This window comes from Haemorhous mexicanus, chromosome W (genome assembly GCF_027477595.1).
Source record: "Haemorhous mexicanus isolate bHaeMex1 chromosome W, bHaeMex1.pri, whole genome shotgun sequence".
NCBI classification, from domain to species: Eukaryota; Metazoa; Chordata; class Aves; order Passeriformes; family Fringillidae; genus Haemorhous; species Haemorhous mexicanus.
The window spans coordinates 7,736,343-7,997,119 of NC_082380.1; the positions used below are offsets into that span (position 1 = coordinate 7,736,343).

The window sequence follows — 260,777 nt, forward strand, 5'->3', positions numbered from 1 at the left end:
GCAAAGGCCAATGTGCTGGCCAGTCCCGTGCTAGGATCACTGTGCAGTCTGCACCCGTGTCTACGAGAATCTCAATGGGTTTTGACTCCCCACCCCCACTGACATTACATCAGATTTTGGCTTTGTTGTTCCCAATAGCTTGGACTGGGGTGACTGTGGGCCCTTGTGTTTCAAGGCAACTTGTGTTGCTTTCAGGTACACTCGGCACTGGGATGGCTTGTGCAACGGTTAGTCCTTTGGGAAGAAACAGGGGCGGGTGGAAACAGTGCAGCCCGAGACTGAATTGCTCAGGATCTGATGTTGTCATTCCTGGAACAATTTCTATCTCTTTTGGTGTGTGTTCAGTGTCCCCAATGAGGGTGTACTTACAGTGATTTTGGTGCCCAGTACCCTGCTGTTGTGGGTTGACGGAGACAAAATGCCAGTCAGTATCTTTCAGGTGTAGTGGTTCTGTCAGCTGCAATCTGAAAGGCTCATTGACAGAAACAGGGGTTAGAACAGGTTGGCTTAAGTCAGAACAAAGGCTATTTGGTGTCACATCTGGTACTGTACAAGCAAAAGTGATCTTTGAAGCATCTGCTTCACTTAGAGAAAAAGGGATGTTACCACACGTATGGTCTTTTTTGCTTCCCTCATTCCCTTGGCCTGCTCTCTTTGTGTCTGTGCTCCTGGCAGGCCGGTGCTTCCCATTCAGTTTTTTTGTTGTTGTTGACCCCCTGGGAGCGCTTGTAGTTCTCCTCCCCTGTTATTTCTAAATTCATCAAATTGTTTTTTCAGGGGGCACTGGTTACTCCAGTGCCCAAGGTTGTTGCAAAGCAGTCATGGCTTTGTGGGGTCAGCCATTGTTGGTGTTCGCTGCTGCCCAGTGTGCTGCTGTGCTGAGGGAATGGAGGCAGGGCTGGCAACGGCGATTCACTCTGGTGGTCTTGGCAGCAGCTTTGGTCTGGTGTCTTCAGCTACATTCATCAGAGGCACTTTCCTGTTACAGACTAGAAGCATATCTTTTAGTGAAGGGGGGGTTCTAGAGGTAAGCTTAAAATTTCCGCTCGACATTGTTCATTTGCATTTGTAAATGCCATTTCCTCTAAAACGTCTTCCCTTGCATTCTCTTTTTTAACTTGAATTTCAATTTCTAGTTAACCTTTCTACAAATTTCAAAAAAGGCTCTGATGGTAGCTGCTTGATATTACTATATGGCTCGAAAGGGCCTTCAGGCTGGAGGGTAAAGAAGGCTTTTTCAGCAGCATCTTTGACTCTTTCAAGTACTTTTACAGGAATTACAGCAGCTTGGGTTGGGGCTAAAGACCATTGACCCTCACCGGAGAGATGCTCAATGGTAATTGGCAAGCCATTGACATTTTTCGCTGTGTTTGGATCAGCATGCAAGTCTGGGAGAGCTTCTTTTAGCAGTTGTTTCCATGCTACTTCTCACAATTTGAATTCTGTATAGGTCATGAGGCACAAAAAAAGCTTTTTTAAATCATGCGGGACCACTACAGTCCTACCCAGTTCAGCATTTAACAGGCCACAGAAATATGGGCTGTATAAACCATAATCTCGGTGAGCTTTTATTATTTCCCTCATAATTTCTCGTCCAAAAGCTTTCCAATCGGCAGTTGGGGCTTCTCCCCCTTGCCCTGCATGCTGATATGTAACAGGGGCGAATGAGAAAGTAGGACCCTGTATTGGATCTGCAGTTCCCTGCTCCATATCCTTTGATTCGGAAGCATTGGGATCACAGGTGCAGCTATGGGGACAAGCAGTGGGCGTGCCCCCACCGTGGGAACCCGGGGAGGAGGCAGGGGACACCATGGGAACAGGGGGCGGGGACAGGGGGCTGGCAGGGGGCGGGGATGCCTGGTGACATCAGCAGACGCCCCCAGGGAGGGGTATAGGGGCGGAACTGAGGGTATGGCAGGTAAGGTGGGGGGGAGGGATGGTATCATGAGGATTAGGAGGGCTGGGGGATGGGGAAGGGTTTTTGGGATGCTTAGGGGAATCATTGGAAGGAGACCAGGCATGGCATGGTGCCATGTGGCATCCTCCATTTTCTTAGCCCCCTGGGGTCTGGGAGCCATTTTGGGGGTCACTGCTCTCCGAAAAGCTAAGACGTGCTCTGGGTTTCTGAGCAGGGGACACAGGGGTTTGGGAAAAATTCCACACGGTCTGGCCAGGACTCTGTGGACAAGGGAACCCAGGCATTTTAAAGTGCTAAGGGAGCTGGCTTCCCTGGGTGTGAGCAGCGTCTACTCTCTTTGAAATACTAAGTTTTGGGGTAGAGGGTTCAGAGTTAGGGGGGGTGAAACAGGGAGAGCAGCGGTGCATTTCTTATTATATGGCTTTTCCTCCACTTCCTTTTGTTTGAGTAATGCTGATCAGACCTGTAAACTCCAAAACACAAATTTAGCTGAGGACATGTCTCCAGACTTTCCCAAGGTTATCAAATTATGCCCAACTTTGTCTCAGAATTGGATATTGTGGACTTGTTCAGAAGAAATTTGTGGGAAATGTAGAAAAAGCCAGTGTATAATTTACAGAAAAAATAAGAGATGTAAAACATATCACAGTTACAGAGCTATGCTGAATGAGCCATATATGAGTCTAATGTAGGTAAGAGAGAAGAATAAAACAACAGAGCATGTAAAATAAGTTTTCAGATAAGCAAATTCAAGGATAAGAGAAACTGGAAGCAAATGATAGATTGTACTAGTAACAGTTTGTTAGCTGTTTAGAATATGTTCTTCATCAAAGACTGTATGGTGTTATGCTTTGCATTTGTGATTAGAAGAGTGTTTGTGACATGCCAATGTTTTGGCTATTGCTAAAATGTACTCACACAGCATGAAGGCTGTCTCTTTTTCACTCTTTCTCCCTGCAGCAAGTAGGCTGGTGTAGTATTGTCCACAAGGGTCCCAGGATGAGGGAAGAGACGAGAAAGTTGACTCCATGTATCAGAAAGCTTGATTTATTATTTTATGATAGAAAATATATTAAAACTATACTAAAAGAACGGAGAGAAAGGATTTCATCAGAAGGCTAAGCTAAGAATAGAAAAGAATGAATAACAAAGGTTTGTCTCTGACCGAGACAGTCTGGACAAGTGAACTGTGATTGGGCGTTAATTCCAAACACCCAGATAAGACCAATCACAGATTCCCCCTGTTGCATTCCACAGCAGCAGATAAGAATTGTTTACAGTTTGTTCCTGAGGCCTCTCAGCTTCTCAGGAGGGAAAAATCCTAAGGAAAGGATTTTTCATAGAACATGTCGGTGACATCTCACCCTTTTTATTTTAAATAAATTAAAAGGAAAAGTGTTTGCAATTTCATCTGCTGGGTCATGCAGAGGAAAGAACAAGCACCTGAGAGGCTTAGTGTTGCCAATCAAAACATCAATCAAATGCTGGTGTGGAACCATTAGGGAAATTCTTCAACTGCAAAACACCAAATTCCATCACATCACCAAAACAATCTTAAGATATAAGAAAATGCAAAAACAACGCAAAGAAAGTTCATTGCTTCAAGTCCAAACAGCTGAGTATCAGGAAAAGTCCAAACTGAAGATGTTCTTCTTTGACATCGCTGAAAGTCCTTTTTTGTCCTGAGACAGGCTTGCAAAATTTTGGCTTTTCAATGCTTTTTGAGCTGCTAGCTCTTTCAACTCTTTTTATTTTTTTTTTTTTTTTTTTTTTTTTTTTTTTTTTTTTTTTTTTTTGTCTGAAAGAGCAGCAGCAGAGAGGAGCCACTGAGGCCCTGCGGGGGCCCTGGCCCTCGTGGAAGGAACAGGGATCCCAGACCTGGCCTACAGAACGATGGCCCAGGCCCTCGTGGAAGGATCAGGGATCCCAGACCTGGCTCACAGAACAGTGGCCCAGGTCCTGACGGGGGAAGCAAAGCCCCCAAGCCCAACAGCCGCTGGCCGGGCGGAGGCCCTGGCCCAGGGAACCGAGCCAAACGGCCCAGACCCGGCCCGCGGAGCGGGCTCCATGGTCTCACAACCCGGCACCCTGCTGCCAATGCCTGGACAGCACAAGTGACCGAATGCTTCATCCCCTCTGAACCGGTGCAGACCAGCAGCTGGGGAAGAGAAGCTTTCCCAGGGATCATCACCCCAGATCTGGGGGTGCTTTGTCCCCAGAGCAAGTGAGCGATGCTCACTTTCCACTGCTTCTCCTGCCTCTGCAACGCAAATGCAAAAGGTGTTCCTCCTTTCTGCCCCTCGGTACCACCCCCACTCCCTGCGGGCTGGGGACCAGAAGCAGAAGGCTCAGGAGCCACCTCCCCCACGGTGCTGGGGCGCGCGGGGGGAGTCAGGCATTCCAACCCCCAGCGGTAACCTCCGAACCAAACCCGAATCGGCCCGCGAAAAACGCTGAGTTTGAAAGCAGGCAGACGGGCTGAGCCAGCAATCAGCTGTCGAGCCACAACCCCCCCACGGAGGGGCAGACAGGCATCCCCTTCCCCTGTCCCAGCTCCCCCCGCAGGGGCAGCCTCGGGACAGCCAGAAAAGCTCGGGGGGGAATCCAGGCTGATCGCAGGCACCGCGGTGGCCGCCGCGGGGAGCGGCGGGGCCACGGGCGGCTCCAATGATGGTTCCGCTTGGTGGTTCTCAACCTCAGCATCCTCCACCGGCATGGCAGACGAAAGCGGGGCCGCCGCGGTCGGAGCCCTCACGGGCTCTGCTGGAGGGTCGAACGCGGGAGGGGCTGGCGCGGGCGGCGCGGGATCGACCCCCGCCGGGCTGGGGACAGCAGCCGCGTCTTCTCCAGGTACCGGAAGCTGCAGCGCAGGCGCAGACAGCAAAACCGGCGGAGCCGACACGGGAGGCGGCGGGACAGCCGCGGGGGGCGGCAGGGGCGCGAGATCGACCCCCGCCGGTACCGCTGTGAACGCAATTGCCGGCTGCGATGCAGAAGGAGAAGGGACAGGGGCGGCAGGTCCCGACTCCGGGACGGGCTGCCGTCGATCATCGCTGATGTCGAGTGTGTCGCCTAGCAACTCGGGCGAAGCCGCGGGAGGCGGTGCTTCTGCCACGGGAACGCCGACAAACTCCGCTGGAGGCGGCGAGGCCGGTCCGACTGCGAGCGGTGCCGCGGGAGGGGCCGCGGGGACTGGCGCCTCCCGCGGGGCGGGCTGGGGTGGGGCCCGCGGCTCCGGCACGGGCGGCAGAGCCAACTCACCTCCCCCCTGAGAGCAGCGAGGGGGGAGGGGCGGTTCCGTTGGAGCATGCTCCAAAGGCGCAGAAAAAAACTTTGCTGAGGGCAAGGCTTCGCCCCCCCGCCGTGATTCGGGGGGGCTGGGAACCTGCAGGCCGTGGTTTTGCAGAGGTTCCTCTCTTGCCAGCGCCAGCGAGAAGGGAGCCATACCTCGGCAATCCGCAATCCACTGATATGCAGACGCTTTCCGTTTCAAAACTGGGAAGAGAGTTCTGAATGACGGATAAATCCGAGGAAATCCAAGTCCCCGGTTAAGAAGGTCTCGGATAATTAATTCCATGCATTCCCAAACGTATGAATCAAGGGCATACAGCACATCAGTGAAAAAGCCATGGTGCTTTGCCCACCTGAAAAACTCATAGAAATGTATCTTCAGCATAGGAATTCTGTCCTCACAACCCCATTTTTGCCATAGGCCAATAAGTTTCTCCTCTGAGGGAGAGAATGGAACCTCCACCTCCGTAGGCACCCTTGTCCACATCCGAATCTGCCTTGCAAGAAGGGAAGCATTTTCAGGAAGGGAAGTGTAAACTGTACCTTGTGACAGTGTCCTCTGGGCTTCAGCAGGCTGCTCTGTGCTGCGAAGACTTCTGGACATCTTGTCTCGGAGACTTTTCAAAAGGTTCTCTCTGTGGCCAGCCTCGGCTGTGAACTCTGTCCAATTTCAGGATCTTCAGTTCTCCAGCTCCTGGCTAGAAGCCACTTCAAATGAAGAATTCTTCTTCACTCAGGGTCCAATTGTGGTGATTTCTTCACTCGAGGCACCATCTGTCAGTTCCGTCCTCGGTGTTCACCTTTTGTGGTGGTGCTCCTTTTTTCACTCAGGGTCACCATTTGTAGTATTGTCCACAAGGGTCCCAGGATGAGGGAAGAGATGAGAAAGTTGACTCCATGTATCAGAAAGCTTGATTTATTATTTTATGATAGATAATATATTAAAACTATACTAAAAGAACGGAGAGAAAGGATTTCATCAGAAGGCTAAGCTAAGAATAGAAAAGGAATGAATAACAAAGGTTTGTCTCGGACCAAGACAGTCTGGACAGGTGAACTGTGATTGGGCGTTAATTCCAAACACCCAGATGAGACCAGTCACAGATTCCCCCTGTTGCATTCCACAGCAGCAGATAAGAATTGTTTACAGTTTGTTCCTGAGGCCTCTCAGCTTCTCAGGAGGGAAAAATCCTAAGGAAAGGATTTTTCATAAAACATGTCGGTGACAGGCTGGGGAATAAATTCTTTCTTTGCTTGCACATGCAGCTTTTGCTTTACCTATGAAACCATCTTTATCTCAACCCATAGGTTTTCTTGCTTTTTCCCTTCTGCTTTTCTGCCCCATCACGCTGTGGGGGACTGAGTGAACAGCTGTGTGGTATTTGGATGTTGGTGTATGAATGCAAGACTCACAAGTTGAGAGCAAAATGAATCTGTTTATTGCAGAGTTCAGACAGTACTTAGACCCTTAGTGTGAGAATCTCTGTTCAGTCCTTCCCACGCAACCCGGTTGCAGGCCTGTAATAATTCCGTCGGCCTGACAGTTTGTTAGTTTTCTCAATGTTTGCAGGCTTCAAAGAAACAGGACACCTTTCCTCTTCTCAGATAGCGTGTTACCTACTTTCTCTCGTGCTTCCCAGGAATTTTCTGCGGTGTCAGACTTTGCTGTTTCCTTACACTTGGCTCCTGGCTGGGGTCAACCCTCCACACCTGGAGAAAGCTTGGGAAATATCTTACTGCAATCTCCCACTACCTAAAGAGGAGTTACAGAGAAGATGGAACCAGATCCTTCTCAAAGGTACACAGCAAAAAGACAAGAGAAAATGGTCACAAGTTACAGCAAGGTTAATTCAAACTGAACATAGAGAAAAATTTTGCTTCCCATGTGGTTTCAACAGCACCTGTTGTCCCCTCTTGAGATTATAAATATTTGTCCTGGTTTGAGACAAATTTAAGAGAAAACCTTCTGGAAGGGTGTCTCCTCCTAATAAAGGCAGATTCCGGCAGCCCCTCCTCCACTGATTCCCACAGGTTAAAAACAAATTTCCCTTGGAGAAAGTGAAAAAAACCTGTTTATTTAACAAGCAGAGTGTACACAGGCACATAGAAAATGAATAATGTTAAATAATAAAACCTCTCACTGCAAAGAAAATATGGTAGATTCAGAGTCTTTCTGTAGGTGTGGCTCAGTTTTTCCAAGTTCAGAGCTAGCCTCTGGGCCGTGGCGGGGGGGACGACGGCGACGGCAATGTTGTAGTGTCTCAGATCAGAGAAAAGCTGAACAGTTACAGAAGAAGAAGCCACAGTCCCAGGAAAAACTTCTTGGCTTAGCTAACGAATGAGAAGCTAGCTTGAAAAGCAAAGGGAAAAAACCTCTCCCTCTGTCCGTGCTAGACAACGCAGCTGAGAGAGAACCCGGGGGAGTAAGTCAGCTCTGCACACAAACTATGCCTTGAAAGAATTCCACGGTTTGTCCCCAACTTCGATCTCAAAGACACAGGGCTCATATCTGGCAAAAAGCAGACAATAGGGGATACACAGCATCAAAAAGCCACCCTAGGACATTTCACCCCTTATCCCATATTGTGTACTTGATGCCCAAACGAATATATTCTAACTCTACCTACACATTTATACATACATATATATATATATATATATATATATATATATACAACACTATACAGATAGTGACAGTGATATTCAGTAAACAGTGGTATTTACACATGGTTCTCACCCAAAGTCAAATCTCCCTGCACTACACAACAAGTTGTTCCATCTCTCTGTATTACCCACCATGTACAACCTGGTCCCTGAGCAAAGACAACACCACAAATGGGTTTGTCTGTATTCGAGGCAGAATTAATCTAAACAGTCTTTCTTACCAGTCTTCTGACATGAACTACTAGGACTTTGTCTCCATCTATTGTATGCAGATGCTCAGATTGGGCAGAGCCAGATCGGATGGTGGAGCTTCGGGTGTTAACTAACCAGGTGGCTTTTGCTAAATGCTGCTCCCAATTTTTGAAATATTTCCTACTTAGTGCTTTCAAGGTGGTTTTTAACAGTCCATTGCACCTCTTTATTTTGCCTGCAGTTGGTGCATGATAAAGAATATGGTACACTCACTCAATGCCATGTTCCCTAGCCCAGGTGTTGATAAGGCTGTTCTTGAAATGAGTCCCGTTGGTAGATTCAATTATTTTGGAGAGTACCATGCTTTCAAATGACTTGCTTTTAAAGACCTAGAATGGTGTTACGGGCAGTAGCATGAGGCACAGAATAGGTCTCCAGCCATCCCGTGGTGGCTTCTACCATTGTGAGCACGTAGCGCTTGCCTTGATGGGTCTGGGGTAGTGTGATGTATTCAATCTGCCAGGTCTCCCTATACTTATATTTGGACTACCACCTACTATACCATAGAGGTTTCATCCGTTTGGCTTGTTTGATGGCAGCATACATTTCACAGTCATGGATAATTTGAAAGATACTGTCCATGATTAAATTCACCCCTCGGTCTCGTGCCTGCTTCTAGGTGGCATTTTTGCTTTGATAACCTGAGACATATTGGGCCCATCGAGCAACGAACAACTCTCTTGTGTTGACACTTGAAGTCTATCTGTGACACCTCTATCTTTGCAGCCTGATCTACCTACTCACTGTTTTGGTGCTCTTTATTAGCCCTACTCTTGGGGACATGGGTATCTATATGGTGGACTTTCACAGGTAGCTTCTCTACCCAGGCAGCCCAGATTGGTTTTCTCTTATGCTGCCAATTAGCTTTTTTCTACTTTTCTAGCCATCCCCACAGAGCATTGGCTACTATCTATGAATCAGTGTAGAAGTAGTTTTGGCCACTTCTCTCTTTCAGCAACGTCCAGGGCCAGTTGAATGGCTTTAAGTTCGGCAAGTTGGCTTGATCCATATTCTCTTTTAGTAGCTTCTGTGACCTGTCATGTGGGGCTCCATATGGTTGCTTTCCACTTTCATTTCATCCTTACGATGTGACCAGAACTGTCAGTGAAAAGAGCGTAGTGTGTTTCTTCTGCTCGTGGTTGTACAATGGAGCTTTTTTAGCATGTCATTTGTTCTTGTCCTTCTTTGTCATCGAGACTGAAGTTTTCCTCTTTGGGCCAATTTGTAATTATCTCTAAGATCCCAGGGCAATTTAGTTTTACAGTATGGGTGTGCTGTGTGATGAGAACAATCTACTTGCTCCATGTGGCATTGGTGGCATGGTGGGTAGAGGGAGCCTTTGCTTTGAACATCCACCCCAGCACTGGTAGTCAGGGTGCCAGGAGGAGTTGCGCTTGAGTGCCTATTATGTCTGAGGTGGCTTGAACTCCTTCATAGGCTGCCAAGATTTCCTTCTCTGTTGGAGTGTAGTTGGCTTCAGACCCTCTGTAGCTTTGACTCCAGAATCCCATTGGTCAACCTCGAGTCTTCCCAGGAACCTTTTGCCAAAGGCTCCAGGACAGACAATGGCTCCCAGCTGCAGAGTAGAGCACGTTCTTCACTTCTGGTCCTGTCCTGACTGGGCCCAGGGCTCCTGCATGAGCAATCTCCTGCTTGATCTGGGCAAAGGATTGCTGCTGTTCAGGGCCCCACTGGCAATTGTTCTTTTTGTGGGTAAGCAGGTAGAGAGGGCTTACAGTTTGGCTGTATTCAGGAATATGCATTCCCCAAAAGCCTATGGCACCTAAGAAAGCTTGTGTTTCTTTCTTGTTGGTTGGTGGAGACATTACTGTGATCTTATTTATGACCTCAGTGGGAATCTGAGGCTATCCATCTTGCCACTTTACTCCCAGGAATTGGATTTCTCAGGTAGGTCCTTTGATTTAGCTCTTCTTGATGGCAAAACTGGCTTCCAGGAGAATCTGGATGATTTTCTCTCCTTTCTCAAATACTTCTGCTGCTGTTTTCTCCCACACAATGATGTCATTGATGTATCGCAGATGTTCTGGAGCTTCAGCCTTTTTTAGTGCAGCCTGGATCAGTTCATGGCAGATGGTAGGACTGTGCTTCCACCCCTGGGGCAGTCTGTTCCAGTTGTACTTCACGCTCTTCCAGGTGAAGGCAAACTGAGGCCTGCATTCTGCTGCCAAAGGAATGGACAAAAATGTATTGGCAGTGTCAATAGTAGCATACCACTATGCAGACTGATTTGCTCTTTGAGTTCTTCTTCTGAACGGGGGCAACTGCTAATGGCTCAGGCTGTTCTGTTTCGGTGACGGTTTGTGTGGAGATGCTGATGGAGCTTTTGGTTCCTTCCTCCTCTGTGACAGTCTGCGTAGACACGGACGCTGTTGTTTTGCATTCAGTTCTTTTCTCCTCTGTGGCATTCTGTGCAGACACAGACACTGTTGCTTTGCTTCTCTTTTCCTCTTCCTCAAGAAGACGCTCCACCACACCATGTAGTGTTTTGTTTCTAAGCACGTTGCAGGCTGTGCAGAGAAGACAAAGCAGAACTAACAACAACACTATGCTGTCCTTGGCATCCAAAGAGAACTCAACATTTTCAAAAACTGCTGTGTCAAGCCTGAAAGGCTGGAAAAAATAATTCTTTACCCCTCCCCCCAGGGGCTGGGTGTGATTGTTGAGGATCCAGACATGGCAGCTTAGATTAGGACAGGCAAACAAAATTGAGTACATATTCCAAATTCTGTTCATTGCCTCGGAGGTTATCATGAAATAGGCATAATAGACCATGTCCTGGTTTAGGGCAAATTTGGGAGAGAATCCCCAAAAAGGGCTTCTCCAAAAACCAAACCCACACGCCCCTCCCCCAACCGGTTCAGGAAGAATTCCTCGGAGAGAAGTGGAAAGAACCTGTTTATTTTATAAGCACAGCACCCCCCAGCACACACAATGAACAATACCGGATGACACCACTCTTCCACTGCTCTGACAAAGATGACAAATTCAGAAAAGTCTCTCCTGGGGGTTTGCTCTGTTATCAGTCCCTCCGGCGCTGAGGCAGCTGCTGCAGTCACAAGGTGTAAACTCACTCGCTCCGTGTTCCAAATCCCAGTCCGGAGCAGTTGACAGGTCCAGCGGGGTGGGGGGAACAGTCCAGAAAGGAATTTGGACTGTTTAGCTAAATTAACTAATGGCGGGGGGGGGGGGAAAGAAAGCAAGAGCAAGCAAAGCAGAAGCGAAGCAGAAGCAAGAGCGAAAGCAAAAAGCAGGGGCAAGAAGCAAAAAGCAGCAACATGCACTGGTGCTATCTGGATGTCCCGCCGAGTGGCTGATAAGAGGCCAAAACAAAACCTTCACTCCACCAGTCTTAAAGGCACAGAACATAATATCCAGCATAAATTACACACACACGAATGGGGATAACAGTCACCCTAGGACAGACCAATAAAGCAATTTTTATACCATACCCTGGTCTACACAGGAGCATTACAATCAAATATAGAGAACTAGGTATAAGACCCACATAAGCATGTTGAGCATCATAGTGAATAGGTGGCTTCAAAAAACCCGACAAGATACATGCAATAACACAAAAGAAAAAAAAAACACCAACAGAGTCAGAATACAACCTGATACCCTTCTAGTTAGGGTAGTAGTAGCAATCCAGATGAAATGGTCTTGTTGAAGTGGTGATCCCGTAAAAAAGATCTGGTAGCTCTTGTCCTCTGGAAACCAGTGGGTAAGGGCAGCTTGTTCTGTCCAAACCCCAGATTATATCCAGGTGGAGATGCTTAGCTCCTCCCCCCTAGGCAGAGCATCTCACAATGGGCTGATATCATTCTACGAGTCATGTGGTAGGTCCTTGATTGCCCATAAAACAGAAATGGCTCCTGGAGGGAGTTATCTCTGAGTCATGCAGCAAGGCATTGATGAGTCCATTAACAGGAGATAAGGAAAAAACGGTGCCCCTCCTGGTTTCAACAGCTCTTGAAAATGGAGATAGAATACATCTTTATATTGTAACCTAAAACACTTGCTAATAACTGCTGTTCACAGAATCACAGAATGGGTACATGTCTTAAAGGCACAGAACATAATATCCAGCATAAATTACACACACACGAATGGGGATAACAGTCACCCTAGGACATTCCACCCCTTATCCCCATATCGTCAAACAATTTCCTCCTATCTCATGTCTATACAGTTTAGTGTACAGACAATGGCAATAACATAGCAAACGATATTTGCATATCACTTTCACCCCACAATCAGATCTCCCTGAGGTACGCATCGTGTTGTTCCATCTCTCTGCATTACCCACCATGTGCAGCCTGGTCCCTGAGCAAAGACAACTCCATGGATGGGTTTGTCTGTACTCGAGGCAGAATTGATCCACACTGTCCTCCCTAACAGACCTCTGACATGTACCACTGGGACTTTATCTCCATCTATTATATTCAGGGACTCAGACTGGGCAGGACCTGCTCGGTTAGTGGAACCTCGGGTGTTGACCAACCAGGTAGCCTTTGCTAAATGCTGCTCCCAATTTTTGAAGGATCCCCCACCCAAGGCTTTCAGCTGGGTTTTCAGTAGCCCGTTGTACCTCTCTACTTTCCCTGCAGCTGGTGCATGGTAGGGGATATGGTAGACCCACTCAATGCCGTGCTCTCTAGCCCAGGTGTTGATAAGGCTGTTCTTGAAATGAGTCCCATTGTCTGACTCAATCCTCTCAGGGGTTCCATGTCTCCACAGGACTTGCTTTTCAAGGCCCAGGATGGTGTTCCGGGCAGTAGCATGAGACACAGGGTAGGTTTCCAGCCATCCCGTGGTGGCTTCTACCATGGTCAGCACGTAGCGCTTGCCTTGGCGTGTCTGGGGCAGTGTGATGTAGTCGATCTGCCAGGCCTCCCCATACCTGTACTTGGACCACCGCCCACCATACCACAGGGGCTTCACTCTCTTGGCTTGCTTGATGGCAGCACACGTCTCACAGTCGTGGATAACCTGAGAAATACTGTCCATGGTTAGATCCACCCCTCGGTCTCGTGCCCACTTATAGGTGGCATCTCTACCCTGATGACCTGAGGCATCATGGGCCCACCGAGCTAGGAATAACTCTCCCTTGTGTTCCCAATCTAGGTCTGTCTTTGACACCTCTATCCTTGCAGCCTGGTCTACCTGTTCATTGTGTTGGTGCTCCTCATTAGCTCTGCTCTTGGGGACATGGGCATCTACATGGCGGACCTTCACAGGTAGCTTCCCTACCCTAGCAGCGATGTCTTTCCACTCATCAGCAGCCCAAATTGGTTTTCCCCTACGCTGCCAATTGGCCTCTTTCCATCTCTCCAGCCATCCCCACAGAGCATTAGCTACCATCCATGAATCAGTGTAAAGATAGAGCCTTGGCCATTTCTCTCTCTCAGCAATGTCCAGGGCCAGCTGAACAGCTTTGAGTTCAGCGAGTTGGCTCGATCCACCTTCTCCTTTGGTAGCTTGAGCAACCTGTCGTGTGGGGCTCCACACGGCTGCTTTCCACTTCCGGTTCATCCCTACGATGCGACAGGAACCGTCCGTGAAAAGAGCATAACGTGTTTCCTCTGGTGGCAGCTGGTTATATGGAGGAGCCTCTTCAGCCCGTGTCGCTGGTTCTGGTTCTTCATCTGTGACACCGAAATTCTCACCTTCGGGCCAATTTGTAATTATCTCCAAAATCCCAGGGCGATTCAGTTTACTTATACGGGCGCGCTGAGTGATAAGGGCAATCCACTTGCTCCATGTAGCGTCAGTGGCATGGTGAGTGGAAGGAACCTTGCCTTTGAACATCCACCCCAGCACCGGCAGTCGGGGTGCCAGGAGAAGTTGTGCTTCCGTGCCAATCACCTCTGAGGCAGCTAGGACTCCTTCATAGGCAGCCAAGATTTCTTTCTCAGTCGGAGTATAGTTGGTTTCGGACCCTCTGTAGCTTCGACTCCAAAATCCTAGTGGCCGACCCCGAGTCTCCCCAGGCACCTTCTGCCAAAGGCTCCAGGACAAGCCATGGTTCCCGGCTGCAGAGTAGAGCATATTCTTCACCTCTGGTCCTGTCCTGACTGGGCCAAGGGCAACTGCATGGGCAATTTCCTGCTTGATCTGGGCAAAAGCTTGTTGTTGCTCAGGGCCCCAGTGGAAATTGTTCTTCTTGCGGGTGACCAGATAAAGAGGGCTCACGATCTGACTGTACTCAGGAATGTGCATTCTCCAAAAGCCTATGGCACCTAGGAACGCTTGCGTTTCCTTCTTATTGGTCGGTGGAGACATAGCTGTGATCTTGTTAATGACATCGGTAGGAATCTGACGCCGTCCATCCTGCCACTTCACACCTAGGAACTGAATCTCACGAGCTGGTCCCTTTACTTTGCTCTTTTTAATGGCAAAACCAGCTCCCAGGAGGATTTGGATGATTTTTTGTCCTTTCTCAAACACTTCTGTGGCTGTGTTCCCCCACACAATGATGTCATCAATATACTGGAGGTGTTCTGGAGCCTCACCCTTTTCCAGTGCAGTCTGGATCAGTCCATGGCAGATGGTGGGACTGTGCTTCCACCCCTGGGGCAGTCGGTTCCAGGTATACTGCACTCCCCTCCAGGTGAAAGCAAACTGAGGCCTGCATTCTGCTGCCAAAGGAATGGAGAAAAATGCATTGGCAATGTCAATAGTGGCATACCACTTCGCTGCCTTGGACTCTAGCTCGTACTGGAGTTCCAGCATGTCTGGCACAGCAGCGCTCAGTGGTGGAGTCACTTCATTCAATGCACGGTAGTCCACTGTCAATCTCCATTCTCCTTCAGATTTACGCACAGGCCAAATGGGGCTGTTGAAGGGTGAGTGGGTCTTGCTGACCACCCCTTGGCTCTCCAGCTCTCGGATCATCTTATGGATGGGGATCACAGCATCTCGAGTGGTTCTATACTGCCGTCGATGCACTGTGGAAGTGGCAACTGGCACCTGTTGCTCTTCTCCCTTCAGAAGTCCTACTGCAGATGGATTCTCGGACAGTCCAGGCAAAGTATTCAATTGCTGGACACCCTCTGATACCACAGCTGCTATCCCAAATGCCCACCTGAGTCCTTTTGGGTCCTTGAAATACCCACTTCGAAGGTAATCTATGCCCAAAATACATGGGGCCTCGGGGCCAGTCACAATAGGGTGTTTCTTCCACTCATTTCCCGTCAGGCTTACATCCGCTTCCACCAAAGTGAAATCCTGGGATCCCCCTGTCACGCCAGCAATAGAAACAGACTCTGTCCCCACATGTCTCGATGGGATTAATGTACATTGAGCACCAGTGTCAACCAAAGCTTTATACTCCTGTGGTTCCGATGTGCCAGGCCAACGAATCCACACAGACCAGAAAACACGATTTTCCCTAGCCTCTACCTGGCTAGAGGCAGGGCCCCTCTAAGCCTGGTCATGCTTCTTTGCCTGGGCATATGTCTTGGATGTTCCTTCAAGGGGATCGGACATGTCATCATCATCATCGTATCTGGCAGTTCGGCTACGGGCAACTGGAGCTGCTTCCCTTTTGGTGGAGCTCCCTCTCTGAGTCCTGCCTTCCTTCAATTCACGTACCCGTCGTGCCAGAGCAGCAGTAGATTTCCCATCCCATCTCCTCATGTTCTCTCCACTATCACGCAGGAAAAACCACAGCTCAGCTCGTGGGGTGTACCTTCTCTCTCCATCTGGGGAACGTCTGTATTGGGCACTAGGACCTCTGATCTGTACGGCTGAGATTTGGAGAAGGTCTTCCTTAATCTCCTCTCTGAGCTTCTTGTGATTCTCCTCTATCTTATCCTCTAACTTCTGCAGACGTGTTTCCACTGCTGCGATTCTGGCATGTGTTGGGCCATGCACAGCATCTGCATATGCTCGGAGCTTCTTTGCCATATCCAGCACAGTCTCATCCCTCGCATCCCGCTTCATTATGGCTAAGGCAGAAGCATATTCATGTGGCCCGAGTCGTACAAGTTTCCGCCACATCACAGACGTGCATGGTACTAAGTCTGGGTTCCTAGTTGTTACGTCATCTGAGAAGATAATCTCTGCCACTGCCATTTCCCTCAAGCGTTGGATCCCTTGCTCTATGGTCTTCCACTGGGTCTGCTGCATATAAAGATCATCTGCACACAGGTATCTTTGTGCAACACTATCCAAGACCCGTGCCCAGAGGCTGTGAGGATTAACCCCCCTCATCATTCCTTGGTCGATGACAGGATCATGTGACAGGGATCCCAAATGCCTGGCTTCAGTGCCATCCAGAATTGTGGCCTCACCTGCAGCATCCCAGAGACGGACTAACCAACTAATTATGGATTCATCAGGCCGCTGGGTGTAATCTTTCCTTAGGCCACGGAGGTCCTTCAGGGAAAAGGACTCCATATTGGCTTCTGATCTGGCACCTGCTGCTTTGACTTCTGATTTTACATCAGGAGGTGTTGAGGGTCCTTCTCCTGCATCATCATCATCATCATCCACTGGTCGATTGGTCTTGCCTGTGCATTTTCCACTTCTGGTGCTAGTAGCAACAGCCATTGGTTTAGCTGCTGGCTTAGGCTCACTATCTAGCTTGGCTGCTGGCTTTGAGCCTGGGGTGCTGGCTGCAGCCTGAGTGACCGGGATAGCTGCTGATTTATCTCCCTGCCCCCCTGCCTCTGTCTGCTGCCCAACCGTATCTAGCAATGCGCGATAAGCATATGCCAAGGCCCAGCTCACTGCAACGATCTTTTTCTCCTTAGGGTCATCCTGGTACTTCTCTTTCAGATATTTCCCCACCTCAGCTGGGTTCTGAATTTGTTCATGGGGAAAGTCCCAGACTATAGGGTCAGAGAATTCCTTCAGGATTTGGCCCATATTCTCCCATTTCCCACACCACTTAGGATTTTCCACACCTGGGTCTATTCCTGAGTCAGGGATCTCATCAGCCCGTCTAGAAATCTCAGCCCTCATTCTAGAGATGCAGCAGACTATGTAGAGGAAGCTTACCAGATTGAGTACCAGAAAGATGGTCTCTTTAACATTCAGGGGAAACTGAACATCCTCCAATAGTGATGTAACAGATTCAGAAGAGAAGAAGGAAAGCAAAGGCTGAAAAGCCTCACCCCCTGCTCCTCCTCTAACCAACTGGATGCATAACCATAACCATGAACCATTCACACCTGGAGCAGACCCCAACATGTTTATAAACTTCTTACAAGCTATTACCACCAAGCCCAGCAGGATAGCTATTCTGGTCACTGCCCCTCTGCTGTAAAAGCTACGTATTAGGGACAATACAAGAGCTATTTCTGGATAAGAAAATAAACCCAGGGACCATAGAGGTATAAAGATCTCAAAAAACCCTAGGGACCAGAAATGCAGGCAAGCCTTCACCCCAAAATACATTATAAATTCAAAAAACATGTCTATTAACTGCTTTATACTAACACAGAATAATGGTAACCAAAATACACTCAAAACAGGGTTTTTCCACTCTCTCTCGAGCCCCACGTTGGGCGCCAAAATTTGTCCTGGTTTAGGGCAAATTTGGGAGCGAATCCCCAAAAAGGGCTTCTCCAAAAAACAAACCCACACGCCCCTCCCCCAACCGGTTCAGGAAGAATTCCTCGGAGAGAAGTGGAAAGAACCTGTTTATTTTATAAGCACAGCACCCCCCAGCACACACAATGAACAATACCGGATGACACCACTCTTCCACTGCTCTGACAAAGATGACAAATTCAGAAAAGTCTCTCCTGGGGGTTTGCTCTGTTATCAGTCCCTCCGGCGCTGAGGCAGCTGCTGCAGTCACAAGGTGTAAACTCACTCTCTCCGTGTTCCAAATCCCAGTCCGGAGCAGTTGACAGGTCCAGCGGGGTGGGGGGAACAGTCCAGAAAGGAATTTGGACTGTTTAGCTAAATTAACTAATGGCGGGGGGGGGGGGGAAAGAAAGCAAGAGCAAGCAAAGCAGAAGCGAAGCAGAAGCAAGAGCGAAAGCAAAAAGCAGGGGCAAGAAGCAAAAAGCAGCAACATGCACTGGTGCTATCTGGATGTCCCGCCGAGTGGCTGATAAGAGGCCAAAACAAAACCTTCACTCCACCAGTCTTAAAGGCACAGAACATAATATCCAGCATAAATTACACACACACGAATGGGGATAACAGTCACCCTAGGACAGACCAATAAAGCAATTTTTATACCATACCCTGGTCTACACAGGAGCATTACAATCAAATATAGAGAACTAGGTATAAGACCCACATAAGCATGTTGAGCATCATAGTGAATAGGTGGCTTCAAAAAACCCGACAAGATACATGCAATAACACAAAAGAAAAAAAAAACACCAACAGAGTCAGAATACAACCTGATACCCTTCTAGTTAGGGTAGTAGTAGCAATCCAGATGAAATGGTCTTGTTGAAGTGGTGATCCCGTAAAAAAGATCTGGTAGCTCTTGTCCTCTGGAAACCAGTGGGTAAGGGCAGCTTGTTCTGTCCAAACCCCAGATTATATCCAGGTGGAGATGCTTAGCTCCTCCCCCCTAGGCAGAGCATCTCACAATGGGCTGATATCATTCTACGAGTCATGTGGTAGGTCCTTGATTGCCCATAAAACAGAAATGGCTCCTGGAGGGAGTTATCTCTGAGTCATGCAGCAAGGCATTGATGAGTCCATTAACAGGAGATAAGGAAAAAACGGTGCCCCTCCTGGTTTCAACAGCTCTTGAAAATGGAGATAGAATACATCTTTATATTGTAACCTAAAACACTTGCTAATAACTGCTGTTCACAGAATCACAGAATGGGTACATGTCTTGGAGATGGTTTATTATCCCATCTTATTTATAGGGTTTTGGATCTGTTTTGCTTTGTTTTGTGCTCAGTGGTAGCAGCTGTCCCTGCCCCACCCACCATCCTCCCTGGCTCCAGGACTATTGTGATGAATGGGAGCCGGGTCAGGGTTTCTGGAGGCAGTTGGGAGTGAGGCGAGAGGCAGCCCCTCTCTTCTGGTGCGGGCAGTTTGACTGGATATAATATATGCGGACAGTATCTCTGACCAGGAATCCTGCTGTTTCTGTGGGTTTTGCCTGCTTCTTTTGGGGTTTTTTTGTTTGTTTTGGTTTTTTTTTTTTTTTTTGCTTCAGAACTGTGACTGAGCTTGCCTGTTGGCTTCTTTTGCTGCTCTGCTGTCTGGAAGCTCAGAGCCAGTGTGTGCCCTGCCAGGACCCGGAAAAACCCAGCTTTCCACCGGGGGCCATGCCCCTCCATACAGTCCAGACCCAGGGTCCAGCCAGCGTCTTTGAGAAATCCCGGGGGACCCTTTCCCTGCTATGTTTGAGAGCCGGGCTGCTGCTGCCCAACCCCCACCGTACCTTTGCCATTTGCTCCGGGTTTGTGCTACACTGTAGCTTTTCACCCTCTGCCTGCTGGGAGGTCCTGCCATTTCAGCTTGCTTCTCCTGAGGTTCCTGCTAAAGCTCCTTTTGCTATCCAGAAGGGGCACCGAGATCAGCTCCCTCTGGGGGTTCGTAAAGAAACCCCTTCTCCATCCCTTCCTGCCAGCTGCATCTGCCATCGTCCACGTGGATAAAGATGGACAGACCTGTGCCACAGCGCCCCCTTCAGCCGAGGGGGAGTCAGCACCCCTGCTGGCTGAGACCATAACTATACCAAAGGGGAAAGTGCTTAAAGAGCGGGAAGAGACTGGTTTTTGGGTTTTCTGTTCTTATTCATTGTTGTTACCACTGTTGTTTGCTGCCTTGTTATAATATTGTGGTTTGACACTGGCCAAATGACAGGCACCCACAAGAGTAGTTTGCTTACCCTCTCCTGCTACAGTTGGGCAGAGGAGAGGGAAAAAAAATTAGCAAAGGGCTCATGAGTTGAGATAAGGACTGGGAGGAAAAACACTCCAAGGGCAAAACAGGCCCAAATTTAAAGGTATAAGTAAATTTATTATTAACGGAGTCAGAGGAGGATGACAAAAAGTAAAAAAAAGCCTTTAAAACACCTTTTGTCTCTCCCCGGCCCCTCCCTTTTTCCCATCGACAGGGCAGGGAGACAGGACGTGGAGGTTTTGGTCAGTTTGTCACCCAAGATCTTTTTCTGTATGCTCAGGGAGAGGAGTCTTTTCTCTGCTATGCCATGGGGTCCCTCCCATTGGAGACAGTTCTCCGTGAACTTCTCCAGAGTGGCTCCAATCTCATGAGCAGTAATCCTGCCAAAACTGCTGCAAAGTGAGTCCCTCCCACGAGCAGTCTTCCCAAAACTGATGTAGCATGGGTCACTTGTCCACGGGGTACAGTCTTTTAAGGATAGGCTGCTCTAGTTTGGAAGTATGGGCTGTCTCTATCTCTGTCTCTGGAAGCAGTGGCCCTCTCTCCATTTGGGTCTCCCACTGGATCACAGCCCCCTCTGGCATCCACCCACTCTGGCATGAGCACTTTTCCCATAGGCTGTGAGTGGATATCTTTGTCCCCCATGGTCTTCATGGATTACAGGGGAACAGTTTGTTTCATCATGGTCCTCACCACAGGCTGCAGAGGAATTTCGGCTCTGACATTGGGAGCACCTCCTCCTCCTCCTTCTCCACTGACCTTGGTGCCGCCATGTTGCTCTCTCTTACATGTCCTCACTTCCTCCTCTATCTAGAAGAAAAACTGCTGCTCGTAGGTACCATTGCCAACAAGTTTTACCAATTCAAAGATTCTGGAAGCATCCTGCAGTGCCGAGAGGTTGATTTCGTCTAGGTTCCACATCAGGGAATCGCTCACCATGTTTCTGCTATTGGCCACGCTACCCCACTGCCACCAAGAGGGCAGTGGTGGCTGCCGTGGTGTTGACGCTATTTAACGCCTTTCTTCATGCAGGGCACTGGGAAGGTGAAGCCACTGCTGCCACTCCTGCTCTTCTGCTCTCGGCGTGGCTGGCTAGGGGCAGCCAGGCAGGCAAGGCTTGCCGTGGGCTGCACTGGTATGGCGGTGGCCAGAGTGCCTCCCCATCCCTGGGGAAAAACTGCACTTGCGCTGTTTCAATTTTCTTCTTAAATATGTCATCACAGAGGCGTTACCAACCTCTCTACTTGGGACAGCAGCATGTCCATCTTCAGACCCATCAGAGATTGGCTCTGTCGGACATGGTGAAAGCTTCTAACAGCTTCTCAGCGAAGTTACTTCTGTGGCTTCCCCTCTGCCACTACCAAAAAAAACCAGGCTGTGCCAAATCAATACATATACATACACACACTAGTAAAGAATTGTTATTCCTTTTCTCATATCTTTGCCTAAAAGCCCCTGAATTTCAAAGGTATAATAATTCGGAGGGAAGGCGGTCATATTCTCCATTCCGAGGGAAGTTCCTACCTTTCTTGCAGACACCTGTTGTTCAAACCAAGACAGTAAGGTTCGAAGGGACTACTGGAGGTCACAGAATCACAGAATGGTTGGAGGGTGTTCTGGTTTGGGGAACACAGTGGGTCATCTGGTCCAACCTCCCTGCTCAAGCAAGGTTATCCTAGAGCACGTTGCACAGAATTGCATCCAGACAGTTCCTAAATACCTCCAGCAAGGCAGACTCCACAACCTTTCTGGACAATCTGTTCCAGTGCTGTCACTCACACAGTAAAGTTCTTCTTTATGCCCAGGTAGAACTTCCTGTGTTCCAGTTTCTGCCGGTTGCCTCTTGTCTTATTGCTAGCCTGGGATCGGGGATTCCTGAGTGATGGCCTTGGCAGTGAAGACTGAAGCAAAGAAGGTGTTCAGTAACTCTGCCTTCTCTGTAACCTGTGTTGCAAGGGTCCCTGTTCCATTCAGTATCAGGTCCACATGTTCCCTAGTATTCCTTTTGTTATTGATGCATTTGAAGAAGCCCTTCATGCTATCCTTGACATCCTTAGCCAGATTTAATTTCAAATGGGCTTTGACCTTCCCCTTTGCATTTCTGCATACTCTGACAATATTCCTATATTCATCCCAGGTGGCCTGTCCATGCTTCACCTCACATGGGTCTCCTGCTTATGTCTGAGTTTTGACAGGAGTTCCTTGATCATCCATGAAAGTGTCCTGCCCCTTTTGCTCACTTTCTTGCCCATGAGGATGGCTTGTTCTTGAGCCTGGATGAAATGATCCTTGCATATTGAGCAGCTCTCTTGGACCCCTATTCCCTCTAGGACACAGTTCCATGGGATTCTTCTAAGAAGGTCCTGAAGAGGCCAAAGTTAGCTCTCCTGAAGTCCAGGGTTGCAATCTTACTCATTGTCCTGCTTCCTCCTCACAGCATACTGAATTCCATTATCTCATGGTCACTGTAGCCAAGGCTGCCCCCAGCCTTCACATCTCCTAACATACCTTCCTTGTTTGTTAGCATAAGGTCCAACAGCACATCTTTCCTTGTTGGCTCCTCTACCACCTGTATCAGAAAGTCATTGTCAATGCTTTTCAAGAACCTCCTAGACTGCTTGTGCCTTGCTGTGTTGCTCTTCCAGCAGATGTCAGGGTGGTTGAAATCCCCTGCAAGAACCAGGGCCTGTGACTGAAGCTGCTTCAAGCTGTCTGTAAAAGGCCCCATCCACTTCCTCCTCCTGATCAGGTGGTGTGGTGGTGTTCACAGGGGTCCCAGGACAAGGGAAGAGACAAGACTCTTGACTCCATGTTTCAGAAGGCTGATTTATAATTTTATGATATAAATTATATTAAAAGAAAATGGTATGCTAAAACTAAAAGAATAGAAGAAAGGATTTAATCAGAAGGCTTGAAAGGAATAGAAAGAAATGGAATGATAATAAAATCTTGTGACTGACCAGAGAGTCCGAGAAAGCTGGACTGCAATTGGCCATTAATTAAAAACAACCACGAGACCAATCAAAGATGCACCTGTTGCATTCCACAGCAGCAGATAATTATTGTTTACATTTAATTTCTGAAGCCTCTCAGCTTCTCAAGAGAAAAAATCTTAGCAAAAGGATTTTTCATAAAATATGTCTGTGACATGGTGGTCTGTAATAAACACCCACAACAGCATTACCCTTGCTAGTCTGCCCTTTAATCCTAACCCATAAACTCTTGACTGCTCATCATCCTCCACTAGACAGAGCTCCATACATTTCAGGTGCTTTCTTCCATAAAGGGCAACTGTAGAAGCAGCGGCCTGCTCGGGCCATCCTGACCTTGTTTAAGAGTTCTCCCATGGGAAAGCGCATACCAGAGGATCAAGTCCAGCCATAAATACCTGTACTTTGACATACAACCCAGAAAACTGGCCTGTGAATGTGTGGGATGGATGGTAAGAGCTAGAAACATTGGCTCTACTGTTGCAGTGTGATGTCATGGTTTGCCTCAGATACCCCGGGTTTCTCCCTGTAGATTTCTTCCCGAGGTGTGTCAGCCACCTCTCCCTCCCCCTCCCTTTCCCCCTGCTGAGTGCTGTCGGTCAATCCTGGCATATCAGAAGGGCGTTGAGTGATTGGCAGAATTCAAAAGATGCCTTTCACCCCTGGAGGACATTGGGCTATCCCTGTGTCATTTGTCCCTTGAGACTTCCCCCCTGTACCTGGTTGGTAGCCCCCCATGCCCCTTCCCTCCCCCTCTCCCCGGGGTTAAAAGGAACAGCAGCCACACGGTTCGGGGAGTTCTGTTGGAGCTGTTACTGCATTCAGAGGCCTGTGGGCCAAGAATAAAGCTCTTGATCAAAACCCTCCATCAGAATCGACTCCTTTCCTTCACCTCTCCTTAAAGCTTCTCCGCCAAGGTAAACCTGACATCCTGCATGTCTGGACTTGTCTCTATGCGCCCAGCTGCAGCATCTAGCTAGCCAAAGGTGTCTCTGAGGTGAAATCACCACAGCTGCTTCCTTTTGGTCAAGCAGCAAGGGTCAGACAAGCTCAGGCACATCCCGTCTGGTTATATTGGTATTATTCAAATACTCTACTTTTCTTGGTTTTGTGTGGTTGCTGTCTGTCTCCCACTGGCTGGTTGTATAGCTGGTCCTAAAACTTGTACACAGAAGAAACAAATGAAAACTTGTGTGTTTAATAAAAATGATCCTGCTGGATGACAAAATGGTGGTGCGCTATTCTCAATTGCTACAAATGGTGCCCGAACAAAGGACATGATTATGAAGGGACACAAACAGTGAAGGGACTTAAAGAGTGAATCTGTGGTAGCAACGCCGCGTTTGAACTGAGCTGTGTGGCAAGGGATCCCAGACCCTCATCTCTACCCGCTGGACAGGTGAGACTCCAAATGCAGAACTATGGTGTTGGAAAAGATGAAAGTTTGACGAGAAAGTTTCACAGAAATATATGCTTGGAAGGAAGCTCTCTGAATGTAGAACCTGAGAACGGAATAGAGATGGAAGCAAGTTTTGATATAGAAGAACAATAGATGTCTAAATTGACAATTGTTAAGCCAGTCGTTACTGGACAACTAAGAAAGCAGAGGTTAAGTTGAGTTGGAAAGGGGTTTTATGACTAGAGCAAAGGATAGATTGACCACAAACAAAAAAGATGTTTTTACCAAGAAGAAATAGGTCTTAAGAAAAGCAGAAAGATACTATAGGCAACCAAACATGCCAATGTGGCAAGTAGAAAAAAGGTCTAAGAATTTTCCACTGCAAGAAAACAGAAAAACAATGTAATATGTGATTTAAAGTAATTCATGCTTGTATGGAAAATGTATAAAATAAATATTGTAAAATGAGTTAAACATGTAACACAAATCCAACGAGCCTCAGACCATGGACAGCCCAGAGACAGATTACCACACAGAAATTGCAAAACTCCTGGAGGCAGCAGGAAAGAATGCCTCATTAGCAAGCAAAAGGACATGGCTGGTGCGGAGATTGGCTTCTCCCGGAACCAGCCAGGAACACCCAAGGACAATCAGCACTTGATAAGTATCATCAATCAAGATAACCGAAGTCGTCAAGAAAATACATCTGAATATCTGACTTCTCCTGACATGATTCACCTCCCAAGAAACAGCAATTGAAAGGAAACTTCATGCATATGCGGGGTGACAAAAGAAATCGGGGCACCTCTGCCTCAGGCAGAAAAAACTATAAAACAGCCTCACAGGAGACGGCATTTGTGAACAGAGGGAAGTCCGATGCAATAGAGGTCGGATCTAGGTTCACCCAGGGCCGATCCCAGGCTCGACGCTGTCTCTTTCACTGTGGCTATCAAGGACCACATTTTCAGTCGCGAAAATTAAATCTTTCACTATTATTATTAATTTGGCTTTCTCTCTGATCATTTATAACAACAACTTTAAGGTTAAACTGTAACATACTAACTCATGTGATTGGATAGTAATGACCATAATATGGTGTCCTAGGGTGACGTTAGGATGCTTATATCCCCATTCGTGTGTGCTGTTTATGCTGGATATTATGTTCTGTGCCTTCAAGACTGGCTCTGAAGAGGGAAAGTTCTGTTTTGGCTTCCTATCAGCCACTCCCCCACAGCTGGTGGGACATACAGACGGGACAGTACATAGTGCTGCTTTTGCTTTTTGCCCTGCTTTTCGCTTTGCTCTTGCTTCGGCTTTGCTTCTGCTTGCTCTTGCTTTCTGCTTCTTCTCATTAGTTAGTTTAGCTAAACAGTCCAAATTTCTTCCTGGACTGTTTCTTCTTTCCTGTTTGGACGTACTCGAACCTGCTCCGGACTGGGACCTGGGAAACACGGAGAGTTTGCACCTTGTGGCTGCAGCATCTACCCCAGCGCTGGAGGGACTGATAACAGAGCAACCACCCCAGGAGAGACTTTCTGAATTTGTCATCTTTTTTTCAGAGTGGTGAAAGAGTGGTGTCATCCGGTATTGTTCATTGTGTGTGCTGGGGGGGGGGGCTGTGCCTGTTAAATTAACAGGTTCTTTCCACTTCTCTCCGAGGAATTCTTCCTGAACCGGTTGGGGGGAGGGGCGGTGTGGGTTTGCTTTCTGGAGGGGCCCCCTTTTTGGGGATTCTCTCCCAATTTTGCCCTAAACCAGGACATATGGTAATGATAGTAGTTATGATAGGCTATAGGTAATAGTAAAGGTATTGTATATGATGCTGATTGGTTATTATGTATTAAGATGCTCAGCAAAGAAAAATATATAATGCATTGTAACCAGAACTAAAGGGGCTTCAGGCTTGTCTATAAGCTGTAGCTGACAGCTGTAGGCGTAGCTCTGTTACCCATGATCCGAGACTGCTGTAAAATCTTCTATACAATAAACAGCATTTTGAAGAACTGCCTGGGAGTCCCGCATCTCTTGTTTCAGGCTCTTACACTATAGGACAGCTCATGTCCCACAAGCAGAAGCTTTATTTTAAAATTTTGCAGAGAATTTTAAAAGAACAGGGATTTATAACCCCATCATTTAAGTTAGCTGCTTTATCAGTATGGCTGAATAGTAATTCTAGTGTATTCCCCCCCATGGTTCCTACAACGCTAGTGTGGGAAAAGGTGGGAGGAGAGTTAGAGATACAGAAAAAACAAGAGTGACCAATCATTGATGATATATTAGTTACATAGAAAACTGTGTATACTGCTTTAAAAACTTTGCAGCCTGCTGAGCAAGTTTGTGAGTGCCCTGTCACAGATATTTTAAATTTGGAGACAGCTTCAAGTGTTAGCAATGTTCACACAGAAGTGCCCTTGAAATGGGAGATGTGTATTCTCAGTAGCCTGACAATCCTTTTGATCCTGGCCCTACTGATGCTGAGAAAAAGCCTGATCTTTATAATCCTTTAACTCCCATAAAAATTTTTCTGCTGCACTTCCTGCTTCCTGCTTCAGCTCAAGTGTTAGCTAATTCTTATCTCCCCCCCCTCCACTACTCCTCTACCTGATTTACTGTTGAAATCTCATTCACCCCTAACATTTATGGAGAAAAGCAGGGAAGAAGCCCTAAAAAGGGGAGATATTTCCATGTTCCTAGCTATGACTATCAATTATGAGCCTAAGAAAGCTGCTCAGGATGTACAACTGTGGGGTTTGGCTGTCTGTCTCTGCCCCGACACGAGTAGGATGGTTCTGTTGCAGGCCGAGCTTCAAAGGACGAGTCTGGACTCTTTAGCTTTTCGATTCTCAGACTGTTTATTATTTCTTATCTACAAAATTTTCTTTCTGCCCAGCCGTGATCTGACCAGCAAGGCAGCCAAAGGCACTCTGACCGCCCACGGGGCTGCCGTGTCTTTTTATAGTAAAAACTACATATAACATATTTACCTTTTATTCCCAATACCTATCACCCTTATTACCAAGTGCACCTTCACCATAGACCAATCCACAAGTGCCAACATCACACAGAAGATGGATGACAAGAAGAAGAAAGAAGAACCACGAGACACGCCCTGATCCCTCCAGCTTGTCTCCATAACCCCCCTGTACCAAAACCCTAAAATCTACATTTCACCCTGTATATACATCATTCCTGCACCATTCAAACCCGAGTGATTCTCATGTCCTCATACACAGGTGGAACATCCCTAGAAGGGTCAAAGTCAACCCACCAAGTTCTTTTGACAACATTCCAGGTCCTCCGAGCCCCCCAAGGGTTCTCCCGGTAACTCTGGACATCCGGAGTGATGTGCTGAGTTCCCACATACAACCACCATTTGAATTAATAAAAGAAGTTCATAAAGCTGTCTGAGATTATGGCCTGCAAACACAATATATTATGGGATTGATTGACTCTATTAACCAAAGGTACACTATGACTCCAAGCAATTGTGAATGCTTTTTAAACTTAGACTAACATTTGCACAATATGCAGTGTGGCTAGAGGAATGGAAAGATCTTGCTACTGTACACACTATGGATAATATTGCAAATTTAGAAGCAGGCAGTCTCAATTAACTGCTGGGACATGATACATATGCTGCCCCCATGGCCCAAGATAATATGTCTCACACAATACTGCAGCAGAGCTCTGAGCTAGCCATAAAGGCTCCTTGTGGCAATGGGGTTTTGAAGATTATTTGTTTAGTGTCTCCCTAAAGTTGTTTACCACGTCTTCCTGCCTTTTCTCCGTGGCAGTTATGATATTTCGAGATCCTTCCCTGTCTATCCTCCAAAATCCTGCCCCTGCAGCCTGTCATAATTTGCTACACGCATTTATCCAGAAGCTTCATTGTCAGTTATGATATTTCCCTTCACTCATTGGTATGCATCTTTCCCTTCCCCTTCTCTATTGGTTTTATGTTTACGCTTATTCCCCCCATACCCCTCCTATCTAGTCCTTGATTCGTTGTTAGGCAGTCTCTTCCCAGGAGACAGCCCCCCCTTAAAAGCCGCCTTTTTTCTTTTGCCTATGCTCCCCTTCGAGCCACGGCGCTGCAGCACTTGTGACGCTCCCATCATGGGAAAGAATAAAGACAGCTCGGAGATGCAAGCAAGGAGTCCTTCCTTCTTCCTTTACCCCGATCCTTCAATGTGGGTCCACATTTATCGGCCACTTTTGGCGGTACGGGACCCCAGCCAGTGGCTGAACCACGATCCTGCCTGCGGGCGGCTGAGGCGGGGCGCAGCCACTCCTGACATGCGCAGAGAGTGAAAGGGGATCGGAGCGCCCGGATGATCGGCGCCACCCCTCCTCCCGCAATTGAAGTGCAACGGTCAGCTCTTAAAAGGGTCCCAGAGATCAGACGAAAGGACTCTTCCTTTGCACCCATTCAGCAAGGCACTCAGGAATCATATCTTACATTCATTGATAGGTTGCAGACAGCAATTCGTAGGCAAATAGAAAAGAACTAGCCTTTGAAAATGCTAATGCAGATTGTCAGAAAGCATTGTTCTCTGTAAGGAATGATCAGGAATGAGCGTGCTAATTTACCCACCTACATCAAAGCCTGTCAGAATGTGGGGACAGAGGAGCACAGAGTATCTGTTTTAGCTGCGGTCTTACAGCAAGCCTCTAATACACATAAGAAAATGAGCCCCTGCTATTTTAATTAACAACAAGAAGGGAAATTGTCCCTGCTCAAAGGAAAGGAAAGGATGGCTTCTGCCCCACCAACCCCTCTCCTCACGTCTCCAATGTAAAAAAGCTTATCACTGGAGCGCAGCTTGTACTTCAAAATTTGATAAAGACGGTAATCCTCTCACCCCTCAGCATGGAAATGGGAGGTGGGGCGCAGGACTTGGTGCCCCTCAAACCAGCAGGGTCTTTGCAATCCAAACCCAGGAGTCTCAGTCTCCTCCCTCTTTGCCAACACCTGCGGGAGTGCAGATTTGGACTTAGCCCTCTCAGAAGATGCCCTAATTACAGATTTGACTATTCATGTGCTAAATACAGGGGTTTATGGACCTTTACTGGTAGGACTGTTTGGACTTTTAATTGGTAGATCATTTGCCACTAAGAGGGATCTCATAACACATGTTGGTGTAATTGATTCAGACTATTTAAGGAAAATTAAAATGTTAGTTTCAACTAACACCCCACCTTCTTTTATCTCAAAAACCAAAAAAATTGCACAGTTGCTATTGCTTCCTTTTTCATTCCAGCAGCGAAAGACTCAGTCTGAGGTGCCAGTGGGTTCAGCAGCACCAATGCTGTCCACGTTCACTGGCTCTGACAAATTACAAGTGAAAAGACCTTACTAACTTTACAATTAAATGACAAATAATTTACAGGCTGACTTGACACCGGTGCAGATATTTCCATCATTTCAGCATCTTCATGGTTTCCCAGTGGCCTCTTAAAACAGCAGATGCCTTACCGGAAGGCATCAGGGGCCATAAAGCCCCTAAACAAAATGCACTTATTCTTACAGTTATAGGGCCAAACGGACACCAAGCAACTTTGCAACCATTTGTTTTGCCTTCTCATTTTATGCTGTAGGGTCATGATTTGCTTTCTCAGTGGAATATTACTCTTGTAGCGAATACTGCAAATTTAACAAATGGGTCACTGATGTAAATGCCCTGCTCAAACTGTGGTGGAAGACGGACATCCCTGTTTGGGTCAATCAGTGACCACTGAAAGGGGGAAAATTGACACAAGCTGACAAGTTTGTTAATGAGCAATTAAAATTAGGACACACTGTACCATCCACATCTCTGTGAAAGACCCCCATATTTGTGATACTGAAAAAATCAGGGAAGTGGCAGCTTCTGCAAGATCTCAGAGCAATGAATTGGGTAATAGAACCTATGGGTGCCTTGCAACAAGGGCTACCCAGTCCTTCAGTGATTCCCCAGGAATGGCCAATTGTTGTGATTGATCTTAAGGATTGCTTTTATGTGATTGCATTACATCCAGAGGATTGTTATAGCTTTGTGTTCTCTTTACTCTGTGTAAACTGTGAGCCACCTATGAAGAGATATCATTGGGTTGTTTTGCCACAAGGTATGAAAAATAGTCTGACAACTTGTCAGCTTTTTGTAGCCAATGCCTTGGAACTGATCAGACAGAAGTTTTGCAATGCTTTGATATACCACTACATGGATCACGTTTTAATTGCTTCACAACATCAAGCTGAGCTTGACACCATCTTTTCACATATGATTCCAAGGCTGGAATACTTTGGCTTAAAAATAGCTCCTGAAAAAGTACAAAAAAAGGCATCTTGGAAATATCTCAGATGGTATATAAGTGAGAAATCTATCTACCCACAATCCCTGAAATTGGTGCCTTTGTAAAAACATTACATGACTTGCAAAAGTTGTTAGGCACAATAAATTGGGTTAGGCCAATGCTCAGCATCACAAATGAAGAAATGAGCCCTCTGTTCAAATTGCTGAAAGGTGACGCTGATCTTTTCTCTGCACGAACACTTACAAAGGAGGCACATCTTGCCCTTGAGATAATTGCTGACAAAATTAGCTCCTATAATGCGACTCATTATGTTGAGGATTTACCTGTGACTCTCTTTCTAATTATTAACACTTTTCAGCCTTTTGCCATTCTTGGTCATGTAGCCACAGATGGCAAAGATATTCCTTTTTAGAATGGGTATTCCTCCCCCATACTTCTATGCAAACAATAGTCACTTGTTTAGAAATGTGCCTTGATGCTGTTACCAGAGGGAGACAATGCACCAGTCAAATATTAAGGCGAGATCCTGATTTTGTCATTCCTTTGCAGAGGCATGAATTTCATTCTTTACTACTAGACTCAATAGCTTTTTCTGTCTCTTTTGATGACTTCTTAGGGAAAAATTCATTACATTTACCACTCACAAACTCCTTAAGGCTTTGAATTCTCTCCCATTAAGCGTTTACTCCTTTGTTGCCTCAGCCCCAATCTCTAATACTGTAACTGTGTTTATAGATAGATCAGGAAAAACTCACAAAGCTGCAGTGACTTGGCATGATTGAGTCGAGTGGAAGGATCATGTTGTCACATAGGCTGGCTCTTCGCAAGTAGTCAAACTCAGAGGTGCAGTGGAGGTGTTTCATCTTTTTCCTAACTCACCTTTTAATCTCATAGCAGATAGCGCATGTGTTCCCAGAATACTTCTGTGGATGCATGACGTAACTTTGCACCTTATAAATACTGCTAATGTGGCCTTGTTAGCTGTTGATTTATTAACTCTCATTTGTTCTTGTCATGCACCATCTGTTGTTATGCATATTTACTCCGATACTAGCTTACCAGGCCCCCTAACAGAAGGAAACGCTCTTGCTGACTGACAATGGCAACTGTATCTAATCAGACATTTACAGCTGCCTCAGAACCTCATGCCTTTTTCATCAAAACGCTGCTGCTTTATCTAAAGATTATGGTATTTCCATGTCCCAAGCATGCATGATTGTTAGCGCTTGTCCTGACTGCCAGCATTTTTCTTCTCCTAATGTGCCTGCTGGAGTAGTATGTAGAGGGCTTACAGCCTGCTTATTACGGCAAACTGATGTTAGGCACATTCTATCCTTTGGCTGGCAGAAATTTATTCATTGTTCTATTGACTTATTTTCAGGCTTTTTAGTTGTCACCACACATACAGGTGAATCTGCAAAAGATGTTCGTCACCACTTTCTCTGTGAGTTTGCGACTATGGTCCAGCCACAGAAAATTTACACTGATGATGGCCTTGCTTGTCAATCCAATTCTGTTGCTACATTTTTACAGGCCTGGGGTGTCTGCCACTCCTTTGGAATTGCCGGCAACCCCTCCTCTCAGGGGGTTGTGGAATGGATGAATCACACACTCAAAAATCTCCTTGTCAAACAGAAAAGGGGGAACCCTGGAGTGGCACTGCAGGATGAACTGGATTTTGCTTGTTTTACTTTAAATTTCTTAAATTGTTCTAATGACCCTTTAACTCTTACAGCTGTGGAATGTCACTTTAAAAGCCCCAAGGGTAGGGTGCAACATCCTAAGGTATTATACAGGCAGCTTCCTTATACAACCATCCGGCATGGACCCATTGATCTATTAATATGGGGTCGAGGGTATGCTTGTGTTCTATCCCCTACAGGTCCATTGTGAGTACCAGCTAAAGCTGTCAAACCGTACCATGAGCTGGAGGGACACCCAGCAGAATCCTGTGCCAGAGATGATCAAGTTGAAGCTGACCAACCCCTCAACAAGGAAGAAGAGGAAGAGAAGTAAAAACATAACATGGGGTGATCTCAAGGCTCTGGATGCTGAGGCATGTAGAATGATGCAGTGTGTGGGGGCAGAACCCAATGCTGCAAATACCTTCCTGGCCATTGTATCAGCTAACTCGAAAGTAAGACCTTTCCTTTATGTTTTGCTGGTTAGCTCTTGTGTTATGGGTATCAATGCACAAATCTACTGGGTTCATGTTTATGACCCTCCAGTGTTTCATCCAGTAACCTAGGGACCCAGAAATTCCCATTTCTAATAGCAACTCTAAAATGCTAGAAGGGGCATGGCTCCCTCTGTCTGGGTCATTAACTAATGGGACAGATTTTCTATCAGTTGAAGGAAATCAAACTTTTGTAGGAGACTCTTATCCCCTATGCCTAATTACTCACAGTGAAAGCACTTTCACATTACACATGCATCTGATAAAAAATTATACTGGCAAAAAGACTACCTTAAGAGCAATTGAAATTCCAGGGGTTAATACATCACATAACCCTATAAATACCACCATAGCTCCAAATAATATTCCCATATGTGACCTTAGAGCTGTCTCACCTTCAGTGCATATTTCATGGTCTCCATACAGGATGGAAAACCCTGAGCAACATCAGATACACTCCCTTAATATATCAGTGTCAGAATGGGGCTCACAAGGTCATTTTATCTGTAACAATGCCAGATGTGATATAAATGGTTCCTGATCAGGAAGCATTAGCTGGAGGAATGGAGGACTCTCAGGGTCTGTCACACAGATCCGTGATGCCAGTGGTGAATCCCTCCCTCATACAGTTCATTGGTGATTAATGCTCCCTTTCTTGTCTCCATGAATATGGGCTTTGAGTTATTCTGACGTGTCGTCTACTTATTGGATGAATGCCACTTATATCAAAACTCTGGACATCATGCTCTGCATAACACATCTTTATGCATTCTTATTAACAACAAATGTGACAGTTGAACCTTGAAATCGATCATATTGGATCACAGCCATTAACCCTATGTACACTTCCTGCATCACCCCTGAAAATATACTGAGAGAAATTTTACTTATCTCTTACCTCTACATCAGCATGCAGGACTAGGGATTCCTGTGAATCTTACACTGGAATGGGAAGGAGAATTAGGAGTCGTGTACCCAAAGCACTTGTTTTTAGAGTCCAAAAAAAATAAAGAGATTTATTTCTTGGCTTATTGCTTTTATTCTATCTGCTATTGTTATTTTATCTTTGTCTACTATTGCTATTGCTGCCTTAACATAATCAGTAAAAACAGCTCATGAAGTTAGTACTGTAATGAATAATTTCACAGAGACTACAAATGCAAACAGTAATTGATTAGCAAATACTGGCATGCTTAGATGCCCTTGAGGCTGCCTTGCTAATGGGTAGGAGTAAAACAAGATGCCCTAAATACTCGCTTACGCCTTCATTGCGATTGGCAGCATACCGATGCTAATGTGTGTTACCCTTGTAGAGTGTAACAGTTCTGAAACTTCCCGGGATAAGGTGAAGGCTCAGCTAAAAGGGGAATTTTCTATATGTGATGCATGAAGGGATGAGAGACACCAGCAGAGATGGAAGTTAATCTAAGATTTTATTTAGAAGCATCAGTAAATATATAAATCTACTGCTAAGAGAGTTGTTTTTTTTTTTTTGTTACAGCTTACCAGCTTAATCACAGCTCTACAATAAATCTGTCCTCTTGACATCTTCTATTGTTCTCTCCAAACCCATGGTAAAGAAGCTTGAAGAGTGTACAGCTCTATGTTGAAGTAGAAACTCGTTTGTCCAGTTCTGTCTCGGGTACACACTGTCCAGAGATACACTACTGCTGCTGCTGCTGCTGCTGCTGGCGGTGCTGGTCTTTGTTTAACTCTTTCCTTACATCAACACCTGTTACCCCAACATCTGTAAGTATGGATAGAAACATAAATGCATTAAGAGATTGCATTAGGAAACAATCTCAAAAACTCCAAACCATGTCTGCACAGTTTCTATGATGCACTTGCTAAGAGTTTTGCCTGTTTTAACCCAAAAACTTGATTTAAGGGACTGAATTTACACATATGGCTGTTTAGCGCTTTGGGGATGGGTCGCTTTCTTCTTCTCATTGCAGGATTTCTTTTCCTCTGGAGACTGTTCGGAATCAGAAAAAAGGCAGAAGCAAAAGTGATGACTGCCTTTGTGATCAGTTCCACCTTAAACAAAAAAGGGGGAGATGTAGAAGCAGCGGCCTGCTCGGGCCATCCTGACCTTGATTAACAGCTCTTCTCCCATGAGAATGAGACATGGGGGTAAGAGATTAATTTTGGATTTAAGATAGCTGTTTTGGACAATGGATGTTACTTAACTTGCTTAACTTGCCGTGCTTGTGAGGGCCTGCAAAAATGGACAAAAGGAATGCAAAGATTTCCTGATAAGGAGAGTTTCTTAGCCCAAACAAAGTAGAAGGATTGCGAAAGCCTACAAGCTGCTAGAGATAAGAGAAGCTCCTCAATTTCCAAACCAGTTTAGACCAGCACTACAGTTTGGGCTACAACCAAGAGACTAAAGAGCATGTGATGAGAAAAAAAAGGTGAAAAGTTCACAGTGATGAAGACTCATTTTTCTTCCTCCTGCGACCACCAAATGACCACCAGAGAGCACTGCACAAGCGCAGAAAGACTGATAAGCTAATTATAATACAAAGTGGGGCTAGGGGGCGCTAAGAAATGAATATGCATGGATCTATTGTGAAACTTGATGCATATATAACATTTTAGAAGATAAAAAAGGGACTAGGTTTCTCAGGAGGTGTGCATGTCTTTGTAGAGAGATCCCGCATGCATCCAGCACCAAATAAATACATACCTACTTTACAACTTTCATGAGTTGTGGAGTCTTTCAGCAAATCATTTTGGTGAGCCAGCCAGGAGGCCCTCTGTTCGGCTGCAGAACCAATGGAGAAGTGGACCTCCTAAGGCATACCCCTGGGACCTTCCCTGGAGGAGCTCTGCATCTCAGCTCGCTCACTGCAGGGACAGACAACAGACTGCTGGCATTGTGGACAAACGGTATTTATCGAATCTAAGGGGGGCCTGCAAGTTGTAGGGCTGCTGGTAAGCCACTTCAAGATGTCTAGCACACAGCTCAGTCCCTGTGTAAGTAAAGGTTTGGGGCTTGCAAGTAGCCACCAGCCAACAGTGAGGCTGGTGGTGGAGGGATCTGTCAGCTGATAGACAGGCTGACGGAGGGATCTGCTCCAGTGCGACTACTAGTGACTCTGAGAGTGGGTCAAGTGAATCTTGGTCTTTATTGCTGCTATTTACTGCTATTGTGTGATTGCTGTGTCTGTACATTGTAATTGTCTAAGTAGCTTTGTAATTGTGTGAGTGACTTTGTGGTTTTAGTTGTGCGAACAAGTGAGATGTACCTACGGTATGGGGTGAGCGCAGACCCATACCTGTGTTTCTGTCCTTGGGCAACTGAGCCATCTGGGGAAAGGCGAGGCACATGGAAGTGCAGAAGAGAGCGTACTGTGTTTAAACGTAGTGATTTGTGCACACTTTAACCATGGCTAGACAAACTGAAAAGATCCCTTTACCTCAGTGGTTTGGGCTTGATCCTTGGGAGTTTGTGAACTCAGTAAATCACTGGATAGATAGATGAAACAAACAGGTCTATTTAGAAGGATTATATCAGTAATTTAGTAGCATTAGACTGGGAACAGCCCCAAGAAGAGAATTTAGGAATCCAGGAAAAGATAAACGGAACAGCCTGCCTTTGCGAGCAATTTTCTGGAGCTCTTGGTACATTGAGAAGTTGGCACCTTGCATGGGTATTGTTGCAGTGTAGGATTTGTGCAGGACACTACCACTGTTCCTCTGAGAGGCGACAGAGTGAGTGCACTCAGTGTGGGTGGGGACAGGGTTTTAACCGAGTTGATTTTGAACCCGAGATTTCAAAGCTTGTGTTTAGGAAGTCACATTTGATACCTGAGACTTGGGTTGTGCAGGAAGAGAATTGGGAAAAGACTGTGAAAACCCTTGAAGAGAGGTTTGGGTGGAAGCGAGACAAGACACGAAGAAGGAGATAATGGGAACTGTTGGGAAGGATGAAAGTTTGACAAGAAAGTCTCACAGATATGTATGCTTGGCAGAAAGATTTTTCAATGTGGAGTCTGAAGAAGGAATAGAGTTGGAAGCAAGTTTTGATATATAAGAAAAGAATTGCTGAGCCAGTCTTACTGGATAACCAAGGAGGCAAAGGGTATGTTGGTTAGAAGGGGTTTTTATGACTTAGAACAAAGGATAAACTCACCTCAAACAAGAAGATGTTTTTACCAAGCAAGAAGATAGCACAGGCAAACAAGCCTGCTGATGTGGCAAGTAGAAAAAAGGTCTCAGAATTTTCCACTGCAAGAAAACTGAAAAACAACTTCTAGCTTAAACTGTAATGTACTAACTTTTAGTGATTGGAGAATAGTAACATGAATATGGTAATTATAGTAGTTATGATAGACTATAGATAATAGTTAAGGTATAGATTGGTTCTACTGTATTAAGATGCTAAGCAAAGAAAAGTATATAATGCATTGTAACCAAAACCAAAGGTCTCCAGGCCTGCCTGCAGTTGGAGCTGACAGCTGTAGGCACAGGCTCTGTCACCCACAACCCTGGACTGCTGTAACCTCGTGGATGGAATAAACTGCATTTTGGAGAGCCGCCTGGAGTCCCGCATCCCTCGTTTCGGCTCTTACAGGGAACTAACCAGAGTAAAGAGGTTTCCAAGGCCAGTCCTTTAAGGTGCATTTTGACACATTAGAAAGAAGTTGCTAGCAGAGGGGGTACAGAGAACAAAAATAATTTAATAAAATATTATTTGCAATAGTAGCCTTTATATAAGTTAGAGGATGGAATGAAGTGGCCACCTACTAGAACTTTAGGTTATAACACCTTATTACAATTAATGCTGTTTTTAAGACAGGAAGGCAAATGGGATGAGGTTTCTTATGCGGATATGTTCTTCTCCCTATGAAATCACCCTAAATGGCAGAGGGACTGTAGAATCAGAGCTCCCTCTGACCCACTGTTATTAGTCCTTGAAAAAGAAAGCAGAGCCAAGAGGAAACAACTTAAGGGATGTTATTCAGCATGTAGTATAAGAAAACAATGCACAGAATCAGATAAGGTTTATCATGCTGCAACTCAAGAACAAGATGTAACAGATTTATTAAAGGCTCTTCCTAGGAGACGGAAGGAGGAGGAGAAGGAGATGGACTATCCCCCTAAAAAAGAAGAGGACGCAGGCTCAGAAGGAACATCCACTCAAACCCACTCTCCTCCTGGCAACCCAATTTCACCCCGGACTAGGACACAGGTACTGCAAGCTCCTTTGCAAGAGTCAATAGGACCAGGAGAGAGTAATGGTTAAAGCACCATTCTCCACTATTGCTTTAGAAGCATGAGAAAGAGTTGCTAAGCATTATTGCAGTGATCCAGTAATTACTAACAAGCGCTTGCCATATATCATCAAGCAACACAACCCAGATTAGAGCGATATCCAGTTACTGCTAGATGCCTTCACCGAAACAGAAAAGCAGTTAGTTTTGAAAATGGCAGGAGATCTGGCAGAGGATTTTTATAAAACCCAACACCTAGGCGTAAAAGACTATTTCCCCCTCCAAAATCCAAACTGGTATCCAAACAGATCAGCAAAATTTAAGAAATCAGAAAGCTGCCAGTAGTAGATAGCAAAAAGAGTAGAAAAGAGTATTCCAAAGATCATTAACTGGTCTGCCCTATATTCTATTAAGCAAGGGCCTTCCGAGACTCTGTCTGAGTTTCTAGAATGTTTAAGGGACACAATGCCTTGTCATACATTATTAGACCCTGGGTCTGCGGAAGGAATAAATCAGTTAGTAATTTTTTGGGGGACAGTCTACTGGAGATATCAGACATGAACTGCAAAAGATTCAGGGGGTAGAAAGGAGGAACCTTGAGACCCTCTTAGAGGAGGCATAGCGAGTATTCAGTAATTGGGAAGAAGGATACAAGCAGGGAGTGAAAAAGCTAGTGGCAGTAGTAAAGGAAGAGGAAAAAGGGAAATGCAAACAGAGACCACCCAGACAAGGCCCACCCTGGATGGGCAGGGACCAGTGAGCAATTTACAAGAAAACTGGTCACTAGAAAAACCAATGCCCAGAGTGGAGAAGTGACCATCAGGAGAAGGAGGTAGTGGTGGCCCACATGAAAAAAGACTGAGGAAGACCAGGGGATACCACCCCAGCACATCCACTGGTTATAACAACAAAGCTGAGGGAAAAGGGGAAGAAGGTGAATTTTTTAGTTGACATGGGAGCAACATATTCAGTTTTAAATAAAGCTTTAGTACTCTGTGGGGAATGATTATGTTGTGGTGCAAAGAGCAATTAGTCAATCTAAAAAGGCATACTTTTGCAAACCCCTAAAGTATAAGCTTGGGAAACAATGGGGCATTCACAAGTTTTTATATATGCCTAACTCTCCAAAGGCACTTTTAGGGAGACACTTATTGAAACAATTACAGGGAAGCATTGCATATAAGAATGGGGAAGTTACTCTAGAGGTGAATGATCACAAGTACATAGAGGTGTTAAGTTTAATACTAACAACTATTGAACCTGAAGGGGAAATTAGTGAAGAAATATTAAGCCAAGTATTTCCCAGAGTATGAGCTTAAAATGTACCAGGGAGGGTGAAAAATGCTCCTCCCATATTAATCAAACGTAAGGAAGGGAAACAACCAATTAGAATTAAACAGTACCCCCTGAATAAAGAAGATAGAGAAGGAATCAGAACAGTAATCGAGAACTTTTTGCAAGTAAGATTGTTAAAAGAGTGTCAATCTGATTTCAATACTCCCATTCTACCTGTTTGAAAGCCTGATGAGTCATATTGAGTAGTGCAAGATTTATGGGCTGTCAACAAAATCACTGAAGATTTATATCCAGTGGTCACAAATCCATATACTTTACTAACCTGTTTAACACCAGAGTTTATTTGGTTTACCATTTTAGATTTGAAAGATGCCTTCTTTTGCCTTCCTATCCAAGAAGCCAGCCAGAAAATCTTCGCATTTAAATGGGAAAGCCCCAAGAGTAGGCATAAAACTCAGCTCACATGGACAGTACTGCCTCAGATATTTAAAAATTCCCCCCACTTTGCTTAGAGAACAACTTGCAAAAGACTTAGAGTCCTGGGAAGCTCCACCAGAAGAAGGAAGGCTACTGCAGTACATGGACAACCTTCAAATAGCCACTCAGATGAGAAAGGCGTGTATAGACTAGATGGTAAGCCTCCTTCTTATTCCTTTCATCTTAAACTAAGACATTTTGTTACATCAGTGTAAGTAAGTAGTAAGTAGTTGGCATTGCATTTCTGAAGGTGAAGTTGTACATTAGATTCTACTAACTGCTTTTTCAGGCATGCATTTGTATGAGTAATCTTGGTGCATATAACTGTTGACTGCACATCAAGGCTGTCATCTTGCAGTGGTGGAGATGGTTATTATTAGTGAACAAGTAGTTTCAAAGTCCTGTATAAAACTAGATGTTGAATTATTTGCAAGATCTGGGTATGTGATACAGTGACTGCTTGGAGGATCCAAGGGGTCAGTGACCTGATATGCCACTTAAAAACTTAAAAGCCTATGGGGCCAGATACGATCCACCCAAGGGAGCTGGCACAAGTACTCACAGAGCCACTTTCAATCATTTCTCATCAGTCCTGACTAACCGGAGAGGTTCCAGTTGACTGGAATTCAGCAAATTTTTAATTGTGTCCAGAGTGTGTGAAGACCAGAGGAAGCTCTTGTAGGTAAATGCTAAAGTATTGTATGCTGTGTTGTGTTGAGAAAAGTGGGCACTTTGAGAGATATGCGCTTTCCCGGTGAGTTTGTGTAGTTCTTCCCCCACATTGTAGTAATTTGATGCTCGAATTGTATAGTGGCATTTGTAGAGATTTTAGGATTTTGTTTGCAACAAATGCAGCATTTTACACAGAAGAACTACAGTATAGTGATTTAACTGTAGTAAAACGAACTAAAAAAATTCCAAGAATTCCCCCCCCCAGCAATTCAAGCCCTGGCTCGTGAATTTGAGATAAGGAGGAAGAGCAGTAATATCTGTTTGAGGGCATATCAAATTTTTTGCTGTAACAAGTGCAGCCTTTTGCAAGGCATCAAAGTGAGTGTCAGTAGAAACAATGCTTTAATTAGATTGTGCAAGAAAAGAACTAGAAAAGACTGAGATTTTGTAAAATAGAGTTTAGATAAAAGAGACAAATGAGTTTATAAAACTTCAGCTGGTAATCTAGTAAATTTGAACTGAGAACAACTCGCGTAGAGGTTAAGTAATAAATGCCAAAGTGACAAATGGAATAGCCTGCAGGCAATTCCCGAGAGCTTTGGTGCATTGAGAAGCTGGCACCTTGTGTGTAATGCAGAGTTTGTGTGCCTTAAGGCACAGATTTCTGTGCCTTAAGTGTAAATTGAAGGTTCCTCATCAAGCCAATTCAGAACCTGAGATCTTGGGGCTTGCGTAGAAGATCACATCTAGTGCCTGCCACCTGAAGGTCTGTATGTGGAGAAAAACTGAGAAAAGACACTGTGAGGCTTGAGTAGAAACAAAATAGTATAAGGAGAAGGGGATAATGAGAACGAACCAGAGCAGAAGTTCCTAAAATAGCCCGTTTGGGAGGGGCTCACTGAGAGAAAACTTCCAGCAGAAGTGACTCAGAAAATAAAAAGATTTATAATACCTTATTGCCGTTAATGCTATTTTAAAATGAGAAAGTAAATAAAATAAAGTCCGTATGTTAGTGTGTTTTTGTTTTAAGAATTCACCCAGAATAGCAGAGTAACTGTAGGTTCAGAGCTCCCTCTGACCTACTAGTGTTAAACCTTGAAAAAGAAAACAGAGCAAAGAGAAAGCAAATCAAACGTATTGTTCAGCATGCAGCATAAGATAGCAATGTATGAAGTCAGAGAAAGTTTATCATACTGAAATGCAAAGCGATTACAACTCGCAAAATAAGTACATATAATTTGTTAAAGACTCCTCCTAAAGTAAAAGAAAATAAAGAAGACCACCCCAAAAGAGAAGAAGACCCAAGCTCCAAAGGCATACCCATTCGCACCCATCCCCCTCCTGGCAGTAAAATTTCATCCAGAACTAAGAAGTAACAGACCCCTCTGCGAGAGGCAGTGGGACCAGAAGAAAAAAAAACTGTAGATTTTTACTTAATACAAGAGCCATATATTCAGTTTTAAATAAAGCTTTAGTACCTGTAGAGAATGATTATGTTGTAGTGTAGAGAACAACTGGCCAATCTGAGAAAGCATACTTTTGCAAACCCTTAAAGTAACATGTGTACTTAGAAGCTTTTGTATATGCTCAATTTGCTGAGCATTCTCAAATGTTACTCTAGAGGCAAATGATATAAAAGTGTTAAGCTTAACATTATCAGGCATTTAAATTAAAAAAGAAATGAGTAAAGAGATATTAGAACAAGTATTTTCAGAAATATAGGCCTCTGCAGTACCAGAGAGGGTAAAAAATGCACCCCCCATAGCAATCAAGCTTAAAGAAAGAACACAACCAGTGAAAATTAAGCAGTACCCCCTGAAAAGAAGATAAAGAAGAAATCAGCCCAATAACTGATAGTACTGGATTGAAGGCTGTCAATAAAATAACAAAGAATTTATACCCTGTAGTAGCAAATCCATATACTTTACTAACTTGCTTAACACCTGAGCTAACCTGGTTTACTGTTTTAGACCTGAAAAAAGCCTTCTTTTGCCTCCCTATCCACGAAGCCAGCCAGAAAATTTTTGCATTCGAATGAAAAAGCCCTAAAAGCAGTGCAAAACCCAGCTCACATAGTCCATGTGCCTCAAGGCTTCAAAATTCCCCCACTCTGTTTAGAGAGCAACTTACAAAAGATCTAGAGTCCTGAGAAGCTCCACAAGAAAAAGAGAAACTGTTGCAGTATGTAGATGGTCTTATAACAGCCTCTCAGACGAAAGAAACATGTGTGGCCTAGACAGTAAGCCTTTTAAATTTCCTAAGACTTCAAAAATACAGAGTACCTGTGCCTTAGAAATAACAAAAAGAAAGAAAATAAGCATCTACACAGACTTGAAGTGCGCATTCAGAGTTGTACATGCACATAGAACCATCTAGAAAGAGAAGAGACTGCTGACTTCACAGGGAAAGAACATACACAAGAGATAATCCAGCTGTTAGAAGCAGTTAAACTGCCTGAAAAAGTAGCAATTATGCATAATAAAGCACACCAAAGAGTGAACTCAGAATTAGAAGAGAGAAATAAGCTAGCGGATAGAGAGGCAAAAGAAGCAGTGAAAACTGAAGTAACTATTGAAAGAGCCCTAATTCCAGATGGACAAATTTCCCTTGAAGGTAAGCCAGAATATAATAAGAGAGATAGAAAATTAATTAAAGATCAAAAAGAGATGTATAACCAAGAAAAGTGAGCTACCATTGAAAAGAAGCTAGTAATCCCTTCCCATTTATTGTAGTCACTAATAAGAGAAGAACACCAGAAAGCACACTAAAGAATAGATGCCCTATACACCTACTTGATTAAAAAAATAGTTGCTAAGAATTTATATACCGCCATTACTCAAGTAACCTGACTGTGATCTTTGCCTCCAGACTAGCCCCAAAAATACCCCCAAGCTGAAACTCAGTCAAATTAAGAGAAGCCATGAGCCTGGACAGCAGTGACAAACTGACCTTTCAGAACTCCCAAGGAAAGGGGGGTATCGGTATTTATTAGTATTGACAGACACATTTTCAAAGTAGCCAGAAGCATTCCCCACCAAAACTGTCAAAGCTTTAGAGGTGACCAGAGTATTATTACAAGAAATAATACCACTCTTTGGAGTTCCAGCCACAAAATCCTCAGATAGAAGATCACATTTCATTTCCAAAATAGTGCAAAAGATAAGTAGCCACCTAAGCATAGATTAAGCCGCCTCAATCAAGCGGCCAAGTAGAGAAAATGAATCATTTAATTAAGCAGCAAATTGTAAGGCTCGAGCAAAAAGTTAATCTACCCTGGCCCCAAGCTCTTCCGCTAGCACTATTGCGAATTCGAACTAAACCTTGAGCTAAAGAAAAACTGAGTCCTTTTAAAATGCTTTATGGAAGACTGTAAAATAAAAATGAAGCCACCGGGGCTAGCTTCTTAGCCTGATAGCTGATCCCTCGTAGGGTAAGCACCCCAGGCAAGCAGTCTCAAGGCCGGATACCACAGCCCTCTGGAGGCTGGGGTGCCCTAGGCCAGACTGCGGCACAGCCGTGACCCCTAGCAAGCTTAGTGATTGTCAGCTCTTAGTGAAAATCAGCTCTTTTATGATTTCAGCTCTTAGCTTGCTCATAGGGGCTGTGGCTGGCCGTGGCTTCTGGAAGGCAGACGAAAAGAGAGAGGAGAAGGCGGCCAAGGGCTCCACGATGGTTTATTCTGAGGGTCTCATGAAGGGTCTTGAAGCTGCTCTTCTAAGGAATGGGCCAAGACAGCCTCTTTTATAGGGTTAGGGAGGATTGAAAACTGACCAATTGTAAGGGTTAGGGAAACTAGCCTATGGGGTCACAGAGAGATAAGCAGGCCTGGAGGACCAGAGTGAGGACTCCTGGTTCAATTCCTATGACTCAGCAAATACCTATCTCTAAACATCCCTCCACCGAGCTGTAGCCGGCCCTGCGCCTGCTACAGAAGACCATATGGAATACAAAAAAAAATGTCTACCCACACTGAAGAAGTAACACTGGCCACCTACATGGTAGCTTTAAGCAAACAGCTCAGAGAAATTGAGAAACACATAGCTAGATAGACCAGTACATAACATACAGTCTAGAGATTATGTATATGTTAAGCCGTCTGCAGAAAAGACTTTAAAACCACAGTGAGAAAGACCATTCCAGGTGCTTCTCACCACCTTCACTGCAATCAAAATCAAAGAGCAGAATGCCTAGATCCATCACTCTCAAGTGAAGAAAGCCCCAGAAGAAGAAGGCCCCTTGAAGAGTGACACCGAGAGACAATGAACTGAGACTAAAACTTACTCAAGCAAAATGAGTATATTGTGGCCAGTAGTAGTTTTTAATTTCATTTACAAAATTGTTTTGTATATAATTATAACTAGAGTCTTAGAATTAGAAAGTACCACTATTCAAAGTAATGCTGAATAACCCTAGTCCCAAGCTTTTAATCAGTTTACTAGATCCATAAAAAAATTTTCTGAAATAAGATTTAAACCTATCCACTGTAGTAATTCACAGAGATCAAATATATGAAAAGCAAAAGTAACAAGAACAAGAACTGTAGATCTGAGATATTAGAGACAAAATCGAGAGTTTTAAATAAAATTAATTCAGAAATACTGATAAATAAACTAGCCACTGCAACAAGTAACCTAACAAAATTGAAGCAGCCTTTACAGTCATCTCTATTAGCATTAAGAACTAGCCAGTGGCAGATTTCAAAAGTACTGCCAAAGTGAGAAAAGCCAGAGACCAAGACCACAAGTTAATAGTAGAAGCACTTAGTACAGTTCAAGATAATGTGTTTTTAGCTTTCAGTTGTATACAAGCACAGTTATAAATGCAAGCAACAACAGCTCTCATCATATGGGAAGGGGGTGAAAGTAATTTTCCAGCTGAAATTTAAAAAGTTGTCTGAAATAATGCAATTGATTTTGAAAAGAAGTTTCAATCCTAGTAGACTATAGTAAATTTCACCTATGATCCTGCTTCTAATGTAGCCACTGCCTTTGTGCTTACTATACGTAATGCTACTGTTTACATTATCCACCCCATCATTGCACTAAGACTAAATCATGAAAAAACAGTGCTCTACCCTTCAGAACATAAAGTGTAAGCACGAAAAGTGAATGAAAAGTGCAGTAAACTTAAAATCCTGCATTACTAGAGAACAGCTAGAATTCATCTGTGAAAGCAATACTATTAATGCCCAAAATGTGTGTCTAGAAACTGAACAGAGTATTTGCCACTTCGAAATTCATCCAGTCACTGATCAAAAAACTGTGCTCATATATACTAGTAAAAATTGTGTGTGCCTGAAAACTGCCTGTACTGCTGTTAAGATTGATAACAATAATGTTATTTTGTCTAGCAGAAATCATTCTAATTTTTGTATTTGTAATTTTGTTAAGATTATTCGTGATTTTTCGTACTTGGCCCCAGTGATATCCCACCAGTTGATTAAAACCAATTACACAATGTACCTATTCCTATTGAGATAAATCTTACATTAGTAAAACTATTAATTAAGCACCAAGACCTACTAGAAATCTTGAAAAAAATCCAAGAAAAGAAAAAGAAAACCGTAAATACTGTCCAACATGAAATAAAAGCTACAAAGAATAAAACAAAATACAGATCATCACTAGTGAGATGTAATCTTTGAGTAGTCACCAACTGCAAATAGAATCTTTAATAAATTGTGTCATCCCATTGTAGTTTTGTTAATATTAATTAGAATAAGTTTAAAATTATCCATTATCTTGCTAATTTAGAATTAGAAAATACTACAGCGAGTAGCTATGTTAACATCCCTATCAAATGTACATAGTAACTCATTGAGAGACACTTATTGTCGTAGAGGTCTACATTAAGTAAAAATATTTACTTATTTTCTAGGAAAGGGGGGAAATAAGACAGAGTAGAAATTTTCCAGAATAAAAATCCATTTTGATTTAAGTGAAATGTACATCTTTAAGTTAAGTCTTTAGTTTGAAACCATAGCTATTTAGTCTGACTGCCTGTTCTTGCAAAAGCCTAAGCTCAGAAAAACTGCTTCAGTGAAAGACAGAGATAAAAAAGAAGAGAGAGAAATAGAGAGAGAAACACAGACTGCTGAGGGGGGGCAAGTCAACCTAGCCTAAAAATTCTTTCTAATAACAAATGAACTAGCGCTAAATGTCACGACAAGTTTGTAAAAATGTCCTGGGTTGACTATATGATACTTTTATCCCCAATCGTCTTGTTCCGTTTATGCTGAATAGTAAGTTTTGCACCTTTAAGACTTGTTCCAAGGATTGGAGGGGGGAGAGGAGGCACGCAGTTTGTTTTCAGACACTGAACTCACTCCTACACATTCCTGCTCCTGGACTGCATTGTCTGCGGATGAACAGACGGCGGGACAGGGCTCTCTTTTTTTTTGCTTTTAGTTAGTTTAGCTAGCTGAGGCAAAGAAGTTCCCTGGACTGTGTTTTTTTTTTCCTTTTTTTCCCTTTCTTTGGACCTGTTCACACCTGCTCTGGACTGAACAACCATAAGAGCACCAGCAGCTCGCATCGGTGGACCAGGCCGGGCCTGGGCTGCGGCATTTCCAGCGCCGGAGGGACTGATAAGGGACTGAGTGAGCTGAACTGGAATCTGGGGAGGGGACTTTCTGGGTTTGTCATCTCTTTTGGAGCAGCAAGGGGTTTTATTGTTTAATATTGTTTAGGTTTTCTTGTTTAATAAACAGATTTTTTCCACTTTTCTCCAAGGAGGTATTTTCTCCCAGGCCGGTTGGGGAGAGGGGCAATTGAATCTGCTTTCCTAGAGGAGCCCTTTGGGGATTCTCTCCCAAATTTGCCCTGAACCAGGACAAAAATGAATATGTATAAACCTATTTTAAAATTGTATGCATATGTATTTAGAGAAAGAAATAAAAAAAGACCTGAAGATCCCAAGGGCACGCATACATCGAGCGCTGTAATAAACATACTAGCTTTACAACTTTCACAAAGTTGTAGAGTTTTGATTATCTCCGCAAAACAATGGCCTTCCCTGTTATCCCCGAACAGTCAGTGAAGACGGTGGGTCCTTGCACGGGTTCCTGACTATTTTTGGACCACAAAGAGATTTGTGTGAATTTCGCCATATGCAGTAGCCTGTGGCTGGGCAGATGATAAGTGCTCTGCCCTGACAGGTTTTCCAGAGCACTTTGCAGGGACACGCTTTTTGCAAAGCTCCAGTCAAAATCCTCCCGCTGTACCAGGAGTATGATCTTTGCGGGATCCGCACCCATCAATTGCAAGCACTGTTGCTGGCATTTGATTATCAAGCAAGCAATTAGCTCAGACAATGCGGTTGCCGTCTTCTGTGGCTGATGGGGCAGGAAAACCCATTCCAAGATGTGCAAGGAATCGGACCATTTGTCACTCCATTGGCCAATGATGCCTGTGGATGCAAATCTGGAGTGGTGATGAACACAGTGACATCAACAGAGGGTTTAATGGGATAAACCTGGCAAGCAGAAACAGCTCGCTGAACCACCTCCAGCACCTGACGTGCCTCAGGGGTCAATGTGTGAGGCGACTATAGAGCAGAGTCTCCTTTCAAGAAATCATACAGAGGAGACAGTTGTGTGTCGGTTAGTCCGGAGTACAGACGTAACCAAGTGATTGACACCTACCAATTTCTGGGCATCATTCAGTGTCTTCACCGAATGCACAAATTGCACCTCCTAATGTCCGATTGTCCGTTCCAGAAATTTGACCCCCAAATACTTCCTAGGAGGTTATTGTTGAACCTTTTCTGGAGCTGCCTACAGCCCGTGAGCATGCAAAACATTGAGCAACGGAGGCTGTATCCTCAGTAGCTTATCCTGGGTGGACGCAGCCACCAAAATGTCGTCCATATAATGATACAGACGGGCATCAGGAAACTGCTCGCGAGCTCCAGACAAGGCACGGGCCACATACCATTGGCATATGGCTGGAGAATTTTGCATGCCTTGGGGCAAAGTCCTCCATTGATATCGCTCAGCATTGTTAATTGCTGGCACTGAGAAGGCAAATTTTGGTCTGTCATCGGGATGCAAAGGAATTGTAAAAAAAACAATCCTTCAAATCCACAATGAGGACTGGCCAGTCTGCGGGAAGCATGGTAGGCAACGGCATGCCCATCTGCAATGTTCCCATGCTTTCCATCATGGCATTGACCTTTCAGAGGTCTTTAACAACCTCCATTTCCCAGATTTTTTCTTGATGCAGAAGACAGGAGTGTTCCAGGGACTGGTAGAAGGCTCCAGATGACCCTGGTCCAACTGCTCCTGCACCAGGTTTTGAAGGGCGACTAATTTGTCTTGAGGGAGGGGCCACTGCTTCTCCCAGATGGGTTTGTCCACCAGCCACCGTATAGGAGGCATAGGATACTCTGTGCCCTTCATCGCAGTGGCCCCAATCAAAAATCCGTCCCGATGCGCACCCCCCACGCAGACAGAACATCCCTTCCCCAGAGGTTAGCAGGAGTTGAAGTAACATGAGGCCAAATCAAGGCCATCTGTCCCTCTGGGTTTGCGACCAGCACGGGCCGCTGGCTCAAGTAGCATTGTGCCGTTCTTCCCAGTCCCGTGGCAGGCGTCTCCACTGGATTCAGGGGCCACTCTGGGGGCCAGGAGGCAAGGGAGAGAACTGTGACGTCTGGGCTGCTGTCAAGAAGCCCGCAGAGGTAAATCTCCAGCAGCGCCGCACCAGGGATGGACAGGGTACACAGCATCTCGGGACATTCTTTGGTCAGGACAGCGGTCCAGTGAACTTGAGGTGGCCCAGTGGATCCAAAGTCACCGTCTCCATGTGACTGGTCAACTGTCCTACGAACAGAAGACTTAAAAGGCACAAGTTGAGCAATCCACGTCCCTTTCGGGATAGTGACGGGAGGGTGGGTGTGGAGACCATGGCACAAATCTGTCCCATGAAATCTGCATCAATGAGTCCCAGGTGCACAATGATGCCCTGAAGGGTGGCACTAGATCTCCCCATAAGGAGAGCACTCATGCCCTCACCCAAGGGACCAAAGGCATCCAGGGGAACCTTGTGTATTTTGCAAGATTCTAAGACAACTGTTGCTGCTGTGCAGACATCAACAGCTGCTGAGCCATGGGTGCTGGCTGCAAGCTGGCTAAGCAGACCTCCATTGGCTCCAGGGCCTGGAGGGAAGCTTGTGTCTGGGCGCATCTCCCCTTGCGCTCTGCTTTTCATTTCCCGAGCCCGGCAAAGCCTGGCCATTAACATGAACAGTCGCCTTACAGACATTTGTCATATGGTTCTGCCTTCCACACCGACCACACATAAACAAGGGAGTTTTGACCTTCTGTGCTTTCTTTCCCTCTTTCTTGCTGGCCTGAGCATTCCCCTGCTGTCACTGCCTGCCCTGCAGCACTGCCCAGACCGGCTGCACAGCAGTAGCCAAGGCAACCATCTTATGACCTGAGGTGCCTATCTTTGCACAGGCCTTCGCCATCTGGGAGATAGAAGGATCACCAGGAAGAGCATCTATGATTCTCCTAGAATCATCATTGCAGTTACATCTCGCAAGGTTTGTAATTACAAGCTTCCTTGTCTCAGGATCTGCCACCTGCTTCTCCACAGAGGCAGTCAGCCTCCCTGCAAATCGTAGGAAAGACTCATCAGCCCCCTAGATAATGGTCGCAACCAACTGCTTTGGAGCAGCCAGTTCTATGGTCTGAACCAATGCTGCCATGCCTATTGTCTGACACTGGTCAAGCACAAGGGGATCGAAGCCAACCTGCGCATTAGGACCAGCATAATTACCTGTGCCCAACAGCACATCAGTGCCAATCACACGCCTGGGATCCTGGGTATCCAGTGTAGCATTCCGCTCCACTGCCCTGGCTGCCAACTGAGTCCATTTAGACTCAAAAATGTCTAATTCCACAGGCAGAAAAAGAATACATGCCGTAGCACGGATGTCATAAGGTATCAGCAAATCAGCAGCAAGCACTTGAAGCAGCTGCATGACTTCAACAGACCCCAGACCATATTGTACAACCATATCACAGAGTTCCTTCACAGCCTTAAACAATACAGTTGATAGGTGTTATGAGTAACACCCCTAAGCACAGGGAAAGCCTGGCAACCCCCCTGGTAAGGTTGCAGCACCTGCCAAGTCCTGTCCTGTGGGCCCCACAGAGACAGAGGCAGATACCTGACTGGGAGGCAGCTCAACACCACCCAACATCACGTCCCCTGCAGCGTCAGCAGGGCCAGAGGAGCCTTCTCTGCAATCCAGGAGATGCTGCAGGAAGGCACAATCAACCATTTCCTCGACCTCAGCTTTGACTTCTTGCCAGAATTGCCTATGTTCCCTCAGACCCACGGTCACCTGACACAGGCGGAGTGTCCACGGCCCCGGGAAACCTCAGGTCTCCCTCTGGCCACGTCACCATTTGCGCTAAAAGTGAACACCTCAGCGTCCTCTCGCGCCGCAGCCCCGGCATCTGCGGGAGGCAGAGGCGGTGGGGCCGAACCAGCCCCAGCAGAATCCGTGCCCACCAGCAGCCCAGCAGTGCTGTCCGCTACAGCACAGGCAGAGGACGCTGCAGCGGATGCAGGTCCTGGTAGGGCTCACAAACCCGGTGTGGATCGGACTGCGACCTGCGCGGGGCCCCCCTCCCCTGGTGTGGGGGAGGGGTGAGGGGCAGACAGAGACGCGACTCACGGAGCCACATCACCGGCCCGCGCCCCGGCCACACGGGGCAGCAGGAGGGCATCTGGGACCACCCCAATCAAGGTCCCGCCTGTGATGCAAAACCCCACAGTGGACACCACCCCAGCAGAGGGAAGCGGGGCGGGCTGCCCGCCCACCGTGGCGGGGCCTGACAGAACACAGACCAACGCCCTGCCTCCGGCAACTTCCACCGCCTGTGCATGCCTGGCAGACTGCGCAGACTCAAACGAAGTCGATGCCGCCCCCCCCCCCCCCCCCCCGAGTAAGAGAGCGACGCTGAAGCGGACAAACCCACTCCCGATACGCTCAGAGGGTATCTCGTGGAAACGCCACAATGCGGACAAAGTGTTGTCACAGAATCAGACTCAAGCTGAGGCGGAGGCTGAGTCAGGGGCTCCTCACAGCCCCCGAAGCACCGGGAATGCACAAGGGGAGGGCGATTCCCCCTGCATCGCCGCCTCCGCAGCGCGGGGAGGGGCGGGGTGGGCTTAGCCAACTCCACAGGGCCCCCAGAAGCCCACGGGGCTCCACCCACTCACTGGCCACTCGGAACCAGCAGGCTGAGAGCCCAATCCACCCCGGGGGAACAAACGTCACCATCCGAGACGGAACTGCCTCCCAGCTCACCGTCTCAGGGGGGAGGGGAGGGTTCTGCTGAAATTCGAATTCCCCCTCATCCTCGTCCGAGACGGAAGGGTCCCCCTGGGAACTCCGAGAGCTATAAAATCCAAACCCCCGCCAAACTGCGTCAAACTTTTTCCATTGCACCAGCAACGATACCACACCTATACTACAGTCATCAAAGAGAGCTTCCATGAGGTGGTCTCCTACGAGAGACCACGCCTCCCTGGAGAACACCTCCGCAGGGTCTGAAAAAAACCCTTGCTCTCTGGCCCACAGAAATAATCTTTCAAAATCGCTCCAGGAAACAGAAGCCCGTTTCCACTCCATGAGACCCTTCCAGAGGTCCAAAACCAAGGAGTCCTCCATGGAAACCACAGGGGTTGCCACTACCACAAGAGCTGCAGGCAAAGTGCCAAACGGCTCACAGTCACCGCGCCAAAGCAGGGAGGGGAGGTAAACTATACGACCTCACCCACGGCAGTCACCAGATGTCGCTATAGGACACGAAATAAATGACGCAGACACCGGAACCTCCAAGGTAAAAAGAAGGAAAGTTTAATTTCTGACTCTAACATTTATAGATTTTCAAAAGTGACAATGGTTTGGAGGATGACAGTGCCACCTCTCCAATGACACTGGACATACCAACAGTCCATCAAATTTCTCCTCCTCCAGAAAAGAATGTAAAACAATAATTATTTACATAAAACTGCATGAGAAAGTTCGTTACAAGAATGTAAACATCAGAAGGCTTAGAAGAACTTAGAAGAACAGGGCGACATTCAACTGCTCCATTGTATTTATTTCTCATTACTGGAATCCCTTCTTACCCACACATTCAACTTAAACTACATCCTTAAACTGTCTCTGTACCAAACATACATTTTCATTAACTACTATCCCCCTGTCCTTTCACAGACAGATATTATTTTTCCCATTTCATGGGCTTCCTCCAGCCTTCCAGGTCCATGACTTGGGCTCCATTCCATAAGGATGGGTGATCAGGACAGGAGAAGGAGCATACTTGATTGTTGGGCACTGGCCCAGCTTGGGTCATTGTCGCATTCTCCTTGCTCCTCGCAAAATTAATTCTTCATTAGTTCATCTAATTCCTGCTACTTTACTTCCTGCAACCTACAACTTACACCACAGATTATTTTTCCCCCAAAGTTAAATCTCCTTGAGGCACACACCAGGTCTCCTCATCCTTCTGCATTACCCACCAAGTACACCCAGGTCTTTGGGCAAAGACAGTCCCACAAATGGGTTTGCCTTTTCCCACGGGAGAAGAAATCCACACCAACTTCCCCAGCCACTTCCCTATCTGTAGTGCAGGGACCTTATCTCCTCCCACACTGTGTAGGGGTTTTGCTTGGGCAGGACCAAGGCGGTTAGCAGATCCCCTAGTATTTACCAGCCAAGTGGCTTCTGCTAAATTTGCATCCCAGTGCTTCCATGTCCCATAGTAATGGGACACTCTTATCATAGTGTTCAGCAGTCCATTATATCTCTCAATTTTCCCAGAGGCTTGTGGGTTGTAAGGGATGTGATATATCCACTCAATGCCATATTTCTTTGCTCAAGAATTTATGAGATTATTTCTAAAATGAGCCCCATTGTCTGATTTAATTCTCTCTGGGGTACCATGTTGCCATAAAATGTGTCTTTCAAGGCCTGAGATGGTGTTTCAAGCAGTAGCACAGTTTACTGTGTGTGTTTCCAGCCAGACAGTTGTTGCCTCTACCACAGTGAGTATGTAGCTCTTGCCTTGGTGTGTTTGTAGCAGTGGTCCAATGTAGTCAGTTTGCCAGGCCTCGCCATTTCAGAAACACAGCTACTGCCCTCTATTCCAAGATTTTATTCATGTAGCTTGCTTGACTGCAGCACATTTCACATTCGTGAATAACCTGTGTGATAGCCTCCCATGGTAAGGTCCACCCCTGATCACAAGCCCACCTGTATTTTGCATCCCTTCTTAGATGCTGTCTTGGGGTGACTTTATGATGCTGGTATCCCCATCGTCTGTCTTTTTGCTCAGAAATGGGTCTTGTAGCTTTAAGCTAGGCCCAGAGAGACAGAGATAAGGGGGGAGCAGTGGAATTTTTTAGTGCTGTATTCAAAACATAGAGATAAGAGTTCAGCTTTCTCAGAGCTTGTGGCAGTGCTCTCCGAACTCTCCGTTTCAGAGAGGGAAAGGGGGAGTTTTCCTTGCTTTTTTCTGTTTTTCCTTGTTAGCTATGGCAAGAAAGGCTTTTCTAGAACTGATCTTTTTTTTTGAACTGTTCAGCTTCTCTCTGGTCCAGAACATCAGGACAGTCGCCTGGGCCCCCCCTTCCCCCAAGCTGCTCTGTGGCCTGGATGCTGGGTCTGAGCCCCAGAGGGACTGAAAGAGACTGAGTGAGCCAAGCCACACCCCACAGAAGGACTCTCTCTGAACCACAGAGGAACTTTCTGAATTTGCCATCTCTTCCGAACGAGAGGTTTTATTGTTTAATATTATTCATTTTCTCATGTTTGTGAGTACTTTGCTTGTTAAATAAACAGTGTTTTCCACTTTTCTTGAAGGAGATTTTTTCTCCCGAACTGGTGGGGGAAGATCCACTAAAATCTGTTGTGTAGAAGAGACTCCTTTGGAGGTTTCCTCCCAAAATTTGCCCTAAACCAGGACAGATGCTCTGATGTTTCATAGGCCCATTAGGCTATAACTAGCTCACCCTTGAGGCAGAGTAGAAATGCATTTTGATTTAGGTGAAATGTACATCTTTGAGTTAAGTCTGTAGCTTGCTGTTTAGTCTGACTGCCTGTTCTCTCGAAGAGCCTGTGCTTAGAAAGACTGCTTCAGCCGAAGGACAACAGATAAGGGAGGAAGAGAGAAGCAGACAGAGCAGGGCAACCTGACCCAGGAGTTCCTTCTGAAGAATTAGTGGCAAGTGTCACATGAAATCAGTGGAACGAGTATGTATGAACCTATTGTGAAATTGTATGCATATGCATTTGAGAGGGAGATAAAAAGGGACCTGAAGTTCCCAGAGGTACACGTCATTTTAGGGGAACGATTTCCACATGCAGTCCAGCACTGTAATAAACATACCGGCTTTACAACTTTCACAAAAGTTGTGGAGTTTTGATTATCTGCGCAAAACACCCTTTCACTCCCTGTCTAGGTCTACCTGAGCTATTCCAATCTTAGCAGCCTTATCGACCAGTTCATTGTTCTGATGGTCTTCAGTGGCATGAATTTTGGGCACATGAGCATCTACATGACGTACTTTCAGAGCCATGTTTTCTACCCATGCAGCAATGTCCTCCTACAATGCAGCAGCCCAGATGGGTTTACCCCTGCATTGCCAATTGGTCTTCTTCCATTGCTGCAGCCACCCCCATAGGGCATTAGCCATCATCCAGGAGTCAGTATACAGTACATGCCACTTTTCTCATTCAGCAATCCCTAGGGCTAGTTGGATGGCTTTCACTTCTGCAAATTGGCTTGACCTGTCTTCCCCTTCAGCAGCCTCAGTGACTTGTCATATGTAAAAACCATTGATCACCACACTCTGAGTGTGATCTGTTAGCCATTTTCCTACCCATCTTGCTGACCTCTCATCCAGTCTGTATCTTGCCAGTTTTTCCAGAAGACTGTGGGAAACAGTGTTGAATGATTTGCTGAAGTCCAGCTGTCTTGGTTTAAAAGACAAATGTCTGCCAAGGAAGGTGGGAACCTTCCTGGAATCGAAAGATGACCCTTCCCTCCAAGTTATTCTAACCTTGAAATTACAGGGCTTCCAGGCAAAAAGAAGATATTAAAAGGAATAATAGTTCTTTAATAGAAAAAAAATATATATAATGAGACAGAACAAACAACAACACAATAAAAGAAGTTTCCCACCCACTAAGCACGGTTTTCCCTTTAATGTAGTTATGACCACAACCAGCAGGGGCCACTGGTGGCTCAGGCAAGGCGGAGAAGGTGCAGTAGCAGTAGCTTACTTGCGGCCGACAGGGGGAACTCCGATGCAAGCTCGGAGCCTTCCGGGGGACAACGGGGGCTCCAATGAATTGGAGGAAGGGAGTGACTCCCCAGAGCACCAATGCAAGTGGCGGCTGGTCTCAGCACTGCCAACGACAGCAGGAGCAAGCTGGAGAAAGTATGCAGGGCTCGACCATGGTGCTGAGCCACCATGCAGAAAGAGATCTGGCAGGGACTGCCCTGGTTCCAGGTGATACCCCATGTGACGGCTCGGGATTCTCGAATGGCAGCGAGGCAGGGGAAAAGCAGGCAGATTCGCTTGTAGTGCCAAATTGCAGAGTAGCAAAATCCCAGAGCAGAATACACAAAGGCTCCCACAGCAGCCATATGACCAACTCTACTGAATCCCTGGCAGAAGGAAGGCAGGCAGGACCCACCCTCTGCAAGGTCTTGGGCACAGACTACACCTCTTGTGCGATATCTCCTGAACCGTGGGGGGGAAGGGACTGCCTGGGCAGCCTTTAGGAACACGCATGCTAAAGCAAACTCCCCCCCCCACACACAATATCTTAGCTGTGACTCATCATTATGAGTCATCCACTATGACACCAGGTAAACAACATCTGCCGATCTCCCCATGTAAACAGATGTTATTTTGTTGCAGGTTATCTGATTAGTCTGTCGTGATTTGCCGTTGGTAAATCTGTGCTGGCTCTTCCCAATTGCTTGCTTTATTTAGTTTGTGATAGTTTCTAGGAGGACTAATTCAATTACTCTCCTAGGGATGGAAGTAAGACAAATGGGCCTGTAGTTTCCTGGGTCTTCTTTTGTGCCCTTGTAGATGGGTATGACATTTGCCCTCTTCCAGTCATTAGGGACATCCCCTCATCTCCACGGCTTTTCAAAGATTATAGACAGTGGCCTTGCAACAATGTCAGCCACTTCTCTTTTAACACCCTGGTGTGGATTCTGTCTGGGCCCATAGATTTATGTGGGTTGAGCCCTTGAAAGAGGCCACAGACCAGCCCTTCATTACTGGTGGGTTGACACATGCATCATAGCTACTTGATCCTGTGATCTAGGGTCCAGCTATGCTAGTCAAGACAGGCAAAGAAGGTATTAAGAACTTCTACCTTGTCAGCATTATTGCTGACTAGTTTCCCTGCCCTGTTTAGCAATGGGCCTATATCTTCCCTGTGATTCTGCTTACTGCTCATGTATCTGAAGAACACTGTCTTGTTCTTGACGTTGCTGGCCAGTTTCAGTTCTAGCTGAGCCACAGCCTTCCTGACTGCATGCCCTAGCAATGTTCTTGTAGTTCTCAATGGCTACTTGGCTGCCTTTCCACAGCCAGTAAGCTGCTTTTTTCTTTTAAGCACACCCAAATGTTCATTGTTAAATTGTGGTAGTCTCTTGTTCTGCCTTCTTCCTTTCCCTTTGTAGGGGATTATGGTGGGTTGACCAAGTGACCCTATCACTCCCCCTCCTCAGCAAGATAGGGGGAGAAAATAAGATTAAAAACATGGGAGTCAAGATAAAGGCATTTCAATAGGATATATTCTGTCATTAAAATATTATTAACTAGCAGTATTCAAAGGTTGAATATTTAGGAATAAATATGCATATAAGCATTCTTATACCACTACTGAAATGTGGTATTTTGTGTGCTGATTGAAAATGTGCATATGCTTCTTTTAATGAGAGAATGTTTTGAAACACATATCAGTTTGAAAAAGTGACGTTCTTTGTTTTATCTTTGGTGGTTTTTAACTTGCATATATTGGTAAATTTCACTTGTATGTCTACATTTGGGGGTTTGCTTTCTGTTGTTTGTTTTTTATTTCTTGTCATGTTTTAAGCATGAAAATGTTGCATATAAATAGTAAGATGAATTTTGAGTCATAAATGCAAATTTTATAAATTATTGTTAATTTTTAGTAGGTTTCTGCAGTTTCAGTTGTTAAATCATGTCAGAATTTAAGACCCCACCAAAAGCAAGATTGTGATCAGTGATGTAATTTTAAGGTATAATGTCTCGTGAAATGTCATGCTGTAATGTGGCCTAACATCAGTTAAATGAAGATCTTGTATTTGAGCTGTCAAATACTACATACATTACTATTTTTGTGGTTTGACAATGCCTTTTCTTTTTGGATTATTACAGCATGTTCTGGGGGATTTCTTGAAAACTGATGCAGTATTGCTTTTCATCCCCTGCAGTTTAAAAAGAGACAAAAATGTTATCCCTACTATATGAAAGTGTTTTTAAAATATTAAAAAAAAAAAAGTACTTCAGTGCCTTTTTTTAAACATGTTGACTTGTTATTCACTTATTTCTCTGCAGGGTGTGATAGGTGTACAGCTGGTGATTACTATGGTAATGGCTACTGTCATACAGAAGATCATAACTCACTATTCTTTTGCTTTTTGGCTTCTCTGTAGTGGCAGGTAAGATATGAAAAAGTTGCTGCATTGTGTTTGAATATGGTAACACAATTATGTATTAGTGTCTTGGTTTAAGACAATTTAAGATGTAGGCACTCTGGAATGAGTTGTGTCCCCTTATAGTTGTGGCAGCAGCTCTCTGGCTACAGAGAGCGGCACACAACTTTCCCAGGCATTGTCCTGGGAAAGGCTGTGAGAAGATCAGAGAACAGAATGAGAAACAATTCTTACCTTCACTTGCTGCACCTGTTGTTGTGAACATGTGGAATGTGTTATGGTGATTTGTTTACCAAATGGTAGTTTCTTAATTAGCCAATGGTTTTGGTGTTTAGATTCAAGGACCAATTGGGTCCACCTGTATCATGACTGTCTGTAAGAGCGATGGGTTTCTTAATAAGTATAGTATAATAAAGCGATTGATCAGCCTTCTGAGAAGCATGGAGTCAATGCTAATTATTACCCGGCTAGGGGCCTGCGGTGACATATAGTATTAACCAATCTCTTTCCACCAACAAGGAGAAACTAAATATGAGTAGATATAAGTGAAAAAATAGCAGTTTACTAACAAGCGAAACTGCAACAGGCAAAAAATAACAGTAAATAATCACAAGGTACAAAATTGCTAAGTCTCACTAACTCCATGGGAACAAAGAGAAACCCAAATTGGCAGAATACCCCTCTGTCCCAAGATGGCAGCCTTCACAGGCAACCACATTGTCCAAGACAAAGGGAAAAGATGGCAGACCAGAAGAAATCCTCCTGGGAAGGTAGGATCTTATGGAGCAGTTCTAGTGGCAGATGAAGAATTGCTGGCTGTCATGGGACAAGTGGAAGCTTCAGAGAAGCCCCACTTTAGCCTCAAAACTTGGCAACAGTTTAAATTAAAGGAATCACTCTGGCCCACAAATTCTAATGATGGCAAATCAGATCTATTTATTAAAAAATTATTTATTAAACAGACAAAAGAACAGATGAAAGATCTTAATCAGAATTACTTACTACACAGTATAAAACTAAAGAAATACTAGTAGATTACAGCATAACATAAAATAGTGCACAACATCTTGGTACCTATAATAAAGCTAGCAAAGAAATAGTATAAATTAGGAGTTGAATGTATCTTACCACTGAAATGACAATAACGTACACAGATTCCTTCACTTAACCCCCTGGGGAATAACTGGGAAGCAGGCCTCCCTACTCATGGGAGAAACTCCATACATTTCCAGGAAAATGTATAGAAGATTTCTGTTTTGTGAAAGTTTGGTGTCGTGTCACTTTTATAGTTGTAAATTGAGGTGTCTGTCAGTCAGAAAGCCAGCTTATCTTGTCAGATCTTGCTTCAGCATTGAGATGTTTATTGGCAGTTGGGAGATGCCAGACCACTGTTAACCCCATGGAGCCAAAATTATTCACTTCAAGACAGCTTCTCCTGTTTGAGTTATCTGACAGATTAATAAACATCAGATAAGCTCTTGTGGGGGTAAGATGCCCTGCTACACCAGTGTGTGTGAAGTCAGCATCACTGCGTGCCACTTCCTCCTGCCACCTGCTGTACTCTGCTGGTGTTGGTGCTGCTGTCTTCAGAGCCGCTGGTGCATTGGGGGAAAAGAAACGTTCTCTTGGCACTGATGTGGGGTGGACCAGCCCCAGGACTGGCTCAAGCTTCACACTGCCTGCAGGCTTTGTAAAATTCACTCCAAAACAGTTCGATTATGAAATGCAGTTTTTTCTAGGTTGCTTCTGTTGCAAGCCCAGAAAATCCCTCCTGAGACAACCTCTGATGAAGTGGAGCTTCTCCCTTGAGCAAAAGCCACCAGACAAAACAGAGGGCCCTGCTTCTGTGCTCCAACTTAATAAGTGCAGGCAGCCCCTGGGACATTATCCACCTCTTATTCCATATCATCTGATTAATGCCCAAATTAATATCTTTCAACTGTACACATACATGCATATATACATATAGCTATATACAAATGCAATTATTTCAATAGCCATTGACCATCCCCCAGGATATGGGACTGACTTCATTGGGTCCATGACTGATATAACTGGAGCAGTCCATTGTCATTGTCCATGGTAGTTACAACTTTCAGTGGAAGTGACATTCAGAAACCAGTGTTGCATATGCATTTCAATATTACAGGCTGTTCTCACCCAAACTCAGATCCCCCTGAGGTCACAAGATGTCCCCACCCCTCTGCATTACCCACCAAGTGTAACCAGGTCCTTGAGCAAAAACAATCTCACAGATGGGTCTGCCTTTGCTTGAGGTGGGATTAATACAAATGTCTTTTCTAACATACCTCTCATATGCACCTTGGGGGCTTTGTCTGCTGTATGCAGATGTTCGGATTGGGCAGGGCCAGCTCAGTTAGTGGAATCTCTGGTGTTGACTAGCCATGTAGCCTTTGCTAAATGCAGATCCCACTGCTTGAAGGTACCATCACCCATTGCCTTTGGTATGGTCTTTAACAGTCCATTGCACCATTCAACTTTCCCAGCAGCTGGTGCCTGATAGCAATACTGTGTTCTCTAGCCCAGGTGTTTATAAGGCTATTTTTGAAATGAGTCCCATTGTCTGACTCAATTCTCTCAGGGGTGCCATGTCAACACAGGAATTGTTTTTTAAGGCCCAATATGGTGTTCCAGGCATTGGCATGAGACACAGAGTACATCTCCAGCCATCCAGTGGTTGCTTCTACCATTGTAAGCATGTAATGCTTGCCTTGGCAGGTTTGTGGGAATGTGATGTAATTGATCTGCCAGGCCTCCCCATACTTAGACCACCACCCCCCGTGCCATAAGGGCTTTACTCACTTGGCCTGCTTGATCGCAGCACACCTTTCACAATTATGGATTAACTCAGTGTCATGGTTTGAGCCTGGCACAATGCCAGTGCTTCCATGAGAATACCTCTTTTCCTGGTATCTACTGTGAGATGTGATCAGAGACAGAGCAGAGCAGGCTCTAACTTAAGATTGAAAGAAAAAACTTTATTAACCTAAAACTACAAGGAAAAACACACAGAACACAGGATGAAAACCTTCCAAATTTCCTCCTCCTCCCCCCACCAAATTTCCTAATTCTGTTACCACCCTTTAGATAATCAATTCTCAATTCTTCGAGAAGAGAGGAGTCCCTCTTGCACCACAGACTTCACCCAGGAAACAGTCGAAACTTCTCGTGTTTCCATGTCACACGTGGCACCGCCCGGAGAACATTTTGCCATCGTGACCTCTTCCTTCCATGTCCAGTGCTCTCACCACTGCACATGGACCAGAGCTGCTTCTAGGGTTTTTCCCTTTAAGGATGCTTTGTCCAGTTCCAAAAAAGAGCACAGTCCCTCTCCTTTTGGGACACCTGTCCCCCCCAAATTTCACCCCCTGGGGCCGAGGGGTCTCTTGAACAGAGATCATCTTCCTCTTCTTCTTCTTTGAAGACAGAGGGCACCACCACCACCCTCCTCACCCGTCATCTCTGTTCACACACTTTCATGTCACCGCACTCTCCTGGCTCTGAGCCATTGCCTCCCCCCTAGAATGCAGTCTCTGTGTCACAGGAACTCAAGGGTTCTGTCCATAGCTATCCAAGAAAAGTCCAGCCAAAGGCCACTCCATCATCTCCTCCCACCTAGGATTCTTCTCAACTTCTCTCAATCTCACCAACGCCAGGAGGAATCAGCATTTACAAGGTTTCCATCATCCCAAGAAGGGTTAAAAGTCCCAGGCTCTGCCGGTTTGGTTCATGAACTCCCATGGCTGGCTGCCCTGCTGGGCACCCCCCCCTTCTCCTTCACTCCAGCCGCGCTATCACAAGCACAGTCTGCTCTCTCTCTCTCTCTCTCCCTCCGGGGGGGAAATGGGGGATGGCTGCCCGAAGCCTCGCAGTGCAGTGCTTCTCCACCCTTCGGCCCAGGCCTGGCCTACCTCCCTCCGACCGCATGGCTCCCCTCCCTCTTGCCCAGCTCGGAGCCGAGCAGGGGGAGGTCTGCTCTCGTCCAAGACCGGAACCCAAAAGGGACTTCCCCTGGGAGTTCACAGCTTTTAACCCCCTGTGTTCTCAGAGGCATATCCATGCCCTCAGTGGACAAACCAGGTGCCAATATTCAAATCTGAACACCGATTGGCGTGACCACACCATCCCAAATAAACTTCATTTCCCCTCAAACCACGACACTCAGATATAGTGTCCATGGTTACGTCCACCCCTCAGTCTTGAGCCCATTGGTATGTCACATCTCTTCCCTGATGACTTGAGGCATCGTGGGCCCACCAAGCCTGAAATAACTCTCCCTTATGTTGCCAGTCCAGATCTACCTGTGATACTTTGATTTTAGCAGCTTTATCCACCTGTTCGTTGTTGCAGTGCTCCTCAGTAGCCCAACTCTGGGGACATGTGCATCTACATGATGAATTTTCACAGCCAGCTTCTCTACCCCAGCAGTGATGTCTTGCCACTCTTCAGCAACCCAAATTGGTTAACCCTTACACTGACAGCTGGCCTTTTTCCATCTTTCTACCCCCACAGAGCGTTTACTACCATCCATGAGTCAATGTAGAGGTAGATTGTTGACCACTTCTCTCACTCAGGAATGTCCAAAGACAGCTGGATAGCTTTCAACTCTGCAATCTGATTCAATTCACCTTGTTCCTAGGTAGCTTCCACAGCTCACTGCGTAGGGCTCCATATAAGCTGCTTTCTGTTTTCGATTGGTCCCTACAATATGGCAGGATATGTCAGTGAAGAGAGCATATCGCCTCTCAATTTCTGGTAGCTGGTTATATGGTGGGGCCTCCTCAGCATGTGTAACCTGCTCCTCTTCCTCTTCAGATGATAATCCAAAACTCTCACCTTTGGGCCAGTTCATTGTCATAGTTGACACAGTCATGGTTGAGACAATACAAAGCAACACTCCATTTTCAGAAGGCTTCAAAACCAGTTCTGTTATAGCATGCATGCTTTTTATACATTCTTAAAAAATTCTTAAGTTTACACTTCACTTATTGGTCAGGAAAGACAAACAAAGTGCTTATTGGAATAGGCATTTGCAGGTTTCTCTTATTTATCCTTCTCTCTTTCTTGGTTTCTATGTCAATGACCTTGGTAGGAAATTCTTTCAGGGGTAAACATGGATCCTCTTATCAAACTTCTCTCTAGCTCAGCAAAGTCACTGTAAAACCTCTTCCACAGTTCATGATGACTTCCAAGATTCCAGGGTGATTTGAATTTCCTGTTCAAGCTCACTGTGTGATTAGATCAATCCACTTACTCCAGGTAGCATTGGTGGCATGATGTGTTGCAGGGACTTTCCCTTTAAACATCCAGCCCAGCACTGGCAGTCAGGTTGGCAGAAGCAGCTGTGCTTCAGTGCCAATCACTTCCAAGGCAGCTTGAACCCCTTCATAAGATGCAAGAAGCTCTTTTTCAGTTGGGGTGTAGCTGGCCTCAGATCCTCTGTATGCCTGACTGTCTTGCGTTACAGTGTAATGTGTAACCAAAAGTAAATATTCTACTACTATCTACATAAACTGTTAAAATGAGTGGCGCAGTGTTCTTTATCTTCTCCATGACTCGGCCCAGAGAACTCCCTCCCAGGAAGCAGCAGCCACCCTGGTGGGGCCATCTCCGCTAATGGGCCATCAAGGTCTCACAACATAGACTCATAGAATTACATCATCCCATTGTGAGATGCCCTGCCTTGAGGGAGGAATCAAACATTCCTACCTGTATATAATCTGAGGCTTGGAACACCACAATGGTACTACCACTGCATTCCCAGAGGACAGGAGCTCAATAACCACCACTGGACCTCCAGAGAAGGACCAGACCTTTTCTACAGGATCACTGCTTTAACAAGGCTACATCCATCACTTCAATGGGACTGCAATCACTGTTTAATCGGACTGCTGCCACCACCCAGACCAACAGGGTATCAGGTCATATTATGACTTTCTCAGTTAAGGATAGTGTTTCTGTACTATTGCCTTTATTGTCATTTTCCTATTAAATTGTAGTTCTGACTTGGACTCTGTCTCAAATTATTTGTGTGGAGTTAATTCCTCTGCTTGTTTGCTTTCAAACTAATACACCGACTCCAGAACCTGAGAGGTTGTCCTTAAGTCTCTCCAGGTACCTTCTGCCAGAGGATCTGGGATGAACCATTCTTCCCAGCTGCAGTGTAGAGCATGTTCTTCACATCCTGTTCTGTCCTGAATGGCCCAAGGGCTACTGCATGAGCAATCCCATTTGATCCATTCAAAGGCTTGCTGTTGTTCAGGGCCCCACTTGAAGTAATTTTTCTTTTGTGTCACAAGGTAGAGAGGATTTACAATCTGGCTGTACCTCAGAATGTGCATCTCCAAAAAACCCAGGGCACCTAGGAAAACGTGTGTTTCTTTCTTGCTGGTTGGTGGGTGACACGTGGTAGTCAAGTGTGTGAGACACACTTGGCAAACCTTGGTTGATCATCAGTAAAACAGCTTGCTTTATTGTTCAGAGCTTACTTTTATAGGCAATTCAAAACTCCCCAGTGTGACGGTGATCACAAGGGTCCCAGTATGAGGGAAGAGACGAGAATCTTGACTCCATGTTCAGAAGGCTTGATTTATTATTTTATGATATATATTATATTAAAAACTATACTAACAGAATAGAAGAAAGGATTTCATCAGAAGGCTGGCTAAGAATAGAAAAGGAATGAATAACAAAGGCTCAGACTGACCGAAACAGTGCAAGACAGCTGGACTGTGATTGGCCATTAATTAGAAACAACCACATGAGACCTAATTAGAAACAACCACATGAGACCAATCACAGATCCACCTGTTGCATTCCACAACAGCAGATAATCATTGTTTACATTTTGTTCCTGAGGCCTCTCAGCTTCTAAGGAGGAAAAATCCTAAGGAAAGGATTTTTCATAAAACATGTCGGTAACACCCCAGTCTAGACAGCCCATTGGTTTAATCTTTATGCCACCTAAACCTTGAACAAGTGAAATGCTTGTACTTTAGGAGAGATGTTATTGGTTGAAACCTCTGTCAGTCAGCCCAGGGGCTGGTTTATGGAACTGGGCTGGGTTTCTTATTTATAACCGAATTAATGCTCAGTACAAGTCAGCTTGTACTGCAACAGGTAGGGGCATGGCAGCGATCTTGAAAATCACCTCTGTTGGAATCTGTCAGTGTCCGTCTTGCCACTTTACCCCTAGGATCTGATTTTCCTGAGCAGATCCCTTGGCTTTACTTTGATGTCAAAACCCACTTTCAGGACAATCAGGATTATTTCCTCCCCTTTCTCAAAAACTTCTTCAGCCGTGTTCCCCCATACTATGATGTCATTGATGTACTGCAAGTGTTCTGAAGTCTCACCCTTTTCTAGTGCATCCTGGATCAGTTCATGGCAAGTGGTGGGACTGTGCTTCCACCCCTGCGGCAGTCAGTTCCAGGTGTACTGCGCGCCCCTCCATATGAACGCCAACTGTGGCCTGCACTCTGCTGCTGGAGGAATGGAGAAAAACTCATTAGCAATGACAGTAGTGGCATCACTTTGCTGCCTTGGGCTCCAGTTTGTACTGAAGTTCGAGCATGTCCGGCATGGCAGCACTCAGTGATGGTGTGATTTCATTCAGGCCACAATAATCCACTGTTAGTCTCTGCTCTCCATTAGAGTTATGCACAGGTCATATGGGGCTATTGAAGGGTGAGTGAGACTTGCTGACTACTCCCTGGCTCTCTAGTTCACGGATCATCTTATGAATGAGAACCACACCATGTTGGTTTGTGCAGCATTGCTGACAATGTACTGTAGTGGTGGCAATCAGTACCTGTTGTTCTTCAGTACGCAGCAGTCCTACAGCAGAAGGGTCCTCTGAAAGACCTGGCAAGGTGTTCAACTGTCTAATGCTTTCTGTCTCCACAGCAGCTATCCCAAAAGCACAAAGATGTCCTTTTGGCTCTTTAAATACCCACTCCTGAGGTAATCTATACCAAGAATACACAAGGCCTCCGGACCAGTCACAACAGGGGATTTTTTCCACTCCTTCCCAGTCAAGCTCACTTCAACTTCCAACAGTCAGCTGATCCCCCTGTCACCCCAGAAATGGAAACAGCTTCACCTCCCACGTCCCGATGGTATGAAAGTACATTGTGTGCTGATGTCAACCAAAGCACTGTATTTTTGTGGTTCTGATGTACTAGGCCATCAGAGCCACACAGTCCAATAAGACCCAATTTTCACCGGCCTCTACCTGGCTAGAGGCAGGGTCCCTGTAGTTCTGGCTATTGTTTCCTCTCTGGGCATACATTCTAGAGGTCACTTCAAGGGGATAACACATGTCATCCTCCCTTCTGTTATGCATAGCAGCTCAGTCATGGGAAACTGGAGCATCATTCAGTCTTGCAGAATTCTCTCTGTTAGTAGTTTTTTCCTTTAGCTTACGCACCCATGCTGCTAGAACAAAACTGGGTTTTCCATCCCATCTTCTCATGCTTTCCCCATGTACGCATAGGAAGAACCAGAGGTTGGCTCATGGGGTGTACCCCCTCTCCCTAGCCGGAGGACAGCTGCTTCTGATAACAGGGACTCTGGTCTTTACTGATGAGACTTGGAGAAGGCCCTTTTTAAGCTCCTTGCTGAATTTCTGTCTTCCAATTTCCACATACATTTGGTCAAGTCTGTTTCAACGGCTGAGACTTAGGCTCCTGTTAGGGCATGGACAGTATCTTCACATGTTTGGGGCCTTCTTGTCATAGCACTCGTTTGCTCGTTTTCCTCATTCCACTGCAGTGACACTAAGAACTGGGAGAACGCTTGGGTCCCAAGTGGTGCGAGCTTGAGCCACATCAGTGTTGTACATTTTACCAGGTCTGGAATCTTAGTGGTGTGGTTCTCATTTGAGAAAAAGATCTCTATCACAGCCAGTTCTCACAAGCCTTGGATTTCTTGCTCCATGGTTTTCCAAGGGCCTTGCTGCAGCTGGAGATCTGGGAAAAGGTATTTCTCATTCCCACTTGCTAAGAGTCACGTCCAGAGGCTGAGAGGTTCAGGCCTCCTCACAATTCCCTGACTGATACCCACATCACGCAACAGAGATCCCATGTGCCTTGTTTTAATACTGTTCTAAATTGGACAATCACTTGCAGTGTCCCAGACTCGGATCAACCAGCTCAATATAGACTCATCAGGTTGTCAGGCGAAGTCTTTTCTCAGATTGCAGAGACTTTCTGAGGACAAAGATTCAGTGATTATTTCTGGTTCTGATTCTTCTGCTGGCTGTGAGGGTCCTGCCTCCCCATCATCATCCACCAGGCCAATGGATTTTGTCTTGTATTTTCTCCTTTAGACAGGAGCTACTGCTATTGGCTTAGGCTGCCCTTCTGGTTTAACTGCAGCCTGAATGACCATGGCATCTGCTGATTTGTTCGCCTTCCCCTCTGGCTGTAGCTGCTGCTGTATGGTATCGAACAGTGTGCAATGAGCATTAACCAGGGCCCAGCACAGTGCAATAAGCTGCCCCTCTTTGCAGTTGTCATTGCAATTTTCTTTCAAATATTCTGCTACCTTAGCTGGGTTCTGAATTTGTTCAGGGGGGAAATTCCAAACTATTGGGGCAGAGTATTTCTTCAGGACCTGGCCTATATCCTCCCACATTCCATGCCATTCAGGATTTTCCACCACTGGGGCAGATCTCTGAGCAACCTCCCTGGAAATCTCAGCCCTGATTTTAAATGGATTGTAGACTGTACAGAGGAGACATAGCAGAATTAGCAACAAAAATATGGTGTCTTTAACATCCAGAGAGAAACAAACATTCTCAAAAGGTGATGTGTCTGATCTGAAAGGGGAGAAGGAGGTAAAAGGCTGGGATAAATCATTCCCTCCTGTTCGCCCAACAGGCTGGATGTGATTATTAATAGATCCTCAGAAGTAGTGTGAGAAATGATGCTCACTTTTAAAATTTCAAAGGTTTATTAAACCTTAACAAAAATACAACAATAGACTAAATAAGGAAAAATTGCAGCACTGGGAGCATGGAACCAGACTGCCATGTGCTCGTCTACAAAATGGCTGCTCTGCCTTTTATATCCCTGGGGGTTGTGTCAGCCAACCCTGGCCCCTCCCAAAGTCTGTCTGTCTTCTTTGCCATCCTTTGGTGGAGACTTTCTTGCAACTTGATTGGAAGTGAGGTGTTGTCATGCCACGCCTCCTAGCAACAAGCTTTTCCCATCCCATGCAAGGGGAACATGTACTCGCTCTCCCTTCACAAGTCTTTGACAACCAAGGCTGTCTGGTAGCAACAATACGGAGGGGAAGGGGGAATATGGGGAGAACAGAGGATGTCTAAACAACAAGACTATGATAACATAGCTACATGTCTTTTAACTTATATACAATTTTCATCCCTTAATTGCGAGAGTCAATCCATCACATTATATATCTATAACAGTAGCAGCTGAGACCAGGACAAATAAACAGCAACAAATACACATTTCAAATGATTTTCATTGCCTCCGCTGTTATCTCTACATAAGCTAATATTGCACAGTGTATCAACAAAGCAATCTTGGGCAAATTGCCTCATATATACAGAGAAGTATACAAGCCTAGGTGCCACAGCCCCATGATTAGACTGAGCATGGTGATCAGCAAGTTCTGTACTCAATACCAAATGTTTTGGACAAAAATTCTTATTTTTTCACGTTGTCTCTCATGACTCTTTTAGTTGGGCACCAAATTTGTCTTGGTTTAAGACAATTTAGGAGGTAGACACTCTGGAATGAGTTGCCCCATGTGATAGATGAGTAATGCGATGGTTGACTCTCCCAATTACAGGGCAAATATTATGTCTATGTTAAGAGATGTTTTATAGATTTATAGTTAAGTTTCACACCCCCCCCCCCCCTTGCATTGTTATCACAGGATGGCCTGGGTAGTTGGGGCATTAAGGAGGGTCAGCTTGTTACTATGGCAACACCTGACCTCCAATCAAGATGTAAGAAAGTGATCTCCACCAGTGGACAATGAAGAATGAGTCGATGGACAGAACTTTGGGAGGGGCTAAAGGTATAAAAGGTGGAATATCCATCATGTGGATGAGCACATGGTGGAAAACATCCTTTGCTCACAGCACTGTATTATTTTCTTTATTCAGTCTTCTGTTGTGTTTTTTGATAAGGTTTTAATAAACGTTTTAAATTTTTGAAAGTGAGTATCATTTCCCACACCCCTCCCTTATAGTATTATCCAGTCCTTTTCCACCAATAAGAAGAAATGAAATAAGTAGATATAAGTGAAAATTACCAGCTTACTAACAAGTCAAACTGCAACAGGCAAAAAATAACAGTAAATAATCACTAGATAGAAAATTGCCAAGTCTCACAAACTCCACGGGAACAAAGAGAAACTCAAAATGGAGGAATACCCCTCCGTCCCAAGATGGCGGCCTTCACAGGCAACTGCACAGTCCAGGAGACAAATGGAAAAGATGGCAGACCAAAAGAAACCCTCCCGGGAAGGTAGGATCTTACCAAGCAGCTCTAGTGGGAGAAGAGGATTGCTGGCGCATGTAGGGTCAGTGCTGCTGCTCGCTGCTTCCTCCAGCCACCTGCTAGACTCCACTGGTGTTGGTGCTGCTGTCTTCCAAGCCATTGGTGTGTTGAGGGAGTGGAGGAACGGTCTCTAAGCAACAACTCCTTGTGGCCTGGCCTCAGGACTGGCTCAAGCTTTGTGATGCTGCTAGGGTTTTCCAAATTCACTCCAAAACAATTTCAGATTGCGAAATGTAGTTTTTCCAAATTGCTACTGTTGGAAACCCAGAAAATCCTGCCTTAGACAACCTCCGATGAAGCAGAGCTTCTGCCTTGAGCAAAAGCCACCAGGCAAAACAGAGGACCCTGCTTCTATGCTCCAACTTAAAAATTTACTATTCTTGCATTTTAGTAAAACTACAGTATTGTGACACTGAACTTATAGGCTCAAAGTGTAAGAGAGTGATACTGCAAAAGAATAAAGTTTGTTGCTTTAATCATATCAGTCAAAGCTAGCTGCTATCCAACTCAAATTTTTAAAGGCATAAGCCACATTTTAATATTATAAAGCTAAATTGAATTTGTGACGTGACAAGTACAGAATGATTTTTTTCTGTGCTTCCTCAGTATTTTGAATAATCTGTCTGCTGATTAGCTTTGCATATAAAGAGTGCTTAAGTCCTTACTAAATTTGTTTTATAATGCTTCATAGGGCAGACAGGATTAGTATAAATGTCAATATGCTACTTTATAACAATAGATTAAATACATGAATTGCAAGGGGGACATTTCATATTTCCAACCAAGTGTGTTGCCTCCCTGGGGCCTAGGTAAGGGACGTCACCAAGAAACTTCCTAGCCTGGTACGGTTCTCTGATTATTATCTGCTATTGGTTTTCCAAGTGGGCAGCAACAAAGTCTCAGCAAGAAGTCTGCAGACAATCAAGAGGGACGTCAGGGCCTTGAGACTATTGGTTGAGAGATCTGGAGCACAACTGTGTTCTGTCCTGCCAGTTGCAGGGACTGATGTGACAAGAAACAGGAAAATCATGCAGATGAATACCTGGCTTTGAGACTGGTGTTACCAGCAGAATTTTGGGGTTTCTGATCATGGAGCAGTTTATACAACACCAAGCCTGTTGGCAACAGACAGCGTCCACTTGTCTCAAAGGGCAAAAGGATTTTATCTCAGGAGTTAGCAGGGCTCATTGAGAGAGCTTTATACTAGATTTGAAGGGGGATAGGGACAAGACCAGGCTCAACAGAGATAAACCAGGGGGTGCCATGCCAATGTTTGAGGGACAGTGTGCTACCAAGGTCCTTTGGTCTGCCATCTCAGTGCAGATAGGGGATGAAGATCCATGCAGCAGCAAAGACGCAAGGGGTTTTGTTATGTTAGAAACCACAGAAGTGCCTTAGAATGATCACACAGGAAGAAAAAGACCAGTTGTCCTAAAGGTACCCAGCCCCCTGAGCTGGGGTACAGAGAAGAGGGAATGGTCAGTAACCTGCTACACCACTTAAACACATACAAGTCCATGGAGCTGGATGGGACCCACCCAAGAGTACTGAGGGAGCTGGCCGAAGTGCTCAACCAAGCCACTTTCAATTATTTACCAGCAGTCCTGGCAAACCAGGGAGGGCCCAGGTGATAGGAAGTTGGTAAATATGATTCCCATCTACAATAAGGATTGAAACTACCAGGCCTGTCAGCCTGACTTTGGTGCTGGGGGAAGTCATGGAGCAGGTTCTCTTGAGTGCCATCATGTGGCATCTACAGGGAAACCAGATGATCAGGCCCAGCATGCATGGAGTTATGAAAGGCAGGTCCTGCTTGACCAACCTGGTCTCCTTCTGACAGTGACCCGCTTAGTGGATGAGGGAAAGGCTGTAGATGTTGTCTGCCTGGACTTTAGTAGAGACTGACAGTTTCCCACAGCATTCCTCTGCAGAAACTGACTTCCCCAGTTTGGACAGGTATATTCTTCTCTGGGCTTAGCCATCCAGTGAGCGAGTGGTGGAATTACATCCAGAATGGCATCTGTCTCCTGCTGGCTCCCTCCTGCACGTAACACTCACACCAGGGAATCCCAGCAGTGACCAAAGACCACTCACCCCTGTATTCATGTGGCAACAGAGAGCTTTTATTTCCCAAGCCCTTCCTTATATAGGGCATTTGAAAAACCCAGTCTGGATACTTTCATTGGCTAAAACTCTACGCCCCTTCAGGTTCTGGCCAGTGAGATGCCTGCAGCCTTGGGAGAGGTGTGATTGGGTGTAGCAGTGTGATGTCATAGTTTGTCTCAGGTATCCTGTCCTTTCCGAGGTGTCAATCACTTCCGTCTCTCCCCGCCCTGACCCCTGCTGGGTGCTGTCTGTCAATCCTGGCATTCCAGAGGGGCATTGAGTTGATTGGCAGATTTCAAAAGATGCCCTGCAACCCTGGGGGTCCATTGGCCCACCCAGGTGTCCCTTGCACCTGAGACCTGCCCACCCTGTACCTGGTTGGTGGGTTCCTTACCCCTCCCCTCCCTCTCTCCTGGGGGTTAAAAGAGCCAGCAACCACGCGGTTCAGGATTCTGTTAGTAGTTGTTATGAGATTCAGAAGCCTGCCATCTGAATAAACTCTGGATCGAAACTCTGGCAGAATCCACTCCTTCCTTCACCTCGCCTTAAAGCATCTGCACAGAGGTAAACCAGAGTTTGTGCATGTCTGGACTTGTCTCCAGTGCCAGCTGCAGCATCCAGCTTAGCCAGAGGTGTCTCTGAGGTGAAACCACCGCAGTGCCGCCTTTCAGTCAAGCAGCAAAGGCTAGACAAGCCCGGACAAGCCCCATCCAGACATAAATTGGAATTTATTTCAATAATTGGGCAAGGCCCCTGTTAGTCACGGTAACATCTCACCTTTCTTGTCTTTATAAAATTTGTGAATTGCATTCTGTCACCCATTGGCAAGGGCCCTTTGCAAACAGGGTGACAGAAGACAGCATGGGTCTAATTTGCACTGGAGCTGCAGCATTCACGTCCAGGATCTGTTAGGGGAGAACTCAGGCCACAGGCATAATGCTTATTGGTTATAAATTACAACTTATCTCTAAAAGCAGAAAGCTATTTAACCCTTTACCCATTTATCCCTTGGAGAAAAACCCAACTATTAAAAAAGAACCTGTAACCTATTTATCCCTTGGAGAAAAACCCAACTCCCAGAAAACAATCTGCAAACAGAAAAACAGATTGTAAACAAGAAAACAGTTTGTTAACATAGGAAATAATTTGTAAACAAATCAAGTCCTTATATGAACTGTCCATGAGGTAGGTGATAATTTATGATCAATTGTTTTGTTGAGGAGACATCAGGATGCTGTCTGTGGCTTCCAGTGTCCATTGAAATGTATTTTAGGCAGCTGAATATCATAGGGTTATTGCACTGTTATAAGATTTATTGTAAAACATGAGAACATGATGCTATTTAAGATTCAAAGGGGAGGCGGGGAAATGTACCTTCACCCCAACCTTTTTTCCCCTTTTTTATTTTTTTTTTTTGTTTGTATAATAAATAAGGTAGGGGATTGCTGAAAGGTCTCTTTCTCGCTATGAGAACTTGGAGGGCTTCTTCTGGACTAAGCCTCCTTGTTTATCTCATAGGAAAAAGGGTTTAGCTTTTGCAAAGTTTGCACAGAATCATCTAGGTTGACTAATATATTTTTCTTTACCAGCCAGGTTCATGGCTTGATTCGGGCCGTGAACTTGGTTGGGAGAGGTTGTCTGTATTTATATTTTAAAAACAAGCTTTTATTATTATCTCATGCAAGAAAAAATTTTAACATTAATAACAGTGCAAGCAATATTCTTTTTTCCTTTTGTTAGAATTTAGAAATTTTGTTATTGACTTTAATAGGTGACTTTTAACTTTAAAAATTATGACAGGTGGCAACTTTTCAGTTAAAAAAAAACAACTTTGCAACTGAAATTTGCTTATGATAAAGTGATGTTCTATGTGTACCTCAGTGGATATTCTTTGAATCGTACCCATTTATCTTGAAGCAATGCAAGAATAATTACTAGGAATACTAAGAAAAGACGTTAATATACATACTAGGGTTTCCCCAAGTCACAGTAGTCCCTGCCTGAGACAGAAATGTAATATTTTCCAAATAACTTGAGCAGAACCAGCGATCACAGGCTTATCAATTTTGGTTTTAGCCAAATGCAAACAACAATAATAAATATTGTACTGTGAACTTCAAGGCAGATTTAATACAGTTGTACATTTTGGTAACTCCTGTGTGATACCCCTTCAATATTTTTACTTTTGGCATATGTTGTTAGTTTATTAGAATCTTTGGAATATGTGAATCTTTGTATATTACAAGGTAGGGTGGTCATGAAACTTTGTTTAGGTTTGAGCAGGAGGGACTTGGTCTTTGCTTGCTTTCTCAGTGTCCACATGCAGGGAGCTGCTGGCTTCTTGCTGGACTGGGCAAGGGGGTGACTTGATTTCAGCTGCTGTGACAGTTATGCCATGTATCTGGCCCCATCTCTTTGGGCAGACTCGATTGTTCCTTCTTTCATGGCACCACATCCCCGCATGCTTCTTTCCACTGCTTTTTGCCAGGTGGGCTCCTCGCAGGGGCTTTTCCCATGCACTGCTTTTGGTTTTGATGTCTGCAGGAGCTCCTGGTGGTCACATTCCCAGACCCACCCTTGGGGGCAGGGTCGGAGGCGAGGCCACCCCCACTGGAGGCGTGGCTGTGTTCCACGGAGGTTGGCTTGGGTGCGGGGCCCTGCCCCCGATGTAGGCAGAATCGGGAGAGTGAGCACATCCCCCAATGTAGGCGTGGCCAGGTTTCACGAAGGCGTGGCTTTGGAGCCAGCCCACTTGGTCACCGGAGGGGGTAGTCTTGGCGTTTCCATGGTGATGGGAGTTGCGGGCAGCCTCGGTGCAAATGGTGGGAGGGCGGTCTCAGTGGCCACATGGCACAGTGTAATGGCCGCAGGATTCCCCTTTATCCTGGGAGGGGTCGGAGTGGCCACCACGTGGTCTGGTCTCTCAGAACAGGGCGGCATGGTGTGCCCGCCTGGATCTGTGATATGGTAGCCCGAGGCAGCTGAATAATGACTCAGCTCAGCACTGCAGTCTGGAGTAGCACATCTCGGAGCTGCTGGAACTGTGGCAGCTGCCATCTCTCCACATGGCTGGATTGCGCAATTCATCCCCCTGCCTCCCTGAGCAATGCTGGCAGGCCGCAGCGCGGGCAGCCTGCAGATGGTCTCTGCATTCCGGGATTTCCCCACTCCCCGGGGTTGCACCGTTCCCCATGGGCGCTCCATAGCAGTCAGCTGCGGTCCCACTGCAGGAGGACATGTTCTCGCAGCGGCCGGGGCTGGCCGGCTCCAGCGTGGGGGAGCACAGAGAAATAGCTGCGCAGCTGCCCTTCCCTCTTTGCCTTTCATAATCCAATTGTTTTAATAAGTCCAGAACGAGCATCCATGGCTTTATAATACCAACGGCTCTGTCATCCCCAAATGAGGCTGCCACAAATATAGTCTGTCCAACCCTCTCCTAGAAGGGTAAATCTAAAACGGTCCCTTTGGACACATCCAGCCCATGGCTGTCACACCACGTGAGCAAAGCTTGCAGAGCTCGTTCATTGTAATGAAGCCTTATTTTTTTAAAAAAGAAGATCCACACCTTTAAGACTGAGTTCTCTGGTGCTGAAATCCAGGCTCTCATGGTCTCCTAGGTGATTCCAGTCCACAAAAACAGGGTTTGAAAGCTCGCAGCACTTTCCTTTGTCTGCCGAGGGGATTTTTCGCCTCAGTTTTCCACTGCCCGCAGTAGATTCACCGCAATTCCACTGTCTACCAGTGAAGTCCCGGTTTTACACCGTGCCGGCTCTGACGCCGTATTGTGTTCCGGTTCCAACACCGATGTCCAGCTCTACGCCGTATTGTATTCTATTTCCAACGCTGCTGTTCAGCTCTGATGCTGTAATAATCCCGGCTTTACATCATACCGGCTGTTACACCATCTGTCTCCTATGCTCTGTGCGCAGAATATGGCTGAGTCCTAATCACTTCTTGGGTCGCCACGTGTGAGTGCTACGTGGGGGGGAGAGCGCGCAGGAGACAAAGACCACTCACCTCTATGTTCATGTGGCAACAGAGAGCTTTTATTTCCCAAGCCCTTCCTTATATAGGGCATTTGAAAAACCCGGTCTGGATACTTTCATTGGCTAAAACTCTACGCCCCTTCAGGTTCTGGCCAGTGAGATGCCTGCAGCCATAGGAGAGGTGTGATTGGGCAAGGCCCCTGTCAGTCATGGTAACACCCTGGGGCTCAGTATTGGGGTCAGTCCTGTTTAATGTCTTAATCAACAACCTGGACAAGTGGATTGAGTGCATCCTCAGCAACTTCACAGATGACATCAAGTTCAGTGGTAGTGTTGATCTTCTTAAGAGTTGGGAAGCTTCTGCAGAGGAATCTGGACAGGCTGGATCAATGGGATGAGGCCAATTGTATGAGGTTCAGCAAGGTGAGGTGCTGAGTCCTGTACTTGGGTCACAACAACCCTCTGCAGCCCTACAGGCTTGGGGCAGAGCAAATGGAAAGCTGCCTTGTAGAAAAGGACCTGGGGGTGCTGGTCAACAGCAGCTGAACGTGAACCAGCATGTGCCCAGGTGGCCAAGAAGGCCAACGACATCCCCTCTTGTATCAGAAACAGCGTGGCCAGCAGGTCTAGGGAAGTGAAATATTAAAAAGCTTAAATTTGACAAAAAATATAAATGTTTTCAACAGTAAATCTGTACTGTTTTCAGAGCTTGAACAGAATTTCAGTAATCATATTAACTGAACTCAGTTAATCGGCAAAGGTATTTGCATAGGCCTTTGAATTTTTAACTGATAAATAAATCCAAATTGCTTTTAAAGATTATCAGATACTTCTATCTTCTATTGGGGTCCATTTTAGGAAAAGAGAAGAAAACTGATGATTTGTTGATCATTCATTCATGACCGTCATTTGATTCAACCAGGGAATATGTGTTGTTGCGGTGTGAAGCAATATCCTGTCCCAGTTCCACTCAGGTGTGCCAACCTCTTCCTTCCCCTCCCCCTTGCCCCCTTTCCGAAGTGATGTCCGTCAAGCTCCACATACCAGCAAGGGTGTTGTGTGATTGGCAGAAGTTCAAAAGATGCTTCTCAGACCTGGGGTCATTGGCCTGTCCAGGTGTCATTGTCCCCTGAGACCCTCCCCCTCCCACCTGGTTGGTGGCTCACCTATCCTTTCCCTCCCCCCTCCCTGTGGGCTTAAAATACATAGAGACCATGCGGTTGGGATTCTGTTGGAGCTGTTACCAAGATTCAGAGCTCTGTGACCCTGGAATAAAACTCTGGCTTTAACCCTCTGGCGGAATCCGCTCCCTTTCCTCTTCACCGTCGCATGAACCTTTTCTACTAGAGGTAAACTGAGTTTCTACCATGCCTAGACTTATTCCGAGTGCCTAACTGCAACTTCCAGCCAGCCAAAGGTGTCTCTGAGGTGAAACACCACAGCTGCCGCCTTTGGTCCAGAGTAGGGCCGGATGAGCCCAGGCACGTTCCACCCAACAATATTGGGATTTTATTCCACTATTTGGCGCCCAAATGTGTGGCTGATCGAACTTGCAGCCCCAAGAAGTCATCTCAGAACCTCGGAAAAGCTTCAAGGGAGCCGAGCACCCACTCGACGAGCTTTGACTACATTGCTCTCGGTAGAGACTTTGGGACTGAACCCACAAGAAGTCTTGTGGACTGCTCAGTGTCCCTAGAAAGTGCAGCTCCTTTCTGGTGATTTTCCAGGGGAGAATAGGGTAGCCCCCCCTACCCATGGGGTCCTGTTCCAGTGAAGAGACTTCCTGCCTGACCTTGCCAGGAACAACTTCGATTTCAGTGAGTATTTTTGCTCCTTGGAGGGGGTAGAAGCTCAAAAAACAGTCTTTGCCGTGAGTTCTGTTCCTTTTTGCTCTTGCATTTTAGGATGCGCAACCCTGCAGAGCCGGAGCGGTACCCTGTTAGACATAGCTCACTGCGGCGTATTTTTGCCGTTTTTAGAATTCGCGGTGCCGGTGGAGGAGCGGGAGAGCTCTCCCTGCCCCTCTCCCCGGCTCGGCACTGCTGCGTGCTCAGCTCTCTCGGTGCGGGGGGGCTCTCTCGGCACGGGGGGGGGCTGCTCTCTCTCGGTGCGGCGCCGGGGAGCTCTCTACACGCGGCGCGGGGGGAGGGCTGCTCTCTCTCGGTGAGGGGGAGTGGCTTTCGCAGCGCGGCGCGCGGCGGGTGCTTTCTCAGCTCCCTAGATGTGGCGCGGGGCGGCCCCAGTTTCGGCTTCGCCACGTGGAGCCGGCGGGGGAGGCTTTGTCTATCCCTCACCGCAGCAGGGCGAGTCCCGATTCAGTGCTGCTGCCACGGCAATTTTAAAAGCAGTGTGTGCAGCTGCATTGTGAAAGGCTAACGTCTGCTCGTTATGGCTTCTTATCTGTGGTTTTTTTTAGAAATCGGTAGTTGATTTCGCTTTGTTTTTGGTCGGCGGGACGTTGTGTATTGCGCCTTTTGCATCAAAAATGGGCTCAAAGTTAAGCACAGCACAAAAAGGAGTGTATTATCATATTGTTGGAATTTTAGTCAGTGGTAATGTTAAGTTCTCTAAAGAAAAATTGAAACCGTTTATAAGGTGGCTTTTTCTACACTTGCCACAAATTTCTCCTGAAGAAGTCCACAATATTCAATTTTGGGATAAAGTAGGAAATGAATTGATAACCTTGGGACAGTCTGGGGATATATCTTCAGCTAAATTTGTGTTCTGGAGTTAACAAGTTCGAACAGCCTTGCTCAAACAAAAAAAATTGGAGAAAAAGCCAAAATACAAGCAATGTACCTCTGCTCTCCCTGTCTCTCCCCCTCCCACCTCTAAACCTCTTACCCAAAACCTTGGTATTTTAAAGAGAGCACACTCTGCTAATGCCCTGGGAATTCGACTCCCTGAGCACTTTAAAATGCCTGAGTTCCTTTGTCCACAAGGTCCTGGCCAGACTGCGTGGAATCTTTCTCAAAACCCTGTGTCCCCTGCTCTTAAACCCAGAGCACGTGTTAGCTTTTAGGAGAGCAGTGATCCCCAAAATGGCCCCCAGTCCCTAGGGGGTCCACAAGATGGAGGATGGCACGTGGCACCTTCCCATACCTGGTTGTCTTCTTCCCAAGATCCTCCTAAGTATCCCAAAATTCCTTCCCCATCCCCCTCCCCTCGTGCTCCTCGTGACACCTCCCCTCCCCCCCGCCCCTTACCTGCTGTACCCTCAGCTCCGCCCTTCTACTCCTCCCAGGGGGCGTCTGCCAGTGTGACATCCCAGCCCCCTGTTCCCACAGTGTCCCCGCCCCCTTCCAGCCCCCTGTCTCGGCCCCCTGTGCCCATTGTTTCCCCGCCCCCTCCCTGGGTTCCCACGGTGGGGGCACGCCCACTGCTTCTCCCTATAGCTGTATTGGTGTTCCCAATGCTTCCAATTCAAGTGATACAGGGCAGGAAACTGCAGACCCAATTCAGGGTCCTACTTTGTCATTCGCTCCTGTAACGTATCAGCCTGCAGCACAAGGGGGAGCAGCCCCAACTGCTAATTGGAGCTCTTTTGGACGACAATTGATTAAAGAGATCTGTAAATCTCATAAAGAGTATGGCCCACACAGTCCATATTTCCATGGCCTTTTAAAATCTGAACTGAGTAGGACTGTAGTAGTCCCATATGATTTAAAACAGCTTTTCTCATGCCTCATGACCTCTACAGAATTCAAATTATGGGAATTAGCATGGAAACAACTGCTAAAAGAAGCTCTCCCAGGCTTGCAGGCTGATCCAAACACATAGAAAGATACCAATGGCTTGCCAATTACCATTGAGCATCTCTCCGGTGAGGGCCAATGGTCTTTACCCTCAATCCAAGCTACTGTAATTCCTGTAGAAACACTCGAGAAAGTCGAAGAGGCAGCTGAAAAAGCATTTTTTTCCCTCCAACCCGAGTGGCCTTTTGAGCCTTATAGTAAGAACAAGCAGCGACCATCAGAGCCTTTTTTGAAATTTGTAGAAAAGTTAACTAGAGCTATTGAAATCGAAGTTAAAAAAGAGAATGCAAGGGAAGAAGTTTCTGAGGAAATGGCATTTACAAATGCAAATGAACAGTGTCGAGCGGCAATTTTGAGTCTTCCCCTAGAATCGCCCCCTACACTAAAGGATATGCTTCTAGTCTGTAACAGGAAAGTGCCTCTGATGAGTGTTGCTGAAGACACCAGACCAAAGCTGCTACCAAGACTCCCTCAGCGTGTGGCCGTTGCCAGCCCTACGCCCATTCCCTCAGAAAAGCAGCACCCTGGGCAGCAGCGAAGACCAGCAATGGTTGACCCCACAAAGCCATCCCTGCTTTGCAACAACGATGGGCACCGGAGTAGCCAGTGCCCCCTGAGAAAGCAATTTGATGAATTTAGAAATGGCAGGGGAGGAGAACTACAAGCACTCCCAGGGGGTCAACAACAACAAAAAAACTGAAAAGGGAGCACCGGCCTGCCAGGAGCACAGACACAAAAAGAGCAGGCCAAGGGAATGAGGGAAACAAAATAAACCAAGTGGGCGGTAATGTTACTATTTCTGTGAGTGAAGCAGATGCTTCAAAGACCACATGTGCTGGTCCATTGTTGCAAGTGAAACAAAATAACCTTTGTTATGATTTAAGTGAACCCGTGTTAACCACATCTTCTGTCAATGAGCCTTACAGGTTGCAGCTGGCAGAATCACTCCACCTGAAAGACACCAACTGGCATTTTGTCTCTGTCAATCCAGAACAGAAGGGCACCTGGCACCAAATTCGCTGTAAGTACATCGTCATTGGGGACACCAAACACACACCACAAGAGACTGAAATTGCTCCAGGAATGACAACATCAGATCCTGAGCAATTCGTTCTCGGGCTGCACTGATTTCACCCACCCCTGTTTCTTCCCAAAGGACAAATTGTTGCTCAAGCTATCCCTGTGCCGTGTTTACCTGAAGGCACCGAGAAACAAGGGCCCACAGTCACCCGGGTCCAAGTTATTGGGAAAGACAAACCCAAAATTTGGTGTAATGTCAGTGGGGGTGAGGAGTCAAAACGCATTGAAATGCTTGCAAACACGGGTGCAGACTGCACAGTGATCCCAGTATAAGACTGGCCAACACATTGGGCTTTGCAAGACGCTGCCGGTCACGTTCAAGGTGTAGGAGGTCTGCAATTGGCGAGACGATCCAAGAGCGTCATCCAAATTGAGGGGCCAAACGGACAATTGGCAAATATCCGTCCATTTGTGTTAGATTATTCGGAACCATTGTTAGGGAGAGATCTAATGTCCCAGTGGGGTGTCACAATTGATATTCCAGACTCTCAACAGGATTTTGATACAGCGGTCATTGAACAGCGCCCTGCCCAAAAACTGAAGTGGAAAACAAACCAGTTGACGTGAAACAATGGCCACTCAGTAAACAAAAAATAAAGGCGCTCCAAGAGCTAGTAGAAGAGCAACTAAAAAAGGGTCACATTGTGGAGACCATGTCCCCGTGGAACTCTCCAGTGTTTGTCATTCAGAAAGCTGACCAAAAGAGATGGTGGCTCCTCCACGACCTCCGACAAATTAATGATGTCATTGAAGATATGGGTTCTCCCCAACCTGGTATGCCATCCCCAACTATGCTTCCCCAAGACTGGAAATTAGCTGTTATTGATATAAAAGATTGTTTTTTTCCAAATTCTACTACACCCTGACCACGCACTGCGTTTTGCATTTTTGGTCCCCACCATCAACATGGAAGCCCCGATGAAAAGGTACCACTGGAAAGTTCTTCCTCAGGGACTAAAAGTCTTGCCATTGATCTTCCAGTGGTATGTCTCTTCCCTGCTGTCCCCAGTGCGTGCAGCCGCAGAAAAGGCTATCATCTATCATTATATGGATGATATCATTGTGTGTGCCCACAATGGTGATTTACTCACCCACGCACTTGACCTAACGACTGATGCATTGATTGTTGCAGGGTTCGAGTTCCAGGAACAGAAAATTCAAAAAACGCCACCTTGGAAATATTTGGGCTTAGAAATTAGAAATAGGACCATTGTTCCTCAAAAACTAGAAAACAATCCAAAGATCAAGACCCTTGCAGATGTCCACAAGTTGTGTTGGTCTTTAAACTGGGTAAGGCCATGGCTAGGTCTGACTAACGAAGGCCTTGCCCCTCTTTTCAATTTATTGAAAGGGGGAGAGGACCCGGGTGCTCCTAGGTCTATTACCCCAGAGGCACAGAAAGCTCTAGAAAAGGTTCAGACAGCACTGTCCACAAGACAGGCCCACCAATGTCAGCCTGACCTGCCATTCAAATTTATCATCTTAGGTAAGTTGCCATATGTCCACGGAATCATTTTCCAGTGGGAGGAAAAACAAACACCTAAGGCAAAGGATACACCAAAAAAGGGCCAGGACCAGAGGGACCCTCTCTTGATCATAGAATGGGTTTTCCTCAGTCACAAAAGGTCCAAGAGAATGACAAAGCCTCAAGAGCTCGTAGCAGAACTGATCCGGAAAGCAAGGACTCGGATCAGGGAGCTAGCAGGATGTGACTTTGAGTGCATTCACATTCCAATTGAGTTAAAATCAGGCCAAAATACTATGCAAATATTGGAATAATTGTTTCAAGAAAGTGAAGTGTTGCAGTTTGCTCTGGATTCCTACTCAGGACAAATTTCTGTCCAGAGGCCTGCCCACAAAATGTTCAAACAAGATTTTCAATTCACTCTGAAATTGAGAAGTGCTTTAAGTAGGAGATCTTTAAAAAGGGCTCTGACTTTTTTACAGATGCGTCCGGGAGGTCTCACAAGTCCGTTATGACTTGGAAGGATCCTCAAACCCAGCAGTGGGAGACGGACATTGCTGAGGTGGAAGGTTCACCTCAAGTTGTGGAATTGGCTGCAGTTGTTAGAGCTTTTGAAAAGTTCTCAGAACCATTCAATCTGATTACAGATTCTGCATATGTGGCAGGAATAGTATCCAGGGCAGATTAAGCAATACTGCAAGAAGTGTCTAACATTGCACTTTTCAAATTGCTCTCAAAACTTGTAAAGTTAGTCACCCACCGAGAGCAACCATTTTATGTGATGCACGTCAGGTCACACACTGACTTGCCAGGGTTTATTGCCAAAGGCAACAGAAGGGCAGATGCTCTTGCTGCACCTGCAGTGATGGCCCCTCTCCCAAATGTTTTTGAACAGGCAAAAATCAGCCACCAGCTTTTCCACCAAAATGCACCTGGCCTAGTTTGTCAGTTTCACACCACTCGAGAACAGGCCAAAGCGATTGTAGACACATGCCCAAATTGCCAACAACATGCACTCCCTACAGTGAGTACGGGAGCAAACCCAAGGGGATTGAACAGTTGTGAACTGTGGCAAACAGATGTTACACATATCCAGTCATTTGGACGGCAGAAATACGTTCCTGTTAGTGTAGATACCTTTTCTGGAGCAGTCTATGCTTCTGCCCACACAGGAGAATCATCTATCGATGCTATCAAGCACCTCTTACAGGCTTTTTCTTTCATGGGCATCCCCAAGGAGTTGAAAACTGATAATGGACCTGTTTACAAATCCAAGGAATTCGAGAGCTTCCTGCAGCAATGGGGAGTAGGGCACAAAACTGGCATCCCCTACTCCCCTACAGGTGAAGCCATAGTAGAAAGGACTCACCATGATATCAAAAGGGTCCTAGACCAGCAACATCAGGTTCTGACGGTGGAACCTCCCCACATCCGGTTGTCCAGGGCACTGTTCACAATCAATTTTCTGAATTGTTCCTTTGACAGCTTGAATCCGCCCATCCTACGCCACTTTTGGGGGAGCAGTCATACTTTGATGAAAGAAAAGGCTCCGGTTTTAGTAAAGGAGCCTGAGACTTGGAGAATGGTGGGACCTTACAAATTGGTTACTTGGGGACACGGATATGCCTGTGTGTCCACCCCCTCTGGTTTAAGGTGGATTCCTTCCAAATGGGTAAAGCCCTATTATGGGGTTGGCTGTCTGTCTCTGCCCCCACACACACTTAGGATGGTTCTTGCACGCTGAGCTTCAAAAGATGAGTCTGGACGCTAGGTTTTTTCGGTCTTCAGAATTGTTTATTATTTCTTATCTATAAAGTCCTTTCTCTGCCCGAAGGATCTGACCAGCACGGCAGCCAAAGGCACTCTGCCCACCCCCAAGGCGGCCGCATCTTTTATAACAAAAGCTACGTTTATCATATTTACCTTTTGTCCCCAATACCTATCATCTTCGTCACTAACTACACTCTCCTCCCAGACCAATCCCCAAATGCCAACACCACTCCAGAAGATGGAAGACAGGAAGAAGAAAGAAGAGCCTGGTGGCACGCCCTGATTCCTCCATCTTGTCTCCACAACCCCCCTGTACCAAAACCCCAAAATTTGTGATTCACCCTATAATGATATCTTCCCTTCACCATTTACACCCGAGTGATTCTCGCAGGTTCCATTTCTTCATACATCGGTGGCACATCTCTAGATGGATCAAAATCAAGCCACCAAGTGCTTTTGGCAATATTCCAAGACTCCCGAGCCCCCCAAGGGTTCTCTCGGTAGCTCTGGACATCAGGAGTGATGTGCTGAGCTCCCACACCCTATGTTCCCAAGGTCTCAGAGAAATCTACAGAAGTGCCCCAGGTTGCTATTGCTGCCTGGAGAAGGAAAAGCCACACGCGTTCTCTGGAGGAAATACCACTTAAAACCTCCTATCTGGAATAGTTTGTAAAATATGTTTGTCTTAAGTTTCCTTTTACTGGTTTAGATCCCACTGTTCGTGTGCAATCTCGAGACGCCATGAGACCGAGCTTGCTCCTCGTCCTACTTGCGATCATTTCTCCAGCGATCTCCTGGACAGTCCCTCAGCCCAAAGCGAACATATGGACCACCTTGGCCAAAGCCCTTGGACAAGATCACATCTGTCTTTCCACAGTGACCGCCTCTGACCCCCTGTCAACTTGCCTGGTGGGAGTTCCCTTTAAATCCTCAGAGTTCCCAAATTAAATGTGGAATGCTTTAAATGAAGTTAACTCACTCGCACCTTCTCCTGGCCGCTACCCTGCTGACAATCCTTTACTGTTTTGGCAGGAGTGGGCGAGAAAGTTACCAGTGCCAAAAAGGGAGCCACAAGAATTCCATCTCTTAGGCTCCATGAATGCAACCTTTCGAGTTCACTTTAAATTCAATTCCCACTTACCATATCATGAAGCTAAACGAAATACCTATCCTGACCCTAGCAACCCACACTACACAGACAAAAACTGGTGCAAAAATTCAGTCCCAGTCATGCACTCATCAGGTGGTGATTATAAGCCTCGTGAACTCCCAAGAGGTGTGTTTTTAATATGTGGAGACAGAGCATAGGCAGGTCTCCCTCCTCGTCTGCTCGGAGGTCCATGCACCTTCAGCAAGCTGAGCCTGTTAACCCCAAATCGAACAAATCTAATACATTGGCAAATAAAAAACAACACACATACATCGGCTATCCAAAAAAGAGACCTAAGGCAATTAGACCCTGACTGTAATTCGGAAATTGTTCACTGGTCCAGACTTAAGGCCACCGCAATTACAGTCCTTCTGCCGTGGATCTCGGCAGCAAAAAGCATGGGAGAATTAGGCCGATTGGAATGTTGGGTTGCAAAACAGGCAAATCTCACTTCTACTGCCCTGAGTGACCTCTTATCGGACGAGGAAATTACCAGGCAAACCACCATTCAGAATAGGGCAGCCATAGACTATCTGCTCCTTCTGCACAACAATCGCTGTGAAGAATTTGAAGGTCTCTGCTGCCTCAACTTGTCATCAAAAGCAAAGAACATCCATGCCACAATCAACAAGAGGAAAACCATGGTGAACGATATCAAGAGAGAAACTGACGACTGGCTGAGTGGACTGTTCAAGGGCTGGGGACTCTCGGGCTGGTTGGGATCTATTCTGAAAATTGTTTTTTTAGTACTGTTTATTTTAGTTATTGTTATTGTAGTTGTTACCATTGTTTTTGGACTAATCAAACACATGGTTCTCAAGTTGATTTCAAGCTCACCTCCCCCTCCTGAAGTTTACCATTTAGAAGCCCTTAGTGCACCAATAGATGACGTAGAAGCCTCAGTAGAAAACACTGACCCTCCTGTAGAGGAGGAGCCAATTTACCAACCATGGTTTGGCAAACATTCTGCACCACAAACCCAGTCCTCTTCTTTTTAAACAAAACAAGGGGGAGATGTTGCAGTGTGAAGCAATATCCTGTCCCAGTTCCTCTCAGGTGTGCCAACCTCTTCCTTCCCCTCCCCCTTGCCCCCTTTCCGAAGTGATGTCCGTCAAGCTCCACATACCAGCAAGGGTGTTGTGTGATTGGCAGAAGTTCAAAAGATGCTTCTCAGACCTGGGGTCATTGGCCTGTCCAGGTGTCATTGTCCCCTGAGACCCTCCCCCTCCCACCTGGTTGGTGGCTCACCTATCCTTTCCCTCCCCCCTCCCTGTGGGCTTAAAATACATAGAGACCATGCGGTTGGGATTCTGTTGGAGCTGTTACCAAGATTCAGAGCTCTGTGACCCTGGAATAAAACTCTGGCTTTAACCCTCTGGCGGAATCCGCTCTTTTTCCTCTTCACCATCACCTGAACCTTTTCTACTAGAGGTAAACTGAGTTTCTACCATGCCTAGACTTATTCCGAGTGCCTAACTGCAACTTCCAGCCAGCCAAAGGTGTCTCTGAGGTGAAACACCACAGCTGCCGCCTTTGGTCCAGAGCAGGGCCGGACAAGCCCAGGCACATTCCACCCAGCAATATTGGGATTTTATTCCAATAATGTGTGGTGTTTCTATTCAAACTAATTCACATATGTCAAAGGTATAGTTCTCTAATTTTAACCATATCTAATCTGGAACACATATGAACTCCAAATCTTTAAGTCTACCTTTATTAAAATGTTTAAATCTCTTGGTTTAGAGATTTCAAACACAAGGTATGTAGGGCTTATTTATTTGGCTCATACTATTATTCATTACTATGAATCATTTGAACTTTTGTTCTAGACTTTAATTATATCGTAGTTATTGTTAAAGCATCATTAATTTGTACTAGTACACTACACAGAACAAGGAATTTTCTCTGCTTCTTTTTTAGGTGCTGTATGTCCATCTGTAGGAAAGATTGTTAAAATAAAAGCTTCCAACACAAGTGATTTGCATGATTGAAAGGGGTTATCACTTACTTGTAGTGCATTCAAAATGTCAAGTTCAAATCTGGGAGACAAGTGCTAAAGCACACGAGCAGATGACTATTTCTGAACTTCACCACTTTATCTAGATCATGTAAAAACTAAGAAAGAAAAAAGTATCTTTGTAGTTTGTCTTTGATGAAAAGGTAGCTGCATTGTTACTTCTCAGTCTTACAGTGTCTGTTTTGTATCAAAGTTCCTTTCCAAAACCATAAATGTTTCATCTGAGACCTCATATGATGACAGCGAATGAAGGAAATAATTTTCAGTTTTACAGATGCCTCAAAAAAAACCAACAAAATTCACTCCTCCCCTTCGTGTCAATGTCTAGTCTGGCTTTGTTTGGGGTGGGTGGTTTTTTGGGGGGATGTGGATTGGTGAGGTGTTTTTCTGTTTGTGGTTTTTTGTTTTGGTTTGTTTTTGTGTTTGAACTGACAGTGAATTCCTTCAGGGAAAATTTATAATATTCAATGTTTTTAATTTCTATTGTATATTATTAGCTTGTACTAAACTCATTTTCTGTTGAAAAAATTCCAGCATAAGTCAAATATTTAGCACAATAACACCTACATACACCCATGTAGAAACCCCTATTGAACACATTGTGTTCTTTATACCATTGCTAGCTTGAACTCTTATACAAATTCTTAAATTATTTTAAGATGTTGTCAGTGAGTTCTGTGCAAGTTCCTGTTAAACACTCAATTATACCAGTAATCAACCTTCCCAGATTGGGAGTTTCTCCTAAAGCATTAGTTGCATGTTTGTCCCACCATTGTTCTTCCTTTCAATCTTCCCATCCTCCACTAAAGTTCAGTTTAATGTCAAACACTCCAACCTGTGTGGTGTAGTTGATCCACTTGAGAGAAGGGATGCCAGCCAGAGGAGCCTTGTCAGGCTTGAGAAGTAGGCTCATGAGAACCTCATGAAGTTCAACAAGGCCAAGTGCAAGGTGCTGCACCGGGGTCGGGTTAATTCCTAATATCAGTACAGACTAGGAGATTAATGGATTGAGAGCAGCCCTGAAGAGAAGGACTTGGGGGCACTGGTGAATGAAAAATTGGACATGAGTCGGCAGTGCTTGCTTGCAGCTCAGAAAGCCAAGTCTGTCCTGGGCTGTATCAAAAGCAGTATGGCCAGCAGGGCAGGGGAGGGGATTCTGCCCCTCTATTCTGCCTTCGTATGACCCCACCTGGAGTACTGTGTGCAGCTCTGGGGTCCTCAGCACAAGAAAGACATGGGCCTGTTGTAGCAGGTACAGAGGAGGCCACAAGGATGATCAGATGTCTGGAGCACCTCTCCTAGGAAGACAGGCTTGTTCATACTGGATAAGGTTCTGGGGAGGCCTTATTGCAGCCTTTCAATGCATAAAAGGAGCTTATAAGAAAGATGTAAGGAGACTTTTTAGATGGGCAGATAGTGACAGGACAGGGGGCAAGAGTTTTAAACTGAGAGTAGATTTAGATTGGATGTAAGGAAGACTTTTTTTGTTTTTTAAATACGATGAGGGTGGTGAGACACTAGAAGAGGTTCCCCAGAGAGGTTGTAGATGCCCTATCCCTGGAAGTATTCAAGGTCAGGTTGGATGGGTCTTTGAGCAACTTGATCTAGTGGACCATGTTCCTACAAGGTGGTTGGACTAGATGATCTTTAAAGGTCCCTTCCAACACAAGACTATAAGTCTTTTACCTCCTTCAGTCACCCTGAGCAGTGCAGGGGAATAGGGGTTTGTCTCTGCCACTCCTTATTCCTCATACTTTTTCCCTTCTATGGTGTGGGGTCTCTCCCATGGGCTACAGACCTTCAGAAAAATCTTCTTTAACATAGGCTCTCCTCCAGCTGCAGCTTCCTTCAGTGCATATCCACCTGCTGCATTTAGGGGTTCTCCATGGGCTGCAATGTGAATACGTGCTATGGTGTGAACCTCCATAGGTTGCAGGGCAACAACCTGCTTCACCATGGTCTTTACCACTGGGTAAAGCAGTATCTTTGCTATGGTGCCTGAAGCATCTCTTCCCCCTCCTCTTTCACTGACCTTGGTGTCTGCAGGATTGTTTCTCTCATTTCTATTTTTTTCCTCACTTCTCACAGTTGCTGTGCAGTTTTTTTACCCTTTCTTAAATATGCTATCACAGAGATGCTACCAACATCAGTACTTGGCTCGGCCTTGGGCATTAGTGGGTCCATTTTGGAGCTGGTTGGAACTGGCTCTGGCTGACATAGGGGCAGTTTCTGGTGTCTTCTCACAGAGGCCACCCCTGCAGACTCCCCCACCCCTACTGTCAAAACGTCCCCATATAAACCCAATGTACAAATATTTTTCTACGCTACATTTCAATACCTTTAATTTATAAATATCTATGCATTTGTAATCTGTGCTGTTCATTTCTTCTTCTTTCTAGTAAGAGTTGAAGATATCACTGTGGTGTTTTTTAGGACAGGAATGTAGATGTTAAGATCTGGTTCTTGTAAGAAAAATGACTGGTTATGGTTATTTCATAACAGCTGTTACAGATTTTTTAAAGTTACTTTTCTTTTTAGAAGAGTAGTTATCCTTAGTAAAATCATTTAGAACATGATTCTCATAAGTAATTGTAATGACAGTGACCTTTCTCCAAAATAGGTACAGTCTTTGCTGTAGTTGATGGCAACTTTAAAAATGGGTGTTTTAAGAAGCACAATTGCTTCCACTTGAATGGCGTGTTGATTGTTGCAAACCTTTCTAATTATGAGCATGTGCCTTTTATACTGGAGACAGTTGAAGTTTAGCTGTAATTGATCAGCTGAGACAGTGTTGGTACTTCTAACACAAAGGTATTTTGGTTAGGTGCTGCAAAATACATGGCTTAATGTGTGTAAGTATGTGTTTTTATATATAGTTTTACTTGTAAAAAGCACTCTGAATTGCTCATACTGACATTGTTTTACTTGAGTTGTTTTTTCCTCAGTTTACAATGGTATCGGCATCCTACTGAAGAAGATCTAAGACTTTTTGCAGGGAAACAAATAAGCAAGAGCAAAAACGATAGGTAAAAACTTGTTTTAAGTGTTTTGGTTTGGTTTTTTAATTCATATAAGTACTTTACTGGCAAACCTCTGACTTTGCCTGAGTCTAAATCTTCTTGCATATAATTGGCCTGCTTACTTTGATTACCACAGCTCTGTACTGAACTGTGTTATTTTGGCCTAACAGAGTGCTTAACATGCCCAAATTGTATAGAACTGGGTAATTCCCAGTCCTTAAAAGTTATCTGTGACATTGCTAGTTTGATGGCAAAAAAATTCTTGATGGATCTATTCAAAGACTGAGAAGAAGAATTCTTATATGCAACTAAAGCTCTTCAGCTGGAAGTAAGATGAGAAAGATTTGAGTATATTAGCTGAATGCAGGATTACTGTGAGCAGCTGTGAAAAGGGTAAACGTGCTCCTAGGATATATTGGGCGAGGTATTTTGTCATGGGCAAAAGGAAAGCTTCAGACAAAGCTTATTAGAGAAGCCTTCCTTTTGAGTCATGAGGTTCAAAAAGGATCCGCTCACTTTCTAAACTACTCCTCAGAGAGGAGCCTGCATGCAGCTGGATCCAATCCTAGACTGCAGACTTAGTCAACAGTTTATGTCTAAAGGATTGTATAGGTGTAATTGAGCCTTTACACAACTTTGTCCCACAGGATTAAGGATGATAAACCAAATATATTTATATAAGTATGTGTAGTGGGTTGAGCACTGGCCAAATGCCAGTGCACTCACTAAAATTATTTACTCATTTTCTGTTGCGAGATAAGGATTAGGAGAAAAGCAAAGCAGGTTCAAAACGAAAGAGTATAAAGAAAGCCTTATTAACAAAACTAAAAGGAGAATAATAAAAATCAGAATAAGCCTTCAGAATACTTTTCCTCTCCCCACCTCCTCTTTCCTTTCCTACTGACAACATAAAGAGACAAAGCCTAGTATTTTCAGTCAGTTTACCACCTCTAAAATAATCTTTCTTCAGTTCACTTAGGGAGAGAAGTTTTTCCTGCCATGACATGGAGACTTTTCCACAAGAAACAGTTCTCTTGTGGCTTTAATGTCACAGTGAATGAGCTGCCTGGGAGAAGGAAATCTGATTGCTATGTGAAAGTCCCTCCCCTCCTCCCCTCGACTTACAGCTTTCCCCACAACTGTTTTCGAGGGCTCAATCTTTGGCTAATGGGGTACACTTTTAAGGATGAGCTGTTCAGAAGCAAAGGTTCTCTTAATCTATCTCTGAGATCATCTTGATCTCTGGGAACAGAGGTCTTCTTCTTCCATGGGGGCAAAAGTTTTTAACCACTCTTATCTCTCTCTGTTCAAGCTTGTAATTGGATCACAGTTGCTTCAACATCTGCTTGCCTCAGCACAAGTGTCTTTGCTCATGTCTACAGTTTGAACACTCCATCCCCCCAATGCTTTTCATGAATTACAGGGATATTCTGGTGTATCATAGTCCATCACTATGGCTTTACAAAAGAATTTCAGCTCAAGACTAAGGCATCTCCTCATTCCACTCCCATCTGGGATTTGACTGTTTCTTCACAGACCTCTGTGTCTCTATGTTGTTTTCTTTACGTATCTTCACCCTTTCCTTTTCTCTGACTTGAGAGAGGATTGATGTCTGTAAGTTTCATCTGTGCACTGAAAGAGTTAATATCTCACCCAGGACTGTGGATGGTCTTGTAATTTCTTCCCAGCAGCGGTGGAGAATTTGCAGTAAAGGATTTCAGGCTGTGCTGGGGGGCACTGTGCCAAGATCTCAGGGGCTGGGCCACAATGGTGGTGGCTGCTCGGACTGCATGGCTGTTTTCTGGCTCCTGCTGCATTCAATTCCAGCTGTGGGGGCTGCAGAGCCAACTCTGTTTTTAGTCCCATGATCTCCTACGGCACCAGCAGGATGGCTCGGCGGCTCGCGGCCAGAGTAGGGCCTGGCTCAGCTCCACCCAAAGCCGAGTGAAGCCAGTCTGGCCCACCGGCCATGGTTGGAACTTGACAGCAGCAGAATCTCAGCTGAGCCGTGCTGTGGGCCAACCTGGCCAGGCTGAATGAAGGAGAGGGGCCTGGCCCGGCTAGCGCTGGTGGAGCACACGAGCTCCCAGTTACCTGTTGAAAAGCTGGAAGCAAGAGAGTTTTTCCTGGAGTTTGTTAGTTTTTAAATGTGATTTCACAGAGGCACGCTCAGCTTTTTTAAAGTAGTTTAACAGGATGTCAGTATTCAAAAGTAGCCAGCTGATTTGTTCTGTTGGGTCCAGAGGAAGCTGTTAGCAGCTCCTCACAGAGAATTACTTCCGTAGCTGATGGATTTCTCCTTAACTAATTACCAAGCTATGTTAAACCATGACAGTATGATAAATCATTTATTTAAATTGATGATGATAATGATCAAACTAAAACATCATAATCAGAAGTATTTACTATGCAGCATAGGTAGCTATAACTACTAGTGTAATGCACTATTTATTGAAGCAATATTGAAACAATGATATTAAAGCTAGCAAAATAATTATGAAGTAGAGACTGATGTTACTTACCCATAACAACGACCATGGGCAAATCTCTTTTGCTCAGCCTCAAGGAGTAACTTTGAGGGGTGTCTGTTGCAGCATATGCCACAGCATACGTCACAGTTGAGATGGCCTCAATACACAGAATATCATCATACAACTTCAGAAAGCTTCAACCCATAGAGAGTAACACCATACCACATCAGAAGGTTTCAGGTGTCTGCCCATATAGAGTAACATATCACTTCAGAAGGCTACAAGCATCTGCCCTTCTTGTTATTTAGCCCAACCTTTTATACCCCTCATTGTTCATGCAGTTCACTTGTGTGCCTTCTGTTCCCTTTCGTGATTGGTCAGTACACTTCGGCACTCCATTGATATAGTGGTCTCTCGAGCCAGGTCTTATGAGCTCTTGGAGATCTATATCACACCTGAGATAGCTCAGCTACCACAGATGGCATAAAATCAGCAGGATGGCTTCTGTGGTAGTGTTGGAAACAGAAAAGTTTTAATAAAAGGCAAATTAACAAAGCTCTTTACAGAGAAAACACGAGCCAGGCGCAAGAGGCTCTTGCTCCTGGTAAAACACCTCACAAAAGCGATTAGTTCCTTTGTTCTCTTCTTTTTCTAGTTAATTGCTTAGGCAGGACTTTTTGGCTTCTGTCCAATTGGCTATCCTTAAGTTTGAGGTGAAGTCCCCAAGGTCCTATGAGGTGTCTTTTTACCTAATTGAGGAGAGAAACTTTTGGGCTTTTTTCCTTTTTAAGGAAACAAAGGATAATTTGGTCACTCCATCAACAGGGGGCACAGTCCTACAACTCCCCCTTTCTATATATCTAAAAGGGAAAGACGAGAAAGGAACATGATCTGAAAAGGTCTCACCCTTGTTGACAATTTGTAGTTATGCTAATAATTTTTAAATTTGGTTCTAATTTTTATTGCTTGTGAATTATTCTTCTATCTTAACTTTGGTGAAGTGTTTTCCCAGGCAAGCCTCAAATTTCTGGCTATATTTGATTTGAACATATACAACTTTAAAGCATTTTTAGAGGTAGGTTAATAACCTTTTTGACACAATAACAATAACTTAGAGAACTTTTTCAGTGCAAAACTTTTTTAAACAATTTTAACTAGCGCAAACTTAGAAAACACAGTCTCTGCTTCCAGCTGTCACTCAGTTGTTTATGCATTCTTCTTCTGGAGTCTTCTGCTGCCCTTGGATCAGCTGTACCTGTGGCTTGACATTCTTTGCAAGGACCCATCAAAGACCTGTATTTGTAGAAATGCACACAAACCTCCCCCCCCAAGTCACAAGAGGATGGGGTCCTGAAATTTGTCCTGTCTCTGGATCCTTTATGAAGACTGGTGGCCTTTCCTTGAGCTTTGCTTGACTGGTATTGCTGAAATGTCTGAAAATCGGTGGTACCTGCTCCATAGAATAATTATTTAAGAAATTAAATACATATATAGCTTTAGTCAGCCTCTCTACTGCAGACAGCACTTCTGTCCCTCCCTTTTGCCTTTCAAGGATAATTTTCAGAGATCTATGTGCTCTTTCTACAATAGATTGGCCTGTGGAAGAATGTGGAATACATGTGGTGTGCTTGATACCCCAGGTTTCGAAAAACCCTTGCAGTTTGTTAGAAACGTAGGCTGGTCTGTTGTCTGTTTTGGCATCTTGAGGAATGCCTAGGGATGCAAATGCTTGTAAGAAAAAAAATGTTGAATTACATATCTACTTTTCTCTCCTTGATGTGCGGAAGCAAAAATTGCTCCTGAGAATGCATCTATTGATATGTATATACGTTTGAACCATGCAAATGACTGATTTTGAATTATGTCAGTTTGCCATATCTGCAGGCTATTTAAGCCTTGAGGGTTAACCCCTGTTCCTATTGCTGGTATGGTTAATTTTTGGCAATCTGGACATGATTGAACAATTGCTTTTGCCTGATTCTGAGAGATGTTAAACATTCTTACCAAGGCAGGTGCATTTTGATGATAGAAGGCATGGCTCATTCTGGCTTGTTCAATAACATTAGGAAGTGTATTCTGGGTTGGCATGGCTAACAAATCGGCCATGGCATTGCCTTCTGCTAGGAAACCTGGGAATGCAGAATGTGAACGAATGTGCATTATGAAGTAAGGTTCTTGCTGAATAGAAAGAAGGGAGATTAATTTTCTGAGCAAACTGTATAGCTGGTCATTGGAAACCTCTTTTAGCAGAGACTCTTCTGCTCTCTCCACTACACCTGCAACACTGAATAAATCCGTTACTAAATTAAAAGGAAACATGAATTTTGAAAAGGCCCGTATGACTGCCTTTAATTCTATTATTTGTGAAGAACCATCTACTTCCTCAATATCTGATTCCCATTCTTTTGTCTCTGTATTTTGCTAAGCAATCACAGATTTTTTGGACTTCCCAGAACTGTCTGTAAGAAGCGTGATTGCATCTAGGGGTGCATGACTTCTTAAGGGCTTATGAATTAATTTTAAAGAATAATTTAGTAGATCATGTTTGGGACAATTGACTGAAATTTTTCCTGTAAAATTTTCTAAGGCAAATTGAATAATCTCTGAATTTTGAATTAACTGTTCCAAATAGATGGATGTGACAGGCAGAAAGACTTCTGCAAAATCCTTTCCTCAAAGGGAAACCATTTGGGATCTAGCCTTTATAATCAATTGCAATATAATTTCAGGGCAAGTTGTTATAGTTTTACCCAGCTGACGAGATAGGAAAACCCATTCTAAGATTATCAGGTGGTGCTTCTTCTCTAGACCCCACTGGAATATTAGACCGTGAAGCTGTGGACTCTCCCCAAAACTGCAAGCAAAAAAGACAAGTTAGGATTATATTGATGAGCCTGGCATGATTGGATGGCTTGCATCACTTTAGATAAAGCATTTTGGACTTTGTTGAATTCTCGTGGTAAGTTTAAAGCTGTGTCTCCCTTCAATAGATCGGACAGAGGGGCTAAGTCCTGGTTTGAAATGCCTAGTAGTGGACGAAGCCAGTTCAGAGTCCCTACCAGCTGCTGTACTTCATTCAGTGTTTTTGGATTTTTCTTTAGTGGGAGTGGTTGTGGAGTTACATTTTGTTCTGTGATTCTGCACCCTAAATATTTCCAGGGAAGAAGTGTCTGTATTTTCTCCTTTGCTATTGTGAGTCCTGCTTTCTCCACTGCTGAGATGACCTGATCTGTTATCTCCTGCATTGATGCTTGGTTCTTTGCTGCTACTAAAATATTGTCCATATAATGCAAGATGAGGGAATTTGGGTATTGCTCAAGAACTGAGGAAAGTACTTTTGCTACAAACCACTGGCATATAGTCGGAGAATTGTGCATACCTTGAGGAAGAACGAGCCAATGATATCTTTTTAAAGGGGCCTGCTGATTTATTGGTGGGATGGAGAAGGCAAATCGTGGTGTGTCATCTGGATGCAAACAAATATTGAAAAAACAGTCTTTTAAATCAATAACAGTTAATTTCAAATCCTTTGAAATCATAACAGGAGAAGTAAACCTGGTTGTAAAGAACCCATTTCTTGAATCACTTCATTAACCTTTCTGAGATCCTGCAATAACCTCCATTTCGCACTGTTTTGTGACAGTGTTCGCAGGGGTCCCAAGATGAGGGAAGAGATGAGAATGTTGACTCCATGTTTTAGAAGGCTTGATTTATTATTTTATGATATATATTATATTAAAAACTGTACTAAAAGAATAGAAGAAAGGATTTCATCAGAAGGCCTAGCTAAGAATAGAAAAAAAATGATAACAAAGGCTTGTGACTGACCGAGACAGTCTGAGCCAGCTGGACTGTGATTGGCCATTAATTAGAAACAACCAGATGAGTCCAATCACAGATCCACCGGTTGCATTCCACAGCAGCAGAAAATTATTCTTTACATTTTGTTCCTGAGGCCTCTCAGCTTCTCAGGAGAAAAAATCCTAAGGAAAGGATTTTTCAGAAAATATCATGGCTACACTGTTTGGCTTTTTAATTATGAAAATTTGAGTGTTCTAGGGGCTGGTAGTTGGAGTTTGGTTACCTTCGTTTAACTGTTCCTGTACCAACTGCTCTAACACAGCAAGTTTCTCTTCTGGTAAGGGCCATTGGTTGACACAGACAGGTGTATTGGATGTCCATGTGAGTTTTAGTGTGTTATGTCCATCAACAGCCTTTGCTAAAAATCAGTTTCTATTCTCAGACCCCATTGGGAGAGAATGTCTCTTCTCCAAAGAGCTATATCAGCTCCTACTATAAATGGTTTTGTGGTAGCAACACGACCTTCGAGTCCCTCAAATGTGAAAGAGTGTAAGCTACGGAAGCTTTCACAGTGACCACCAATACCTGCCAGTTGGTCCAGCGTGGGTACGATGGTCCAGTCCTGTGGCCATTTCGATTTCAATATCAGAGTGATATCAGCTCCAGTATCTATCAGGCCAACGACGGTGATGGCTTTCCTGAGGTGCTTCAGGACACAGGTGAGTTGAGGCCGCTCAAGGCTGATGTGCCTGGTCCAAGTGATGAGGGATGTGCTGCTCTGTGACTCTGGGGACATTGTGCTCTGTAGTCCTGCAAAGATCTGCTGCAGTTCTGTGCTTGGTGGCCTGTGGTGGTCTCTGGCTTTTGGTACAGTGGTTCTTGTGTTGTGGCATGCCACTGAGCCGTGCTCGGCTGTAAGTTTCCCAGAAGATGGCAAGGACAACCCTGTGCTGGGTGAAAATTGTTAGTATTTTGACAAAGACCTCTGTATCTACTGTTTTTTGGAGGTGGCCTCCTTCATAGTTTTGGACATTGTCTCTTAAATTGCCCTCTTTGACCACAGGAATAGCATGTATCATTTGGAATCTGTTGGTTTTCAATTGCCCCATTAAATGCTGTTAGAGCTTCTGCTAGGGTTTGTGTCTGAATTTCGACAGCTTATTTCTGCTGCTTTAGGGTGTTTTCCTGTGCAGTTGTGATGGCATTAGCTAATACTTCTGCCTGCATGGCTGCTGCGTGTTCAGGGGTACCCAGGCAGTTGCAAGCGTCCACTAGCTGTATTAGGGTGGGCTCAGGGTTTTGTGGCAATGCACGTAACATTTTTTTGCAGCTTGGATTTGCATTAGAGATTGCAAGCAATTTTAATAACTCTTGTCTGGCACAGTCTATGGAAATTTGCTTATTCAATGCCAATTTTAAACGGTCTAAAAACCATGTATGGCTCATCGATCCCTTGTTTAATTTCTGTGAAGTCTAGTTCTGGTTTATTCTCATCAGGCACCTGGAACAGGGCAGTCTTTGCTGCTTCCTTTACATCCTGAAGGATTTGTCTATTGAGTGTCCTTGCCTGTCTTTGTGGAACTGTGTAGGCTGCTTCCCCTGCAAGCCGATCTAAAGTTATATTTGCAGTGGCTGTAGTTCTTGCATAACCTCTTAAAAGGTCATTCAGTAAATGTTTCCATGCCATTTTCCACAGACAATACTCTCTTGGAGACAGCAAAGACGTACAAAGCTGCCTTAGGTCATGAGGGGTGAATACATTTGCAGAAAAGGTGGCTTGTAATAGACCTCTGAAATATGCTGATTCTCTTCCATATGAATGAGCTACTTTGCATTTTTCTTTTATTTCTGCAAAGCTTATTTGTTCCCATTGAGGTCCTCCCCCTGCCCCGACATATCGGACTGGCAAGACTGACAACTTTGAGGCAATTTCCCATTCTCCATCCTGGACTGCATCCTTTCTTATCCTCTGCCAGGTATCTGTGCCTCCTGGTGTATAAAACTTGTCCTCAGATTTTGGGGGGGCTGCCCTGGGGGATGTGGGAATATCTCTTCGAAATCGGAGGGTCTCCTGATATGAGCGCCACCATTTTTGATGGGGTCGCTTCCAGGAGGTCACATCCGGTTCCCATGGTAGGCAGGGTGAGGGCATGCCGTCCCAGGGTGTGGGCAGGGAGCCTGGGCAGTGAGACAGACTGGGCTTGGCCCACAATAAGGGAGTGTCCCATGTCTGATGGGCAGGAGCTTAGTGCCGAATCAGAAAGGGAATCCTGGTAGTCTGAGGATGGAACACACCCACGAAGGGCAGACTTCGGCAGCTCTGAAACGTGGTGCTGGCCACATAGGCTATTGTACTCACAGAGCATGGATTCGGCTCAGCTTTTTTTGATGGTACTGCCAAAATTCAGAGATTTAGTGCGTCTGAGGTTACTTTTAAGAGGAAACCAAGGGGAATTCATCAGGGTAGGTGGTTTAGGAGAGGCGGATTGCAGACTGGTCTGGCCAGGATGAGTCTGTTTCCCTCCCTGCAGAGGAGGAGGGACGGGATGGGGAGCAGCTGGCTGTACCGTCTCCCGCCTGCCCTCCTGGGGTGCTTCAGAGCTGGTCGGGGACAGGGTTGGGGTCTCAGAATTTCTGCCTCCCCTCATTTCTTTCTGCTGCAGCCTGCGGTCTGCTGTCTCTCTGCTCTTTGGTGTTTTGTGGCTGTCTCTAGCTTGCTTTTCACTCTCCGATGTTACAACCTGTAATACCATCTGAAATATTGGATGCAGCTTTAGGCTGGACTTCTTATTCTTTTCCAAACTATATAATCTAAGTCCCACAGCATCCCAGAACTCTTAGTGTTATGAGTAAAAAGAGTTACTCATTTTCTTTAAAAAGGGGTTGCCGAGTTCCGACTTAAGTTGGGAGCTGATTGCTGGCCAAGGAAGGTTCTTTGTTAGCTGAATGTTGTAATCACCTGTTAAGTATCAGTCGTTAACCATCTATTGTTGAGAATTCTTCTTTTTGTATCAATACCATCCAGCCTGGAGCCAAGTTGATAGCCCTTTTCTGGGACAGTGCAAGGAGGAGACATTGGAGTACATGCAAATAACCTCAAACCCAGAGTGCAATGGGAGAGGACCTCCACCACAGTTACCGAAAAAACCCCAACATAGAATTAAGAGATCAAAGTAGTGTCTGGACATCAGGGGCAAGAATCCAGAGCCTGCAGAGATGTTGAGAACTTTGGTTGTCCCTCGCCCTGAGCAAGGGGGACCTCAGCTAGGGCCAGTACTAGGGATGGCAAACTCGAAAAGAACACGGGGTATACCCCACTGCTTTCGTGAGGACGGGATCCCCAGCTCTGCCTCCTAGTGGACAGCGCTGCACTTTCCTCCTCCTCCGAGCCACTCCTGGGAGCAACTACGGCGAAACGACCTGTTGAGCCTCCCAATCTTGAGCTGATCACTTTTAATAAAGGCATTAAAAGGAGAAAGATCTCCTGCCCTGTTTATTTCATTAGGATAAGCATCTCAGACGTGTTTAGGGTTGGGAATTCTGTGAAAACCCATCTGATGAGTTTTTTTAACTTTCTTCTCAAATTTTACATCTTGATTTTCTAATTTATAGTTCAAATAAAAATAAAGATCCTGCTCAGCTACAGGCAGCTTGTTCCCCATTCTTACTCAACAAATGATGGTTTTCAGAGAAGCTGTCCTTCTTGGTCTGAATCTCCCGGGTCTGGAAACGTAGAGATGTCTCAGTCTTGGCTCAGCTGTGGAAACTCACGGCACCAGGAATATTTCTCTGTCTGCTCTGGAGTGTCCTGACCCCCAGGGGAACACTGACTTTGACCCTCATTCATGAAGAAAGTTTCCTAAACTTCAAGATAAACTAGAATCCCCTTAAGTGTGAAATAGATTGTAGAGAGTAATGTAGATGTATCACTTAGGTGAGAAATATAGGTTTTGGGATTTTTGCTATATTGTGGGTAGAAGCAAGATGGAGGGCACAGGGTGTCCTCCTGGCTTTCTTCTTCATGCTTCTTCTTCCTCCTTCTTCAGGGCTTTGAGTGGCATTTTGTAATTGGGCAGAAAAATCCGCATTGCGGGCTTTTAGGGATCAGTTTTTGGGTTAGAAGGAGAAATAATCTAGGTGTCAGTTCTTAATTGGATAGTTTAGTCTTAAAAGACCTTGTAACAAGAGATTGTTAGCCATTTTTGTGGTGCTTTTCCAGTGCGCTGAGCCTGGTAGGTACAGCGTGTAAAACTTTAGATAATAATAAACAAGAACCTGAAGACTGAAAAAAGCCAGTTCATCTCTCTTTCCTGACACAAAACTACTCCAGGAGGGTCTCCCCCAACAGGGGAGCCCCCTGGGAGGGCCCAGCCTGAGACCCAGAAGTCGAGGAATTGGCAACAGGTACCCCAACACTCAGCCAATTTCAGCTCTCTTCAAAGATGTCTTCAGGACTTCCCAGTGCATTCTCCAGCCCTTTCCGGTTTCAGCCCCTTCTCACTGGCTTGGGCTTTGATCTGTGACCCCCTCTGATGGCCTCAGATCGTCCTTTACCTGTTTTTATTTTCTTTGGCGCCACAAAAATCCAGTTGCAGGCCTGCACTCTCCCAAAAATGCAAGACCAAGGAAAAAATGTCCTATTTTGATCAATGGCCAATCAAAAATTCCCAAACTGTGTCTCTCAATATGAGAAATCACCAGTCCGGGAGCCACATGATACAGGGGTCTCCTCGAGCCAGGTCTTATGAGCTCTTGGAGATCTATATCACACCTGAGATAGCTCAGCTCCCTCAGATGGCATAAAATCAGCAGGATGGCTTCTGTGGTAGTGTTGGAAACAGAAAAGTTTTATTAAAAGGCAAAATAACAAAGCTCTTTATAGAGAAAACCCGAGCCAGGAGCAAGAGGCTCTTGCTCCTGATAAAACACCTCACAAAAGCGATTAGTTCCTTTTTTCTCTTCTTTTCCTAGTCAATTGCTTAGGCGGGACTTTTTGGCTTCTGTCCAATTAGCTATCCTTAAGTTTGAGGTGAAGTCCCCAAGATCCTTGAGGTGTCTTTTTACCTAATTGGGGAGAGAAACTTCTGGGCTTTTTTCCTTTTTAAGGAGACAAAGGATAATTTGGTCACTCCGTCAACAGGGGCCACATTCCTACACTCCATGTCTCATTGCTTTCAGTACTGTTCACCTGCTTTTCACAGTTGTAGCCTATTAGGGATGAGGCTCAGTCGCAGCCCCATTCCCAATTATCACAAACTGTGTACTGACAGGTGTCCCCACTCAAGGGGAGAATCTCCGCACATACTCCAAGAAGGAATATGTTAGAAGACCCTACTGTTGAAAAGTGGGACTGGGCTTTTATAGTTCAGGAAACATTGTTCTTCCTCAGAATATTTAACTTTGGGTTTGATGAGTCAGGCTGGTCTCAGCATTCTTCGACACTGAAAGCAGCATGACCTCCCCCTTCTCCATCCAGCACTTTTGCAAATAGGGTATTGTTTGAGCTGTTTTACCCCCATGTAGGTAGAGCATCCTGCTACATATTTCCAGTAAAGAGAGAGGGAAATGTTAATCCTGTTGCACAAGGCCAGTGATGTAGAACTTCGTCTTGATTACTGTGTACAGTTCTGACTGCTTGTGTTCAAGAAAAATGAGTTGACTCAAACAGGTGAAGAGAAGGACTGCTAGGATGATCCAGGAAGAGGAGGCTAAAAGAGCTTGCCTTGTTTAACCTAGCAAAAAGAGTCCAAGGATAAGATAGCTGTCTATCAACTTAAGCTGGAAACAGATTTCTTCAGTCATGAAGCCCTAGAACAGCCTCACCAGAAATGTAATTGGGGCAAGAACCAAGACTGATCTTGAGGTGATAGAGCTGGCTATGTTTATGCAAGATTTCTGAACTGAAAATGTTTAAAACAAATACACAGTGAGTTGCTTTTTGGTGAAATAGGTGCTTTCCTTTGGTCTTTTTTTTTTTTTTTTAATAACTATTCCAATATAAGCTGTTCTCTTAAAATTATAACCTTTGTGTTAATTCACAAACTGCACATATAACCTGTTCATCATAAAATCAATGGGGGTTTTTTTTCAGTTTCTTACTTAAGCTACATGGGTAGCAACCCTATTTGCCAAATGTTGGGCTAAAAATTAAGCCTTTTCTTTAATATATAATTCTTCAATATTACGTTTGTCACAGTATTTTTTAATATTCAGAAAACAATTTTATCCAAGTTTTCTGTTACAAATTGAAGCCAAATTGTTAATACTATTGCAATTTACAAATGTGCATTTAACCAGTGATAATTATTAATATTTAAAATAACTTCAGTTACATAACTATAAGTTACATGTTTCACCAATATGAGCCTTCAACAGGAAAACACGATTGCATTGCCATTAACCATTAACATTTGCAGTTTACACTGAATGCCTTTCCTCAGCCTTGGCAATCTTCTGCCATCTAAAGCATGAACATTCTCACTTTCACTAGAACATTCATATGCTCTCTGCTGTGTGAAAGTATGGCATGATAATGTGCACTTACATATGAGCTTAAATTTTGTAATCTTGGAAAAATTTACTGTGAAGCTTGGTAGAAAACAGTATCACAGTTCACCTATTTGCATCGTCTTTTTTCACTTGTTAAACTTTTTCATGTAATGATTCAAATGTGCTACGTTTTTATGTCTACACAGTCAAATTCTGTTAGTGTCATTTCATTATTATGATTGGGGTATTTGTCATAGTCCATAAAAAATCTAACCAAGAAAGTACAGTTTTAATATGTATGTAGTTGTTTGTAATAAGGTAAATTTTATTGACAGATGGATATGAAGCTTCAAAGGGAATCAGGATGGTAATGTGGAGACTTAAATGCTGCTTTCTTTACTTTGCTAATATAACAATAATATGTATAATAACCTTAAGTTCCACTCGGTGGATATACCTCTTTGTTCTCTGAAGGAGCTGCTTGTTAGGGCAGGCCCAACAGAAGACACAGAGACATAAGATTCAAAGGGTCTTGCAGGCAGATGAAGCGGTGCGCTTCAACAAGTCCCAGAGAGTGACCCGCACTTTCGGGGCCCACAGCACCCTTGAAAAAGAGCTAACAAAGAAAGGTGAAGGACGGGTCTTTGGAGAGCCAAAGGCTGTTTATTGCTTTGAAGAGGGTCCACGGACAGACACCCAGCAGGGTGGAGGGCACAGGGTTAAATATGGGAAAAAAGGGGTGGATCTGAGGGTCAAGGACCAATGGGAACAGGGAAAAGTGGTGCAGGGGAGGGGCAGAAAACTAGGGGAACCAATGGGATAACAGGGGCGGAACACTGCAGCAAACTGGGGCCAATAGGGATGGAGTAAGGGGAGAACATTCTAGGGGATATACATATATGGTGAACGGGGGCTGAACTGAGGTGGAACAACTGGGAGAACCAATGAAACTTGAAACATTAACATGTGCCTGTAGAGGCCCATGGGAGGGAGGCTTTTCTCACCCTAACCTTAGAGGGGTGTTTCTCCTAGGTTGTTTCTGCCCCTCCAGGGTTGAAGTGCTATAGCCTTAGTGGTAGGCCTTTGAGCCTCCACAGGAAGTAGCTAGGAGAAGCTGAGCTCTGCCTGCTAATCCATTTTATTAACTCTCCTGATACCACAACAGTGGCAGCTGAAGACTTAATATTTACAGAAGACCATCTCATTTGAACAGACATCTTTGTAACCCTGACGCTATCTCCTGCCTTCACCCAGCGTGTTCCCCCACATCCTCCAGTATACCAAACTTAGCAGGATAATGGGTGCCCAGAAACCTCTGGTCCATGACCCACACAATCAGTCAAATACTGCAGGGTACCCCAGAGTATCCTGGAATCCAAAATAGCCCAGACACAATATTGTCTCTGGCCCTGGACCATAACTGGAGATGGAGGTAGAGGTTGATGAGGTCAGATGACCACTGAGCCCTGCTGTCAGTGTGTCATGACAGCACTGAAGGACCTTACATGCGCAGTTGGTCGGCAGGGATATGCAGTCCCTCATCACAATACAGACAACCATCCTTCTGCAAATACTGTGAAGTATCCCCTGCCCAAAACTAATGGCCAAAGGATTACCAGTCATCACCTGATGCACAGAATTAAGGTACAGGCTGGCATAGCTGCAAGAAAAATTTGCAGAGAGAAAAGTGACAAGGTAGCAGATCTGCCTCAGCATCTCCTGCTGAGGCTTCCTGACATGACAGGGCATCTGCCCTGTCATTCTGTTTACCCAGCCTGTAGGTGACAATAAATGGAAACTGAGAGCGAAAAGTTGCCCAACAATTCAGCTGGGAGAGAAGCACTTCAGATTCCTAAAATATTCCAAATTTCAATGGTAAGTCAGAACCAAAGGGTGTTCAATAGGTCCCACAAGAAGGTGCCTCCACTCAGCACATGCCTCTATGAGGGCCAACAGCTCTCCATCCCAGGCATTGTAATTCCTCTCTGTGTTAGTCGACTGGCAGAAGAAATAGACATAAGGATGAAGCTGTCCATTCAGTGAATGCCACTGATAAAGTACTACCCTGACAGCATGGACAGAAGCATCTGCCTCCATCACAAAGGAATGACTGGTATCCAGGTGGGCCAAAACCGGGACCATCGTAAATGCCTGCTTCAAGTAATCAAAGGCCCCCTGAACCTTGTGTGTCCACTTAAAAGAGACACCCTTATGAGTCAATGCTCTGAGAGGAGCAACCTTTTGAGCAAAATTCCAAGTAAAATGCCAATTAAAAATTTGCAAAGCCTAAAAAGCACTGCATACCACACACCACCATGGGACACTGACAAAAAAGAAGGGTATCAGTCTTTTTCACTACCGTGTTCATGCCCTTGGGGGCAGATGACAGCCCCAGGAAGTCTGTATGCTGTTGGAGGAAGGCATACTTCAGCTTTGCATAAAGGCAGTGAAGCCAAAGCTGGGAGAGATCCTCTTGAGTGTGAATATGTTCCTCCCACATCCTCGAGTAAACTAAAATGTCATAATTGTCCAACAAGTCACAGAAAACACTGGTGACAAAGCCCTGAAAGGTATCAGGAGCATTAGAGAGGCCAAAAGGTATCACACAATACTCAGAATGGCCATATGTGCAAACAAAGGCCCTTTTCCACTCATTACCCTGATGAACACAAAAAAGATTATAAGCAACTTTAGTAAACCAGCATGCCCCCTGTAAATGCTCCAACTACTCGAGAATGAGGGACAGGAGGGATTGGGTTCTTGATGGCAATATCATTCGATCCCTGATGCACCACACCTGGCCTCAAGCTGCTTCTTTACAAAATTTATAGTGGCACCAAGGGGGGGAAGTGGAGTATTGAATAAAACTTCAGGCTAAACTGTCCTCAGTATGTCTTCAAGGTGTCAGGAAAGTTAATCCACAATGTCAGAGGTTTATGTCCAAAAAGAAGAGAGAGGAGTCCTGTAACTTTATTTGTATAAAGGGAGAGGCCATGAGGCATTTCCCCTGGGGTCTCTCAAGTTGTTGGAGGATGCAGCCTTCTTTTATCCTAATTTCCCAGCCACATTTCCCTTTCTCTTTCCCCATTGGCTGAGGTACTTGAGAGATACAGGCTTCTCAAATCCCCTCATACAGACCTTCTTCTAATGTGCATCCCCCCTCCTTCCCCCTTCATTTTTTTTTGTGTCTCTGTTCTTTTTCTCTAAGTCCAGGAATTTAGCACGGCCTTGGGTAAGTAACAGTCTGTGTCAATTAGTGGAATTCCTACGGAATTTATGGTTCCTCCCATTGCTTCTTTCACCTAACAGTATCTGGCCTTATCTACCATCAGGCCCACAGTTTGTAAAGACACCTTCTTCTCATTCCTTTCAATTGCTCCTCTTCTTATTTTCACAAAAATTGTCTTTACAAACTTTAGCTACCATTGACTTAATTTTCTTTTCCTGGGTCTTTTTTGGTTTTGGGATTATTTGCAGTGGCATTTTTTGTCATTTTGTAGCCATTTCTAGATGAGTAGGCATGGCTACTACTTGTATCCCCTTGGTCACATACTGAATGAGTTGCACCAAACAAGGTATCATGCATGGTAAAAAGATTAGAATTGCTATAGCATATAAGATGAAAAAAAGTATTAGTTTAACCCACAGTCTACCAAATAACCACAAAAACATGTCCCATTCCCATCCTTTACATGTTTGGACTGGTACATGAATTAACTTTTTTATTCCCTTTGTTATTTGTTTCACCACTTTTCCATTGTCATCTATTTGCAAACAGCAGTTAGTCTTGTTTAGTTTTCCACACACTCCCCCTTCTTCTGCTAATAGATAATCTAATACCATCCAATGTCGAAATACCACATTCTTCATCTGAGTGGGTTGGTCAGCAAGAAGGTCAAGAGCTGTAGCTGTCTGGTTGGTTATTATTTCAAAGACAGCTTGTAACCTAATATCCAGTTTAAATTGTAAATAGGTTCTCTGGCACCTCTTTCATAGATCACCTCACTCAAACAATAAAAAAAAGTGGAGTAATAAAGTAACACATCCTCATCTACTTCAAAACTTAACTTTCATAAACACCAATAAAAAATTCAAACGCATAATTAGTACCTTACCTAAACCACAACCAAGCTTACCTCAAATACTAAAAACCTACAACAAAGTAAACACTCTTTAACATGCAAAAATAATCCAAACAAACATCTGTTCTGGATTGCAAGGCAGGATGTATTCTATTACCATCTGTATGGCAGTTGTCTAGGTGTTAAGTGGGCAATTTCCCCTTATCTCTCTCCCTGAGAGATCACAATCACTCCTCCCTCAGCAGGGGGCATCCCGTGATAAGAGGCTATTGAATGTCACTGCATGGCTGATAAGAACTGTAACATCCCATTGTGAGATGCTCCGCCCAGAGGGAGGAGCCGAGCATTGCTATCCAGATATAATCAGGAGATTCTGACACACCAGCACAGCTTCTCCACTGGATTCACCAGAGGAACAGCAGCTGCTTCTACTTCCACGGATCTGCGGAGGAAGAATCACCCTTTTTTCTACAGGACCCCCTGCTCCAACAGAACCACACCTGACACCTCAGGAGGACTGCAGCCACTTTTCCAATTGGACTGCTGCCAGCACCCTGACCAACAGGGTGTCAGGTTGAGTTCTGACTCTGTCATTTTAGTGTACTGCATTGTTTTTATTTTATCATTTTATGTTTTTCCCCCCCTTCCCTATTAAAGAACTGTTATTTCCTGCTCCCGTATTTTTTTTGCCTGAGAGCCCCTTAATTTAAAAATTCATAGCAATTTGGAGGGGTGGGGAGGGTTTGCATTCTCCATTTCAGGGGAAGCTCCTGCCTTCTTTAGCAGGCACCTGTCTTATCCAAACCAAGACAACATCCTAAAAGAACAATTCAAAAAATTTATAAAAACAACAAATCCAAGACTAAAAAAACCCTCACAACTCTCCATATAACTCATCAACAAAACAATTCCACAGAAATAATAACAAAACTCACCAAAAAACGTTTCAAGTGTAAAAAATTTAAATATATAACTATTACCCAAAGTCTACAGAAAATACACAAATACCAAATCATTACCCAAAATACAAAAAAAGAAGACACTATACAAATCAAAACTGTTCCAAATATAATGTTGTAGTGGTTTTGGTTTGCTAATGTAGTATATGATATAGATAATTCATGCATTGTTAACTGTATAAAAATTATAAAGATCCAACCATGCCTCTGACCCCCATGGCCAGAAGCTGGGCTTTCCTTTCAAAAGATTTCCCAGACTCGCCCAGATAAAATCATGACTATTAACGAATGAATGAGTCTTTCCTGGGTGATCATCGACCATTTCCCAGGAATGTCCAGAACATTCACCAAACAACACCTGGAAGAGATTACATCGAAGAACAGCGACGTCCTGGCTACAACTGAAAAGAGGACTATTTTAAAGAGCCCAGACAGCCATCCAAACCTATGGACTGACTTTTGTACAGGACTGAATCTGTATAGTTCCCGTTATACATATGTAGGAACTTACAGAAATCTTAGGTCATTTCTGCTCCAGGCAGAATAAACTGTATATAAGCTGGCTGCCTGGAGCGGTTAGTGTGAAACTCTGGGGAGACGCTGACACTACGTCGGTTCGATCCAAGTTCACCCAGCGTCAAAGTCCAGGGTTGACACTGTCTTGGCTGTAGCGGTTTTATAATACTCTATTTTTTAGTTGTCAATCTAATAAATTTATAAAATTTTTTTATGCATTTTGCTGCTGATTTGATAATTTACCACACTAATTTGAGATTTCACTAATTTTGAGATCTCCAAACTAATGTGTTGATGAGTACAGTGGGTTTCAGTGCTGGCCAATCACTTATGTATTTACTTCCTGCTGTGAGATAGGAAGATAGGATTAGGAGAAAGGTAAAGTAGGCTCAAAACTTTAAAAGGCTATAAAGAAAATTTTATTATTAGTAACTAAAAGAAAAAAGTAGTTAGAATCAAAACAAATTCTTCAGAATACTTTTCCTCCCCCTACAACTTTTTTTTTCTTCACTGATAATGTAAAGAAACAAAACCTTAAATTTCTAGTTAGTTTACTATTTCTAAAATAGTCTTTTTAGTTCACTTAGGGAGAGAAGTCTTTCTTGTTAATGTTATGGAGAGTTCTCCACAAGAAGAAAATCCAGTTCTTTTGTGGCTCCTAATTTCCTCAGTGATAACAGCTGCCCAGGGAATCTTGCCATCATGAAGTCCTTCCCATTTTCTACAAGCCTTCTTATAGCTTGTTGATGGGTTATGTTATAGACAATAAATGATAAAGCCGAATTTATAATCAAAAAATAGGTTTTTATTTCGTGACCGAGGTTCGGTCTCTGATAGCCACAATCAAAGGGACAGCATTGAGCCCAGGATCGGCGCTGGGTGAACACTGATCCAAACTCTACCGATTCAGATCCCCTCTGTTCACAAATACTGTCTCTGTCGGGTTAGTTTTATACAGTTTTTTCCACCTGGGGCAGAGTTTTTTCTATTCTTCTAGTCGTTTCACATATTCATGTAGTTTCCTTTTCTCTGTGCTGGGCTGGACAAAACTGTTTCTGGGAAGTGATGAATGCTGATGTCGAGTTACGGGAACTTGACATTGGGATGCACGCCCTTGATGACTCTGACTATCTTGATTGTAGATACTTACTGAGTATTCAGAGTATTCATATCTTGGGTGTCTCTGGACTGTCCCGGGAAAGGGCCCATCTCCACATGGAGCCACATCTTTTCGTTTGCTAATTAGGTTTTTCTCTCTGCTGTGGTCTGTGGTTTTGCAATTTGTGAAGCAATCTTGACCCCTCCCCCCCCACCCCCCCCCCCCCCCCCCCCCCCCCCCCACCCCCGGCTGCGGCTTGTGGTTTTAAATCTTTAAGGATTTTTTCGTACAAGTACAACTTATTTCATGTATATTTTACACTAGCGCGAATTATTCCATAACATATATCACAGTTGCGTTGATTTATGGGGTATTGTTTTAAAGATGAGCTGTTCAAAGGTAAAAGTTCTTATTATTTATCTCCAAAATCATCTTCATCTTTGGGAACAGAGCTCTTCTTCTCCTGGAGGTACAGGACTATTTTTCTTTCTTTCTCTGTTTAAACTTCTCATGGGATCAAAGCTATTTTAACATCTGTTTATTTTAGCATGGAGGCTTTTGTTTGATATTAATTTGAACTCTTCATCTCTTTATAGTTTCATGCATTATAGGGGAAAAGAGTTTTTTCTCTATAGTTTATAAGAGGATTTTAGCTCCAAAATCAAGGCATCTCCTCGTCTTCCTCATCTGGGATTTACCTTCTTTCTCACTGACCATGATGTTGTTATGAGTAAAAAAAAGTTACCCATTTTTTAAAGGTTGCAGATTTCACAGGCTGAGCCAGTTGCTGCCGGCGGGGGGGGGGGGGGGGGGGGGGGGGGGGGGAGTTCTAACTGTTCGTTGCTAGTTTCATGTTGTAATCACCTGTTAATAGTCGGTTGTTAACTCCCTATTGTTGAGAATTCCTCTTTTTTGTATAGTACCACCCTGCCTGCTGCCAGGAGGATGGCACCACCCCCCCCCCCCCCCACGGTGAAAGGAGGGGTCATTGGAGTTGCCATGCAAATGACCTCTGAGCCAGCATGCAACGGGAAAAGCCCCTCACCAAACTAGCAAAAATACCCCTAAAAACAACGAGCCAACACAAAATTGATGGATTGAAGTGATGTCTAGACATGAGGAACAGACTCCAGGGTCCGCTAAGACTCTTTTTACTCCTCACCATAACCTAAAAAGATGTCTGCTGGACAGAGGACCTCAAATATCAAACTGAAAAATTTGGAATCTCCTGGTGCTCTCGTGAGGATGGACCCCCAGCTCTGCCTGCGGACTAGGGGACAAAGCTGCACTTTCCTCCTCCTCTGTGCCACTCCTGGGAGCAGCGGTGGCGTGAGCATGGACCGGTCGGTTCTCCCCTCCTGAGTTGATCACTTTTAATCAAGTCATTAAAAAGCAGAAAGATCTTCTGCCCTATTCATTTCAATGTCTTCATGTTGTTTCTTTACATGCTTGTATCTTGTTCCTTTCTCTCACTCAAGGGAGGACTGAAGCACTGAAAGGGTTAACATCATGTCACCTGGGTTTTTCAAATGGTCACCTGATCTGATAGTAGTTTGTGGTGGGAGCTGTGGCTGGAGCTGTGTTAGGATCAGTTTTATGGTTGGTCTTCATTTTTTTCTGCATCTTATTCCAGTCAAACTTTAGCTGATCTATAGTCTCCCAAAATTTGGAATTTTCTGGGATGGCAAAGTAAGGATTTTAACCTGTATCATTACATTGAAAAAGTCAGATTTTATTATCATACTTAAAATTTCCTTTTTTTACTTTTTCCTGGGTCCAGTACATGGTTGATTCTTCTGGGAGCCACCATACAGTAGTTCCGTTACTAACCTTGTATCTTTTACAGGGAGATTTTCGTACTTCATGAATGCACTTTTTCCCCGTGTGCCAGAGACATTCTTCCCCTATGACTATTTAACTCAAAATCCACCCCTCTGGTCGGTTCTCTCCACTTGTACTTGTTTGGTTCCACTTAAGGAGCTCAGTTGGGCCTAAGCTCCTGCCTTTCCATGGCTATTCTTCTGACATCAAAGCCCCTCCACAGACCTAACAACTGGTTAAGTTCCCTACTTATTCTTTCCCCCAATTCCACAAACTGATTTTTACCCATTCTTGAGATATCTATTTCTTTTTCTAATTGCTGTTCAAGTTCCGTATACAAATCATCAATTGAGATTGGTACAGGTTTAGGTGGTTGTACTGGCTTGGCCTTTTTGTTTATCAATTGCTCTTTTAGTAAATCTTGTGCTTTGTTTCCAATAACATAGGTGAAACAAATCCATCTCTCCCCTCTTTGGCATTGACTTCCCATTCTGTTACCACTTGTTCCTAAGTTCTCTGCAATCCAGTACTTTTTCCCATTGCGCGTGCAATTGCCTAATTTGGATGGGTTATAACAGTGATTGTTGACATGAGTGTGAGAAATAAAAAAGGAACCTTGGTGTCTTTCCACATATAGCTTGTGGTAACATCTGTGGCATGGCCTTGTCGATATCTCGAAAGGAAAAAGACGAAAAATGAGTGACAGAAAAAGCAATAACAGAGGTCCAGTATGGCTTATACTCCCACCTCCCATGCCTGTGAGGTTGCAACCCACAGCAGGTGTATAGGATCTTCTTGGTGGCAAATACAGAGGCCAATCTGGTCTTGCCCTCTATTTCCTAGTCACTTTCTCTTAGCTAATTTCCAGGCAAATCATTTTTGACACTCCTTAACTGTGGTTTCCCACCGTTCCTCAGGTATCTCTCATTCAACAGGCACTAATAATTCCCATCCACAAAACAAAGTTATTATTTCCGTTGCTTTGAGTTCTACCTGGATAGGAGATTGATTTGGCACTTGACACTTCCTGCAACGAGAGCGTTGATTATGTGAACTACAATACCAATTCTTCCCACAATTTAAACATTTACATTTACCCAGCTAGCATGTCTAGTATTTGGGTGAATCAAACAGGGTATTTGATATGGCACTGATGGAAGTTGCAACTCCTCCTCCTCTTTGTATAAGTCACAGGCTAAGGCCTGAATACAAGAGTTTTCTGTCCGAAACAGTCCTGATCCTCCTGTTTGGAGTGGAAGTATTCCTCCCCAAATAAGGTATCGGAGGCATCTCAAAGTTTGTCCAGGCGGTACTTGAAACCACTGATATAAACTCCATGTTATTTCCCAGTTAGGTGTGATCCTGTGTATGTTTCTCGGATCATTTGGGTCTTCCCAGTTCATTACCACCCATTTCCCATTTAAGAGTCAGTTTTGTATCACTCAGTTCAGATGTTATCATCACTCCTTAGCTTCTTCCACAGGTCCTTTGATTCTGCTGGCATGGATCCACCCTTGTTCCCTGGTCTGGATCACAGCCTCGGTCATCAGCAATACCTGAAAAGAACCTTCCCATTGTGGAGTTAAAGACTGTTCTTTCCATGTTTTTACTAGCACCCACTCCCCTGGATGAATATTATGGATTTTAAAGTCTAAAGGTGTGGTTTGAGGGATTATTCCTTTTAACCGTAAGCTTTCAAGAGTTTTTGCAATGGTGTTGACACATCCTTTGACACTCATTTCCCCTACCTCATTGGTAGCATTCTCATATTGAGTGGTTAGAAAAGGTAACCCAAACATCATTTCATAAGGTGACACTCCCAGATCTGACCTGGGTTGGGTTCGGATTCTCAATAAGGCTAAAGGTAGGCATTGTACCCATGACATTCGGGTCTCAATTATCAATTCAGTCAAGGTTCTCTTTAAAGTCTGGTTCATCCTCTCTACACAACGAGAACTCTGTGGATGCCATGGGGTGTGTAACTCCCATTTTATCCCCAAGGCATGAATTATTTGCTGTAACACTTTTGACTTAAAATGCATTCCCCTGTCCGAGTCTATCCTATTAACCATTCCATATCTGGGAATAATCTGTTCCAAAAGGGTTTACCTACCATGTTGGCTGTGGCTTTGGCAGTGGGAACTGCCTCCACCCAATGAGTTAAATGGTCTGTCATTACTAATAAATACTTCCATCTTTGTACTTGAGGAAGTTCAGTAAAATCTACTTGGATACTTTGAAATGGTTGAAGAGCTAACTCAGGACCTCCTAATGTCATTTTTCTCATTACCTTTTTTTTTGATCTTTTGGCAAGTTATACATCTTTCAGTTACTTGTTTTGCTACTCCAAAAATCCCAATACACCCATAATTACTTAAAAAATGATCACACAAAGCCTGGGTACCCCAATGGGTTTTCTGATGCATGTCTTCTAATATTTTCCTATTAAGCATTTTATTAAGTAATTGTCTTCCATCAGGAAGTTTCCATTTCCCTGATTCATCTTGTTCTCCTCCTATCTTGTTTAATTATTTTTTCTCTGCTTCACTAAACTTTGGAATTTCCAATTTTCCCTCATTTGGAGTTAATATTAACATAACTCTTTCAGCTCCATTTTCTGCTGCATCCTTAGCTTCCTGATCTGCCAAATTATTTCCTCTTATTTCTGGGATCACTCCCTTTTGGTCTCCCTTGATGTGTACTATAGCTATCTCTTCAGGTAATTTTAGTGCCTCTAAGACTTCTAAAATGAGCCCCTCATGTACTAATCCTTTTCCTCTTGAATTAAGTAGTCCTCTTTCTTTGCAAATTTTTCCAAAGGTATGTACTACTCCAAAGGCATACCTCGAATCAGTATATTTAGTTCCTTTCTTGTGTGCTAAATATTCTAGTACTCGTTTTAGAGCATATAATTCCCAAGTTTGAGATCACCAGTTTGAAGGTAATTTTCCTTTTTCAATAGTTTGCATGTTTTTACCATCAACTACTGCATACCCTGACATTCTTTTTCCTTGTAGACATCTGGAGGAACCATCCACATAGATTACTTCCCCTTCTGAAAAGGTTTGTTCTTCAAGATCTTCTCGGACCTTTGTTTGGTATTGGATAATTTCTAGACAATTATGTATTAGGTAATCTGCTGGTTCTCCATATAAGAATTGAGCTGGATTTAAACTTCTGTTTACTTCTAGCATCAGGTCATCACTATCTATCAAGATTGCTTCATATTTTAACATTCTAGAGTCTGTCAATCATTTTTCAGCCTTCTGATTTAACACATTTCAAACCGCATGAGGTGGGCACACAGTTTGTTTACCTCCAAAAGTAAGCTTACGACTTTCTTCCAGAATTGCGGTAGCTGCTATAGCTTGAATACATATTGGCCAGCCTTGGCTCACTAGGTCCAACATCTTTGATAAATAAGCTAGTGGTCTCTTTACTCCTCCCCACTCCTGAACCAAAATTCCATGAGCTACCCCATTTTCCACATTTACGTACAGATGAAAGGGTTTTTCTAGTGAGGGTAAGCTTAAAGCTGGTACTGAGGCCAGTTTTAACTTCAGTTCTCCTAATTTATCATCATCATCTTCCTTGGTCCATTTTATATCATCTCCCTCTGTCAATTTTTCATACAAAAATTTTACTGCCTGTATATACCCCTCAATCTATAATCGACAATATCCCAATAAACCAAATAGTTTTCTGATTTCCTTTTTTGAAGAGGGAGGGGGAAGAGATAAAATTCCTGCAATTCTCTTGGGGTTGAGCTTCCGACTACTACCCTTACTAATTAAGTGTCCAAGATATTTTACCTCTGGTTCTGCAAATTTCAACTTCCCTTTTGATACCCTTAATCCTTTTTCCCCGAGAAAATTCAAAAGTTGTATAGTAGCCTCTCTCACTTCAGCTTCCCCAGATAGTAAAAGATTATCCACATATTGGATAATTTGTATTCCAGGAGGAGTAGGAAAAGCTTGTAGTATTGTTTCTAAAGCTGGCCCAAATAAGTTTGGAGACTCCATGAACCCCTGTGGTAATTTTGTCCATCTTAATTGCTGCTTTCTCACAGTTTTTGGATCCTCCCATTCAAATGCGAAGATATCTCATCTCTCCTTGGCTAGTGGGCAAACCCAAAAAGCATCTTCAAGATCCACTACACTAAACCACTGATGTTGGGGTGGGCCTTTACTTGGAAGAGTATAAGGATTTGGTACCACTTGGTAGAGAGTCTGAGTTCTTTTGTTCAACTCCCTTAAATCTTGTAATAATCTATATACTCCCATCAGACTTCTTTACTGGGAGAATAGGGGTATTATGAGGAGACATACAAGGTTCTAATGTCCCATCCTTTATTAGTCCTTCTATTACTGGCTTCAAACCTTCCTGTCCTTTTAAAGATATGGGGTACTGACAAACACGTATGGAGCAATCTTCTCTCTTAATTGTAACCCTTATGGGGTCGATATTTAATCCTCCCCTATTTCCTTCCCCAGCCCAAACTTCCTTGTTAATTTTTTCCTCATCTTCTTGGCCAAGTTTTAAAACTCTAGCTGTCATTTTCCCATCTTCTGGTATAACCCCTATTCCTAATTGCACTTGTAAGTCTCTCCCCAATAAGTTGCTACCTGCCCCTGAGACCAATAAGACATCCCCCATGCAAATTTTAGTTTCCCCCCTCAATTACCATATCTTTAATGACTGGAATGGTAAAACTTTCTCCTTTGCCCCTGTTACTTTTACAGTATCTTTGCTCACACTATAACCTTTTGGAATATTTAACAGGCAGGTTCTTTCTGCCCCTGTGTCTACCACAAATTCTAATTTTTCTTCTTGAGGACCCACTTTTAAAATTATCACAGGCTCCAGATGGTATTTGTCCCTTTAAAAATAGAGCCTATTGTAGCCATGATATTTTCTGAAAAATCCTTTCCTTAGGATTTTTTCTCCTGAGAAGCTGAGAGGCCTCAGGAACAAAATGTAAAGAATAATTTTCTGCTGCTGTGGAATGCAACAGGTGGATCTGTGAATGGTTGCATGTGGTTGTTTCTAATTAATGGCCAATCACAGTCCAGCTGGCTCAGACTGTCTCGGTCAGTCACAAGCCTTTGTTATCATTTTTTTTCTATTCTTAGCTAGCCTTCTGATGAAATCCTTTCTTCTATTCTTTTAGTACAGTTTTTAATATAATATATATCATAAAATAATAAATCAAGCCTTCTAAAACATGGAGTCAACATTCTCATCTCTTCCCTCATCCTGGGACCCTTGTGAACACTGTCACAGCCTATGACATCCCTATTCCTCCTCTCTGCCCATCTCTGAAGATTTTCAGATCTTTTACCTGCTTAGGACAATTTCTCCTATAATGTCCTTCACCCCTACAGTAAAAACAGACATTTCTAGAATTCTCCTGAGACTTGGTTTGTATTTGGGTTCTATTCTTTTCCTTTCCCCTATCTCTACAACCTGCATATCTAGGAGTAGTGCCTGTGTGTTTTTGATTTTTCTGGAAATTGTTTTCTTGCCTGGTGGCTGCCATAAGTTTTGCTTTCAGTTTAGCTTTTTCTTCATCTCTCCGGACATAAACTTTCTGAGCTTCCTTTAATAAATCATCTAATGATCTATTATGGCAATCCTCAATTTTTTCTAATTTTTTCTAATATCTGGCCAAGCAAGTAGCAAAGTTAATCCTTAACAAAGCTTTTCCCACATCAGTTTCAGGGTCTATCCCGGAATATTGTTTCATATTTCTCCTAAGTCTGTCTAACAGTTCAGTTGGAGTTTCTTCTTTCCCCTGCTGTGCCTCAAAAGCCTTTTTAGCATTTTGCCCTTGGGGTGCTGCCTCTCTTATTCCCTTGATTATTAAATTACGATATTCATTAATTTGTTTCCTCCCCTCCTCATTATTTTGACCCCACTCAGGAGGTGCAGTTGGCATTTTGTCGTCTCCAAGGGGCCTCTGAGGATTATCTTTTTCCCAAGCTTTTATTCCAGCTGCTCTGATTAATTGCCTTTCTTCCTGAGAAAATATTATTTTCATTATAGACTGCATTTCTTCCCAAGTATAAATGTTCAGACCTAAAATTTGGTCTAATTGTTCAGCTGTGCCTATGGGATCCTCCAAAATCCCTTTGATTTCCTTTTTAAAATTTCTCACCTCAGAAGAAGTCAAAGGGGCATTTACAAACCTTGTTCCACCCCCTCCCATGGGAATCTCTCTTAGCAGAAATAGACCAATCCCTTCATCTAACTCTTTTCCTTTTTTATCCTCTATAGCCTTTCTCCCATGTTTTGAGAAAGAATTTGGAGAGGGCTGCCTTTAACTGAGCTGCCAGTGTTTTGATAAGGTGCTTCCTCTAGAGAGAGTTTCCCTGAACAGCCGGAGCTGTGGTTACCAAGGGAATGGGACTCAGGGCAGGACAGGAGGTGAGGGGAGGATATCCTGCCAAGGCTTGGTCCTCCAAGGGCGAAGCGTTGGCATGGTCTGCTGCTGGAACTGCCAGAGGAGGGAGTTTTTCTGGGGGACACCAGACAGGAGCACAGACAGCCTGCACGTGGCTAATGGCGGCTGAGTCAGCAGCGGCACCCAGTGCCTCCAGCATGTGCAGGGCAGCTGGGGATTGGGCAGTGGGGGAAGCAGTCAGGGATGGGACGGCTGGTGAAATAAATAGGGCAGGAGATCTTTCTCCTTTTAAATGCCTTTATTAAAAGTGATCAGCTCAGGTGGGCAGAACCGATGGGTCCCCAGTCACGCCGCCGCTGCTCCCAGGAGTGGCACGGAGGAGGAGGAAAGTGCAGCTTTGTCCACTAGGAGGCAGAGCTGAGGGTTCCATCCTCATGAGAGCAGTAGGGATACCCCTTGTTCACAGCTGATGTCCTCCCTGGCTAGGGCGAGGGGCAAAAAAGGTTCTCAGCATCTCTGCAGGCTCTGGACTATGTTCCTCATGTCTAGACATCACCTCAATCTCCTAATTCTGTGTTGGCTCTTTGCTTTTGGGGTCCTTTTGGTAAGTGTGGTGTGGGTCCTCTCTAGCTGCATTCTGGGTCTGAGGTTATTTGCATGTCCTCCGATGTCCCCTCCTTTCACTGTCTAAGAAGGGCCATCCACCTGGCCACAGGCAGGGTGGTACTGACAAAAAGGGGAATTCTCAACTATAGAGAGTTAACTACCGACTCTTAACAGGTGATCACAACATGAAGTTAACAAAGAACTCTCCTCTGCCAGAACTGGCTCAACTTGTAATTCCACAACCTTTAAAAAAAATGGGTAACCCTTTTTTTATTCATAACAGCTGTGACCCCTGGTGAGGTTGGGGCGGTTGTTATAGGCCATGCGGCAGGAGGGACCCCAGGCATTGCTGTTAGGGCGGCCACGGACCAGGTGGCTGGGACTGGGGCTGACAGATTTACCGGCGGGGCCGGGGTTGGGGTGTGGGCAGGGATCAGCGGAGCTGCTGCAGGCAGCAAGCCCACACTTGGGACAGGGACCGGGGCAGGCAGAGCTGCCGCGAGCAGCGAGCCCGCACTTGGGATGGGGATCAGCGGGGCTGAAGCAGGTGGCGAGCTGGGACTCAGGACAGGTGCTGGGATGAGAACAGGTGCCAGGGCTGGGACAGGCAGAGTTGAGGCAGGCGGCGAGCCGGGACCCGGGACAGGTGGCTCCGCCGCGAATGGAGGAGGCAAGATCTGCAAAGGATCCTACTCTTTTTCTTTTTTTTTTTCTTTCTTTTGTTCCCTTTCCTTTCTCCTTTTTCTTTTCTTGTTTTGTCTCGGAGGTTTCTGATACTTTAAAGATTTTTATTCTCCTAAAATCTCCTGTCCAACATATGGCATATTCTCTTTCTTCTAGATTAAACAGTTCCTTTGAATTTGCAAATACATTTAGAGCCTGACAAATCCAATTTTCAAAAGAGCCGTATCTAGGCCAATAAACGTGATCAGATCTTATTTCCTTTGTTGGCCATTCGAGCTCACAGAATTGTATCATCTTTACCTTGTCCTTTTTTCTTGTACAAGGGTTTTATTCCCATTTGGCTAACATAACTCCCAGAGGGCTATCTTGGGGTATTTCCGTTGGTGATTTTTTACTCCTTTTTTTCTTTCCTCTATCCACCTTACTGGGTTTCTGTCCCATTTTCCAATATCTTATCTATTAGTCCCCTGCCTCTGTTTTTCACTTTTCTCTAATAACCTAAATACCACTTTCTTTCAACTACACACACACAAAAAAATAAAAAACCTTTTTCTCACACTACTTTTCAATACAATACACCTTCCTCCAAGGAGATATAGTGAAGCTTAAAATAAACAATCTACATTACATATACTTTCATTCGTCTACTTTCACACACTTTTATTTCTCATTCTCTTCCACACATTCTTTCACACCCTCAGGACCCGAAGTGGATCCCTGTCGCCAGAGACTCGCGAGTCCCTGTGCCCCCCCACCCCCCCACCCGCCTTGGGGTTGGCCTCAGGGTTTCAGTATCTCCGGGCCTCCTGGAAGGGCCCTGACTCTGGTGACCTCCGGTGCCAGTTCAGCTGTGAGGCTGTCTGCGTGTCACTATTTAGCCACAGCCCTCTCCACAAGCCCGGGAGAACTATTGCCTGTTTGCAGGTCACATACACCTTTTTCCACAGCCCCCTCTTTCCCACCCGCCCGGGAAGTTAAGGCTGATTTTGTGTGTGACTCACTCTCACACACAACAATATGACAATAAGGTACCTTTTACTTTCAGATCACCTATTACAAGTTTATGTGTTACTGGCCAGTCCCGGTGCTATTGGATATCCCTCAACCCAGCTGTGTTGTCCAACCCCAGATGCTCTTGGGCATATCCTCAGTCGGGCAGAATTTTTTTCAACCCTTGATGCTCTTGGAATGTTAATCCCTCAACCCAGTAGGTTTTAATTCTGGATGCTCTCAGGCACTCTTATCCCTCAATCCAGCAGAATTTTTAGGGGCCTCTTCCACACTTTTTCTTTCATTTTTCCTTATGGATTATGCCAGGAAAACCCTCAGCTTCCTCTCTCCAAGGGGTCCCACCCCTTCCCAGAGACCCAGCCCCAGTTTCCCCAGGGGGGGACTCTCTCACTCTTTTTTATCACTCGCTTCATCTCTTTTTACTGGTCGCTTTTCTTGCGAAAAGACGAAAATGCAGCATGGGAAACTCTGCACTCACGTAGCAGGTCTGGGATAAACAGCCCGCCTCTCATTCACACACATTCATCCTCCCCCTTATCCGCCCCGTCCAAACTTACCTATCCTTTGTCCTTGGGTCTTTGTTCTTTGTGTACACTTTAGTCTTAGGGGCCAATTACCGTGCGGCTTTAGGGAATCCTTTCCCTTCTCTTTGTTTTATTTCCTCCTTTTGTCCATCGATTGTAACCTGCGTCTGTCGGTCACAGTAGAAGGAACAGAGCGAGGCTGCCTCATCTGGCAGGGCGCACCTTCCTCACCCTGACTCTCCTAAGGCACCAGCAGCGAGGTGTTAGTAACCATCCTCTGCTACCATGATTGTGAAAAACACCAATCACGTGTTTTTAAAATTTTAAAAGTTTAATAGTAATAAAATGGTTATAAAAATAGTAATATAATTAGAGTAATAAAAATTTGGACAATTAGGATTAGGACAATACCAGACAATAGAAACAAAGAGTTACAGACAGTCCGGGCACCTTTTCTGGGCAAAATAAGCCTGAAAAAGGACACATGTTAACAGAGGATTAACCCTTAAAAGCAATAGCCTGTTGCATATTCATGCATCTCATACATAATTCATAAATTCCATTCAAACAAAGAATTCTGTCTGGTCAGTGTGAACTTCTTCCTCTTAATCCTAAATGGCGTCTTCAGGGCTGAGCGAGGCAGGAAGAAGTTAGTTTCTTCTGATAAGGGAACAATAAATTCTTTTTCTCTGAAAGATTTAGGTGTCCTGTGGCTGCTATCTTGGTGCAAGTACCTCATTCCTCTCTTAAAAAATATCCCACATACATAGTTTTTATTTTAACTACAAAAGTTACCTTTTAACTACAAAACTACATTTACCATACTATTAAAATGTTAATATAGCACTACTAATCTTCACAACATAATACCTATAGTAAATATCTGCGTAGAGCTATATAATATGCACTTTTCACAGTGGATATGTTCTGCATTGTACCTGTAGCTATATCAATAAACTGTTAAGGCTGGGGAACCAATTGGAACACTTGTCACAAATATTCCTTAACTGGCCCATGCCAACTGAGGAGAGAGGCTAGGATGCAAAGTATAGAATTATAAGAGTAAATATTTATTCATGCACATGAGGTGTCCTGGCCAAATTGGGGCACCCTAAATGTGATTTTACATGGGATTCTTAGACCTTTCAAGCATTCAGGTAGAACACAATTTGACTAATCACTAACACCCACACTACTGATTACTGATCATAGGAAAACTATGCAAGGCAGCTATATTTCTGCAGGGTTCTTGCTGCTTGCCTATTGATCCAGAGATCCCTGGAGTCAGTCTTGCTATAGTTACTTATCTATGATGCCAGACGACTGCGAGGGTTTCAAAGACACGTCAGAGGGACTAGGATGTACTGGTGCTATCTCAGTTGTCCAGGGGTATCCTTTATCCTTCACGAGACAGCTCTGAGCTTCCAAGAAGCAAAGTCCTTATTTTCAGGGCTGGGCTGTACTTTAGTTTGTTTTACTTAAGCATGAACAATACCAAAGTCTCCAGCAAAATTCCACTACCTTATTACATCTGTCCTGGTTTAGGGCAAATCTGGGAGGAAATCGCCAAAGGAGTGCCTCTAGAAAGCAAATTCTAGCGGCCCCTCTCCCCACCAGTTTGGGAGACATAAATCTCCTTTGAGAGAAGTGGAAAAAACTGTTTATTTAACAAGCAAAGTACTCACAAACATGAAAAAATGAATAATATTAAACAATGAAACTTCTCATTGTTCTGAAGAGAGGGCAAATTCACAAAGTCCTTCTGTGGATCAGAGAGAGAGTCCTTTTCGTGGGTGTGTCCTCGGCTTTCTCTCAGTCTCTCTGGGGCTCAGGTCTCTCTCTCCAGGGCTCGGGTCCAGTGTCCCAGCCACACTGCAGCTTGGGGGGGCCCCAGATGATAGTCCTGGTGTTCCCAGATGTCCTGGTTTAGGGCAAATTTGGGAGAGAATCCCCAAAAAGGGCTTCTCCAAAAAACAAACCCACACGCCCCTCCCCCAACCGGTTCAGGAAGAATTCCTCGGAGAGAAGTGGAAAGAACCTGTTTATTTGATAAGCACAGCACCCCCCAGCACACACAATGAACAGTACCGGATGACACCACTCTTCCACTGCTCTGACAAAGATGACAAATTCAGAAAAGTCTCTCCTGGGGGTTTGCTCTGTTATCAGTCCCTCCGGCGCTGAGGCAGCTGCTGCAGTCACAAGGTGTAAACTCACTCTCTCCGTGTTCCAAATCCCAGTCCGGAGCAGTTGGCAGGTCCAACGGGGTGGGGGGAACAGTCCAGAAAGGAATTTGGACTGTTTAGCTAAATTAACTAATGGCGGGGGGGGGGCGAAAGAAAGCAAGAGCAAGCAAAGCAGAAGCGAAGCAGAAGCAAGAGCGAAAGCAAAAAGCAGGGGCAAGAAGCAAAAAGCAGCAACATGCACTGGTGCTATCTGGATGTCCCGCCGAGTGGCTGATAAGAGGCCAAAACAAAACCTTCACTCCACCAGTCTTAAAGGCACAGAACATAATATCCAGCATAAATTACACACACACGAATGGGGATAACAGTCACCCTAGGACACCAGACCAAACAATAGCTGAACAGTTCCAAAAAAACTTCTGGCCTCAGCTAACTAAAAAAACTAACTAAAAGCAAAGGAGAGCTCTCTCCTGCTGTCTGTGCTGCAGACAACACAGTCCATGAGAAGGTATGTGGGGGTGCAAGTGCAGTTTCTGCAAACAAACTGTGTGCTTCTGCTTCCCCCCCTCACTCTCGGAACCAGTCTTAAAGGTGCAGAACTTAATATCCAGCATAAACAGAACAGATGATTGGGGATACAGTCATCATAAAGTCACCCTAGGACATCATCACAGTGTATAATGTGATCTAATATATATATATTAACAAAATTAATGTACTTTCATACTATAAAGACTGATTGATATAATAGTTAGGAAAGGGAATTTTGTAACATGCACTTATTGCTTCCTTCCTGTCTGAACAGCGAAGCTTGCTTTCAGAGGAAACTGGTATGTTGGAGTAGATGGTGCCCACCGGATTCTGTCCTAATACATACTCAGGACATAACATATAGATGACATTTAGACCTCTGTGTGTAATCACAGTGGTATTTAAGAGACTTGCAAAGTAAAGATAATAATTACTGACATACCTGGTTGTTTCTCAAGATATGTGCTTACTTGAACTTGAATTAATGCTTTTACTTAGGTAGATGAAAACGTCTGTACATGGGGGAAAAATGGTCTGCATACTACTTAAATTTGAAATGTTATTATATAATTAACAAGTTAGCTTTGTTTTATCTGTGTGTGCTTTATTTATTGTTTGTTTGGGTTTTTTTAACAGAAAATACAATGGTCATATTGAAAACAAGCCCCTAACCATTCCAAAAGTCATTGATCTTCATCTGTAAACAAAGTCTGTGACTGAAAGGGACACCATAGGTAAGAATAAGTGGATACAAACAACAGCATATTATATCAAATATATCCTGATGTTGTTTTCTATCAAGTGTTTATTTGCAATAAATTCTGGAAATATTTTTTCAATAGATAACAAAAGAATAACAGTACAACTGATTATAAAGAATGTGAGAAGGAAAAATTCAGGCCTAAATCTCTTTTGTTGTTCCATGGGTGGCATCTTAATAGCAGTATTAGAAAAATGATAAGTAGGTGAAATCCAGCATAAAGCACATCTACTGCTGCAATAGGCATCCCTAGCAATATGAGACAACACAAGGATCACATCACTCAGTGTCTTTGAAACAGCTGTAAAAATAGCTTTGTACAAGAAAATGGTAACTGGCAGATATTGAAACACACTTTCTGCTCTTCTAAAATAGGAAATGCACTGTGGCACCAAAACCTAGTTCTTTCACCCACACCTCTGAAATTTTGAAGTAAAATATTTAGAAACCAAAACCACTGCAGAAATACATAGCATTTGTTTGAAAGTTAAGAGGCTCTTTTAGAAATGGTGATTTTTGACTCCTTAAACACAACCAATTTTTCTGTTCATAGTGGGCTGACCTTGGCTGGATGCCAGCTACCCACCAAAGCTGGTCTATCGCTCCCCTCCTCAGCTGCACAGGGGAGACAAAGTATAACAAAAGGCTCATGGGTCAAGATAAGAACAGGGAAAGATTACTCACCAATTACCATTATGGGCAAAACAGACTCGACTTGGAGAAATTATTTGGATTTGTTACCAATCAAATCGGAGTAGGATAATGAAAAATAAAATCAAATCTTAAAAACACCTTCCCCCTATGCCTCCTTTCCTCCTGGGCTTAACTTTATTCCTGATTCTTTCCATCCTCCCTCCCAACCGCATGGGGAGACAGGGAATGGGGGTTGTGGTCAGTTTGTTACACATTGTTTCTGCTGCTGCTTCCTCCTCAGGAGGAGGAATCCTCACACTCTTCTGCTCCAGTGTGGGGTCCTTTCCACAGGAGAAAGTCCTCCATGAACTTCTCCAGTGTGAGTCCCCTCCATAGGGTGCAGTCATTCAGGAACAGACTGCTCCAGCATAGGTACCCTGTGGGGTCACAATTGCAATGCTCCAGTGGGAATTCCTCTTTCCATGGGTCTACAGGTGCTGCCACAAACTTGCTTCAGCATGGACTACCCATTGGATTTATTGCCAATCAAATCAGAGTAGGATAATGAGAAATAAACCCAAATTTTAAAACATCTTCCCCCCACTCATTCCCTTCTTCCTGGGCTCAGTTTTGTCTCTTGGCGGTGGTTAGCCCTGCTTCTGTCAAACATGTGGGAATCATCTAGCAGCTTCTCAGGGAAGCCACCCCTGTAGCTCCCCCCATAGCAAATCTTTGTCAAGTAAACCCAATGCAGAGGAGCAGACTGCACTTCATTGTCAAGAATTGTTCTTTGCAGTTCCTAGCATCTATGGGAGAAAGAAAAGCTCTCTCTTTTTAAATCACCCAACCTGCATGGAACATAGCATGTTCCCCAGAACGTTTAGGATGGTGTTTACACAATGAGTTACTGGTATGCAAAAGATGCTATCAAAATCTTGAAGAACAAACCATCAGTGTTTTAAGTTTGTTTTTTAAAAAGAAAAATAGGAAGCAATTATATGTAGTACATTATATGATTGTCAATGAGCTCTTAGTCTTAAACAGACAAACTTATCTACATTTGTATCTAGACTTCAGTGGATAACTATTATTTTAATCTTGATTTTGAGATCTAAATTAGCCATGATTTTTTAAGTTAGCAGGTCAATGCACAAAAGCTGAGATGAAAAAAATGCTAAAACCCTGTAACCTTTTAAATTGCTGAGTGGTAATCCAGTATCAACTAACAGAGGTGAAGAGTGAAGTTCAGGTTAAAACAAGAGGTTGCTGAGTGAAAAAAAAAGTATCTCTTAACCTGTATAATCTGGATCTAGACTGAGACTAGGCCTCAATTATTTGAAAATAATCTTTGTCATCCCTTTTTGTATATGTTGGCAATTGCCTTCAAAATATAATTGTAATTTTAAAGATTTGCAAACTTGTATTTTTCAGCATTGCATTATTTTCCTGAATATCAGTGGCTGGTGGATTTCACTGTTGCAGCTACAATTGTGCATGTAGTGACTGAAGCCTATTGCAGTATCATGAAGCCTTCACAAGAAATGAATATCAGTGTAGTATGGTGTCTGCTTGTCTTGGCCTTTGCATTGTATCCTTTACCTATTTTTTAAAATAATTCTATCTGTTCCAAATAGCTTTCATCTTTCTTCAATTAATATAAATCTCTGTATTGTTGGTTTTCAGGATAAATAAATATGTATTTATCATTGCCTTTGCCTTAGTCTTTACTAGGAAGACCAGCCTTTGGAAATACCAGGCACAAGAGACCAGAAGGAAAGCCTAGAGCAAGGAAGCTGTACCTTTGGTGGAAAAGGATTAGGTCAGGGAATAATTAAGCAAACTGGACATAGGTAAGTCCATGGGCCCTGATGGTATACATCCATGACTGCTGAGGGAGCTGGTAGTTGTCATTGCTAGGTCACTCTTGATTATCTTTGATCAAACATGGTGGTTGGAAGAACTGACCTAAGACTGACTGAAAGAAAGTAAATGTCAGTCCTGTCTTTGAGAAGGGCAAGAAGGAGGACCCAGGGAACTATAGGCTGGTAAGCCTCACCTCAATCTCTGTGAAAGTGATGGAATAACTAATCCTGGAAACCGTTTCTAGGCACATGGAGGACAAGAAAATCACCAGGACTAGTCAGCATGGCTTCACCAAGGACAGTGGATATTGTCTACCTGGACTTCAGGAAGGCTTTCGACCCTGTCTCCCATAAGATCCTCATAAAGCAGCTATTGATGTATGGGCAGGATGAGAAAACAGTGAGGTGGACTGAAAACTGGCTGAATGGCCGGGCCCAAAGGATGGTGTTTAATAGCAGTGCAAAGTCTAGATGGAAGTCAGTGACTAACAGTGTACCCCAGGAGTCAATACTGGATCCAGTCTTGTTCATCTTCATTAATGGTTTGGATGATGGGGCAGAGTGTACCCCCAGCCAGGTTGCTGATGACACCTGTACAGGGTCTGGCTGAGTTCATTTTACTCCTCCCCAAATTGGGAGGAGTGGTTGATACACCAAGGGGTCACACTGCTGTCGCAGTGAGGGAGGCTCGGGTCATCTCAATATGAGAATCAGCAAGCTTCGTTTATTGATTAGAGCATCAGACATTTAAGCACGACACGTAATAAGCTCATGCATATTCTGTAAGCTAAACAGTCTATTGGTTATTCTTACTTCCTCATTCTTTACAACTTACATCTCCTTTTTCTCATGCCTTGCTCTCGGCTACATCATCTTGCTATCAGACTACAGCTATACCCAAGGCCACTGCGGCCTTGCAGGTGCAGAGACTCAGATTAGCTGAGTTTGGTACTTTTCCGTATCTATCATCTCTCCACACACTGCCATCCGGAAGGACCTCAACAAGCTGCAGAATTGGGCTGACAGGAACCTCATGCAGCTCAACAAGGGGAAGTGACAAGTCCTGCACCTGAGGGGAAATAATCCCACGCACCAGTACACATGCTGGGGGCTGCCCAGCTGTAAAGCAGCTTATCAGAAAAGGACCTGGGGGCCCTGGTAGGCACTAAGTTGAACATAAGCCAGCAATGTGCCCTTGCTGCAAAGAAGGTGAATGGCATCCTGGGGTGCATTAGACAAAGTATTGCCAACATGTCGAGGGAGTTGATCCTTCTACATTATTCAGTGCTGGTGAGGCCACACATAGAGTCTTGTCTCCATTTAAAGGATCCCCAGTGCAAGAGAGGCCTGGCCATATTGGAGAGAGTCCAGAGAAGGGCCATGGACCTGATGAAGGGTCTCAGCATCTCTCATGAGGAAGCACTGACACAGGTGTGACTGTTTAGCCAAGAGAAGAGAAGGGTTAGGAGGATGGAGGAATCTCATTAGTGTTTACGAATATCTGAAGGGAGCATTTTCCAGAAAAATTGGATTCACTACCCGGTGTGCGACAAGCCAGTAATTGCACACTCAAGACAGACATTGGTTATTCATTTCTGAGTTGTGCAAGCCTGGGTGCTTGGTGAAATTACACAAATCAGGCACACCAATTATCAAAGCTTTTTACTATTAATATATTTTAGCAAACTGAAGAATTAGTGTTCATTGGATACAAGTTACATAGTTCTCTTATTAATCAGTATTGTCTCTTCTATTGGTTAATAATTATTTTGCTTCTCATGCTAATTAGTCTGCATGCCCAGTCTATCTCTTCTTTTGGGTCAGTGGGTTTCTTGGGTCAATGGTCTGTGAGTCAGTGGTCATGGTGTCCCCCTGCTGGAATTGCCTTTTATCCAGTTGGAGCTGATTTCAGCACAGTTGCTGAGTTGGCTTTATTAGTTTCTTCCTTATCTTGAGAGTTCTGCCAGATGTCCCATAAACTCTACAGTTTTTGTGTTCATTATCAGTGGGCATCCTTCTTCCCAAGCTTTGTTAAACATTCCCCTAGGTATAAGATCATTGAAGCATGTCTAGCCCTAAACTTGAACAAGGCAATTCTACTAACAAGTAATTTGTTTTTCTAGCATCTGGACATCATTTAGAGCTTGTTAGCTGCTCTCTATTTCATGAATTAAATCTCCCTTCTTGTTGATTAGGCTTGAAACTATACAAAGATCAAACATCAAAGAACATCCTTTATTAAGAAAATTTTACATGTTCCACATTTTGCAACAGGAGGGTACAAAGAAAAGGGACACAGATTCTTTTCTGTGGTGCCCAGTGACAGGACAAGAAGCAATGGGCACGAAGTGAAACAAGAGGTTCTGTCTGAACACCAGGAAAGACACCTTTACTGTAAGGGTGAGTGATGGAGATGAAGCACAGCCTGTCCTTTCTAGAGCCTCTACATGATGACAGAACTGCTCTATCAAGGCTTGTCTTCTCCCAGTAATGAGCCCAATTCCCATGAATACTGTGATTCAAGCTGTTGTATCCACTGTATACACCACTGAAGAGCTTCCACAGCATCTCGTGCAGATGCACCTGCAGGGGCTTGGGGACCAAACATCTTCACTCAGAATTCTCAGTGGGGAAGATCTCTCCAAGCTAGGCATCAGGGCAGGGCCAAGACCAGAGACAACACCATAGGATTTAAAAGTTCTAGTAGATAATAGTCAGAAAGGCTAAGCTCTGCCTGCTCACCAGTTCTATTAGCTCTCCTGATAACACACCAAGGACAGCCATAGACATAATATTTACAAAACATTGTGTCCTTTGTTTGAATAGCTGTGTAACTCTGACATCTTAGTTTTTCCTTGAAGTGAGTTAGCATTGTCAAGATGTTCTGACATGCTTTCTTTTCTCCAGCATATAATTGGTATATGTATACATGTATGTAGATTTTCACACTATCATAGAATGACTTGGGTTAGAAGGGACCTTAAAGATCATTTAATTCCAACATGTGTGTCCCTCCCCCCCCCACCATGGGCAGGGGTACCACCCACTAGATCATGTTGCTCAAGGCCCCATTCAACCTGGCCTTGAAATCTTCCAGGGATGGGACATCCACAACCTCTCTGGGAAACTTGTTCCAGTGCCTCACCACCCTCTGAATAGAGAATTTCTTCCTAACATCTAATTTAAATCTCTCTTATTTTAATTTAAAACCAATACCCCTTGTCCTATCACTATCTGCCCATGTAAAAAAGTTGCTCTCACTCTTTTTTAAACCTTTAAATACTGAAAGGCTGCAATAAGGTCTCCCCAGAACCTTCTCTTCTTCAGACTGAACAGCCCCAACTCTTTCAGCCTGTCTTCCTAGGAGAGGTGCTCCAGCCCCCAGATCTTCTTTGTGGCGCTCCTTTCAACCTGCTCTAACAGGCCCGTATCTTTCTTGTGCTGAGGACCCCAGAGCTGGATGCAGTACTCCAGATGGGGGTACCATGAGGGCAGAGTAGAGGAGCAGAATCCCTTCCCTTGACCTTTTGGCCACTCCTCTTTTGATGCAGACCAGGATGCAGTTGGCCTTCTGGGCTGCAAGTGCACACTGTTGTCTCATACTCAGCTTTTTGTCCACCAGAACCCTCAAGTCCTTCTCTGCAGGGCTGCTCTCAATGACTTCTTCTACCAGTCTGTGCTCATGTCTGGGATTGCCCCGACCCAGGTGCAGCTCCTTGCACTTGGACTTGTTGAACCTGATTAGGTTCTCATGACCCACTTCTCAAGTTTGTCCAGGTCTCCCTGGATGGCATTCTTTCCTTCTGTTATGTCAGCTGCCCCTATTAGCTTTCTGTCATCTGCAGACTTGCTGAGGGTGCACTCGATCCCACTGTCTATATCATTGATTAAGATATTAAAGAGCTCCGGTTCAAGGACCGAGCCCTGAGGGACACCATTCGTCACTGGCCTCCACCTGGATATAGAGCCATTGTCTATAACTCTGGCTCCGTCCATCCAGCCAATTCCACAGTGTTCATGGAAGCTTTGTAAGGTAAACAGAAAATCTTGGTATGAAAGCTTACTTAGTCCCCACAGAATCCAAAGGAATGGATTTTGATTAATTTAACACAAGGGAAGAAACTTGGAAAGTTTTGCAATTTGGTGACAAGTTTATTGCGGTGTTTGAAGCAAAATATAGTTACAAACCTACGGTCAAATACTGGTTTTGAACTCACTTGTAAAAACCAAGAATAAGCATATTTAATAATTGATTAGAGCTGCATGAAGCTGTTCCCTACATAGTTGACTTCTGGTGTATATGCCCACCAAGTGTTAAGAAAATTTCACAACTGGCCTATGCAGGCTGAGGAGAGAGGCTAGGATGCAAAGTATAGGATTACAAGAACAATTATTTATTCATGCACATGAGGTGTCCCATTCAAATTGGTTCACTCCAAACACAGTTTTACACATAGTTCTTATACCTTTCAAGCATTCAGTTGCAACGCAATTTGACCAATCCCTACTTAACACACACATGTTGCTGTTTTTCAGAACAACTATAATTCTATGGCATAATCACCCATCTGCTTCTTTTTTGATCTAGATGTCCTAGTCTTGCTACAGTTAGTTATCTATAATGACAACTAATAGGAGGGTTTCACAGAGATTTTTGTTAGAGGGGCTAGGATGCTGGCATTATCTTGATAGTCCGGGGGTATCCTTTATGCTTCAAGGTGCAGCCTGTCCTCCTTGCAATGAATCGGGGACCTTTAGTCATGCTGACTTAACCATGACTATGCAGTATACAATATAAATGATATATATCTAGCTTAAGAAAGTTTATACAATTTCATACTATAAAGACTAATTGGTACAATAGTTAGGGAATGAGATTTTTTATGGGCTTAGAAGCCCACTGTAGTCCCTTTGCATGGCTTGGCTGGGAGGAGCTGGCTAAATATGAAGGGACGGGAACAATGGAACTAGACAGAAAATAAAAAACTTGAATAGTGAAAATAGCAAACGTACAGATGCTAGATTCCAAGGACTCTTTGGGCGGGGCCAACGCAGCCAGGTATAGGGGCACAATGTCCAATCAGAAAGGTCAACTCAGGATATGACCTTATAAGAAAAAGGTCTTGACCAATGGTGAAGGAAAACTGGAAACCTGACCAAATATAGGATAGCCCTATTAGCATACTACTAACCCCCATGACTCCACGGTTTCCACTGTGGCCTGGACAGGTGTTCCCTTCCCCTCAGTGCTCTTCCTGCCACAGTCTGAGGTCAAAACCTTCTGTAAAAGCATCTGAGATAAGGAATCCTAGCAGGACGAGATCCCACAATTTTTTTCCTAACACAAGCTGTTTTGCAGTGGTGCTCATTGCTGTTTTGTCCATCTACTTTGCAACTATTTCACTTTGTTCATCTGTGCTAACCTAGTTTATCTGATTGCTTTTTTTGGCAGAGAAGGAAAGACAATTTAAAAGAAAAGTTGCTGCTTTCAGTTCTAGTGAGGTACTGCCGGGGTCTCTCTTTCTAGCTGGTCAGAGTGACCCCGAGAAAAGTTCGAAAGTTTCTTTTCCCAGCCCGGTGCTTGAAGAAGAAGTCAGGGCTCTTCATTTTTTCGGTCTCAAGATTGTTTATTGCATCTTATCTATAAACTTCTTTCTCCCTGTCCAGCCGAGATCCGTTTGGCAGGACAGCCAGAGGCACTCTGCCCACCCCCAGGGCGGTGTTATCTTTATATACTACAAACTACGTGTACAATATTTACAGTTATTTTCCAATACCTATCATCTATATTAGACAGTGAGTTTCTACTTTAGACCAATCTAAAAGTGCTGACATCACCAGACAAGATGGAGGTAGAGAAGAAGAAGAAAGGCTAGACACGCCCAAATCCCTCCATCTTGTCACCAGAAACCCCTATACCAAAAATCCTAAAACCTACATTTAGACTCTGTAATTATTTTATTCTTACACTATTTACACTATTGTGGCTTTTATCTCTTTCTATAAAGGTGATAAGTTGTTCCGTGGTTCGTAATCGAACACGCTGGTGTTCTGGGCTGTGTGCCAGGGTCTCCGAGCCCCCTGGCAAGGGTCTCAGGAAACTCCGGACTCCCAAAGGAATGTCCTGAGTTCCGACAAGGTACTTGTCTTTTTTTTTTTTCTTGCAGCCATCTTTGTTGTTTCAACTCTTTTAAGCATATGATTGCTCATGTGCCATACTGTGTTCCTGCCTTGTAATGAGTTTCACAGAATCACAAAATCAATTAGGTTGGAAAAGGCCTCTGAGATCAAGTCCAACCTATGACCTAACCACCATGTCAACTAGACCATTGCACTAAGTGCCTCATCCAGTCTTTCCTTAAATACCTCCAGGTGTTACCAAAAATTCAGTAAAATAAAAAAAAACTGCTTAACACCAGTGTAGCATTAAGAAGCAGGCATTCTTTATTTGTCTGGATGCACAGGGGGATAGCTCCTCCCAAAGCCGTGCATACTGGGTACAGGAAAGTTCCTGTTTATATACTGTATTTTGCATACATATTCATTGATTGTCCCGGACTAAACATAAATATGATAATAATTTCCCCAAAATCATTAACATATTTCCCCTCCCTTTATGCATGCGTTCTTCTGTCCTGGGGGGGGGGGCGGGGGGTCTCTCTGGTGGCCCCTGGTGGTCATAGACCCCAACATTCCAAGTGACCTGGCTGAGTTGGCAGGACACTGAGGCTGGTGAACTTCCAGTTCTCCTTCTTAGACAATGGGCAGTGTGCAGTTTCCATAGGCCAGTAGTTTTGGAGAACAAGCTCTTTGTTAGCTCACTGGGTGTAGGCCATTTATCATCTGGCAACATTGCCCCTCTTTGAGGCTTGTGAAGCTTGTCTTCTTTGCAAGCCTTCATAAGCCTCACTTTGCCTTTTTACTAACATCATAGAAGTTCCTCATGTTGCATTAGCAATCATATTTTTTATGCAGCTTAAAGCAACCATCATAATCACAATTATTTTTGTGATCACATTTATACTTTGCAAAAGTAAGGCCAACCAACCAGTTAGAGAAAATCCAAATCCTTTAAATATTTTGTTTAGCCAGTTGCTTTCTAATCCTGCTCTTAATTTTCTGCTGGGTGCAGCAACTGATTTTATCCTCTCTATTTGATCATCCAATTTAGCAGTCACATTTGAAATGTGGACACAACAAGTACTGTTGTTTAAATTCAAGTATCCACATACTCCATGTTCATGTAACAGCAATAAGTCTGAGGCCAATGTGTTTTGTAAGATTATTTTAGTTGTGGCTTGCAATTGTTCATTTATTTCAGTGAACCCCAATTGAATTGCATTTGCTAAAGTTTCCATTTGCAGAGTCAAATTGTGTATGGTTAATCTATTTCTGAAGGTAGATATTTGGGAAGTGAAGATGGATTTTAAAATCCATCCCACTATGCTTCATGTACTGGGATGTTTCCAAGTCTCATTGCATTTAACTTTTTCCCACAGTTGGGCTTCCAATGGTGACTCCTTTCACAAGGGACATGATGTTAATACTCCCAGTGTCGATTGCACTCTTGATCCTCCCAAGGGCAAATGTGTGGTCCGGATCCCATTACTTCCCACCCATAATGTGGGTCCTAATGATTTTACCTTGTCTTGCTGATAGTCTATCTCTCTCCAAGTCTCGCTATTTGTTAGGTGAGACGAGGCATCATTAAGAAGGGTAGAATAATTTCTACAAACACATCCTAACCTTAGAGCTTGAGCCACAGTCATGAGTCGCTGTATCTTCTTACAAGTGTATACTTGAGTGCAATTCCACTTTTCTTTTCTCTTTGAATCCTTTTGCCTTGACCTTGTTGAATCAGAATATTTTATACCAACATGTAAGGGGTCTTCTGGGAAGCCTGGATTTCCTTCCCAACCCAGACACCACTGAACTGGCTGGATATATTCCCATTGCCTCGTTTGAGGGCTGTTCTGTATTTTGGGTATTTGACATCCCCAAAGGGTATTAGTGCAGTCTGTCGGCCGATAAATATTTCCTGAGGTTATTTCCAGATCTGGTTTTGAGATATTACAATTTTTAACAGTATCATCCATTGTAAGGAATATTCTCCTTCCATCCCTGTCCAATTGGCATGGGTGCTATTTCCTTCCCACATATTCCCAAATTTTTGTCAAATTGCTGACTAAAGCTCCCCACTGAACTGGATTTTCTGCAGAGGTTGGTGTTGGCAAGCAAGCTGCTATAGAGGTTACATTCTGTAATCTGCCAAAATTTTGCACTAGCATGAAGATCACTTTTCCCTTCCCAGAGATTAACATAATAGTTTCTATTATTATTATAAATATGCAATTATTTATTGTCTTCATTTAGAACCAATAAATAATATCCTCCTAGAAAATCATATCATATACGTAAAGCAATGGGATTTATATACAAAAAAATCTCCACTGTTAATTAATCTTGTTTCTGCTGTGTTTAATGCGTGATTGCTGGTTTTACCTGTGTGTGATGGACCCAGGTGTCTTGGTTTGGATAAGACAGGTGCCTGCTAAAGAAGGCAGGAGCTTCCCCTGAAATGGAGAATGCAAACCCTCCCCACCCCTCCAAATTGCTATGAATTTTTAAATTAAGGGGCTCTCAGGCAAAAAAAATACGGGAGCAGGAAATAACAGTTCTTTAATAGGGAAGGGGGGAAAAAACATAAAATGATAAAATAAAAACAATGCAGTACACTAAAATGACAGAGTCAGAACTCAACCTGACACCCTGTTGGTCAGGGTGCTGGCAGCAGTCCAATTGGAAAAGTGGCTGCAGTCCTCCTGAGGTGTCAGGTGTGGTTCTGTTGGAGCAGGGGGTCCTGTAGAAAAAAGGGTGATTCTTCCTCCGCAGATCCGTGGAAGTAGAAGCAGCTGCTGTTCCTCTGGTGAATCCAGTGGAGAAGCTGTGCTGGTGTGTCAGAATCTCCTGATTATATCTGGATAGCAATGCTCGGCTCCTCCCTCTGGGCGGAGCATCTCACAATGGGATGTTACAGTTCTTATCAGCCATGCAGTGACATTCAATAGCCTCTTATCACGGGATGCCCCCTGCTGAGGGAGGAGTGATTGTGATCTCTCAGGGAGAGAGATAAGGGGAAATTGCCCACTTAACACCTAGACAACTGCCATACAGATGGTAATAGAATACATCCTGCCTTGCAATCCAGAAAACCAGGGTTCGATTCCTTTCAACTTAAGCGCAGTGTAGGTTACCAGAAGGACGTGAAAGGGTCCTTTCCACTTTTCTTTCAAGGGTTCAGAGTTCCATGTCTTTACATATACAAAGTCCCCAGGTTGGTATTGGTGAAAGGGTGCATCCAAAGCAATAAGCAGGGTTATAAACTGGCATAGTCCAGTAAGGGTTTTTTCTAAAGAAATTAAGTATAGATTTTAATCTGTTTCTCCCTTTGAATGTATTTCTCTGGGAATGGATGGTGTTTGATACAGCCATCCATACAGCATGGGGACTTACTTTGGTTTTTGGACCTTGGCTGAATTCTGACTCGCAAAAGAACCAGAGGGAGGGCCTGTGGCCATTTTAAGGAAGTTTCTTGACACATTCTGCTAATTTGTCATTTCAAAATCTGATTTATCCTTTCCACTTACTCACTTGATTGTGGTCACCAAGGTGTGTGTAAGTCCCATTTTATGCCTAGAGTTTTGCTCAGCTGTTGCACCATATCTGCTATAAAATGTGGGCCTCTATCTGAGGACATCCCAAGTGGTACCCCAAATCTCAGTATGATTTCTCTAAGCATGGTTTTTGCCATTTCCCTAGCTTTATTGGTGTGACAGGGAAAGGCTTCTGACCATCCAGAAAAAGTATTTACCAATACCAAAAGATACCTATACCCATTTTGTCTGGGTAATTCAGAGAAATCTATTTGCCAATAATCTCCAGGTGAATTTCCCTGTTTAATTGTTCCAGGAGGTAGCCTCTTCCTATATATGGGATTGTTTTTTAAACAAATTGGACATTTCACTAGGATTGATTTTGCTATTTCAATCATCCCTACCCTGAGTACAGAGCTTTGGAGACTAGATATCATGGACTCAATTCCCCAATGGGTTTTGTTGTGTTCTTTTTTCATTATTTTCCTCATTACAGAAGGCGGAACTATAACCTGTTGGCTGTCTGTTCCCGACCATACCTCCTGATTCTTAGTGGCTTTTAATCTGTCTGCTAAGCACTGATCTTGTCTGTCATAATTAGGCTTCAGTTCAGATATGTCAATTTGTCTTTGTGGTACTAACACTAGGATGCCTTTTTCAGCTACTCCTCGAGCTGCTTTATCTGCTAATTGGTTTCCCACTATAACATTAGTTTGCCCAGGTTGCTGTGCTTTGCAATGCATTGCTGCCACCTCCTTTGTGTTGCAGCCGGAAAAGCTGCTAATAAAGTCCAGGGTAAGGAAGCAAAAAGGGCCTTTGCATACTATCCACAGATGTTTAATTCAGCCGTGCAGTAAGATGTTCAGGGTCCCAGGGCACGCTCATCAGGGGAGTCCAGATTTCTCTGTCCCCAGAGGTCAGGGCTCCACAGTGGTCTCAGGGCAGTTCCAAGATGAGGGTCAATTGGGGAATAGGGAGGGAGAGGCTCAGGGACATAGGAACAAGGGGAGGAGCCAATGGGGTCCCAAAAGCCCCTGAGGGAAGCCTCCTGGGCATTTGGTTTTTGAATTTCTTCCAAAAGTTGTAATATATCTTCTTTGTGTTTAATAGCTGATCCTTGAGCTGATAGCAGTCCCCTTTCCTTCCACATAGCTTTGTGGGCATGAAATACACCAAAGGCATGTGGGAGCTCAGCACATCACTCCTGATGTCCAGAGCTACCGAGAGAACCCTTGGGGGGCTCGGGAGCCCTGGAATGTTGCCAAAAGCACTTGGTGGCTTGATTTTGATCCATCTAGAGATGTGCCACCGATGTATGAGGAAATGGAACATGCGAGAACCACTCAGGTGTAAATGGTGAAGGGAAGATATTATTATAGGGTGAATTACAAATTTTGGGGTTTCGGTACAGGGGGGTGGTAGAGACAAGATGGAGGAATCAGGGTGTGCCACCAGGCTTTTCCTTCTTCTTCCTGTCTTCCATCTTCTGGGGTGGTGTTGGCACTTGTGGATTGGTCTGGGATGAGGGTGTACTTAGTGACGAAGATGATAGGTATTGGGGACAAAATGTAAATATGATATACGTAGTTTTTGTTATAAAAGATGCGGCCGCCTTAGGGGTGGGCAGAGTGCCTTTGGCTGCCGTGTTGGTCAGATCCTTCAGGCAGAGAAAGGACTTTTTAGATAAGAGATAATAAACAAACTGAAGACCGAAAAAACCTAGCGTCCAGTCTCATCCTTTGAAGCCCAGCGTGCAAGAACCATCCTAAGCGTGTCTGGGGGCAGAGACAGACAGCCGACCCCAGACTTGGCAGTCCCTGGGCGGGCCACGAGGTGGGCCACGAGGTGGGCCACAAAGGTGGGCCACGAAGCTGGGCTGCAAGGGCAGTGCTGCAAGGCCATCGAGGACTGCGGTTAAGCAAGCAGTCTCGCCGGCGGGCAGCTCCCTGAGTTGGACGGGTTCCCAGGAGACCACTGATAACTCCTTGGGAAAACAGCCAGAGGGATCCGAAGAAGCAGCGGCCAAAAAGGACATCGCACTCTACCTCTGCCGAAGAAAAATCGTATCAGAACAGCCCGGACCGGGATTGGAAAGGCGCCTCCAACCCCATCTCCTGTGACCTGCTGGACAGAGACTGGGAGCCTTCGGACTGCTCTGACGACGTGAATTCGGTAAGAAGGTCAAAAATTAAGAACATGGGGAAAACATACTCCCAGGAACAAATAGAGGTTTTGTCCGCACTACAAAGTGTGGCTGAGGCAAACACAAAGGGAATTTCTAAGAAAGCACTCAAAGATTTATTGATGTGGGTGAGACTTAATTACCCACATCTGGAAACCCGTGTGTTATTCGAAACGGGTTTCTGGCAAGAAGTTAATAGACATGTTTATCTTTTGGCTACAAAGGGTGATGGAAAGGCCTTGAAGTTACTGTCTCCAGCAAGGATCATGTTAGAGGCAATTACGGCAAGATCCCGGAGTAGAGCTAAAAGGTCATTAATTGTGAATCCCACAGGGGCGGGGGGAGGAGAGCAAAGCTCAAAGCAGAGATTGTCTCTGGTCCCAACCAGCCCTGGAGAAGTAGCTCCCGATGAGAGGGAGCGGGAAATAGCTCCCGATGAGAGGGAGTGGCAAGTAGCTTTACCGCCTCCAATTCCTCTACCCCGAAAGTCCAGGAGGCCTCCAAAACGCCCTGAAACCCCAGAAACAGCGGGGAGTTCGGGTTCCGATTCGGACGCAAATACGGTCCTTACCCCAGATGAATTAGGATTTTCATCTAGCGAACTGGAGGGGCAAGAACGCCCTGTAGGGGCAAACCCTCCCAGTTCGCGAAAACAGCAGGGGAAAGGGACGGGAAAAGCGTCCAAGTCGGAAAAGGGGGGCGAACGGGGACCGGAGGGGGAGGAGGGATTGCTCTCTCGCGGCGAGCGTGGCTGCGCGGCGGCGGCAGCGGCGAGCGGCGGGGGGAGCGCGGAGGCAGTGGGGGACGCGAGTTTCGGCGCGGGGGCTGTGAGCGCGACACCGACAGCGGCAGCCTCAGCTGGCGCAGTGCCAAAGACGCGCGCGCAGGGCGGGACCCGCGGGACGTCCGGGAAGGGCTCTCAAAATACAGCGTCCACGTCAGACGCGGGCAATGGGCGGGGAGCAGCTGCAGAGCTCCAAGCGGCACCCGTAGGTAGACGTAGGATACGCGTGATGATGCAGGACCCGGAAGTCGAGCCGCGGCGGTCCGCTCGGATTGCGCTACGCACGCAGGCACAGGCGGGGCAGGGGTTGTACGCGCGAGCAGGGGGCGTGAATACAGCGTCAGAGGAGGAGGAGAGGGAGTCAGGGACAGATACAGGGGAGGAGTCATCAGAGGCGGAGCGGGACGAGGACAGTGACGTCAGTTCAGGGGAGACAGGGGGCATTCCCGAACCCGCGCATGCGCAGAGAGTGCGGAAGGAGCGCGGTCGGGGGCGAGCCCGATCCCCTGTGACGTTGCGGGCGAGGAGGGGCCGCGCGCGGGGTTCCACATCCCGGGGCTCCACCCTCTCTCCGGTTCCGGCTTCCCCGACCCCAAACCCTGCGATTCAAACCTCTCCCATTCCTGAGGGACGTTCATGTGTTCAGGCTTCATTGTTGGCTCATTCAAAACCCGTGCGAGCTCGGTTCCAAAAGTCAGAAGCGCTGCATTCAGCCGAAGCGGCTGAGGAGCCGATCGAGTCCGGGACGCCATTACGGCCGTCCAGGCGGACCACAGTGCCACCTAGTGGCGGGAACACCACAGTGCAGGACATGCCAGACCCGGTCGGTCGCGTCACAGCGCCATCTCGTGGCAAAACGATAACAATGCAGCAGTTTTTCCCAACAACATACAAAAAGAAAACAGCGACAAAGAAGGAAAAAGCAACGCAGCAAACAGATTTTCAGTCAACTCTAGAGCTCCAAGGATTAGAAGACACATCATCAGAAGCGGAAGAAGAAGAAGAAGAAGGAGAAGACATGATACAAATCACAGCTTCAGAGGGAACTCCAGCATGGATGTTTACAATGGCAGAAGCAGCAAAAGGCTTTCTGAAATCATTTGATACAGTGAAGAAAAAGAAGAAGAAGTCACGAGAATTTGAAATTCCTTTTCCGGATTTGGGAGCGAGGCCAAAAACCTCAAGTCGAAGAATGTGGACCGAGGAATCACCAATGACTTCCAGGGTTCCACTGTGCAACCTGTTGCCATCAGAACTACCAGAAGAGGAGTTTCCAGAGGAAGAAGAAAGGCAACCGAAGAGGCCAATAGATTGGAAAAACATCAGAAAGGAGTTGTCCAAGGAGAAGGGTTTGTTAAGAGGATCAGGAGATCTGACTATGCCAGTGACGTATGATGCACAGGGACAGAACCCAAGGTGGGAAAGGCTGGGTCACGACGTGGTCAAAGATTTCGCAAAGGCCATTCAAAGCAACGGGTTGAACTCGCGGTACTTCAAGCAACTGCTGAAGGGGACATTCGACAATTATGAATTTACACCTTACGACATCCGAAGCCTTGTGTCAATTATCCTCACGGACACGGAGAATCTCATCTGGGACAGAAGATGGCGACGATACCTCGAAGGATTGAGGAACAGTTATCAAGGTGGACCAAATGCGAACCTCACTGTAGCACAGTTGGCAGGGGATCCTCCAAATGACAATCCAGCGGAACAAGCAGCACGACTTCCGAGGCAAGTGCTGAATGACATCAAAGAAGCGGCGCGAAGAGCAATCCTGCAGATTCCACCAGCAGGAGTTCCAGATACCCCATTCGCATCCATCAAGCAAGGTCCCACAGAATCATTTTCATCATATATAGATCGACTCTCACAAGCTGTGGATCGACAGGTGGTAGATGAACAGGTAAAGCAGCCACTCATGGAAAGTTTAGCCTACGGCGGTGCCAACCCGGATTGCCAACGGGTCATCTCAGCAATGCCAGGACGGCCATCCTTGGCAGAGATGGTGGAGGCTTGCAGCAAAGTGGGAACGCCTCAGCATGTTGCGTCGATCGTGAGGGACGAGTTGAAAGGAGAGTGGGAAGAACAGATAAAGAGACAGCTGGAAGGACATCTAGCAAAACAGTCAGAGGAGAAGACGCTGGAAAAGATGCTCCAACAACAGAAGAGCGAAATAATGAACGAAATTCATGCAGTCATCAAGAAGAACAACCCATTGGGAGGACAGTGTTACAGGTGTGGAGCATTTGGGCACATGAGGAAGAATTGTCCACAAGCGAACATACAAGTGCAAGCACCAAAGCTGCAAAAACCAATCTGCGCACGGTGCAGAAAAGGAAGACATGCTGTGAATGAATGTTACTCCCAGATGGACGTGGACGGGAATCCTCTACCGCGTCCGGGAAACGCCAGTTTGAGCGCGGGAAATCGCCGACGCGCTACGACACAAGTGATGGCGATGGCCCAAGAGCAGACAGGGCAATCATCGGAGAACGCCAGGCAAATGCACTCAGCAAAGTCCTCAGCCGATTCCCCAGCGACCCAGACCTCCTCCCACCAGGGGCACAGTGCACATTGGCAGCTTCCAAATTAGTGTGTTTCTTGGACGAGAGTCACGCAGAGATACCCACAGGTATCTGCGGGGATTCACACAAGAAGCAAGATTTTTTGATAGTGGGGTTGGACAGAAGTAGTACCCTTGGACTCATTGTTTATCCGTCTGTTGTCTCAGCAGACAAAAACACGGAACTGACAGTTTTGGCAAAAGCTCTCCGTCCACCATTGACCGTGGCGGAAAACACCCAAGTCGCAAGGGCTTTCGCCTTGCCACCACACGCCGTCAAACAGGTCATGTCGATTTTCGACGAGGAAGGGTTTCCACTGAAGGAACATGTTGAGATACATGCTACATGGATAAAGCACATAGGCCGAGATCGACCCACGCTCACTTGTCAACTGACTTGTGGAGACAGAACGATAGAGGTCAGAGGAATGTTGGACACCGGGGCAGACGTCACAGTAATATCCTACATCTTTTGGCCCCATGATTGGAGCTTGATTGCACCCCTGGGAACTCTCTCAGGCATAGGGGGAGCTTCTCTTTGTCTGCAAAGTGAAAATTCCATCGTTGTCACCGGACCAGGAGACAAGACGGCGATCATTCGTCCTTTTGTTGTGCAAAAGCCAATCACCGTTTGGGGAAGAGATCTTTTGGCACAATGGGGCACGAAGATCGAAGTGGATTTTTAGTCGGGGTCACTGCGGCACTCACCACACTGAAACTGACGTGGAGAACAGATGATCCAGTTTGGGTGGATCAGTGGCCCCTTGGGCGAGAAAAATTGAGTGCGCTGAGAAACCTGGTCCAAGAACAATTGCAGAAGGGACACATCAAGCCAACAAACAGCCCTTGGAATTCTCCAGTGTCCGTCATCAAGAAGAAATTATCAGGAAAATGGAGGCTGTTGCATGATCTCAGGAAGATCAATGAGGTCATCGAGGACATGGGACCTCTCCAATTGGGACTTCCATCAGTTTCGATGATTCCCAGAGACTGGCCACTCGTGGTCATTGACCTCAAAGATTGCTTCTTCAGCATTCCGCTCCATCCAGATGACGCAAAGAGACTTGCCTTTTCTGTTCCAAGTGTCAACAAGGAAGCACCTCTGCAACGATACCATTGGGTGGTACTTCCACAGGGCCTGAAGAACTCGCCGACAATCTGTCAATGGTACGTGGCACGAGCTTTGTCACCGGCGCGGAAGAAATTCCCAAAGGTGAAGATCATTCATTATATGGATGATTTGCTCATTGCAGCGTCAACTCAACAGGAGCTGCAAAAGGCTCGTGAGTGCGTGATTGCAGAAGTGCAGAAGGCAGGTCTGGAAATTAGTGTTTCGAAGATCCAAGAGGTCGCACCTTGGAAGTATCTAGGGTGGAAGATCTCAGAGAGAACAATAAGACCCCAGAAAATGGAGGTCAGCACGAGAGTCAACAATCTACACGATTTGCAACAACTTCTAGGAGAAATCAACTGGATGAGACCGATTCTAGGAATCACGAACAGTGACATCCCAGCTTTGCTCGGTCTCCTGAGAGGAGACACAGACATTCGATCTCCCAGGACACTCACACGAGAAGCAAAAAGGGAGTTGGAGAAAATCACAGATGCCATTCAGAAGAGACAAGCGCATCGATTCGTTGAATCGTTGCCTTTTGAGTTAGCAGTGCTGGGAAAGGAGACACAGTTCCATGGTTTAATCTTCCAATGGGATCCATCACAGAAAGACTCTTTGATAATCATAGAATGGATTTTTCTACCTCACAGGCCTTCAAAAACAATTCTTACAGACTTAGAAATGGCAGCACAGATCGTCATGAAGGGAAGGACAAGGTTGCTGACAATGACAGGAAAAGAATTTTCAATCATTCATCTACCTCTGAAGAAAGACTACTTCGAGTGGGCGATGCAGAGATCAAAAGATTTGTTAATTGCATTGTTAGCCTTTCCAGGGACTTGCACAATTCATTTCCCACAACACAGGGTGTTGCAGTCACAAATATGTTACAGAGCGAAGCCAAGAATAAGCGAAGAACCTCTGGACGGGATCACGGTGTTCACAGACGGCTCAGGAAAGACACACAAGTCAGTAATCACCTGGATGAACTCAGAGACAGGGGACTGGGACTCAAATGTGAAGATGGTTCAGGGCTCTCCGCAAATTGTGGAATTGGCAGCAGTCGTTCGAGCGTTTCAGTTGTTCAAGCAACCCCTCAACTTGGTCACAGATTCCGCATATGTTGCGGGTGTGGTCAGGCGATTGGAGGGTTCGCTTTTGAAAGAAGCCAACAATGAAGTTTTATATTCATACTTAGCAAGCATGAAAACATTGCTAGAGAGCAGGGAACATAAATACTTCATCACTCACATCAGGGCTCACACAACACTTCCGGGATTTCTAGCGGAAGGGAACGCTCGAGCAGACAGGTTGACGATGCCCATTTCACAGACACTCCCAGACATTTTTGAGCAGGCAAAATTAAGTCATGCATTTTTTCATCAAAATGCACAAGCGCTGATGGAATCCTTCCGTCTCACAAAAACTCAGGCAAGGGAGATCATCAGTGCTTGTCCAGACTGTCAACTTGTGCAGCCGCCAGCTTCAACAGGGGCAGTCAATCCACGAGGGCTGCAGAGTCTTCAACTATGGCAGGCAGATGTCACAAAATATCCATCATTTGGGAGGCTCAAAAATGTTCACGTTTCGGTAGATACATTCTCGGGAGCAGTTTTCGCTTCAGCACATGCAGGGGAAACAGCAGATCATGCTTGTCGGCATTTCCTGCAAGCATTTGCATCGTTAGGCGTGCCTCAGGAGATAAAAACAGATAATGGTCCAACATATACAGGCAGGGTGCTTGACAAGTTCTTGAAAAGGTGGGGTGTCAAACACACGTTTGGTATTCCACATTCACCCACAGGTCAGGCAATCATTGAAAGAACACATCATACCCTGAAATCCCTTCTGGACAGGCAGAAAAGGGGTGAGCCAGAGGCAACGCCTCACATGAAGTTAAACAAAGCATTGTATGTGTTGAACTTTCTTAATAGTTCATCCTCAGAGCCCAATCCACCCATCTTGAGACATTTTTCGAACAGTTCTCAGGCAAGATTAAGGGAGAATCCTTTAGTCTTGGTCAGAAACCCCGAGTCAGGACAAATAGAGGGTCCTTTCAGACTAATCACTTGGGGCAAGGGTTTTGCTTGTGTTTCCACAGGGCGAGGTCCGAAGTGGGTGTCAGCGCGGCACGTGAAACCGTTCCAGACGCAAGAGCAGGAAAGCACCGGTTCCGGAAGCAGAGAGACGAGTACTCAGACAGAAGAGGAAGTTGAAGTTACAAACAGCAGTTCGGAGAAGACAAAAGAATAAAAAGACTTTGGGGATTTTTCTTTCTTTGGGGAGAAAAAAGGTTTGGGAGGAAAAATGGCAATGTTATGTTACGGGAATGGGATCATAAGGTTTGTGATTCTCATGTGTTCCATTTTGTCATCAATTGCTTTAAGTGACGAAGCAAATTTGCCAGTTAAACAACCAAAAAAGAATGTCTGGGAAGCTTTAGCTCAGGCAGCGAATTTAGATAGTATTTGTCTAACTCACTCCAGACCAGGGAGTCCATATTCGGCATGCATGATTGGGATGCCGGTGGACGAATGGCCAATTCCAGGGCACGCTCCAGTCAAAATCTCACAGGTTGTTAAAGATCCTGTGACGGAGTGGCATGCTTGGACGCATCTTCTTCCTGTGGATTCTACTGAGCCTCAGGAATTGGAGATTTTTGGGTCCATGACAATGGAATTGTGCATGCAATTCGGAATCTTAAGTGTGGCAAAAAATAAGACCATTGATGTCACACCGAATCATGAATATTATAAAAATGCATCAGCTTGGTGCAAAAACACAATAACAACTACAGGGTCACTCCAAGTTCCAGTGCAATTGCCAAAGGGATTGTTTTTGATTTGCGGGGACAGAATTTGGTATGGTGTTCCTGCGAATGCAATGGGAGGTCCATGCAGCATCGGAAAGATTTCAATGTTGTCACCAGATTCAAAAATGCTAAAAAAGTCAAAACGTAAAGAAAAAAGAACATTACAACATTATAGCACAAATTGCGATGATACAGTGTACACTTGGGACAAGGCAAGGAGAATTGCGACAGCAATTTTCTCACCTCAGACAGCGTCGGGGGTGGCCTTGACTCAATTGGACCACATGGGTTGTTGGTTGAGCAAGCATGCTCAATCAGTCTCTCTTGCACTGAGTGACATGTTGAAAGACGTGAGCAGTGTAAGACAGGCAACTCTACAAAACAGGGCAGCGGTCGATTATCTGTTGCTTGCCCATGGACATGGATGTGAAGAATTTGCAGGGATGTGTTGCATGAATCTCTCAGACCATTCACAATCAATTACAGAAAACATCAAAAAGATAAAAGACAGCATAGAAAAACTTGGTGAGATCACTGGATCATGGATTGATGATGTAGTAAAGTTTTTTGATCTTTCTCCCATATGGAGAGAGCTTTTGAAGGTAGGATTTTATATTTTGTTAATTCTTGCAGTTCTCATGATCTTCATACCATGCATCCTTTTGAGTGTACGGCGCATTGTACGTTCGATTACAAAGGAAGTGCTTTTTGTGCAAACAGAAGGGGGAGATGTGGGAGCTCAGCACATCACTCCTGATGTCCAGAGCTACCGAGAGAACCCTTGGGGGGCTCGGGAGCCCTGGAATGTTGCCAAAAGCACTTGGTGGCTTGATTTTGATCCATCTAGAGATGTGCCACCGATGTATGAGGAAATGGAACATGCGAGAACCACTCAGGTGTAAATGGTGAAGGGAAGATATTATTATAGGGTGAATTACAAATTTTGGGGTTTCGGTACAGGGGGGTGGTAGAGACAAGATGGAGGAATCAGGGTGTGCCACCAGGCTTTTCCTTCTTCTTCCTGTCTTCCATCTTCTGGGGTGGTGTTGGCACTTGTGGATTGGTCTGGGATGAGGGTGTACTTAGTGACGAAGATGATAGGTATTGGGGACAAAATGTAAATATGATATACGTAGTTTTTGTTATAAAAGATGCGGCCGCCTTAGGGGTGGGCAGAGTGCCTTTGGCTGCCATGTTGGTCAGATCCTTCAGGCAGAGAAAGGACTTTTTAGATAAGAGATAATAAACAAACTGAAGACCGAAAAAACCTAGCGTCCAGTCTCATCCTTTGAAGCCCAGCGTGCAAGAACCATCCTAAGCGTGTCTGGGGGCAGAGACAGACAGCCGACCCCAGAAGGCATACCTAGAATCAGTCCAAATATTCACCCTTTTCTCCACTGCCAAATTCAATGCTTGTATTAATGCTATTATTTCTGCCTTTTGTGCTGACATCTTAACTGGTAAAGATAAAGCTTCCAGTACTTCACTAGTAGTTACCATTGCATATGCTGCCATCTGTTTTCCATCCTTCATGAAACTGCTGACATCTGTGAATAATTCTAACTCAGGATTCTCTATTGGCTCATCTCACAAATCACTTCTGCTGGAATATATCTGATCAATAGTTTGGAGACAATCATGTGCTGGGGCTCCCTCATCCACTGCCTTTGGGCCAAGGAACACAGCTTGATTCATGGCTGCTGTCGTCTTCAATTCCACATCAACCTCTTCCAAAAGCACAACTTGGTATTTCAGCATCCTGCTGGGGGATAGCCATTGTTCCCCCTTTTGCTCTAATATGGATATCACCATGTGAGCGACAAAACCAGTTATATGCTGTCCATTCATGAACTTCCTGGCTTCTTGGATCAGTAGAACAGTTGCAGCAACTGTTTGCAAGCATCCCAGACGTCCTCTGCTCAGGTTGTCCAGCTGTTTGGAGAAACAGCCCACAGGTCTCCTCTAGGTTCCCAGCTTCTATGTCAGGACCCCCAGGGCTAAATGTTGCCTCTCATGTACAAACAGTTCAAAGGGCTTGGTAAAGTCAGGAAGCCCTAATGCAAGTGCTGTCATTAATGCCTTTTTCAGTTCTCAGATGGCAGTTCGGCACTCGGGAGTTCACACCAATTGTCCTTCCTTTGTTTCTTCTAGGGTTTCATAGACAGGCTTCACTAAAAGTCCGTAGTTTGATATCTACAACTGGCACCACCTAACCACTCCCAGAAAGCCTCATAATTCTCAGATTTTCCATGGTTCTGGAGTTTGGCAGATTGCTTCCTCTCTGTCAAAGCCAATAATTCCCTGCCTTTGAGTGATTTTGAAGCCCAAATAAATCACAGCTGTCTTTCCTATTTGAGCTTTTCTTTTAGTTACTATGTAACCATTCTGTCCCAGAAAGTTAAACAGATTTACGGCCATTTGTAGCCATTAGTTTTGGGTCTCCACTGCCAGCAGAATGTCATCCACATACTGTAAAACTACTCCTTTGGTGTTATTGTTCTTCCATTGTTCTAATTCTTTTCCTAGTATATTTCCAAATATTGCTGGACTATTTTTAAATTCCTGCAGTAGGATGGTCCAGGTTAACGGAACTTTGCATCCAGAGGTGTGACTTTCTGTCCTGGTTTAGGGCAAATTTGGGAGAAAACCTCCAAAGGGGGCCCCTCCAGAAAGCAAACCCACACAGCCCCTCCCTCCAACCAGTTTGGCAAGGATTCCTCAGAGAGAAGTGGAAAGAACCTGTTTATTTAACAGGCAAAGCACCCCCCCAGCACACAAAATGAACAATACCGGGTCGCAACACTCTTTCACTGCTCTGAAAAAGATGACAAATTCAGAAAGTCTCTCCTGGGATCGGTCGCTCTGTTATCGGTCCCTCTGGCGCTGGGAATGGCTGCTGCAGGCCACAAGGTGCAATCTCTTGGTGTTTCCTAGGTCCCAGTCGGGAGCAGGCTCGAGTGGTTCCAAGAAAGGGAAAGAAAAACAGTCCAGGGAAAATTTGGACTGCCTAGCTAAACTAACTAACAAGCAGAAGCAAAAGCAAGAGCAAAGCAGGAGCAAAGCAGGAACAAGAGCAAAGCAAAAGCAAGAGCCAAAAGCAAAAGCAGCACTATGTACTGCGCCTGTCTCTGTGTCCCGCCGACTGTTGGGGGAGTGAGCAGGCTGATAACAAAACAAAACAAAACTTCGCTCTTCAGAGCCAGTCTTGAAGGCACAGAACATAATATCCAGCATAAACAGAACACATGATTGGGGATGCAAGCATCACCCTAGGACACTTCCCATTCAAAATCAAATTATTGCTTGACTATTTTCCTCCAAAAGTATCCAGAAAAAGGCATCCTTAAGACCAATCACTGTAAAACATTTATAGTCCCCTTTTAGTGCTGTCAAAAGTGTGTAGGGATTAGCTACTACTGGATGATAATCAGGTACTATTTTTTTAATGTCCCTTAAATCTTGCACTAACCTATATTCCCCATTTTGCTTTTTAATTGGTAATATTGGTGTGTTATATTCTGATTCACACTCCTTCAATAACCCATATTCTAAAAATTTTTCTATGAGCTTTTCCAGCCCCTTTCTTGGCTTCCGATTAATAGAATATTCGTTTTGCCTTACCGGTTTAGCTTCGGGTTTTAGAATAATCTTCACGATTTTGGCCACTTTTGATTGTCCGGGCATTTCAGGTGCCCATACCAATGGGGTCACAGTGTTGTCTACCTCCTCTGGGGTTTCTTCCAATTCATTTGACTCCTTGCCATGGTTTTGTAGCATAAAAATCCTTGCCTCGATGGCTTTCGATTCTGGTATTTGCATTTGTATTTCCCCATCCTGAAAAATTATTTGAGCATGCAGTTTTCCCAATAAATCTCTCCCCAGGAAGGGGACTGGGAATTTGGGCATATAAAGAAACTGGTGAGTAATCCAATTCTTTCCTAATTTAAATTTCATGGGTTCTAAAAAGGACTGATTTTCACTTTTCCCTGTAGCACCAATTACATTTACCACATCCCTACTAAGTTTCTTTTTACATATATTTATTACAGAATAAGTTGCTCCTGCATCCACCAAAAATTCCACTTCTTTCCCCAGCCTCAGTGTAACCAGGGGTTCAGCTGGGATAGAATCCCCTGGTCCCCTTCAATCTTCATCTTCTAATGTAACAGTCTGTAAGACCGGCTCCAGCTTTCTAGCCTGTGGGTGTTCTCGCTTCCAATGCCCCTTTTCTTTGCAGATTGCATACTGGTGTTCCCTTAACTGTTGTCAGGGAAATGGTGGAAGCCTCCCGCCTCCCCTTCCCCTTGTTCCTCCCCCCCCAACCTCCCCTATTGGCTGGTCCCTTAATACCCTCCACAGGTTCCTTAGCCACCCCCAAAGCCACAAGCAGTTTTTCATGTCTCTTGTTTTCACTTCTAGCCTGCCATAGTTCCTTTTCCCGATCCCTGTTGTGATATGTTTTCCACGCTTCATCTAACAACTTTCCTAAGTCACGTGACTCCACTCCTTCCAGTTTCTGGAGTTTCCTTCTAATATCCAGGGCCGACTGCCCCATAAAGATAGTTGCTAACTGTACAGCCTCCTCTGGATTCTCAGGATCCAGATTAGTATATTTTCTGGCAGTCACCTTCAATTGTTCTATGAAAGCCATGGGGGATTCAGTACTGTCCTGCTTTACCTCATACAGTTTTGACCAGTTCATGGCTTTCAGTACAGCATGCTTTACATCAAAAAATATCCATCTCTGATATCTTGTTAAATGATCTCAGGGCCCCAGTAAATTAGGGTTTCACCTTGGATCTGTTGAAGGAAAATTCTGATCTACAGTTCCTTCTAAGTGTCCATGAGCATGTGCCCCTTCCACCTGCTTTCTGGCCATGGTCAACACCATCCTTTTTTCTGTGCTATCCAACAACATATCTAACATCACTTGTGTATCATTCCAGTCAGGGTCCTGAGTCCTAATTATGGTTTCAAATAATTTAGCCACTCTATCTGGATCCTCTCTATAAACTCCTGCTGCCTTTCTCCATGACATTAAAACCACAATTGAAAATAGGGTCTTTTCTGTTACTGGACCATGATTCCCGACCGCCTGCTGGAGGGGAGTCATCAGAATATCCCTGACATTCCTGTTATGAATAGAGACGAGAGCTTAGACAAGTCCTGCCTTGTACTCAGATTTCTGGCAGTAGCTCTGTTTGGAGTGGCCTGCACCCCAGATTGTTCTCGTTCACAAGTTCTTAAGAATGGCCAATTAGGTCTATTACAAAATGAATTATTTATTGAAAAGACACAAAATTAACATACATAAGACTTTAAACAGACTACTTACTACACAGGATAAAACAAAAATTACTAGTAGATAAAAAATACAGTGCATTATATAAAGGTACCTATATTACAGCTAGCAAAGAAACAGTATAGATTAGGATTCAGTGTGACTTACCACCAGATTGATGATGGAATACACATACAATTCCTTCACTCAGTTCCTGGGAAAGCATCCACAGAATTTGCATCCAAACTCCAGGGAGAAGTCCTACACGTTTTCAGGGTGTTTGTAGGAGACTTGTGCCTCTGTGAAAGTTTGCGTAGCTTTTATAGTTTGCAAAGTAAAGTGTCTCTCAGTCAGGAATTCCAGCTTATCTCCCCACATCTTGTTCCCAAGGGAAATTGTTTATTGGGAATTCCACCCCTGATGCCAGAGAGAGAAATAACTCACTAGCCAGCAGACTCACTAGTCAGACAAGCTGGCCTGGGTTATCTCATCAATTCATGTGAGGGGGAGAATGTCCAGAGCAATCCCACCACCTCATGGACAGAGCAGATATGCTCTTCTGTGGTAGGGGGAATGTCCTGCTACAATTCTCCCCAACACCTCCTTGCCACCTTCTAGTGTGTCCTGGAATCAGGCTAAAATCCTCCGATCCCCTAAAGCATTCTCTCCGTTTCAGTCCACTCTCCCATGACCTACTTATGCATCTAGCCACATTCATCATTCACCATTCACCCCACCTGCTCTTTGCCACGGAGCAACCATCAGCTCTAAATCATCTTCATCTTGTCTTCCACACTTTAAGCACCTCTGTCCTATGCTGCACACAGAACACCACCTTATCAACCCTTTGCTTTTCTTTTCCTTTTCAAGTGCTAAAATTAATGGATCTTGCAGGGTCTTCCCGCATTCCTTTTGCCAGTCCGGATGATTTCTTAGGGTGAAAAACAAGTCAGCATAAGGAACATCATCCGCTTATTTTCCCTTCCACCACAACATTAATTGCAATATGGGGTTATAGTGTAAGATTCCATCCTTAGGCCACTTCTCTTGATCATACAGTGTGTAAAGTGGCCACCATTGATTACAAAATTTTATACATTTTTCACATGTGAGGGGATCACTCCCAAGTTTTTTCCAGTGTTTCAAGATACATCCCAGTGGTGACACCTGTGATACCCCTTTTGAGGTTTTGTTTTCCATTATAACAAATTACTGTTTAGGAGCTCCTTAGAAGGGACTCTAAACCTTCCCTTTTCCCACCTTAGGTACCTTTAAACCAAACCCTGTGTAGCTTTTGCTGCACCTTACAGGTAGGTAAACAGTTAACACCTTTAGAGTAAAGTAAAGAATGCCTTTATCTTACCTGGGGTCTTGCTCCAATTTCCTTTGGACCAGGGATTGAAGGTTCTCCCCAAGAATCCCTTGGTGCCATCTGGAGGTCTTGCAATCCCTTGGATCCATTGAAGTTCAGGAGTTTGTCCCATCTGGGTTGCCAAAATTGTTACCAAAAATTTGGTAAAATAAAAAACTCAACACCAGCGTAGCATTAAGAAGCAGGCATTCTTTGTTCGGCCAGATACACGGGATGGGGGAGGGGGGGGGCGATAGTTCCTCCCAAAGCTGTGCATACTGGGTACAGGAAAGTTTGTTTATATACTCTAGAGTGCACTCTATCACTTTGTCTATGTCATTAATGAAGATATTAAACAGCACTGATCCCAATACAGACTCCCAAGGGACACCACTTGTCACTGATGTCCATTGGGTCTCTGAGCCATTGACCACTACCTTCTGGATGGGACTGTCCAATCAAATCCTTATCCACTGAACAGTCCACTCATTGCATCCATCTGTCTCTGATTTAGAGAGAAGGATGTTGTGGCAGACCATGTCAAAGGCTTCACAGAAGTCCAGATGACATCTGTAGCTCTTCCCTTGTCCACTGATGTAGTCACTCCATCACAGAAGGCCACTAGGTTGGTCAGGAAGGACTTGCCCTTGGCAAAGCTGTACTGATTGTCCCAAATTGCGTCCCTGTCCTCCATGTGCCTTAGCATAGCTTCTAGGAGAATCTGTTCTGAGATCTTCCCAGGCACAGAGGTGAGGCTGACAGGTCAGTAGTTCCCAGGGTCCTCCTTTCTACCCTTTTTCAAAACGGGTGCAATGTTTCTCTTTTTCTAGTCCCCTGGGACTTCCCCTGACTGGCATGACTTTTCAAATATCATGGAGACTGGCTTGGCAGCTACATCAGACAATTCCCTCAGGTCTCTGGGATGCATCTCATCAGGTCCCATAGACTTGTGTACGTTCAGGTACCTCAGGTGGTCATAAACTTGATCTTATAGTGGGAAGTGTGACAGTGTTCGCAGGGGTCCCAGGATGAGGGAAGAGAAGAGAATGTTGACTCCATGTTTCAGAAGGCTTGATTTATTATTTTATGATATATATATTATATTAAAACTATACTAAAAGAACAGAAGAAAGGATTTCTGCAGAAGACTAGCTAAGAATAGAAAAGGAATGAATAACAAAGGTTTGTCTCTGACCAAGACAGTCTGGACAGCTGGACTGTGATTGGCCATTATATAAAAACAACCAGATGAGACCAATCACAGATGCACCTGTTGCATTCCACAGCAGCAGATAAGAATTGTTTACACTTTGTTCCTGAGGCCTCTCAGCTTCTCAGGAGAAAAAATCCTAAGGAAAGGATTTTTCATAAAACATGTCAGTGACAGGGAAGCACTTTGCTCCCCCAGTCCCTGTCTTGCAGTCCATACACTCAAGAGATGTGTGAAGGGAGGTTTCCAGTGAAGACTGAGGCAAAAACAATTGTTGAGTACCACAGTCTTCTCATCATCTATTGCTACCAGCTTTCCAGCATTGCTTATCTAGGTATTCCTTCTTTGACCTTCCTTTTCTGTTTGACATTCCTGTAGAAACCCTTCCTGTTATTCTTTGCATCCTTTGCCAAATTCAGTTCCAGCTTTGTCTTGGCCTTTCTCACCCCATCCCTACATGGTCATACTTCTTCTCTATACTCTTCCCAGGTCACCTGTCCTTGTTTCCACGGCCTGTGCATTTGCTTTTTTAGTTTGACAAGCAAGTTCTGACTCAGCCATACCGGTCTCTTGCTTTCTTTGCCCAATTTCTTGCTCCTGGGGATTTCTTGCTCCTAGAGCTCTTGCGCTCTATGGAAGACTTCCTTAAAGATCTGCCAGCTCAGTTCCAGTCCCTTGTCTCCAAGGGCAGTTTCCCAGGGGATCCTATTGACTAGCTCCTGGAAGAGCTGGAAGTTTGCTTTCCTTACGTTCAGGGGCCTTACTTTACTCCTTACCTAACCTATGTCCCTCCGGATTCCAAACTCCACCAGTGCATGATCACTGCAGTCCAGGCTGCCTCCAATCTTGATGACCCCAATAGAGTTCGCTTATGCTGGTGACCATCAGATCCAGTATCTCACCATCTCTGGTAGGGCTGTCTATTACCTGGCTCAAGAAGCCCACAAACTTTCAGTAATGGCAACAAGGTCATAATTTTCTAGCATCTCAGTGGCTTCAAATTCCTCCTGTTTGTTGCCCATGCTGGGTGCATTGGTGTAAAGGTACCTCAGCTGGGCAGTTGGCTGTGTTGCCTTCCTAGAGGAACACCCCTTAATTCTTTTGAGATATTTCCCTGGTGTTTTCCTCTAGATATAAGTGAAAAAATAGCTTACTAACATATGAAACAGCAACAAGCAAAAAAATAACAGTAAATAATCACTAGATACAAAATTGCTAAATCTCACAAACCCCACAGGAACAAAGAGACACCCAAAATGGCTGAGTACAGCTCCCTTCTAAGATGGTGGCCCCCACTGCTGATCACGTGTAGGGAGTCAAAGAGAAAATGGCGTCAGGACAATCCCATTATTGATAAAAGTTCTTCTTGGGGCATCCCATTCCCTGCTGTTGTATGCATACCCTGTGTTTTCTGCTCTCCCACACCAAATCCAGCACAAAGTAACTTATCTGATGCTTGAATATTTTTAAGTGTCGGAGAAAATATTTAGGTGTTTTTAAAGCAAAAAATCAATTTCGTCTTGTCGTTATAGAGCACGACACGGTACAAAAGTACACGACTCCATCAAAAGGTGCAAGAGTGAGATTTATTTTAGCAACGTTGCCTTTATACTTTTCCAAGACACTGACACCCATCCAGCATATACATTCAGTGCCCATTGGTCATAAAAGAGAAACAAAGTTCCCAGTAGGTGATCGGGGAGCCACGTCACTCTGTGAGCTAGCCAGAGTCCATATCTCTTAACTTTTTCTCCTCCATTCTGTCTCCATGGTGACAACCTTGGTCTACCTTCAGGAGAGATATGGGGCTTCTCCTTATCTTCAGGAGGCCCTTGCTAGCTCACAAGAACAGCACAGAATGTCGTTCCTACATGTCTTTTCTGACAACTTTTATATATATGTAGATTCTTACAACTTCTCTGCTCTTATGCGAAGAGTTACGTTTTTGTTGCTTCCATTAATCATGATGTCCTGAAAACTAAGAAAAGGAAATCTCATTGAAAGGGTACAGATTTTGTAAAGCTATCTGGAAACTTTTGTAAGTTTACTTAGGAAAGCTCAACAGACATTTGAGAGAACAGCTTTTGCATTAAATGCTTATTGTGTGGGCTTTTTTGTTGCTAAAGGACAACAAATCTGCCCTTACTTAATGTCTTCTAAAACATCTTGCCTTTCATCAAGGAGGGAATAGAAAAATCAATTTCTGTGTTTTTCTTAAAAAAAAAAAAAAAAGAGAGAATTATGTGAAGAGGAGCACCTTTTCTACCTTTTCAACATTCTTCTCCCCGAAAGAACAAAAAGCCATTAATGTTATATACACCGTATACATATATATGCACTATACATATCTCTGTGTGTGTATTGTATGGATGTATGCATGTGTACAAACATGCATTCACATATAGTTAAGACAAGACTGAGGAAATATTTTAACCAAGATTATTTCAGCAGCAAACATGAAGTGACTTGAAACGTTCTATATTTCTGCCTTTGAACTCCGGATTTTTGTAGTGAAGGATCTTGAATACACCCACTTGGGGCTGTGCATTCTAACAGAACATATATAACTTCACTTCTGCATTTGCTGCTGTGTAGTTTGATGGAATATTTTTCATCGATCTTGATATTTTACAATGAAGATACAGTTGTCTTATTTTTGGTTTGATATAACTTCGGTAAATTCTTAAAAGTATGTAAAATTTACATTTAAACTTTGGTTTAATTATTCTCAGGTTGATAGTGAATACCATTGCATTTGGCTATCAGTAAGCCTAACTGAAAACAAAATTGTATTCCAGAACAGTGTATTCCTAGCTACCCATTATGTGATTGTGTGCCTGTGTTTATTCAGCTCCTACAATACTGTAAAGCATAATTCACCTCAAACTGGCCAAATACTTATTACTTTTTAAAGCATTTGCACATCTTAAAACAGTCTTAGTGTAGATGACCAAAATACAGGTTTATAATTCATAAATATAGTTATTTTGCAGACTTGATTTTCCTTGATATTTTTCTTGAATAGTAAGATGCTGTTTTCATTGACCACCCATTATTTCATAGTAAAGGATGGAGGTGAAAGATCAGACTGTGTCACCTTTGGCTTCTTCTTTTTGGTGAAAGCAATGGCAATCCTGATTGTGACAGAAAGCTATCTAGAGTTTGGACTCGAATCAGGTAACTCCTTTCTTCAGGGTTTGCAATAGCTCTAGTGATTGCATTACATGAAAAGCTAATTTTAAGCAGCTTAGATAGTCTTGAGAATATCTATATGCAAATAAACTCTACATGAAATTCACTTGTAGGAGATATTGCTTTGGAATACCAGTTCTGAAGGATAGCCTGGTAATTTTCTTTGTTTTGTTTTAAATGATGTCATCTTTACCTGGTGTCCTAGGGTGACATTAGGATGCTGGTATCCCCATTTATGTGTGTAATTTATGCTGGATATTATGTTCTGTGCCTTTAAGACTGGCCCTGCAGAGTGAAAGTTTTGTTTTGGGCCTCTTATCAGCCACTCGGTGGGACATATAGATAGTACAGTACATAGTGCTGCTTTTTTGCTTTTTGCCCTGCTTTTCGCTTTGCTCTTGCTTCTGCTCTGCTTCTGCTTTGCTTCTGCTTGCTCTTGCTTCTTTCCTCTGCTCATTAGTTAATTTAGCTAAACAGTCCAAATTCCTTCCTGGACTGTTTTCCCTTTCCTGTTTGGACCTACCCGAAGCTGCTCCGGACTGGGACCTGGGAAACACCGAGAGAGAGTTTGCATCTTGTGGCTGCAGCAGCTGCCCCAGCGCCGGAGGGACAGATAACAGTGACCACCCCCAAGAGGGACTTTCTGAATTTGTCATCTTTTTCAGAGTGGTGAAAGAGCGGTGTCATCCGGTATTGTTCATTGTGTGTGCTGGAGGGTGCTGTTCTTGTCAAATAAACAGGTTCTTTCCACCTCTCTCCAAGGAATTCTTCCAGAACCGGTTGGGGGAAGGGGCTGTGTGGGTTTGCTTTCTGGAGAAGCCCTTTTTGGGGATTCTCTCCCAAATTTGCCCTAAACCAGGACAAATTTTGGCACCCAACGTGCGGCTCGAGAGAGAGAGTGGAAAAACCCTTTTTTGAGTGCATTTTGGTTGCCATTATTCTCTGTTAGTATAAAGCAGTTAATAGTCATGCCTTTTGAATTCATAATGTATTTTGGGGTGAAGGCTTGCCTGCATTTCTGGTCCCTAGGGTTTTTTGAGATCTTAATACCTCTATGGTCCCTGGGTTTATTTTCTTATCCAGAAATAGCTCTCGTATTGTCCCTAATACGTAGCTTTTACAGCAGAGGGGCAGTGACCAGAATAGCTATCCTGCTGGGCTTGGTGGTAATGGCTTGTAAGAAGTTTATAAACATGTTGGGGTCTGCTCCAGGTGTGAATGGTTCGTGGTTATGGTTATGCATCCAGTTGGTTAGAGGAGGAGCAGGGGGTGAGGCTTTTCAGCCTTTGCTTTCCTTCTTCTCCTCTGAATCTGTTACATCACTATTGGAGAATGTTCAGTTTCCCCTGAATGTTAAAGAGACTGTCTTTCTGGTACTCAGTCTGGTAAGCTTCCTCTATATAGTCTGCTGCATCTCTAGAATGAGGGCTGAGATTTCTAGACGGGCTGATGAGACCCCTGACTCAGGAGTAGACCCAGGTGTGGAAAATCCTAAGTGGTGTGGGAAATGGGAGAATATGGGCCAAATCCTGAAGGAATTCTCTGACCCTATAGTCTGGGACTTTCCCCATGAACAAATTCAGAACCCAGCTGAGGTGGGGAAATATCTGAAAGAGAAGTACCAGGATGACCCTAAGGAGAAAAATATCATTGCAGTGAGCTGGGCCTTGGCATATGCTTATCACACATTGCTAGATACGGTTGGGCAGCAGACAGAGGCAGGGGGGCAGGAAGACAAAACAGCAGCTATCCCGGTCACTCAGGCTGCAGCCAACAGCCCAGGCTCAAAGCCAGCAGCCAAGCTAGATAGTGAGCCTAAGCCAGCAGCTAAACCAATGGCTGTTGCTACTAGCACTAGAAGTGGAAAATGCATGGGCAAGACCAATCGGCCAGTGGATGATGATGATGATGATGCAGGAGAAGGACCCTCCGGGCCTCCTGATATAAAAGCAGAAGTCAAAGCAGCAGGTGCAAGATCAGAAGCCAATATGGAGTCCTTTTCCCTGAAGGACCTCCGTGGCCTAAGGAAGGATTACACCCAGCGGCCTGATGAATCCATAATTAGTTGGTTAGTCTGTCTCTGGAATGCTGCAGGTGAGGCCACAATTCTGGATGGCACTGAAGCAAGGCATTTGGGATCCCTGTCACATGATCCTGTCATCGACCAAGGAATAAAGAGGGGGGTTAATCCTCACAGCCTCTGGGCACGGGTCTTGGACAGTGTTGCACAAAGATACCTGTGTGCAGATGGTCTTTATATGCAGCAAACCCAGGGGAAGACCATAGAGCAAGGCATCCAATGCTTGAGAGAAATGGCAGTGGCAGAGATTGTCTTCTCAGGTGACGTAACAACTAGGAACCCAGACTTGGTACCATGCACGTCTGTGATGTGATGGAAACTTGTATGACTTGGGCCACATGAATATGCTTCTGCCTTAGCCATAATGGAGCGGGATGAGAGGGATGAGACCGTGCTGGATATGGTGAAGAAGCTCCAAGCATATGCAGATGCTGTGCATGGCCCAACACATGCCAGAATCGCAGCGGTGGAAACATGTCTGCAAAAGTTAGAGGATAAGATAGAGGAGAATCACAAGAAGCTCAGAGAGGAGATTAAGGAAGACCTTCGCCAAATCTCAGCAGTACAGATCAGAGGTCCTAGTGCCCAATACAGACGTTCCCCAGATGGAGAAAGAAGGTACACCCCACGAGCTGAGCTGTGGTTCTTCCTGCGTGATAGTCGAGAGAACATGGGGAGATGGGATGGGAAATCTACTGCTGCTCTGTCACGACGGGTACGTGAATTGAAGGAAGGCAAGACTCAGAGAGGGAGTTCCACCAAAAGGGAAGCAGCTTCAGTTGCCCATAGCCGAACTGCCAGATACGATGATGATGATGACATGTCCGATCCCCTTGAAGGAACATCCAAGACATATGCTCAGGGAAAGAAGCATGACCAGGCTTAGAGGGGCCCTGCCTCTAGCCAGGTAGAGGCTAGGGAAAATCGTGTTTTCTGGTCTGTGTGGATTCGTTGGCCTGGCACATCGGAACCACAGGAGTATAGAGCTTTGGTTGACACTGGTGCTCAATGTACATTAATCCCATCGAGACATGTGTGGGCACAGTCTGTTTCTATTGCTGGTGTGACAGGGGGATCCCAGGATTTCACTTTGATGGAAGCGGATGTGAGCCTGACAGGAAATGAGTGGAAGAAACACCCTATTGTGACTGGCCCAGAGGCACCATGTATTTTGAGCATAGATTACCTTCGAAGTGGGTATTTCAAGGACCCAAAACGACTCAGGTGGGCATTTGGGATAGCAGCTATAGTGACAGAGGGCATCCAGCAATTGGACACCTTGCCTGGACTGTCTGAGAATCCATCAGCAGTAGGACTTCTGAAGGGAGAAGAGCAACAGGTGCCAATTGCCAATTCCACAGTGCATCGACGGCAGTATAGAACCACTCGAGATGCTGTGATCCCCATCCATAAGATGATCCAAGAGCTGGAGAGCCAAGGGGTGGTCAGCAAGACCCACTCACCCTTCAACAGCCCCATTTGGCCTGTGCGTAAATCTGAAGGAGAATGGAGATTGACAGTGGACTACCGTGCATTAAATGAAGTGACTCCACCACTGAGCGCTGCCGCGCCAGACATATTAGAGCTCCAGTATGAGCTAGAGTCCAAGGCAGCAAAGTGGTATGCCACTATTGACATTGCCAATGCATTTTTCTCCATTCCTCTGGCAGCAGAATGCAGGCCTCAGTTTGCTTTCCCCTGGAGGGGAGTGCAGTATACCTGGAACCGACTGCCCCAGGGGTGGAAGCACAGTCCCACCATCTGCCATGGACTGATCCAGACTGCACTGGAAAAGGGTGAGGCTCCAGAACACCTCCAGTATATTGATGACATCATTGTGTGGGGGAACACAGCCACAGAAGTGTTTGAGAAAGGACAGAAAATCATCCAAATCCTCCTGGGAGCTGGTTTCGCCATTAAAAAGAGCAAAGTAAAGGGACCAGCTCGTGAGATTCAGTTCCTAGGAGTGAAGTGGCAGGATGGACGGCGTCAGATTCCTACCGATGTCATTAACAAAATCACAGCTATGTCTCCACCGACCAATAAGAAGGAGACAGAAGCTTTCCTAGGTGCCATAGGCTTTTGGAGAATGCACATTCCCGAGTACAGTCAGATCGTGAGCCCTCTTTACCTGGTCACCCGCAAGAAGAACAATTTCCACTGGGGCCCTGAGCAACAACAAGCTTTTGCCCAGATCAAGCAGGAAATGGCCCATGCAGTAGCCCTTGGTCCGGTCAGGACAGGACCAGATGTGAAGAACATGCTCTACTCTGCAGCCGGGAACCATGCCTTTGGCAGAAGGTGCCTGGGGAGACTCGGGGTCGGCCGCTAGGATTTTGGAGTCGAAGCTACAGAGGGTCTGAAGCCAACTATACTCCAACCGAGAAAGAAATCTTGGCTGCCTATGAAGGAGTCCAAGCTGCCTCAGAGGTGATTGGCATGGAAGCACAACTCCTCCTGGCACCCTGACTGCTGGTGCTGGGGTGGATGTTCAAAGGCAAGGTTCCTTCCACTAACCATGCCACCAGTGCCACATGGAGCAAGTGGATTGCTCTTAACACTCAGCACGCCTGTATAGGTAAACTGAATCGCCTTGGGATTTTGGAGGTAATTACAAATTGGCCCGAAGGTGAGAATTTCAGTGTCACAGATGAAGAACAAGAACCAGTGACACAGGCTGAAGAGGCTCCTCCATATAACCAACTGCCACCAGAGGAAACACACTATGTTCTTTTCACGGACGGTTCCTGTCGCATCATAGGTATGAACTGGAAGTGGAAAGCAGCCATATGGAGCCCAACACGACAGGTCGCTCAAGCTACCAAAGGAGAAGGTGGATCGAGCCAACTTGCTGAACTCAAAGCTGTTCAGCTGGCCCTGGACATTGCTGAGAGAGACAAATGGCCAAGGCTCTACCTTTACACTGATTCATGGATGGTAGCCAATGCTCTGTGGGGATGGCTGGAGAGGTGGAAAGAGGCCAATTGGCAGCGTAGGGGAAAACCAATTTGGGCTGCTGATGAGTGGAAAGACATCGCTACCAGGGTAGGGAAGCTACCTGTGAAGGTCCGCCATGTAGATGCCCATGTCCCCAAGAGCAGAGCTAATGAGGAGCACCAAAACAATAAGCAAGTAGACCAGGCTGCCAAGATAGGGGTGTCCAAGATAGACCTAGATTGGCAACACAAGGGAGAGTTATTCCTAGCTCGGTGGGCCCATGATGCCTCAGGCCATCAGGGCAGGGATGCCACCTATAAGTGGGCACGAGACCGAAGGGTGGATTTAACCATGGACAGTATTTCTCAGGTTATCCATGACTGTGAGACGTGTGCTGCCATCAAGAAAGCTAAGCGAGTGAAGCCCCTATGGTATGGTGGGCGATAGTCCAAGTACAAGTATGGGGAGGCCTGGCAGATTGAGTACATCACACTGCCCCAGACACTCCAAGGCAAGCGCTACGTGCTCACAATGGTAGAAGCCACCACTGGATGTTTGGAAACCTACCCTGTGTCTCATGCCACTGCCTGAAACACCATCCTAGGCCTTGAAAAGCAAGTCTTGTGGAGACATGGAACCCCTGAGCAGATTGAGTCAGACAATGGGACTCCTTTCAAGAACAGCCTTATCAAGACCTGGGCTAGGGAACATGGCGTTGAGTGGGTGAACCATATCCCCTACCACGCACCAGCTGCAGGCAAAGTAGAGAGGTACAATGGGCTACTAAAAACCCAGCTGAAAGCCTTGGGTGGGGGATCTTTCAAAAATTGGGAGCAGCATTTAGCAAAGGCCACCTGGTTAGTTAACACCAGACATTCCACTAACCGAGCAGGTCCTGCCCAGTCTGAGTCCCTGAATATAATAGATGGAGATAAAGTCCCAGTGGTGCATGTCAGAGGTTTGTTAGGGAGGACGGTGTGGATCAATTCTGCTTCGAGTACAGACAAACCCATCCATGGGGTTGTCTTTGCTCAGGGACCAGGTCGCACATGGTGGATACTGCAAAGAGATGGAACGACATGATGTGCACCTCAGGGAGATCTGATTGTGGGGTGAGAGTGATGTGCAAATATCACTGTTTGCTGTGTTATTGCCATTGTCTGTACACTAAACCGTACAGACATGAGATAGGAGGAAATTGTTTGACGATATGGGTATAAGAGGAAGAATGTCCTAGGGTGACGTTAGGATGCTGGTATCCCCATTTGTGTGTGTAATTTATGCTGGATATTATGTTCTGTGCCTTTAAGACTGGCCCTGCAGAGTGAAAGTTTTGTTTTGGGCCTCTTATCAGCCACTCGGTGGGACATATAGATAGTACAGTACATAGTGCTGCTTTTTTGCTTTTTGCCCTGCTTTTCGCTTTGCTCTTGCTTCTGCTCTGCTTCTGCTTTGCTTCTGCTTGCTCTTGCTTCTTTCCTCTGCTCATTAGTTAATTTAGCTAAACAGTCCAAATTCCTTCCTGGACTGTTTTCCCTTTCCTGTTTGGACCTACCCGAAGCTGCTCCGGACTGGGACCTGGGAAACACCGAGAGAGAGTTTGCACCTAGTGGCTTGCAGCAGCTACCCCAGCGCCGGAAGGACTGATAAAAGAGCAACCACCCCAGGAGAGACTTTCTGAATTTGTCATCTTTTTTCAGAGTGGTGAAAGAGCGGTGTCATCCGGTATTGTTCATTGTGTGTGCTGGAGGGTGCTGTGCCTGTTAAATAAACAGGTTCTTTCCACCTCTCTCCGAGGAATTCTTCCAGAACCGGTTGGGGGAAGGGGCCGTGTGGGTTTGCTTTCTGGAGGGGCCCCTTTTTGGGGATTCTCTCCCAAATTTGCCCTAAACCAGGACACCTGGGTTATTTCCTTTGCTAATTATATTTACATTCCAGTTTTATCTTTAATCCATTTTGCCTTTGTTGTGGTTTGACGCTGGTGGGATGCCAGGCACCCACCAATGCTGTTCACTCACTCCCCTCTGCAGCTGGACAGAGGAAAGAAAATTTAACAAAGGTTGAGATAAGGACCAGGAGAGATTGCTCGGCAAATACCATCACAGGCAAAACAGGCTCAACTTAGAGATATGAAGTAAATTTATTACTAACAAAATCAAACCAGGATAATGAGAAGTAAAATAAAATCCTTTAAAACACCTTCCCCCCACCCCTGCCTCCTTCCAGCTCTACCTTCTACCACAGTGGCACAAGGAGATAGGGAATGAGGGTTATGGTCAGTTCATCACCTGTGGCTTCTCCCGCTGCTCAGGAAGAGGAGTCATTCCCCTGCTGCGCCGTGGGGTCCTTCCCACAGGAGACAGTTCTCTATGAACTTCTCGAACATGAGTACATCTCATGAGCAATAATTCTCTGCAAACTGCTGCAACACAAGTCCATCCCACAAGCAACGGTACACCTCAAACTGCTACAGCATGGGACACTCTTCCATGGGGTGCAGTCCTTCAAGGACAGGCTGTTCCAGCATGGGAGCAGGGCCCTTCTCTCCACAGATCTCCAATGGGCTCACAGCTACCTCTAGGCATCCACCTGTTCCAGTGAGGGGTTCCTCCACAGGCTGCAGGTGGATCTCTGCATCCCTGTGTCCCTCTATGGGCTGCAGGGGAACAGCCTGCTTCACCATGATCTTCACCATGGCCTGCAGAGGAATCTCAGCTCTGGCACCTGGAGCACCTCCACCCCCTCCTTCTTCACTGACCTTGGTGTCTGCATAGTTGTTCTTCTCACATGTTCTCACTCTGCTCTTCTGTGGCCAAAATTAAAACTGCACAACAACCTTTTTTTTGTTTATATTTCTTCTTAAATATGTTATCACATAGGCATTACCACCATTTATAATTGGCCCAGCCTTGGCCAGTATCACATCCATCTTTAGAGCCAGCAGGGACTGGCTCTGCTGGACATGGAAGAAGCTTCTAGCAGCTTCTCACAGAAGCCACCCCTGTAGCCCCCCCCCCCCCCACTACCAAAAACCAGGCCATGCAAAATCAATACACCTTGCATAGTAAAGTCAAGTTCCTCTACTGAAAAGTTACTTACCTTCTTAAAAATGAATGTTCTATTCAGATTTATGAAATGTACAAATATCAGAAATGTTTTCAAAGACCCTTAATAGCTGAGTTTTATTGCATTGTCACATACTAGTTAGCACATGAAAAAGCTATGCTAGACATAATTTGTTGTTAATAATAATGCTTGTAAAAAATTTTTACAGTATGTCCTGTTACCTAGAATTTTTAAAAAAAGAGATTTTATATTTGTACTTTGATATTATACATATGATTTATGTCTCGGCAGGATTCTCAAATTTTTCAGAAAGTGCTATGTAGTTTCTTGAAAACCAGGTTTTGGAATCCCAGTAATTTTCTGGAAATACACTGGTCTTCATTATGTTGCATTTATAACTGAACCACTTGGATTTTCTTAGCAAGCATTTGTCTTGCATGCTTTGCTCTTATAGACAGTTAGAAACTCTGTATTAATGTGAAGAGGTGGATTAATGAAAATAATCCATAAATATTTACCAAGTAACTTGCTGCATTTGTGTATTTCCTTTTTATTCCAAAATTATCCCAGTCTAAAAAACACAATTAAAAACTATAAAAGTATATCTCATTATGCTTCTTAAACAATCCTTTCAGATTTGAAAAGATTGCTTAAAACAAGAGAAAAGTATATTTTGCAGTTCCTGTGGTATGAAGGAAGATGAGAGTGCAAAAGCTACAATAAAAATGGAATTAGGAGTAAATTTTTACTTTTTACTTTCAGTCATGTTTTCAGGCTATAATAGTAATTTCCTCTTGGCAAGCACATCTGCCTGCTACAGTGCATCCAAGTTTTGTATAGACTGACATAGCTTATGATGTTGCTTATATATACAATCACTGTGATAGACAGCCTCTATGTTTTGTAAACGGGATTCTATTACAATCCTTGCCTTAAACACATGACCTAAAATGCTTGTAATATGGTATGTTATCACTGTGGGAATACAAATTCGAATTTCTTCTTTGGAAATTTTCAAGTATTGTATAAGAATTGTATTTTTTTATTTGTGAGAACCAGAAGTTTAAAATATATACTTAGATTAATATGCCATTTATAGATATGGATATTTAATGAGAAAGAAACCTTCATCTGAATCTTATGCATTTCTTAACCTTTCTTTTCTCTGCTTTTCATAAACTATACTGAATTTACTAATTTATGTATTCATTTTTCTGTTTGTCTCCATTTCCTTTTAGGCATTCACAGTGCTTTGGCTGTTTACAGCAGTGGTTGAGTTGATGATGGTGTCTCTTGATAGTTTGAATGGCATAACTTAAAAATAAAAATTTGCCTTTGACCAGTTAAACTTGAAATGTATGTGTTCTTCTATTAAAAGTATAATAATTGAGTTCATTCCACTATTTATTTTTATTGCATAAATTGTAAATCACAATATAAAATTAGTATTTTTGGGTTTTTTTTCTCTCTGATAACAATTTTAACATCTTGCAGGAAAGAGCTTAGGTTTTCATTTTCTAATGCTGAAGAGATTTTTATTCTTTTTAGTAAATAAATAGGTGGCTTGCTTGATTTTTATTTCAATTTGATTAACTGCTAGATACTGTTGATTTGAATGAAGTTTTTGATATCCATCACCCCCCCCCCCCCTTCTTATTTCTTTTCTTTTCTTTTAGGGGTCCTGTGTCTAAACTAACCTTCAAATTGTTCCTGGCTGTTCTTTGTTCACATATTGGTGCTTTTTTGACATTCCCTGATTTGCGACTGGCTCAAATGCATCTTGATGCTCTGAATTTAGCAACAGAAAAAACAACACAGTAAGAGAAAATATATATACATATATACAATATATATGTTACTCAATCTTAAATCACAGTTTAATGTCTGAAAATGAAAAATCCAAACTATTAAGAAGGTAGTGACTGACTAAGAATTCTGTTGCTGCCTGCTTTTCATATCTCCAGAAGATCTGTGACATGCCTCTGTGCTCAACCTGCCCTCTGCCAATCTATTACATTCTTTGTCTCAAAAGTGGAATATGAGTTAAAGCAGCATTCCTTTTCTTTCCTTGAGTGAGAGATCCACCATGAACGTTATACTTCCCGTTTCCTTTCCCCCCTATCTTTTTGGAAATTTAAATAACTGTCTGGAAGAAGAGGTGCAGCCACAGATGTTTTTTTTTTCTTCTAGATGGGCCTTTGTTAATGTTGTAAATGATAAAATCGGCAGCCAAATTATAAAAAAATTTATAAATTTATTAGATTGACAACTGAAAAATAGAATATTATAAAACCACCACAGCCAAGACAGCGTCAACCCTGGACTTTGACGCTGGGTGAACTTGGGTCAAACTGACGTAGTGTCAGCGTCTCCCAAGGTTTCACACAAACTGCTCTTGGTAGCCAGCTTATATACAGTTAATTCCGCTTGAAGCAGAAATGACCTAAGATTTCTGTAAGTCCCTGCATATATATAACGGGGACTATACAGATTCAGTCCTGTACAAAAGTCAGTCCATAGGTTTGGATGGTTGTCTGGGCTCCTCGAGATAGTCTTCAGTTGTAGCCAAGACTTTGCTGGTTCCTTGATGTAATCTCTTCTAGGTGCTTCTGTGAATGTTCTGGACATTCCTGGGAAATGGCCAATGATTGCCCAGGAAGGACTCATTCATTCGTTAATAGTCATGATTTTATCTGGGTGAGTCCGGGAAATCTTTTGAATAGAAAGGAAAGCCCTGCTTCTGGCCATGGGGGTCAGAGGCATGGTTGGATCTTTATAATTTTCATACAGTTACAAAGCATGAATTATCTCTATCATATACTACAGTTAATAAAATTAGGTTAAGATGCAAAGAAAAAAACAGAAAGTGAAGAAATAGCTTCAGAAAGGCAGTCAAGTTGAAACACATTAAAAGGGAATCTCAGTAATCTAAAACTCAGTAAAAACTTCTGTTAATAAATATTGAATTTAGATTAAGATATAAAAAAGCATTCAACTATTAAAGTGTTAAAATAAAAAGTAAATTAAAATTGTCCTTTAAAGTATTTCAGTACTTCTTACATTATGATGACCCAGAATATATGTCGCAAAGGTTCGTATAAGTTAAAGGAACATTTTCATTTTCAGCTGTTGTTGAATTTTGAAGTAAAATGTTCTCTTGTATTAAACTATTTCTCTTCAGCATTCTCTAGCTGAGGAAACAACTCTAAATGTCTTTCATAGATCATAACCTCTGAATATTAAATGCAGAATAATGACAAATTCTGCAGTATAGGCCATTGTGATCATGTAGGTTGGCCACTTTCATAAGAGAACCATTCGATTTTCTCACATGTAAATTATTTCTCCTCAGACTGAAGTGTATTTTTGCCAAAAAATGCCCTGTTTAAAAATTTTAACTATGTTTGAAATGGACCCTTTACTCTTGGTAAATTGTTATCTAACTACTTTGTATTAGATTTGGACTCTCATTCTAGATGAATACATCCAATTACAACTGCAAGCTATTGACTGTTGTATCTGCTATTAAGCTTCAGTCTGTGTAGATTATCGAGTCACCTCTTAAACTCCTGATTTTTTCATTTTTATGGTTTTCAGTATTTTAGAATTTCTTGTGCCTTTTCTGTAACTATCCTCTAATTTTCCTACATCTGTCTTGATCTGGGCACATGAGATCTCAGGCAGAAATATCAAATAAAAAGAGTTTTTAAAAATATGTTAATAATTAAAGGCAGTGCCCAAATAACATTGGCCCATTACAGGATGAAGATGGTCATCTCACAAACAGGGACATGGACAAGTCTGAGATCTTTAATGCTTTCTTTGCTTTGGTCTTCAACATTGATTATGGGCTCTGGGACCCCCAGAGCACTGAGCTGGAGGACCATGATTGTGAGAATGATCAACTCCCAGTTGACTCTGAACTTGTGTGGGATCTGCTACTCTTATTTTCTTAAGAAAAAGAGAGAAAAAAATAACAAAGAGAGAGAAAAATAAAACCCAAGAAAGACAATCCTCAAAGACCCGGCTGATTTTATCAAAAAGCCTCTCCTGATCATTTTTGAGAGGTCATGGAAATCCAGAGAGGTCTCAGCTGACTGGAAGCTGGGGAACATAGTCCCTATTTTCCAGAAGGAGCCCCCCAGAAACTGCAGGCCTATCAGTCTCACTTCAGTGCCTAGTAAAATCATGAAAAAGATTATTCTGGGAAGTATTGAAATCACATGGAAGACAACGCAGTCATCAGTCATAGCCAGCACAACTTCATGGTGGGAAAGTCCTGCTTGTAGAATATGATTTCCTTTTATGACAGGGTAACCCACTTAGTTGATCTAGGAAAGCCAGTAGATGAAATCTTTTTGGACTTGAGGAAAACTTTTGCTGCTGTCTCTCACAGGATCCTTCTGGACAAAATGTCCAGCACACAGCTGAATAACTGTATTACACAATGGGTCAGCAACTGGCTCACGGGTCAGCAAAAAGAGTTATAGCAAGTGGGGTTACATCAGGCTGGCACCAGTCACTAGTGGGGTTCTGCAGGGCTCCATCTTAGGCCCGGTTCTTTTCAACATCTTCATCAATGACTTGGACATAGGACTTGAAAGAATACCAAGTAAGTTTGCTGATAACACTAAACTGGGAGGAGTTATTGACTCCCTTGAGGGCACAGAAGCCTTGCAGAAAGACTTCGACAAATTAGAGGACTGGGCAATCATCAACTGCATGAATTTCAACAAAAGAAAGTGCCAGAAACTGCACCTGAGATGGGGCAACCCTGGCTGTGGGTATAGACTGTGGAACAAGACACTGGAGAGCAGCTGCAGAAAGGGACCTGAGGGTTCTGGTTGATGGCAAGTTGAATATAAGTCAGTAGTGTCCTGGCAGCCAGGAGGGCCAACCATGTTCTGTCCTGGGGTACATCAAGCACAGCATCACCAGCTGGTCAAGGGAGGTGATTGTCCTGCTCTGCTCTGCACTGGTGTGGTCTTACCTTGAGTCCTGTGTGCAGTTTTGGTCATCACAATATAAGAAAGACATTAAGATATTAAGGAGCATCCAAAGGAGGGCCATGAGGGTGGTGAAGGGTCTGTAGGGGAAGTCATATGAGGAGTGGCTGAGTTTCACTTGGTTTGTTCAGCCTGGAGGGACTAAGGGGAGACCTCATTGCAGTTTTCAACAATCTCATGAGGGGAAGTGGATGGGCAGGTGCCAATCTCTTCACTCTCGTGACCAGTGACGGGACTCAAGGGAATGGCATGAAGCTGAGTCAGGGGAGGTTTAGGTTGGCTATTAGAAAAAAATTCTTCACCCAGAGGGTGGTTGAACACTGGAACAGGGTTCCCAGGGAAGTGGTCACAGCACCAAGCCTGCCAGAGTTCAAAAAGCATTTGGACAATGCTCTCAGGCACATAGTTGGATTCTTGGGCATGTCCTGTGAAGGGCCAGAAGTTGGACTTGAGGATCCTGATGGGTCCCTTCCCACTCCGCATAATCTATGATTCTATAATTACAGAATGGGAGACTTATAGAGACCAGCGACTTAAAATAATTTGAGATTAGGCAAATGATGAATTGCCACCTCAGTAACATGGTCAAAATTACTAACGTGAATCTTGCGTATATAAATAGGGAATAAAATTTTGGGTAGAATAGAATTCAGATATTCTGATGTCAATTTTAATTTTGACTGCCTGTTTGGTTTTCCTTTAGCAGCATCCTTTTACATATATATTTTTGAATCCTCTTAATTAATTCGTACAATTTTCCTACACATTCACTCAATTTCCAGAGCCTGCTTCAAGAATCTTTCAGCCTTTCTACCTTTACTCAAATAAACACCAAGTGGTTCTTGCCACTCTTTGTCACATTCCAGTCCACTAATGCAATAGGCTGTCTTAAATAAGTAGAAGTTTATTTCACAAGTGTCCTAGGTTGACTATATGATGCTTTTATCCCCAATCGTCTTGTTCTGTTTATGCTGAATAATAAGTTTTGCACCTTTAAGACTTGTTCCAGAGATTGAAGAGGGGAGAGAAGAAGCACACAGTTTGTTTTCAGACACTGAACTCACTCCTCCACATTCCTGCTCCTGGACTGTGTTGTCTGTGGATAGACAGACAGCAGGACAGAGCTCTCTTTTGCTTTTAGTTAGTTTAGCTAGCTGAGGCAAAGAAGTTCCCTGGACTGTGGGGGTTTTTTTTCTTTTTTCCTTTTTCTTTGGACCTGTTTAAACCTGCTCTGGACTGAACACCCAGAAGAGCACCAGCAGCTCACATCGGTGGCCACCGGGCCGGGCCTGGGCCGCGGCATTTCCAGCACCGGAGGGACTGATAAGGGACTGAGTGAGCTGAACTGCAACCTGGAGATGGGACTTTCTGGGTTTGTCATCTCTTTTGGAGCAGCAAGGGGTTTTATTGTTTAATATTGTTTAGGTTTTATTGTTTAATAAACAGGTTTTTTTCCACTTTTCTCCAAGGAGATATTTTCTCCTGGACTGGTTGGGGGGAGGGGCCGATTGAATCTGCTTTCCTAGAGGAGCCCTTTGGGGGTTCTCTCCCAAATTTTCCCTGAACCAGGACAACAAGTTACTGAAATGCTTTGGATTGCTCCTCCTTAAGCTTCCTAAGTAAAAATCTTCATTAAACTGGATGATCTGACCTACGAAAAGTGTTTCTTCTAGTCTGTTTAGATAATTGAAAATAATCTGAGTACATTTATAATAAAGCAAAAAAAAAATCACATTATAGCAACATATTTAACATATTTTCCATAATTATCCATCTAAGATACCTACTCAAGACTAAAACAGTAATGGCCACTGCAGTTCGGTATTATGCCATTGTATGGAAATTTTCAACAACTATCTTTTACTATAGCATGGTAAAATGCATGTAGTTCCTTTGGCTACTTTGGTTGAATATCTAAAAACTTGATTTTTTTTAAAACCACAACCAGTGTGATTTCACAGTATGTAATATGACTGTTTTGTTGAGACTTAAGCCATACCTTTAAAAAATGAAGTAATTCTCTTAATTACCTTTTCTCCCCTATTGTAAAACTTGTATTACTCTTCTGTACCACCAGTTTCAACAGTACAGTAACTGTATTTATTAACTCACTTCCTTTTTTTTCTCCTCTTCCAGAACATTGCTGCATATAAACTTCTTGTCTCCTTTACTTATGGTTCTACTGTGGGTAAAACCAATCACTAAGGACTACATTATGAATCCACCTTTTGGCAAAGAGAGCGTACCTTTGTAAGATTCTCTTTAAAAATTCTTTATGGGGTATTGAGGATAAAACCTTAAGTCAAAGTAGTGCCCTGTAAAAGTCATAGCAACATGGAAAACTTAAAACTGTGGCTGTGACTAGCATCTATCATAAAAGGTAATGTAGAAGTTCCAGCTTAGCTGTAAAGGGCTTCTGTTGTTTAGGAAGAATGAGAATTAGTTGCAGAGTATTGAATCCAATGAAGAATGGTAAGGCAGTGGTTTCCAAAGAGCTGCTATCTTCTGGCATGTTTGCGTCTGAGTTCTACATTGTTCTTCCTAGGGACAGAACACCATGTCATTGCCAGCTTCTAATACCTTGTGTCTTACTTATTGGTCTAAGACGGAAGTAATTTCACTGAAGAGGATTGAGATACATTGGTATGAGAACTGACCTAAGGTCCTTAGTAGTATGAAACTTGTCTTAAAATCTGTGTGAAGATGAAGTGCATACGGCATTCATTAGCTAAAATATTTTAAAGAATAAAAAGGGAAAGAATTTTCAGGAATAATTGTATCTGAAATCAGTATTGTGTAAGTAGCATAGGTAATTGTCATTGTCACTTTATTAACATAATTCAAAGTAGTACTCAAATTGAGCTGAAACTGATATGATCTACTGTCACTTTTATTGCTTTCTAGACTTAAAAGATGCTTCTAAGATAACTGTGATCACTGAAGTATTGCATAAAACATTGCAAATATATACATTTTGTTTCCCTTTTACTCTTCAGTTAATGGAAGTTGTGCTTTAGCAATGTATCTAAGGCAGTTGGAGATGTTATCTAGAACTATATATCACAACACTTGTAATTATCTGGAAGACCCTGATTTTTAGTGTCCTCTTTTTGTTGCTCAGAATTCAAGCATTTAAGAGTTGTTTGCAAACAAATGGGTTCTAATTTGGATCTAATGCTGTAATAGGGCTCACCAAGCTGCTCTATCACTTCCCCCTCCTCAACTAGACAGGGGCAGAAAAATATGATGAAAGACTCATGGGTTGAGATAAGGACAGGGAGATCACTCAGCAATTACCATCATGGGCAAAACAGACTTGACTCAGGGAAATTAATTTAATTTATTGCCAATTAAACAAAGATTAGTATAATGAGAAATAAGAACAAATCTAAAACCACCTTCCCTCTGCTCCTCCCTTCTTCTTGGGCTCAACTTCACTCCGAAAGTCTCTACCTCCTTTCCCAGGAAAGACAGAGGGACATGGAATGAGGCTTACAGTCAGTTCATAACACTTCCTCTCTGCCACTTCTTCCTCCTCACACTCTTCCCCGGCTTCACCGTGGGATACAACACACAGAGACGATCCTTAACAACCTTCTAATTTTCCATACAGATGATGCAAACAAATAACTGTAGGGGTAGGTGACCTTTAGAAAAAAACATTACCTTTTTTATCCACAGAATGTCAGAAGATACATTTGACACCATGTGGTTGTGGATTATAATCCTGTTGTGTGCTTTACGGTTGGTTATGGTGCACAGTCACTTACAGGCCTATCCGAATTTAGCCCAGAAATGCATGGATCAGATGAAAAAGGAAGCCGGTAGAATAAGTACAATTGATTTACAAAAAATGATAAGTATAACTGCACTGAGGTTATATATGTTTGGGTGCTCTTCATAGAAAAACATAAATGTCTGGTTTGTTGCCTTCCTTGGTATGAGAACTAAAATTTGAATGAAGCTTCCTAAACTATATCCTTTATAAAAATAGTACCATTACAACAAATTCTGCAATGCAAAATATGCAAAGATACCATAATCCATATTATTCAGATGTTTTGTCTTAAGTTGTTCCTCCTTTGTTCTAAGAGATCCCACCATGAGGAATTCTTTACAAATATCTTGGCAAGTCTTATGTTTGTCTTGATGAGTATTTCTGTCCAGCATGAATTGAGTTTGAATTTGTCAGAAGAATGATCCAGAAAACTACAGGCCTGTCAGCCTAAGCTTGATTCTGGGCAAGGTTATGGAAGAGATCATCCTGAGTTCCATTGCATGGCATATGCTGGACAACCAGGGGATTAAACCCAGCCAACATGGATTTATGAAAGGAAGGTCCTGCATGACCAACCTGATCTCCTTCTAGGACAAAGTGACCAGTTTAGTTAGGTGAGGGAAAGGCTGTGGATGTTGTCTATCTAGACTTCAGTAAAGCATTTGACACCATCTCCCACAGCATCCTCCTAGAAAAATTGTCTGCTTGCAGCTTGGATGGGTGGACTTTTTGATGGGTAAAAAACTGGCTGTATGGCTAGGCCCAGAGAGTTGTGGTGAATGGAGCTAAATCCAGTTAAGGCCAATAGCTAGCAATGTTCCCCAGGGCTCAGTTTTGGGGCCAGTCCTATTTAACATCTTTATTGATCATCTGGATGTGGGGATTGAGTGCAGTAAATTTGCAGATGACACCAACTTAGGTGGGAGTGTTGATCTGCTTGAGGGTAAGACAGACTCAATCAATGGGCTAAGGACAACTGCATGAGGTTCAATAAGGCCAAGTGCCAGGTCCTGTATTTGGGTCACAGCAAACCCATACAGCGCTACAGGCAGGGGGAGAAGTGGTTTGAAGGCTGTTGGGTAGAAAGGGTCTTGGGGGTGCTGGTTGACAGCCAGCTCACTATGAGCCAGTGTGTGCCTAGGTGGTCAAGAAAGTCAATGGCATTTTGGCCTCTGTAAAGAATAGTGTAGCCATCAGGATCAGGGAAGTGACTGTCCCCTTGTACTCGGCACTGGTGAGGCCACAACTTGAGTACTGCGGTCAGTTTTGAACCCCTCACTTCATAAAGGACATTGAGGTGCTGGAGTGTGTCCAGAGAAGGACAACAAGGCTTGTGAAGGGTCTAGAAAACATCTTATGAGGAACAGTGGCTGAGGGAGCTGGGTTTGTTTAGAAAAGGTTCAGGAAGGACCTCATTGCTCTCTACAACCACCTGAAAGGAGGTTGTAGTGAGGTGGGAGCTGGTATCTTCTACCGTGCCTACAGTGAGAGAACAAGGGGAAATGGCCTTAAGCTGAGACAGGGGACAGTCAGATTTGACATTAGAAAAAAAAATTTTCACTGTTACCATGGTCAGGCATTGGTTGCCCAGGGAGGTGGTGGAGTCACCATCCCTGGAGGTGTTCAAGAGCCATCTGGATCTGGCACTGGGTGATGTGGTTTAGTGGTTTAAGGGTTATAGTGGCAGTGCTGGATGGACAGTTGGACTTGATCTTGAAGGTCTCTTCCAACCTTGATAATTCTATGATTCTATGAAACTTAGGAGTGTATAGGATAAATGGTGCTTTCTTAGCTACAGCATGAAAAAGGAAGTAAAATTTAGAAGGGCAAAGTGTTGATACCTAATCCTAACTGTAATTGCTAAATTTGGGCAAAATTTAAGATACAATGGTTATATGTTGGGATAAAATAAGACATGTTTAGTTCTGTGAGACCACTCTCAAATGCATTAGCTTAGATATGAAACCATCTGCTCATCTTGTTACTGTAGCAAGTGATAAAAGGGAAATATTTACTTGAGGGGCTTTTTTTAAAGCAAAGTCATAAAGTCAGCAAACAGAGGAAATTGATAGATAGAAAATAGTAAGCTTGGTATGGAGTCAAGATGTGTTTCCTGCAAAATAAACTTATTTCTAGTGTTGCATGATAGCAGTGCCTGATAATCTTTCTGTGTCAGGGTGTATTCCAGAAGGAATATTGCAGTAGTCCATAGGACAAAGCTTCCTCATGGTTTTTAGATCATCACTACTATAATCTTATCTTTGTTATTTCATATATGTAGTAACCTACCAAGTGACTGGCATTGGACTTCAAAAAAAGTTAGGAAGTACAACTATCAGTAATTGTTTATGAGAGAACTGCTCTAGTTGTTGTGAATGCATAGTTTTAGTTTTGGAAGTTTTCATCTCATTGATTAAATGTATGTGGTATTTCCTAAATCCATTTATCCAGTACTTCGAAAAACTTTAGGAAGCTCAGGGCCACTAAATATAATCTTAGCTGGTTTTACTAGCCATGCCTGCTTTCTTTACTTCTGGTACTTTTGCCAGTAAAGTCTTTCCTACCTGTTTTCCTACAATGATCATTACTTTTTTTTAAATTTGGTCTTTTCATTATACACCACCAATTATCTTTAAATATTTTTTCTCATACTTTTTCTTCTGTCAATGTTTTACTTCTTTTTTTTCACATTTCAGTTTTCTGATGCTTGATCATCTCAAAGCCTTTTGAGGCTTCAAAGCTATTAAAAAAAATGTCAGGTGTGCCTGCATCATTTTTTGCCACCTTGTATTGTGTTATTTTCTAAAACCCAGTGAACTTTTACTGCTTGTTTGCTATTTGCTATTTATTTGGGATATGGTTTAGTGGTGAGCACAGTGGTGTTGGGTTAACAGTTGGATTCAATCAACTTAGAGGTCTTTTCCAATCTTAACAATTCTATTATTCTATTGATTTAATTACTTTTTTACCTTCTTAATTTGATCTAGCCTTTTAGGTCAACAGCTTATGTAAAACATGTAATGTAGCAATCTTGAGAAAGCTGGAACAGATTGGGAACAGGGAGGGATAAATCTGAGTGGTTCTCAATGAACCTGAAATGAAGATCATTTAAATGCTTTGTTATTGATTACCTGCTAATGAAAATTCCTCTTGTCATTGTTTTTAAAGTACTGGTTTTATCCATTTGGAGAACTTGCAAATATCTTACTTTGAAAAAGGGCTACAATATTAGCCAAAGTTTCATTTACCTTTAATCAGGCTTTGGATTGATTGTACAGTCACAGTACTACATTTTTGAAATAGGATTTAGTTTGTAAATAACTTAGCATAATCATATATTTAGCTTTGAGATGTCTCTCAAAATTCTAGTGTATTCAAATATTAATATTTGAATTATAACATTCAGTTTGGATAAGCAAAATTGCTCGTGGTAATAGAACCACTGCTTTTAATTATTTTCTTTCAGCATTTACTTTTGGGATTGTGTCCTGAAACTAGAATTCATTATAGGGACCTTCATTAGGTCTTTTGAAGACAATATATCACATACTAAAACATGCTATAAAACTTGTAAAATAGGGGGGAGGTTTGCATAAAAACTGGGGTTTTTTTATTAATTGCTTGTTTTTCCTGAACAGATGCATAAAGGTTTGTTTTGATCACCCAGAACTTATGGATTACTCTTTTCTATTTTCCCAGGTGGCTCAGGTATTCTGTTATCTTTGTGTAATTGCACTGCAGTATATTGCACCATTGGTAATGGTACTTCATTCAACTCTGCTTTTGAAAACACTAGGTAGGCAACATTTGATGAACAAAACTGAGTTATATTCAATATAGGACATTTATATTTTCAGTCTCCTGAAGAAAATTAGAATCTAGTCTAACCCTCCTGCTCAAGCAGTTAGCTACAGGGGGTTGCCAAAGACTGTGCCCAGTTGGGTTTTGAGTATCTCCAAGGAGGAAGAATCTACAACCTCTCTGAGCAACCTGTTCCAGTCTTTGACCACACTCACAGTAAAAAAAAAGTGTTTTCTTGTGTTCTCATGGAATATCCTGTGCTTTAATTTGTGCCTATTGCCTCTTGTCCTGTCAATGGGCAGTAGAAGAGCTTGGCTCCCTCTTATTCATTCCCTCCCATCAGGTATTTATATGGTATAAGGTATAAGATTTCCCCCCCCCCCCCCCCCCCCCCGAGCCTTCTCTCCTCCAGGCTCAACAGTCCCAGCTCTCTCAACCCCTCCTCATATGAAAGATGCTCCAGTCCCTTAATTATCTTTTTGGCCCTGAGATGGACTGTCTGCAGTATGCCCATGTACTGGGAAACCCAGAACTGGACACAGGATTCCAGGTATGGCCTCACCAGTGCTGAACACACAGGAAGGCTCACCTTGACCTGCTGGCAAACAGCTGATAAACAGCTTTTAAGCTGTGCTCTTCTCTTGCTACCTTGACATCTTTCAACAATGAACTGTATAAAGCATTGTTTATTTAACTTTATGGATATCTGACAATTTTTTTTCAATACTTCAAACTTTAGTGAACTTTTTGGACAGAAATTGTAAGGTGTGGGGTTTATTTCATTATTGGGAGATCTGATGTCACTGTTTTTTTCTTTCTTTTGAGGGATGTCTTTTACAGCTTACCATGCAATACCAGCATTAATTTTGCCAAATGTGAACAGAAAGAAATAGGCATTATTAGTCTGTGATTCATTCCATCATAAAATAGACATCTACATCTGGTGAGATGAGTCACACCCAGCACTGATAAGGTCCCAAGGTAACTGATTCACATGTAAAAATGAGGATGTTAAAAGATAAGGTGAATCCTACCCTGCTAGCTTACTAATATTATCAGGAAGCTATGTGGATGGACACAATTAGTATTTACTAATTTATAAGTAAAATTGTGGCTTTTTTTTTGACAAATATATATAAAATAATTATTGAGTTGCTAGAAATAATAGAACTTAAAATCTAATTCAACAAGTTTCTTATATGTTACTCTGTTTTTTAACAGGTAATTATTTTGGGGGCATCTACCCAGAATCTAATTCTGACACTGCAGTAGAAAACCATCTGCTTCCCTGTTCAATTTTTTCTGAGTCTCCATCTGTTGATGGAAAGACAAAAATAACTGTAGTGCCAGTAACAATGGCTTTGGGAAGCCTAAAGAATATTTTCACTCCTCTCCTATTCTGAGGACTCTTGCCTTTCCTCACCTGGTGGATTGCTGCTTGTCTCTTTTCCACAAGCCTCTTTGGGCTTTTCTATTACCAGTACCTGACTGTTGCATAAACCGATCAACTGACAGAGCAAGTATGAGATCAAATTCTAGATAGAAAGCCAAGTATCCAAGAGGAGATGAAGAAAAAACTATATATTAAGAAAAAACATATCAGCATTTAGTCTTAAACATTTATTCTATGTTTTCTGGGTGAATATTGTTTATGTTTAAAATCACAACTGGATTTGTTACTTTTTGTTGCTGAAATGGTAGATAACTAATTGAATTATGGTACTGGGATTGACTGACATTATTGTGTGGTGGGTATTAGTGGACATGTTGAAAAGATAGCACTTCAGAGTATATTTTCCATAAACAGCAAGCCACTCTCAAAATTTTGCATTTTAAGAATCAAGAGTCAGTGACTGAACTATGTCAGTAGGGTACCATATATGCTAATGGTGGCTGCTTAGTAAGCAAAATCTTGAAACAGCCATGCAGTGAAACACTGGGGGGGTTTTTTAAAAAAAAAAAGTTGGATATCTCTTGATCACCTTTCTCCATAAAAAATGGAACAATCCAAAAGGACAAGGGAGATACTTTAAATTACAGTAACAAAAGCAGTATAAAATTTAAATTAACACAGGAATATATGTGTGAACCTGGCACGTATTGCTGCCTAAATGTGTGCATTAATGCTTGTGCAGTAAGAAGGGTGTTATAAATATTATTTCAGTCCCAGCAGTCATTTTGAAGTAATGGCCATGTGGGACATGTGGGTCTTTTAAATGTCTTCTTTTCAGGTCATGGATAAATTCCATTGAAATAACAAAATAATTGAAGTAGATTAGTGACACCAGTCAATTATTTCAAAATAAAATGGTTTAATGCTGCTGATTGATGTATCTGCATAATGTACATTTTAATATATATTCTATATTAAATATAGATTATATATTTTATCTATTAAATATTGCATCTTTATTTTAAATTGCTGAATGTATGTTACAAGGCAGTGGGTCAGGGATATATGTGTATCTAGTAATTTCAAGATCCCTTTTAAATTTTTTTTACAATTCACTTCAAAGGGCTATTTCATTTTGGTGCCTCTATAAAAGTACTTACCTATATTAAAAAACCTGTTAACCTTAATGTTTCTGCTTTTTCACATCATCATCTTTTGACAGTCTAATCTGTGTCAACTTGGCTTTATAGTAATAATTAATAACTTTAGACTTCAGAAATAGATTTTCTGTATAATACAGCAAATTTAGTGAGGAGGAGTAAAGCATTAACTTTACAAATTTTGTTTAGTTGGAAGGATTGATCTTAAACATGAATGACATTTTTTCGCAATTCATATTATCAGAAAAGAGGAATAGCAATTTATATGCAGTAGCTTTATAAAAAAGATATCACACTGTTTAATATTAGTTGGGGGTTTGTTACTGTTCTTATACTCATGAATTTCTGTAAAACTTTGGCATATAATAAGCATTCATAAATGGAAAAGCTTCACAAATATTTTATTCATTGCAAACTACCATATGGAAAAGCAAACTGTCAGTGAATGCAGAAAATGAAAGATTTAAGGTGGTGATAAAGTGTCTTGTTATATTTAATGCTTTTAAGCTATTTATTAATTTATTAAATTGCACTTACTGATAGAAAGAAAATACGTATATACACCATCTTTTACCGTCTGCATGCATTTGGGATATCTGAGAACACCTTGCATGATTCTTGCAGTTTCATTGCAGTATAGTATCTAAGTGCTACTGGTACTGTAAGCTTTGGTTTTCACACTATCTTTTTGTAACTAATGGTGACAAATGCTCAGCTGTGTGAATTGGCCTAAAGAATATTTGACTTCATTGATTCAGATCTTGAAAGATTCCTAGGAAATGTTATTCAGGCCAATAGAATGTCGGGGGATGGGGAGGGGGGAGGTGACAGAAGGATAGAAAGGGTAAGGATAAAAGGAAATATGGCCTAAAGGACCAACACCACTTAACACCACTTTACAACACTTTACAACACTTTACAACAACTTTACAGCATTTAAACTTAAGAGCATTTAACTTAACTTATAGTTTCAGCAATTTGGCAAAGGATACATATAGGATATACTATACCACAACAGTAACTTGTTTACAGGTCTAACTTACAAATCTAAAGTACTTAAGAGTCTAGGAAAACAGCATTTCTCCTACATTTGATATAACATGCACACTTGTATGCACACGGACATAAAGAGTCAGTGAATGGTACCTGTGAAAAATTCCCCTTGCAGTTAGTGAAATAATCACTTCAGATGCCTTTGCATCTTCTCAACCGGTGAAGGGTTGATCCTTGAGGAATGGGGGTATCAGCCCAGGATCTGTCTTTGTTCACCAGTCCTCCAGGCATAGAAAACTTGAGAATTCACTGGCTCTGAGACACTCCACTCAGAGACGTTGCTGGTTGCAGCTTGCTGTGGTCCAGGAGAGCTCAAAGGGTCTCAATTTGGACCGCTGTTTATAGGGCCACAAGAGAGTGGGCTTTAGTAATAACAGTGTTTCATCCTGGTCACACTTCGGTTCACAAACTTTCTTTGAAAGTTTGAGAAGAAAATTATTATCCCACTTGGGTTGTTATTCACGGGGAAAAAAGTTTCTAAGGCTGTTCATTAAAAAAAGAGCAGGTGCTCATTAGTCAGCACTAGTTCCTGGGAGCAGACTGTTTCTGATAAGCTCAAGAGGAGCTTAGTCCAGGTGCTGTTAATCAAGCCCAAGGCCTAATGTGCATTTCTGAGATCATGGTGTGGCCTGGGTGGGGGAAGGAATGCACCAACAAAGCTAAGATGACCTCCCCCCTAGGGCAAAAACAAGTTGTCAAAGGACCCTGACACTGGACCACGTGAGCTGAGAGAACAAAGAGAAACAATATGACAAATTAGTTCCTGTGGTTTAATGCCCTCCCCTGACCAGACAAACGACGAGAAACAGGGGCAAAGCAAAAACTTGGGAGGCTATTTTGTTTGAATCAGGAACTGCACTGCTGGTATGCTGGCTCATCGTGTTGGGCAGGTGCCAGTATCAGCAGTGGTGTGGGTATTGCAAAATCGCTCCAGTGAAAAACACGTTCACTCTCTTGTGAAAATTTGAAAAGTTTAATAAAGGACAATAGGAGACAAAGACCATAGAGCAAAGATTATTATGGCCAGGTGCATCTTGGCACTCAGCCAAGACTACACATCTTCGGGGATACTCCTTAAATACTTTTTTTCATTACATCAGCTTGTTGCATATTCATAGACCCTTATGCATAGTAAACTTTTTTCCTAAACTAGTTTACATGTTCCAAGAATTGTTTAGCATGGCTCCTCCTTGGGTCTGCCTTTTTAGAGCATGCATATTTTTTGGTTGTGGTTTTAGTCTATTCTTATCCCTTCCAATTTTTGGGCCTTGGCCCGCACTGTCTTCAGACAGTGAGTGCTGATAGTTGGCATATCTGTAGCAGGTGTCCTCATCCTATGTTCATTGGATGTTATCCCATCCAAGCAGGAATTTTAACACACGCATAGTTCTTTCACTACTATGTCTAAGCTTAATTAACAAGAGAAATGAAAACTATATCTGTATAACAAAGTTACTTTAACATCACACATACAGAATACATTTTAATATTTGCAAAAAGTCAATATTATAATATGTATCTATAACACTTCGAATAAGGAACCTCACCCCTGCACGCACTCCTCTCTCCAGCACTAGCAAAAGACAGCCACAACCCTCTGTTTCTGGTCCCCTCCCCTTTCCTGCTGAAAACTCCCCCACACCCCCTCTGGTGGTTACATGGTGAATATTCAACATTGAAGCTCCACCCCCATTCCTTTTGTGATAGATGAGTAAGGCGATGATTGACTCTCACAATTAACAGACAAATATGTATATAGGTGAAGAGAAGTTTTATAGACCTATAGTTATGTTTTACCCCCCCCTTGCATTGTTATCAGAGGATGGCCTGGGTTCGGGACATTTGGGAGGGTCGGCTTGTTACTATGGCAACAGCTGACCTTCAATCAAGATTTGAGGACGTAAACTCCACCACTGGACAGCGAAGAAGGAGTCAATGGACAAAACTTTGGGAGGGACAAAAGGGTTAAAAGGCAAAACCTCCATTGTGTGGGTGAGCATATGGTGGGAAAGATCCTCTGCTCCCGGTGCTGTAATATTTTCTCTATTCAGTCTTCTGTTGTATTTTTGATAAGGTTTAATAAACCTTTCTAAATTTATGAAAAGTGAGTAGCTATTTCTCACAGTTGCACTGGGACTTTTTTCACTATCTGCTTGGGTGCCTCAGGGAAAAAAACCCGGAATCCCGAGCTCGCCTTTTCCCTGCCCTGCTGGGAGCTGGGTCGCCACTGCCCTGCCCCCGTCACTTCTTCGGCACTGCTCTGAGCTTTCGCTACACTGCAGCCATGTACCCCCTAGCCTCCGGAGAAGCTCCGCGGTTCCCGCTACAGCTGCGGAGCTTCTGATACATCTCGTCCACTACCCCGAGATTTTTGCTCATTCCTGCCGTTCCAGCTTGCTGCTTCCGAGAGTCCTGCTGGAGCACCGGGGTCGACTGCCCCAGGGGGTTTGTGAAGCAAGCCTTTCTTCCATCCCTTCCTGTCTTGGCCGAGCCACCATTATCACCTGCTCCCCGGACTCCCACCAGAGCACCCCCTGCAGCCACAGGGGAATCGTTGCACCTGCCCTTCCCACCGGGAGCCTGCCAGTGCCCCTGCTAGCTGTGACCGTAACTACACCAAAGGGTAAAGTGCCTGCGGCCAAGAAGGCTGTTATCGTTACTGGGTTTCTGGTTCTGTTTGTTGTTGCTGCCATAGTTGTTGTTGTTTGTTAGCCTTTTTATACATACTAGTAAAGGACTGTTATTCCTATTCTCATATCCTTGCCTGAAAGCCCCTAATTTCAAAATTACAATAATTTGGAGGGAAAGGGGTTACATTTTCCATTCCAAGGGAGGGTCCTGACTTCCTTAGCAGACATCTGTCTTTTCAAACCAAGACACCAGGTTACACAGAACAAGCCTCATCTCATCACATTTATTCCTGATTTTGTGAATCAAATTCATGTCCCAGATTGTTTTCAGTCAAATATGAGGAATGAAGATTAGATATGCCATCAACTACAGTACATGCATTGCCAAAGCCACAAAGCACATGTCAATCTAATGTAAAAGTTGCTCAGATGTCACTGTGAAGTATAGACGGACTACATCAGCTTGCTTAACTACTTCTAGCATTTTGCTACAATCCTTATTGCCTATATGCTCTTTAGATTAAATCTAAGTGTTGTGGTTACAAAGTGTGAGAAATGATACTCACTTCCAAAAATTTAGAAAGGTTTATTAAAACCTTATCAAAAATACAACAGAAGACTGAATAGAGAAAATATTACAGCACCTGGAGCAGAGGATCTTTCCCACCATGTGCCTACCCACACAATGGAGGTTTTGCCTTTTAACCCTTTTGCCCTTCCCAAAGTTCTGTCCATCGACTCCTTCTTCACTGTCCAGTGGTGGACTTTACTTCCGCAAATCCTGATTGGAGGTCAGATGTCGCCAGAGTGACAAACCGACTCTCCCAAATGTCCCAACCTCAGCTGTCCCTTGATAACAACGCAAAGGGGGGTAAAACATAACTATAAATCTATAAAACTTTTCTTCACCTATATACATGATATTTCTCTGTTAATTGTGAGAGTCAATCATCGCATTACTCATCTATAACACAACGGTATTCACATGCCCTCTGAACAGAGAGAAGCTGTAAGACACGCAGAGAAGAAGGAAAACACAATTCTTATCTCGCTTGCTGTGTCTGTGTTGTTCTAAAGTAGAATTCAATACGGAGGTTGTTTACCCAAAGTGAGGATGTTTTGTTCCCTTGGCCTATCAGGGCCAAGAAGTGTGTGTGTGTGGGGACTGTCACGGGGCAGTCACGAGAGAATCAGAGATGAGTGCTGTTCTGTGCAGTTGTGAGCAACAGTGAGTGCTTGGCACATTTAGTTTAGATGAAATGTACATAGTATAGTATAATAAAGTAATTCATTAGCCTTCTGATGATGGAGTCAGATGCATCATTCTCTCTCCCTCGCCAACGTGGGAGTCGTCTTTGATTTACAATAGAGCTCCACTCACAGTAGAAGAAAGGCAGCAGGAGATGGAACCCCACAGTGGTGATAAAGTCTCCTCATAGCTCCGAAGCCTCTCTCCCCTCCAAATGCCGAGAGCATGACGCTAGCATCTGCACCCAACCCCGTTTTCTCAGTCCCAAATCTCGTGGTATCTGTGCCCTACATGGGGGGAAAACCCCAGGTAAAGAGTGAGTAGCCAGCTGCACCCCTCTCCTGAGCTGACAGCTTCTTTTGTCTCTTTAAAGTATCCAATCTTTATTGTCTCCTAGCAACACATATGGAGGCAAATTCCTTAAGAGGAAAAAAACAAAAGGAGAACTCCTAAAATCCCAACAGTTAGTGTCATGGTTTAACCCCAGCCAGCAGCAAAGCCCCACACAACTGCTCACTCACTCCCCCATCAACAGGATCAGGGAGAGGCTCGGAAGGGTAAAAATTAGAAAACTATTGGTTTCAGAGAAAGACAGTTTAATAGGAAAAGCAAAAGCCGTGGACTCAAGCAAAGCAAAAAAAGGAATTTATTCACTGCTTCCCATAGGCAGGCAGGGGTTCAGCCATCTCCAGGAGACCAGGGCTTCATTGCATGTAACAGTCACTTGGGAAGACAAACGCCATCACTCCCTTCCTTCCTTCTTCTTCCCCCAATTTTATATCCTGAGTATGATGTCTCATGATCTGGAATATCCCTTTGGTAAGTTTGAGTCACCTGTCCCAGCTGGATCTCCTCCCAACTTCTTGTTCCCCAGCTTGCTCACTGGTGGGGTGGTACAAGAAGCAGAAAAGGCCTTGGTTCTGTGCAAACACTGTTTCTAGCACATATCCGAAACACAGCCCTATACCAGCCACTGTGAAGAAAATTAACTCTACCCCAGCTCAAACCAGCATACCTGGGATAAGTAGGACCAAATACTATAAAAGTGCAGGGGGGAATGTTTATGGGGTTCTGTTGGATTTATTTTTCATATGAAAAATTGTGGAAGATTTAACCATTCAAAAATGACTTCTAAAAGGAAACATAACATGAACTCTGCAGAGTGTCAAGAGACAATTCAGAAGTTAAAATACCTTCATGTGGATTAAAATCTGCATAGGGAAGGACTTAAATCTTAGAGGAAGAGAGTGACTAGAACCCAACACTAGATAAATTACAGTAGTGGGAAATATACTATTTTAAAAGAGCGAGTAGCTAACTAAATTACAACCTGAAGTGGTGAATTCTTCTCTGGGTTGTTTTCAGACATTCTTTTTATAAGCTCCTATTGGTAACAAAATTACTGGTCTTGGTAAAAGGATGATCAGTGAAAATGTACATTAACTTATTGAACACTATTGTATGATATTGGATTTTGGCCCAGACAAAAGAACCCAGCCAGCTTTTTCCATTCCGCTAGGAAATTCAAATCTCCTGCTATGTGTATTTTGCTTATTACCTCCTTAAACCACTAAAACTTTTCATCCCTAACATTAAAATTAATGATTGACACCTGGTTTTTGAAAATGAGTAAAAATGACAGCTATTTTCTATTTTGCTTTGTGTGTGGATAGAGTAACTTCAACTAACAAGTCCAATAACTCCATTCTCTAAGAACATGTTCAGTGTTGCCAACTTCTGAGTTGATCACATTTGTGTTTAAATTGTTTTTTAAGCCTTTCCATATGTGACAGCATTAAATTGCTTGACTGCAAATAAATGCTAGATAAAGTAAGCTAGATGTTAAAAGTGAAGAAAACATAACAAATAACTAAACCACTGTTTAATTTAGTTTTGTTCTAAAGATCAAAATATTTGAACTTTGAAAAGATGCTGAATCTAATTATATCAACAGTAGAGTCAGAACTTGACTCTTAAAAAGTTAGAAGTATAAGTCATCAAAATGTCATGAACTTTTTTTGTTTATGATTTTAACTTTTCATTATGTCCATATCTCTCTTGTATTGGGGAGCCCAGAAATGGACACGGGACTCCTGACGTGGCCTCACTGGTGCTGAGTAGGGGGGAAGGATCACCTCCTCTGACCTGCTGGCAATACTCCTTCAAATGCTTCCCAGGAAACCATTAACCACCTTTGCCACAAGGACACACTATCAGCTCAGGTGACATATTGTCAAATATTGTCTGAGTATTGAAGTTAGGTTGAGTGGTTCAATATACCAGGTTATTCCAAATTTTCTAAAGGTGGGATCAGGAAAGTTAAGGCACAGTTGGAGCTCAGTTTGGAAAGGGGTGCAAAGAATAATAATAAGGGCTTCTAGAGGTATGTTGGCCAAAAAGGAAGATTCCCCAAGAGTCGCACCATGTGCCTGAGAGCATTGCCCAAACACTTCTTGAACTCTGGCTGGCTTGGTGCTGTGATCACTTCCTTGGGGATCCTATTTCAGTGCACGACCAAATTTTGGGTAAAGAACCTTTTCTTAATATCCAACCTAAACCTCTCCTGAGACAACTTCAGGCCCTTCCCTTGGGCTCTGTCACTGGTCACCTGACAGAAATCAGTGTGTGCCCCTCCTCTTCCCCTCATGAGGAAGATGTAGAGTGCAATGAGGTCTCAACTTAGTCTCCTCTTCTCCAGGCTGAACAGACCAAATGACTTCAGCTGCTCCTCATATGACTTCCCCTCAAGGCCCTTCATCATGTTCATGGCCCTCCTTTGGACGCTCTCCATTAGCTTAATGTCTTTCTGTTTTGGTTTGAAAAGACAGGTGTCTGTTAAGGAAGGCAGGAGCTTTCTTGAAATGAAAAATGTAAACCCCTCCTTCTGAATTATTATAATTTTGCAATTAAGGAGCTCTCAGGCAAAGATATGGGAGTAGGAATAACAGTTCTTTATTAGGGAAAAAATTAAAATAAAATAAAAATGCAGTAATACAAACCAACACTGACAGAGTCAGAATACGACCTGACACCCTGTTGGTCAGGGTGTTGGTAGCAGTCCAATTAAATGGTGGCTGGAGTCCTCTTGGAGTGATAGATGTGGTTCTGTTGAAGCACTGATCCTGTAGAAGGCTGTAGTTTTCCTCTGAAGGTTTAGTGGTGGTCAAGATGGGCCTGGTCTTCCTCTGGGAATACAATGGAAAAGAAAGTTGCTCCTCTGGGAATTGAGTGGGAAAAGGCTGCCTGTGGCATTCCAAATGTCAGATTATATCCAGGTAGGAATGCTTGGCTCCATCCCCTGGGCAGAGCAGCTCACAATGGGAATATGTAATTTTATTAGTCATGCAGTAAGACTCAATGGCCCGTTAACAGCAGATATCTCCCCTGAGGGAGGATTGGTTGTGGAAGAGATAAAGAAAACTGCCCCACCTGGTTTTGACAGGTGATCAATTTGACAGACGATAAGTGCCCCACCTCTAACAGATGGCAATGGAATACACACCCCAAGCTACATCTTGCAATCTAAGACACTTTCTTATATTGTGGTGACCAAAACTGAACATAGGACTCGAGGTGAGGCCACACCAGTGCAGAGCTGGGCAATAACCTCCCTTGACCAGCTGGTGATACTGTGCCTGATGCACCTCAGGACACAGTTGGCCCTCCTCCCAGGTCACTGCTGTCTCATATCCTACTTGCCATCAACCAGGATCCCCATGTCCCTTCCACAGCACTGCTCTCAAGCATCTCCTTCCCCAGTCTATCGATACATCCAGCGTTGCTCTGTCCCAGGTGCAGAATCCATCACTTTGCCTTGTTGAACTTCATACAATTGCTGATTGCCCAATTCTCCAATTTGTTGAGGTCTCTCTGCAGGGCCTCCCTGCCTTGAAGGGAGTCAACAGCTCCTTCCAGTTTTGTATCATCTGCAAACTTGCAGAGTATCCCTCCCAGTCTTGGATCCAAGTAATTTATGAAGATGTTGAAGAGCACAGGGCCAAGGATGGAGCCCTGTGGAACCCCACTAGTGACAGGTTGCCAGTTTGATGTTACCCCATTCACTATAACACTTTGTGTCCAACCTGTGAGCCACTTGCTCATCCAGTGCATGATGTGTTTATCAAGGTAAATGCTGGACATTTTGTCCAGAAGGATACTGGGAGAGACAGTATTGAAAATTTTATAGAAATCAAAAAATATTACATCAGCTGTATTCCCTTGATCAACTAGATAGGTTACCCTGTCAAAAAAGGAAATCAGGTTTGATAAACAGGACTTTTCTCTCATGAAGCCATGCTGTCTGTGACCACTGACTGAGTCGTTGTTACAAATGGAGACAAGAGCTTAGGCAAGTCCTGCCTTTGACTCAGATTTCTGGCAGTAGCTTTGTTTGAGGTGGCCTGCATCCCAAATGGCTCTTGCTTGAAAGTTCTTATGACCAATTAGGTCTATTATAAAATGGATTATTTATTGAATAGACACAAGATTTACAGACATAAGACTTTAAACAGACTATTTACTACACAGGATAAAATAAAAAGAACTACTAGTAGATAAATACAGTGCATGATAAAAGGTACCTATATTACAGCTAGCAAAGAAATAGCATAGGAGTCAACATGACTTACCACTGAATTGATGATGGTGATACCCTTTTGATTTTTACCTTTTTTCTTTTATATGTTCTCTGTATTCTTCACACATCTATTTGTAGCTCTGTAGCCTATTGTATTAGTGGCTGGTTTTCCCAGTAATTTTCCATGACCTTTCCCTAGGCAGAAAGAAAAAACAAATTCCAGAGCTCCAAGCCCCAGGGTGTACAGAGCCCCACTCCTATCTTGGTTCTTCCAGGCTACCAAGGTTGAGAAACACTCTTCAAGATATATTTTCATGGAAAAAGTACAGCTAGTGCCAAAGAGGGGTTTCAGAGAAGGGGCTTGACCTGGGGGAGAAATTGCATCACCACTTGTCCTCCTAATTGATGCTTTTTTGTCAATTAGGCTGTTTTGCTAAACTTTTAAAAATTGTATTCACCCCCTGTGAATGAGCTTTTGTGGACATCTTTCCATGACTGCTCCTGAAGGCCTTCAAATAAAAATCCACTTTTATATTGCCTCCTTGTGAAAATTATCTCTAGTTTCATTTCCAGGTTGAGAAAAAGGCAACAATGGAGTACACATAAAGTCCCTTCCCTCAATTTCTGGAAAAGTAACCACAAAGATGCATCCAAACTTCAGGGAGAAGTCCTACACATTTCCAGGGTGTGTTTAGGAGACTTCTAGCTTTGTGAAAGTTTGTGTAGCTTTTATAGTTTTTAAAGTGACGTGTCTGTCAGTCATAAATTCCAGCAGCTTATCTCCCCAGGTCTTGTTCTCAAGGCAAGATGCTTATTGTCAACTGGGAGTTCCACCTCTGGCACCAAAAGGAAAGAGAACTCACAAGCCAGATGTTATAAATAACTGTGTATTTGTCGGCTTTTGCTGTTATGTGTTGGCTTTTGCAACTTATTATTAATCACAAAAATTTTGATGTAGCACCATTTAAAATCACTTTTAACTGGTTCTGACATAGTATAATTTGTCAGCTTTTGTGGCCAGTGCCCTGGCCATGTGTATCTTATCTATGCATTAGTGTGATAAATATATATTGCAGTTTAGGCTTTCACAAAATATTAAGATAGAGACTATGCTAACTTTTGCAGGATGCTTTTATTTTTTGTAACTTACTGACAATAGTAACTCAGATAAGTTTGGGGAAATGGCTAAAACTGTCTTTATGATTAGATAACATTGAGGGAACCACACAGATAACATTGAAAGAAAAGATGTGAAAAGGATTCCTGTTACTGACCCTGCGGCTATCAATAAGCCCCCATTCATTGTTGTGAGGAAATGACATACACGACTCCCAAAAATCAAATCTACACTATTGCATGAAGGGTCGGGGGTTGAACAAAGCTAAAGAATTCCCAGAACATGTAAAAGAACTCACAGGAATGTTTGAATATGTATAATCCTCATGAATATGCATATAACCAATGTAATGATAAAGTATATAAGAAAATTGTTTTAAGCTAATGGTGTGCTTCTGGCAGTTTGCCAGGCACCCCAGCGCTGGGTACTGTCCCTTTTATCCCTTATTAAACTTTTAAAATTTTTTTAAAGAGTGAGCCTTGTTTCTCACATAGACCTAGTACCAGACATGGCTGGCCTGAGGTTTCTCACCAATTCATGTGAGGGGGAGTGTGGAGGCCTTTGAGCCTATTAGGGGAACTTCTAGGGTGATGCCTTGGAAGAATTTGCCACAGGTTTAGAGGATGCCTCAATGCTTAGGGTGAGATGAAAGGGGCTTCTCCCATGGTGCTCTGCAGCACTATGTTAATCTGCCGGTTCCCTATAGGTCATTGCTCCTTGCCCTGCCCTTGTACTGCCCCTGTGCCCACAGACCATTGGTCCCTGACCCCATACTTAACCCAGGACACTCACTGCTTGTCTTTTCATCCCTGGACTCCTTCAGCATGACTCTACAATAAACCCCCCTGGAACTCTATACAGAGACGCTTTTTGTCTTTCTTCGCTGACTTATCTGTGGTGTGAGTGTGAATTGAGTGACTGCCTGTACTTGCCTGAGTGGCTTTCTCAGAAGATACTTTTGGGAAGTAGTAGGAAAGCACCATTTATTTTTACCATGCTGCTACAATTGGCTCCCAAATGTGGAGCCCTCCTGTGAGCTCCTTGAAAGCATCTCCAGTGGCTGCTGCCACTGGACAAAACCTGCATTTGGGTGTTCCAGTTTCCCTGAGGAAAAAAACCCCAATTTTCTGGGAGACTTTCCAAAGGAAGTGGCTGGCAACCCTCCGTTGTCAAGGATTAGTTGTATCAGCAAGACCCCCATGAGATTTTGCTTTTGTCCAACCAGTGTGGTGAGTATGTTGTGGTGAAGGTCACATTTTTATTTTATTTTCAGATTTTTATCTTGTGGAAGGGAGAAAGAGCGAGATGGGAGCAAAATTCACCATCTTGCAGTGGGAAGTTTATTTCCAAGTCTATAATACCCTTGTTAAAAATTGTGTTGGTTTTTCTAAAAGGGCTTTAAAGGCTTTTATTTGCTGGATTTTAAAGTATTTTACAGATATCACACGATAATCGGTTTTGTCAGTTGAGTTTTGGGACAAAGTTGAGAAAAAGTTATATATCTTGCAATCTGAGGGGAATTTTCAGGTTGGGAAATTTTATCCATTTTTTCGTTCTATTTATGAAGTAATGGAGGGTTTGGGGGGGAAGTTCGGGGAATGTTAAGAGCTCAGTACCCCAGTTATTACCCCAGTTGTCGTTTCCCATCCCCTGTGTCCCTGTTCCCTAGCCCCCTCAGGACAATTCTGGAGGTAGAAACCGCCTAAAGGCGCAGGAGAGCTACCTGCCTTCTGCCATCTCTAGTCCTCTCCTGTCCCCTTCTCAGGATGGCACTGGCCATGCCACCACCCTGGGCTCCAACTTAACCTTCTTTCCTATGCCCATGTGCCCAATTCCCCCATTCAGTTCTATGGCTCAAAATGGTGCCAGCCTCTTGGGCAGAGCCACCATTTTGCATGATCTTGCATGAAATTTTCCAGCCTTAGCCACACAAAATGGTGCCTGTGATCCTCCTCCTCCTCCCTTCCCCTCTCCTTCCCCTGTGTTGGGCCCCACGCCTGCATCAGCAAGTAAGTGGGGAGGGCAAGTTCAAAAAGCCACAAGACCAAGCACAATATATCCCCAGGGCCGTTCTAGAGGACATTAAAAATGCTGCCCAGAATGCTTTATTCCAAACACCGGATGTCACCACCCCACAACAGAGTTTCTCTGACATTCACCAGAGCATTGATGAGACATTTATTAAATTCATAGACAGACTAAAAGGCACTATTGATAAGCAAATTAATTGCCCAAGGGCTAGAGAGGAGATACTCAGCAAACTAGCAGTGTCCAACGTGAATGCAGAATGCCAGAAAATTATGAAAGCAATCCCTCCGGATCCTGAACCCACCATTCAGCAAATGGTGGAAGCCTGTACCCATCTCACAACTACAGAACATATGGTAGCCCTGGCAGTCAGCAAAGGAGTGGCTGAAGCCTTTGTGGCACAGACTAAACAAAATATGAGATGCTTTAAGTGCGGTGAACTGGGGAACCTCAAGGTGGAATGTGATAAAGACAGCAGAAACACCTCTCCACTGGTTATCCCTTCACTGCATGCCAAGACTATAAAGAACATTTTAAACACTGTCCCCAGTTTCAATATCACCAGGAGGTCTGGCATCATCAGCCTTACCAGCAGCACCAGGGAAACTTCCAGGAAAGCACAGGCCAGCCCTGCGCTACGACATTAAATGCCAAGCCGTTCTGTCCCTCTTTTCCCATCACCTCAGAGAATTGAGGCACCAAGAGATCATCTATGATGACACCTACTATGAGAAAGAGTGCCGACTCTCTGAGGCCTACCAACAGGTACAAGCAAGGACAAGATGCACACTGGTAAATGCCCTTTGTATCCAGTTTGATGATGAGGTGAGCTACCAAATTCCCACTGGTGAATTTGGACTTTATGATGGACCAAGGGACATTTTAATCATAGGGGACTCTATTAACAGACCGGACAGTTTACAGGTACTTCCAGAAGTCCAAACTGTGTGACCAAGGGATGAGATTACTGTGACTGTCTTATGTGTAGACCCACCTTGGTTTTTGTCTAAGGGCACACCCATCGCCCAAGCTTTTTTCATACTCACCTGGACTGACATGTTGCCAGAAAACCCTATAGTTTTTTGGGCAGAGATTGTGTGCCATGACAGACCTCTTATAGAATGTGGCTTTTTTAACAAAGGGGACAATGTTTATCTTCCAGGTGTGGCAGATACTGGAGCAGATGTGACTACCATTGCCCCCTCTGAGTGACCACAGGGCTGGGAACTAGTGCCAGCCAATGGAGTCATCTCTGGGACTGGAGGAGCTGCCACCTCTATGCAGAACAAACAGACAATCTGTATTGAAGGACTTGAGGGTTAGGTTGCCACAGTAAGACCTTTTGTGGTAAGGGCACCTATCACCTTATAGGGGAGGGACATATTGTCTCAATGGAGAACAAGGCTAGAAATCCCCTCACCACCGTGGGATTTCTAGCTGGGGCTGCTGTGGAGTGCCCTGAATCATGGACAGATGACTCTTCAACTAATTAAGTTGAAAAGAGTGTATATTTATGACAGCGCTGGACGCATGGGGAGCAACCTTCCAAAGACGTGTAAAAAAGTCACAAATTCCTGCTCTCTATTTATCCAAAAAGGTTTTACATATTCAAATGGTTTCCAGGACAGTTTCTACAATGCTTATTACATAAACATTAGCTCTTGCCTAGTATTATAATTAGCTGACTATACATTATGGCTGCACAATTGTCCTCTTTAATTGGGTTGGTGGGCTGCTGGAGAGGAAGTAAGACATCTTCCTCATGGTAAACTCTTCACCCATGTCAAGTTGGCAGGGCTCCTTGACTTGCTGGTCACAGTCCAAACCTCCTCTCATTCTTAAGTCAGTGGTATTTATGGTTCCTGCACTCTTACAATGCCTTATATATCACTTGTCATTCCCAATCTTGTTTCAGTTATCCCCACTGGGTATCAATTAATTTCCTTGTTCTTTGCTAACTACATTTCTAACTTAACACCTTGACTGACTATTATTTAGAGATTGTTCTCAAAAAGACTATTCAGGCCATTGAAGGAGCAAGATTTGAAATTGCTACAGAAAAGATTCAGTGCACCTGCCTGTGGACCAACATTGAACTCTGGATCAGTGAAAAGACCATTGTACCCCAGCAGCTCACAATCAAGGACAACCTGAGAACTCTAAAAGATCTACATCAGCTATGTGGGAGCATAAACTAGGTTTCTTCACTGCTAGGGATCAGGACCAAGGACCTTGCACCCCTTTTCAACTTCCTGCGAGGCTGCAATGACCTCGACTTGGCACAAACTATTACACTGGAGGCCCAGGTAGTGATCCAAAAGGTATCAGAGGCACGGTGCACGAGACAAGACCACTGTGCTGATCCTACCCTGCCTTTCCAATTTGTCATCTTGGGTAAGTCACCCAAGTTTCATGGGCTCATTTTCCAGTGGGACCCCACTCTGAGGGACCAGTTTTTAATCAGAGTGGGTGTTCCAATCGCACCAACCACATAAGACTACTACCACACTGTTGGAATGCAAGCCTCTCTGAGTTCCTCAGAGAGGGAAATGAATGCAGGGGTTGAATTAAATCCTTTAAAGAAATTAAGATAAATTAAGCCACATAGATATGAAGTAGAAGTGTAGGTTTAAGTTTTAAGTAAGTGGAAATGTAAGTTAAAGTTTTAAGTAAGTAGAAATACATTTTAAGTGCTTTGAGAAACTGTGTTAGCAAGTAAAGGCCCTAAGGCCTAGTTTAAAGTTCAGTAACTTAGTTCCAGACACAACAAAAACATAACAGAACTTTGCTTACATCTCTAGAACAGATAAAACTATATGCATAAATAGATAAACTTACACATGTAAATTTTAAGTAAGAAAACCGTATATTTGTGTAAATAGATATTATATACATAGTTTTTTAGGTAAGAACTGACACTACTTTCGTGCTACTTTTGTACATTAGAATCAAGTTTAGATTGGTTTAGAAAGAGTGTTTTAGAATCGTGCTTTTAGTTGATTGGTTGTTTTTTGTTTAAAAATCCCCCTGTATTAGAAGGAACAAGAAGAAGAAGAAGAAAAGAAGGAAAAAAGAAGAAAAGACTGTGGATCCTTCTGCTGCTGTATTATGGCTGAGTTTTCGGGCTCTGTCTGACCCCGATTGCCGTAGGTGTCCCGGATAGTGAAGTCCCGTTAAGTACAACCTGTCCGGGCAGGTGCCCCAGGCAGGCTCCCACCTGCAGGCAACCTTAGCAAGCAGCTCAGCTCTTTAAGTGAGATCAGCTCTTTGGTGAATTCAGCTCTTTAGCGATTTCAACTCTTTGCTTGCTAAGTGCCTCGGCAGACGCAGGGATGAGAGAGGAGAAGAGCTGTGTGAGGTTCCACAGATGTGTCTTTATTGGCAGCCTCTGTGAAGGGTGACAGTGACAGCTCTTCTGCCGAACTGGGCAGAGGCAGGGGTTTGTACAGGGTATGTGGGTTTTGGGAAACAGTCCAATAGTAAGGGTCGAGGTGAATATGACCTATGGTCTTAGAGATAACGAGGATCTGAGGCAGAAGAGGGGTTTCTTGGTCCAGTCATCATGACGAGGCATTTCTTATCTTAGGCAACTGACCGCCAGGGAGGCCTTGCAGGCCCTGTGGCTGCTACACTGCTGCTCAAAACATCGGACTCTATGCCAGGGAACAACTGTTGCTGCTGCCGCTGCTGCTGTTCCTGCACAGAACCTTGGACTCTATAGCAGAGAGCAGTTGCTGCAGCTGCAGCTTTTGCTTGGGACTCTATGCCAGAAGATTTTTAGCACAGATTTCAATACTTTAGCACGGACTTTAATACCTTGCACTCTTTGTCTTCGAGACTGATGTATTAATGCAATAAACAACTTTATAGCAACCAACAACTGCTCTTGCCTCTTTAAAGACCCCAGGCCCAACACGAGCTTGACACCACACCCCAGGAGCTGATGGCTCAGCTCATTATAAAAGACAGAGAATACCTCAAGACCCTAGCAGGGTGTGAGTTCACATGCATTTACCTTCCATTGACATCAGGTAATCTGGAAGCTTTGCTCCAGACCAATGAACACCTCCAGTTTGCTCTTGACAGCTACCCAGGTCAAATCTCTATCCATTTGCAGAAACATAAATTATTTCATGCGTGTTTTAATTTAGTCACAAAATCATTAAAGAGTCGAACTCCTTTAAAGGTGCTGACTGTTTTTACTGATGGCTCCGGAAGATCCCACAAGTCAGTTATGACTTGGAAAAATCCTGACACTCAGGAGTGGGAATCTGATGTTCCGATTGCTCAGGGATCCCCACAAATTGCAGAATTAGCAGCCACTGTCAGACCCTTTGAGAAGTTCAAACATCCCTTGAATCTGGTTACTGATTTGGCCTATGTTGCTGGAATAGCTGAGAGCAGAACATTCTTCATTAAAAGAAGTGTCAAATCCAAATTTATATGGCTTGCTTTTGAAGCTAGTCTATCTTCTCTCCCACAGAGAGCAATCATATCACATTATGCATGTGAGGTCACACACCAACCTCCCAGGACCAGTTGCAAAGGGCAAACAGAGGGCAGATGCTTTGGCCATGGCAGTGCAGACCACCCTGCCAGACATCTTCAATCAAGCAATGTTGAGCCACCAATTTTTCCACCAGAACGTGCCAGCCCTTGTTTATATGTTTCAAATCACAAGGGAATAGGCGAGAGCAATTGTGGGCTCCTGCCCCAATTGCCAGGACTTTGCTATGCCATCTATAGGGACCAGGGTTAATCCCCAGGGCCTCAAGAGTCTGCAACTGTGGCAAACAGACGTTACCCATTATGCTCCCTTTGGGAGTCTTAAATACATCCATGTGTCTATAGATACATTCTCTGGAGCTGTATTCGCATCGGCCCACACAGGAGAAAAGGCCAAAGATGTTACCAAGCATTTTCTCCTAGCATTTTCTACCCTGGGCATTCCCCAAGCTATAAAACAGGACAATGGTCCTGCTTACACCTCCCAAAAATTCAGACCGTTCTTAAATCAATGAGGGGTGAAACACATCACTGGCATACCCCACTCCCCAACAGGACAATCTATTGTAGAGAGGGCTCATCGCTCCCTCAAGAGAATCCTTTATCAGGAGCGTGGGGGGGCTGAAACACTATAGAGTATAGAAAGATTATGTAAGGCCCTTTACATAATCAATTTTCTTAATAATTCAGTTATAGAGCCAAATCCCCCCATAGTCAAGCACTTCTAAAACACTAGCAGAGCTCAGCTCACAGAGAAGCCACCTGTGCTGATCAAGGACCCTGAATCCAAGCAAATAATGGGCCCCTTTCCATTAATAACCTGGGGTAGAGGTTATGCTTGTATATCTACAAGATCTGGCCCAAAGTGGATTCCAGGCAAGAATATCAAGCCGTAAATCAAACCGCCAAATGCAGCACCCAGAGACACTTCCCCAGAACTTCAAAGAGAGCAAAGAGACCAGGCTCAGGTGGCATGGAGGAGAAGAAAGAAAAGTAAACTCAGATATTCGTCAGAAAAGAAGATGACCCTCCACTGCTCCACCTACTAAAATTATGAGATGCTCCATTAAGTTTTACTCACAGATTGTATTGCACTGTTATCCATTTTTAAAATTGTTATACTGTTACCTCCTTTTAAAATTGTTATACTGTTATTCCCTCTTTCTTCCCACACCCCTTTCTACTCAGTATAAACTGAAGGAATAGGATGAGAAGATATGAGAGGCTGTTAAAGTTATACAAGTCTAAAACTTCATTTTTTCAAACTCACAGATCAACTCGTCATCCCTAAGTCTCCTGCCATGTCTTCAGCAGCAGGGAACCTCCAACTGCTCCATATAAGGTTTTTGATGCTCCTCATCTTTCCATCAGTTGGTGCATGGATCGTCCCTCAGCCCAATCAGAACATCTGGGTCACACTGGCCAAGACTTTACAACAAGACAATCTATGCCTGTCCATGGGCAGCCTAGTTACGGGCTGTCTGTGGAAGGGGCAAACAGCAGGCCTGTTAGCTAAAGGAGCGAGAAGAAGCTGAGAAGCAAGAAGAAGCTGATAAGGAGCTCTCTCCAAGGCTGCAACCAAGAAGACTAAGTGAGGAACTGAAGAAAGATAAGAAGAGAACTTTGCAGCTGGACGAAGTATTTTTAGAAAGTTAGTTGAAGTCACTGTAACTTTTCACCAATAGCATTATGATGATTTATTGTGGCCAATAGTTAGGGTAGAAGAAGTATAAAAATTAGAAAGTGTATAAAAGGTCATCCATGTTCGATAATAAAGAGTTGCCATGTGAGACTGCTTGTGGTCTCTGCTTTGTGTCGTGACTCCCTTGACAGCGACAGCTGTGAATGTGCCTGGTAGGGATTTCTTTAGTAGCAAATAAATACCCATATACAGGTAAGAAACCCAATCCAGTAAACACTTGGGACAAGTGGACCAAAATCTTGCCGCAAGCACCAGAGGAACCCCAGGAACTGGATTTGTTGGGGTCCTCCAAAGCTGAATATTGTGTGCAATTTTATTATAGACATCGTAGCCAACACTTGACCTGCGTTGACCTTATTAGGTCCACCTATAGAAAAGATGTAACACCAATTAACAAAATTTATAATCCTCCAAATTGGTGCAATTACACCAGTCATACACTTTCTTTGTCCTCACCCCATCCCAAGGTGTTGCCCTGGGGAGTGTTTCTTATCTGTGGAGACCAGGTAATTTGGCCTCCTGCTGGGTGCAGATTTGCCCCTGAGCAGGCTGGAGCAGGCTGCACGGGCCAGATAGCTCAGTCCTTTAGGGGACAGACTGCCCGGATCCCCAAGCAGCTCTCAGCCACTGGCAACCTTAGCAAGCTTAAGGGATATCCGCTCTTTGGTGATTATCAGCTCTTTGTGATTTCAGCTCTTAGCTTGCAAGGTGCCTCAGGCAGGCCGGCAGACACAAGGCGAGAGAAGAGAAGGCCATTCTGGCATTCCACAGCGATGTCTTTTTTGGGTGGTCTGTGAAGGGTTCCAGCAACGGCTCTTCTAACCAGAATGGGCTAAAACAGCCCATTATATAGGGTATAGGGGGATCAGAAATTGTCCAGTAGCAGGGGTTAAGGGGAAGTGACCTATGGGGTTACAGAGAGATAGGCTGGGGTCCGAAAGATGGAAGAGAGGGGGTAGCCATTCACTGTGACTTGGCATTTCCTATCTTTAGGCTTCTGCCCTCCACGGGACCTTAGCAGGCCCTGTGCCTGCTACAACCAGGTATGGGTCGGGATCCCCTAATGCCTCCAAGGGGGTTCTTTGTAGCCTTGGCCAGCTTACTACCTGTTATGAACAAAAAAAGGGTTACCCTTTTTTTTTTGTAAAGGTTGTAGAATTACAAGTTTAACCAGTTCTGGCAGAGAGGAGTGCTTGTGTTGGCTGCATGTTGTAATCACCTGTTAAGTATCAGGTCGTTAGCCATCTATGGTTGAGAATTCATTTTATTGTATCAGCATCACCCTGCTTGCATGGGAGGATGGCATCCCCCCCCAGACGGAGGAGGGGAGGGAACCAGGAGTTGGTATGCAAAATAAGTTTAGAGCCAAGATGCAATGGGGCAAGCCCCTCCACCAACTGCAAGTAATAAACCCCTAAACCGGCGAGCCAGTATAGAATTTAGGGATCAAAATAGTGTCTGGACATTAGGGGCGAAGTCCAGAGCCAGCAGAGACTCTGAAAACCTTAATGGCCCCTCACCACAACTTCAGAAGATGTTAGTTAGAGCCAGGAACCGAGACTGCAAACTCAAAATTCGGGATCCAGGGGTGTATACCCCCGCCTGCTCTCGTGAGGACGGACCCCCAGCTCTGCCCCCTGGTGGACAAAGCTGCATTTGCCTCCTCCCCCGAGTCACTCCAGGGAGCTGCAACAGCAAAACTGCGGATGCGTCGGGCTTCCCAACCTTGAGCTGATCAGTTTTAATAAAGGCATCAAAAAGGAGAAAGATCTCCTGCCCTGTTTATTTCACTACCCTCACCCCAAATATAACTTTACTTCAAAACTGGAATCAAAAAAGAAAATTGGCACACCAAAAGAGATCATATACTGAATTTGATGAAAATTGTGACAGCCAAGTTACTAACTGAAATAAAGGAAAGAGAGTCATGGTCTCATTATTTTTACCTTGGGTGGCTGCAGCTAAAGCTCTTGGTGAGCTTTCTCACCTGGGGTGTTGGCTTAGTAAGCAAGCCAACGCCACCTCTGCTGCACTGAGTGACCTGCTTAGTGACACTGAAACTACCAGGCACTACCATCACTACAAAACCAAGCAGCAATAGACTTTTTACTGCTTGCCTATGGACATGGCTGCCAGGACTTTGAAGTGATGTGCTGCTTCAACCTTTCTTGGCATTTAGAATCTATCCACACAAACATCCAGAAGCTGAGAGAACAAGTAAAGGACTTTAAGGTGGAAAAGAACCCAGACTTGGTCAATGATCTTTTTGGACGATGGGGATTGACAGGATGGATTTCATCTTTTGTTCAGGGGATTTTGTGGGTTGTAATCATAATTTTTATTGTTTTACTTATGTTTTCCTGTTTAATTAACTGTCTGCAGAAATCCATTGAAGTCTTTTTAGTAAAAAAACTCAGGGGAGTTGCGGAGGCCTTTGAGCCTATTAGGGAAACTTCTAGGGTAGTGCCCTGGAAGAATTTACTACTGGTTTCGAAAAAGCCTCATGCTTAGGGTGAGACAAAAGGGGCTTCTCCCATGCCACTCTGCAGCACTATGTTAATCTGCCGGTTCCCTATAGGTCACTGCCCTTTGCCCTGCCCTTGTACTGCCTCTGTGCCTGCAGACCATTGGCCCTTGACCCCATACTTAACCTGGGACACTGTACTGTTTGCTTGTCTTTTCGTCTCTGGACTCCTTCAGCGTGACTCTACAATAAACCTCACTGGAACTCTAAATAAGAGACCGTTTCCACCTTTCTTCGCTGACCTACCTGTGGTGTGAGTGTGGATTGAGTGACTGTCTCTGCTTGCCCAAGCAGCTTTCTCAGAAGACGCTTTCAGGAAGGTAGCAGCAAAACACCATCCATTTTACCACGCTGCTACACACCAAGAGAAAAATGCAAGGAATTACCCTCCAGGTTATCTAGAAGTGTGAAACAACCAAACGGAGCCTCGAGAAGAAATTAAATGTATGAATTTCATCTACAGGATGGCATGAAGACAAATCAAAGATCAAGCCAAGCAAAAGTATTCCTGGAGTATGTAAGCTCACAGGAATGTTTGAGTATGTATAATCCTCATGAATATGCATTTAACCAATGTAATGGAAAAGTATATTAGATAATTGTTTTAAGCTAATGGTGTGCTTCTGGCAGTTTGCCAGGCACCCCAGTACTGCTATACTGTCCCTTTTATCCCTTATTAAACTTTTAAAAATTTTAAAGAGTGAGCCTTGTTTCTCACAATGGCAGGGAATTACAGGGGAATGTTGTCACCATATTTCTCCTCTGACCACTTTGGGGACCCTTGGAGAGTTCAGCTTTATTATGGATTGCAATTTAAGTTCTGAAATTTCTCTCTTCTCAAGATACAGGGTTTCTGCACTTTTGTTAGAATCCAATTCAACATTTGAATTACCAGTTTCATCAGAGTTTTTCTAAATATCATGATTCTCATCCCCAGGTGATGCTGCTGACTGTGGAATTTCTTTAACATCCCTAGAGTTGGGGTTTTTTTAATGATGTTAATTCCAATTTTTCTTCCAAGGTTTTTGGTTTTTCCTTGGATTCTTTTAGCTTATGTTTTAATTTGTCATGTTCTCTTATAATTTCCTTTCGCCACTCACATGCAGCCTTTAAACATGATAAGCAATTATATTTTCTCCAATTTTATCTGTCAGTGATTCCTGCTGTCCATTTATGTTCTCTTGGATTTTTTGCATTCAAACCAGCTGCCTACTGGAAGAGGATTAACACTGTGCCACCGTACATAGTTCGATAAGTCTTTAGTCTGATTGTTTGAATCATTTGCCATTATCCTGCTTTGACCACGCCAAAAATATTACAAATGGATGTGAGGGTTTAAATAAGTCTCTGCCTTTTGCCCAGGCCTCCGGCAGCAGGCAGAAGCTTTATTGAGGTGGCCAGCACCTCAAAACCCACTCTCGTTTGCAAGTTCTTTAATAATGTCTGATTCAGTCTATTATAGAATGAATTATTAATTTAATAGACACAAAACTAACAGACATAAGACTAAACTATCTACTACACAGGAATGAGGACAAAAAGAGACTACTAGTAAGTATATACAGTAGGGGGTTAAAGGTACCATTAATTTTACAGCTAGTGAAGAAATAATATAACTTAGGATCCAATGTTTCTTACCATCCAGTTGTTGGTGGGGCACACATCAAAATCCTTTCCTTTAATTTGAAGGAAAGTAACCACTGAATCTGCATCCAAACTCCGGGGAAAAGTCTGGCACACTTTCAGGGTGTATGTAGTAGGCTTCTGCCTCCATGATAATTCGTGTATGCTTTTATAGTTTATAAAACAGTATCTCTCAGTAGAGAATATTTTTCTTCTTCCCACATCTGGAAAAAGGTAAAACCAGTGGGTTTAGGTAAGACCAGTTTAATAATTGATACAAAGTAAAATAAAATACTAATAATTGTAATGAAAATGGAGATGAAAAAGACAGAAAGAGGAATAAAACACGAGAAAAACAAGTGATGCATAATGCAATTGCTCCCAACTCCCTGACTGATGCCCAGCCTGTCCCCAAGCAGTGTTGGGCCCCTCTTGGCCAACTCCTCACAGTTTATATACTGAACATGATGTTCTATGCAATGGAATATCCCTTTGGAAAGTTCGGGTCAACTGTCCCAGCTGTGCTCCGTCCCAGCCTCTTGTGCACCTGCTCACTGGCAGAGCATGAGAATGAAAAGTGCTTGACTTGGGGTAAGCACTCCTCAGAAACAACAAAAGCATCGGTGTGTTATGAACATTATTCTCATCCTAAATCCAAATCTCAGCACTGTACCAGGTACTAGGAAGAAAATTACCTCTATCCCAGCTGAAACCAGTATGAAAAATGACCAGATAATATTGGCTTTCACATTTATATATTAGCTTCTGCATGTTGTTAGTGATTATAAGTATTTAGAAACAGTATCAATTATAACTCTTTTTAGCTGCTTGTTAATATAATATAATCTATCAGCTTAAGTATGCACTGTGTTGCTCATATAAATAGTAGTGCAATGAATATAATATCTATGTATCACTTATGGAAATAATAGTGTGATGAATGTATTGAGTTATAGACCTTAGCAAAACATAAGATGGAAAAAAAAAAGCTTTTGTGTAACTAAAAACAGTGTAAGGCCATCCACTGACCAACCTGTTCAAGTGATAAGATAACCATGACACAAACCAGAGCATCAGAGGACAATTAGAGAATACCATGTTAAATTTAAGGAGGACATACTAAATCCTTATCAGAGGATGTGACACAGCAGGATGGAGACACAAGAAGAAATAAAATATATTGACCTGACACACAGGATGTCATGCAGATAAGCATGTGTGAAGAAGTCAAACAAAGGAGTTCCCAAAACATCAGAAAGGTAGCAAGAATGTTTGAATAATGCATGAAACACATGAATATGCATGTACTTCAGCTGATGCAACAGTATAAAAATAACATTGTCTGTATACAGGAGTGTGTTCTTTGGCTGTTGGTCAGGAGCACCCCAGTGCTGGAAATATTGTCCGTTTTTTATCCTATTATTATTAAACTTTTAAAAATTCTAAACAGTGAATTCTGGTTTTCATGCCAAGATAGTAATTTAAAACATAGATACTAGAACCATATGAGAACCAGTGTCACCAAAAAAGCATGAAGGGTGTTACTAAGTGGAGAGTCCTCACTGAGAGGCACAGAGGCATCCATTTGCCATCCAAACAATCTCTCTAGAGAGGTTTGCTGCCCACATTCATGATATCACAGAGACTACCAAGCCTGATAAAGCCAGAAGTTTATCATCCATTCCTACTCTTTCATGTAGGGTCAAATTGTTACCAAATGTTTGAAATATCATAATCAAACTCTCCAACACTAAAATTGTGTTAAAGAGGGCATCATTTAATTCAGGCCTGAGGTGCATGCAGGAGAGTCTATCCTACTGTGGACCCATGATTCTACAAAAGGGTTACTTATATGCAGTCCTTAATTGCATAGTACAATTTACCTATTACCATAAATCCCAACCCAAGTTCCCAGCACTCAGTTCTTTGTTTTGTCTATCACTGCATTCTTGGGTAAATTGTCTTTTTCTTATCTCCCAACCATCTTTGCTGAATGCAGGTTTTGCATGCCTTGTTTCTCTGCTAAAAGTTTCCACAGGCACAGTAAAAATGAAATTAACCCTTTTGGTATCAATTTAACCACTTTGAAACCTTTAAAATTCTTCAGGGTCAATTTGATTTTTATCTGTAGTTAGATACATCTTCATGAAATCACAATCGATTATTCTATGAATACAGCTAACAGCAAGACTAGTAATGGCTACAATAATTGCTAAAATTAAAATTATGATTATTATGGTGCTGACATGAAGATCTTTTGCCTTTTATATACTTTTATATAGTCTCAGTGTCTTGTTTCTATGCTAAAAGTTTCCACAGGCACAGTAAAAACTGAATTAACCCTTTTGGTATCAAAATGAGGCTGAAACGAGGAGATTGCAAAATATCAAAAATAATTTCATGCCCCTCTGTCCCGATTTGAGACAAATTTGAGATGAAACATCCCAAAAGGGTGTCTCCTCTAATAGAAGTGTTATAGATGGATAATGAGATGATTGGCTCTTGCAATTAAGAGATTACTATTGTGTGAATATTAAGAGAAGCTTTATTAATGTATAGTTATATTATTGTAGTTTAGATGTCCTCTGTTCTCCCCACAGTTCTCTTTTCCCCCCCACTCTGTATTGTTATCATCAGACAGGCTGGGTTGTCTTGGACAGGTAGAAAGAAGGCTTGCACATGTGCCCTTTCCATGGGGCAATTGGGAATGGAAAAGCTTGTTGCTAAGGAGGCGCAGCATGACAACACCTGACCTTCCAATCAAGTTACAAGAAAGCAATTTCCACCAATAAATGGCAAAGAAGAGTTGACTGACAGACTTTGGGAGGGGCCAGGGTATAAAAGGCTGAGCATCCATCTTGAAGACGAACTGGCCATGTGGTAGGCAGCCATGAAGGCAGTTCCCAGTGCTGCAAATTTTTCTTTATTTAGTCCTTTTGTTGTCTTTTTATTAAGATTTAATAAATTAAATTTAAAATTAATTTAAAATAAAATAAATTAAATTTAAAAAATTAAAATAAAATATTTTTTCCAAGGTGCCATAGGCTTTTGAAGAATGCATATTCCCAAGTACAGCCAGATTGTGAGCCCTCTCTACCTAGTTACCTGCAAAAAGAACAATTTCCAGTGGGGCCCTGAACAGCAACAAGCCTTTGCCCAGATCAAGCAAGAGATTGCTCGTGCGATAGCCCTTGGCCCAGTCAAGACAGGACCAGATGTGAAGAATGTGGTCTACTCTGCAGCTGGGAGCCATGGTCTGTCCTGGAGCCTTTGGCAGAAGGTGCTTAATGAATCTCGAGACCGACCACTAAGATTCTGAAACCAAAGCTACAAAAAGTCTGAAGCTAACTACACTCCAACAGAGAAAGAAATCTTGGCAACCTATGAAGGAGTCTAAGCCGCCTCAGAAGTAATTGGCACCAAAGCACAACTCCTCCTAGCACCCCAATGACCGGTGCTGGCGTGGATGTTCAAAGCAAAGGTTCCCTCTACCTACCACACCACCAATGCCACGTGGATCAAATGGATTACTCTCATCACAGTGTGCCCGTATTGGAAAATTGAATCGCCCTGGGATTTTGGACATAATTACAAACTGTCCTGAAGGTGAAAACTTTGGTCTCACTGACAAAGAGGGATGAACTATTAAAAACCACCTTGAAAGCATTGGATAGAAAATCTTTCAAAAATTGGAAGCAGCATCTAGCAAAGGCCACACCCAGTTAGTTAGTTAACACCTAAGGCTCCACCAATCAAGTGGGCCCTGCCCAATCTGAGCCCCTGCATATAGTAAATGAAGATAAAGTCCCAATATTGCATGTCAGAAGTTTGTTAGGGAAGACTGTTTTGATCAATTCTGCCTCAAGTACAGATAAACCCATCCATGGGGTTGTCTTTGCTCAGGGATCAAGTTGCACTTGGTGAGTAATGCAGAAAAATAGAACAACACAATGTGTACCTTTGGGAGATCTGATTGTTGGGTGAGAACCATGCATAAATACCACCGTTTGCTGAATGTCACTGACAGTATCTGGATATGTGTGTGTGTATATATATATATATATATATATATATTTATACTCATATATATATGCGGATATATGTATGTATGTATAGCCTGACCTGCTGTGTGCCCAGAAATTAGTCCTGTACCTTTAAGCAAGGCCCAGAGAGAAAAGGTGGGGGAGACATAGGTGGAATTTTTCATGGCTCATATTTAAAACACAGGGAGATAAAAAGTTCAAGGCTCTCCAAATTCTCTGCTGCTGGGCCAGGTGTCTGGTCAGCCCCTCTAGACATCTCAGCCCTGATTCTAGAGTAGCTGCAAACCGTGTAGAGTAAACCTACAAGATAAAACACCAGGAAGGTGGTCTCTTTAACATTCAAGGGAAACTGAACATTCTCAAAATGTGACGTATCAGATTTAAAAGGAAAGAAGGAGATGAAAGGCTGGGAAACCTCATGCCCTGCTCCTCCTCTAACAAATTGAGTGCAATTATAAAACCCCAAAACAGACAACTGAGACTAGGACAGAGACTAGGATGGTGAAGCAACAGACCATACACATTTTGAACAACTCCCAGTACCTCTGATAGCCTTCTATAAGTCATTACCACTGAACACATCAAAATAGTGAGTCTGATTTGTGCCCCCGTTCTGTAAAAGGTACACATCAGGCACAATATTGGCACTGTGAATCGACAAACAGGCCTAGGGACCAGAAAGACATTAGTACCTCAAACCAGAGAGACATTATTGCCTCAAACAACATGGTGACTACTGACTGCTTTACCCCAATACAAAGTAATTAAAACCAAAATGTAATTAGTGCAGTTTTTTTTCACTTTCTCCAGCCGCGCACTCGGCGCCAAATTATTTGTCCTGGTTTGAGACAAATTTGGGAGGAAACGTCCCGAAATGGTGTCTCCTCTAATAGAAGACAGGTTTCAGCAAACCCACCCCGACATGTTCAGAAAGAATTCCCTTGCAGAAAGGGAAAAAAAAACCTGTTTATTTAACAAGCAGAGTGCTCACAGGCATGAAAATAAATGAATAATGTTAAATAATAAAACCTCTCGCTGCGGAGAAGAGGTGGTAGATTCAGAGTCCTTTCTGTAGGTATGGCTTGGCTTCCTCCCAGTCCGGAGCTGGCCTCCAGGCATCTGCTGCATAGTGGGGGCCCTGGGCAATGTTCTGGTATTTCAGACTGGAGGAAAGCTGAACAGTTCCATAAGAAGAAGCTGCAGTCCCAGGAAAAACTTCTTGCCTCAGCTAACTAGAAAATAACTAGTTAAAAGCAAAGGGAATAAAAACACTATCTCTCTCTCTGGAGAAAGAAAAGCCATGAGCTGGGGAAAAACTGAGAAGCTTATCTGTGGTTTTGAACGCAGGTACCAAAAGAATTGTGCCGCCTTGCCCCCCCCCCCCCCTTCAGATCTTGCTTAAAGCTACAGGACACGTCTGGAAACAGAGCAGATGATAGGGGATACAGCATCATAAAGTCATCCTAGGACACCCTCTGAAAGGTGTTGAAGGAATCAGGAGCACAGATAGTTTTCACTGTCCTCCTAGTGGGACACTGGGACCCAGGAAGAAGGAGATGAATTTATCAGATAAATGACTGGCTGTGTGGCTGGTGCCATGCTCAAGGTTTTGGGTTCTGTGATCTTGGACGCACCTTTGAAAGACGGGACATATTGACACCTGATGGGGCACACATGACCAGTTGGGGAGTGTCCTGGAAGCAAGCTGGCTGGACTTAAAAACAGACCTTTTAACTAGATCCAACAGGGAAAGGAGATGAACTTCTGAGTATCAGAGAACCAGGAAACACGGATACTTTAGGAAGCAGCTGGGAAATACCTGTAAATTGCCCCAAAGGAATTAGGGAGGGCTCCTCCCAAAAGCAGAAGAATACAATAGCCCAGCTGAAGTGTCTCTGCACCAACGCACACAGCATGGGAAACAAGCAAGAGGACTGGGGAACCATGGTGCAATTAGAAAACTCTAACCTAATTGCTATCACAGAAACATGGTAGGACAAATCACACAATTGGAGCACTGTAATTGAGGGCTACAAGCTTTTCAGAAGAGTTTAGGCTGGGAAGGGGGGCAGGGGTGTTGCCGTCTATGTTAAGGAACGTATGGATTGTGAAGAGCTGCCTCAGAAACAGCCACAAACAGGTTGAAAACTTGTAGGTAAAAAATCAAGAACAAGACAAATAAAGGATACCTTGTGGTTGGGGTCTACTATAGGCTACCCAATCAAGGGGAGCCTGTTGACAAGGACTTCTTGCTTCAGATACAGGAAGCTGCCTTGGTTTAAAAGAGAGGTGTCTGCCAAGGGAGATGGGAACCTCCCTTGGAATGGAAAATATGACCCCCTTCCCTCCAAATTATTATAACTTTGAAATTATGGGGCTTTCAAAGCTATAGTGATGCCTTCATGAGGCTGACCTAGAAGAGAGACTAGAAAGAGTTAAAGGAATAAAGTAGGTATTTATTAAAAGGCCTTGTAGGATACACCTTGGGCAATAAAAGAGCCTGGCCAGGGTGACACCCATGATGGACCCAAGATAGTCACAAAATGGATGACCAGTCACAGGAGGTTTCCCACTTTTATAAGTTTTGGTCCATTTATATATTGGGGTTAATTGTCCAATTACAGTTTCAGGTTATGAAGTCCCATCTTCCCGGATTGGTCTCCTCAATTCATTGTTCATACTTTTTGGGCCTGAAGCTGCAGCAATGTCCTTAGTTCTCGGGCTGGAAAAGGATTTCTTTGTCTAACTAAACTGAAGAGAACTTGCTAACACTTTATATGAAGTTCAGAGTCACACACTATGGCAGCACAGAATCTGAAAAATATGAAAGCTAAAACTTAAGGCATCAATAGGAAAAGGATTAGCAGCTCTTTACTTATACATATATAACCAGACAAACAAACAGCAACAACAAAAAAAGGAATCCCTATAACAGCCTTCTCTCGGCCATCAAGCAACCTCTCCTTTGGTGTAGTTATGGCCACAGCTGGCAGGGGTACAGATGGCTCTCAGCAGGGCAGGGCAGGTGCAATGATTCCCTTGTGGCTGCAGGGGGCGCTGTGGTGCCAGCTCAGCCGCCTCTCCACATGACGATGGCAACTCGGGCGGTGAGAAAGAGAGAAAAGGGGCTTCCTTTGCAAACTCACGGGGATCAGCCGGTCTCAGTGCCACTCTGGGTGGCAAAATGGATGGTAGCAGGAGCCTTGGAGTGGCTAGAACAGCAGAGGTGAGTGGACCCCCGTGGGTGATGAATCAAAGTGTAGCACTAAACCCAAAGTGGTGGCAGAAGCAGAAGTGGTGGAGGGTGCTGGCAGATGCAGGGTGTTGGGCGAAAGTGCAGCAAAAACTCTGAAGCAGTAGCAGAAAAGAGCAGGGGCTGGGCAGGGGATTGGTCCTTTGCACAGCTCACCGACGATGGCTGGTCCTGAGGTCGGGCCACCATGCAGAGGCAACGCCTGGCGCAGGGAGGGTGTTCTGGCGCCTGGGTCCCTGCACAGTACGCACTGGCTCTGGGCTCCCAAGCAGCAGAGGAGCAGAGAAATAAGCTGAAGAGCCCTAGTCACAGTGCTGAAGGAAAAACAACAAGAGGGAAAAAGGCATAAACCACAAGGCAACAGGATCTCAAATCAGATGCACAGTGCCACGTGGCCACTGAGTTGATCAACCCCACTGGAAGAAAAACAGCCCCTGGCCCCCAACCCCCACAGGATCCCAGGCTGCTGCTCACCCACTGCGATATTCCCAAGCCAGGGGAGGCAGTGACCATTCCAGACACAAAACAAAAACAAAACCAAAAATGGTTGTGGGATACAAACCATCCCAAAGACATTCCACCCCTTATCCCCTACCATTTGATTAATGTCCAAATTAATACATTTCAAGTGTAAACACAAATATCTATACCTATAACTATATGCATACATGCATTACCCTAATTATATACCTATATACATCTAGATCTACGTACAGGCACAGTGTGATGGATGGTTCACTCCAAAACAGGGTTGCTTTGAGGTATGCATCATGTGTCTCCATACTTCTGCTTCACCCACCAAGTGCAACCAGGTCCCTGAGCAAAGACAACCCCACGAATGGGATGGGTTTGTCTTTGCTTGAGGCAGAACTAATCCAGTTTTTCCTAGTATACCTTTCATGTGCATCACCAGAACTTTATCTCCATCATTTGCATGCAGGAGTTCAGATCGGGCAGGGACAGCTCGGTTACTGGAACCTCAGGTGTTAACTAACCAGGTGGCCTTTGCTAAATGCAGGTCCCAATTTTTTCAAGTCCCCCCATCCAGTGCCTTCAAGGTGGTTTTTAGCAGTTTTCCGCACAGCTCAACTTTCCCAGCAGCTGGTGCATAATAAGGAATATGGTACACACACTCAATGCCATGTTCCCTAACCCAGGTGTTTATAAGGCTGTTCTTGAAATGAGTCCCCATTGCCTGACTCAGTTCTCTCAGGGGTAATATGCCACCACAGTACTTGCTTTTCAAGACCCAGGATGGTGTTACGGGCAGTAGCATGAGGCATGGAGTATGTCTCCAACCATCTACTGGTGGCTTCTACCACTGTGAGCACACAATGCTTGCCTTGGCAGGTTTGAGGCAGTGTGATGTAATCAATCTGCCAGGCCGCCCCATACTTATATTTGGACCATCTTCCACCATACCACAGGGGCTTCACCCACTTGGCCTGCTTGATCACAGCACACATCTCACAATCATGGATAACTTAGGAGATACTGTTCATGGTTAGATATCGGAATGTATTGGGGCACACAAAACAGAGAGTACCTTGGACCTTATTAGCATAAGAGATTTGATAGACAAAATGCCTTGGCAAGAGCAAACAGAACTTTGAGGATTAAATCAAGATTGCAAGAAGATTACATCAGACTGACTTACTGGAAAAAGAAAATTACATCGAGCTCTGCAAGCAAGAGATGATGTAAAATGTATAAGGTTTTTTATGTGATGATTAACCCAATCATTGTAGCAAAACATTACTAGTCTTTCTAGAATAGTATATAAGCATTTGTACTCCACAATAAATTTGGATTCTTTGACCGTCTCAAAGTCTCCCTGTCTTTCTTCATCGCTGATAATTGGTACCTCCGTGTGAGGAAAACGACCAGCCTGACTGGCTGCAGTCAGCAAGCCCCTGGAACTGATCGTGATAGTGAGAAAACCGTGTTTGGGCTCACAATCGCCTGTCTGCTGCGACTGACAGGTGAGCCAGGGGAACTGTGAAAAATGCATATTATATGATTGGCTCTTCGCAAATATTAAAATGAATACTATATGTGCTATGTTGGAAAGTTATGCTGTATTAATCTCTTTTAAGTACTGCTGTATTAATCTCTTTTAAGTAGTGTGGTAAATATAGTTTTTAGGCTATAGCATAATATTAAAATAGAAACTATGTGATGTAAGATACTTTTTGTAACTAGCTCAAGGAATGGAAAAGATAATCAAGAAATTCTTCACATTATCCTATCTGGATAGAGATAACAGCAACAGACAACAAGATCCCAAGAGAAGAACTATTGCCTCCTTATCAGGAAAGCTCAGACACTGAGGAACTGTGAAAAATGGGTACTTTATGATTGGCTTTTAGCAAATATTAAAATGACTATTATATGTTCTGTTAGAAAGTTATGCTGTATTCATTTTCTTAAGTAGTGTGTTAAATATAGTTTTAGGTTCTAACATAATGTTAAAATAGAAACTATGCTATGTAAGATACTTTTTTTTAAAGAGAGGAATGAGGTACTTGCACCGAGATAGCAACCACAGGACACCTAAATCTTTCAGAGAAAAAGAATTTATTGCTCTCTTATCAGAAGAAACGAACTTCTTCCTGCCTCACCTGAGCCATCAGGATTAAGAGGAAGAAGTTGACACTGACCAGACAGAATCCTGTGTTTGAATGGAAGTTATGCATCATGTATGACATGTATGAATATGCAACAGGCTATTGCTTTTAAGGGTTAATCCTCTGTTAACGTGTGTCCTTTTTCGGGCTTATTTTGCCCAGAAAGAGGTACCCGGACTGTCCGTAGCTCTTTGTTTTTATTGTCTTGTATTATCCTAATCCTAATTGTCCAAATTTTTATTACTCTAATTATATTACTATTTTTATAACCATTTTATTACTTTTAAAATTTTAAAATTTTAAAAACAAGTGTTTGGCGTTTTTCACACATATTATGTCATGTTCAGCAAGATAAGCTCAGGGAAAGGAGAAGGAACCCGGGACATTTGTGGTTATTGCCTATGTCTTTCAAAGTAACTGTTATGTATGCTGGGGCCCTACTTTCCCAGAAATGGCTGAACATCTGTCACTCAATGGCAAGTAATAAATGAACTCCTGTCCTGGTTTAGGGCAAATTTGGGAGAAAACCTCCAAAAGGGGCCCCCCCAGAAAGCAAACCCACACGACCCCTCCCCCCAACCAGTTTGGGAAGAATTTCCTCTGAGAGAAGTGGAAAAAACCTGTTTATTTAACAGGCAAAGCACTCCCCAGCATAAAAAATGAACAATACCAGACGACAAAACTCATTCATCGCTGTGAAGAGATGACAAATTCAGAAAGTCTCTCTGGTGGGTGGTTGCTCTGTTATCAGTCCCTCCTGTGCTGGGAAAGGGTGCTGCCCAGAATAGGCCCCGGCAGGCTACAAAGTGCAAGCTCTCAGTGTTTCCCCGGGTCCCAGTCCAGAGCAGGTTCAAATAGATCCAAAACAAAGGGAAAGAAAGAAAAACAGTTCAAGGAACTTCTCTGCCTCAGCTAGCTAAACTAACTAAAAAACAACAGAGCGCTGTGTTCTGCCCCATCAGTGCTGGCAACACAGTGGAGGAGAGACAGCAGGCTGATAACAAAACTCTGTGCTTCTTCTCCCTGCCTTTGCTCTCAGAGCCTATCTTGAAGGCACAGAATATAGTATCCAGCATAAACAGAACACCCAATTGGGGATACATGCATCATAACATCACCCTAGGACAACTCCTTATTTTGCTTTGCTTGCATGCAGGGCTTAACTTCACCTAATAACCCGCCTTCATCTCTATACACAGGTTTTTCTCACCTTTACCCTTTCAATTCTCTCTTCCATCCTTCTGGAGAGAAATGAGAGAGCAAGTGAGTAAGGGATTAGCTGCTGTCTGGGGTCATTCCACAACATGCTAGCATTTTCTTTAGAAAGAGAACATGGACATGTTCTACTGTATACATAATCTGAATTATTTTCTCCTCAGAGAAATGCAGTTAAAATGTATCCTACATGTCTTAGTATGAGCTACATGTCACATTGGTACAACACTCAGCAAAACTCCTTTCAAGCATTTTCCATCAGGATAGCTGACTGCTAATATATGTGCTGACTCTTCTGTGTGACATGTCAAAGGCAATCTGAAAGAATGAACAGAGGGTGGTTTTTCTCTTCCTTTGGATGTACAGGGAATAATTAGAATTTGGGTACAGGGGCTGCCTTTTTCAGTACCTCAGAATTTACATGGATGGGAATGTGTATTACATGGTGTAGCAGACCTGATAGTGAAGAGGAGACATTTGGTGAATCATATGATGGAGGGAGGTAAGAAACATGATGGGGGAGATCTGCTGTAATAGGGGTGTCCTTAGGGAATGTACTTCCCATCTCAGACCTTTCAGAGGAAGGCTTCTGCTCATTGTCAGCTGTAAGATGTGCCCTTTTCATTCTTGAACAACGTGTACCAGGGCTACCCTGTAGCCTGAGCAGTAACCACAGCATTGTGCTGTAAAAGTGCTAGTGAGGAAACAAAACAGTGAGACACATATTCAATGCATGAGATCTGACAGCCCCTTTATGAGCCTTGAAGCAAAGCAAGGAGGTTGGAATTCCACTTCCCCTCTTACAGCCCTTACAAGACATGTAAGTTCAGGCAAAATCAAAAAGCTGCCAGGAAAAAACCATTCATTTCAATTTTGTGAGAAATTCCAAGGGGATGATGTCAGTTCAATTGCAAAACAAAAGACTTAAAGGCATTATTAAAAAATATATGAGAAAAACAATGGCAGATCCCAGAGGATCATGATCAATGAAAATGTTGCCAGAATGATTTTTGCTTTTATATATTCTCTATATTCTTTACACATATATTTGTAGCTCGGTAGCCTGTTATTGTATTTGTAGCTAGTCCCAGTACTTTTCCCTACCCTGATAGGCAGAAAGACAAAGCACATTCCAGAGGCTCCAAGTGGGGGGCCCAAGGCCCCTATCCTATCTTGGTTCTTCCTGGGAACCAAGGTTAAAACCATCTCTTTGAGACACATTTTCATAAACAAAGTTTAGTTTCTATCTGAGGGGGGAGGATTTAGAAAGGGGTTGAACCAAAAGAGGGAATTGCCTCACCACTTATGTCTCTAATTGGTGATTTTTGTCAGCTATGCTAATTTGGTAAACTTATAAAACTGTATTCACCCCATGTGGGGGGTGGGCATTTGGGCATTTTCCATATCTGCTCCTGGAGGCTTCTAATAAAGACCAGACTTTATATTATATTACCTCCTATACTGATATTGTCTCAAAAGTGTGTTGTTTTATTTCTAGGGCTTTAAGGCATCAACACAGGGTCTACTTGGAGGTCTGCAACTGGTAATATCCCCCAAGCTTCAATACTGGGCCCAGTACTGTTTAACTTATTCATCAATGACTTGGATGATGGGGCAAATGCCTCTTCAGCAAGTTCACTGTTGACGCAAAGCTGGGAGGAGTGGCTGATACCCCAGAGTGCTGTGCAGCCCTTCAGAAGGACCTTGACAGGTTGGAGAGTTGGGCAGAGAGGAACTGTCTGAAATTCAACAAAGGTGTGAAAAACACGTTCACTCTCCTGTGAAAATTTGAAAAGTTTAATAAAGGACAATAAGAGACAAGGATCATAGAGCAAAGGTTATTATGGCCAGGTGCATCTTGGCACTTAGCCAAGACCCCACTGTCACCTTTGGGGATACCCCTTAAATATCTTTTCCATTACATCAGCCCGTTACATATTCATAGATCCTTAGGAATATCCATAAACTAGTTTACATATTCCAGGAACTATTTTACATGGCCCCTCCTTGGGTCTACCTTTTTAGAGCATGCGTGTTTCTTGGCTGTGGTTTTGGCTCCTCTTTATCACTTCCAGTTTGGGCCTTGGGCCATACTTTCTTCAGACAGTCAGTGCTGATAGTTGGCATATCTGTAGCAGGTGTCCTCATCCTATTTTCATTGGATGTTATCCCATCCAAGCAGGCATTTTAACACAAGCATACTTATATAATCTATTTCACTAAGCTTAATTAACAACAGAAATAAAAACTATATCTTTATAACAAAGTTACTTTAACATCACACATATAAAATCAATTTTAATATTTGCAAAAAGCCAATATTATAATATGTATCTATAACAGAAGGCATATGCAGGATCCTGAACCTGGAGAAGAACAATTCCAGGCACCAGTACAGGTTGGGGGTGACCTGCTGGAAAGCAGCCCTGCAGAGAAGGACCTGGGGATCCTGGTGGACAAGAAGCTGTCCATGAGCCAGCAGTGTGTCCTTGTGGCCAAGAAGGCCAATGGTATCCTGGGGTGCATTAGGAAGAGCATTGCCAGCAGGCTGAGGGAGGTGATTCTGCCCCTCTACTCAGCCCTGGTGATGTTAATGATTGTGCTTGTGTAACCTGTGATACGGAATAATAGACTCATGGAATAACTTGGGTTGTAAGGTACCTTTCCCAGCAGATATCGGTGTGGTTGAAGTCCCTCAAGAGGACAAGAGCCTGCCAGCACAATACCTCCTGTAGCTGGTGCAAGAAGGCTTCATCAATAGGCTGCCCTTGATCAGGTGGCCTATAGTAAACACCAATCACAGGGATCCCTTTGTTGTCTCGGTGTCTGATTCTTATCCACAGGCTTTCAACCTGCTCATGGCTGTTCTTCAGAGACAGCTCTACACACTCTATCCAACTCCTGAGGTAGAGGGCAACCCCTCTGTCCCTCTTTTTTCCTCTGTCACTTCTGAACAGCCTGTAGTCATCCATAGTTGCACTCTAGTCATGGGATTTGTCCCACCAAATTTCAGTAATGGCAACAAGGTCATAACTTTCTAGCAGCACTGTGGTTTCCAACTCCTCCTGTTTGTTGCCCATGCCCATGTGAATTGATGTAGAGACACTTCAGCTGGGCTGTTGGCCATGTCACTGTCTTAGAGGAGCACCCCTTAATTCCTTTCAGGTACTTCACCAGTGTTTCCCCATTGGCTCCTATTACCTCAGGAACCCCTGGCTCATCTCTGTAAGACTTCAAGTGTGTTCCAGTGTAGCATGCTGCAGAGAGACCATTGCTAGCATTCGATCTCTCTAACCTTGGCGTGTCATGCCACAGCTTGTCATGGGCGAGGCAGATATTATCCTCCTCCCTGTTCAAGTCTAGTTTAAAGCTTTGTCAATGAGTCCCACTAGCTCCTGAGCAAAGGCCCTCTTCAGTTTCATTGCCACTCACATTGAAGAGCAATAATGGGTGTGTTAGTTAACCACAGCCTGTTTTTTTGGTGGGGGTGGGGAAAGCCACAGAGGTGGCTTCTGAGAGAAACTGCTCGAAGCTTCTACTATGTCTGGCAAAGACAATTCCTGATGGCTCTTAAGACGGACATGCTGCTAGCCCAATTAGAGAAGTTGGTAATGCCTCTGTGATGACATATTTAAGAAGAAAAAACACCTGCACGCAATTCTTTTTTCCCAAAGGTGGCAAGGCGGCCACTGGGGGCCATCTCAGCAGGGCTGGGGCTGCTGCATTGCAAGCTGATCTGTAGTTAGCATTAATCCACTTATGGACAAGAAGTCCAGCTCAGCTCCATTAACTAGCCTCTGGTCTGACTGACAGAGCTTCCAACCAATGGCAGCTCTCCTAAAATGCAAGCAATTGATTGCTTCAGAGTCTGGGGGCACAGAGACCAGACCAATGCCTGTGTAGCACCAGAAGTTTTTGAATTGTCTATAAAAGGAGGTCAGAAACAATAAACCAGGCTGTTTGGCTGAGGAAACACGGGTGGTCTGTCATGTGTTAAGTCTCATACATACAAATATCACGTACACACCAACACGTCATGGGGCCGTGTAGCTGCCGCCATCTTGGCATGGCTTGCAGTGAACTTTGCCTGCTTAGTGGCTTTTAGCCAGCTATGCTGTGAGCAGAAGGACAGAGGCAGTGGCAGCCTGAATGGTGCTGGCGCTGCCCACATGGCGTCAGCAGGGACCACGTGGCTGGCAGCAAGGGGCATGGTGAGCGATTCCCCCACACGGAGACTGGACGAGATTGGCTTCTCAGGGCTGTGGAGTCCTGCAGAAGTCTTTGAACTGGTGGAATTTGTTGGCAATGGAACTTTCGAGCAGAAATTTTTTTCCCTCTTAGAGAAAGAGGAAGAAGTGAGGACATGTGGAGAAAAACAACACAGTGAAACTGAGGTCAGTGAAAAGAACGAAGGGGAGGAGATGCTCCAAACATCAGAGCTGAGATTCTTCTGGAAGCGTGGTGAAGACTATAATACAACAGTCTCCCTGTAATTCATGAAGTGCATGGAGGGATGCAGAAATCCATTCGCAGCCTGTGGGAAAAAGTGCTCACACCGGAGCTGGTAGATGCTAAAAAGCCATAATCTAGTGGGAAACCCGAACAGAGAGAAAAAGCCCTTGCTTCCAGAGATAGAGCCCTTGCTTCCAAACCAGAGCAGTTTATCCTTGAAAGGCTACACCCCATGAACTAAAATGACCCATACCATGCAATTTTGAGAAGACTGTTTTACCCATAGGAGGGACTCACATTATATCAGGTCAGGCAGGACTGCTACTCGTGAAAATTAGAACCATGCTGGAAAAGTTCTGAGAACTGTCTCCTGTGGGAAGGACTCCATGGCATAACAGAAGAGACTCCTCACCCTAAACAAACTGAAGAAAGATTTCTAGTGAAAAACTGACCAAAACTCCCAGGCCCTGTCTCCCTACGCTATCAGTGAGAAGGAGGGAGGGGTTGGAGGGAGGGAAAAGGTGTTCTAAAGGTTTATTTTAGTTCTCATTATCCTCTTTTAATTCTGTTACTAAATTTTTTCTCTATACCTTTTAAGCCTGTTTTGCCTTTAGTGTTTTTTCCTGATCCTTAACTCAACTCATGAGCCCTTCAATTTTTCTTTGCCCTTCCTCTGCTCAACTATAGCAGAGAAGAATGAATGAATGGGGTTTTTTTGCAGGTGCCTGGCTTTTAGCCAGTGTCATACCATGACAATGAGTAATAGTCCAAGGGTCGCACCAGGTCCCCAGGGAGGTAGCAGACTTCCCTAAGAGAAGGGTCTGTCCAAAATACTGGATTGTCTGTTCCCCTCAGAAGGGAGTCACCTACAACTCTAGCCTGTCTTTTCTTCCTTGTCAAGGTAGTCATGATATGAAGAAATAAGATACAAATATTGAAAAGCATAATACACTCTAACATGGAGACTACATTTAACATATAAATTTTTAGTTTTATGCTTGGATGATGCTATTAAAAGCCTACAAAATAAATTTCACTTTTGCTGAGAAAAAGAGGGAGCCTAAACACATCAGTAGTTCCTTAAGAATGTACAAACAGTAAACAAATTAGTGATTCATTAAGTAGATCATCCTGACATTTAAAAGAGGTTCTTTCGAAATTGTGCCACCCTCTACTTGAGAAGGCAGGATCACAATGTTGTTCATGATGAGTCTGTTTTGCAATTTTTAATAGAATTGGATGTATAACCTGAAGTTCTGGATTTGCATGGGACATGACCTGCAGCAACACAACAGGTGACAAGCCTTCCATATCTTAATTCCTCTTCATGGTCTTTGCTAATCTTTGTCTGGAGACTCTGAACCACCAGATTTATCTGCTAAGATTTCCAGTGGCCCAGAGCTACCGTAAAGCTTAATTTCAAACTTTTTCTACCACTTCTCTAGATTAGTTGATGGTTTAAAAAAATATAGAATCTGTAATTGCTTTTGTGTAATGAAGCTCCTTTTCCCCACAGCAGTTCCAGCCAACAAGGTCAGCACCTAAAAACTAATAGGCTAAATATTAAAGTGGCTGCAACTTTTTTGCTTATATGAATAGAAGCAGCACTGGTCACATATTAGGTAGAGTCTTAAAAGGAAACAAATGACATGCATTCACATACAACACTGTGTCAGTATTCTACAAGCTAAGCAGAGACAGAATGTGAATCATTACATCAGATGTGTCAAAACAACAGCAAGCATAGGAATGGTGATGAGTATTCAGTTTCTCAGCCATGGCTCCCAGGTAATGCACCTTGGCCAGGTTTCGGGGTATCCCCAGCTGGCTGTCACTGCTCCGGATAGCGCAGCCCTGTTCAGCACAGCCTGCCTGGGCTCCCAGGCAGCTCCCAGCTGCAGGCTACCTTAGCAAGCTCAGCTCTTAGGTGATATCGGCTTTTTAGTGATTATCAGCTCATTTGTGATTTCAGCTCTTTAGCTTGCTAAGTGCCTTTGGCAGACACAGGGAGAGAGAGGAGAAGGGAGAAGACTGTGTGAGGTTCCACAGAGATGTCTTTATTGAAGTCTTCTGCGAAGGTCTCAGGGACAGCTCTTCTGCCAAACTGGGCAAAAGTAGGGTTTTTTATAGCATACAGGAATTTTAGGAATTGTCCAATAGTAGGGGTTGAGGGGAAAGTGACCTATAGTCTTACAGAGAGATAAGCAAGGGTCTGAAGGTGGAAGAGGGGCTTCTTAGGTCCAGTCATCATGACTAGGCATTTCCTGTCTTAGGCTGCTGAATGCCAGGGAGGCCTTGTAGGCCCTGTGCCTGCTACACCCAGGCAAATAGGGAAAAAGTGCATGTTTATAAGGAAATGCTCTTCTATAGTTGACTAGATTTTAAAATCAACAGGAACTCCTTTGTGATCATCTACTCTTTATGATAAATCATATTCAGATAAAGAACATGTTTATGCAGAAAAACAGCCAAAATTATCATATAAAGATCTATCTTCAAATTAGAGTGGTCATAAAAATAGTTAACATGGGCTTCAGTCAATATAGCCGGAACATAAAGTCTTGGGAATTGTGGATTAATTTTCTCATGGATACAATTATGCTGTGTCTTTGTTAACATGCTCACTCCCATTTCTCAATTTAAATTAACATGACTAATCTAGCACATGCTATAGTCTCAGCTTCATTTTGATCTATTGCAAATTTTTCTACTCAGTACCAGAATAGTCAGGGTCTATTGAGGAAAATGCCTATAGTCACATGACATGAGCACAAGGAGAGATGAAATCCACAGAGGTGGCTGGGACAAACTCTTCCCATCCACACTAAGAGGTAACATAGATGAAAGCTTTCTCCTGTGATGCAGCCCAAAGGTTGTCACAAGCTCACTCCAGGAGCATGCAAAACCAGATCTAAAGTACCACTTCAGAAATGCATGACCATCAAATAATTTCAGGCAGAGCCACAGGAGTTTTCCAAGGTGCCTGGAGTTAGGTTGTCATTTCCTCTGGATCTTCTAGTCTCTATAGGTTGCTTGACTTCTTGATAGCTCTTTTGCTGATCCAATCCTGTTCGCAGAGCCTGGGGTCTTCTCTTCTGATTTGCTCTTGAAGCCTCCAGACACCCTTTTTGTCTGTGTCTTGAGACACTTCCATATCTTTTGTTACAGAATATCCTGTAGCTAAAGTTTTACTTCCTTACCTACTGGTTATATTTCCATAAATAAACCCAAGGTTAAAGTACAGTTCATATGGCCTAAGCCTTCATTTACTTTATTCACTAATGTTAAGCTCTGGCACAACTTACTCTTTTGCTACAACTAAAAACAATTTTAATATCTGTATGGAAAGATATTTTACTACTTCTCCAGTTGCTCCTTGTCATTGCCTTATTACTTCAGGTTTAATTGAGAGATCCTAAGAAATCGGATGGTTCTTCACTTATTTATATCTTCTGCCCAAATTTACACAAATGGGGAACAAATCCAGCAGTATCTTAAAAAAGAAAAAAAAAAAAATCACAGATCTGACTGAATCTACAAAAGAGTGTTCACAGACCTTTTAATCCATTCATCCCAGAAAAAAAAATAAATCAAGGAACAACAATCAAAGGAAAACCTTTGAAATGCAATTGCATTGAAAAAGCTACAAATATTTCTCACAAAATGAATATTGCACATTCCTGTCAGTCTTTTCAATCTTGTTTTGTGTTTCCAGAAATTGTCAGTAATGAAAACAGACCACAAATAGTTGTGTACACTACTGCACTGTGGGAACTGGAAGCCCTTAATTTAAAATGTCTTATTTATTATCCATAAACTATGTATGCCTATGTAAATTGCCCAAGGCAGAAGTGGATACTAAAGCAGAACAAGCAAAATGCTGATGTTAAAAATACCCTGCTTGAACCATACCTTAACAGTTGATATATAGCTCACTTTTACACCTTCTGTTTAAAAATGAGCCTACATACTATACAGAAATCAAATATCCTTTCTAACTTCTAGGACAGACATTTTTCAACATTTATATCAAAGCAAGTATATAAATATGACACAAAGTATATGAGCAGTTTAGGCATTCAGAAGGGACATGATGAGAGTAAGACAATGAAAATTGTACTCATTTTGACAGGGATGGAGTTAATTTTCTTCATAGTAGCTTGTATAGGCTATATTTCGGATTTGTGATTAAAATAGTGTTGATAACATAGGAATGCCTTAGTTATTGTTGAGCAGGGCTTACACAGAGCCAAGGCCTTTTCTGCTTGTCACACTGCTCTGCCAGTGAGTAGGCTGGGGGTGAACAAGATGTTGGGAGGGGGAACAGCCAGAACATCTGACCCCAACTGTCCAAAGGGATATTCCAGACCATATGATGTCATGCCTAGCAATAAAAGCTCGGGGAAGAAGTAAGGGGGGCACATTCGGAGTAATGGTGTCTATCTTCCCAAGTAACCGCTATGCATGATGGAGCCCTGTTTTCCTGGAGATGATTAAACATCTGCCTGCCTATGGGAAGTAATGCATCAATTCCATATTTTGCTTTGCTTGCATGTGCAGCTTTTGCTTTACTTTTTAACTGTCTTTATCTTAATCTACAAGTTTTTTAATTTTTTTTTTTCCAACTGGCTACCCATAGCCACTTCAATTGTGATTGGACACCAATGCAGAAGTCAGTTCAGTGGCCCAACTAAGTAGACATGTACTAGGTGTACATGCTGGGGGCCTGCTTGATCATTCTTGAGTCTGCATGGGACAGAGGAAATTCTGTGATTTGTTCTTCAAGTGGGAGACTAAAAATTTCTTCCTGCTGTTCAATGTAAATCTACACTTTAAAATCAATGCGCCTTTTACTGTCACTAAAGACCTTGGTAAAAAGTCTGTCTCCATTTTTTATATAAGCCTCCTTTAAGCACTGAAAGGCTTCCTTTCTTCTCCAAGCTGAACAGCCACAACTTTCTCAGCCTTTCCGCATAGGAGAAGTGCTCCAGCCCTCTGATCATCTTCATGGTGTCGTCTGGACCCCCTCCAACTGGTCCACGCCTTTCTTGTGCTGAGAACTCCAGAGCTGGATGCAGCACTCCAAGTAAGGTTTCACAAGGATAGAGTAAGGGGGAATGTGAAAAATGCCAATCACTTAATTTAAAATTTTAAAAGTTTAATAGTAATGAAATAGAGTAATAAGAATTTGGACAATCAGGGTTAGGACAATAAAAACAAAGAAATACAGACAGTCCGGGTGCCTTCCTAGGGCAATTAAGCCCCGAAAAGCACACACATTAACAAAGGATTAACCCTTAAAAGCAATAGCCTGTTGCATATTCATATATCTCATACATGATGCATAAATTCTTCTCAAACAAAGGGTGTTCTCTGGTTATTGTCAACTTCACCTCTTTAATCCTTTCGGTGCCTCAAAGATGGGAAGGAAGTGGAAGAAAGTTTGTCTTTTCTGATAAAGAGGCAACAATTTTTTTTCTTGGGGATTTAGGTGTCTTGTTGCTGTTATCTCTGTGAGAAAACTTTCTTGATTGTCTCATAGCTAGTTAAAAAGGTATCTCACATTGCATAGTTTCTATTCTAACATTATGTTATAACCTAAAACTATATTTACCACACTACTTGAAAAAGGTTAATACAGTAATACTAATTAATTCAACATAACACATATAGTATTCCTTTTAATATCTGCAAAGAGCCAATCATATTTTATGCACTTTTCACAGGGACCAATCACCTTCCTTGACTTGTTGTCCACTCTTCTTTTCATGCAGCCCACATTATGGTTTGCTTTCAGAGATTGCCTCGGGGTGACTTTATAGTCCAGTATCCCCTATTGTCTGCTTTACGCCAGATATAAGTCCTGTGCCTTTAAGCGAGTTCAAAAAGAGGGGGGGAGAAGAGGTAGAAATTTCTTTTGCCACCTGTATTTAAAAACACAGGTAAGACTCTCGGCTTCTCCCAGCTCATGGCTTTTTCTTTCTCCAGAGGGAAAGAGATGGAGTTTTTCCTTGATTTTTAAGCTAGTTTCTCATCTGTAAGCTGAGTCAAGAAGTTTTCCCAAAACTGTGGCTTCTTCTTCTGGAACTATTCAGCTCTGCTCCGGTCTGCAAACCTAAACCAACACCGGGACCCCATGCCATGGCATGCTGCATCCCAGATCCAGATCCAGAGAAAGTTGAGCCACACCCACAAAAGGACTCTCTGAATTTACCATCTCTTCAGAGTAGTGAAAAGTCTTATTATTTAACATTATTCAGTTTCTTTTTATGTGCCTGCATGCACCCTGCTGGTTAAATAAACAGGTTTTTTTCCACTTTCTCCAAAGAATCTCCTTTCAAACCCATTGGGGAGAAGTTACTATAACCTACTCTTCTTTAAAGGAAACACCTTTTCAGGATGTTTCCTCCTAAATTTATATCAAACTGAGACAGAGCTATAAGCACATGTTGCTGGCTCATGTCCAATTTTTCAGCCATCAATATACCTGTAGCAATGTATCTGAACAACTTAAACCTCAGTGTGCACCAGCCATACCATCTGTAACTGTTCTTATCAGAATTTTCTCAGGGCACTGTGGAATTCATCAAAGTTACTAAGACATAAACTGTGCTAAAATAGGAACAAAGAAGCTGAGAAACCGCATACCAGGATCGCAAGAACTAGATAACAGAGGACTGTGAAACACCTGCACAGTAACCAATCACAGACACTGAGAAATGGAGGCAGAGAATGAGGGAGCAAGACAAAAGCACCAATCAAGAAGTGGAGAAGTGTGTACTTAGTAGTTTGTAGGATCTATAAAAGTGTGTGTAATGTAAACAATAAATGGCTTCTGCTTGATCATATTGGTCAGTTGTTCAGGAGTCCTGGATTTCCCGCACTATATACCCTAGTCCTTCCCTGCAGGGCTGATCTCAATCCGTTCATCCCCCAGCCTGTAGTGATATTGGGGATTGTCCTGACTCACGTGCAGGACCTCCCACTTGGCCTTGCTGAATTTCAAGAGGTTCACATATGCACACTTCTGAAGCCTGTCAAGGTCCCTCTGAATAGCATACCTGCTCTCCAGAAAAGCAAGGAGCACTCAGTCCTGCTGCCTATTTTGTTGATGAAGATATTAAATAGTACTGGTCCCAGTACTGATTCTTGAGGGGTAAAAAAAAAAGCTGTGCAATGGCAGCTGGGAGAGAGGAGTGAGAATATCCAAAACAACTCTGCAAACACCAAGGTCAATGCAGAAGGAGGGGGAGTAGGCGTTCCAGGTGCTGGAGCAGAAATTCCCCTGCAGGCTGTAGTGAAGACTGTGGTAGAGACAACAATGAGGCAGGCTGTCCCCTAGAGTGGAGCACATATTGACCTGCAGCCCATGAAGGACTCTATGCCAGTGTAGGTGCATGACTGAAGGAGGCTGTGACTCTGTGGGAAGCCTCTGCTGGAGTAGGCATGTGGCAGGACTGGTGACCCTGTGGGGAACTCACAGTAGAACAGTGTTCCTGAGGGACTGCACCCTGTGGAAGGGACCCATGTTGGAGCAGTTTGTGAAAAAGTGCAACCCATGGGAAAAACTCACATTGGAGGAATTCATGAAGGCCTGTCTCCCATGGGAAGGACCCCATACTGGAGCAGGGGAAGAATGTGAGGAGTGTCCTCCTGAGAAGGAAGCACTGGCAGAGAGACAGTGTGTGATGAACTGACCACAACCCCCATTCCCCATCCCCTTGTGCTGTTCATAGGGAGGAAGAGAATTTGGGAGTAAAGTTAAGCCTGTGAAGAAGGGAGAGGTGGGGGGAAGGTGTTTTTAAGATTTGGGTTTATTTCTCATTACTCTTCTCTGATCTGATTGGCAATAAATTATGTTAATTTCCCAAGTCAAGTCTCTTTTGCTCATGATAGCAAATGTGATTTCTCCCTGTTCTTATGTAGACCCATAAGTCTTTAATCATACTTTCTCGCCTCTGTCCAGTTGAGGAGGGGGAGTGATAAAGTGGCTTGGTGGATACCTGACATCCAGCCAAGGTCAACCCACCCCACTCTCTCAGGCTTCTAAACTTTTCCAAGAACATCAAAAAGGTTAAGCCTTTCTTTCTCTGAATGTGTCACAATCTTCATAGCCTACATAGCAAGAGTTAATATCCACAGTTTGGCTTAAAAGGAAAGTAATTGTTCTTACTTTCAACTGAGTCATGGGAAAGATGAATTATGTCTCTCAAAGCCCACTAGGTATTGGGCTCAAATCACTAAGATTTTAATGGAAACAGAATTAGCCCCTTGAATTCTGAAAATTAAAAACCAAACCAAAATACAAGAGGTTCCATCTGAACATCAGAAAACACTTTTTTTACTGTGATGATGATCAAGCACTGGAACAGGTTGCTCAGAGAGGTTGGGAAGTCTCCATCATTGAAGATATTTAAAATCCACTCAGACATGGTACTGGGCAACCAGCTCCTAGTCACTCTGCTTGAGCAGGAGGGTTGTACAAGATAACTTCCAGAGGTCCCTTCCAAACTCAGCCATTTTGTGATTCAGAAACGTTAGGCACCTGTAAACCTGAGATGAGGAAAATACACTGAATTACAAAACTTGAGACTATTTGTATTTGAAGACAATTTTTTTTGGCAATAGCTTCCCAAAACTCTAATTATGTTGATAAGGACAGTAAAACAGAACAGCATTTTACTCACTTGATAAGGATAGCAGAACAGAACAACATTTTACTCTTATCAAGGACGGTAGAACCGAACAGCACAGCCTTGGAGAAATAGATAAAGTATGTAACTTAGGCAAACAGAAGTCATGCAAAATGCAAGCAGGATTCCAGCTCAGCTCTGCAAGTCTGACAAAGTAGAAGTTATGCAAAACAATGATATTGTGCTTACTCAAAGCAGGGGGCGAGGAACAGCTACCTACAAAGGACACCGGATGTTGAAGACAGACCTCAAAAAACCATATAAGGACTTCTGATAAGGGGTGTGACTACGTAAAATAAAGTCAAGGAAGTGGGGATAGCTAATGTGTGGGAATCGGGAAGGTAGAAATCTTCATGGACACAAGAGGGTTTGATTTACAGCCTCAGAAAAAGCCTAGATTGATGTGAAAGCAAGGTACACAGACATTGAACAGAAAAATCATAAACTTATGTTTCTAAGTTGTAAGAAAGAATATGCCTTAAGTAAGCAAGAAACTGTATTAGATAAGATGATGAAGGGTTATAGTGTAGTAATGTAGTAATGTGATTGTATAGAATAAGCCAAGAGTTTCGATGTTATAATAGCGACATATCTGTGTACATATAATAAGACCTTATTGGACAAAAGTATCTGCATTGCAGTAGAAAAAAGTAAAGGTGATTGGTCAGAAAAGCAAAATAAGCCCTGTGGCAACTGTCTAATGGTTTAGAAAGTTATATTTTGCCTTGTAACTAAGAAACTTGTGACCATCTTAGACTATGGCCAACTGCTTGCTGTCTTATAAATCTCATGGCCTCTGAGACTGATGTTATCTAAGCAAGAAATCATTCTTAGTCTGATCTTGGTCCTGTCCCTTTGACTAATGTGACGACAGCTACACTAATGAATATGTAATCAGTGTGCATGATGAAAACACTGTTCACTTGATGCTCAGAGCACTCGATTTAGAGGAAGGATTCTCTGAGTGACCAGCATGCTGCAATAAGGAATGCCTGCTTTCTAATACTCAAAACTGTTAGTAAGTTTCTATCTGGCATATTTCAGTATCATTGTGACCTTACAAAAGTTTAGCTAGACTATTTTTAAAAACCTAGGTAAATTTTTTTAATCCTTATGTCACAGAATCAGATAATCATAGAATGGTTTGAATTGGAATGGATCTTTAAAGGCCATCTAGTCCAACTGCTCTGCAATGAGCAAGGACACCTTCAGTCACATCAGATTGCTCAAAGTCTGTCCTAGGGCGACGTTAGGATATTTGTATCCCCATTTGTGTGTGTTATTTATGCTGGATATTATGTTCTGTGCCTTCAAAACTGACTCTGCAGAGTGAAAGTTTTGTTTTGGGCCTCTTATCAGCCACTCCCCCACGGCCAGCGGAACATACAGACGGGAGAGTACATAGTGCTGTTTTTGCTTTTTGCCCCGCTTTCCCACTTTGCTCTCGCTCCTGCTCTGCTTCTGCTTGCTCTTGCTTTCTGCTTCTTCTCATTAGTTAGTTTAGCTAAACAGTCCAAATTTCTTCCTGGACTGACTGTTCCTCCTTTCCTTTTTGGATTTACTCAAACCTGCTCGGGACTGGGACCTGGGAAACACCGAGATTTTGCATCTTGTGGCTGCAGCAGCTGCCCCAGCGCCAGAGGGACTGATAACAGAGCGACCACCCCAGGAGAGACTTTCTGAATTTGTCATCTTTTTTCAGAGTGGTGAAAGAGTGGTGTCATCTGGTATTGTTCATTTTGTGTGCTGGGGGGTGCTGTGCCTGTTAAATAAACAGGTTCTTTCCACCTCTCTCTGAGGAATTCTTCCAGAACCGGTTGGGGGAAGGGGCCGTGTGGGTTTGCTTTCTGGAGGGGCCCCCTTTTTGGGGATTCTCTCCCAATTTTGCCCTAAAGCTGGACAAAGTCCCATCTAACCTGACCTTAAATGTTTCCAGGAATGGGGCATCTGCAACTTCTCTGGGAAACCTGTTGCTGTTTGATCATCCTCACTATAAAAAATTTCTTCCTTATATTTAGTCTGAATCTAATTGCCCCAACCCAGGTACAACACCTTGCACTTGGTCTTGTTGAACTTCATGAGGTTCTTGTGGGCCAGCTTATCAAGATTGTCCAGGTATCCCTGGATGGCATCCTTCAGTTGTGTCAACTGCACCACTCAGCTTCTTGCCAACTGCAAACTTGCTGAGGGTGCATAAGATCCCACTGTCTGTGTAATTGATAAAGATATTAAACAGCACTGGTCCCAAGACAGAGACAGGTTTGCTCTGGCTTTCCACCATACAAATTATCTTGAACAAATTTTCTTTTATTATTTGGCGAAATGGAGCTCATCTGAGCTACTCCATAATTTTAGAATATATGTGCCATTAATACTTCTGCATTTTTTCCCATACTTGGTTTAATACAGTGAAAATACTGTAATGTACACTGTGTATATTGAGTATGGTTTGGATCTTTGTTAGAGTATCGGCATAATTCTTTGACATTCAGGGACCATTGTATGTCACTTTTATAATTAAAAAAAAAAAACATCTGTGGTGTCATCAACAGAAGTGCTAATTTCTATTTCCCAGTATACTGGATTGTGCTTTAGGAACCATAACTTTTCCTTAATGGAGACTGAAAGTAATATAATTCTGGATAATTATTTTAAGTTACGACTTTTCTTATGATGCTTTACATTTGATTATGATTTGAACAGAGAAACTAATTTTTAGGCTAAGGTACTGAAACACTTTCTCCTCTTTCAAGCATTCTACTTAGAAAAAAAAAGGAAAAGGAAATGACACATTACATTTCTTTATCTTAACCTTGCATTCACTATAGGCTAAAGCAAAAATAGATGAGTTTTTTTCTATCTAGCATTGGGGCAGCCTCATCTTAAGTACCATGTGCAGTTCTGGGCTCCACAATTTAAGAAGGATGTGAAGGTCCTTGAATTGCCCTCAGAGAAGGGCAACAACGCTGATGAAAGGGCTGGAATGAATGTCCTATGAGGAGTGGCTGAGGACTCTGGGTTTGTCTAGTTTGGAGAAAAGAAGGCTGAGGGGTGACCTCTGCTCTCTACAGCTTCTTGAGGAGGGGAAGTGGAGAGGGAGGTGCTAATCTCCCTGGTATCCAATGACATGGGAATGGCTCAAAACTGTGTCAGGGGAGTTTCAGACTTGACATTAGAAAGCATTTCTTTATCTGTGGGGTGATCAAACAGTGGAACAGGCTTTTCCCAGAGAGATGGTCAATGCCCCAAGCTTGTTAGTGTTTAAGAGGCATTTGGACAATGCCCTTAATACTATGCTTTAACTTTTGGTCAGCCCTGAATTGTTCAGGCAGTTGGACTAGATGATTGTTGCAGGTCCCTTCCAACTGAAATCTATTCTATTTTATGCTATGCTATGCTACTCCATTATACAGCTTGACTTATTATTTTTAATCACCTAGACTCTGCAGATCAGGTCAAATCTTAATACATAGTTTGCTGTATCAACATAACAATCATTATCTAGACTCAATAATCATATAAAAGAATACAAGTCAGTCACTCAGTCCTCAGAGGCAACCCTGGCCACCACGGGGGTCACAGGCCTTACTGTCGAGTAGCAGTTCCAGTCCAAGTTCCCCACTTCAGACTTGCAACTGTCTGATTTTATAGACAATGCTGTGTATGTGCTTCGCGGTTCTGTGATGGGGCCATCAAAAACACCTGGTTGGCTGGGTGCTTAGGACCTTCAAGACCAGCAAGGAAGGGAGTAATTGGCCTGACGCCTAGGTTTCTTGAACCCAGTAGGGAAGGAAAGAAGAAATCTGTTTGGTTTGTCTATTTGGTGCACAGGACCTACATGGCCTGCTAATAAGGGATAGGGAATGAATATATGACCCACTTGGTCACAAAGACTGGCTGCTTGCCTTGTAAAATGACATTATTTATGCTAATTACATTAGCAGATGTTGGGAGAAGAGGGTAGCAGTCACAATGCTACATACTATAATGAATACATTTATTTGTTCAGTAGGTGATAACCACATTTATGAGACTTCTCTATCATCAAACAACATTTCTCTCCTCATGCAAGCTTCAAATCTTTTACCTCTCATCACACACTTATCAAAACTATTCTCAAGGAAACTCTTACTTTACAACAAATGGATATGGGAGCAACTTAGTCCTTACAGAGCACTCTCTGCTCAGATACTCCATCCGGAACAATATCTCTGTGTCTTATGTTGATACAAGGATATAAGTTATTAACATAGAAGTTATTTCGAAGCTTGCATAATTGCGAACAAATATTCCAACATATGATGCCTAAAATCAGAATAAAACATAGACTACAAACTATTACACTTGATGGGATAAGTCAACTAATACAGCTACTTATGAAAATTCACACCATATTTCTATACTTTGCCTGATAAAAAGTTCTGCATTTAATAATCATGTTGCTTTTTTTATAGCTTTAGATTTCAGTTTTTGAAACAGCTTTCAGTTGTTGTAGCATCTCTGTCATTTATTTAACAAACTATTTTATTCTTACTCTGCAATTTGTTAGTGCATTCAATATAATTCTTGATAGATTTTGCTACTTGCCCAAAAATCAGATTGCGGTATTTCCACTTTTTATTAACTTCTTGAATTAAGAGATAATATATTAAAATTGTATTGTAGATAAACAGGTTGTAAAGAGTGCTACAGTTAAAGCACAGAACTAAAACCTGAAAATTCTTGGTTCTGCACATGGCTTAGTGTTTCAGCCTGCAGGAAATCAGGAGTCCTGTATGACTAAACAATATGATGAAGCAGAAGCTGCTTATTTACATTATCCACTTATTTATATATTCTAAAACTACTGCACACGCTAGTGAGACATGGGGTTGGAAATTTAACTCAGGATAGAAACCAATTTTGGATTTAGCAGGAGTCTGCTTGTTTAGTCTGTTAACTTATGCGCATGCAAAAATGCCTGCAGAGAGAACAAAGGAGATTCAAGGCTGCTTAGAAAGGAATGCCAGCATCCAAGCTGAAGAGACATAAGAAGAGGCTCCCGCTCCCCCCCCCCCCCCCCCCCCCCATCTGCCGACCTTGGGGCTGAAGCAGACTGAAAAACTGAATCTGTGTTACAAACACCACATTACAACTATGTGACTGAAGAACTGCGCAGGCTCATAAAATTTATAAGACAGTTTAATACATATGCATATGTCTTTTATGCATATGCAACAGGTTAGGGGATAAAGTAGACGTGGGAATTTTTGGGGGTGCGCATGTCCTTTGGGGAGCATGCGTTCAGCGCTGAAATAAATCATACCGGCTTTACAAGTTTTGCAAGTTGTGGAGTTTTTTACACAAATCACTAGTCACGCATTTCTTGATTGGTGCTTCTATCTTGTCCACCCATTCTGCACACACTCTTCAGAGTATCTGATTGGTTACAGTCCAGGAGCTTCACCACCCTCTGTTATCTAGTTCTTGCAGTCTTCGTATTCTGTTTCTCAGCCTCTTCTTTCTTAATTTAGCACAATTTATGTCTTAGTAACCTTGACAAATTCCAGAGGGTGCTGATAAGAATAACTAGAAACAGCCTGGCTGGTGCACACTGTCACCTAAACTGTGCAAATACATTGCTACATCACCCAAGCCTCCATGACTTGCATACAAGTGTGTTACCTGTTGTAGATGAATAATGTAATGGTTGGCTCTCACAATTAAGAAATAGTTATTATATGGATGTTAAGATGTATAGTGATGTTACTGTAATATGTCCTCCCGTAGTCCTCTTTCCCCTGATTTGAGGAAAGAAAAAAACTCCACAACTTTGTAAAAGTTGTAAAGCCAGTATGTTTATTGCAATGCTGGATGCATGTGGGGATCGTTGTCCCTCTAAAGGACATGCGCACCCCTAAGAACTCCCAATCCTTTTTTATCTTCCTTACTAATCCATATGCATAGAATTTCCCAATAGGTTCATACATTTTCATTTTACTGATTTAGCGTTACCCTTGCAGCTAGTTTTTTATCAGAAAGTACAGAAAGAATTCCTGGGTCACCCTGCCCTGTCTCCTGCATTCTCTCCATCTGTTTCAGAGTTCAAGAGGCCCTCCCTTATCTCTGTCCTTTGGCTGAAGCAGTTTCTTCGAGCATAGGTTTTTCTGCAAGAACAGGCAGTCAGACCAAACAGCTATGTTTGCAAGCTACAGACTTAATTCAAAGAGGTACATTTTACCTAAATCTGAAATGTATTTCTACTCTGGAAAATTTCCGCTCTGTCTCACCCCTCCCCCTTGTAATAGCCTTAGTAGTCAGGGCATTTGGGGAAGGCCAGCTTATTACCAAGAGGCATGGCATAACAACACCTGACCTCCAATCAAGATGTAAGAAAGTAATTTCCACCAAAGGACAGCATAGAAGGAGTTGAGTGACAAAACTTTGGAGGGGGGCTAACGGTATAAAAAGCAGAGCATCCACATGGCTGCTAGTCACAGAGACTCCCAGCATTGCAATTTTTCTTTATTCAGTCCTTTGTTGTATTTTTTTGTTAAGGTTTAATAGACATTTAAAATTTTAAAAATGAGGGTTGTTTCTCACATTACCTCAATTCCCATCTCCACTTTCAGCCTAATTGCTAGAATCATTAATAACACACAGTGCCAGCTACAGTCAATATATGATGTGGTTGTTAGGTATCCCTAAATATTATTCCCATACCCCTTCCAAGTACAGACTGAAAAGTGAAAAATGAAGTCAATGGAGATTTTTAAAAAACTATGCTTTCACCTTCTTTTTCTTTTCAGAAATAGTCATTCCCATTATTATAATCACTTTTATACAATGATGATGTGAGATGGCATAGGATTCCTCAATAAATTGATAGATTATTTAAATATACAAAATATAAAATCCTAATTTGCTCGTAGAATTGCTATGATTAGATGCACATATACAAAAAAAGTATCCTTATTTTGGTATCTTTGATGACTGGTTATCTATGGTTCTTGAAAAATGAGACTATTGTGTTCTATCAACTGATTTCAAACTAAAGATGTTCAACTTCTGTATTCCATTGAAAAGAAGTTGTGGTTTAGGCTTCTTGAGTAAATTTCTTCCCATTTGCTGTTCGGGAGATGCTGGAAAGGGGGGTAGGGGCAGCTTTCTAGATGAATAGTCAATGATTAAGATACAAAAGAACTTGCCAATCGCTCTAGCATTGCACCAAAATTGTTCAAGGAGGGAAACGGGGGTTGGGCACTTTATTAGCTCAGGGTGAACACTCTGGCTGTGCTGGGAGCGAGGTCAGTTAAGGCGGTTTTGGTGCAGGACTGCTCCTGCTCAGTAGCTAAATGGTGGAGTTCTCCCTGCTGCCTGCTTCTAAGCCCGCTGCTTGCAAGAGGGAGAGAGGGTCTCAGCTGCCTGTTGACTAAGACTTTGGCAACCGCTGGTGCTGGGAGATATGCACTGGTGAGTGTCCGGGGCAACCAAACCCCCCACCTCCTCTTTCTCACCGAGGCCACCATTACCCCCGAGAGGTCTCAGGCTCACATCGGAACACCCCCTGCCGGCTGTAATGCAATCACTGCAACATTCACTTCACCAGAGCCATAAGCGCCCCCTGCCGGTTGTGGTCATAACTACACAAGAGGGGAAACAATATGTAGTGGGTGGGAAAACTTCTGTTATTGTGTTGTTTTGTTCTGTTCTGATATATATAGTCTACTAAATAACCGGTTTTCCCTTTCCTATATTTTTTTTATGCCTGGAAGCCCCATAATTGCAAAGATACAGTAAGTTAGAGGGAGGGGTTGTCTTTCTATTCCAGGAAGGTTCTCGCCTTCCTTGGCGGACGTTTGTTTTTTGAACCAGGACAGAAGTGATAGATTCTGTCAATGCAGGGACTAATATTTCCTACTGTCCCCGTTTGAGACAAATTTGAGAGGAAACTTCCTGAATGGGTCTCTTCTCAAAAAGCAGATTCCAGCAGCCCCTCCCCCAACTGGTTTGGGAGATAATGTCCTTGGAGAAAAGTGGCGAAAACTGTTTATTTCACAAGCAAAGTACTCACAAACATGAAAAAATGAATAATATTAAAGAGTAAAACCTCTTGTTGTTCTGAAGAGATGGCAAATTCACAGAGTCCTGTGATTCAGAGAGTGTCCTTCTGTGGGTGTGTTGTGGTCTCGCTCAGTCTCTCTCAGTCTCTCCAGGGCTTGGGCCTAGCGTCCAGGCTGCGGAGCAGCTTGGGGGCCCCCCAGGTGATTGTCCTGGTGTTCCGGACTGGAGAAAAAAAGCTGAACAGTTCCAGAAAAAAGACACAGTGCTGGGAAACCTTTTCTTGCCGTAGCTAATGAGGAAAACAAGTGGAAAAAAAAAAGGAAAACTCCCCATCTCTCCCTTGCTCTGCACTGCTGAGAGCTGGGAGAGAACTGAACACTTCTCTCTGTTTTGAATACAAGCACCTCAAGCATTCCACCACTTCTCCCCCCTCTCTCACTTTCTCTCTGGACCTAACTTTAAGCTACAGGACACATTTCTGGACAGAAAAAACAGACAATGGGATACCAGACCATACAGTCACCCCAGGGCATTCCACCCTTTATCCCCATTGTCGGCTTAATACCCAAACTAATATATTCTAACTCTAAAACCACACACATTTATACATACATACATACATATATATATGCACAATATAGCGCTATATGCAGAGAGTGGCAGTGACATTCAGCAAACAGTTATATTTACACATGGTTGTCACCCAACGATCAGACCTCCTTGAGGTACACATGGTGTTGTTCCATCTGTCTGCATTACTCACCAAGTGCAACCTGGTCCCTGAGCAAAGACAACCCCATGGATGGGTTTGTCTGTACTTGAGGCAGAATTAATCCAAACAGTCTTCTCTAATCGACCTCTGACATGTACCACTGAGACCTTGTCTCCGTCTACTGTATGCAGAGGCTCAGATTTGGCAGGGCCTGCTCGGTTGGTGGAACCTCAGCTGTTATCTAACCAGGTGGCCTTTGCTAAATGCTGCTCCCAATTTTTGAAAGATCCTCCACCCAATGCTTTCATGGTGGTTTTTAACATTCCATTGTACCTCTCCACTTTGCCTGCAGCTGCTGCATGTTAGGGGATGTGGTACAACCACTCAATGCCATGTTTCCTAGCCCAGGTGTTGATAAGGCTGTTCTTGAAATTAGTCCCATTGTCTGACTCAATCCTCTCAGGGGTACCATGCTTCCAAAGGACCTTCTTTTCCAAACCTAGAATGATGTTACGGGCCATAATGTGAGGCACAGGGTAGGTTTCCATCCATCCCGTGGTGGCTTCTACCATTGTGAGCACATACTGCTTACCTTGGCGTGTCTGGGGCAGTGTGATGTAGTTAATTGTCCAGGCCTCTTCATACTTGTATTTGGACCACCGCTCACCATACTGTAGGGGTTTCACAGGCTTGGCCTGTTTGATCACAGCACACGTCTCACAGTCATGGATAACCTGAGAAATACTGTCCATGGTTAAATTCACCCCTCGGTCTCATGCCCACTTATAGGTGGCATCTCTACCCTGATGACCTGAGGCATCATGGGCCCATTGAGCTAGAAAGAACTCCCCCTTGTGTTGCCAATCTAAGTCTATCTGAGACACGTCTATCTTTGCAGCTGGACCTACCTGCTTGTTTTTTCGGTGTTCCTCATTGTCTCTACTCTTGGGGACATAGGCATCTACATGGCAGACTTTCACAGGAAGCTTTTCTACCTGGGCAGTGATAACTTTCCACTCTCCAGCAGCCCAAATTGGTTTTCCCCTATGCTGCCAATTAGCCTTTTTCCATTTTCCCAGCCATCCTCACAGAGCATTGGCTACCATCCATTAATCAGTGTAGAGGTAGACCTTTGGCCACTTCTCTCTTTCTGCAATGTCCAGGGCCAGTTGAACAGCTTTGAGCTCAGCGAGTTGACTTGATCCGCCTTCTCCTTCAGTAGCTTCTGCAACCTACTGTGTTGGGCTCCATATGGCTGCTTTCCACTTTCGTTTCATCCCTGCAATGCGACAAGAACCATCAGTAAAAAGGACATAGCGTGTTTCTTCTGCTGGCAGTTGGTTGCATCGTGGAGCTTCTTCAGCCCATGTCATTTGTTCTTGCTCCTCTTCATCACTGAGACCAAAGTTTTAACCTTCAGGACAATTTGTAATTATCTCCAAAATCCCAGAGTGATTCAGTTTACCAATACGGGTGTGCTGTGTAATAAGAGCAATCCACTTGCTCCATGTGGCATTGGTGGGTAGAGGGAATCTTCGCTTTGAACATCCACGCCAGCACTGGTAGTCAGGGTGCTAGGAGGAGTTGTGTTTCAGTGCCTATTACCTCTGAGGCAGCTTGGACTCCTTCATAGGCGGCCAAGATTTCTTCTCTGTTGGAGTGTAGTTGGCTTCAGACCCTCTGTCGCTTCAACTCCAGAATCCAAATGGTCAGCCTCAACTCTCACCAGGCACCTTCTGCCAAAGGATCCAGGACAGACCATGAGTCCCGGCTGCGGAGTAGAGCAGGTTCTTCATGTCTGGTCCTGTCCTGACTGGGCCAAGAGCTACTGCATGAGTGATCTCCTGCTTGAGCTGGGCAAAGGTTTGTTTCTGTTCAGGACCCCACTGCAAAGTTTTTCTTGTGTAACCAGGTAGAGAGGGCTGACAATCTGGCTGTACTCAGGAATATGCATTCTCCAAAAGCCTATGGCACCTAGGAAAGCTTGTGTTTCCTTCTTGTTGGTTGGTGGAAAAATTGCTGTGATCTTATTGATGACATCAGTGGGAATCTGATGCCGTCCATCTTGCCACTTCACTCCCAGGAACTGGATCTCTTGGGCAGATTCCTTGACTTTGCTCTTTTTGATGGCAAAGCTGGCTTTCAGGAGAATCTGGATGATTTTCTCTCCCTTCTCAAACACTTCTGCTTCTGTGTTCCCCCATGCAGTTATGTCATCGATATACTGCAGATGTTCTGGAGCCTCACCCTTTTCTAGTGCAGTCTGGATTAGTCCATGGCAGATGGTGGGACTGTGCTTCCACCCCTGGGGCAATCGGTTCCAGGTGTACTGCACTCCCCTCCAAATGAAGGCAAACTCGGGCCTGCATTCTGTTGCCAAAGGAATGGAGAAAAATGCATTGGCAATGTCAGTAGTGGCATAGCACTTTGTTGCCTTGGACTACAGCTCGTATTGGAGCTCCAACATATCTAGCACAGCAGCGCTCAACAGTGGAGTCATGTCATTCAAGGTACGGTAGTCCACAGTCAATCTCCATTCTCCTTCAGATTTCCACACTGGCCAAATGGGATTGTTGAAGGGGGAGTGGGTTTACTGACCACCCCTTGGCTCTCCAGCTCATGGATCATCATGTGATTGGGAAGCACAGCATCTCCAGTTGTTCTATACTGTCAGCGGTACAATGACGAAGTGGCAATTGGCATTTGTCGCTCTTTCCCCCTTCAGAAGTCCTGCTGCAGATGGGTTCTCTGATAGTTCAGGCAAGGTGTTCGACTGTTTAACACCCTCTGTCTCCACAGCAGCTATCCCAAAAGCCCACCTGAGTCCCTTTGGGTCCTTGAAATACCCACTTCAGAGGAAGTCTATGCCCAAAATGCATGGGGCGTCTGGGCCAGTCACAAGGGGATGTTTCTTCCCCTCATTTCTAGTCAGGATCACCTCATCTTCCACCTAAGTCAAATCCTGTGATCCGCGTGTCACACCAGCAATAGAAACAGATTCTGCCCCCACGTTTGATGGGATTAATGTGCACTGCACACCAGTGTCGACCAAGGCCTCATATTTTTGTGGTTCTGATGTGCCAGGCCAATGAATCCACACAGTCCAAAAAACATGGTTTTCCCTAGCCTCCACCTGGCTAGAGGCAGGGCCCCTCTAAGCTGGGTTATCCTTCCTTCCATGGGTGTACATTTTAGAGGTTCCTTCAAGGGGATCAGACATATCATCATCATACCTGGCAGTTCGGCAATGGGCTACTGAAGCTGCTTCCCTTTTGGTGGAACCTCCTCTCTGAGTCTTGCTGTTCTTCAATTCATGCACCTGTTGTGCCAGAGCAGCAGGGGTCTTCCATCCTACCTCCTTATATTTTCCCCACAATCACCCGGGAAGAACCATAGCTCACCTTGTGGGGTGTACCTTCTCTCCCTGTCTGGGGGACATCTGTGTTTGGTAACAGAACCTCTGATCTGTACTGCCAAGATTTGGAGAAAGCCTTCTTTAATCTCATTTCTGAGTTTCTGGTGTTTCTCCTCCATCTCATCTTCTGTTTTCTGAATGTGCTCTGAGAGATGTGTTTCCACAGCTGCAATTTTTGCATGTGTTGGGCCATGCATGGCATCTGCATATGCTGAGAGCTTCTTCACCATATCAAGCACGGTCTCATCCCTGTCATCCCACTTCATCATTGCTAAAGCAGAAGTGCATTCTTGTGGCCCAAGTTGTATGAGTTTTCGTCACATCACTGATGTACATTTTACCATGTCTGGATTCCTAGGCGTTGCTGGGTCCTTTGTGAAAACAATTTCTGCCACTGCCATTTCTCTCAAGTGTTGAATCCCTTGTTCTATGGTCTTCCACTGGGTTTGCTGCACATAGAGGTCGTTTGCACAAAGATATCTTTGCCCCACGCTTCTCAAGATCCATATCCAGAGACTAAGAGGGCCAGCCCCCTTTACCACTCCTTGGTCAATAACCGGATCATGTGGCAGGGATCTTAAATGCTTTGCTTCAGTACTATCCAGAACTGTAGTCTCACTTGCAGTGTCCCAAAGACAGACTAACCAACTAATTATAGATTCATTAGATCATTGAGTGTAATCCTTTCTTAGGCTACAAAGGTCCCTCAGGGACAAGGACTCAGTAGTGACTTCTGATTCTAAATCAGTAACTGGAGCTGGTCCTTTTGCTGGGTCATCATCATCCACTGGGCAATTGGTTTTGGTTTTGTGCTTCTTTCCCGTGGCAGGAGCGACTGCCAGTGGCTTAGGCTCTCTGTCTGGTTCAGCTGCAACTTGAGTGACTGGGGTGTCTGCTTGTTGTGGTGTGAAGCTAAATCCTGTCCCTCAGCTGTGACTACTTCCTCCTTGCCTTCCCCCTGCCCTCTTCCTAATTGCTGTCTGTCAAGTTCCACATTCCAGCAAGGGCATCGTGTGATTGGCAGAAGTTCAAAAGATGCTTTTCAGACCTGGAGTCATTGGCCTGTCCAGGTGTCATTGTCCCCTGAGACCCTCCCCCTCCCACCTGGTTGGTGGCTTACCTATCCTCTCCCTCCCACCTCCCGGTGAGCTTAAAAGGCGTTGAAGCCATGCGGTGCGGTTCTGTTGGAGTAGTTACCGAGATTCAGAACTGTACCACCGTGGAATAAACTCTGGATTTAACCCTCCGGCAGAACCCGCTCTCTTTCTCTTCACCGTCGCCTGAACTTTTTCTACTAGAGGTAAACTGAGTTTCTACTTTGCATGGGCTCATTCCGAGTGCCTGGCTGCAACTGCCTGCGAGCTAAAGGTGTCTCTGAGGAGAAATATCCCCAGCAGTCATCTCTAGCACAGCGCAATCAATATCTGCTGATTTATCTTCCTGCTCCCTGGCCTCTATCTGCTGCCCTACAGTATCTAACAGTGTGCGATAAGCATATGCAAAGGCCGAGTTTATTGCAATGATCTTTTTCTCCTTAGAGTCATCATTGCAGTTCTCTTGCAAATATTTCCCCACCTCAGCTGGGTTCTGAATTTGTTCAGAGGGAAAATTCCAGGGTATAGGGTCAGAGAATTCCTTCAGGGTTTGCTCCATGTTCTCTCATTCCCCACACCACTCAGGATTTTCCATGACTGGGTCCATGCCTGGTTCATGTATCTCATCAACCCCTCTTGACAGCTCAGCACTTATTTTAGACAAGCTGCAAACCATATAGAGGAAGCCTACTGGATAAAGTACCAGGAAGGTGGTTTCTTTGACATCCTGGGGAAACTGAACATTCTCAAAAGGTGATGTAACAGATTCAAAAGAGAAAAAGGAGAGAAAAGGCTGGGAAGCCTCATCCCCCACTCCTCCTCTAACAAACTGGGTGCAATTACTAATAAACCCCCAAAACATGCTACTTGTGAGAAACAACCGCTCACTTTTTAAAATTTTAAAGGTTTAATAAACCTTTACAATAAAATACTACTAAATGACTAAATAAGGAAAAATAACAGCGCTGGGAGCATACCCCCTGCCCCTGCAGCTGCCTGCTATGTGGCTCATTCACAAAATGGTTGCTCCAGCTTTTATACCCTTGGTGTTGCATCATGTAACCCTAGCCCCTCCCAAAGTCTGTCAGTTAACTCTTCACCTCTGTCCATTGGTTAAGACTGCTTTCTTGTAACTTGATTGGAGGTCAGGTGTTGCCATGCCGTGCCTCAGTAACAAGCCTGCCCGCCCCCTAAATGCCCTGACTACCAATTTATTACAAGGGGAGGGGAAAGAGGACTATGGAATCACATCCTACAATAACATTGATATAAATCTCTATAATATCTATCTCTTAATCATGAGAGCCAACTATTACATTACTTACCTATAACACTACTGAAACTAGGATGCAGGGTAGGATGAAGAAACAATAAACCATACGTATCTTGAACAAATCCCAGTACCTTTGTTAACTTCCTATAAACCATTATCACCAAGCACATCAATATAGCAAGCCTTATCCATACCCCTGCTCTATAAAAGTTACAGGATAAGGACACAATTGGTGCTATCTCTGGATAGGCAAACAAGCCTAGGGACCAGAGAGAGAGATTACAACTGTTAGCATTTAGGAACACACAATCATGGAATGATTACATGCAGGTGCTTTTATTGAAGAGCTCTGGGTGTCAGGGGTACAGACCCAAATCTGACTCCGACATGGGTTTGGGATGAACATGTTTTTATACCCTTATCGTTATGTAACTACATATTAATTATTAAACTTACATTGTCCTATTGTATACATTGATTTCATCCAAGCATGGATTTTTGTAATTTCCATCAAACCCCCCCCAACATCGTTTCTCATGATTCTTGTAACGATTAAACAATAATTACATACAATTACCAAACAATCATATAATTTATCATAGTCATTGAATGATTATACAGGTGCAGCCTAACATTTTCCCAGGGCCTACCAGGCCTATCCTTCCTTTCTAACTCCCCTGAATATTCCATGATTTTAGAAACATTTTATCCCTATACTATCATTTCCCCTCCTTTGAAAGTATTTTCACTTCACTCTAATAAGTGTAAATGCTTTCACTTGATACAGTCCTTTGGCTTCTGAGTTTATACTTGATGTTCATCTCCAAATCTGGGGTTGTTATAAACATTTTCGTGGATGCTGTCACGAACTGGAAGACCTGAAGATGATGGACGTGGATTCTTGTCCCGTGTCAGTGCCTTCATTATCTTTCGGTTCCAGGACATCTTTTTCTGTATTTCTCCTTTTAGGATGCTGTAAACTAAGCAAATTACTAAAAACATGATTAGTAAGATTATCAAACTCTCAGTGATAGACTTAATCCATGAACTCACATTCCATCCTAACCTTTTGAAAATTTTGTCTAACCAGCTTGTAGTCAAGTCCTTTTGCTCTTCTAGTGCCTCATGTTTTATTTGTTCCAACTGATTGATATCATATTCTACATCTGCAGTTACATTTGGGATGTGGATGCAGCAATGATCAATTTTTCCTTTTAAAAAATCCACACACTCTATGCTCTTTCAGGAGTAACAAATCTAGGGCCAATCGATTTTGTAAAGTCATTTTTGTGGTGGCTTGTAATTGCTCGTTTACATCTTTAAATCCTTCCCAGGCGACTCTTGCCAGTCTATCTACCTGACCTGTAAGTTTGTACAACATTTCTCTATTCTGGTAGTTTGCTATAGGACCGAACAAAGACTCTAGGGCCCACCCAAATTTCACTCCACTAGAGAGTTCTTGGCAATTCTACAAAATCCACCTGCCAATAGTCTCCTGGTTCTATTCCTACCTGAATCCTTTCTAGCTATGCCTGTCGTCTAGCCACTGGGTTGTTTTTCAAGCAGATCTCACATTTTGACATTACTGATTTTGCCATTGTTAACATCCGCACGGAGATTAAATTTCGCTTTAGCAATTTCACCAATGCCTCTGCACCCCAATGACATTTGTTATGTTTAATCTGTAGAACTTGTCTCATTATCAAGGGGGGTACCACTACCTGTCCTTGTGTAGTGACATACCACCCTTCTGAATTCTTTTGCGCATTTAGCAAACGTCCCAATCTCTCATCTGTAGCCATATTTTCTGAAAAACCCCTTTGCTAGGATTTTTTCTCTTGAGGAGCTGAGAGGCCTGAGGAACAAAATGTAAACAATAATTATCTGCTGCTGTGGAATGCAACAGGCGCATCTTTGATTGGTCTTGTGGTTGTTTCTAATTAATGGCCAATCATAGTCCAGCTGTCTCGGACTGTCTGGTCAGTCACAAGATTTTATTATCATTCCATTCTTTTTCCTTTCCTTGCTAGCCTTCTGATGAAATATTTTCTTCGATTCTTTTAGTATAGTTTTAATATATCATTCTCTTTTAATATATATAATAAAATAATAAATAAGTCTTCTGAAACATAGAGCAAAATCCTCGTCTCTTCCCTCTTCCTGGGACCCCTGTGAACTCCACCATACTCATCTTCTACTGAATATTTTGGTTTTGGAAACAAATTGAATTGAGATACATTAAGTTTTAAAGGTATCAATGCCATTGTTGTTTGCACTTCTCAAGCAACCTGTCAGGCTGTCCAGTCTGCCTTTTGAGTTCCCTCACAAATTTTGAAGCTTCCTGATTGGTGTGCTTTACAGTGTATAATTGCCACTTGTTCAGGTTTTTGTACTGCTTTTATCAATTGCAGGACTGCATCTTGATGTTTAATGCGCGTACCTTGAGAAGACAGTAGTCCTCTTTCTTTCCACAGTGCTCCGTGTACATGCACCACTCCAAAAGCATATTTTGAGTCAGTCCATATGTTTACCCTTTTCCCTTCACTCAGTTCTAGTGCTCTGGTTAAGGCAACCAGTTCTGCCTTCTGGGCAGATGTATTTGGTGGCAATGCTTTTGCCTCCACTACTGTACTGACTGTTGTTACCGTATATCCAGCGTATCTGGTTCCATTCTCCATGAAGCTGCTTCCATCTGTGAATAGCTCCTACTCTAGGTTGCTCTAGCGGGACGTCTTTCAGGTCTTCTCTCGCTGAATAGGTGTACTCTATTACTTCTACACAGTCATGCTCTAATGGGCCTTCTTCTGTTGCAGTACCTAGAAACAAAGCTGGATTCAAAAGGTTAGCTGTCTTTAATGTCACATCATCCTGCTCAGTCAGGACTACCTGGAATTTTATCATCCTGCTTGGAGATAGCCAATGGCCCCCCTTTTGCTCCAAAACAGTGGTTACCATGTGTGGTACATAGACATCTATGTGCCTTCCCATAGTGAGCTTCTTGGCTTCTTGTATCAGCATCACAGTGGCTGCAACTGCCTGCAGACATGAAGGCCATCCGGCACTTACATTGTCAAGTTGTTTGGAAAAATAGCCCACCAGCCTTTTCCAGCTTCCCAGACTGTGGAGAGTTTTGTGGAGACGTGGCATGAAGAGAAGGGACATGAAAAAACACAGCTGGTAAAGCAATGGGCCTTTGGTGAGGGGCCTTTGGCAGGGCCAGAGTGTCCTTGAGCAGGAAGTTATACGATAACGGGATGCAGAAGCAGAGACTAGCTAATGAGGGGAGAAAACATAGGCATCCTGAGTATCTGATAGCAAAGGTTGAGCTGACCTCTTATAGCGAACCAATAGTGAGCTTTAGCTTTGCAATATGTATGAGCCTTATTATCACTGTTATAAGAGCACGCATGTTAAATCAATAAACTGAGACTTGTTGATCATCATCGGATGTGCTTGTCTCCCGTCGACTCCGTCAAATGGTGACCCCTACGACGTGATCCTTGCCAGACACCACGGACGAGCGACGACTGGGTCGGGTCCCGAAGCAGCCGGGACGGCAAAAAAGCGCGAAAAAGAGGAGTTAAGACGCGCCGTGCCCTGGGTGTCTGTACAGACCAGCCTGGCCGATACGTGCTGCCGAGACCTTGAGGGGCTGCAACAGCGCTGACGAATTAGGTATGGAAAGGCAAGCAGCATATGATTTATTTACCGCTTTTTTACAAAAGCGGCAGGTTAAGGAGATAGATTTACAAAAGGAGTTACCGGGGCTTTTAGCATATGGGTATGCCAAGGGAGTCTTTGCAAATCCTCATACTGTACATGAGTTGACAGAGTGGCGCAAATTCGGGGATTTATTATGGGAGGCTACATTAGAGGACGATAAGACGGCTAGAAAGTTGTGAAAGCTTTGGAGGGTGGTACACAATGATCTTCTGCAGCATCAAGCAGAAAAGAAAGCAGCTGAGCAGGCATCTGCCGCTCACACCAAGAATAGGAGTTATGGGAGTGAGCAGGATCAGACCACTCCGTTACCCCCTGTGTTCACAAAGGGGGTCCTGCCGCCTCCACCATCGCCTTCTACCAGAGCCGGTCCTGAGGTTGCTTGTGAGCCTTCTGCACCCCCCGAAGAGCAGGGGCCACAGCCAAGGCCACCCACTGCTGAATTCCCGCAGGGTAATGAGCCGATCCCTGGGGCGGAAAGCGACCTAGCGGAGGCCATTGCCAGGGAGCGAAGGGAGGCTTGGGCTGCGCTGGCGAAAGATGGCTTGGAGAGAGGGGATGACGGTGCAGTTAGTGTGGCAACCCAGCTAGCATGCCCGGTGACCTTCCAGGCACAGGCTGGTGGAGGATTACTAGCAACAATCACTGCTCTCAATTGGAAATTGCTATCACAATTGCGATCTACTGTTAGTCAGTTTGGGGTAACTAGTGAACCAGCAAGACAGATGTTGGATTATGTTTGGAATACTCAGGTACTTTTGCCTGCTGATTGCAGAGGGATAGTGAAGTTGATTTTCACTCAGCATCAACAACTTTTATTTAATGCACATTGGCAGGGGCTTGTTAATGAGTGTATAGCGATACAGCGGCAGCCAGGAGACCCTCTCCATGGGGTGACTGTGGATGAGCTTATGGGTTTAGGAGCATTTCTTCGCACTGAAGCACAGGCTCTGATTGGACCGGACAAGTGCCGAGAGGCAATGAGGTTGGTTAGATTAGCAATAGATAGAGTGAAGGAACCGGGAGGAGTACCTGTGTATATGGGAATTAAGCAGGGCCGGGAGGAATCGTTCGGTTCATTTATAGATAAAGCTGCTGCTGCGATTGAGAAGGCAGGGGTACCCGAGTATATGAGAGGGGCTTTGTTGAAACAATGTGCTCTTCAGAATTGTAATTCAGCTACAAGGAGTGTGATTAATACACTAGGTGTAAACTGGACCATAGAAGAAGCACTAGAAAGAATGGCACAGATGTCGGTAGGATCACAAGTCTGTTTGGTAGATGCTATCAATCAGCTGGGATTAGGGTTACAAGAACAAGCAAAGGCTTCTCAGAATCAGGTGTTGGCTGCCCTTGCACCCCTTCAAGCGTCAGCTGCACTTACCCCGGCTCCGACAGGAAATCGGATGAGATGTTACCGATGCGGAGGCATAGGTCACATGCGTCGGGAATGCCGAGCAACAGGGATCTAGTGCCAGAAATGCCGCTCGAATACACACAATACAGGAGCTGTGTGGGTACCCGCAAAGTGGACTAAACCTGTTCTCAATGCAGCGGTTGGTGAGCAATCTGACAGAAGTGGACAAGAAGCGACTAGAGGAGAAGCTGCCAGTGATCCTACGGCCACTACTGATACAGCTGAAGGGACACTCGAAGGCAATCGACAGGGCTGTGACACACTGCCAGACTACTAAGGAGCTGACTGAAACTATTGAATCACTGTCATCTTTTTACATAAGGGGCCCAGCGGGCCAGAACTGTCTTGATTGTAATTGTTCATGTTGTGCTGCTTGGGTGGCATTGTATTGTGGGGGCTGCTGTAAGACCTTTTGGATAGAGCAGTCCTTGATCCGGCAATTGTGGTGTGGTACGTGCTGGTATGACCATCGTTTTGATAGCTGGCAAAGGGAGCTGAGGGAACAAACAAGATTGGACATAGGTTCGGCTTTAAATCTTTTTGAAGCGCCTGAACAAAAGATTTTGGCTTATTGTCGGTGGGAATTAAATCATATTGTAAAAAGGGTTAAAGCTCAAAGTAGGTCCTATATTGCATCTGCAAGGTGTAGAAAGTTGGTGCCCTTAACACAGCATTCTGTAGTAGGGCCCATTAAGGGGGATCCCGATGAAGAATTGGATCAATGCTTAAGAAAATTACAGGATCTAAAATTACAACGGTTAGGGACGCTGAACATTAAAAGGAAAAAGAAGAAAAATAAGAGGGAAAAATGAAGCTTATTTTTGTTGTGTTGCTTAGTGCTGTGATAGCTGGGGTAGTAGGAGTAACGCGCTTTAATCAGCCAAGAGACAATATATGGATAACGCTTGCTAATCAAACTAATCAATCATCGCTTTGTCTTAGCTTAGGAGGAGTTACTAACCCCTTTCGAACGTGCTTAGTGGGCCTGCCTGTGTGGTCTCCCAAGGAGTTTTGTGGTCTGACAGATAATCAAACCTTGTGCAAAAACCTTTCGATGGTTACAGACCCTACAAACCCTACACAAAATGATGGCTACCGTCAATGTCAAATAATTCTGTCACTTAATACCACCTTGCACTCTCCTCCTGAGGAGTTGGATCTCTTTGGAAGTGCAAACGCCAGTATGACTAACACCTTAAAGGGCAATTGGATCAGTTTTGAGCCCTTAGACTCCCAGGATCTTAATCAGAATAGAGGGAAATGGGCTACCCTAGATTCATCCCTGGAATCAGGTATAGTGCATAAGCAGCTTTATAGCCGATGCAACGGCAGTAATATCACTGCCCCGAAGAAATTACCCACAGGGATATTTTTAATTTGTGGAGACAGAGCTTGGAATGGTATACCGGCCAAACCACAGGGAGGACCTTGCTATTTGGGAAAATTGTCATTGTTTCACCCCAATGTGTCTCTATTGATGCAATTGAGCCGAAATTCAAGCAGGCAGAGACGCAGCTTGCACGACCTAGACTGCAATCAGATAGGAATCCCACAGTTTCGGAGTGAGTTAAAACAAGTGATAGTTTCAACTATCTTGCCAGGAGGAGCTGCAAATAAAGCTATGAACTTAGCAAAGCAATTGGGGTGTTGGGCCAAGGATGAATTGAATAAGATGTCAGAAATTCTAGATATGCTAACTGCAGATGTGCAAAGTGTTAATCATGCTGTTTTACAAAATAGGGCCGCTATAGATTTTTTGCTTTTAGCTCATGGGCATGGATGTGAAGAATTTGAAGGTATGTGTTGCATGAATTTGTCCGACCACTCTATATCAATTCATGCTAAAATAAAAGAATTACAACAGGGACTTCACAGTCTCAAAGAAGAGGAAGGACTAGGAATTGACGAATGGCTTAAAAGCTTGGGACTTGGACCATGGCTAAGGAACCTTGTAATATATGCTATAGGGATACTGGGCGTAGTTTTGATGCTTTTGCTTATTTTGCCTTGTATTTTTAATTGCATTCAGAATATGGTCAGTCGAATGATAGAAAAAACCTGGCAGACAAACCTTCTTGCTCAAAAAGAAAACGGGGGAAGTGTGGAGAGTTTTGTGGAGACGTGGCTTGAAGAGAAGGGACATGATAAAATACAGCTGGTAAAGCAATGGGCCTTTGGCGGGGGGCCTTGGGCAGGGCCACAGTGTCCTTGAGCAGGAAGTTATACGATAACGGGATGCAGAAGCAGAGACTAGCTAATGAGGGGAGAAAACATAGGCATCCTGAGTATCTGATAGCAAAGATTGAGCTGACCTCTTATAGCGAACCAATAGTGAGCTTTAGTTTTGCAATATGCATGAGCCTTATTATCACTGTTATAAGAGCACGCATGTTAAATCAATAAATTGAGACTTGTTGATCATCATCGGATGTGCTTGTCTCCCGTCGACTCCGTCACCAGACGTTGGGTCAGGACTCCCAGTGCTAGGTGCAGCCTTTCATGTACTAACAGCTGAAAATCTCTAGACAGATCAGGTAACCCTAATGCTGGAGCAGTCGTCAGTGCTTCTTTTAATTTTAGGAAGGCTTCTTTCTGTGGCTTGCCCCAGGTGAATGGCTGCATCTTCTGGGCTTTGTACAGGGGTTTCGCAATCAGTCCATAGTCCATGATCCACAGGCAACATCACCCTGCCATCCTGAGGAAGACTTGCAGCTCATGTAGATTCTGGGGCTCTGGAATAGCACAAATAGCTTGGATACGGTTAGTACCTAGTTTTCATTGCCCCTGTGAAATTTCACATCCCAGGTAGATCACAGTCTGTCAGGCAATTTGTGCCTTTTCTCTGGATACTTTATAACCTCCCATTCCCAGTGAATTTAAAATCTCGATTGTTACCTTTATGCAGGTTACTTTTTCTTCTGTAGCTATCATTATATCATCAACACACTGCAACAACAGGTACTGGTCTCTCGGTACTTGCCCATTCTCAGTCCAAATCTCCAGCTCCTTTGCCAGTTGATTTCCGAATAGGGTCGGACTGTTCTTTTATCCTTCTGGGAGTCGTGTCCAGGTGAGCTGGGTTTTCCTTCCGTTCCCTGGATTTTCCCATTCAAAGACAGTTTCCTACTTTCTTTGTCAAGGGGTATGCAGAAAAAGGCATCTTTTAGATCAATTACAGTAAACCATTTATATATCTCTTTTACGGATGTCAGCAATGTGTAGGGATTGGCAACCACTGGATAAATGTCTTTAGTTATTTCATTTATTGCTCTCAAATCCTGCGCTAGTCTATACTCACCATTTGGTTTCTTTACTGGGAACATTGGTGTATTATATTCTGATTCACATTCTTCTAGAATTTGATACTTTAAGAATTTATCAATAGTCTTTGCTATTCCTTGCCGCGCTTCTGGTTTTATGGGATACTGTTTGACCTGGACAGCCCTCTCCCCTTCTTTTAATTCTACATGTACGGGTTGTGTCAATTTGGATTTTCCTGGTATATCTGTTTCCCATACAGAGGGGATCACTGCATCTTCTACTTCCCTAGGGATGGTAGGAACTGTTTTTTCTTTTATCATTAGAATTTGTCCTGACTTTGACTCGGGTATTTTCATTAGAAGTTCTCTGTTCTCAAAGGTTATTACTGTATCAAGTTTCACCAGCAAATCCCTCCCTAAAAGCGGAATTGGACACTCAGGCACATATAAGAATTCATGCGTTAAAACCTTGTTCCCAAAACACAAATCTAAGGGTTACAAGAATGACCAATTTTCTTCCTTCCCTGTGGCTCCAACTACTGTCCTTGTTTTGTCCCCAATTTCCCCTTTCAAATAATTTAGTACAGAATACGTGGCCCCTGTATCAACCAGGAATTTTACTTCGTTATCCCCTAATTGTATAGTTACTACAGGTTCCTGTATTGATTATTGTGATTTTTGTTCCGATTCTAGTCAGCTGCCATAATTTCCCAGCACCATCGCCTTGGCAGCGTCTTCCTGCTGGAACTGATTGCCCTGGTTAAACCGGTTTGGGCACTCTCTCTTCCAATGTCCCTCCTGCTTGCAATACACACACTGATTTAAGCCTAACCCTTGCATGACTGGTCCTCCGCAGCCCCTGCCAAACCCGCCCTTCCCCATAGTCCTGCCGTCTCTACCACGTCCCACGTCCCCTTGAATTCCCTTGTAATACTGCCAAGAGACTTTGCCCCTGTTTTTTGTTATCTCTTTCTCCCTGTTATTATAAACTTTCCAGGCCACCTCAAGCAGTTTTTCTAGGTTTCTTAATTCCCCTCCCTCTAGTTTCTGTAACTTTTTCCTAATGTCATCTTGTGACTGGCCAAGGAAGATTATAGCAAGCTGAACTTTTGCTTGCTATGTGTCTATTTGGAGGTCTGTATATTTTCTCGCTGCTTCCTTAAGCCTTTCAAAAAATGCAGTAGGGGATTCTTTCTTTTCCTGCCATACCTCATACAATTTAGACCAATTCATAATCTTAGGTATAGCGTTCTGAACCCCTGTCTGGACCCACTCCTGATATTTCTTTAGCCTCTGCATACTCCCGGGCGTATTAGGACCCAGAGTCCCCGTCACCAGCCTGTTTCTGATATCTTCTCTCGCTCTTTGCTTAGCTGCCCTAAGCACCATCTCTTTCTCAGTAGAATCCAATAAAGTATCTAGTATTACTTGTATATCATCCCAGTCCGGATTCTGAGTTTTCATGATAATTTTTACCACCCTTGCCACTTTATCAGGATTTTCCCTATAAGTCCCAGCTGATTGTTTCCAAATTACCAAGTCTGCAAGAGAGAAAGGCACTTTTACAAATACCACCCCTCTGCTCCTATTCCTTGTCTCAAGGGGACAATCACAGTCTGCTTTTGCCTGCTCAAGTCTTTTCCTGCTTTAGACAGGATCCGGGTGAGCTTTGACCGAGTCTGAAAAGATACCAGTGTTGCTGATTCATCCCCACTACTACTATTTTCCTCACTCACATTTGTCCCGTTTCCTTGTATCACAGTTAGATTTTGATCATCTCCTGGGGAAGAAGGATCAGGTGAAGGTGGGAGAGGGGGGTAGAGAGGGAAGGGTGAAGTAGGATTAGGTGAAATAGGGTTAGGTGAAGTAGGGTTGGGTGGAGTAGGGGCAGGCAGAATAGGGCTAGCTGTTCTTGGTCATGTTGGAACCATTTCTAAATCAACATCCATATTGTTCCCCCGACACAAACTTTCTTTCAACGCCAGGTGTTCTAAACAACGCTTCCCTTTTACACAGACCTTGCACTTATCACTCGCAAATGCCTTGACCATCATCAATCCTACTCAGTCTGCCATTCTGGCTTATCTCACAAATGGAAAAACAAATCAACATATGGAACCTCATCCCAATTTCCCCCTCGCTTAAAAAACAACAGCAACAGTAAAATGGTGTTATATTGCAAAGACCCGTTTTTCAGCCACTTTTCCCCATTCTCCAGGACATATTCTGGCCACTATGTATTACAATAATCAACTTAGCCTTCCGCAACTCTCCCCCAAAGCTGCCCTGTTTCCAATGTGCTAATAAGCACCCCAAAGGAGAAGTACGCAGTATGGGTGTAGTATTGTTCACAAGGGTCCCAGGATGAGGGAAGAGATGAGAAAGTTGACTCCATGTTTCAGAAGGCTAGGTTTATTATTTTATGATATATAATATAGTAAAACTATACTAAAAGAATAGAAGAAAGGATTTCATCAGAAGGCTAAGCTAAGAATAGAAAAGGAATGAATAACAAAGGCTTGTCTCTGACCGAGACAGTCTGGACAGGTGAACTGTGATTGGCCCTTAACTGGAAACAACCAGATGAGACCAATCACAGATCCACCTGGTGCATTCCACAACAGCAGATAAGAATTGTTTACAGTTTGTTCCTGAGGCCTCTCAGCTTCTCAAGAGGGAAAAATCCTAAGGAAAGGATTTTTCATAAAACATGTCGGCGACATATGGGGGCATTGCCGCCCAAAATCCCTTTAAGCTTCTCCATATTACAGCTACAATACACCACAGATGCCGAGCCTGCAACGCTTTCGTGATTGTCTAACAGACAGAGCTTAGGCAATACCACCAGGAATTCCTTAGCCCGACCACGCGTAGCTTTCACTGCGTCTTATTGGTAGGCAACCAGACCAGAGTGAAATCACCTTACCTTTCCAGGGGACATTGTGAGCAGCGCGAGGGTCACGTCACCAGTGGGCTCCCCGAGAATCTCTCGGTGTCGGCTGGAGCGTGATCGGGTCACGGGGTCCTCAGCAGCGCTCACAGGGTCCCATCTGGGGTTGCCAAAATGTTAGCGTTCAGAAACACGTAATCATGGAATGATTATATGCAGGTGCTTTTATTGAAGAGCTCTGGGTGTCAGGGGTACAGACCCAAATCTGACTCTGACATGGGTTTGGGATGAACATGTTTTTATACCCTTATCGTTATATAACTACGTATTTATTATTAAACTTATATTGTTCTATTGTATACATTGATTTCATCCAAGCATAGATTTTTGTAATTTCCATCAAACCCCTGAGGCAGAGTGGAAATTTTCCAGAGTAGAAATCCATTTTGATTTAGGTGAAATGTACATCGTTGAGTTAAGTCTGTAGCTTGCTGTTAAGTCTGATTGCCTGTTCTCTGTGCTGTTATTTTGATTGTGTCCAGAGTGTGTGAGGACCAGAGAAAGCTGATGTGGGCAAATGCTGAAGTATTGTATGCTGTGTTGTGTTGAGAAAAGTGGGCACTTTGAGAGATTCGCCCTTTCCCAGTGAGTTTGTGTGGTTCTTCCCCTGTATTGTGGTAATTTGATTCTTGGGACTGTATGGTTGTGTTTGTAGAGATTTTAGGATTTTGTTTGCAACAAGTGTAGCATTTTACACAGAAGAACTACAGTATGGTGATTTATGTTTAACTGTGGTAAAAAGAATTAAAGGAATTCCAGGAATTCCCCCCCCAGCAATTCAAGCCCTGACTCCTGAATTTGAGATAAGGGGGGATGGGGTGTGTGTGTCTGTGGGCATATCAGAGTTTTTGCTGTAACAAGCACAGCCTTTTGCAAGGCAGTAAAGTGAGTGTCAGTAGAAACAATGCTTGAATTAGATTGTGCAGGAAGAGAACTGGAAAAGACTGAGATTTTGTAAAACAGAGTTTAGATAGGAGAGACGAACGAGTTTATGAGACTTCAGCTGGTAATAGAGTAAGTTTGGACTGAGAACAACCCGCCTAGAGGTTAAGTGATAAACGGAATAGCCTGCAGGCAATTCCCAGGAGGTTTTGGTGCATTGAGAGGCTGGCACCTTGCCTGCAATGCAGAGCTTGTGAGAGGTGCTGGTATTGCTGTTCTGTGCCTCAAGTGTAAATTGAAGGCTCCTGATCAAGCCAATTCAGAACCTAAGATCTTAAAGCTTATGTGTGGAGGATTGCATCTGATACCTGCCACCTGGAGGTCTGTGTGTGAGAAAAACTGAGAAAAGACACTGTGAGGCTTGGGTGGAAACAAGATAGTATAAAAGGAGAAGGAGATAATGAGAACCAACCAAAGGAAAGAGGTTCCTGAACTAGCCCCTTTGGGAGGGGCTCACTGGGAGAAAGCTGTCAGTAGGGGCAGCTCAGAAAATAAAAATATTTATAATACCTTATTGCAGTTAATGCTGCTTTAAAATTGGAAGGTAAATGGGATAAGGTCCCATATGCTGATATGTTTTTCACCTTAAAGAATCACCCATAATGGCAGAGTAACTGTGGGTTCAGAGCTCCCTCTGACCTACTGGTGTTAGCTCATGAAAAAGAAAACAAAGCAAAGACAAGGCAAATCAAACGTGCTGTTCAGCATGCAGCATAAGATAGCAATGTATGAAATCAGACAAAGTTTATCATGCTGAAACGCAAAACAATTACAACTCGCAAAATGAGTACATATGATTTGTTAAAGGCTCCTCCTAAGGTAAGGGAGGAAGGATAAGGAGGACCTCCCCAAAAGGGAAGAGGACTCAGGCTCCAAAGGTATATCCATTCGCACCCATCCCCCTCCTGGCAGTCCAATTTCATCCAGAACTAGGAGGTAACAGACCCCTCTGCGAGAGGCAGTGAGACCAGAAGAAAAGAAAAGGGTGGAATTTTGGTTGACACAGGGGCCATATATTCAGTTTTAAGTAAAGCTTTAGTACCTGTGGAGAATGATTATGTTGTAGTGTGGGGAACAACTGGCCAATCTGAGAAGGCATACTTTTGCAAACCTTTAAAGTAACATGTGTACTTACAAGTTTTTCTACATACCCAATTCACTAAACATTCTAAAATGGGGAGGTTACTCTGGAGGTAAATGATCAAAAGTATATAAAGATGTTAGGCATAACATTAACAGCCATTGAAATTAGGAAGGAAATTAGTAAAGAGATATTAAGACAAGTATTTTCGGGGGTATGGGCCTCTGATGTACCAGGGAGGGTGAAGAATGCCCCCCATAGTAATCAAGCTTAAGGGAAGAACACAACCAGTGAAAATTAAGCAGTACCCCCTGAAAAAGAAGATAGGGAAGAAATCAGCCCAATAAACAATAGTACAGGATTGAGGGCCGTCAATAAGATCACAAAGAATTTATATCCTGCGGCAGCACCTCCATATACTTTACTAACTTGTTTAACACCTGAGCTAACCTGGTTTACCGTTTTAGACCTGAAAGATGCCTTCTTTTGCCTCCCTGTCCACGAAGCCAGCCAGAAAATTTTTGCATTCGAATGGGAAAGCCCTAAAAGCAGCGCAAAACACAGCTCACATGGTCCATGTGCCTCAAGGCTTCAAAAAATTCCCCCCCTCTGATTGGAGAACAACTTGCAAAGATCCAGAGTCCTGGGAAGCTCCACAGGAAGAAGGAAGGGTATTGCAGTATGTAGATGATCTTCTAGTAACCACTCAGACAAGGGAAGCATGTGTGGCCTGGATGGTAAGCATTTCAAATTTCCTACAACTCCAAGGATACAGAGTATCAAAGAAAAAGGCACAGGTAGTGAAACAGAAAGTAATCTACCTGGGGTATGAGGTGAGTGCTGGGCAACAGACTTTAGGGCAGGCTTGCAAAGAAGCCATATGCCAAACCCCAAAACCCCAGACAATAAAGGAACTCCGAACCTTCTTAGGCATGGCAGGGTGGTGCCGGCTGTGGGTTTATAATTATAGACTGCTCGTCAGACCCCTCTATGCTCTTATTGCCAATGGAAACAGAGATCTCCAGTGGACTAAGGAAGCCACACGGGCCTTTCACCTGCTAAAGAGTGCCCTCATGTCAGCTCCAGCCTTGGGACTTCCAGATGTAAGTAAACCATTCTTTCTAATTTCCCATGAAAGACAGGGAATTGCCCTGGGAATACTGGCTCAGGACTTGGGTCCGTACTGGAGGGCAGTTGCTTGCTTCTCCAAGCAACTAAATGCAACAGCCAAAGGATGGCCAGGTTGCCTCAGAGCTGTAGCAGCAGTCGTGCAGAATATTCAGGAGGCACGCAAGTTTACCCTGGGACAAAAAATGACTGTGCTAGTGTCCCATACAGTGTCCGCAGTACTGGAAGTAAAGGGTGGGCACTGGCTTGCACCACAGAGGTTCCTGAAATACCAGGCCATCATGGTAGAGCAAGATGATGTAGAGATAGTGGTGACTAATATTGTCAACCCAGCTTCCTTTCTCAGTGGAAATCAAGGAGAAGCAGTTCACCACAATTGCCTGGAGACCATTAAAGCTACCTACTCCAGCCACCCAGATTTAAAGGACACTCTTCTGGACGGTGCAGAGACCTGGTTCACTGACGAGAGTAGCTATGTTGCCAGTGGAGAGTGGCATTCTGGATACACAGTGACTACCTGCAGAGAGGTAAGAGAATCTGGACCCTTACCAACAGGCACCTCTGCGCAGAAGGCTGAGATAATTGCACTGACCCATGCCTTGGAAATGGCAAAAGGAAAGAGAATAAACATCTATACAGACTCGAGGTATGCATTCGGAGTCTAGCATGCACATGGAGCCATCTGGAAGGAGAGGGGACTGCTGACCTCACAAGGAAAGAAGAGATAATCCAGCTGCTGGAAGCAGCTCAGCTGCCTGAAAAGGTAGCAACTGTGCATATTAAGGCACACCAGAGAGTGAGATCAGAATTGGAGGAAGGAAATGAACTGGCAGATGGAGAGGTAAAGAAAGCAGCAAAAGGTGAGGTAATTATGGACAGATTTCCCTTGAAGGTAAGGCAGAATATAATAATAATACTAATCAAAAGGGACATATAACCACGAGGGGTGGGCTACCATTGAAAGGGAGCTGGCAATCCCTTCCCATTTGTGTGGTCACTAGTAAAGGAGGAGCACCAGAAAACACACTGGGGCCTAACTGCTTAAAAGCTTTTATAAAGTGTGGCTCCTTTCCCAGAATGACCAAGGCTGCCAGTGTTACAGAGTGCATCAAAATGAAGTGTTGACTTTTAAGTAGTAGTTTCCACAGGCTTTCTAGAACACATATCTAATTGAAAGAATTGTTGCCAGGAATTTATATGCCACTATTACTCAGGTAAACCAACAGTGAGATCCTTGCCTCCAGACTAACCCCAAGAATACCCCCAGACCAAAACTAGGTCAGATTGGGAAGGGTCATGGACCCGGACAGCAGTGGTAAATTGACTCTTCAGAACTCCCATGGAAAGGGGGGTGTCAGTATTTATGAGTATTGACAAATACGTTTTCAGGGTGGCCAGAAGCATTCCCCACCAGAACTGTCAAGGCCTGAGAGGTGACCAGAGTAAACAATATCACTTTCAGAGTTCCAGCCACAATACCTATATGGTGGCTTTAAGTAGGCAGCTCAGAGAAAATGAAAAACATGTGACTCAGCCTGGGGATTATGTATATGTTAAGTCTCTTACAGAAAAGACTTTGGAACCATAGTGGGAAGGACCATTCCAGATGCTTCTCACCACCTTCACCGAAATCAAGATCAAGGAGCAGAATGCCTGGATCCACCACTCTTGATTGAAGAAGGCCCCAGAAACCCCTTGGAGAGTGACATCAGGAGACAATGAACTGACACTAAAACTTACTCAGGCAAAATGAGCATATTGCAGCTGGGGGTAGTTTGTAATTTCATTTACAGATAATGTGTCCTTAGCTTTCAGTTGTATACAAGCACAGTTATGGATGCAGGCAACAGCAGCTTTGATCATACGGGTAGGGGGTGAAGGTAATTTTCCAGCTGAAATTCAGAAGGTTGTCTGGGATAATGCGATTGATTTTGGAAGGAAGTTTCAATCCTGGTAGACTATGGTAAATGTCACCTATGATCCTGCTTCTAATGTGGCCACTGCCTTTGTGCTTATCATATGTAATGCCACTGTTTACGTTATCCACCCCATCATTGCACTAGGATAAAATCATGAAAAAACAGTGCTCTACCCTTCAGAACATAGAGTGTGGGCACAAAAGGTGAATGAAAAGTGGCAAACAGTAAACTTAGAATCCTGTATTACTAAGGAACAACTAGGATTCATTTGTGAAAGCATTACTATTAATGCTCAAGATGTGTTTCTAGACACTGAACAAAGTATTTGCCACTTTGAGATTCATCCAATCACTGATCAGAAGACTGTGCTTATATATATTGGTAAAGGGTGTGTGAGCTTGAGAACTGTTTGTGCTACTGTAAAAATTGATAACAATGACGTTATTTTTTCTAGTAGAAATCATTCTAATTTTTGTATTTGTAATTTTGTTAAGATTAGGCTTGTGTCATCCCATTGGAGTTTTGTTAATATTAGTTGGAATTAAGTTTAGAGTTATCCTTTTTATTGTTAATTTGGAATTGGAGAATACTACAGCAAGTAGCTGTGTTAACCTCCTCATCAAACGTACATGGTAAAGCACTAAGGCACACTTATTGTCATAGGAATTTGCATGAAGTAAAAGAATTTACTTATTCCTTTACGGAAAGGGGGGAATGAGGCAGAGTGGAAATTTTCCAGAGTAGAAATCCATTTTGATTTAGGTGAAATGTACATCGTTAAGTCTGTAGCTTGTTGTTTAATCTGATTGCCTGTTCTCTAGAAGGGCCTGTGCTTGGAGGGACTGCTTCAGCCGAAGGACAAGAGATAAGGGGGGGCGGGGCAGACAGAGCAGGGCAACCTGACCCAGGAGTTCTTTCTGATAAAGAAGAATTAGTGGCAAGTGTCACTGGAAATCAGTGGAATGAATATGTATGAACCTATTGTGAAATTGCATGCATATGTGTTTGAGAGGGAGATAAAAGGGGATCTGGAGTTCCCAGAGGTATGCATGTCATTTTAGGGGAACGATTTCTACATGCATCCAGCGCTGTAATAACCATACTGGCTCTACAACTTACACAAAAGTTTTGGAGTTTGTTTGCTACCGCAAATCACCCCCTCCCCAACATAATTTCTCATGATTCTTGTTATGATTAAACAATAATTATTTCCAATTACCAATCATCGCATTTAACAATCATATAATTTATCATAGTCATTAATGATTATACAGGTGCAGCCTAACATTTTCCCAGGGCCTACCAGGCCTATCCTTCCTTTCTAACTCCCCTGAATATTCCATGATTTTAGAAACATTTTAGCCCTATACTATTAAAGCGAGCACACCCTGAGGTGGCAAACAAAATGTAGCAGAAATTCTACAGCCAGTAGCAGGAGCTGCGGGGGTTGGGCGGATGTGGGGTGTCAAGTTAAAGTGCAGCAGGAAGCCCTAATTAGTGGCAGAAAACAGGGGGGCTGGGCAGGGAATCGCTCCCTTGGATAGCTCACTGGCAATGGCTAGTCCCAGGGTAGGGCTGCACAGAGGTAGTGGCCCTGGCAGGGGACAGCAGGCTCCCAGCGCAGCATGCACTGGCTTTGGGCTCCCAAGCAAGCCAGCAAGCCCAGTCACAGTGCCAAAGGAAAAGAAAAAAAAACAGGCAAAACCCACAAGGCAACAGTATCTCCAGTCAGAAGCACTACGCTGCGTGGCCATTGAACTGATCGTCCCACCAGAAGGAAACCACAGCCTTTCATCCCCCCAGCCCTCACAGGATCCCAAGGTGGCTCTCACCCATCACAATACTCCTGGAGCCAGGAAGGGCCAGGGGGAAATGACCAAGTCGGGACCCAAAAAAAAAACAAACAAAAAATGGATATGGGATAAAATCCACACCCAAGACAGCTGCTTACCAGGGTTTGTCATTGCAAGCAGGCCCCTGGCCGGGTAATAATTAGCATAGACCCCATGATTTACAGAAGGCTGATCAATAATTCTTTATTAAGAAACCCATTGCTCTTTTATAGACAGTTACGATACAGGTGGACCTAATTGGTCCTCCAGTCCAAACAACATCACCATTGGCTTAATAAGAAACCACCGTTTGGTAAACAAATCTCCATAACACATTCCACATGTTCACAATACCAGGTGCAGCAAGTTAAGAATTGTTTCACATTCTTTTCTCTGATCTTCTCACAGCCTTTCCCAGGACGATGCCTGGGAAAGTTGTGTTTCTCTCTGTGGCCAGAGAGCTGCTGCCACAAGGGTTGACCCACAAGTAAGAACTGTGGTGGGTTGATCTTGTCTGGCTGCTAGGTGCCTACCAAACAGCTCACTTACTCCCCTCTCCTCAGTAGGACAGGGGAAGAAAAGATGAAAAAGCTCATGGGTTGAGATAAGGACAGGAAGGTCACTCACCAATTACCATCATGGGCAAAACAGACTCGACTTGGGAAATATTACTTTAATTATTGCCAGTAAAAAAGAAGAAATAAAACCCAAAAATAAAACCACCTTTCCCCCACCCTCCCCCTTCTTTCCAGGCACA

At 43.8% G+C, this 260,777-nt stretch overlaps 1 pseudogene; it reads left to right on the forward strand.

Annotated features, from left to right (window-relative positions):
- The first annotated feature begins 54,783 nt into the window (after nt 1-54,783).
- LOC132341417 (transmembrane protein 161B-like) lies at nt 54,784-178,889 on the forward strand (annotated as a pseudogene).
- Nucleotides 178,890-260,777: the final 81,888 nt, after the last annotated feature.